Source organism: Ursus americanus, chromosome 14, assembly GCF_024610735.1.
Source record: "Ursus americanus isolate L20-20 chromosome 14, mUrsAme1.1.p, whole genome shotgun sequence".
Taxonomy (NCBI): domain Eukaryota; kingdom Metazoa; phylum Chordata; class Mammalia; order Carnivora; family Ursidae; genus Ursus; species Ursus americanus.
The window spans coordinates 38,305,213-38,574,922 of record NC_142140.1 but is presented as its reverse complement, the minus strand read 5'-3'; the positions used below and the strand labels follow the sequence as shown (position 1 = coordinate 38,574,922).

Genomic DNA, 269,710 nt, shown 5'->3' with positions numbered 1-269,710 from the left:
CAGGTAGGAGTCATTCACTGCGGGCACCTCTAATAACCACCATCCCGCCTGACCTGCAACCTCAAGGTGCCCCCGAGGGCCCTCACGGCCTTCAGCTCTGGCTCTGGCGGGACTAACCTGGCCCGGCCACTGACCAGAGATTAGAAAACCCTGGTGGACGGTTAATGCCGCTGACGTCAGGGCCTGGTCGGGTGGCCACTAGGGGCTTGGGCCCTCCCCACAAGCAGTAGCATAGTCCACGTGACCTGGGCTCATTAAGCCGCTTCAGTGGCCAGAGGAGCTGGGGGCCAGATCTCAGGGAGAGAGGGAGGGAATGCCAGAAGTGTGGGAGCAGGCCTCAGCCAAGAGGTCATCAGCTCTGAGGACCCAGGCTGGGGGAGGGCTAGACAGGACCTTCTGCCTATGGGTCCCTCACAAGGGTCCACACCCTGTATTACACCAACTAAACCCCTGCTTGTCCCCGAAGACGAGCCTCCCAGACACCAAGCTGGGCAGAGTATAGTCAGGAGCTATGGGTGTGGGTCCTCAACGTTGGGCTGTGGAGGTGAGAACCCTCCTCTCCTATGAGGCCTTGAAACCCCCCCCCCATGACTCCAGGCCAAGTGTCTGGCCCCCGTACACAGCTGTCCACCTACTGGTGCTAATCCCACACTCATACTCACGTCTTCCTGCAGCCAGGCTGTTTCCTCTATCCAAATGCCCTTTCTCTTCCCCACCCTGGCACGTGCCTTTCTTCCCCTTGGCAGAGCCAGGCCCACAGGTTTCTTCTCCATCAGGCTTTTCCTGATTCACGCCCTCCAACCTGGCAGGAGCTTTCCTGTCTAGACAACCCAGAGGGAGCCTTTGGAGACACCGGGGCTGTGAGGAGGGATGGCAAGAGGGGCGCACATGACGTCCAGGAAGAGTGGGCCGGCGTACTCAGGGGCCATCTTCTACTGGGCTGTTGGACAAGGAAGAGCCTGCGGAGGAGCTGGGACAGGGTGGGGAACCAGGAGGGCAGAGGGCCAGGGAGGGCAAGAGGCTGGCGTGTTCTGAGAACCACAGGAACACGTGTGGACAGCCAGGTGGGGTGGGGGGAGGCCAACTGGGACAAGAAGCAGGTTGGGAGGAAGGCAGGGAGGCCGGCTGAGCGTGAGGCAGGGCCCCGCAGAGTAGCTGAGGAGTCAGTGGGTACAGATGCTGGGCTCTGGGGACAACTGGGTTGGAGGTGAACATGGGGCCTCACATCCACCGTGTGGATGACGTGCCAGGGGAGGTGGTGACGTGGTGAGAAGAAGCCACCGAGCTGGAGGCTGAGAGGACATGACTGAAGAAGGAGGAGACCAAAGGGCTGCCAGGAGAATCTGAGCTCCCGGAAGGAGAGTCTGAGCGATCCCAGGACCTTAAGTTCTGTTTCACGCATCTGGCAGACTCGGGCCTGTGTCTCAGTTTCTGGAGATGGGGGCATGGTGGTGGGGGCTGGGCTGAGGGCGGAGATAAAACACCCCCCGACCCCGATCCTCCACTCCAGGTGGCTGCCCCCACCACTGTGTTACACGGATGGACATTCCCTCCAGTTCCGGGGAGAAGGCACCCAGCAGCTCTGAGTCCCATCCCGGCTGCCAGCTGTCCTGCCACCACAGGCTGGGCTGGGAGATTCGGCAGGTGGCGGGGAAAGGCCTCGGGGCTGTGTTTGCCCTGGCTGGGGCCCAGACGTAGCATCAACAAACAGGCAGCCCCTCCCCCTCCTGGCCATAACTGGTCTGGCCCAGGGACCCCACATCATGCTGCCTCAGGCCACCCACAACAGCCCAGCCCAGCCAGCCCTGCTCCCTCCAGTCAGGATTGAGGACCCCAACACCCACATGCTGGGTGACCTTGATGCCAAGCCTCACCCCTCAGGAACTGCCCCTGGGAGCACTCAGCCCTTTGCAAATGGCTTCAGTGAACATCCAGGATATATGTAGCTGGGAGGTGGGGGGGGGGGGGGCAGACCCTGGTCAGTATGTCTCCTACTGACTATCCAATTGGCAGTCCTCAAGCCCCTTCGGAGGGTGAGAGACTTAGGGTCCCTCATGACCAAGGTAAGCTCTGATCTGGGGATTACACTAGACCCAGATTTGGAGGGAAAGCCAGTCCTTTCCTATTTTTCAGCCATCAGCAGGGTGGGAGCTTGGGTGGTTTGAGGGATTGCCACCATCCCAGTGCCTTTCTCTTTAGTCCTCCCAGCTCCCTGGCATTCCCAACCAAAGCTGAGTCCCCTGCCCTCGGCTCACATCTTCCCCTTCATCCACTCCCCTCAGGGTGGGGGAGAGGACAGAGCCATTTCCCTGTGACACAAGGGGAAACTGAGATAGGCTAGGGCTTGGCTCTGGTGGTGCTGTGAGTCAGTAGGAAGAGAATCCAGGCGTCCTGACTCCCAGGCCAGGGCAGGGGAGAGGTTAGGCCTGTCCTCTGAGGGCATTCCCCCAGTACCAGGAGGGGGGCAGACATGACACAGAGACGTCCAGCTTGGCTAGGAACAGCAGAGGCCATGGGATTAATCGGATCAGAGCCAGTGGCTGAGAAGCAACGACACAGCTGTTCTAGGAACCCCCCCAGCTCACCCCCAAGGTCAAGGCCTCTCCCAGCTCCCTGCTGGCTAGGTTTAGGGGGCCTGAACACCGACCACCCACCTCTGAGCACCAGGGCCTTGGGTAGGAGGCAGGCAGGGGATAGAAGCCCCCAGCCAAAAACAGGACAGCCCAACTGCCCCCCTCCCTGCCCAAGGCACTAAGTCCAGGGCCCCATTTCCCATGGGCAGGCACAGCTGTCTCTTACTCCTTAGAAATAAGGAAATGGGGGGCATGGCCAGGGAGAGCCCAGCAAGGCTCAGCACAAGCCCGGCCATGCTCCCCTCCTGTCTCACTGGCCCTACGCCCATCTGTTCCAGCCTCCATCTCTTCTGAATATCTGGGGTGAAGACAGAAGAATTGATGCAGGTAGCCCCCGGTCCTCACCCCTATCCCACCTCTGCTTGGGAAGGGTGAGGCAGGCAGAAAAGATATTTGGCGTCTGACTTATACCTGCAAGTTCCCCACTGAAAGCACCCTTCACCGAAGTTAAGCATTGCTCCGTTCTCTTCTGGCTTCAGCGAGGTGAGGGCAGAGCATTTCAGGGGTTAAGGGGGCACTCAGAGAATCTGCTCTGGACTGAAGCGTTCCTCCCACAGGACTCCACTGAGCCCCTCTTGGAGCAGCTGCTCTCCTACCTAGGGGCTCTTTAGCGCTCGGGATGCCCCTTTGCTCCGGGCGGGCGGGGAGGCCCCCCGCCTCTCCCCAGACCAGCCCCTCCTCCCGCCCGCCGCCTGGGATTGGCGGGCCGGGGGCGGGCCAGGGGCGGGGCCGGGCGCCCTTCATCCCCCGCCGCTGCGCTCAGCCGGGAGCAGAGCGGACAGCGCCAGCCAGAGCGGAGCACCGTGCGTCCCCCACCCGCCGGGCCAGGTACCGCTGGGGCCGCCGACCTCAGCCCAGGGCACCGGGCGGGCAGAGCCCTACTGTGCACCCTCCCGTCCGTAGCCGGGCTCCGGGCAGCTCCCCTCGTCCGCCCTGCCCCGGGCAGACGCCCCAGCCTCCAGCGAGCCAGAAGCCCGCGCACTTTGGGCTCAGGTCCGGGGACCCGCCAGGCAGGACTCAGCTCCGAGTTGGAGCTGGTATCCCGGGAGAGGCACCTCGTCGCCTCGGGGCCTGTCGGCAGGGCCGGGAGGGACAGCAGGAGGTCAGCAACACCCGGGGCTGGGGCCGCAGGACGCCTTGTCGGGGCTCGGGCGGTGCGCGAGGAGCTTCTCGAGGCAGGACCCGCGGGGACTAGCTAGAGAGGGTCCCGGAGGGGGGCCTAAGAGGGGCCGGGAGCGGCCCTGGAGCGCTGCCCCGACGGGCGCCTGACAGGCAAATCTGCCCGGCTGGCACGCCGGGAGCCCGGGTATATTTATCCCGGCCGCGTTGGGCAGGGGCTTGAGGGCAGATCGGGCCAGGCTGCCTGAGGGGCCGCGGGGCACATGTTGGTCCCAGAGCCCGTGCCATTTGCAGCCGGGCCAGCGGGCACGGCGGGCACAGGGAGCGTGTGGTTCTCCGGCCTGAGGGCGGGGCTCTGTGCGCGCTCCTTGCCGCCTCATTGCCGGGTGGGGGTGTGAGAGCTGGCGCCGCGCACACGGGAGGAGGGAAAGGGCCAGGACTGGGTTTGCAGGAGCCCGCCCCCTCTCGATTAGCCCCTTGGATTGGCCACAGAGAATGCGTGCGTTTGTTTACACCCGGGGAGGGGGAGGCCAGGGGCGGGGCCTATGGGAATCTGGCCTCTCCCCCACAGTGACCTGAGCCCTGAGCTCAGGTACAGGCTATAGGACCAGTCTGAGAGGGACTAAATCAAAGGTCCTTGCACCTTGCACCCTGGGGGCACCTCCACCCAGGCCCATCCTTCCTTCAGCCCGCCAGCCCTGTCCTTCCTTCCATGATGGCCTTGGATCACCGTTCTGTCCCTGGAAGAAGCCTTTGGACCTTCCGCCCCTTCCTCTTCAGTACACAGTCTGGCATGGGAGCTCAATTCCTTCTAGAAAGGAAGAAAATTCCTCAGAACTTCTCAGTCTGGAGCATGGAGAGCTGGAGAGATCCGGGGACAGTTGGATTTTGAGAGGGGGAGGTCTGCACAACCTTGGAAGTCTTCCTGCAGGAAGCACCAGAGGTGGGAGGAATCAGGGGTGGGTGAGGCCAGGCCTGGCACATCTCCAAGAGGGCCGGAATGACTGGAATCAGAAATGAGAATCTCTGACCCCTTGGGGTTGGGGACAGGGGGCCTGTTCTCTGGGGAGGGGGTGGGTGTATGTCTTAAAACTTCATTCTGCCTGGGCTCATCGAGCCCATGTCTTCACTGGCTTCTCAAACCATTCTTCAGTACTGGTTCTTATGGCCCACATTATTACACACCCCCACCCCCACCCCAGTCCGGGGCTCCAGGTGGCCAGACCATGACAGATTACTCCTGTCCTGGTGCCTGCTGCCCTGACGAGTAGCCTTGGAGCCTTGGGCAAATTGAGAAACGGTGGCACAGGACAGCCTGGGTGGTTCATGGTCTCTGGGTAGGGCCAGGGAAGGTTTTTGAGCTGAATTGAGTGTACCCTGAAAGTCCGGGCTGGGTGTGGAAACAGGTACTCATTCAGGGGGAAAGCGTGTTTTAGGGGAGTGGTTGACTGCAAGGGAAGTATGGTTTTTATATCTGTGTGCGTATAAAGCTGCGGTGAGATGTGCAGCCTGTACTGTGGTAAGATAGGAGCCCTGAAGCCACATGGTCTAGTGCAGACATGGCCAGGGGCCAGGGGCCACTTAGAGCTGGGCTGAGATGGGCTGGGGGCTTGCCAAGGGCCTTGAACCCATTCTATTCACTTAACAACATGTACTGAGCACCTACCGTATGCCCTGCCCACCTTCAGTCTGGTGGGTGGACGGCTGGCCTTTGACTCTGGATAAGAAGACAGATGCGGTGGGGGGGCCCTCTAGAGGACCAGGCGGGGCTTCTGGGGGCCAAAGGGAAGGACCAGCTGCTGGGGCAGGAGGGGCTTTCCGGTCAGAGGCCTGGGGTGGCTTGGTTTTGAATTTCCGCTCTGCGGGCCACGTCCTGTACACAGCCTCTCAGCCGGCACGTCTGCACACGTGCGTGGCTGCTGAGAATGGGGCTCACTTCAATTGACCGTCACCTCTGTGTATCTTTTCCATTGTGCGGGTAGACAGCGCTGGGCTGGGGAGCGGTCTTTCCAGCTGGGAGTGGCCATGTGCCGGCTCGGTCTCACCGTCTGGATGTCCCTGCACCTAGCTAATAGGGGCCTAACCTGCCCTTGTAGGGACCCGCGAATGCTGTGGCCTCCAGGGTTCTGCCTGGCCATCCCTGCGGTGACCGCTGGGCCTGCTGTCCACTCACCCGGGCCTCTGGCTCCCTCTTCCCTTCTCACTCCTTCTAGGGTTCTCTCTGTCTTCCACTGGCTGTCTCCCTGTTTCCCTGCCTCTCTCTACTTGGCTATCTCTGGCTGGCTGGCCATCTCTGTCTCTCACCTCCCTAGTTGTTGCTCTCTCTCTGTCTCCTTCTGAATGTCTATCCACCCCTCTCTGTGTGCATTTTCCTGTTCGTGTACCTCTATAACCACCTGCATTTCTCTTTCTCCCTGTGCCTTTCTGTCTGTCTGGATCAGTACGCGTGGACACACGTACCACACGTACGTGCTTTCTGTCCTTTCTCTTTCCCTGTCTCTCTCTTCCCACCCTCTGCCTCTCTGCTTCTGCCTGACATTGGATGGTGCCTCTCCTCCAGGCCGACCTTGCCTTTAGCTGCCCCCACCAGGGTCTCCAATGAGTCCTGAGCTGCCCCAGGCCCCTGCTCCAGCTTTCCTTGGGGCCAGAAGTCCGGCTGTCCAAATATTTGGCCGCCTCCAGGGGATTCCGGGTCAGGAGGGAGGAGGATGGGCTGGCTGGCTCGGGGTCTCCCCTACCCCTGGGGGGCCACAGGCACGTGATGTCCTGTCCTTTGCCTCAGCTGGGCCTCGGGCTGCACGTCCCTCTCAGCAGGCTGGCAATGGGGGAGGGGGCTGCTGCTGGCTCTGGTCCAGTCTTGAGCAAGAGATTCCAGCTGCAGCTCCTACTGGGTGAGCAAGGAGGGTCCTGGGCTGGGTGGGAGGGGAGGCCTAGGTGTCTCGGGTTAGGCCCAACTCTACGCATCTGTTAGGTGTCTAGAAAATGTACCCTGTCACAGGGAAGTCCAGCTTCCGGCCCCAGCTGGGCCCCTCAGATCCTCCTAGACACTTCCGGATGCCCAGAACACAGAAGCACCGACCCCAGACACCAGGGCCGGGAAGCTAGACTAGGAGGGGTTGGTGTTGCCGACACACCAAGGTTCTGGGCCATCTTCCTTTCTCTGGATGTGCCCCCCTCCTGCACACCACCTGCCTCAGTACCCGCCTGGTGTCGACCAGGCACTGGCTACTTACCCAGTACTGTGGACAACGAAGGAGGAGTAGATGGGGGACTGGGCCTACTGAGGTCAAAATCTGGAGTTGTGGGCCTGGAGGAGGGGCTAGTGGTGTGTAGGGCTCTAGCACTCTCCCATGTTCAGAACATGTCCTGCAAGTCCTATGTCTAGTCCTAAATCTAGTCCCCTGACAGCAGTCATCTCCCCACCAATCCCTGAGGCCATGCCTTGGGAATATATAATTCAGACCTGTCCCTTGAATCCAGTTTCGTTATTGACTGATAGCTCGTCCTACGACGGTGCTCTCCCTCTGAAGCCTGGAGCAGCAGGTGGGCAGAGGGGTGCCGGGATAGGAGGGGCATCTTGTCTGCGCCGAGGAGGGTGAATAAGGATGGCTGAGCTGGAACTGGGGGCAGCCCTCATCCCTGAGCCTCCGGGGATGACCACAATGGACCCGCAGGCCGGCCCAGCTGCCTCTCCCCTGAGATCTGGGCTCAGGTTAGGACTGCCCATGCACCAGAAACCTGGGGGCCATGGCAGCAAGCTCTATGGGGTCTGTGCCTCCACGAAGCGTGGGTGGCCGCAGGGCTGAGGGAAAGACAGTGTGGATGCCTCCCTGTAGCTAGCCCGCTCCTGCAGACCCACTGATGTCCCTGAACGCTGGGGAAGAAAGCAGGGCTCATGTCCCTAGTGGCTCCAAGGACCTCGATCGTGGGACAGAGAGGTATGTGTCCCACAGCGGCTGATGCAAGCAGTGGCCTGGATTCCTGGGCCTCAAAATCTTTAATTAGCCAAATTCAACACCTGTCGAGGTGTGCCTGACAACTTCTCACCCTGTGATGCCGCGTGGGCGAGCGTTACCTGCTGCACTATCCCGTGGCTCCTGCCCTCTCCTGGCCCTTATCTCCCAGCAGAGCAAACAGACCCCAGGGCAGTGGCCTAGGCCATCGATTTCCTGCCCAAGTCCATGCTGCACCCATGACAGATGCCATTCTGATGATCTGCCCAAGGTTGCAGTGATCTCTCCATCCTGGAGCCTGACCCCTCTCTGGGAGCCCACGGCATGGTCTGGGACAAAAGCCTTGGCGAGGCTCTTCACTCTGCCCCTAGCTTTGCCAAACCTCATGGGACTCCTGGAGGACAGGAGGACACTGAGCTCCTGAGTCGAGAATACTCTGCTCAGGGTCACGCCGGGAGACAGGGCCAGGCCAGGACTCAGACTCAGGATGCCACTCTGGGCTTTCCCAACAGTGGGTCAGAATCGGCTGGCAGCTTGCTCAAGGCAGAGACTATTCTTGAGTCTACCCTGACTCCTTGATACAAAGGAACCTGCTAGGTGATAGGCCTGAGGGATGGGAGATGTCAGAAATGGGCTGCCAGCCTCAGGGAATGGTTGGGGGCCACTCATCTTCACCTGGCTTCTCAGCCCTTAGCCCTGCCCTACCCTGAAGTACGGACTCCTTGACCTGGTCTTCCAGGCTTTGCTGGGTTTGACCATGGCCGTGGAAACTTCTTCAGCCTGCCTCATACTGTATCTTAGAGCCTTTGCCCATGCTGGGCCCTCTGCTTCAGGTACTCTTTCCTATTCCACAGTTTTGGGACTCCTCCTGAGATTTCAGAAATGGCGCCATCACCTCCTTCTCCAGGAAGTCTTCCTTGATGCCTCTGTCTCCCCTTTTTTGAGTCCCAGCACTATGTGGCTCACATTCGGTTGCTATAGGAACCATAACACGGGGGATATGTTTGGGGATTTTGTCCCTTCCAGATTGGAAGCCATTTAAGGAAGGATATTCCATGTCCTCTCTGGGATCTCAAGCCAGGCCAAGATCCAGCAGTGCCTGGTTGTAATAGATAGGCCGTGAAGGTCTAGGCCTAAGTCCTGCTGGGGGGATGGGGAACCTGGAGACAGGAACTCGGGCACTTTGGCCATGACCATGCCATGGGCTGTGGTCTCCCTGGAGGTCGTGCCTGGCTGCTAGGGAAGGATATTAAGGCAGAGAAGGGTGCTTTGTCCAAGCTGCCAGCTCAGCACACTCTGAGGGCCTGTCCCAGCCTGCCCAGAGTGGGAGGCCCGAAAAGGCAACCCAAGCTGAGAGCCAGGGGGCACTCTGGAGTGACTCTGGAGATAAGGGGCTGGCATCTCCACACCCAACTGGGACCCTTGGAGAGGTGCTGATGGTGAGGCTTAGGGCAGGGGCATGAAGACTGGCTGCCCTCGGGGGCTCTCGTCCAGGGGAGGAAAGAGCACAAGAGGAGAGGGTCACATTGTCATGGTCCTGAGTGGGCAGGGCTGGAGGTGAGATGGATTCAGATGCCAGCATCAGTAAAAGGAGAGGCAGGTTGAGGGAGTCCAAGGGTGCCCAGTGTAGGTCCCCAGGACCGAGGTGCCTAAGATCCGAACGTTGGCCTGGGCCGCCTAGGGCAATGGTGGGCTGGTCCTCTGGTCAGCTCTTTGTGGCTGCTGCCTCCAGGGCACTGGGTCCTGAGGCCTGAACCCAGCTTCCTGTCCCCACGCATAGCCCTGAGGTCTAAGACCCCTGGTGTTCTGGGTTCTAAGCACACCTGAGACCATCAGGATCTGGAGGGGGGACAGGGCATTCAGGGCAGGATCCAGAGTTCCCAAACAGAGAGGGTGCCATGGCATCAAGACGAGGCTCTGGTAGGGGCGCCTGACTGGCTCAGTCAGTAGAGCATGCCACCCTTGATCTTGGGGTTGTAAGTTTGAGCCCCATGTTGGGTGTAGTAATTACTTAAAAATAAAGCCTTAAAAAAAAAAAAAAAAGCCTAGGTTCTGGCGGACCTGCACAGCAGTACTGCCCCCTCCTTGGTCTCCACCAGGTCTTAGCTCTCCTACTGGCCTATCTGGCCTTCAGGACGTCCTTACAGATCCTGCGGCACCGTGCCCAGCGATGGGAGAGGGGCCACTGAAGTGCATGGCAGGGGGTGGGGGGGGGGCAAGGAGGGGAGCTGGCTGCTTAGAGACCCAGCAGAGCCGTGCCCTGAGGGCAGGGAAGGGAGGCCTGATCCAGTGGCCCAGGCCCCTCTACAGCTGCCTCAGGCCCTGAGTTTCTGGCCTGGGGTTCCAGGAAATGGGGAATCTGCTCAAAGGGTCCACTCCTGGAGGGCGGCCCCCTCAGGGGTGGGGGTATTCCCTAGCAGGGGAGGAGAAGCTTGAAGGAGGACGTGGCCCTAAGGCCAGGGCTGTGTGGAGGGTGACGCCTGTGTGGCCCAGAGAACTCAGCCCTGGGACACTCATTTCCTGGAAGGCCCCCTGAGGGCCCTTCGCGGCCAGGCGGGCAGGGCCCAGGTGTCCAGCCACCCAGCACCGCCTCAGGCCTCCTGGCTCCGGGGGGGTAGCCTTTGCGCCTGCCGTTCCCAGCGCCAGCTCTCAGACCACAGAAGGCCCTTTGTTCTGGCTGCCAGCAGTGCCCGCCGGGCGGCTGGGAACAGGGCCCATAGCCCTCACCCTCTCCCGAGGCCTCCAGCTGTCGGGCAGTGCCATTCTAGGTTGGCTAGGAGGCCCCTGGCACACAGGGCCAGCACAGGAAACCGTCTCCCGGTATTAATGTCAGGCAGGGGGTGTTGGTCCGGGACCCACCCCCAGTGTGGGGTCTGGCTGCCTGGGACTCAGCAGCCTAGGGTCCAGACACCACAGGGCTCTGAACTCAGGCACCCAGCTGATCCTCACTGCACAGATGGAGAAACGGAGGCCCCCATGGGCTTGCAGGGGCTGATATGTCGGGGGGGTGGGGAGTGCTATGTACTGGCCAAGGTGCCCCCTCAGGATGTTCTGGAGAACTCGGGTATCTGAGCTCTACTCCCCCAAAAGCAGGACCCAAGGAGGCAGCGGGCACAGTCCCGTATGCATGTAAGTCCTGAGCGACCTTCTGGGAGGTGTGATACGGCTATAGCCTTCCGGGGGGAGGCTGGGCCCTGGGTCCCGGGAGCGGGGCTAACCAGAGCGACCCATTGCTCTGCAGACTTCTGTGTTGGTGTGAGAGCTAGTGCTCCTGGCGGTGGCCCCTGACCATGCAGGCCCCTCTGCAGACGGAAATGGTGGAGCTGGTGCCCAACGGCAAACACTCGGAGGGACTACTCCCCGTCACCACCCCCACGGCAGGCAACCAGAGGTGAGCAGAGACCCAGTCATGGCGCAGGGCAGGGCAGGGCAGGGTGCAGAGCAAGGGCTGGAGGTGAGCTGCCTGCTCTGGCCTGTGCCTGCAGGGTCGAGGGCCCCAGACGGAGCTGTGTTGAGGGCGAGGGCTTCCTACAGAAAAGCCCCAGCAAGGAGCCACACTTCACTGACGTGAGCTGGGGCAGCAGTGGGGGGCTCGGGACACCGCCGGGAGCTTGCGTGCAGTAATGAAGTGCTCTGGGGCAGCAACGGGAGGCTAAGGGACAGTGAGGGGAAATGCTGGGAGGCCCTCCATGCTTTGCTGACCACCCCCCACCTCCCATCTCACTCCGGTGCCTGCAGTTTGAGGGGAAGACCTCATTTGGGATGTCGGTGTTCAACCTCAGCAATGCCATCATGGGCAGCGGCATCCTGGGGCTTGCCTATGCCATGGCCAACACGGGCATCATCCTTTTCCTGTAAGTCCCCTCGGCGACCCCTCTAGAGACAGAAGCCCTAAACACGCCACCAGCCGTGACCTCCCAGGACCTGCCAGTTTCCCGTCCCAAGACCCAGGCTGCAGTGGGTGGACTTAACCCAAACCACAGCAAAAAAACCCCACCATGGCCAGACAAGTATCCCTCATTTCCCAGCAGACCTGCTGAGATGATGACACAGGGCAGGCCTAACAGACCCGAGTCTATCCTTCTACCACCTTTACACCTGATGAACGAACCCCCGCGGCCAGGCCTTGTGCGGGCACACGTGTCCTTTACCTGGGAGCTCTGCCCTACAGCCCAAATGGAAAACATGTTTGTTCCAAGAACGCAAAGAGGTGGTGCTCAGAGGCCCCTTCTGGGGCATGGCTCACCCTGGGTCACACTGGGTGGTGTTCACCCCTGCTGGGGCCTGTTGAACTTGTATCCACACCAGTTGGGGGTTCAGAGACCTGGGTCACAGACCTACACACCCCCTCTTCCCAGAGCTCCATGCCCCCGCCAGCCAGGGAAGCCCCAGGTGGCTCCCTTTCATCCATCCTCCTCAGGTTCCTGCTGACGGCCGTCGCCCTGCTCTCCAGCTACTCCATCCACTTGCTACTCGAGTCCTCAGGGGTCGTGGGTGAGCCGCCAACCCAACCTGGAGCAAGGGAGGGCTGGGCTGGCGAGACCACCCCTGACGGCTCTGACTCCTCGCACCCGCAGGCATCCGTGCCTATGAGCAGCTGGGCTACCGTGCCTTTGGGACCCCAGGGAAGCTGGCAGCGGCCCTGGCCATCACGCTGCAGAATATTGGAGGTGAGGCTGGCAGGCAGACACAGGCAGGCGGTGGGCAGGTGGGCGGTCCGAAGGCTAGCTGCTTTGGCTGACCCCAGCGCCTGCCCCCCTCTCCCCTCAGCCATGTCCAGCTACCTGTACATCATCAAGTCTGAGCTGCCCCTGGTCATACAGACCTTCCTGAACCTGGAGGAGCAAACCTCGTGAGCCCCAGGGTGGGGCGGGGCTGGGTGAGGGCGGGAGGCCTTAGTCTGCCCTTCCGTGTGCACTGCTGGTCCCTGGAACCCAGGCTGGGCTAGTGGGAGAGACGAGACAGTGCTGGCAAGCGGCTGCTGGAAGGGCTCCCAGTAGAGCTAACGTTCAGTCGACAGTCGTTTAGGGAGCACCTCGGGGAATCCCCCAGGTGGGCCATTTGGGGTAAGGGGTGGGGTGAGGCCAAGAAAGCTGGACCCCACCGGGGCCTGGACCCAGCCTGTGAGTACGGGAGGGCCTGAGAGCCTTGGGCTTAGCTCTAAGCACCTGCTATTCCTGACTATGGCTTGGGAGTTAGCCCCCCCAACCAAGAAATTAAGCCCATGGTGTCCCAGTTGCCCATCATCAGTTTAGCCGGCACTAATGGCATCAGCCTTGTTTTGTGGGTGGAGACAGAGAAGACAGCCAGGCCCTGCCCTTGGCCACACAGCCCAGGCAAGCAGAGGGCTCTGAAGTTGAGAGCAGCTCTGGAGGGAGAGTCGGGATTCTTCCCTACCACCTCCCCCCCGCCGGGTCCTGGGGGCCTTTCCCAGGGAGTTGGCCTTTAGGCTTCCCTGGGAAGGAGTGTCTCATTCCGTATCCCTTCAGTTCTCTGTGCCCCCTGTCCCTTGGTGGTGGGGAGGTGCAGGATGATACAGGATACAGATGTCAGGGGGGACCACAAGGGGCACCGGATGCTGGCAAGTCCCTGAGACACCCATGGAAAATGTCCCACCCCCCAGAGCCAGGTTCTTTCATACCACCACCCCTCCCCGCTTCCCTGGGCCCCTGGGAGCCACTCCCTGGGGAAGCTGGACCCAGACCTGTGTGTCCTGAGAAAAGCAAGAGCAGTGACTATACCTGTAATGGTCAGGAGCCGAGCAGGGGCCGAGCACCTTAGTCCTCACCTCGCCCAGGAGGGCGCTGAGAGAACATCCATCTTGCAGACGACAAAAGGGAGACTTAGAGCTCTGAACAAGTATTTGTCAGAGGTCACTCAGTAGCACTACGGGTGGCACCAACTAGGTATGGAGGCAGGCGCCCCCCAGGACTGAGCAGACTGATGTTGGCTCCCCGCTCCTGTCTCTGCAGGGACTGGTACATCAACGGGAACTACCTGGTGATCCTGGTTTCTGTCACCGTTATTCTGCCTCTGGCACTGATGCGGCAGCTTGGTGAGTGCGGCAAGGCCAGGGCCTTGGAGGGCAATGTTGGACGGGTGCCTGGGAGGGGACCCCAGTCTCACAGCCCCTCCCCACTTTGCAGGCTACCTGGGTTACTCCAGCGGCTTCTCTCTCAGCTGCATGGTGTTCTTCCTAATCGCGGTGAGTCACCCTCCACGCTGGAGGGGAGGGCAGGTCTGGGGGGGGGCTCCTCTGTCAGGGGGAGGGGGCAGGCCTTTCTGGGAAGCCTGGGTCAGAAGGCAGCTCCTTCCGGCCTGATCTAGAGGTGGCTTCCTCGTGACTCCCGGGCAGGTCTAGCCTGGCCCTGATCTTCTCATCCTTCCCCCCAACCCAGGTCATCTACAAAAAGTTCCACGTGCCCTGCCCATTGCCCCTCAGCTTCGCCAACGTCACGGGCAACGTCAGCCTCGTGGAGGTCCCCAAGGAGGAGGCGCAGCTGCAGGTCGAGACAGAGGTCGCGGCCCTCTGCACCCCCAGCTACTTCACCCTCAACTCACAGGTGCCGACAGGCCAGGACAGGGGCGGTGGGCCCCGTGGGGGGGGGGCTCCCTGACGTGGTCCCCGTGTCTCCCCAGACCGCATACACCATCCCCATCATGGCCTTCGCCTTCGTCTGCCATCCCGAGGTGCTGCCCATCTACACAGAGCTCAAGGAGTGGGTATCTGTGGTTGAGAGGGGGGCAGGCGCCTTAAGCTGGTTTGGGGAGAAGGAACGTGGTCCTGACAGGACAGGGGGTGGGGGGTGGGGAGTGACAGGCGCTAAGTCACTTTATCAAAGATCTCCGTGGCTGCCCTGAGGAGCGACTGGGGGCAAGAAGGAGCCCTCCCCAGCTGCCAAATGGTGAGGGTGTGGTGGCAGAGAGACCCCAGGGCACACGGGGGGGATCTCCGGTGTGGCCCAGCTTGGCACCAGTCCCCTCCCCTGCTTCGCCATAGTCCCTCCAAGAGGAAGATGCAGCACATCTCCAACCTGTCCATCTCCGTCATGTATGTCATGTACTTCCTGGCTGCCCTCTTCGGCTACCTCACCTTCTATGGTATGGCGGGACCGCGGGGGAAGAGGCAGAGGCCAGGCTGGGGGGCACGGGGCTGGCCGGCGGCCGTGGCAGCCTGCATACTGTAGGCGCTAAGTAGGTGTGTGATGCCTAACTGTGCCCTGCAGCTGTGGAGGTGCGTCTGCTGCCACTCCCCACAGCGTCAGGGTCAACCCAGGCTCAGAGCCCACGCCCCTCCCCGGGCCACCTGCTGACCCCCCTCCCTGCCTGCCACAGACGGGGTGGAGTCCGAGCTCCTGCACACCTACAGCAAGGTGGACCCATTTGACGTGCTGATACTCTGCGTGCGTGTGGCCGTGCTGACAGCAGTCACACTCACGGTGCCAATCGTTCTGTTTCCGGTGAGCCAGTGGGGAGGTGGGCCGATGCGGGGTGGGACTGAGGGAGCTGACAGATTGGTGACTCTTCCCACCCCCGCCCCCCAGGTGCGCCGTGCCATCCAGCAGATGCTGTTTAAGAACCAGGAGTTCAACTGGCTGCGGCACACGCTCATTGCCGTCGGCCTGCTCACCTGTATCAACCTGTTGGTTATCTTCGCTCCCAACATCCTGGGCATCTTCGGGGTCATCGGTGAGGGTCTGGCCCAGCTGTGCATAGAGACAGGGCACAGGCCTAGAGAATTTCCTATCTGCAAATCCTGGCAGATTCCTGAGACCCTACTCTACATTTAAGTGATGGCTAATGGCCATGAGCACAGCTTGGCTTCCTGTCTGAGATTTTGTCCTTAAGGCTATTCTAATCCCTTTTGAGGACTCAAAACCAGAGATAGCTCCCCTTGCGGGGCGATGGGGTGGAGCCCAGGTGCCAGGGACCTCCACAAAGGATCTCACTGGGTCTTGTCCCCATTTCACATATGAGGAAATTAAAGTCCATAGTGATTAGGGGAGTAGCAGAGCCATACAGCTGGTAAGTGGGGGGCCTTGATTTAGCTCTGGGATCATGGAACTATAGGTTTGGTGCTCTGTCCACTGTTCCATCCCAGTTGGGGCTCTGAGCTAGAAGATCAGACAATTCTGAGATATCTTTGGGGTGACCCAACTCAGGAGACTCACTCTCCAACGCAAGTCTGCAGGGACCAACACACAGGCATGGGGGCCAAGTGTCATGGATATCATAGGCAGGACTGTAGGTTTTATATATCTGAAATCTGACTCAAAATCATTAAAGCAGAAAGGAATGTATTGGCTCAAATAGTGAAAAAGCCTTCAGGAATAGCTGTGTCAAGGAACCCAGTATCTTCAGGGCTTTGTCTCTATCTCTTGGCTTGCCTTTTCTCTTTGCCAGCTTGGTTCACTGATAGATTCTTCTACTGCCGACAGCACTAGCTTTCCATCCGGGTAGACAGAGAACAAGGGGAGGGACTGAATCAGGCAGAGCTCTCCAGTGGAGTCTCCAGATGAGACTGCCAACGGGAATGTTTGATCTCGCTGAAGGGCCCGCCCCCGGACCTAAGCCCATATGCGGACATGCCTCGTTCTTTGCAGGTGCCACATCCGCCCCATGCCTCATCTTCATCTTCCCTGCCATCTTCTACTTCCGCATCATACCCACCGAGAGGGAGCCTGCAAAGTCTACCCCCAAAATCTTGGTGCGAGGGTCTTGGAGGTTGGTGGCCTGGTGTGGGGCTGAGGGGGCTGCCCTGCCCACACACCTGACCCTGACTCCTGACCCCTCAGGCCCTTTGTTTCGCTGTGCTGGGCCTCCTGCTGATGACCATGAGCTTGAGTTTCATCATCATCGACTGGGTGTCGGGGACCGGCCAGCATGGAGGAAGCCACTAGGAGGAGACGCCCATCCTGTTCTGTCTACTCGTCCAAGTACCCCTACCCAGAGTCTTCAGCCCCTGCTCCCATCCAGCCAGAGGGGAGGAGAAAGACGTGGTTAACACTATGACATCTGGCCCTGCTTCACGTCTCTCTGTGGAAGGTTTTTGTTAGAGTCAGGACCGAGGCCCTTGGGCCACTACTTTGCCGGGCCCCGGGGCTACAGGGGCTTCCCGGTCTGCGAGCAGGGTGGGGCTGTACCTTTGCTCCCTCCCTCTTGCCTCAGATCCCACCCAAGCCTCTGTTCTCCTTGCACAGATGCATACACTGAGGCCCAGCAGCTGCCCCTTGAGGGCACACGGCCTGTAGGGCCCACAGAGCTGGAACCCAGGCCTGCAGCCATCTCCCCGCCTTGCTACCGGGCCGAGGTCTGCACCCTGAGGTCTCATCTTCCTCTGCTCACTTGCCTTTTCCCACTTCTGTCCCTGAGGCCCCTTTCAGGAACTTGGACTCAGGCCCTTGGATACTCTTGTCTCCTTCTCCCGTCCCTGCCACCAGAAGCAGGCCATCCCCCCCCCATACCTGGAGCCAGCAGGTTCTTTTGAGTGTGAGGCTGGTGTGGGCACCCCCAAGGGACCCCTACCCTGTCCCTTCACCAGTCCTGGGGAGGCTGGGACTCCCCCCACCCCAAGCCTGGGCCATAGCTCACATTCCACTTCTGGGAGAAGAAAGAGGCTGGGGCCTGGAGTGTCTCTGCCCCTGGGAGTCGAAGACCCCAGGGGCCGGTCTGGGGCAGGAGTGAAGAGGCGGTGGCCCCCCTTTTATAAATATTATACATAAGACCAGCTATGTTGTGTGTTCTTGATCCGCATGGACCCTGTGCTGGAAAGTGGGTAGACGTCGGGGCATGGAAGGTAATGGGAGCCCCTCCTGCCTCCTTCCCTGAGATGAGGGTGGGGACAGGCCCCCTTCCTCCCAAACCAGCCAGTGGCATGCTCAGACTCAGCTCTGGATCTGGGCCAGGCTCAGCACAGACCTGCTTTCTCACGCGGTGAGGTGGGGAGGAATTAATGAGGCCCCAGGAAATGGGACAGAGAGAGGCCTCCGGAAGGAGGCAACGTGAGGTGCATCCCCAGCAGCTCCAGGGAGGGTCTGAGCCGGGGGCAGCCGAGCCCTGCGGAAGCCCTGCCGAAGGGCCCCCTGCCCTCCCTGGCTGCCGTGTCAACCCTCTGTCAATGCCTTGAGTCTGGGAACAAAAGACCAGGAATCCTGTGACCCATCAGACTGATCTTCTATTAATAGTAAAAGCCACTGTGAATAAGGGTGGGTTAGTGAGTTCCTGTATTTGGGGCCCTGGATTTTGAGTAGAGGGTCTAAAGCGGGGCAGGGCTAGTCTAAGGATACGGGGTAGCCCAGGTGCCTTGGCCCCCGATGGGACTGGGAGGCTGCCCATTGCCTGGGGCAGGCCTAAACCAGCTGGTACCCAGCAAGATGGAGCTGCCCAGGCCTTGGCACCAAACCCTCATTAGGAGAGACCCTGCACCCGGCTACGCTGCTGGGGAAAGGGCAGCAGGAAAAATCCGGTTTGAACAGGCAAGGCAGCTGCCAGCTTGGGAAACCCCTGAAGAAAGAATTTCCTCAAGCTGGTGGCTGCTAGGCCCATGGCAATGCCAGCTGACCAGAGGGGGGCTTCCTGAATCTAGTTCCCTTTAGCCCCAGGCGCCTGACTCCAGTCTGGGGACTTACCCAGGAGCCCTGCAGCCCCAGAAAAGAGCTGGACACTGGCCTAGAGGAGGCTGCAGCCCAGAGTGTCCTGGTGTAAGGGCTGCCCTCTGGGGGTCTCTGGCTTCTTCCTCATCAGATTAGGTCATAGCTCTGCATGGAAACTTTGGCTCCTAGAGTGGGAGGCAAGGAAGGACAGGGTCCGTCCTGCAGACAGACCCTGGGGGTCGTTTCTTATACTCCATCTGTCCGAGGAAGGCTACAGGTCAGAGCAGCAGCAGAACTGCCTGTATTCCCTTAAAACCCCAGGCCTGGCTTTAGGCCTCTCAGACCAAAGGGGATGTGATGAGAGTAGCTCCACCTGCTCTCTCTCTCTCTCTCTCTCCCTCTCTCTCTCTCTCTCTCTCACACACACACACACACACACACACACACACACACACACAGCTGGGGTGGAGGAAGGACTCTGGCTCCCCAGAGGCCTTCTCTGCCTGCCCAGCAAGGTCTCCTCCAGCCTGGCCAGTGAGCAGCATTCTCCAGGGGGAGGGGGCAGGTGATGTGGCCATTGGACTATATCTAAAAGCCAAGTGCCCACATGGCTGCTTAAAAACGAATATCCCTTGTCCCTGGCTGTCAAGGTCCAGCCGCTCAGGGGCGCCTGGGCGGCTCAGTCAGTTAAGGGTCCAACTCTTGATTTCGGTTCAGGTCATCATCTCAGGGTGGTGGGATCGAGCTCTGAGTCAGGCTCTGCCCTGGGCAAGGACCCTACATGGGATTCTCTCTCTCCCTCTCCCTCTGCCCCGCCCTCCTTCCCTCCCCCAACTTAAGCTCTCTTTCTCTCTTTCTAAAACAGAAAAAGGTCCAGCCACTCACCCTCCATAAGGATGGGTCTGCAGGCCCTTGGTCATACTTCAGCATTTTTGTATGTTTTGAAGAATTTCCTAGGTCTTCTTTCTCTTCTTTTTTGCTTTTTAAAATTTTCTCTGCTTGGAATATTAACAAGTTAAAGCAGCCAGAAAGTCCAGCACAGAGGTCTTCTCTATTTCTTTTCATTGCTTTTCTTATGACTGTTTGCAATAGCAAAATGAGATGATACAGACCAGGAAAAGTGGCCAAAGCCCTGCCTTGGGCTCCCTCCTCGCCTGTGTGTGCACGTACACCTTCACCTATGGATGGAAAAGGGGCTCATTCATTCAACAAGTATTTATGAAGATTTCTCATGTGCTGGGCACTCTTCCAGCCCCGGTACACACAGTGGTGAACAAAGTGAAGGCCCCTGACTTCCTTGAACTTACATCCTAGCTGGGGGCTTGAATTCAGACCAGAAACATGAAACAATCAGTGAGTGACATCGTTTGTTAGACGATGGTCAGTCAGTACCATAGGGACCAACAACGGCAAGATAAGGGCAACAAAGAACACGGGTTCCAGAGGTGGGTCCAAGGTGGGCCTAACTGAGAAAGAGATGTTCCACCAGAGATTTGGAGAGGGAGGATGTCTTGTGGATGCCTGCAGGGAACATTCCAGCCAGGGGGATCAGCCAGTGCAAAGCCCTGAGGCAGAATGTGCCTGTGAGAGGGGCAGCCGGGAAGTCGTTGTGGCTGATGCTGAGTGAGGCGGTCAGACAAGTCTAGGGTGACTCTAAGACTGTCTAGGGGCCAAGCTGCTACTGCATCCGCTGAGGGAGGCCATTCTTGGGAGGGAGGGAGATCAGTTTTGCCCATGAAAAGCATTAAACAGGGGCACCTGGGTGGCTCAGTGGATTGGGTGTCGGCCTTCCGCTCAGGTCACCATCCCACGACCCTGGGATCAAGCCCCACGTTGGGCTCCCTGTTCGGCGGGGAGTCTGCTTGTCCCTCTCACTCCCTCAGCCCATCCTCCCGCTCGTGCTTGCTCTATCTCTCACTCTTGCTCTTTCTCTCAAATACATAAATGAAATCTTAAAAAAAAAAAAAAAAGCCTTAAACACTGACTGGACATCAAAGTGAAGACACCAAGTCGGCGCTGGATATGTGACTCAAATTTAGCACAGTGGCCAGCCCTGGAGCTTTGGGTCTGGGAGGCAAAGGGGCCTGGATGAGACAAGGGTGGTGAGTGTAGACAGGAGGGCAGCAGTCAGGACGGAGCTCTAGAACACTCCTGTTAAGACGCAGGAGAAATGAGGTGGAATCCAAAAAGTTGCTGAGCAGGGGGAGCCAGGAGGAGGTGGGAGGACACCAGGGAGGAACCTGGGAGCCAGGCAGTGGTCAAATGGTAAGGTAAGCATGGAGCTTCAGCTGTGTTCAGCAACGCATGTGTCACGGAGGAGGGGCAGGCCTGAGGGCAGAGGAGGGAGAGGTAGGACTGGTGAGACCAAGTATAGATGACCTGTGTGCAGTGAGAGGAACAGGGCCAACAGAGGCTTTTAGGAAGACTGGAAAGAGGTTGGACTATGGGTTGGAGGTAGGTGAAGGCCAGGGCTCTAGAGATACTGAGCTGGGAGACAGCAGCTGGAGGTTGGACAGCTGGCACCGAGGAGTATACAGGGCAGACACAGTGGGCCTGGCCAAGCTTTGGGAGCCAGGAACATGGAGGAGCACATGGAGGGACGCACAGGACTCCTCCAGATGCCTGCCTTGACCTCTGTTTAAAGTCGTCTAGCAGCTGACTCTCGAACAACTTGGAACAGTGATAATTGACTGGAAGTCACTTAGAAAGAGTAGTCCTGAAAAAAATCTGAAAGAACGAAACTGCTTTCAAACCATGTAAGGTTGCAAACCTGCCCTGCCACGCACAGCGGGACCTGGACAGGATTAGACGGCGACTTGATCCCCACAGCCCCACCCCCACCCCGAGGTCTGTAGAAGGCGGCCTCTGCTGTCCCCTGGCGGCCAACAGCCGGAGTCCGGGCTGCGCGGTGACCCGCTCGACACGTTGAGGGGCTGAGTGGCTGGGATGGTCAGCTATGGCTGTGCAGCGGGGTCCTGAGACTCCAAGGCAGTCCCCAAAGGTTTCCCGGCTGGTGCGTGGAAGGAAGGCGGGCAGGAAGGCTCGGGGAGGGACAGGAGGGGGAAAGGTGGCCAAGGAGGGGCCGGGACCTTAACGGGGACCGGGGGAGGGGGGCATCCTGGGCAGGTGAGTGAGGAGCTGCCAGTCCCACACTTGGCCAGGTCCCCAGGCCCTGGACCTCCACAGGGTTGCCTGATCTGGAAGGAAGGAAGGGGCTGGACTCCGAGAGCCACTCTTGATCTAGTCTTCTCAGAGTCCCTCCACGTGACCGAACTCCTCTCCTTATCCTGCCTATGTTTACCCCGGGGTCAAACTCTCAAACTCGGCGGGTACGCAGAGCTCCCCACTGCGCAACCGGCCCCAGGCTGGGCGCGGGCGGTGGACACGGAGCCGCCAGGAAGTGCCCGCCCGGATGGTGCCCCAGATCGGCCGCCTGATCTCCGCTGTGAATTTGGGGAGGCGGAGGCGGGAGAGCGGCCTGGAACGGAGAGTGTGAAGGCGCCAGGACCAGAAAGAGCCGAGGCGACTGTTGGGGCACGTTCTGGGGATGGGCCAAGGGAGCGTTCTTCCTCTGTGGCTGGGAAGGCCTGGCAGGCTGGGATCAGGCGGGAGCGAGGGCTCCGCCACGGGGCGCCTTGGAGGAATCGGAGCAAGAGGACACGAACGGCTGCTGCCCTGTGGACGGAGGGCCTCGCTGGCCTCCGCGTGGCAGACATGTCGGCGGAGGCCGGGGCCAGAGCCGGAGACTAAACGAGGGGAGAGGGCGGGCCTGAGACAGCCCGAGGAGAGGAGCGGAAGGAGAGGCGAAGGCTGCGCGGAGGCGGAGCGGGGGGCGGGGGACGGCGGGCCGGTCTCGGCTCCCGCGCTGCACCCGAGGCACGCCAGGGGGCGCCGCTGCCCCGCGAAGCCTTGCCGGGCCTCCTGCGGCCACCGAACGCCTCCACTCCCGCCTAGAGAGGCCCCGGAAGAGGCGGGGCGCGCGCTCAGAGGCCGCTTCCGGCTTCAGTGCGGCCCAGGAGGAAGGGGGTGGGGGGCGCCGTGGGTGGGGCCTGGGTGCGAGAATTTGGGGAAAGGGGTCAATAAATGGGGCGGTGCTAGGGGGCTGCGGTGGGTGAGGGGGAGACGCGGGCGGGAGACGGCGAGCGGGAGGACTGGAGCTAGTCGGCGAGCCTGCACCCGCGCAGCTTTCTGCCCTACGCCTGAGCTCCGGGCCATTTCCTTTATGAAATACAGTCCTGGGGCTCTGGGGGCCCCAGCGCTACGCAAGGCCTGGGGGTAGGGCATAGAGCGCTTCGAACAGTGGAGAGATGGGAAGGGAACTCCAGCCAGGGAGGTGGGAGGTGCACAAAGGTGGGGAAAGCAGGTATGGGGCGCGGGGAACCCTTTAGACCGATTTTCTCTAAATGTTGTCCATTTGGAGGAGAAGCCAAGTCTGTGGAGAAGGCTGAAAGGGGACCAGCCAGCTCAGTCCAGGTGTACATGCCCCCCAGTCCATGTCCCCGGAGCTACTTTCTAGGGGAGGAGGGACAGCCATGTCTCCGTAGGCTTCCCTCCATCACCTTCACCCTCTACCTCTCTCCCTGCCTTCTTCCTTGTCCACAGGGGCCATACCCCTCATAGCTGCCAGAGGGAACTTTAAGATAGCAGATCACGTCACCCTCCCTTAAAACCCCCCTAGTTGTTAAACGAAACAAAAAAACCCTAGTTGTTTGCATCACAATTACATTTGGAATAAAATTTAAACTCTTCTCTGCCCCATGGCCCTGATGAGCTGGCCCCTGCTGATCACCCCCTGGCCCTAGCCCACAGCCCGGACAGTGCTGTGACATCCCAACATCCCATCCCATCCCAGGACTTTTGCCCCGTCTGATAGCATCACAGAAGCTTTTCTCCAGCAGCCTGAAGCAGGCCCCAACCAGACCCATTCCTCTCACTGTGTAGTTGGCTTCACTGGCAGCATTTGCTCCCCGCAGTGTGGCAGAGCGATGTCCCCTCCCCGCCCCCCCGGGGCTCAATGACCAGCATCCCTCCCAGGACAAGTCCCCTTTCTCTTGTCCCTCTACTCCCAGTTACCATCTTCAGGAAGCCCCTGAACCCAGGTGGCTGGGCCTTGGAGGCACCTCATGGGCTGCTTGCTCTTGCATCACCTTCATTAGGGCTGTTTTTGCTCCTTCATTAAATTAAATTCCAGGAAGCATTGTTAATGAAGGCCCTAACGAGTCGCGGGAGAGGCTACCAGCCCCAGCCTTTGGACAGCGTGACAGGGAGGGCTAGGCAACAAGGTGAACAGAAAAGTGGCTCCTGAGGATAGGCTGATTATCACTTCCCAGGCCCTCTGAGGACCCTGGGTTTCCTGGGGGAGGTGGCCTTCAGAGGCTGTATATGTGGCAGACACAGTGAGGAGTTGGACCATGAACTCTTCAAGGACAAGGAGGGACTGAGCTCAGACTTGGCCCCCGAGCCCCCAAGGGCTCCCTGGGCAGTTCTCCCCCAGTCATGTCAGTAGCAGCCTGAGCGCCAGGACCAGTTGGATTTGTAGGGCCACTGGCCTGGAGACGCTGATGCCTGCTGCAGGCTCAGATGTACCCCTACCTCAGCATCTCTTAGGGACTTGGGAAACCCCTCCCTGCCCTACTCCTCAATAAAGCCTCTTGGCAGTCTTCTCTCACATCACTGTACCTCTTGCTACCTCCGGCCAGGGTAGCCTCCTTTCTGTTCTAGGAACACGAATTGTCTTTCTACCCCAGGGTCTTTGCACCTGCTGTTGCCTCGACCTATCACTCTCTTCTTTTGGCTTGTCACATGGCTGGTCTCTTACCATTCAAAGGTCTTCTCCTCAGACTGTTACTCCTGCATACACTCCGAGTGGCTCTCTTGTCACCCTGTTGATTTCCTCTGAAACTGTGGAGATCATTTCCCTGTTTACTTGTTTGGCATGTGCTCTTGAAGGGCAGGGTCCCAGCTGCCTCTGTCTCCCCAGGGTTCTCAGCACAGTGGCACACATGGGTTCACAGTAGTCAGTAGTTGAATAGAGGACTCCTCTTCCCAGACCCTCCTGCCCCCCTATGTCAGGTAGAGCCCCCTAGCCCATCCAGAAACTGTGGGCCTGAGTTCTCCAGGCCAAAGCTAATTATCTCTGAAGGAGGTGGATGACCAGGAAGGGGCACCCTGGACCTCAAGGACTCCCAGGCTTGGGACTCTTTCTCTGCGGGTAAGAGAAGCCTGGGAAGAGAGCTTTGGAAGGAAGGGGCAGAGAAGGCAGGGTAGCTGACTCCAATCTCAGAATTGCTTCTGAGCTAAGCAGCAGGAAGGGGGAAGTGCAGGGGATATACCAGGAGGTGGAGCCTGGCTCAGGGCTGCAGGGAGGGAGCCAGCTCTGGCCACTGAGATCTACACGCAGAAGCTGTTGAGGCTCTTATCTGCAAGGCCTGTGATTTGGCGATCACAGAGTCTTGCTGGGGACTCCCTGCCACCTGGGAGCCATGGAAGTGCAGTGGTCAGGATCCTGGATTCTGGGTGTCCCTGTGGGGTCCTGCATGTTCCTGGACTCTGGGTGAGGCAGACACACCCACCCCGAAACTGCTTTTGAGGAAGTGCTGGTAGCTTCCCCTTCCTGGAGCCTGTGGGCTGGGATGTCACAGCCCACTGAGAGGGTCTCCATTCCTCCCCCTGCTCAGCCTGGTGCCTGGTAGGAACTCAGTACAAGCTGGCCCCGTGTGGCCTGTGGTGAGCCCCGGGGATATTCTAGCTGTCCCAGTGAGCAAGCCGACTGAGTGGGCAGCTGCCACTTCTCGATTCCAGCCCGAATGTCACCCTCACCTCTGCTGGCTGTCATTTCACTGTCTTTTAGGGTCTAGTCCAGGGACAAGTCCTGCCCCCTCCGGTGCCCATGAGGCCCTGGCTAGGCAGCTATCCCCAGCCCCCAAATCAAGATCTCTTAACAGGACTCCCTGGTTCCCAAGCAGGAAGGAAGCAGATGCCTGTGCTGTCCCTCACTAGATGACCATGGATGGGTCCTGGCCCCTTCTGACCCTCAGTTGCCTCAGCGGCAAAGCAAGGGGTTTCTCCAGCATGACCCTTGATTTTCTCACTGGCCCTTCCCCAAACCCACCCTCATAGTCCCACCTCCCTGTTTCCTCGTGCTGCTACATTCTTCCTCAGCACTCTTCTCCCTCTACCACTCCCCACATCACCTCCACCAAGAAGACTCCTTTCCCACACCAGCAGTTTCTCCCTTCTCTGCACGGACCACTATGGCAAATATAGTGGCAGCAGGATTCGTGGTTTACAGCTTTCCCAGCTCTGGGACGAGGGACCCCTGGAAAAGTGGGTAGGGTTTGTGTGTTTCATTCATTTAATTTGACATATTTACCTGCCACCGTCCAGGATTATGCTGTAAGGGGTCTAGAATCAGAGAACTGGGCGGGAGAGACTCGCCACTGGGACAGTGGAATCTGGGCCAGTGTGGGGGAAGCTCCGGGATAGTTGGAGTCCTAGAGGCTCAGCTCACAGCCATGCAGTGAGAAATAGGGAGGAAGAGTGAGCAGAGAAGGATCAAGGGGAAGAGCAAGAGGATGGGGTGAGCGAGGTCAGTCAGATGGCTTGAGTGCTGATATGTTAAGTGGAGGGAAAGGAGGTGGCCTTGGGTGGGGACAGAGCCTTGCAGAAATTGCTGTTATAACAACTCACCCCTACTTAGAATTTTCCACGTGCCATGCATATTCGGAACATTCTATCTACGTTTCTTCCCTTAGTGCTGACCTCAGCTGGTGTAGCAGGTAGATATTACTATTAGGCCCATTTTACTGATAAGAAAACCGAAGCACTGGGAATTTCTGGTGTTTCTCCAAAGTAATACGCAGCTGGCAAGTTTGTAGACTGCTCCCCAGAGTCCTTGCTGTCAGCTGCCACTCTACCACCTCAGCCTCCTGCACAGTCCAGACTGGTGTGTGTGGGTTTTATCCTCAGGACACTGGGGAGCCACAGAGGGTTGGGAGAAGAGAGTGATGCGATTTCTTTCAGCAAGATCCCTTGGCTGCCCTGTAGAGGATGAATTGCGGAGGAAACGAGAGCCAGGGAGGAGGCTGGAGGCCTACAATAAGGGACATAGGACAGGGACACATTTAAAGGGGGAGTTGCAGAGGGGAAGAAACTGACAGGATGTAGGGCTGGGGAGGAGGGGGTCATGGCTCTGGCTGGTGAGAGGCCACAAAGTGGAGAGACCTGGAAGAGGGGCCATTGGAGGTGCCTGAAGTGTCTGGGAGAGGTTTCAGACCAGTGATGGACATGCGGCTGGTTAGATTAAGGGAGAAGCTGGGCTGGAGATGACGGAGTGGGGTTCTGAGTCCCTGGAGTGGGAGGGAGGCATGTGAATGCAGTAGCAAGCAGAGGCCTAGCCATAGCCCTGGGGCCCCCATGAAGCTGGAGAGGGGGCAGCCGGGAGGGGTGGAGCAGGGGTTCCTGGACATTCTGGGAAGAATGCGCAATTGGAGGGAGCGACTATCTGGTGGAAGTCTGCAAGGACCCTACAGCCTGGCCTGGGGCTGGGGGAGGACATGCCTCCCTGTGGCCCTGTCCTGCCCTGCCTCCATTGATTGGGGTCTGTGTCTGCCCACCTCTGGTGAGCCTGGCCTCCAAGGGGCTGACAGGTTCTCCCCGTTGCCCAGCAACTGCAAGAGCTGTTGGCTGTTGCTAGGAGCCAGCTGGGGAGGCCCAAGGAGGGAGGATCAGCTCTCAAATGTGGGGCGGGGCTGGCGGGGGAAGAGGCCTGCTTAAAGCTGTGTTTGTAGCCTATGTGTGGACAGGCTGTGTTTTTGACTGTGTGCACCCATTTTATAGTGTGTTCTGCGGATCTGAGGCATGTTGGAAGCTGGGCCTATATCTGGATGAAGAGTGCATATCTCTGAGTGTCTGATGGCCATTATATGTTTTCATCATGTTTGCTGCATGCTTGTGGCAGGGCCTGCCTGAGCTTTGGCTCCAGGCATGAGAGAACCCTGGAAGAACCATTGGAGGACTTACGGGCCAATGGCTCCTCAAGAAGGGAGCCATTCAGATAGGGATCCTATCTGAACCCTCCAGAGAGAGCAGACAGCCTGAGAATTTGGAGCTGAAACAAGATGTGTGGCAGGACGGTAAGGAGGGAGTCTCTGCTGGAGAGGGGGCTGTGGGTGGCCAGCTACCTTCCTGGCTTTGTGGGTCTTCCTTGTCTTTGGGCTGGGGCCTCCTCGCCTCGTGGCACTGGGGCCACACAGGACATCTTTCTCCATAACCCTTGGTAGACCCTTTCACTGGAGGTCCATTGGAGGTCAGGGCTGTGGCTCTTCCTGAAGAGGATCAGAAAGACTGCAACGTTCTGCTAGAAACGGTGCTGCCTCCACTCCACCTTTGCCCAGCTATAGGGTTGCAGCCACTGTCCAGTGGGGACAGGCCATAGTATCACGGCCACTTACGTTTCCAAAAGGCAGGTGGACCCCTACTTCTCTCTCTCTCTCTTGATCTGGTTGCCATGTCCCAGGCCGGAGTCCACGATGACTACGTGCAGGAGGATGCCTCCTAGATCGGTGAAGGGTGACAAGAGAAGGCACCCTGGCTGAGGGAGACAGCCTGGGCAAAGGTGTAGAGGTTGCAGTAGACATTTTTTTAACTGCAACCCAAAAAAGAAGGGGCCAAACCCGCCGTAAGACAGAGAAAGTCGAAGCTTAGAGAGGCTCCGGGGCTCTGTAGATCCTGAAACAAGTTTATTGGGTTCATTAACTTTAATGAGACGAAGACACGCCTCCTCCACCCTGCTAGCCCAGCTTGCTTAAGCTCGAGGGTTGGTTTCTGCTCAGCCAGCGAGGTGCCCCGGATCCCCACCCTCGGGCTACAAGATCCGCCCGCCCCCGCCGTCGGGCAGCCGAGCTCCAGGCGCTCTGCATCCAATCGGAGCCCAGCCCCACCTGCAGCTCGCCCAGAGTCCAATCCCTCTGGGCTTGGCTCCACTCCTGCCACTATTCCTCGGCGTGGCTCCGCCTCCAGCCCCGGCCCGAGTCTGGGCTGAGCCTAACTTCTATTTCGCTCCGCCCTCGAGCCAATCGCCGGCCCTGGATCTCCTATGGCCCCGCCTTCGGGCCCGCCCCGGCCCAGTCCCGGGCCTGGCCTGCTCCGGCCCCACCCTCGGCCCGCCCCGCCGTCGGTGCGCGGCGGCCGGGAAGGCACCGCCCGCAGACGCTCTGCACTGCCGACCCGAGAGCTACCCGTAGAGGGCCGGCGGCGCGAGCGGAGTGGGTCGGGCGGGGCCGAGCCGGGCCGGGGGCCGTGTGGGGGCCGGGCGGCGGCCGGGCCGGCGGACGGCGGGATGGGCTGCACCGTGAGTGCCGAGGACAAGGCGGCGGCCGAGCGCTCCAAGATGATCGACAAGAACCTGCGGGAAGACGGCGAGAAGGCGGCGCGGGAGGTGAAGTTGCTGCTTTTGGGTGAGGCCGCGCCCTGCGCTGGGACCCCCGATTTCCCGCCCGAATCCCCAGACAAGGACTTGACCTCCAGCCTGAGGGCCTTGAACTCCCGGACTCAGCCTGGAACCCCCACACCTGGACTTGAACTCCCAGCCCCCGCCTGGTCAGGACACCCAAATAATGGCTCAAAACTCTGGGTTGGCCTAGACTTCTGATCCCTAACCCAGGCTCTAGGTTAGACCCTCAACACGTCGCAGACGCCAAACCCCCAGACCCAGAGCCCTGCTTGACCATCCACCCTTGCTGACCAACCTCACAGACCCTCAGAGCCCCTGCCTTGTCCTTCCATCCTTCCCTAGACTTTACTCAAAGCTCCAGAACCCCATTTGGCCCCCACCCTCAAGCACCACCTGTTTCCCCCACCTGCTCCCCTTGCTCCTATTGGGCATGAATATCCCTGGGGCCCCTGCCAGGTCCTCACCCACTCCCTCCTTCCCGCTCTGTGCCCCATCCCTACTCTGAACCCTGTATCCTCCACCTGTGCACCCTGACACCAAGGTACCTCTCAAGTGGAAGCTGTGATTGCTCATGAGCCCTCTCTCCAGCCGGAACCCCCAAACCTTTAGCGATCCTTGTTCCCTCCATCTGGCCCACCTGGTCCCTCTCTGCCCACTGTACTTCTCAGACCCCCTGCTCCTTCTCCCGAAGTCCTCTCCCACACCTCTGCCTACCTCAGATTCCCCCCACCCCGCCTGCCCCATGTGGGCTGGGCCGGGCTGGGAGGAGGGGGCCCAGACGGAGGGGCTGGACTGAGGCTCCACTGGTTGCGCTGGGGGAGGGAGCCAGGCCTCAAGCTTCCCGGGGAGATTCCGCCGGCTGGCTGTTTCCCAGTTTCTAAGCCCCATCTGGGCCGGTGAGGGGGGCGTCTGGGGAGTAGGAGGGAGTGTGAGCGTGGAGGAGTTGGGGTTGCGGCGCCTCCAAGGCCAGGGAAGATGGTGGCTGCTTGAGGGGTGGGGGGAAGTGGAAGTGGTGAGACAGCCGACATATTGCTGCCCCAGCGGGCGGGCCGAGGCGATGTGCTGACGGGTGCTGGTCTTCCCGCACCCTTTCTGGGCCCAAAGGCCAAGGACTTGGCCTCTGGGAGTGGGGGGACCTGTCAGATCGTGAGGCCCTGTGCAGGGAAAGTGGCGGACCAGCTAGATGAGGACTGGGGGCCAGCTGGAGTTGGGGGCCGTCTGAGGTGGACTTTGGCAAAGACTGGGGGCCTGGTAGTTGTCCCGGTCCAGCCTCCCACTGGGAGCAGGTGTGGTGCCTTGTGGCTGCCTGATTCGGGGGGCTTTGGGGGGAGGGGGAGGGATGCCCTTCCAGCAGCGCTGGAGGCTGGACGGTGGATGTGGGGGGGTGTGGCCCCTCAGTCTCAGAGCCGCGATGGGGTCCCCAGGCTGTGAAAAGCAGAGCTTTCCTTGCTGGGGGCCTGGCCGAGGGACAGCGTGTCTTCCATCCGAGCCCATCTGTTGACTGTCCCTGGGGGCCTGGCCTCAGGGGCACAGCCCAGAGGTTTCAAAATGGCATCCGTTCAGCCGCCGCTGCGGGTAGGAAGAGAAGGGGCGGGAAGGGGCGGCGGCCCAGCCTCCCGGGCTGTTTTGCGTTGGGCGCTTGCCTCTTCCTGTCTCCGCTGCGAGTGCGGCAGCACCAGTGAGTGGGTGTCGCCAAGGTGGAGGGCCCGTTGCTGATGCCCGCTGGGCCCGGGTAGGGTGCTTCCGGTACCGCTGTCTACTGGTGCCCACCCCGAGGCTGCTGGCCGGCCCCTTCCCAGGCCGCTGGGCTGAGATGTGCGACTGGGCCATAGGGCCGGGGTACAGAGGGCTCCTGGCCCTGTGTGTCCCAGCCTCGTTCCACTAGTCTTGCTCCTTGGAGCTCAGCTCAGGGTTTGGGCCTGGCAACCCCTCCCACACGGGGCTGGCAGCAAGCATGGGTGCAGGGTCTGGCTCAGCATTTTCTAGGCTGGGGAGTCCGTCTCAGCATTCTGCTCCTCTGGCCTTTGCTTCCTCTGTTGAATGGGCTTCCTGGGTTTGGGCCAGAGGAGTGCTGGGCCCAGGATGGGGAGAACAGGGGCCTCATGGAGGTTCCTGCTGGGGATAGTGGATGGGAGCTGAGACCCTGAAGAGGGTGTACCGCAAGGGGCTGAGACACCTACCTCTGCCTGAAATTGGGGACCCATGGCTGCCTGGGTAAGTGTCCTGGCTGGCCATTCCTCTCCCATCCAGGTACAGGGAGGTGTTGGGAGCCCAGCCGGGGCAGCTTCAGAGTGCTGGGCGCCTGTCCCACGTAGCGGGAAGAACTCTGTCCAGGCAACGGGACTCTTCGGTTGGGCAATTGCCAGCCTTCCCTTCCAGCCAGAACCACGCCTGCTGCCCCACCCGCATGCTGGCTCCTTGCCCTCCTGGGTAGCCCTGCTGGCGGCTGGGCACCGGGGGGCAGAGGCAGCTGTGGTACACACCAGTGAGAGTGTTTTTCCTGGTAGTTTGGTGGAGGGGGCAGAGCTGCTGATGCCAGCCCTACTTCAGGGACAGCCCCCACCGCCACCTAGTTCAACCTGACTGACTGACAATCCCCAGGTGGAATCTGGGGCCTTGGGCTGGGTACTTAAGAGAAAGGAGAAGCCAGAGTGTGTGTTTGGGGGATGTCTCTGATTTAGGATGGGCTTGTGTGGGCAGCCTACGGAGAAAGGAGAGACTGTCCCTCGTGGGTTCCATGAAAGCTGCAGGGTATAAATATGGCCCTTCTCCCTTGCCCCTGGGACTTTGCCTCTGCTCTGCTAGCTTGGCATGCGTTTCCCTTCTTTCCGTCTAACTCACTCCTACTTGATTGTTCTTCAAGACTCTGCTCCGGGACCACCTCCCAGGATCCTTCCTTGATAACTCCCCTTCACGGAGGCTGCCGAAACTCCTCCCCTGGCTCTTGGTGCTACTGCTTCCGCCATCAGAGCGTCATATTTGCCTGGGTGACTGCTGCCTACCTTGAGACTACAGGGGCAGGTTGTGTCCTATTCATTTCTGAGCCTTCTGGGCCAAGCGTAGAGCCCGACACCTATTGACTGCTGCTTGTCTGTTGAATGAAGGACGTGCTACGAGTCTGAACTCAGTCTTGGGGATAGGTGGGTAGATGGAGGAGTAAGATGGCAGTCACTGGACCTGACATATTGTGGGCAGGTGGCAAGGGCGCAGTGTTGGCCCAGTGACAGGGACTGTTGGGGGATAGCAGGAAGAAGTTCTTCAGACTGTTTCTTCCTCAACTCCCCACCTGCCCTGCTGGGTCCTCCAAGACAGCCCTCATTCCACCCCGTGCAGAACTCTTGCTGACGAGTCCGTAGCCTGTCACAGGGCGGAGCACGCAGTAGGGCCTCCAGCCATTCCTAGGATAGTGGTGTGGCATGCTTCCTTTCAGCTCGGGCAGTTTGGGGACTGCCACAGGCCTGCTGTCTTCACCGCTCCAGGAGAGTCTGTCTATCTCTCAAGGCTGGGATGGCCCCCCAGCCCGGGGACTCAGGCCAGAGCAATGTTGCAGGAGTTCTTGGCCTGGCCAGTGCAGGGACTGCACATACAAGGGCTCAATTAGGTTTACCAAAAGAAAAAGAAGCGAGTTTTGTGGTCTCTGTCCTGTCTGTGTGTCTAACAAATGGCCTGGCATACAGTAGGTGCCAATTAAGCATGTATGGAAAGAATGACGCTATAGAGCACATCCATGAACAGGGATAAGTAATTCTGGGCCTGTTGCTTGGCACTTGGTCTAGCCGGAGAAGGGGTAGCCTGGGATCCGCATCAGCTGGGTAATGGGAAGAGACTGAATGGAGTGTGTGAGGGGGGCAGTCCTCTGAGTGGCTTTGAAAAATGAGCAGCATTTGCTAGGGGTAGGTATGGGGCAGAGGGACCAACTCAACGAGGGCGGCTGGAAGGCCTGGCCTGGGGGAGGAGGGCTCACCTCTTTGGACTAGCTCTTGGGGTCACACAGACGTAGGTGCCAATCCCAGCTCCACCTAGTGCACTCGGTGAGAAACGCAGCGACAGGTGAAATCCTGTAGGTGTTCTGTTCCCCATCCGTAACCTGGGAACAGGGCGCCTGCCTGCAGCCACAGGTGTTGTGGGGACAGTGCCCCAAAGCCTGGAGGTGAGAAAACAAGTGAGAAAGCCCCTCCTGGCTCCTACTGAGTTGAGAGTTTGGTGGGGAGGGCTCTCCCCAGCCTACAGGCTGCCTGGCCCTGGTATGGAGGCTCTGGGGAACCCCCTCCCTTGCCCTCCGGCAGCTGCTCGCAGCAAATAAAGACACCGAGGTGCGTAGACAATTGGTGCCAGCTGGAGTGACAGACTGTCCTGGGGACCATAAGCCCAACCTCTGGGGACTGAGCGGCCTTCCTGGGGGCCTAAGGTTGGCGGTGTGGCTGCGCCCTAGGCACCAGGTGGGCTGGTACCCAGACCGGCCTCCAGCCTCCCAGTTCTCCCCACAGCCTCTGAGGTCCCGGCTGGAGCTCATTAGCACTTGAATGGGGGGCGGGGTAGCTTGGGCCTCCAGTCTCTCCTTCCCACCCCTCCCCCAGGCTGGGCGAGGCTTTGTCTTCCCGAGCAGCGGCCCTGGAGCTCCCACGCTGGGAAGTGAGCTAGGGTCCAAGCCACTTCTGACCCCCGGTGCTGTGTCCTGCCCAGTCCCACTGGGCTCAGCCCCTGCCCCTAGTGCTGGTGCAGCCAGCAGGAGGGACCTCTAGACAGGAGTGGGACTGGGTCCTTCAGGGGATACCCTGAGCCAGGAGACTGAGTGAATCGGGGTGGCTTTGCGAAGAAAGTGAGGCTGGCACTCAGCTGAGGGCATCCCGGGAGGGTGGGGGTGGAGAACCCCAGGCAGAGCAGAGCAGGTGGCAAGGAGAGAGGGAGTGAGCGGTCTCCAGAGCTGGAGGTGGAAGTCAAGCCAGCTGGGGAGCACAGGCTTCCATGCCATGCCCCGAGGCAGCACCAGGCCACCCACTGTGCTGAGTTGGAGCCTAGGCTGCCAGATGAGGGCTGGCATGGTGAGGGACCCCTGCAGGCCTGGGCGGCCTGTCGGGGGTTGGCCCTGGGCTGGCCTGAGCTGCAGGGTCACTGGGTAGCATCATTGGTGTCCTAGGCCTGCAAACAGTTGCCCAGCGAGTGACAGCAGGTACAGGTGGGGCCTGATCCCATCCCAGGGAGGTCACTAAGCCTCCAGCATTGCAGGGGCTGGCACTTGGGGTGGCTTGGGCCACAGGTGGGCACAGCAGTCTCTCTTGGTTTCTGTCTCTAAGCCACCCATTCGTTTGGCAGGAATGGGATGGAAGATGCTCTGTCCGCATAAGCTTTGTCCACTTAGGGAGCCGGGCCTCGCCCCATCACACCCCCCACAGAGGATGAGGTGGTTTGACCTGGAGCCTGAGTGCTGCCTCCCCAAAACCGCTTTGTGCTCTGGGAGGCAGCTCTGGGCAGATGGGGGCAGGGCCCAGGCCAGCATTTGTCCTGTCTTCACAATATCTTTCTTGGGACAGGAGTCGCAATCTAGAAGTACACTGAGGGGGGAGGGGTCATCAGGTTCTGACTAGGCTACAGCTCATGGGCCCAGACGAGGACAGAGGTCTAAGCCCTATGAAGGTGGCCCTGGTACCTCAGGCAGGGCTCTCAGGCAGCCAGCCCCTCTCTCAGCCGCAGGGTGGGACCCCTCCAGCCTGGAGCTCCTGTTCTTACTAAACCCCAACCCCATCCTCATCCTCACCCCAGTGCTGCTGCTTGGCGCTGTGTTCATCTTGGTGGTTTGGGAGGAATAATCTTCTTGGAATCACCAAACAGTTGCTGGGTCGGGTTGGGTCACGGTGTTGGCCTTCTGCGCACATTTCCAAGGCTCGGCAGCGAGTGCCAGGTCAGTTTGAAACAAAGCCTGAAGGTGGGATCGTCTAAAGCTTGTTGAGAAGCTTATTGAGAAGGTCTGGAGGATTCTGGGGTGCAAGGCTGCTCAGCCTCAAAATAGGCAGGGGGGGTGTCGATGGCAGCACCCACGGTGCCGTGGACGGGAGGAGGGGCAGTGAAGTCTGCATGGCAGGGCTGGGCCTCTCGGGGAAGTGGTGTCCACACCGGAGGAAAAGGAGGAAGCAGCTGGAGGAGGAGGAGCCCAAAAGAGGAAGAAGCTAGAGGGCTGCTCCTGTTCTGTGCCGGGGTGGGGGTGTGAGCCCTCTCAACTGGGGGATCTGGAAGGTGAACCCCACCTGCTCAGGCTCATCTCTATATAGCCCCGAGGGCCACTGCTGGTAGTCACTAGGTTGGCGTCATTCCAGGCAACTCTGTCCCTGTCCCACCTCAGCAGCTACTGGGCCCAGGATCTCAGAAAAGGTGGTGCGTTTGAGAAGGATTCCAGGCCCCTCCTTCGACCACAGGAAGTGGTGGCTGGGAGAGGGACCGCGGCAGGGTGGGGGGGGGCAGCTAGCAGGAAAGCCAAGGGCTGCTCTTATATTCCCGAGCGGCCATTGCCCTGCAAAGCCGGAAGGCCGGCTACAGGCCGAGATGAATGCCCGGAAATGGAGCAGCAGCCCTGGGATTAGCTCACTCTGGGTTTCCCCTGCCCGGGAGTGGACAGAGGGGCCCTTAGTCCAGCCTAAGGATTCCCCTCTGCTACTACTACCCGCTGGGCCTGGGGGTACCATCACTGGGCCTCAGTTTCCCCTCGGTGATAATAGCAGCTGTCTCTGATTGGGCTGTGAGTATTAGGTAGGACTGGACTCTTCAGGGTCTCATCATATTTAACCCTGTGAATCTGGGACTGACATTATGTCCATTTCACTGGTGGGGAAACAGGCTCGGGACTATTACGTGACTTACCCAGTATGTGGAGACACCACCGTGCGACCACATAGTGCCTGAGCACCTGTCCACAACTACCTGTGTCCGTCGGGAGTCTGTGCCCAACTGGCAAGAGTTGGTCAGTCAGGACGAGAGGCAGATGTTGTGGGTCCACGGGTTTTCTACTTATGCTTGGCGACCTGTCTCTGGGGGGCCCCAATTCCTCTTTTAGGAGATTCTTTCAATCCGCCTGCCCTGGAGGTTGGGGACCCAAGAGTCTGTTCGTGAATCTTTTTCCTGTTCAAAGCCAGAAGTCTGCTGTGTGGCCGTGGGGTGACTTTACCCCAGTGCAGCTGCCCATCTTCCCTCCCATCCCGTGTTCCGTCACAGAAGGGACTGAGGCCATAGTTCGGCCACTGAGTACTTCACTTGTCTCCTAACATTATGCTCGTTCCTCCCATAACCCCTGGGCTCAGGTGGACTGAGAGGAGGCCTGAGGAAGGGTCAGAGGCTGTCAAAGTCCAGGGTGGGGGCCCCTGAGGCTGGGAGTTGTCCAGATGAGAAGGGAAGAGCTTTCCCGCAGAGGGCTCGCACTAAGCAAAGGCTGTGGTGGGCTGCCTGCAGTGCCGTGTGGCAGCCGAATGTGTCCGCAGCGGGCTGGCGACAGCAGGGTGGGTGAGGAGGCCGTCCCTCATGCGCCTTAGCCTGTGAACCCGAGCTGTGTGGCCTTGCCTTCCCTCACGGAGGTTCCTGGGCGTTCTGCTCTGTGTTATCAGGCCAGGCCGTGGGGGCTGAGGAGCTTGAGAGAGGCTTTAGGACAGCTAACGAGGATGCTTCAAGGGCCTGCTGGGCCATGAGGCCACACACAAAGCAGAGAACTTGCATCTTCATGGCTACTCAAGACCTTGGGTCCCAGAAAGCCCACTCCCTTGCCTTCTTCACTGTGTGACCTCAGGCTGTCCTTTTCCCGCTCTGTGCCCGGCGCTGGGACGTGTGACATCATGATTCTCAGCAAGGCCTCATGGCTTGTGGGCACAGAGACAAGCTGTGTGCTTAGGCTGGATCTCGGGGCAGTTTGGGGTGAGTGTGAGGATCTGAGGGAGGCCGCTCAGGGCAGGCCTTGAGTTTACCATACTCCCTGGGGGGTACATTTCATAGATGGGAACACTGAGGCCTGAGGGCTGGGCATCTCACGGAGGGCCCACCATAGCAAACCCGAAGAGAGGTTGGTGGGGGGGACTCAGATTCTTGGAAAACAGCAAAGGCATTCCTGCAACAAAGAAGCATCCAGGAAGAGGAGGATGTCAAATGGCCTGGCTCCTTGGGTGACCTGGGCCAGGTCCAGCATCTCCTGGCTCCTGTAGAAGGTGAGACCTGTAGCCTAAGGGCCTCCTTTCCAAGCTGGCCTGCCTTACCCGGTGCCTCTGTTTCCCTCTGTCCGATGGGCAGGGCCCCACTACAGGCGACACAGCCCTGTCCCGGAAAGCCCTCTCCGCATCTGGGAGGCCCCGAGGCCGCTCCCTTACACAGAGAGCTCTGACTTGGGAGTAATAGGCCGGATCTTGGTTGCTAATGCTTCTCTGGTGGGGGCATCATGAAGGCATGGAAGCCACTGGAGGCCGCCCAAGTGGCAGAGACTGGAGAGAGGGAGTTTCCAGGTTTATTAGGGCATCTGGGGAAGGCAAGGCCACACTTGTGGGTGGGAATGTCGCAGCCCTCATCCAAGACTCAAGTCCCTGCCCCTCACAGTGCCAGACCCTTACGGAGAGCCTTGGAGGGAGTGAGGGGACCGAAGAATAGCACCTGGAGGAAGGAAGAGACGCCAGGGGCGGGGCTTGGAGGGCCTTTGTCTGGCAGACCCCTCCCCCTCCCCGTCTCTCCCTTTTCCATTGTTCCCCTGTGTGCGGGGGGTCTCCGCCGGCGGAGGGCCTCCCAGGCCTGGGAGAGGGCGTTGAGTGAGGGTCCAGGCACTTCCCCCAGCTGCCCCTAGCCTAGGCTGCTTTTCAGAAGCAAAGGCTCCCCAGCACTGCCCAGCCCCCACCTCTTCCGCCGTCTCTGGCTGCCGGGCTCCCCCTGGCGGTAGCGCGGCCTGGGACCCTGAGGCTGTAGGGGAGGGGCCAGAGCGAAGGGGCCCGGAACCACTGGCTGGGCCAGAGACGTGGCACCTTCCTGGGATGAGAGTGGGAGGTGGTGCCCAGGCAGCCTTTGGGGTAGGCTTCCCAAGGTTCACCCCCACCTTCTCCCTGTGCCCCACTAGGGCCGGCTGGGGGGTGGCCGTGGAGGCGGGCCTGGTACTGTGGGTTTGAGCTGGGCTGCAGCCCAAGTCTACCCTGTGGTCCCAGCCCTGCTGCTTATGAGAATCTCTGCCCTCGGGCCGCCACGTCAGCTGGCTGCTCTCCCTAGCCCCATGTGTTCCAGGGGAGCCCACCAGCACCGGAGCCTCTGCGCAGCGTTCCGAGCATGGAGGCAGGGAGCAGTGACTGCGGCAAGGCTCCGGGATGGGAAGGAGGCTCCAGCTATGGAGGAGTCCTGGCTGATGTGGAGGGGGAGTGACAGACTCACAGCCAGAAGCCCAGACAGGCCCAAGTGGCTCTGACTGATGCCCCACGGTCCCCAAGTCCCAGCAGGGAGCGGCGGTGCGGAGCCAGCCTGTGAGCCACTGGTCATTGCCCGCCACCGTGCCTGTGTCTGAAAGCCTCAGAAACTCTCCTTCTGATGAGATGGCCGCAGCAGGCCACTCTGCAGGTTGTGGTTACAGTGACCTATGCAGTATGGTTATTGTAGGCAGCAGGAAATGAAAGGTTTGGGGACATCTGTGATCCTCCTTAGAGTAGAAACATAGTGATAACTTTTATCTGAGTGTTCACCGTGTGCTGGGTGCTATGCGAAGCGCTTTGTGCCTAATCCTCCCCTCCCTCTTGGAGGAGAGAATGGTGGTGTCCGGTGTCACAGATGGGGTGCCAGAGCAAGGGCATGAAGGGGGTGAGGTCCTTGGAGACATCAGGAAGGATCAGGGTGGGCACCAGAGCTGTGGGAGGTCTGGACCTCCCTCTGGGAGAGGATCTGAGAGTGAGAGACAGGCCAGCTGGCCACTTGAGGCCTGACAGCCTCTGCAGAAGGGAAACTGAGGCCAGAGAGGACAACAGCAGCATGTCAGGGCCTCCCAGCAGGGCAAAGCCTTGTCCGGGACGTAGAGGGTCCAAGATTGACAGACAGCAGTGACCCGATGCTGGGGCTGGAAGTCGGTATTAGGCGACAGGACCAGAGGGCCATGTCTCTGCTGCAGCTCTCTGCTGCAGTGGCCCCGCTGGCCTGGTTCGGGCAGGTGGAGCTGTGCCGTCTCCCTTCCCCCACCCGGTGCCTCCTCCCTCGGTCGGGGCGCAGCGCTCCCAGAGTGCAAGCAGATGTGCTAATGCGGAGCAGCCGCTGTCGCCAGCATATCGTGGCAGTTACTGCCTGCCTGCTGGGGGCCCAGCAGCTGTGCCCTGGGGCAAGGGCTGCGAGGTTTCTTCTTGGTGGGAAGAGGTATGGCCCAAAGGGAACACCAAAGCCATCCTAGGGAGCCTCTGTGGGCCCCTCTGATCTCACCCAGCTGGAGAAGGGAGTGCCTGGTGGGGTCCTCTGTGGGCAGGAGACTCCTGCCACCTCCTATCGCAAGCCCCTCGGCAGCAGTCCGGGGCCAGCCAGTGAAGCCCCCTCCTCTGAGGGACAGTTGCAGGGCTGGGTGGGAGGAACTGGGTCCCCAGGATCAGCAGGGTACAAGCAAACTCTGAGCCCAGTACTAGCTTATCTGTTAGGGGAGCACTGTCAGGCCCTGATGAGATAGGGCCCCGGGGGAGGGGGGCAGAGGGGAGGAGGGAGGCTGGGACCCACAGCTCCTGGGGCACCTGGCCCTACCTGTTGCACCGTCTCATCACCTCTGCCCCTGCTCCCTGGTCTGCTTACTGTGGCTGCTCCTGGGCCATGCCTCTGCTTCTGTCCCTGTGTTCTCCGCAGTTTCCTGCCTGGCCACCAGTACCACACCCTCGTCCTGCCACTCACTCCTTCCTGCTTGAATCACAGCTGCTGGGAGGACAGAGAGAATGCCCTGAGTCCAGGGATGGGGGCTCCCTGATTTTGATTTGTCCACCTGTCGAATGGGGGTGGAGAATGTCCTCCTAACCCTCGAAATGGGACAGGAAGGGAGCCTGAGGCTCAAAGGGGATAGGAAAGTGGACCCCCAGTTGGCTGGGGCAGGAACAAGTATCCTGGCTCCGGCCTGGTCACCGAGGTACTGCCCACCTCTGTGCCTGCCGGGTCTGCTGTGCTAGGGAAATCAGATGCAAAGCAAGCGTGTGCTGTTACCCTGTCTCTGGGCAGGGCCCCGGACGCCACACCACTTTACCGAGGGAGTGGTCAAAAGGCCAGACAGGGAAACTGGTGCCTCGGGTGGACACACTCAAGAGCGGACACCTCACCAAAGTCCCCGGTGTCCTGTGGTCTGGACAGCTGCCCACTCTGAGTCTAGGTCTGCCTGGCTGGGACCGGCATGGTTGGTCTAACCCATCACTTCACGTCCTTGGCCTTGTTCCCCCACTGGGCCCCCAGTACTGGCTGAGACACCTGATTCCTGAGTCCTCCTGAATCTGCCCCAGGATGTGCTTCCTTCCTCCTGGTGGGAGCAAGTGGCAATGGGGGAAGGACAGCCAGGAGGTCACCTGGCCCCTGCGGTTCGCCTGTCCAGTGCTGCCCTCCCTGACCCTGGAGGATGGGCCTCCGTGATTGGGCATCTCTCAGCCTTCCTAGGCCCTCTCCCCATGTCTCCACTCAGCAGGTGTGGGGTGTAGGTGTGGGGAACCCTGGCTGTTCCTCTGCCGTGCACAGCCCAGTGCAGAAGCGGGAGCACTGCCATTTGACCAAGCCCGTGTCCGGGGGAATGCCCCGGGACGAGTGCTTCTAGTGCACAGGGGCTGAACTGATAGAGGGGCTCGCTGCCTCAGCACCACCCCCCAGCCTGCCCAGAGCCTGAACATTTGCCCCCCATCTCCCCCCACTAGCTCCCTATCCTGGGAAGCAGGCCTGGGACAGTCAGAAGCCCAGTGATCCCTGGCAGCTGGTGCCATTTATGAGGAGAGCCCAGACCCTTCTTCTCGGGGAGGCCACTGGGTTGTGGACCTACCCAGGCCTGCCCCTGTGAGGGCCGCAGCTGTGCCTCAGTTTCCCCGGGTAAAATGTGGATCTGGGGTGGGAGGTAGGGCAAGTGGAGGTGGGCAGGGGCCTTGGCGGGGACAAGGTGGGGGTGTTCTCCTACTGTCTGGAGGGCACAGCAGAGATTCGAAGCACCGTCTGCTCAGGAAGGCAGGGAGCGAACCCAGTGACAGGTGCAGTCGGGGCCTGAGGACAGTGTGGCCCAGCTGCAGTACAGGGCTCTCAGGGCAGCTCTAGGCCAGCAAGGTGGGCCAGGCACAGAGGGGATTATGACCGTGTGACAGCAGCCTCTCTGTGTTTCCTCATTTGCTCGGTGAGATTGCTGGGAGATGAAATTTCTTAGTTGGCGTGGTAGGCGTCCAATAGCATCTGACCCATAGAGGGCACCGTTTGTGCCTTTGCTGGTATGATTCTTGCTGACACTGTTCTTGCTGCTCACGTTAGTGTGTGTTAGCCCCTCGTCTGAGGTTGTCTTGACCTACCCTGAGGGATGTGGGAGCCAGAGTCCCCAGGTGTAGCCTCCCCACAGACCCCACCATGTACCCCGCTGAGCTGCTCAGAGGGACCGACCTGCCACGTTGATCAAGAGGGTTGGGACACATGGAAATGGGGCATGGGGCATGTGTGCCCAGCAGAGAACACTGTGTGGGCAAAGGCCTGGTGTTGGCAAGAGGCAGGGCCTGGCAGGTGCAGGTGTGACTGGCAGTGATGGGGAAGGAGCAGAGGGAACAGTCTGGGCGAGCCCTGGGAGGGAAAGCTGGCCCCACTGAGATGTGTTCTACTTGGAGTTTAGGACAGTGAAAGGAGGAGATGAGGTCCTGCCCCCACCCCGCTACCCCCCAGCCAGGGAGTTGGGGCAGCCCTCCTGGTTTTCACACTTCCCTGCAGACTCCCTGGGGAATGTGGGTTTCTGGGCTGCACCCCTCAAGGTCTGGCTTTGTGTGTCTAGGATGGGACGTGGGAATCTGCTTTTTTCTTCCTTCAAAAACAAAACAAAACAAGAACTACCCTCCCAGGGCCTCCTGCAGCACGTGAGCCGCATTTTGAGAAAAGCTGGGCAGGCCAGGCGCTATCCTGTGCGTCTCTCTGCCCATCTGAATCCTGGCCGCACAGTCTTGGGCCAGGACTACTTTTCTGAGCCTCAGCGTCCTTGTCTGTAAAATGGGAACAGAAACAGTATGTTTGTGGGACGCATATGACAGTCATGGGAAAGAGTACTAGCAAATCCCTCCGTGCTGGCCAAAGAGAATACAGAATGGGCGTCTGCCAGCCTCGGAAGCATAGTGCATCAGTCCAGGGGTGTGTGCGTGTGAGACTGCGTGTGTCGGTCATGCCGTGTGTCTCCCAAGTCCTGGGCTCCATCTGCTGAGGGTGGATTTGGGCCGTGCCTGGGAGGCAGGAGTATGACACTGTGCCCCAGCCCAGGCCCCTTGGCGGCTCAGAATGTGAGGAGAAGAGGGACTACTGCCCTGCGGGAGTGTGCGGGGCTCCTTCCTGCCAGCTGTGCCAGGCGCATGTTGCCGAGCCCGCGCGTGATAACAACAGGGAGACTCCTGAGGGCTGGCCTTGTCTCCGACTGAAGCCCCTGAGCTCAGTCGGCAGCTGGGGGGAAGCCACGGTGGGCCCCTGGTTGCTTGTCTGTGTAGCCCCGCTGAGGCTGCTCCCTGACCGCCTGTGCCCTCTGTTCCAGGTGCTGGGGAGTCAGGGAAGAGCACCATTGTCAAGCAGATGAAGTAAGTGCCGTGTGCGAGACGCAGCTGCCAAACCCTGATTTCCCGTCTTCTTCCTCTGGGTCTCTGCTGGCCCCCCCCCCCGCGCCCCCCAGTAATGGCCCAGCCATTTCCAGGACCTTGTCAGAGACAGTCGTCCATCCTCAGGTCCCAGGGGGTCGGGGGAAGTTTCCTGCTCTCTGTAGTAGGTCCTGCAGGCCCCAGCAGCCCCAGGAGGCCGTGCGTGGTCCTCGTGCCCTCTGGGCCCTAACTCCTGACCCCTGGCCGCCAGGATCATCCACGAGGACGGCTACTCAGAGGAGGAGTGCCGGCAGTACCGGGCGGTCGTCTACAGCAACACCATCCAGTCCATCATGGCCATTGTCAAAGCCATGGGCAATCTGCAGATTGACTTTGCCGACCCCTCCCGAGCGGTATGTCCTCCTCTCGACCCCCGCCTGCCTCTCTAAAGGTCTCGGCAAACCTTGCCCTGGGGAACCTGGGAATACCCAAGCCCGGGCCCCATCCTGGAGGCTTCCCTTCCTCGGCCAGGTAGGGTGGGGGTGTGCTCCTGTGACTGGCTGACCCCCCCCCCCCACCGTGCCCAGGATGACGCCCGGCAGCTGTTTGCCCTGTCCTGCACTGCCGAGGAGCAAGGCGTGCTCCCCGAGGACCTGTCTGGTGTCATCCGGAGGCTCTGGGCTGACCATGGTGTGCAGGCCTGCTTTGGCCGCTCTCGGGAGTACCAGCTCAATGACTCCGCGGCCTAGTGAGTACCCCACGGCGCTGGGCGGGGTGAGGGGGGCTCTGGACCGCAGGTGGGAGTGGAGGGCTTGAGCCTTCAGGAAGACACCACTGGTCTCTGAGACTGCGTGTGTCGGTGTGCGATGACTGTCGACCAAGGCCCTGATGATTTTTACCTTGACGTGGGGGGCTTGGTATTGAAAGCCAGGAGGAAGGACAGGCAGGGCTGCTGTCCCTCAGGGCCAATGGAGTCTAATCTGTCCTTAGACATAATAGTTCTAAAGGACATTTGCTGCCACCTGTGCCAGGCCCTGGGCAAAGCTTGAGGGACCCAGGGATGAGTGGAGCAGCCTCCCACGCCAAGCAGTGACTACCTGCGGTGTCAGTGTCATGGTGGGAGTGGGGGCAGGTCCGGAGGAGGGACCGCCTCAGCCAAGTTCTGAGCAAGAGATGGGCCGGGGAGGAATAGGACAGGTTCACAGGCGGGGGCACAGCATGTAACAGGGTCCTGGAGGGAGCAGTGCTGGCTACAGAGGATGTTCAGACTGGCTGGAGAAGAAGACAAGGGGAAGAGACTGGGAGGGGCCAGGTCTGTGTGCAGGTTAGAACCCAAGACGCGGCTGGGGGATCGAGGGGGTTCCAGGAATTGTCCAGAGGCCCAGCCCACTGGGTCATGCTCTGAACTCCTTCCCTGAGCTGCCTACCACGTGCCAGGCCTGGTGCAGAGGGCTGAGCACCCATGGAGAACAGGACAGGTTGGTGGACAGTGCTGATGGCTGTGCGGCTGTGGGGAATGTGCACAGCCTTTTTGGACAAGGCCACCCAAAGAGGCAGCTGTCCCTGTGCTCATACCTGGCCCCTCCCACCTCTGCTTAAGCCAGCCCCCCTGCCGCACCTTTCCCTCCCGCTGCCCATCCAGTCCTGAGCCTGCCCAGAGAGGGGCTGGACCAGGGCGAGGGTGGTTGGGAGGCGGGCCCTGCCTGGCCCTGAGCCCTGAGCCCTGAGCCCTGCCCCAATCACATGGACTGACTCCCTCTCCTAGCAGTGGCCTGAATGCCCTTGTGAGTGCCCCCCACAGGAGCTGCAGAATCACAGTGGGGACCTTGGGACCTCAGTGCGCCCCCACCCCCCAGAGTCACAGAGGCTCAGCGCCAGCAGAGCTTACAGGTCCTAGAGGCAGGCAGGGCTGGGCCCTCCCAACCGCTACCACCTCAGTGGTATGGTTTACCACCCAGAATGTCCAGAACGTTCAAGGAGGTGGGGATCAGGCCATCTTCCAGGCCAACCCCCCCCCTCCATCATCATGCCGTTCCCCATTCCCCAGACATTGAGCATCTGCTGGTCTGGGTGTGGGGATTAGGCAGCGACACAGGTCCTGCTCTCCCAGGCAGGTTTAGGCCATGACAAGTTCACCCCGAGTGAGGGAGTGGATTGGAACACTACAGGGAACAGGAGGACCCCACCCCCTCTTCACAGCAGGCCTTCAAGGCTGCTGGCGGCCAGTGGGTCCCTGTGGTGAGTCCTGCTGGGGAGAAGGGAGAGGCTGGTGTGGAACCCACCAGGAGGCCTCTAGGCGGGAGCTTCTCAGTTGGCGACAGGGTGCAGTAAGCAGGTCACAGCACATGCGTCATGGGCCCTCGTGGTCCTTCCTGTTTTTCTGTTCTGTCCCTGTGTCTCTGAGGTCATTTCCCGCTGGCCCCAGCAGGCCTGGGCCAGGAGTGAGACCTCGGCACTGGGCAGCGGCTCGGAGGGCCCAGTCCCCAGGGCGCAGCAAGGATATTGAGGCAGACGGCAGAGTCAGTCCGCGGGCCTGGCAGGGGCAGTGTTGATACTAATCAAGGGAGCTGGTAATGAGGAGCCCCTGGGACTCCTGCCAAACAGGTGTCTGTGCCCTCCCCCCGAGGAGCCCAAATTTTATTAGGCACTGGGCAAAGAGCCCACTGAGCCTGGCAGGCCCCGACCTGTCCGGCCCCACATCGAGGGGCATGCCGGGCCGCTCCGCAGTGGGTGCCGTGATTGTGTCAGTTAGCATCCCGTATCCCTCCCTGAAGGACTCATTTGCCCCCTCCCACCCTCCTCAGTTTGCAGCTCCACCAGCCTGGATCCTGTCCGAGGCAGGCCTGGCTCAGACCTGGGTGCTGGGGCTTGGCTGGCCAGGCCCAGAGCTGCACCTCCTCCAGCCTGTTCCCCAGGCAGGAGGCGAGGGATGCTGGTCCAGTTTTTCCTCATCTGAGCAATGACTGTAGTGAAGGCAAGGGTTGAAGAAGCAAGGGCTCTTCTGAGAAATGAGGGGAGGAGAGGGATGGGGGGCCTGGGTCAGCTGGCCCAGGGTCCAGGTAAAGAGGCCTCAGGCCGGCCCCCACTGACGCACCTGCCCCCGCCTCTAGCTACCTGAATGACCTGGAGCGCATCGCACAGAGTGACTACATCCCCACACAGCAGGACGTGCTACGGACCCGTGTGAAGACCACGGGCATCGTGGAGACGCACTTCACCTTCAAGGACCTACACTTCAAGTGAGCCGGCGTGTGGGCGGGGTGGAAGGGCAGGACTTGCAAGTCTTTGGGGCGACAGATGGGGGGCAGGGACCCTCACTCCAAGGCCCACTGGTGGCGATGCTGGGCAGGAGGGGCCGTTGCAGGAGTTCCGAGCCCCGCTCTGGGGCTTCTCGAGGCTGCGTGGTTGCCAGTGGCTCACCTGCCCTGCTGCCCAGAACCAGGCCTAAGGCACACGGGTGTGGGGGTTTCCGTGAAGACAGCTGCCCCCCTCTGAGCAGGCGTCTGTCCTCAGCCAACCTGGGAAACGGGGACCCTCTCTGGGAACTGCCTTTCCTGGAGCTAAGGCGACCCCGTGTCTGCAGGATGTTTGATGTGGGTGGTCAGCGGTCTGAGCGGAAGAAGTGGATCCACTGCTTCGAGGGTGTCACAGCCATCATCTTCTGCGTGGCCTTGAGCGCCTATGACCTGGTGCTAGCTGAGGACGAGGAGATGGTGAGAGGCCGAGAGGCCGCTGGGGAGGTGTGGGGGCGGGGGGCAGGGGCAGGCGCTGACCGCGCTGTCCTGCCCCCAGAACCGCATGCATGAGAGCATGAAGCTGTTTGACAGTATCTGCAACAACAAGTGGTTCACAGACACGTCCATCATCCTCTTCCTCAACAAGAAGGACCTGTTTGAGGAGAAGATCACACACAGCCCCCTGACCATCTGCTTCCCTGAGTACACAGGTGTGGGGACTGGGCCTCTGGGGAGGAGCTGGTGGTGACCGAGTGGTACACAGGCGCCCCCCGCTGGACAGAAGGGGAACTGCAGGACACTCATGCAGGAGCTGGTGCCTCACTTAGGCTGACGGACTTGTGCCTGCACACAGGGCACGTGCCCCTTACATGTGCACAGTCAGGAGTCCCTCTGTATACACTCAGGCACGCATGTACACGCACATCGTCACCCTTTGCACATGGGTGCATATGTTACGTGCTTGTCTGTCCACGTGCACAGAACCTTGTTCGTGCCTGTCGTGAGGGTGGCACGGATCCTCACCATCTTGTGTCCCGCAGGGGCCAACAAGTACGACGAGGCGGCCAGCTACATCCAGAGCAAGTTTGAGGACCTGAACAAGCGCAAGGATACCAAGGAGATCTACACGCACTTCACATGCGCCACCGACACCAAGAACGTGCAGTTCGTGTTTGATGCCGTCACCGACGTCATCATCAAGAACAACCTGAAGGACTGCGGCCTCTTCTGAGGGGCGGCGGGGCCTGGCAGGACGGTGAGCTGTGGGTGGAACAGAACGGAGCCATCGAGCCCAGAGAAGGGGCTGGTGGGGGCCAGGGAGGGCCAGAGTGGGGGTGGGAAGCCTGGGAGCACAGGGGGGTAGGTCAGCGGGACGACGGAATGAGGGGCACCAGCGTGCAGATAGGCCTGGCAGTGGTCCAGACAGCAGAAGCCCCCGGCAGTGCACCTGGGGAGAACGGAAGGGCTGTCCTGAACTCCCTTGGAGAAAGCTCACGTCCTCACCGCCACCCCCGCCCCCACCCCAAGCCACTGGCCTGGCCTGAAGGAGGCTGGCTGACAGAGGGCCCAGTCACCTGACACTCAGTGTGACTGGCTGTGTGCTCAGCCCTACAGTTTTTCCCTCAGGCCTGTCTGAGGGTCCTGGGCTGATGCTGGCCCCAGCGGCCCTGGGGGAGATGGGGAAGATTCCGCCAATGCTATAGACTATAGACTCCCCTCCCTCACATAACCCAGCCACAGACACTGGCTCCTGGGCGGCCACTGTGTCCCTGGTAACAGGTGGATGAGAAAAAGGAGAGTGTCATTGTCTAGGGAGGTGGGAGGAGAGGCACACCCTGGTTATCCCCCAACCCATGCCCTGACTGTCCCCCACCTCCAGGGCCACCGCCGACTCTGCTCCCCCCAGCTCCTGAGGAAGATGGGGGCAAGAGGACCACGCTCCCTGCCTGCCCTCCTCCCCCCCGGCTGCTTTTCCCCTTTCCTCTCTCTGTTCTTGGCTCCCCTGTCCCCTCCCTCAGTTCCAGAGACTCGGGGGAGGGGGGAGGAACTGCCACAGGCCTCCCGGTTTGAAGCCAGCCCTTGTCCGAGGTGCCGGAAATGGCCGCAGTACCCCCTTCCCGGGCATCTGTTCTGGTTTTAACCATTGTCTTATTCTGTGATGGGGGAGGGGAGCACATGCTGAGTCTCCCAAGGCCTGTGTCTGGAGGGGCACTCGCTTCTCCAGCCTGGGACCCCTGGCTTCGCTCAACGGCAGCCCCTGACCCAGCCCAAGTCCAGATGTTTACAGGGAGCCTCCTGCCCATCCCACCCCTCCAGCCGCTTGGAGGCCCCAAAGGAAAAAGCACAAGAAGCGTGAGACGCCACCATTCCTGGAGACTACAGTCCACCTGCTCATTCTGGTAGCTTTTTAAAAAAATGAAAGTAAAGGAAAAAAAAAAAGACAAAACTGCAAACCTAGAAAACTTTTTAGAGAAAAACTATTTAAAACTGTCAGATCCTGACCAGCGCCCGCCTAGCCCCCTTCAGGTGATTCCGTGCCTTGAGTGTGTCTGCGTGTTTACACCCATCCCTCCGCTGGCTGCCCCCCCCCCCCCGCCATGGGCGGCACTCCTGCCCTGCCCTCCACAGAATTGGGTTCCAAGGGCTTTTCCAGACAACTGCCAACGTCACTGAGGGCCCCGTCGGAGTGGGCGTCGGAGTGGGCCCTGGCTCCATTAACCTAAATGTAGCTCTTTAGCGCTAACCTCGGAACCGCAGCTGCCTGCTGAGGGCCACGCCCCTCCTGCCCTTGTCCCAGGCCCGGGTCCTTCAGCGTGGAACACTTCCTTGCTTTTTTCACATGTTTTATGGAATTGTTCACCTGGTTTGAAATAATAAAACGTAGAAAGAAAAAATACCAAGTACTGCTCGGTCCTCTTCTGTCCTGGGGCCAGAGACCCCCAGACTAAGCTGTGCCAAGGGGATAGTGACCCGAACCGGCATCCTCATTTGCGGCAGGGCCCTGGCTGCTCTGCTCGCCACGTCCTCCTCAGGTCCACTGCTCGGCACCTCAGTTTTCCCACTTACTGGGGCCGGGACGCGCCGCCCTGTCCTCCCGGCAGCCTTGGCGGTGTGGCCGTCTTTAAGCCTCGCTGCGGCAACCGGGCAGATTGCTCCAGGGGCTGTTGCTCGAAGGGGTTCTTCTCTACTGGGAGCGGGAGAGGTGTCCAGTGAGTAGTGCAGGAGGAGAACGTGACTTCTGACCTCCCGCGCCCAAGGCTCAGAGCCGGGGAGTTGCGGAGCCCCTCGTCCACCCTCCCTTCTCCCAGTCTGAGGTGTTGCTCAGATCCCTGCGCAGGACTGGGCTTCTTGGGGTTGACGGGACAAAGTTGGGGACAGTAGGGGCCTGAGGCATGTTCAGAAGGGTCTCTGCCCCAGAGGTCCCCCTCCAAACCAGGAGGGACAGGCAGGTGGCTATAATTCAGTGTGTACCGTAGCCATAGGCCAAGTGGTCCTGAAAGGCGGCAGGGCTCTGGGTGCACTGGGACGAGGCCCCTATACGGGAAGTGCACGCACGTCGCTGGAGAAGACAACGGCAGATGACAAGGCGGCAGATGACAAGGCGGCGCGGGGCGGGGGGGGGGGGGGCGCGGGTGCCTGTGGGATGAGCCCTGAGCGCCGGGCAAGGCGCCTGGATTTTGTCCCGGGGCCAGCGGCTGGCGGGGACAGCAGGCAGCTGAGCCTACGGAAAAGGCTCGGCTGGGCGGGGCTCGGAGGGGGCGAGCTCCCCCCGCCGCCTTCAGCCGCCAGGGGGCGCCGCAGTCCGTGCCCGGCCCCGCCGGGCTGGTCACGGACGCTGACGTCAGCGGGTCCTGCGGAGGCCGCGGGGCACAAAGGCAGCTTTGTGGGGCAGCGACTGCTTCGCGCCCGCGGCGGGACAAAGCGGCCTGGGTCGGGGTCGGCGCCGCGGAGGCGGGGAAGGCGGAGGGTAGGAGGGTGGGGGCCGGGCACCCGGGACCCCGCCTACGTACACCTGCCAGTCCCCGCGCCGCCTCAGGGCCCCGAGTATTTGGCAAGAGATGAGAGGCCGTGGCCGCCCGATCGGAAGGAGATCGACGCCCCCCAGCCTCCGTTGCCGCCGGAGTACCTGGGGCCTTTCCTGCTACCGCTGCCTCCGAGACTGAGGGCTGAGGGCAGGCTGACAAGGAGAACAGGATCCCGCGCGCAACCCAGGATCCCTGCCTTCCTTCCTTCGTCGGCCAGGCCTGGACCCTGCCGAGGCCCAGATACGCGGGCGGGCGGGGCGGGAGCTCCGGGGGCCGTGAAGCCCGCCCCGCAGGAAGCCGTGCCGGAGATGGTTACTTCCTTCCCTCCTGAGGGGAACCCCGCACAGAGGGACCATTGAGGGGCCGGTGTTGTCTGCCAGACGCACCCAGTGCCTCTCTCCCTGGGTGGGCCCTGCAGGATTCTGGCCAGGATCCCCTTGCACCCAGTTTGCAGCGGGTCTGGGTGGGGTCCTGGCAAGCAAGGCTTCCCTGGGTGCAGACAGCTCGGCCCCCACCTGCCTTCAGCCTTCCTACCCCTGCTCTGATTCGGAGGGCATAAGGCCCCATTGTCCTAGCACTGGCGGGGGCGGCCTTTCAATTCTTCCTTGTCTTTGGCAGTTGGGAAATTCCCAGCCTTGGGGGGCAGCTGGGAATGGCGGGGGTTGGGAGGTGGTGGCATCCCAGGTGTCCTGCACCCCAAAGGAAGGGACTCCATGCGGTTGATTCCTGGGGATCCCCTACTGCCTGGAGCTTTCCAGGGCCCTCCCTCATCCCTGGGAGCAGCAGAGTGAGGGCAGCCCGAAATTCAGTGCTCCCTGGCCCTGTGTACCCTGGAGCGCTCCCAGCTTAAGAAGGCCCATCTTTCTGGCCCCACCCATGGGCAGCTGCAGCTCTGAGGCCTGGGACCTTTAGACCGGCAGAGCTAGGGAAAGGACCCAGGCTCCTGCTTCCAGACTAAGCATGTGGGTCCCAGTGTGAAGTGGGCTGTCGCCAGCTGGTGGGGACCTCCATGAGGCTGACCCACCTCTCAGAGGGCCCAGCCCACCCCAAATAGTTGCTCAGGCTACTGATGTGGTGGCAGCCTTGGTATTTTGAACCCACATCTGCAGGGCGGGGAAACAGCTGGGAAGAGAGACAAGCTCTGAGAGCCAGAGGGCTTAGGAGGGCAGGATCTAGGGAGACCCTGTGGAGAGCAGCCAGGTGGGCAGTCACTCCCCAGCTCAGGGCCCACCCCGGCCCGGCCCGGCCCCACAACAGGTGGGTGGAGGCCAAGATTCAAGGTGCAGAATGGGGAGGGTCCCCATGAGATCTGGGACCTCTGAGGCTGCAGGTGCTGCCAAGGCCTGGAAGAACACCTCACCATGTTCCTGGGCAGTCCCATGGTTCCTTCTGATGTCAGGAAAACCTCCTACTCCCCACCCACCCAGAGAGCCCCAAATCATCCTGCCAAGACCCATCCCAGACCCAGAATGCCAGGCCAGCCGGGACACTGGAGAACACAAGCCCTGACTCTAGCCCCCTGGCCTGTGGCATGGCCAGCCAAGTCCTAGCTGCCCTGGGAGTCAGGGAGAGGGCAGGGGCAGGATTGTAGCTTCTCTTGGCTGACTTCTGGGTTCAGGCTCACTCCCATACAACTGAGCCCAATCTTCGCGTCTATTGCCCTGAAAAGAGATCCTGGGGGCCCACATCCCTGCCATGGGGCTACACATTTCCCTAACGCCTCCTGGACACCCAGAGGGAAAGCCAGCCCCCATCACACATCCAAGGAGGGCATCAGGCCAGGTGGGGTATGTGTGCAGCTATGTGACAGCGAGTGTGTCCATACCCGCCATCCACTCAGCTCCTCGGTTAGTAGGCGATGGGCATCAGGGTCCAAACAGGCAGGGGACAACACCATGGATCACTTTCTTCTCCCTGTCTTGGTTTCTCCCCTTGCATGAAATAAGCCCCACAGGTGATCTTATTTAGTAGAAAAATCAGTTTGATAGCCCTTCCCATTGACTCTGCTTTCCAACCTCATTGTGGGTGGAGAGAGTCAAGGCTTGAGGGGCTGGTGCAGGGTCAAGGAGGGACTTGAGGTGTCCGTTGTCCATCAGTCTCCCATCCCCCCCCCACCCCCGCCCCCTGAGACTCAGCAGGCCCAGGAGGATGGAAGGGATTCCTGCAGGCGTTCTCTCTTCTCCCTCCCTGTTCCGGTCCTCTGCTGGGTCCCGGAGGACCCCAGTGAGGATAGACACTGGGGGACCCAGAGCCCTGCAGAGAGGCTTGAACCTGGGTGTTCTAGGCATCTGGGGTTTCACGGAGGAAGAGGCACTGGGAGAGGTGGGTACTGAATGGTGAAGAAGAGAGCCTACCAGGCGGCAAAGGGGAAGGCCTAAAGGGTGGAGGACACAGCCCAAAGCGAAGTCCTGGCAAAGAAAGAGCTGCTGCCTCCCTTAAACTGGGTGCCCAGAGCACTGGCAGGGCTGGCTAAGGCTGAGCTTGGGAAGGCCCCCCCCCCAGCTCCAGCGAGCTGTCTGAGGTGGGGGGGGGACTGCAGAGGGGAGGCATTGGGAGGAGAAAGACCACAGGGGCATAGCCTGGGGTTAGGGTGAAGGGGGTCAGCCGGCACTGCTGGGGGGAGGAGGCGGGGCCTCCTAACCAACCGGGCCGAAAGGTCTCCCTGAGATCAGGCCTCCCGGAGAAGGGATGGGCGCTTGGGCCCTGCCAGGGCTAGGTTGGAGACTTGAAGACTGAGGAGTCCCCTGGGGTGGGGGAGGGACGGAGGTCCAGGTGGAGGCTGGAGGCCGTAATTGTGCTGGGGGCTGTGGCGGGGGTGGGGGTGGGGGGGACAGAAGAGCCAAGCCCCAGGAGCCCTGGTGAAGCTAGGCTGAAAGAGGCAGTGTGAAGGGTCCGCCTGGAGGCCCAGGATGCCCAGTGGGGAGGAGGCGCCAAGAGCGGACACCTGTGCTCCCCCACCCTGCACCCAGCTGTGACCGCAGGGCAGTTGAGGAGAGATCTGAGAGGTTCAGTGTCTCCCTAGGGACACACAGCTGGTGAGCAGCAGTCACGATTCCACCCTGCCCCTCCCAGCCTACTAAGGGGGTTGATCCCTGGGGCAGGTTCGCCCCCCACCCCAGCATCCAGAGGCCCCCAACCTGCACTCCGGGGCAGCTGTCCCCAAGCCGATTAAGAGAAGGTCGCATTTATGTTAATATATGTTAATAAGTATGGAGTGCTACCCCAGTCTCCTTTGGCTGCATTCCTGGCACCCCCTCTCACACTACCCTCGGCTGTGGAGGAGGGGAGAGGGAAGCCCCACCCCACCCCCGCCCTATCCACCCCCCCATCCACCCTCCCCCACCCCCGCACCGCCCCTGCTGGGCAATGAAGAAAACAGGAGCGAGAGGAGAGCTGTGATGTGGCTGGTGGGGGGGGCTCCCCCATCCCAGAGGGGCTGACCTCAGCCCAGGAGGAATGTGCAGGAGGCGGAGGGCTGGGGCGGAGCGCGTGGGGGCAGGGCCACAGCCAGAGGCCCAGGGTTCCTGGCGGCCCCTCCCTCGGCCCCTCCACCTCAGCACTGACATGGCCCTCAGAAGGGAAAGGAAACAGGCAAGGAAGGGAAGAGCTGATCTTTCCAAAAAGGTGGGCCAGGGGTCCCCCCCGGGAGCGTGGATTCCAGACTGGGGGCGAGTGGGGGAAGGGCCCGAACACCATTTCCCAGATCTCCCCCCGCCCCCGCCCCGGGTGGGTAGTAGATTGTTACGGAAGTCAGGCCTCAAGTCAGGATTCCCCGGGCCCATTCCTGCCCCCCAGCCCACGCCCACCCAAAGCCTAAGTCCTCAGGGTAGCAAGTCCTAGTACCCACGTGGCCAGAACTAGGAAAGGTTGTGATGTTGGAGCCACCAGTCTTGATTGCTAAAGCAGGTGTGAGTGGGGAGCCAAGCCTGAGCCAGGGCAGGCTGGGCACTGGGGAGGGTTGACACTAGCCTTCCTCAGATGCATGTCCTACCCCAGCCACACCACCCAGGGTCCAGGCACAGGGCAGGCCTGGCTGGTGATGAGGGGTCAGGAGGCAGGTGTAGGATTTGACACAACAATTCAGTTATCTCCAGAAGGGAAAACCAAGGCCTTGGAAGGCTGTGGCACTGACAGGCAGCATCGGGGCAAGATCCAGGGAGGCCTTTGCCTGTGGATACCCTGGCAAAGAGTAGAGGCCAGGAGCCTGAGGTGGCCTTTTGGGCAGGGGTGCAGGCAGGAGTAGGGACCCCAGCTGCCTTCCTGGGTTTGCTCCATTCTGTCAAGACTCAAGCTCAGGCTGCCTGATTCCAGAACCCTAGAGACTCCCAAAGTGCAGTGTAACCCACAGCCAATGACGCTGCTCCTGGAGGGCTGCCTCCATGAGGTCCCCACCCAGGGTCTGGCATACACTCGGACCTGTGGCTGAGGAGCAGAGAGACCTTGTGGGGACAGGGACAACTTGGGCTCCCACCCCTGCAGATCTTGCTTCCTGCCCCAGGGAAGAGGACTCATCTAGGGCAAGGAAAGCGACACACAGGGCTCAGGTGGGCAAGGGACAGCCCCAAGATGCTGGAAAGATGGGGGGGGTGTCCTAGTCCGGCTTTTCAGTATGGAGGCGGGGCTGGGAGGGAGTGAAACAGAGACGGGGACCCTGAGCCCGAAGAACTGAAAGCAGTGGGGGCAGGTAGGGGGCATCGTGGGGGTGGGTGGGGACCTCAAATGCACTTGCTGATCTTGGCTGCTAGGGTGGAAATTGTAAACAGCCGAAGAATTTTGTTTGCTTGTGTGGGGCCAGGGGAAGCTGCCCAGCTCCAAGGCAGAAGCTGGGAGGAGAACGAGGCTGCATCGCTCAACTCCGAGAGCTCAGGCTGGGGCGCATCCCTCCACTCCCCCTCCCGAAGGCCCCTGGTCCTCCCCTGCCCCCTCCCTTCCTCTGCCAGCCAGTCCGGCAGGCTGATCCAGGAACACTAGGGTCCTGAGACTCAGGAAAGCAGGGCACAGCCCCACCCTGGCTGGGCACAGACCCTGCTGCTCCGGGAGTGCTGAGGGGACAGGGCCCACGGCCCTCGAAGCCCACAGCCTCCCTCACTGACCACTGAGGAGCTGCTGATCAGCCTTGGGGAGGCTGCAGGAGAATGCCTTTTGGGGGGATTGATGGGTGAAAGCCCAACCTCAAGCCCTGTCACGTTCGCCCTGTAGACCCGAGGGCCCCATTCAGCCATGGTCAACATTCGGCCCTTCCAGAGTAGACCCCTAGCAGAACGAATAGGGTCAGGGTCGTCCGTCCACCAGACTCAGCTTCAGGCCAAGACCCCAGACCCTTCCCAGCGGAGGCCCCAAGGCCCTGTCCTGAGTCCTGGAGGTCACACAGAATGCCCCTCACCTCCCAGCAGAGATGTGGGACCGCCTATCAGGAGGGGGTCTCTGGATGGACCTATACCCTGCGGCGCGCAAGGGAAACATGTGGGCCTCTGGCATCTGCTGACTGCCCTGCCTGGCCCTCTCCAGCCCTCCTCTCCCGCCCCAACTGCTGCCATCGCAGCCCCTGCCAGCCAGGTGGCCGAAGCACTCAGCGGCCCAAGTGGTGAGGAAGGGCTGCGGCAGCGGGGCGGGGCGGGGGGGGGGCATCAGACCTCCAGCTGAGAGCCTCTTCCCCGGCCCTGCAACCCTCCCCTGCCAGCTGAGGCCCTCACTACCTGCCTCCAGCTCTCCAGCTGTGTAGGGACAGGTGAGGAACAGCCCCCTGGACCTGCGGGTCCTTCTGCCCGCTTCACAGAGCCGTCAGGGGCTGGGGGGGCGGGGGGGGCTAGGGCTTCTTCCTCCTTCGCCTTGACTGGCAGTCCTGCTTCTGGACCGGACTGCTGTTGGGCCCGCCCTATTGCCCTGAGGCCTGACAGGGGAGGGGTCGCCCCTCCCTTGTGCCCGCTCCACTCTGGCCCGGCCACCAACTCCGCTGGCCCGGGCTGCCTGCCTGGTCACCCGATCCGCCCCGTAAACTTGACGGCGCGTGGGGCGGCGGCCGGCTTGGTGGAGGCGGGGGCTGCTCCTTAAAGGAGCCGTCAGAGGGTGCCCTGCGGTCCCCAGGCTTCTCCCCTTCTCCGGGGCTAGCCGGCGCTGGGGTGGAGAGGCGCTGCCGCCGGAGTTCTGGTGGAGTGTGGGAAGGCAGCCAGTGTTTTGTGGCATCGCAGACCTCACGGGCTCAGAAGAGGCAGTGGCAAGTGTCAGTGGAGGGACGGCGGGAGGTGGGAGTCCTAGTCTGGGACGGGTCTGGGAGCTGCGGAACTGGGCAGGGGCTTGGGGGGAGCGATCTGGAACGTGCCTTGGCAGTTGTGCCCCTTGCTCGAGGGCGCCCCAGGGCCTTGCCCCATGCCAGGGCTCCCGTGCCCAGCACCTGCCCAGCCAGCTGCGGGAATGACGTTGTGCACTGCAGCCAGAGCCTGGCCCCACGGAAGGGCTCCAGGGGAAGGGCTGTGGCGCAGAGGTGGAGGGGCTCAAAGATGGGGAAACCTGAGGGCGAAGGCAGGGGAGGGAGAGGCGCCAAGGCGGCGGAAGCTCAGAGAGGGGTGGGCAGCTCACCTGAAGTGGGGGTGAGAGGCTGCCTGAGACCCTTGGCTCTCCCCCGACTTGATTCCTCTTGGGTCTGAAGTCGGAGCTCACAGAATTTCTGCATAACCAGCCCCTTCCAGGCTCGGGTGGGAAGAGAGAGGTCAAGCTGAAGCTGGGGCTGCTCGGCTTCCCTGGGGGTGCAGGCCCTGGGGCTCCCAGATAGACCTCTTCTTCTGAGGAGCGGCTTCCAGGCGAGTCTCAGAGTTGAAGGCAGTGATTGTTGCTGCAGTTGTGTTTGCTCACCTGCGTGTCCAGAGAGACACGCATACACTGGTGGGTGCACGCACGTTCACACATGCACTCGTGGAGACACACATGTACACACGTATGCAACGTGCATGCGTATGCCATGTGCCTACACGTGTAATACACTCATGCCACACGCTGTCACAGACATGGACACGTCTGTCTGCATACACCACACACACACACACACACACACACACACACACACACACACACGATGCAGATACACAGAGGGACCCTCAGAAACGCAAGCTCACAGGCGCCCACACCATTGGCTCCAGCTCCAGCCCCAAAGGTGCCTCTGTTCCCCTGTAGGCCCCTGGTGCTCAGCCACCTCCAGAGCCTGACCCCCTCCTGGTGCCCTCGCGCCCATGACTGGCTTGTTTTGCTCAGTGCACTTGGCGCCCTCTGAAATCACTGCACTGATCTGAGTCCTTGTTGGCATTCTGCCCCCTCCTGCATGGGGACCTTGTCTGTGTCCCCCAGTGTCCCAGGCTGGCATGAAGCAGGCACACAGAGTTTGTGAATTAATGCCTGTGAGTGTGATTACGGAGAGGGGGGGTTCCTGCGGAGGGTGACGTGGTGGGGCGGGCGCCTGCCAGTGTGGGGGTGACCCCGAGGGTGTGCCCAGCGTGGGTGTGTCTGTGATTGTGGCCAGGCAGGGCACACTCTGAGGGAGGGGAGAGCTCGGAAGTGGAATGCGACCCCCCAGCCTCTCTCCCCTAGGGGCTGTAATCTGATCCCTGGGGACTCCCCCCCCCCCCCCAGCCTCCCGCCCTCGTCCTTGCTGCAGCTCCTTCTCTTCCAGATCCTGGGGCAGAGTCCAGGGAGGCTCAAGGCTCCTCCACAAGCGCCCGCTGAACCCTGAGCACCCTGAGCCGCCAGGATGGGGCGGGCCGGGGCCGCCGCCATGATCCCGGGTCTGGCCCTGCTCTGGGCAGCAGTGCTGGGGGAGGCTAGCCCCAGCCCCCCACGCCTTCGGCTCTCCTTCCAAGGTAGGTGCACCTGGCAGGCGGGAGGGCTCGGCTCAGGGTGGGCAGGAGAGGGGCCTAGTGTGGGTAGGGGGCACCGCGTTTGCTGTTGCCCTGTGCCACGGGCCCAGGTTTGACTGGGGGCACTCTCAGGCCATCTCCAGTTAACCCTGTCCTGGCCTCAGCTCCCAAACTTCCCTCGCACATTCTCCTCTTGCTTTCCCAGGAAGACCCCTTCCGTTCCCATGGCAACAGATCCTGCCTGTGTCCCATCCACGAACCACCCTCAGGGAAGCTGAGGTGTGGGGGCCACTGGAGCCCCCTTCCCACACCCCCTGCACAGGAGGGCGGTCACTGGTCCCTAGGCAGTGAGCACGGGCTGGGGGCAGGGTGGCAGAGAACCCTCAGCCCGATTTTGGGGTTGGGGTTCTGGCTTTCCCGACATGCTCAGCCCCCCCCCCACACCCTGGCCTCCCAGCGCGCCCGCCTGCAGACACTGCTTGTCCAAGCATGCCCAAGGAGTTCAACCCGCTTTCCCCTTGGGGTGCTGCACTGCCCACCACGGAAGCTTCACACATGGGTGGGCCTTTCTTCACGAGTGTAAATTCACACACGTGTAAACTCACATGTGTGGGGGCCAGGGCACGTGTACAACCATGACATGTGAGAGAGACAGACAGGGTCTGGGGGAAGCTTCCAGCATCGCTGGCCAATCTTCAGTGGTGTCCCTACCCTGCAGAGCTCCAGGCCCGGCACGGTCTCAGGAGCTTCAGGCTGGACAGGACCTGCTGTTACGACGCTTTGCTGGTGGATGAGGAAAGAGGACGCCTGTTTGTGGGCGCTGAGAACCATGTGGCCTCCCTCAGCCTGGACAACATCAGCAAGCGGGCCAAGAAGGTGCCAGGGACTCCCAGCCTCCGTGCTTCCCAGGGAAAGAGCCCCAGGACCCCACTCCAGACTGCTTAGAGAGACCCAGGGAGACGGGCCCCCTGAGCGGACACCCTCTGCACAGAGACCATGCAAAGGCCCTGACCTGTGTCCCCTTCCCCCGACCTCCTTGCAGCTGGCCTGGCCGGCCCCCGTGGAATGGCGAGAGGAGTGCAACTGGGCGGGGAAGGACATTGGTGTGAGTGCTGGCTGCCCGGGGTGGGAGTGGGGAGGCCAGCCCCTCGCTTTACAGACAGACAGCAGCGCTAAGCCAGAGGCCTGCCTGTTCTGGCTGGGATGGGGGCGGGGGGTCGAGGTGGCTGAAGCTTGGAGGTAGTGACTCAGGGTGGAGGCTCATGGGATTCTTCTTGGGGGCCTCTGAGTCATAGGGGGCAATACAGGCCTATGCTTTTCCACGCACCCCTTCTGGTGACAGGTGGGCTGGGCTGGTCACCAAGGGCACGCAGGTCGCCTCAGCCCATGTTGGTGCTTGCCTGGACTGATGCAGAAGAGAGGAGGGGGTGAGGTGCCACTGGTGAGCTGGGACCCCTTAAAGCTGCCTCCCTGGGGGAGGCCTCATTGTCCCTGCCCCTGCCCGCCCACTAGACTGAGTGCATGAACTTCGTGAAGTTGCTGCACGCCTACAACCGCACGCACCTGCTGGCCTGCGGCACAGGGGCCTTCCACCCGACCTGCGCATTTGTGGAGGTGGGCCACCGGCTGGAGGTAAGGCCAGATCTGCGCAGAGAGGGAGGCTGGGGGGTGAAGAAGGGCCTGGAAGTGACAACTGCCCCCTGCCTCCCAGGAGCCCATCCTCCGGCTAGACCTTCGAAGGCTAGAGGACGGCAAGGGCAAGAGTCCTTATGACCCGAGGCATCGGGCTGCCTCCGTGCTGGTGGGTGAGTCTGAAGGCTAGGGCCCCTCAGAGACTCTAGACCTTTCTGAGAGCCTCAGGGATCCCCATGGCCTCACTGACTCCCAAGGAGCTCCCAGAGCTCTCCAAGCACCCCCCACCCCCCACTCCCCACCAAGAGCCTTCAGATTGGCTGAGCAGCCCTCCCCCTATCTGCAGGAGAAGAACTATACTCGGGGGTGGCTGCAGACCTCATGGGCCGGGACTTCACCATCTTCCGCAGCCTGGGCCAGCGTCCAAGTCTCCGAACAGAACCACACGACTCTCGCTGGCTCAATGGTGAAAGGCTGGTGGGGCTTTCGGGAGGGCGCCCTCATCCCCGACAGGGTAGGTGCCGAGTAAGGCCCATAATGGAAGTGAGCACTGGGAGCAGCCGGGGCTCCCCGAGTACCTACCGTGCGTCCAGCCCTGTGCCAGGCACTGGGGTTGCGGGGCCGACCAGGCTTGTGGCCCGCGCCCTCTTTGAGTTCACAGAACTCAGCACAAATGCATCGTAAGATCGGTTCCAATGGCCACGAGACTGGTGCGTGCACAGACAGAAAGGGAAAAGGAGCCCAGGTGGCAGAGCGAGAAAGGAAGCCACTCCGCTGACGGGGGGCGGGGGGGGGCGGGGGGGGCGGGGGGGAGCTGATTCCCAAAGCACGGCAGGATGGAGGGAAAGAACAACTAGAGCAAAGAATCCGGGGCAGGCACAAGCCAAGGAACAGACCCACGAGAGGAGAAAGGGTAAGGGGTCTGCACTGTCAGGGGCCGAGTCATTTGTTCTAAGAGTGAGGGGACCGAGCAGAGTGTTCACAGCAGGAATGGGGGCATCTGCTCCCTGCTCCAGAGGAAGATTCGTGAGTGAATGTACAACTGATCAGCCATCTCCCTCCTCTCTTGGCCCACTGGCCTGGGGAGCTGTCAGGGGTGAGGGGAGAGGCTTGCTGTCCAGGTAGTCTCGGTCTCTGCTGCCCTCTTGTGGCTGCTTCTTGACTCACAGGCCCTGATCCTGCAGATCCTGTCCGCTTGCAGGGCCATCCCAATAAACTTGGTCCTAGAGACTGGGTGCTCGGATGCTGCCCCGCAGTCTTCCGGGGGCACCAGAGGAAGGAGAGAGTGTGGGTCTCATGAGTGCAGGGCCAGGACCTTGCTGACTCCACACCTCCTGCTGCTAGAGCCCAAGTTCGTCAAGGTCTTTTGGATCCCGGAGAGCGAGAATCCTGATGATGACAAGATCTACTTCTTCTTCCGTGAGTCGGCCGTGGAGGCTGCTCCGGCGCTGGGACGCCTGTCTGTGTCCCGTGTTGGCCAGATCTGTCGGGTGAGGAGTCCCTGGGCCATATGCGGTGACCAGGCCCCTGCCCTTTGGCCTGTCTGGGCCTCCCCCTCATGCTCTCTGATTGACCCCGCAGAATGACGTGGGTGGCCAGCGCAGCCTGGTCAACAAGTGGACCACGTTCCTGAAGGCGCGTCTGGTGTGCTCCGTGCCCGGTGTCGAGGGTGACACGCACTTCGACCAGCTCCGTGAGTGCCAGGCGTGGAGGATGGAGTTGGGGAGACGGAGGGCAGGGGCCCAGACCCAGGAGCCGGGCCGCCCAGAGGGCTGTGTGCCCTCCCCCAACTAGGCCCCTTCCCCACAGAGGATGTGTTCCTGCTGTCCTTGAGGGACCGCTGGAGCCCGCTGCTCTATGCCGTCTTCTCCACATCCAGGTGAGGGGCGGGAGGTAGCGGGCGGGGCCGGCCCGGCTCTGCGGGGCCCTCACTCTGCTCACTGCTTCGCCTACAGCACCATCTTCCAAGGCTCAGCAGTGTGCGTGTACAGCATGAACGATGTGCGCCGTGCCTTCCTGGGGCCCTTTGCACACAAGGAAGGGCCCCTGCACCAGTGGGTGTCCTATCAGGGCCGTGTCCCCTACCCCCGGCCAGGCATGGTGCGTAGCCCCAGGATTCCCACCGTGACCCACTTAAAGTCTCAGGGGTGGAGAACTTGGCCTGGGATTTTCTTGGTGAATGTGCTTTCTTCCTCTTGTTATGGGTGGATAAACATCACCTTCATCACACAGGGCTTCTAGAAGGAAGGCCACATTTCCCCCTCCCACGGGCAAGGCTGGGTCTTCTCTCTGCAGATTCCCAGGGCAAGGCTCCGTCCGTTAGCACCCCCACACACTTCCAGTCCCTGGAGGTCTCTTGTGGGCCCACCAGACCCTCATACCCACATCCCTGTCGCACCTCCTCCCCATCGCCCAGTGCCCCAGCAAGACCTTTGGCACCTTCAGTTCTACCAAGGACTTTCCTGATGACGTCATTCAATTTGCCCGGAACCACCCCCTCATGTACAATTCGGTCTTGCCCGTGGGTGGGCGCCCTCTCTTCCTGCAAGTGGGTGCCGGGTACACCTTCACCCAGATCACTGCAGACCGTGTGGCAGCTGCTGACGGACACTACGACGTCCTCTTCATTGGCACAGGTCAGCGTCCTGCCATGACCACCCATTAAACCCAGTCTAGACTCTAGCCTGTTCCTGGAAGCTGCCCCTGTCCGATCTCACCTCCACATCTTTGCCTCCGTTATGTCCCCATCTCCTTCTGGATGCTGCTCCCATTGCTCCAGCCCACATTCTTCAGCGACCCAACCATGCTGAGGGCAAAGGCCTCAGAAGTGGGGAGACCACAGCCCCAGCTATCAGGGAACACAAGGAGTCACTCACTCCTCATCCTTGCAGATGTTGGCACGGTGCTGAAGGTGATCTCGGTCCCCAAGGGCAGCCGGCCTACCGGGGAGGGGCTGCTCTTGGAGGAGCTGCACGTGTTTGAGGTGAGGCCTAGGCTCCCCCCGCCCCCTGCCTGGAATAACCCCATCCCACTGATCCCTGATCCCAGAACTCCTCCTCTTTCTCAGGACTCAGCTGCTATCACCAGCATGCAGATCTCTTCTAAGAGAGTAAGTGACCAGAAGTCTTGGGGGTAAAAGGGACTCAATGCGTTCCCCGGATGCCCCCACCCCCACACCTCCCTTGGTAGTTCGAAGCCCCGGGTTTGAGTATAGGTTCTGCCTTCGCTAGACTGCGTGACCTGAGACCTCAGTGTTCCCATCTGTCAAGTGGGGTAAGGGATCTCTGACCCATGGGAGGCGGGCACAGGGCTGCCTTCGGTCAGCCCGGAGCCCCTCGTGCCCCCTAGCACCAGCTGTACGTAGCCTCACGGAGCGCGGTGGCCCAGATCCCCTTGCACCGCTGTGCTGCCCACGGCCGCGCCTGCGCCGAATGCTGCCTGGCGCGTGACCCTTACTGCGCCTGGGACGGGGCCGCGTGCACGCGCTTCCAGCCCAGCTCTAAAAGGTGCGTAGGGTCGGGGGCGGGCCACCCGGCGTCCTTTGCCACACCTGGCTAAGTGAAGAAGGGCTCATGGGAATACCATGGGTCCCCCTTCCCCCAGGCGGTTTCGGCGGCAAGACGTGAAGAATGGCGACCCCAGTACGCTGTGCTCCGGGGGTGAGTGCCCCAGCTGCCGGCACTTCTCGGCCTTTGAAGACGCCCCATCCTGCCCTGCGTGAATCTGACAATCCCTTGCCCTCCCCAGACTCGTCCCACCCCACACTGCTGGAGCGGAAGGTGTTCGGTGTGGAGGGCGGCAGCGCCTTCCTGGAGTGTGAGCCCCGCTCGCTGCAGGCACGCGTGGAATGGACTTTCCAGCGCGCAGGAGAGGCTGCCCGCAGCCAGGTGAGCCTCCTTCCGCTCTGCTGCTATAAACAGGCCCTTGTCCCGCCCCCTACGTCTAGGAGAGGCCCCGCCCTAGCCAATGAGGCCCTCGGCCGGGTCCCACCTCTAGACCAGGTCCGGCCCGGCCCAGTGAGACCCGCCCAGCCAGGTCCCTAAGTCCCTTTTGGGCCCTTGTCTGCACGCTACATCCTGGTGAGGCCTCATTCCGTCTAACTAGACTCCAGACACCCCCTCCCCCATCCGAGAGGAGCCCCGCCCCGCCTATTGAGCTCCCTGCCCCGCCCCCCATGTCCATATGAACCCGCCCCGTACGGGGATCCACTTTTAGACTACCGGTCCGGGTGCATCAGCCTTCAAATGTGCACCTGCGGGCGCCCCTGTCCTGCTCCCGCTCGGCCGCCGTGGACCCTCGGCCTCTCCCGGCCCGGCCTGGAGCCGAGTTTCCCTGTTCCCGACCCTGACGCCCACGCGTCCCGCTGGCCCGGCCTGCAGGTGGCTGCGGAGGAGCGCGCGGAGCGCATGACGCGGGGGCTGCTGCTGCGCGGGCTGCGGCGCGGGGACTCAGGCGTGTACCTGTGCGCAGCTGTGGAGCAGGGCTTTTCGCAGCCGCTGCGTCGCCTGGCGCTACACGTGCTGAGTGCCGCGCAGGCCGAAAGGCTGGCCCGGACCGAGGAGGCTGCGCCCGTCGCCCCTCCGGGCCCCAAGCTCTGGTACCGGGACTTCCTGCAGCTGGTGGAGCCGGGCGGCGGTGGCGCCAGCTCCCTGCGAATGTGTCGTCTGCAGCCGGAGTCGCGCCCACCGTCTCCCGAGTCGCGGAGGAAGGGCCGAAACCGCCGAAGGCACGCCCCCGAGCAGCGCGCTGAGCGGGGGCCGCGCAGCGCCGCGCACTGGTGATGCAGCCGGCAGCGCTGGGTGCGGGGAAGCCGACTCCAGGCAGGAGCGGGAGGACAGACCCGGGGGATGCATGGCTAGGGGGCCCGGCACACTGGTCCCCGGCCGATGGAGACACCGACCGACCGACAGGCCCTGGCCGAGGGGCTGCCTCGCCGGCTTATTTATTAACAGAGGATAACCCTTGAATGTAGCCCTGGGAGGGGCAGCCCAGGCCGGGCACAGGGTCCTGCTGGTCACGAGGTGGCAGAGAAGCAGGGCTCCAGAGCAACGACCTGGGCGGAGGAGGTGCCCGGAGTGCCCACCCCAGGGGAAGGACCTCCTCCCTGGGCAATGAGCAGAAAGCTGTGAACAGGCTGAGTGGGTGGGGGTGGGGGTGGGGCAGGCCGACTGTACTAATGCAATAAACACTTTATCAGCCGAAGCTGGAATGGCCCCAGCACACAGCCACTGGTGCTGGGTCTTGCCGTGCGACCTTGGGCGACTTCCTAGTGGTCTCAAGACCTCGGTTTCTGCTAAGGATGCTGTGGTGAGGATTAAAGATGGTTTCCATGTGACTGAGTGGATTCTGTGGGGCCTTCTGGGGTTCTACCGACATACACACTGTATTCTGAATAATAGGATTTCTTGGCTGTGTGGTACGAAGAAAATGAAATTTGGTGATATGTAAAATCACGTGAGAAAGCATCATTGAGCTAAACGACAAGGAGCCAGCCGTGGGAGTATCTGGGGGCAGAGCAGTCTAGGCAGGAGCAGCCAGTGCAAAGGCCCTGAGACGGAAACAAGGTTGCTGTGTGTGAGGAACATCAAGGAGGCCAGTGATACAGTGAAGCGATGGATTTGGGATGTTTTAAGGAGGCAGAGCCCATTGTTTTGCTTTGTCCCAGTTGGGAGGGGGGCCTCAGGTGTCCAATAGCAGAGGGTGGGCCCTAAGCTCGGCCACTTCCTCCCTTCAAGGGTAAGTGGTACCTCACAAATCGTGTGACTTGTATGCCCTTGTGGGGAGAGGAGGAAGGATTGAAACTGTATTGTGCTAAGTGCTTCTGACATGTGGCTGTATTTCCATTCTCACGTGTCCCGTGCCAGGAATCATTGTCATTCCTGTTTTATGAGAAAATGGAGGTCAGAGAGGAGGCAATCCCTTACCCCAGCTTGTAAGCTTATTAATAGAAATCCCAATCTTCAATCTAAGTTTGCACACTGACCAACATGAGTGCCTGTGTGTATAGGCGTGTCAGAGCCCTCGTGGCTTGGGTTCCAGCCATCTATCACTCCAATCCCTGGGGCCAGCCGGTCATACAGGGGTAGGTGCTTGTCCATTTGCTTGGAGTAGAGATGACCCAGCTTTTAGTAGGGGTCTGTGGGGGTAGAGAGGCACAGGGCTCCCTTAAGGTCTCAGCTGCCATGTGGGGCATTGCTGGAGGTGAGCATGAGGCAGCCTGTCTGGATAAAGACATCAAGGCCTGTGCATATATGGGGGTGCCAGGGTTCCCCAGGAAAGACCCTGGGCACTTCCATTAGTGGAGGTGTGCTCTTGTCTGGGCTCCTTCACCAGCTAGATAGCCTGGGCTGGCCCATGTGGGTCACTCCACCCATTCCCATGGCTGAGAGCTGCCCCCTCTAAATATAGCCCAGTGGGCTGAGCTCAGGCCTATTTTAGGCCCAGGCTTGGAGGTGGCTAGCCTTCCCCCAGCCCTGAGGAGCCACTGCTGCCTTCATCCTGTCCTGCTACCGGGTGTTACTATCAGCCCAACTGCCCACCACCCGCCATGCCTGAGGAGACCCAAGAAGGTAGGAGGGGATTATGGGGGAGGGCAAGGCCCCAGTTCTGTGACCCTGTGAATCATGGAGCAACCCTGCCCCATCCCACTGACCTCACTTCCTTGACTAGTCATCAATCACCATGTTGCAGCTTGAGTAAAGGGAACTGCCCCCCCGCCCCACACACCACCGTGCATGGGGAAAGGGCTTACCACGTCTGGAACACCAGGAAACAGGCCCTGCCTGTCTCTTCTGCTAAGGACAGGGGGGTTTGGGGGGAGCTACCTAGTCAACTACAGGCTGTGCCCAAGTGGGTGTGGGCAGGGCAGACGCTGGGCCAGTTGGGCTCTTCATTCAGGGAGGAAGCTGGGATCTGGGCAGGCAGTGGTTCCAGGAAGCATTTGGGCACGTGGCCCAGAGACTGGGAGTGGACAGAACTCCGGCCTCCTCCAACTTGGGCCTAAATGGACCCAACCATTAGCTGGTTGGGATCCCCTGGCCTGGCTCGACTGATAGCCAGTGAAGACTTTGGGTCCACTCACCTACCTGCCCCACTGCATGCAAGTGCAGAGGTTCAGAGGGGCCAGAACAGGGACGCCCAGCTGCTCCACGCTCCAGCTTGGCCCAGCGGGTCAGCTCCCTTATCACATTTTCACCATTTCAACTGGATGGGGGGCGCCCAGCCCCCAGTAGTGGTGGGGGATGTTTGCCTCCTGTTGGGGTTCTAACAACGATGTTTACCATGTTCTTCCTGGGAATGAACAGAATCCGAGTTCAACTTAGAAAGGGGAAGGGGTCCCCCGATGGCTCAGTGACTTAAGCGGCCAACTCTGGATTTCTGCTCAGGTCCTGATCTCTGGGTGGTGAGATTGAGCCCTGTGTCAGCTCTGCGCTCAGCAGGGAGTCACAGCCTGAACGAGATTCTCTCCCTCTCCTGCCCTTCCCCCTGCTTGTGTGCACACACTCTCTAAAATAAATATATATATATATACATATAAAAAGTGGGGAAAGCAGAGCCAAGTGCAGAGAGGAATTTAATATGACCCCCAACCCATCACCCAAACATGACTAGCAGCATCTCGCTTTACTTTGGGGCACGTCCGGGGCCAGTTTCAAGCAAATCACGAAGGCTGAGTTATTGTTCTGAAAGTGACAGAAAATCCAATCACCCTTGCCCCTAACAGGAGGCACTCCCTCAATGCTCCCCCTCTTTTGTTATCTAGCATCCAGCTGGGTATCTGGAGGTTTAAGGGGCCAAAAAAAAAAAAAAAAAAAAGTAAAAGTAGTAAAGTGTAATTTTTAGAAATCACAGAATACTTTTGATGGGTCTAAAAATAAAAAAATCACAAGAAAAGTAGAGAGACCCCAGTGACTAAGTGGGCAGAGGCTGGGAATGGATAGAAGGTACTCCAGGCAAAGAAACCCAACTGAAGAGGTCAAAGGCCTTTCCTCATCTCCCAGTTTGGCAAACGTACACGTATGTATGTATGTATGTAATTTTTTTCCCAACGAAAAGGCCTAATGGTGGTGATGTGCCCTTTTGGGGGCTATGGACAATCATTCTGGAGGACAGTTTGATGATGGCTGAGAAAAAGCCCCTGCTCTTTAAGCCAGTGATTTTGCTTCCAGGAATCTGTCCTTAGTAACGATTAGGAAATTGGGAAAAACCTTCATACTCACTGATGCATGTCCTTCCCTAGGGGTTATTCACTTCTGAAGGGAACTGGAAACAACCTAAATGCCCAGGCAGCCTCCAAGGAGGCCTCAGAAGCACGTAGAACAGCTTGTTAACAAAGGCAGGTCTCCTGTTACGATGTTGAGTGAGAACAGCAGGGTTCACAGAAGCACAGCTGAATCACAGATCTCGCTGAACCCCTTCAAGCAGAGCTAAGGCCACAAGGGACAAGCATCACCCAGCCAGGAAGGGGCTGCTTCTGCTGGGGATTTGAAGGTGCCAGACACTGGGTCTGACCTGATGGCTAACTTGCAGGGTCTGCAGGAAAAACTGATAGCGGAAGAGGCAGGGATGAATTTCACGCACCGTGGGTTTAGTCCTCCCAGGCTGGTTAAACTCCCTAGGCAGGAGCAGGCAGAGGAATGCCTGAAAGTCCTTGCGGTGCTTGGGAGGAAACGTAGTGAGCAAGTCAAATGCACCATCTGCTACTGCGGGTGGTAACAGGCCTACGGGGTTCTGAGGTCATCCTGGCTCCAAACCAAGGGTCATTCCTGAGTTGGGTTTTAGGGCATTTGGAGCCAACGTCCCTTTGTCCTTTCCCATCTTCTCTGAGCCCCTGCTGCTGCTGGAAGCCACCTGAAGAAGGCAGGGGGGTGACCTGCTGGCTGAATCAGCCCTGCACTGTCCCAGCAGACACCGTGGCACTGACACTGAGCCCCAGGAGCAGGGCACCGCTGGCCCCCAACCACGTACAGGAGGTGCGCCTGCACCGGGTGGAGTCCATCAGCGACCTGCACAGCGGAGGTGACGGGGGTAGGGCAGCGGGACTGACGTGCTGGGAGAGGGGAGGAAGGCAGGTACAACCCCTACCCTCCTGATGCCCCGTTTACCCCACAGGTTCACTGTGCCCCTACCTGGCCGAGGAGGCGCAGCCATGGGACGAGCTACTGGGCATCCTGCCCCCGTCACTGTGTGCCCAGGCTGGCTGTGGGCCCGTGCAAGGCAGGGCGGGCTTCCTGTTGCTGCTGGCACTGCTGGTGCTCACCTGCCTGGCCCTCGCCATCCTGGCCGTCTACCTGAGCGGTACGGACACACCGTAGGGGAACCAAGTGGGAACTGAGGGCGAGCAGCTGGGACCCGAAGGCCCTTCTGCACAGTGGGAGGGAGCAGCTGCCGAGGCTGAGACGGCAAAGGGTGGGGAGCTGTGGGGTGGCACGTGGTCTGATAACCCCCCATTCCTGCCTGCCTGTCCACAGTGCTGCAGAGTGAATCCCTCCGCATGCTGGCACACACACTGCGCACCCAGGAGGAGACGCTACTCAGACTCCGGCTTGCCAGCCTCAGCCAGCTGCGGAGGCTCAACTCCAGTGAGGCCCAAGCACCCAGCTGAGATACCACTTGGACCCAGGGCTTGGGTGTGTGTGTGGGGGGGTGGGAATAAAGTGGCCAAGGCAGGTTTCTCCTTACCCACTGCTCCACACGACTTCCTTGGTGAGGTTTTTGTACAAGAGTCTGACCTGACCCCACAGCTACCTGCCTCTCCTGTCTTCAGGCCAGGCCTGGCCAAGGCCCTGCTTTGGGTGGCCCAAGGTCAGAGGAAGCGACACCAGCCTCCTGGCTCCTTCTGTGGCCTGTCAGCAGTCTTTGGCTTCCCCCAAACAGCAGGTCCAGAGTCTAGAAATAGCTGCCCCCACCCCTGTTGCCCAAACTCTGCCAGGCCTCCCAGTGGGGGTCCAGCCTCAGCACGAAGGCAGGCAGAGCTCTGAGTGTGGGGAGGAAGGCCACCTGAGGAGATGGTCTGGGAGGGCAAAGGTGGGATGGAGATGCGGGGAGACCCAGGGGGTGGTGGATGGGAGGGCAGGCAGAAACACCCAGAGCTAAGGGGTGCAGAAGGCTGAGCATTCAGTTTACTTTTCTCTAATGATCTTTAAAAATCAGCATACAGACCCATTCCAGGTAGCCTCACGTCCCCACCTGTTCTGGCGCCACTTGTGCAGATGCCATTCCCCTCAAGGAAGCGCATCATCCCAGAGGAGCGGGGCCCGAGAAAGGAGAGAGGGGGACAGTCCTCCTACCGTGTGCCCCGCAGCTCTGGGACAAGCACACATCTGGCCGGGCCTGACACAGGGCAGGGAGAGGCCACAGCGCTGTGTGCAGGGGTAAGGGGCCAGGATCCCGAGCGCCCTGGCCTCCAGCCCCCACCCCCATGTCTGTTTTTGGTTATGTCATTAAAAAAATAAAGCGACAATTCCTGGCAGGGACCAGTTGTTGCAGTGTTTTCTGTTAAAAACACAGGCACGCGTGTGGACAGTCTCCTCCTCAGCCGGCCTCGCCTCAGAGGATGTCTGCCCGCTTGTCCCGCACGCGGCTGCGCGCCTTGGTCCGCGCTCTGAAGGCTGCAGCGTTGTACAAGTGCTGGAATGGGGGGGGGGGGCGTGAGGCTCTGGTGGGCCGGGGAAGGGGAGGCCCGGGCCCTTTCCTCCAGCCCCTGCAGAGCTCCGGGCCTCGAGACCATGGGAATGGGGGCGGAGGGAGAGAAAGGTGCCCAAGGGTGCAAACCTTCTCAAAACGTGATATCTTGCAGGCCTTCAGGGCAGTGGCATCCAGCACCAGCACCGGGCCCAGGCCAAAGATGTCACGGAGTAGCTCATTGTTCTGGGGGACAAACGGGCAGCGAGCTCAGGCTGGTCCTAAAGAGCCAAGCTGGCTGGGTACCCCCTCCCCGTCCATCTTCCCACCTGGAGGTGGTGGTGCATGCCTGATCCCAGCACGTCCTTGAAGGCGGCATAGACACGGCGCCGAGCCCAGCTGTCCACATAGAGCACCTCGAGGCCGAAGCGGATGGACTCTTCCTCACACTCACCGCCCTGCAGCGTAGAGGGACCCACAGACCAGGGCTCGGCGGCTGTGTCCGGGGAGCACTCTCACCAGGACACACGTTCTCACACGTACCTCAACGAAGTGCAGCACGGCGCGGAAGGTAGAGCGCTGACGCCGGCGGTCAGCCTTGGCACGGTACTTGTTGCTGTCAGTGGCCAGGGTCCGCAGGGCGCCGCAGAGGGCCTCCATGTCCTCGTACAGAAAATCCTCCTGTAGTGGCAGCAATGCAGGGTGTGTGAGCGGAAGCCCGGACTCTGCAAGCTCTCAACCCGGGGTTGCCCAAAGCCTTCCTCTCACGGAAGAAGTGGTTTCCTCCTCTGCCTGGCCCCCTGAATCCCTTCCAGGCCCCGACCTGGGCCAGACACCCCTGCTCAGAGCCCCCACCGCGGCACCCAGCGTCTGAGTCTGTGTTAGGGCTACCTCCCCACCATCATGACCTAAGGCTGCCCTATCTTCTGCGGTATCCCCTGCATCCAGCCTAGTGTGGACAGCTGGTGTCAGGAGGCCCCCTCCCTTCCCGTCCCCCCCTCACACCTCAAGGTCCCGGGCAAGCTCAAAGAGCAGTGCGATGGTCTCGCCGGCCGCGATTCGCAGGTTCACGCTCTCGCTGGACAAGAGCTGGGGCAGCCGGGGCAGCTGCCTGGGGAAGGGGCAGGCTGAGCTACATGTGGGCTGGGGGCCTCGTCGCCTTTCCCCTCCCACTCGCAGCGAGCAGTGGCTCTTACCTGTCCAGGATGTGGCTGATGTGGGTGCCGGGGCAGACGGTGAGGAGCAACGCCCAGGCCTGCAGGGCAGCACAGAGCAGGCCATGCAGGCTGGCGGGGACCACAGGGGCTGTGGAGCCACCCATTCCACAGGACCGGCTGAAAACGCTTTCCAAGCAGCTGAGGCAAGACACCAGGTCCTAGGGACACAGGGAGCCAGTGGGAATGGCTCAGGGGCAGAGCTAGGGCCTACGTGCTCTATTACCTGCGCCCAGAGGCCACTTACCTGGACATCGGCAGCAGCCACATAGCACCCCAAGCCAAGAGCAGAAGCGCACTGTGGGAAGGGGGCAAAGCCATGCCAAGGTCAGAGAGTGAGCCTGGGTTCCCGGCCACAGGGCTCACCCTCAGAGTAGGGGAGCCTGAAGGCAGGTGGAACCCACCTCTCTGCTTGGGGACTAGGGGAGGGAAGGGTGTCACAGAGCCTGAAACACTCACGTGGAGCCGGGCAGCAGGGCTAGCTGTGCCATCACTGAGCACAGAGACCAGGAAGGGCTGCAGGCTGTGAAAGAGCTCCTCGCCCTTGGGTCCAGGGCCCAGCTGCACACAGAGCAGGCCTAGCACGGCAGCGGCCAGCGCCTGTTCCTCGCCCTTCCCTGCAGGAATGCTTTCCGGTCAGCCCATGCAGCAAGGGTCAGTACCCAGCCAGTTCGGGTCTCCCATGAGCCCCCAGGGCCCAACCTTTCTTGAGGCACTTTTCCAAGGCATCAGCCAGGGTGAGGCGGCGCTCCAGCAAGAAGTCGGGGAGTAGGCGGGATGCCAGGGCCAGACGAAGGCTCTCAAGAGCACCCTGCCGGGTCTTGGCACTGGGGGGGATGAAGAGAGGGGACCTTGTAGGCCAGCCCTACTGGGTCACACTTGGCATGGGCTGAGCAGGGACACGGGTGTGGGGGTTGGCTGGCGGTCAGGGGTACCTCTTATCTGTGAGGCAGTCCACATACTCCTTCAACTTCTCCTCAAGGTCTTCCTGCTGGCCCTGCTCATCCACGGCATCCCCCCCTGCAAGGCCAGCTGGTCAGCCCTGTGTCTCGCCCTACCCCAGGGAATGCCCACAGAGTCCCTGCCAAACTCCCACCGCTCTCACCGAGGCTGTCCTCTGCTGCGGTGCTAAGAAGGCTGGGGCATTCACTGGTGGTGCTCCGGGCCTCACTGACGGCCTCATCCTCGCTCGAACCTGAGTCAGCTTGGGTACTGCTCCGGGCACCTGGGGAGGGTCAAACACACTTGTGGCCGCACCTGGCCTGCCTCCACTGATGAGTGATGGCTGGGGGTACCTCACCCAACCTCATGACCCCACAAGAATAGAATCCTGCCCCTCTCAGAGATGAGAAAACAGACTGAGGTGGGAAGCACCAGGGCTGATGCAGGGGACACTGAGCCAGGAAGGAGGAGAAAGGGAATGAGGTCCATCAGCTGGAGAACATCAGGCACGAGGCCCAGCCTAGGAAAACCTGTCAGGCTTGGTGAGTACAGCCTCCCTGAGGCTAAAGCCTGTTTTAAGGAGGAGACTGAGAGCCTGGTAGAGGCAGAAGGGGCTGCACAGGCCCCACCTAGGCCTGTGGCTGAGCCTGGAGTGGGGGCATTTCCAGGCAAATCCTAGGGGAGCTCAGCCACTAGCCCAGATTATGCCTAAAAAGGGCCAGGGCAAAGGTTAGGGGCTTAATTATAGGATCTGTTCATATAGAATATATACAGATAGATACAGGGTTCAAATTCCAGCTCCATATCTTAAAAGGGGTGTAACCAAGTCAAATGCTTAGCCTTTACCCCCTCAATTTCTTCATCCGCAAAACAGAGATGCTAAAGGACTCTTTTGGTATAGCGAGTGAAGACAATAACTAAACAAACAAATAGTTATGGCTCTTCTGTGGACCAACATCACCTATCTGCCCTGGGGCAGAAGCCCAGCTCCTAGTGGACCGTGGGTGGCTGCCCCAGGCTTCAAGCAAACTCTTGTGTGCTCCCCTTCGACCATACCAGGCCTTTAGCCCTGGGTGAATGGACACAAAGCACTCTTCTGAACCTGGGAAATGCAGAAAGTGGAGTGGCCCCTGACCGCATCAGTCCTTGAAGATAGGTAAACACAGGAGAATGTCAGGGTCAGCAAAACGTACACTCCTGTGTGGGGGTTCTGCTCAGGGCCACGGGCTGGCTTTGGCAAGGGCAGGCACTGCAGCAGAGCCCCAGATGGGTTCTGGTCACCAGGCTGGTCCTACTTCTCAGGAACTAAATACTCCATGTGCCTGCTGGAAAAGTCCAGCACGCATGCAGGCCTCTGCTCACCTCCTCGCTTACTACCCTAACCAGCCAAAGCAGCCCAGCCTCCCTCATTTGCTCCCTCCAGATGCCAGGCCTTTGCACAAGTTTTTCCCTCTGCACGGTGCTCTCTTCTTCACCTCAGGATTCACCCAGAAGCCCCTCCAGGATTCCTTGGTTCCTAAGTCTGGGGTTGACACCATTTAATGAACTTGTCCCCCAGCACCAGTCCTTCTGGAATATCGCTACCCTCTTAAGATATCCCCACACCCAAGTCCTATTAGGGTTGTGGCCAGGTCTGAGCTGTGCCTAGCAGGCACCCCATTCCTGCAAAGTAAACATATGTGTTTACTGCACCAAGACACGCTCCTGTTCGAAGCTGATAAGTCTCAGGGCTGCCTCAGGCTCCAGGGCACTCCCCAACCCTCTCGTGCCAGGCCCACCAAAGCTGGAATTCTGCAACTTCCCCATTGCTGCCCCCCTCGGTACCCCCCCCCCCCGCAGGCTAGGCCTCCCAGCAATTTCCTAGCCCAGTCCAGGAAAGCACCAGCGAGTGGCGAGGGGGTTAGGCTTCCTGCTCTGTCCAGCGGTTTGTCCACCACAGGAGGCAACCGGGGTGGAGCGGCAATGGGGGAAACTGAGGCGGGGAGGTGCCCACCGGTTTAGGTCCGGTAACGCGAGCTCCTGAGCTGCAAGCAGTGCGCTCAAGTTGGACACCCACGTGGCCGCTGCCTCCTGGGGCACGTGCCGGCCGCGGGGGAGTTGCGGGACGCAGCGCCAGGTTGGTCTAGGCAGGAGTTTCCGCCCAAGACCCTCCGGGACACCGACGGGAAAGCCACGCAGGACCCCCGCTCGCTGTTCATTTGCTGCTCCCCACTTACCCGCTCCGCGGCGCTGGCCGCCCTTACGGGGCGCGCTGCCCTTACGGGCGCGGGGCATGCCGGGAATCAGTAGCGCGGGCGCGCGGAGGGCGCGGGGTCAGGGACCCGGCGGGCGAGGGCTCCAGACCGGCGAGACGCCGGCCGGTGGGCTAAGCTGAGACTTGGGCAGACGACGGGAGCCACACGCCACACGCGACACCATCTTCGCGAGGCGCCCCGCCCTGCCAAACGGGTCGGGGCGCCCCGCCCTGCTAAACGGGTGGCCGGGAAGGCGAGTTCTTGGCCATTGGGTTCAGGCCCACATCCACGCGGCCGAAACTACTAGTCCCAGGGGGCTGTGCGCACAGGTGACCGCCGGCCGGCTGGGCGCAAGGCACCTCGGGAATTGTAGTCTACTCCCGAGACCCAAAAGCCCACGACGCTCTAGCTGAACTATGCACCCACAATGCCCTGCGTACACCCACCCCCACCTCCCGTGCCCATGTGCATCCACACACAGTCGTTAACTCTGAAGCTGCCGCCTTGGAGCAGCCTACCACGACAGGCAGGACAGGCATTTCTTGGCACTTGAGGCTGGACATTCGCGACAGGAAGAGAGTGGGGCTTGGTAGAACTGGGTGAACAGTCAAACCTTAGGCAGTGAAAGAAAAAGTGACTTTATGATGAAGCAGAGGACAGACAACAGCTTAGCACCTACAGACCTTAGCCAAGATCCTGGAGCCCACCTGTCCCTGGGCGGGTCTCCTGTGACCTCTCCATGGACCTGGTGAGGAGTTGGAACAGAGCTCTGGGCTGGCAACCCTAACCATCTGGAACGCTGACTCTCCCTAGGGCTGCTTCCTTATCGGAAGGGACAAAGTGATCTCAGAGGACTTTTGGTTTTAAAATGGTGTAAGCAAAATAATAATAATAACGTAAAATGATATAAACCTTTTTTTCTGGCCCCTTCCACATCCCAGGGGTCCCACGGGAAGTGGGGGGTATGTATGGGAGGATTGACTATAAACTGAATAGAGCAAGAGTGGGACAGAATCCTCCCTCCAGGACTAGAAAAATGGTAGCAGGGACAAGAGACTCAGGGGCAGGTAACTTCTGGCTTTATGCTGCTTTTTCAGGCCTGGGCTCAGGCCTGGGCTCCTGGCAGGTAGGGCCAGCCCAGCCCGGGTAACAACGGCAGCTAAAGGACTCCCAGGCTCCAGGGCTGCCATCTGACTGCAGGTGCAGGAAGGCTTCCAGCTGTCCTCCATCTTGCCAGGCACAGCGCCCATGGCCATGGCACCGCTGGTGACTGCAGGCTATGGCTGCCTTGGTCACGTTGATTACATAGGGGCCCAGGGTGCCCACTAGGTAGTCATGGAGATGCCAGCACTCCTCCTGAGAAGAGGGGAAGGATGTATCAATGCTCCTGCTCCATGGCTCTGACATGGTCCTCCCCCCAACCCTGGGACTCCAGCATGGGCTGCCTGGCAGGTTGGAGGGGCAATGATCACCTCAGAGCTGGAGAAGCTCAGGTCCCCCCAGAGCACCACGCCGGCTGCCCCGAGTGCTGCGCTCACACCAATGGTCTGCACAAGGTCATCCTGGAGGCAAAGAACTGCTAAGCAAGGGCTGAGCTGCCCAGATCCAACAGGGCCTACTTCCACCTTCGAGAAACTTTTCTGGCTCATCGCCATGATCTGATTCCACATCTAAAATAAGATTCCTTGGCACTGAGCCTCTGAGGGGCTTCTCAGGTCCTCTACTCAGAGGATGTCTCCCCTCAGACCAGGGCTCCAAAGGCTAGGCCTTGCCTTTCCCCTCAAGATATTCCAAGGCAGAGCCATACTTCCTTTTCAGATGCTCCAGGATAGGACCTCCCCACTAAGAACTAGATCAGGGTCTCCCCGTCAAATTCCCCCCAGGGCAAGGTCTTCTCTTCAGACCTTCGTAGGACAGGGCCATGCCTCCCCACTCAGACCCCTAGAGCTCAACTTTCACTCACCTGAGACAGGAACCTTCCAGAGCTCCGGTGTGTGAGGCGGGCATAGGCCAGGACAGGCAGGGGATGTGGATGCCCAACAGAGGCCACACGGAAGGCCTCCTCCAGGCGGTATCGGACAAACGCCTGGTGGTAGATAGGTGGCAGCCTGGGTGGGAGGTAGATGCTAGGGAAGAGGGCGCTGGAGGCAGCCCAGAGCCAGTGAAGTTGGGTGTTGCGGGCGAGAGCGGCTGGGTGGCAGTGGCCCGTGTAATTGGAAGCCATACCATGCCAGCCATTGCCACAGGCTGGGAAGTGGTAGAAGCCCCAGAGCCCATGGGGTTGCAGTGCCTGGCCCAGCCGCAGCGTGTCCTCCATCAGGGCCCGGGCTGCCTGTTCAAAGCCAGCATGGGCCTTGTGGAGCTGCTCCTGGGGGCTCAGGTCGGGGAACACCCGCTGTGCCCAAGCCCATGAGGCTGCCTGATAGATTCGGCGGCGGCCCCAGTTCCCAGCCCAGAGTGGGCACCATTCCTCCCAGTCTAGCACTGCCAGGCCAGCGAAGCCACGTCCTAGGCTGCGGTGGATCTGGTAGGCAGCCCGTGCCAGGTGGTGGTCAAGAGGGACAACCTGAGGGATGCCCCCGTTGTGAGCTGTGCCCCTGGGCCCAAGGTAGGGGTAGAGGCCGAGTTGGTTCTTGTAGAAGATGGTGATGTTCTGGCCATGGAAACGCTGGCCACGGTTGGCTGTGATGCCCAAGGCCTCTAGTGGCAGGTGCACGCCAAAGCGAGTCTTACAGTGTGCTGAAGGTATGTTCCACAGCACAGAGAAGGGGTGTTCAGGAACCCCCAGGAAGGGCTGGCCAAACCCCAGGCGCAGGGCCACTCCGAGCACTAGGGCCAGGCCCAGCTGCATGATCACGCCCCAGGGATGGAAACCTGCAGGAGAGAGGGGCTGTGAGCTTAAAGGCCATGGCCATGGCCACACCTTCCAAACAGCATGGAAAGCTGGGAACACTTCCCCAACTACTAGCCACAGGATGGGGGTGGGGGGGACATGGTCCCCATGTGGTCCTCTAGCCTCTCAGATCAGCCACACCATACGTCAGCCTGGCAGCTCCCCTCCCATGTTCTCCATCTCTGTCATGGCACCACGGTGCCCTCTGACACCTTGCCCACTCACAGTTCTCACCAGTCCCCTCCTCTGTCCATCTTGTTCCCTGCCCCAGGGACACTTAACACCCTCTCCCTTGCCTAGCTTGATTCCTACTTAGCACTCAGGTCTCTGCTATGACATCACCTCCCCTGGATTTCCAAATGGACTGAGGACACTTGGGCTCCCACTGTTCCAACATAGATCCTGCCACTGTGTGCCTGTCTCCTTCCGTCCCTTGGGTCGAGGCCCTATCTGTCTAGTTCCCCATTGCCCGGGCCCAGTTTAGGGCCTGACACACAGTAGGTGATCAGTGAATGGTGATGAGTGAAGTGGAAGGGAACAGACCCTTTGTCTCCTGGGCCTGGCAGAGTAGGATGGGCAAAGGTTAGGTGTCTCTTCATCCATGGCCCCGGGGCCAAGGTGGATCCAGAGGATCTTACAGAGAGAGAGAGGATCTAAGATAAGGCTGTGAGGTGAGGGTGGGTCAACAAATAAACTGTCACAGCCACACCCAACAGAAGCCTTTATTCAGCCACACTGACAGCTCTGAGCCACAGCTATGGAGCAATCTCCCAGCCCCACTGGTACTCCGGAAACAGGGCCAGGCTAAAGTTGCCCCCAAGGTCTGGGGACTGAAGTATGGCCAATGGGCTGAGGCTGGTACTGTCCTAAGCAGTCCATCGACCCTGAAGGACAGTGCCTTGCTCTGGGTAGCCCTCAGATGTCCTTTTCCATCCAGAATATGGGGCATCCTCTCAGGTCTTGGTACTGCGTCTCCAGCAGGCTTTGTGGAGGGGGCCCTGCAGGAGGTGAGGGTGAGGTGGTCAAGGGCTCAGGCAAGGGAGGGGGTGGTGGCAATGATGGTCCCTTGAAGGCTCTTGGGGCAGTCTGGGCAGTTAGACTAGAAGCCTTGGAGGGTGGCCGGGAAGAGGGGGCTCTGGGAAAGGCCTTGAGCAGGGTGGCAGGCAGCCGTCGGCTGGTGAAGACCAGGCCCTGCACAGGCTCACCCAGCTGGTAGCCCAGGTGGGCATAGAACTGCAGCTGGTCATGGGTGGTGAGGTGTAGCCGGCGGAAGCCCCGGGCCTGAGCAAAAACCTCCAGGCCCTCCATAAGACGGCGGCCAAAGCCGCGGCCCCTCAGAGCCCGGGCCACCACCACTGTCTCCACCAGGAGGCTCTGGGGCCGGTCCAGCACCCGTGACAAGCGGGCATGACCCACCACAATGGGGGCGGCCTCAGGAGTGGGTTGGGGGCTCAGCAGCATCAGGCAGAGGGGGAAGGCATCTGAGGACTGGCCCAAGGAGTGCAGGCGGGAGGCACGGCTTCGGGGCCACTGCTCATTGATGAGGTCGGCACAGGCATCCAGGAGCTCAGGTCGGCAGTGCACAGGCTCCAGGGTCAGTTCAGCCAGGTTGGGGGCTGGGGTCTCCTCTGGCTGGTGTGCGGGATCCAGGGTCAGCTCAGTTGAGCCAGGACTGAGGATCATCTCCGGATGGCATGCAGAACCCGGGGTCAGCTCAGCTAGCCTGGGGCTCAGGGTCAGCTCTGGCTGGTGTGCAGGATCCAGGGTCAGCGTGGCCAGGTTGGATCTCAGGGTCAACTCTGGCTGGCATGCAGGATCCAGAGTCAGCTCGGCTGGGCTGGTACTCAGGATCAGCTCTATCTGGCGTGTAGGGTCTAGGGTAGGGGTCAGCTTTGGTGGGCCAGGGCTCAGAGTGAGCTCTCCCCTACATGGAGGATCTAGGCTCAGCTGGGTCAGGCTGGGAGCCCAGGTCATCTCCTGCTCGGTTGCAGATGGCTAAGTGGCAGGCTAGGGATTGAGAGCACAGTATCCAAACAGTGGGATCTCCTCAGACCACAAGGGTGCTCCTCCTATGGACAACAGCCATGTTAGGCTGTACCAAGAGGGAGGACAAGGTTGGGGCAGGGAGGGGCTGACAGAGTGCTAGAGGAGCCATGCATCCCGGAACTTGTAAGCTACACCTTGTCTTCATACTCACCTGATGGCACAGGTGACCTGGAGACCATCCCCTATACCTGACTCAGGTGGACAGCAGAGGAAATAGGTCCAGAGTGTCCTGCCCCACATTGGAGGGAGGCTGAAGGCTAAAGTCTGGGGCAGAACCCAAGAGTCCTGGTGCCAGCCTGCTGTGGCTAACTTTGTCCTCCCAAGGACAGTGGATTTAGGCTTGCCATCATGGCCGGCTGGCCATCAGACAGAACATGCAAACTAGACACCATGATCCCCTACTTAAACCCACTCAAGATTCCCTTTGGAGCGAACACAGCTGCCTCCAGGAGCATCCCTGTCCCTTCCTTTTCCCTACATTCTAGGTCCCAGCTTTTTTGACCACTTGGGCCATGCCTGCCACCTGACCAATCCTGGGGCACCACTCACCCACCCATTAGGATTGGATTTCGCCTCCCTGAACTGCCTTCCCTGCCTGCAGCACAGAGCCCACGGCCCCCTCCCCAACACTGTGCAGCTCAGGACACTTTGCTTGGGCACAGACCCAAGTATCCCCTCAGATGGGGCCCCAACAACACTGGCAAGGGGCCTGGCTCACAGTCCCACAGCAGCGTGGCTCTGGCAGGCTTGGTTCCCCACTGGCCAGAGTTTCGTAGTCACCCTAGATAAGGACCACAGCTTCCTTCCTAAATCCACAAGGGTGTCCAACGGCCACCAGGTTGGGGGCTCAGACCTCCTACGTCTAAATCCCATTGTTTGCCCATCCTACCCCAGGCCCCGCTGCCGGGAGGGTCTATGGTGGGGGATTTCTGGCGGTGGGGGATCCCCTGGGCCGCACGTTTCTACTCACCTGCTCCAGAGAGGACGTCCTGGCTCCCCTTCCCCACCTCCCCAAGAAGGTCCCCTGAGCTGGAGGCCAATTCCACACTGGTCATGCACAGGTAGGAGGCCCCCCCCCCCCACTATATCCCACTCAGAGGGCTATAAGCCCCTCACCTGCATCAGCCACCTCCTCAGCAGCCGCAGCCCTGGACCTAGAGGGAGGAAGCCCCAGGGTCCGCCCCCAGGCTTGGAGCCCCAGACTTCCCCGCGGGTTTAACCCTTTCACTGCCGTCTCCCCCCACCGAGGGCGGAGCTCCTGTGTCCCTCAGCGAGAGGCGGCAAGGCTCTCCTGTGCCTCAGTTTCCCCCTCCCTCCCAGTGGGTGACAAACCGTGCAGTGTTTTTGTGGGGGTGGGGGTGCTTCGGGAGCTTGACTCTGGGTGGGCGTGGCTCGGCATGCTCTGGGAGGGAATGACAGACGCAGGGAGGGCGTGCGGGGCGGCGTATCCACTTGAGGACCGCACGCGTGGGGCGGACGGGAGATAGCGAGGATTAACACGCTTCGCGTGGGAAGGGGGAGGTACTGACATGTTGAAGCCAAGATCCGGGATGCTCCGCGTCCTCGCTCCGCGCTGGCCGGTTTCTCTCGCTCTGTGGTTTGGACTCTTCCGACCGACCGCGCTGGCCCCTAGCGGTGCGGCGGACGCACTGCAGCGGTCGCGGCCCTCAGCGCCCCACCTGGTCCAGACTTTCCCTAGGCCGCCAGACACCACCCCGCCTCCACGCGTCACCGCTTAGGCTCCGCCCTCGGTTCATGGCGTCATAACACTGAGCCGACGCAAACCCGGTCTCTGCCCTGGCTCCGCCTCTGCGCCCCCGCCGTCCCCGAGCCACGCCCCCCGCTCCGTGCGCTTCGCCGCTGTGGCAGAGCGCAGGCTACACCTCCTCCGCAACGTGCCCCGCCCCATGCAGGCCCAGTCTCTGGCTCCCGGGCACCGCTTAGGTCCTCCTGGATTCAGCTCCGCCGAGGTCCTGTCCGTGCCCGTCACGCCAAAGCCTTGGCTGGGTGCAGGCCCCTCCTCCACCTGGCTCTACCTCCGCCTCGCCTCGTTTCGCCCCACCCCAGCCTCAGGCAGGTCTCGGTTCCCGTTGGCCTCCAGGGGTAAAAGGGTCCTGTGCGGAAACGGTCAGGGAGAGCTTCCTCCTGAAATTTGGGCCCCATCCTTAGAAGCAGCCGCCCTCGGACAGACATCAGGACTGAGTGAGAGAGACGAGCCTTGCCTGTGCCCTCTGCATCCCAGCGCCTATACGTTTTAGGCATTCAATAGCTCTCGAAGCAAGAATCGTATCTGCTTTATTTGCGAGGCTGGTTCCCGCCCCCCCCCTCCACCCGGAGCAGATTCCGGTTGCGTGCAGGGCTGGTTACTGTCAACACACAGTAGGAGCCAAAGGGCTTTACCTCTATGGCTAGACAGCCTGGGTGCGACTTAAGCTTCTCTGTTTTCTGGCTGTGTGGACTTGGGCAAAGTGCTTGTCCTCTCAGTGTGTGCCTGTTTCCTCATAACGTCACGTTAGGATTAAATGAGTTAGTCTACTTAAAATGCTTAGCACAGGACTTGGGGAGAAGTAGGTAGGTGCTCAGTGAATGTCAGTTCTTGTGATTGCTACAGCTTAAAGACTGGACTCAGTGTCTCTGGGGATGTTTATGACCCTGCTGGGTGGGTGCTGGAAGCTCTGATCCGTTAGGCAACTCTCCTGGCCTGTAAGCATGTGTGCAGGTGCAGGCATATGCTTTTGTGTTTTTTTTTTTTTTAAAGATTTTATTTATTTATTTGACAGAGATAGAGACAGCCAGCGAGAGAGGGAACACAAGCAGGAAGAGCGGGAGAGGAAGAAGCAGGCTCATAGCGGAGGAGCCTGATGTGGGGCTCGATCCCAGAACGCCGGGATCACGCCCTGAGCCGAAGGCAGACGCTTAACCGCTGTGCCACCCAGGCGCCCCAGGCATATGCTTTTGATGGTGGCTGAGAGTACTCCTGACTGTGACCATGACTTGTGTGACTGCTTGTACTTGAGAAAGCTGTGACCAGGCTTTAGGTTGCATTAGGTTGTGAAACCAAATAAAACTTCATTTAAAATGGAATTGAACGAGACGCCTGGGTGGCTCAGTGAGTTAAGCGTCTGCCTTCAGCTCAGGTCATGATCCCAGGGTCCTGGGATGGAGTCTGGGCATCGGGCTCCTTGCCCAGTGGGGAGCCTGCTTCTCCTTCTGCCTGCTGCTCTCCCTGCCTGTACGCTCTCGCGAGCTCTCTCTCTACCCGCCCCCCACAAATAAATAAATAAAAATCTTAAAATGGAGTTGAGGGACGCCTGGATGCCTCAGTCGGTTGAGGGCCTGCCTTTGGCTTGGGTCATGATCCCAGGATCCTGGGATGGAGCCCTGCATCAGGCTCCCTGCTCAGCAGGGAGTCTGCTTCTCCCTCTCCCTCTGCTGCTCCCTGTTTGTGTGCTTGCTCTCTTTCTGTCAAATAAATAAATAAAATAAAAATAAAATAAAATGGAGTTGAAAGCCTAGAAGGAGGAACTCAGACATACCACTCCTTGCAACCCTTTGCAGACCCAACAGGAAGGAGCCTACTTTACTCCTCCAGTGGGAGGAAAGATTTTCTCATTGCCTGACAACAGCCCAGACGATGAGAGCCTCATAACTTGAAAAGCCACCACCCTTCAAAGTCCCAGTTTACTGCATTGGATTTTCTGTTTATAAAAAGCCCTTCCAACTCCCCCCTTTCCTCTATAAAACAGCATTCCCCCTCTTTGTTCTCCAGACTTGCCTATGGTTTCGCAACAGCTCACATGTCTCAAATTGCACTTCTCTGCTGTTCCCAAATAAACCCATTTTTTGCCAGTAAAATAACTAATTTATTTGTAAGGTAAACGGGGTGCTCAATGTGTGTATCCTGGAGTGTGACCAATCACCACATGCCCCGCTGCTCACACCGTGCTCCTTTCCAGCCACGGTAGCAGCGACACTGGAACTCCACAGCCATCTGCATCCGATCCTCAAGTGAGAGGGCACCTTGTAGGGTCAGGGGCCCACCACCACGAGTGAGCTGGATGGAGAAACTGGTGGGGTTGAGGATGAGGAGGGCCTCAGGGTGGCTGAGGCGCCTGGCACAGCGACCATGGCCTGAGCACAGGGCTTGACTGCACAGAAGAGCCCCACTGGTCACGTTGAGGATGAAGGGCCCCAGGGTGGTGTCCACATACTCCTTGATGGCCTGGCATGATTCCTGAGTGGAAGGAGGAGCATCAGGGACACTATGATCCTACAGGGGCCTACCCAGGGCATTGCCGCTCTCACCTGCTGGCCAGCCAGGACTGCAGGGATAGAAAGGGTGGGCCAGGGTCTTCCCAGTCAGTCTGGCAGCCCCACCCCTGCCCCCATCCTAACCCCCATCCTGGGCCTGAGCTCACCTTGGTTTTTGTGTTTTCCCAGCTCACCCAGAGTACCACTCCTGCTGCTCCCTGGGCTGCACTCTCCCCCAGGCTGTGCTCCAGCTCATCCTGGGGAATGAGACAGCATAGCTCTGAGGGGCCTTCTTCCCCCACCACAGCAGATTGCTGTATCACCGCCAGATGGGACAAATAACTCTCACCCCCCGCTGGGGCTGCTCTGGCCCCAGTGGCGAGAGGCAAGCCCGTCCTCACTCTAGCTTGCGAGAGCCATGCAGCAGGCACTACGCCTTTGTGATGAATGCTGAAACGTCTGTACCGGTACGGAGTACAGAGCTGGGCACGCAGTAGGAGCTCAAGGAGTGGAGCATAATGGATGAAAGTGCCCCAAGGCTGTGTGGCCTCACGTACTGGACCTAATGCTGACAAGGTAGGCTACATGGTGGGTGGGGTCATAGGAGACTCACCAGGGGCAGAAAGCGGTTCGTCTTGTCATAGAAGATCTGAGCATAGGGCAGCACCGGCAGATTGGGGTCCCCCACACCCAGAGCCACACGGAATGCCTCCCCTACACGATGCCGCACATACATCTGTCCCTTCCCCCTGCCCTCCAGCTCTGCGGGCATGTAGATGCTGGGGTAGAGGGCACGGCTCTGGCCCCACAGCCACCCCAGCTGGTCATTCTGGGCACTGATACCCGGTGGACACTGGCCGGTATAGTTGGGGCTTAGAAAGTCATAGTTATAGCAGTCAGGAAAGCCATAGAAGCCCCAGAGGCCCCGAGGCCTCAGGGCTTGCCCCAGCTTGAGAGTGTCTGCCATCCAGGCCCGCGCGGCCTCCTGGAACTGGTCCCGCGCTGCTGCTTCCACCCAAGGAGCTGGCCAGTCGGGATGCTGCCCCTGTACCAGTGTCCGTGAGCGCTGCCGGTAAATGTCCTTGGTGTCCCAGTTGAAGGCCCAGCGTGGGCGCCATGCCTCCCAGTCGATGACCGCCAGCCCTGAGAAGTCTGACACAGGGATGGCAGCCAGGATGTCCTGGAAGGAGCGGGCCAGGTGGGTATCCAGGCTGGCATTCTGGGGCAGGCCACCAAACACAGGCTCCCCAGCAGACGTGTAGTAGGGGTAGGTGCCCAGCTGGTAGCTGTAGAAAATGGTCATATCAGGGCCGCGGAAGGTCTGCCCTGGGTTGGCCACCACATCGAAAACACTGACATCCACGTCCACGCCGTATTTCTCCAGGCACCACTGGGTGTTTGCATTCCAGATGGTGGTGAAGGGCTGGTTGGGTACCATGGGGCTCCTGGAGCCTTGGACCATGCCGAGCAAGGTCAGGAAGAGGGCATAGGTGGGAAGCAGGTGGACTGCCATGGCAGAGGATGGGCCTGGGGAAACCTGGCCAGGGGAGGCAAAGCTGAGAACACGTTCTGAACTCTCTGACCCCTGCTCAGAGAAGGTAGACCAAACCCCTTGCTCATTAATCCACCCCTGCTCATTTTGGGTAAACATTGACCTTGGTTCAGGGCTCAGGGAGGTCAGAGGGCAGAGGAAAGGTGTGGAGGGGAGCCCTGACACTGCAGGGAACATGGGAGTTGTCTCTAGGGCGGGGCCTCTGCCCTCTCGTCTCCCACAGGCTTTGCCCTGGCCTAAGCTAACCAGTCCCCTTCCCCAGGAGCCACAGAGGCCACGACTTCTGTTTTGAGAGGAGCCGGTGAGAGCCAGGCCCTCAGCCCCCAGCCTGACCTGACTGATGGGGGATCCTTTCCTGTCTCTTCCTCTAGGAATCCTGGCCAGCCATTGGAGGAAGAGATGCTCAGCGACCAAGGACAGGCCAGCCCAACCCTCCTGGATACCCACCAGTCTGCCCACTTGTTCCTGCTGACCTCAGGGCTGAAGGGCCTCATCCTCCAGATTTCCTGACCCCAGCGTGAGGGCCTAGGCAGGGCTCAGCAAGATTCTGTTCCTCAACTCAGGCCCCAGCTGCACCGGACTCAGAGGAAGCTGCTGCTGGAAACTCTGAGCTTTTGTAGGGGGGTCACCCCACCCAGTCTGGGGGCGGGCTGAGGGGCAGGACCCCGGTCGGAGGGCTGGGCCAGGCAGCAGAGCCACCTCGGCACCCCTAACGAAGCGCCTTGGTAGGAGGTGGGGCTGGGCCGGAAGCAGCCCCGCCCACACGGTCAACACGGTGGCCCGACGTTGTGGCTTTATTTAGGTTGGGGTGGGGGTGGAAGCAGTGCAGGGGGCTGTTTGGGAGACAGAGGCCGCTGGGCAGGCCTGTTTCTGGTACTGGAATCTGGGTGCCTCCATACTGTGTACTGAGGGGCAAACTGTCCTGCGCAGCTGCATTCCCACATCTGGGTCTTAGGCACTTTTGCCTTTGGGGGCCCCTTCCTCAGAACATTAAAAAATGCATTTTACAACTGTGCTGGTACAAAAACAAGTACAATCCAGACTGAAGCCATTATTATATATTCATTATTAATATATATTTTCCTCTGATTAGAAAAGTGAAGACATTTTTGGGGCCCCTAGAAGTATTGCAGCCCCAGGCCCTACACTCACTCTGCCCAGGGGGGCAGATCCCCTCTGCTTTAGGGACAAGTCTGAAAGGCACTGTGTCTGTGAAGTCAGGGCTGGTCGGCTCCGGTCTAGGGCTCTGTGCCAGGTCCAGTAGTGCATACGCACAAGCGTGGGGTGCAGAGCCTGACCCGGGTGTGAGACTCTGCGGTCTTGTGACTAGGAGACCCCGTGTTTGGGTGACCATGGGTGTGTCGGTGACCACATGCTTGTTCATTCCTTTGTGATTTCACTTGTTTGCTGATTCAAGAAGCTGATCGCTGAGACCTGCTAGGTGCCCAGGCCCAGGCACGCCTGCCAGGGTGGGGTGAAGGAAACCTCATGTGTGCAGGGGAAAGTGCCGCCTGAGTCGACGGCCCGGTCTGAGCCTGAGTCAGGGGCCCCCCGGCACAGCGGCCAATGAATCAGTGACGCAGCCGGCTACCATGTGGACTTGGCCCTCTGGACTAGGATGGGGAAGCTGACAGCGCTGGAGGAAGAGGACCCGAGCACGGGATCTGACCTCAGAGGAGGGGGCCGCTGATCTTGTTCAGGAAGCAGGGTCCCCGAGTGAAGACCATTAGGCTCAGAGAGCCTGGCACAACTCCCAAGGGCTGAGGGCACAGGAGAACATCAAGGCAGCCCCGACTCCCTCTCCCTGAGGTTCACACTACCTTCAGGTGCCCCCAGAAACCTAGTGCCGCAATTTGCACAACCCAGCCAACCATCAGGCCGGCATTCTCGAGCTGGCCTCGCTCTAGGGGAGAAGCTCTAATGGCGGAACGGCAGGAAGATGTTCCCCAACCCCAGGGCCCTGCCCACAGACCTGCCCCTGCGGCGCTGGTCTGGTGTGTGTCTGGGGTCCGTCCAGCTCCGTGGTCCAGCCCTGACTGCTCTCTCTGGTGGTATGCATACCCCAGGCCCGAGCCACCTCACTCCCCATCACCCCCACCCACCCACCGCTGTGGCTGTCCCTGAGTTGCACTTTCCACAAGGCTGTCGTCCAGGTCCTCCTGGACAGTGATGTGAGGTGATCACAGGTTTGCACGGAGGGGTCCTAGCCGGATGGGTACAGGTCACAGACGTCTGGGGGAGGGAACAGTTGTGTAAGGTCACACACGTGGGGGAAACCACAGCTTTGCACGGGTATGGAGGAGTCCTGGCTAGGTGGGAAAGGCCACAGATGTTGGGTGTTACAGATGTGGGTGGGGTAGCTCACAGGTGTTTTTGAGGGTCACAGCTGGGTAGGGGAAGTCAGAGGTGTGAGGGCAGTAAGGGCAGTAAGTCACAGTGTCTTCCTTGCCCTCTTTTTGCCGGCTCCATCATCTCATGACCTTCTAGACCGATACCTTCACCTTCTGTCCAGCAGGCTTCTCCCCACTGTGGCCATGAGCGCCGGGCGCCCTTCCACCTTCGCATCCTCCCCCACCACGTGAACCATCGTTGCCTTCTGTGCTACCGCCTAGTCCCCGTCCCTCTGTTCTCTGCCGTCGCCAGCCAGGGGGATGAGGCTCACTTTACAAGCCGAGTTGACGTCGATGTGGTGGGGCTCGCTCCTCCAGGCTCTGCTCCGCTGACCACCTCTGACGTGGCCTTTGCGTCTAGTGTGCTTCCCCACGAGGACAGGGCCCTTTGCTGGTGCGGCTCACAGATGCAGCCCGGCACTGGCCCCCTGCGTGTGCATGTGCGTGTGCAAGCATGTGTGTGTGCTGTTTACTGAACAGGTGAGACGGTCGCTGCCATCAGGCAAAGTCAGGCATGGTGCCACTCGAGGGCTGCCCTTCCTGCCCTGCCTGCGGTGTCCCCTGGCCACGCCACCCCGACTGCAGGTCCCAGCTGTGTTCCGACTTCCTCCAGCCTTTGCCCGCACTCTGTCTCTAGCAGCAAGCTTCCCCTTCCCGTTTTAAAACTCAGTGTAGAAAGCACTTCCTGGAGGATACCTCCCTTGAGTCCACGTGGCTGGGCTGCCCCCTTCAACACTTGACTGTTTCTTGAGTCTGTCTCCCCACAGCCAGTGTTTGCTGAGGGCCTGCGTCATCACTGACGTGGACAAGGGGACCCCAAGTGTGGGTCTGATGGTTGAGGAGGGGGGCAGAGCCCTGCCCGAAGCAGGGGAATGAAGCAGGCCAGAGCTAGTCGGACTGCTCCAGCCTGCTACTTCTCTCCCCTGGGACAGCTAGGGACAAGCACCTTCTCCCATGGCCAGGACAGGACTGACATTTGAGGAGCTCTCTGCTCCCAGACTCAAGATGCCTGCCTCCCTCTCGCCCCATCACTCATCTTTGCAGTGGGACAGGGACGAGACCTCAGGATTCAGGTCCCAAACCCCAGTGGAGGACTGTGACCCAGCTGGGGAGAGGTGTGTGTGGCTAGAGTCCACTGCCCTTCGGAGCAGGGAGTGGAGGAAATGCCCTTGCCTGTGGGAATAGCAGGGAGGGGTGGTCTGGCTACCTGCCCAGCCAGGGAAGATCAAATATCCACTTCCCCATTCTCCCTGGGTGGGCAAGGCGAGGTCAGTGGCACTGCCCCAGCTGGGGATCCAGGGGCAAGGAGGAGAAACACAATGAGCCTGGTCCCTCACAGAGGGTTGGGCCCAACTGCTTTCCAATCCATACAGAGAAAGCAAGGTCCTGGGTGCTGTGGCGGAATGTGAATCCCTCCGTTCTCAGTGGCCCCTGCCCCAGCAGGGCAGCTGCAGAATGGGCAGCTCTGGGCCTCCAGGTTCCACGGACCGCATTTGGCAGATAAGAAGTCACCAGCAGAGAGTCTCACAGAGACAGAGCTGCGCTTAAACCTCCCGAGAGACTCTGGAATCTCTCTCACGTGTCCTGGCCTAGGTGCGGACAGTCCACGCACAGAAGCAGTTGTTTTGTATTTAATTTACAAAAGAGACCCCAAAATAATAATAATAAACTATCCAGGGGCAGGAGAGTAGGGTCAGGTCCTCTCTGGCCCGGCTGTGCCCCTCTTCCTCTCTGGCAGGGAGAGAAAGGGCCTCTCAGGGAACTGCCCCTCCCCCTTAGAACAGGGGGGTGAGAGCTGGTATGGACGCCCTGCTGCGCATCCCCGGGGCTCTGCCCCCTCTGGGCTCCAGTCTGTCCACCCCTTGCAGGCTCCTACATGCCTGGCAGAGCCTTCGCGGCAGAGGCCAGCTTGCCCGGCGGCCGGGTGAGAGTCCCCTATAAAGTCCAGGTGAGGGCCAGGGCTGCCACAGCCAGCGAGCCGGTGAGGTGGGACCCAGCCCAGGCCCCACGGGCACCCCCAGCTGCCCGTGTATGGTCCCACTGGCATTGCTCGCCACCCCAGCCTAAGTAGCACTGACAGCGAAAGTGCGTCTGCAGGTAGTTGAGATCAGCCCAGCTGAGCTCCCCCTCTGGTCGCAGCTGGGGCTCACCAGGTACGTGGCTAGGCACCAGGCGGAAGCTGCTGGCACTGAGATGCAGGAAGGTACTGGCGCTGGGGTCGCGGCGTACGCAGCGCCCATGGCCATGGCACTGGGCCCAGCTGCAATGCTGGGCAGCCCAGGACACGTTGACTACGTAGGGGACCAGCAGCCGCGTCAGGTAATCCTTGAGGTACTGGCAGGTTTCCTGGGGGCAGAGGCCAGGGATCAGGGTCAGCGGCCTCAGCCCACAGGCCCAGATGGAAACTCTGTTCACACCGCAGTGCCTGTACCTTCTTTTAACACCGTACACGTGTGTACACGTACATGCGTGCTTGAGCCCTTACTGCCCCTGTTCCCACTGAGAAGGGAGGAGGGGACAGAAACGAGCCCAGCAGGGCCAGGGCGTGGGGGCGGGCGGCCGTGGGGAGGAACGGTGGAAATCTAAGGCTGTTCAGGACAGCATGACCCCTTTCTGGGAATAGGGGAGGAACCCTTTCTTCTCTGTGGGACCAGGGACGCCCAGACTAGGCCTGCCCCCCTGCAGACTCCACTCTGGTAGGCTGGGGGGTCTTACTCACCGTGCTGGTGGTGTAGCCTGCGTCGCCCCAGAGGATGACCCCTGCCGCACCCAGGGCTGCACTCTCACCAATGGTGGAGATGAGATCCATCTGTGTGGGAGGAGAATGGTCACTGGGGAAGACTGAGACTATAGGGTGAGGACAAGACAGGCTGGACAGGCCCCCACCCCGTTCTGACTTGCTGGTCCCCTCAGCCCAGTACCCCTTCCCACCCTCAGGCAGAGGCTGTTTCACTTTCTCATTGGATGAGCAAGCCATGTGCACCCCTACTTTGGCTTCTGTTTCCCAAGCCAATGGCCCACTCGAATCTAGGATGTATCTATCAGGGTGAACTCCAAAGTCAGAATGCCTAGTTCCAAGTCCCTGCTCTGCCCTGGACGTGCTGGGAAGCTTTGAGCAAATTTCTCAGCATCTCTGGACCTCAATTTTCTTATCTGCAAAATGAAGATAAGGATGCCACCCTTTCCCGAGGTCACAGAGAGGATGACGGAAGGGGATGTAGAGCAGCTAGTCAGCTAGGGGGCAGGAGGCCCCCTGCGACCCCAACCCTGCAGTGGCTCCCCTGGGGAAGAAGGCAGGGCCGGGGAAGGCACGTACCTCGCTAAGCCCCGTGAGCCTGCGGCTATAGGTGGGTCGCGTGAAGACGTAGACCGGGAGTGCGTGGTTGGCGTGGTGGGTGTGAGCCACGCGGAGGGCCTCCTGAACACGGAAGCTGACAAAGTTGCGGCCGTGGGTGGAGGACGCGAGAGTCTCGTCCAGGTAGACGGAGGGGAAGAGGGCTGTGCTCTCGGCCCACAGCCAGGCCAGCTGGTCGTTTCGGGAGACCTCAACATCAGGGCAGCGGCCCGTGTAGGTGTCCCAGTTCTGCACATAGTCGTGGTTGTAACAGTCGGGGAAGAGGTAGAAGCCCCAGAGGTGGCGCGGCCGAACTGCCTTGACAAAGCGCAGCGTCTCCAGCATGAACTGCCGGGCGGCGAACTCAAACTCGTACTGTGCCTGCTTGACCACACGGTCTGCCGGCCAGTCAGGGTGACGAATGGCCACCAACTGGCGCGACGACTGGCGGTATATGTCCTTGTCCTGCCAGTTGCGCACCCACACGGGCCGCCAGTCCTCCCAGTCGATGACTGCCAGGCCTGCGGGCTCCTGGGTCCGGATGTAGTGCTCCACGTGCTCCTGCAGCATCTTCAGATGCGCCCAGAGGCTGCCATTCTGTGGCACGCCCCCGTGCACAGACCTCCCCATGGAATTGAAGCGTGGGTACAGGCCCAGCCGGTCATGGTAGAAGATGGTGATGTTCTGGTTCACAAAGCCCTCGTTAGGTGATGCCTGCACATCAAAGGCCTTCAGGTCCAGTGGTACCTTGAGGCGAGGGCCACAGTCTTGTGTGGGCACATCCCATGCTACCACGAACGGCCGGCCGGTGAAGATGGGTGGTGCTGTGGGCTTGAGCTGGGTGGCCCATGCCACCAACACCAGGGCCAGTGTGACGGCAGGGCCCAGGCCTGCCCACATGCTGGGGGCTGCAGGAAGACAGTGTCACCTGCCTGGCACCAGCTCAGGAACTGGGGGAAAGATGGGAGAGAGCAAGTCAGTCTACAGAATCTTGGAAGTGCCCACCCCAAACCCATTCACACTCCCACAGCCCATGCTGTGAGGGGCACTGTGCCCCGGGCTGTTCAGACCCTGTTAGGTGACTGTAGAAGGTCTGAGACCACCGGCCACAGAGGGGAAGGCAAGACACCCTGGGAACTCACTGCCAGGAACATAGGGCTCCTTCCTGGAGCAGGTGGCTTACGGCTGGGCAGAGCCCTCTGGTAGGTCTGTGACTCTGAGAACTGGCTGGCTGAGCCATGGACTCGCTGCTCATAAATACAGATGTCTGCATACCACCCAACACATGGTTTCAGAGAGCCCCGAACCCGAGGCCCACTCTGTACTCCGTGAAGAACTCCCGATCCAGAGAAATGATAGCATTTGGATAAGGCAGGGCACAGCTCATGCAGCCACCAGGAAGCTGGAACAGAGCCGCGGAGCTGGTATCTGTGTGGCACCCGCCTGGCAGAAGAACGAGGCTGTCAGGACTTTGTCTCGAGCCCAGCCGCTCTCCCAAGCTTAGTGGAGGCCCCACCGGGACAAAGGGGCGGCGGACCTCCCACGGCGGCGCCGGCGGACCGGCCCTTCCCTCCGCAGCCACCGGGAATGCGCTCGCCCGCCAGGCAGCTCCGGGGAGGAGCTCACTTCGCCTGGCCTTTGTGCGGGACCCCGCCCCCGCCCCGCACGTGGGCCCTGAGCCGGGCCGGGTGGGGGTGGGGTCCCTGGGCCGCCCCACTGGGCGCATCCCCGGGGGTCCAGAACTCAGCCTGCGGGGAGAGAGCCGCTAGGCTTGCACTGCTTGCCCTCACCTCGCGCGGGGCGCCGCCGGGACCCGCGCCATGGCCACCGCCATCCCCGGCCCAGCCCGGCCCGCTCCGGCCGCTTGCCCAGGCGCGGCCCCGGCTCGGCACCTCTGCAGCTCCGCCCCCTCTCCCCCCCGGCCCGCGGGCCCTTTAAGAATCCAGAGCGGAGGTGGGCCCGGTGCAGGACTTGAGGCCGGGGCGGGAAAGTGTTCCCGACTTTCACGCAGCCAGTGCTGCGTTTCGGCCTCCAAGGTTTCCAGATCCTCCGCCGAGGAATGTGGCCACCCATCTGGGGCCGTGAGGCCCCTTCGAACGGGGCTTTCTTCTGAAGTCTCAGGCGCGAGCTCCAATCAGCCCAAGATCTCCTCCCCCACCGGCCCGCGGCCGGTGGTACAGTCCTCCCCGCTCCGCCGCGCGACCAGCCGCTTAAAGGGACAGTGTAAGGGACGGGAGTCGTGGAGCGAATAAAGAAGGTGTTGTTCCTCCGCTCGTCCATAAGGTGGTGCTGCGGGACGCGGGGACTTGGCTGGGGGCAGCAGATGATCTGGCCCTGTACCCGCGAGTGTAGGTTCCAGCCCTGGGGCCGTTAGTTTGGAAAGTGGGACGGTGACCAGAGCCGACCTCGGGCTTCCCGGGACAGTAACACCCAGTCCTCTACCGATCAGGGCTCCCCTCCCCCCGTCCCCGTCTGAAGGAAAGCCCCGCCCCCTGCCAGACTGGGGGAGGGGGGCCAAGCACCAGCCTCTTAGCCCTTGCTGGGCTGGGCCGAGGCAGTGGTTGTCTTGGCAACACGAGCTTTGAGTCGCAGCGTGGCCGGCCCCGCTGGGGGCCGGTAAGCCCAGCGGGCCCTGGGGGTAGGGCCCCTTGCCCGCGACCTGCATTAGGGACAGGCCGATGCCTGGGCTCTCATTCCCTCCTGCCCAGTCCCTGTGGAGGCCTGTAGGAGCCCCCCCCAGGCTTTACTTCAACTCTGAGGAGGCTGCTACCCTTGCAGAAGTACCCGGCCTGACCGCAGAGAAAGCCGGCCTGGCTAGACAGGCTTCCCCGGGCCTCCACCCGGTATCAGTAGTCCTTTCGCCCCACAAGCCCCTCCGGCTGGGGAGCAGGCTTGGAGCTGGACCGGGCCGAGATCTCCCTGCCTCTTCCTAGATCCTCTCCCCCGTACGGGGCTCAGCTCCCCCCAAAGGGCCCAGGTCTGCACCACCAGCCCATTCCCGTCCGCGCCCCAGGGAGGGGAGGGAGAGAGAGCTCCCGTGAGCGGATCTAAGGGGGTGCAGATCAGTCGCCTGCACTGGGCTCACCTGTGTGGGAGCCCGGGGGCCCAGTAGGTCCGCGGCCTCCCTTCTTCCCCGGGTGAGCCTCTCCAGCTAAGCTTACTCGCACCAGCTGCTGCCCGGCGGGCAGCCCGCCGGCGACTTGATAAACCCCATCCCCTCCCACCCGCTCCCGCCTCCCACCCCGGCCCTTTTTCCTCACTTCCTGCTGCCCCTCTGAGAGGAAAGGGCCAGGAACAAGCGCGGGGGAAGGGACCGCCTTGACCCTGTTTCCCTCCAGCATGCCCTGCTGGCTGGCTGCCCTCCCTACGGTCCACCCCCCCCCCCCCCGTATGCCCTGGCCCAGCGAACTGCACCAGGTGACAGGAAGGCTGTGGGACTTGGCTCAGGTGACAGCCTCCGCCAGGCCAGCAGCTTCCTAACCCTGAAAGCTCTTCTCCCTAACCTTCCATTGGGGTTGAGGCCCATCCTCAAATCCAGTAGCCTATGAGGGGGGCCCCAGTGGTGGGATGCTTGGCTGATGGTCCCCCAAGGAAGGTGGTGAAGAAGGGAACCGGCCCTAAGGGGGTTTGGGGGAACCTCCAGGAGCTGAGTTAATTTTTTCCCACTGAGAGCAGAAGCATCCCAAGTGCGACAGAGTGGACAATGTGTTCACGTGTGTGACTGTGCTGGGTGGGGGGTGGGAAAGGGGCCGGGAGCGGTCTATAGCCCTCCAGCTCTTCTGCTGGAGGACATTCCTGGGTGAACTTTAAGACACTGCAGAGTAGGAAGCTCATAACTGGGGTGAGAAAAGGGCTGTGTTTCCATGGGAAGGGGGTGCCCATAACAGGACTAGCCCCACGGAGAGCTACAGCAGAGTCCCAGCAGACTGTTCCAGAGGGGTGGAGAAATCTGCACACCCTCAAGTCACCCTGAGCTCACCCCATTCACACTACGCCCAGGGCCTCTCTGCTAACAGAAGGCTGTGGAAGACTGGGCAACTGGGGGAACTGGGTACACACCCTAGAGTCTGTCCCCGAGGACTGAAGAATCCAGGACATGGCAAGGGAGGGTGTGTCCCGATACCACTGTTCTGGCTCCATAAGGGACACAAGCCTTGGAAACTGCAAGGGTGGGGGCCCCTGGGGAAACAAAGGCCAGACCAGACAGTCCCAGGGCAGGGACACTTCCTCAGGCAGCCAGCAGGAAGGAAGTGAACACAGCCCAGTGGAAGGGAGTGGAAGAGCCCTGCTCTGACCCCCATTGTTTCTACAGCTTTGGGGTCAGCTGGGGCAGGCTGAACACAGGGAGTTCCCCCACACTGGAACAGTGGTGACGGGACATGGGATGCCATCTGGCATGGCAGAACGCTGGCCCTGGGGCAGTAAGGGGTGGGGGCAAAACAGAGGATGACAGGGCCTTATGTCTGGCATCTTATCAGGAAAGTGGGAAGGTGCCCAAAGAAGAACTATGAAGGCTGCACAGGATGATCCCGCTCCAGATGTGACAAATTTAAGCCTCCAAAAGACTGGCAGGCCAACTTCCCAGACCAAGAAGCCTGTGTCCCTCAGCTCCCTCTTCCCTAACTGGAAGTTGGGCTGATGGCCAAGAGCCAAGCCTAGCAGGGAACCAGCCTTCTAGCAGGACCTGAGAAGTGTAGGCTGAATGTACACAGGGGGCAGCTGGAGGTGAAAACACAGGGTCAGCAGGGAACAGAAAAAGTACTAGGTGGGTGAATTCTTCCTGATGGAACAGAAGCCCCAGACCCACTCTCCTGGTAGTATCCACAGGCAGTCCTGGGAGGCAGCAGGTGGGTTTGGGCTACATAGCCTGGCAGAAGGCCAAGGGCATGGTGGCACCCATCTGATTGCTGTCCACTTAAGATGGGTCTTGGGGGTCCATGAGGTTTGGGTTGCGACCTCATGTGGGGTCAGCTGGCACTGCTGGGGGCAGGACAGCTGTTCCAGAACTACCTGAGGTCATGCTCTCACCTCAGGTCAGGCAGATGGGGCCAAACCCTAGTGAAGCACCCCAAAGCCTTCCAATTCCAGGGGTCCCCACCTATTAAACACAACAGAGGAGTGGCCTTCCATTCTGAGAGGCCCTGCAGTGAGGGCTGTGTGAATACACTGCCACCTGCTGGTCACAGCTGGGATGGCCACAAGCTGGGCTCAGGCTTACGCTGAGTCTTGATGATAACGATAGATGGGAGCCACCAGAGTGGCCCAGTCTAGACACTGGATGTCACAGCAGATGCCACTCTTGTATGCAGGGTCTACAAATAATTTTATTGAAACTAAACAAATAACACAACAGCCTTCTTAGATTGGGGGCCGCCCTTCCCAAGCCATTTCCCACACTCTTAAAAGCACAGAGCTTGCACAGAAAGGAATTAAAAAAAAAGTCATTTTGATGTAGAAATCAGACTCTGCCCCAACATCATGGACTAGACTATTTACAAACTTTCACATTTTAAGTATTCCTTTATGGTTGATCTCTCCTTTCTGTCTCTACCCAGGGGCTCCAGTACCTTCCACTGACTGATCCTGGGGGACGGGTATACTGTAGGGACAGGGGTGGTGGGCTCCTCACAGCTACTGGCACCAGCCCCAGCGGTGCTGTCCTTCACCAAAGGGTGGCAGATGGTCTCCTCCCTATGGCAGGGGTGTGTGTGTGTCGGGGGGGGGGGGGCTGGTACAAAGGCAAGGAGGATGAGACAAAGTAGGTGGGTTAGGGCAATTCCCCATAGGCACAGGCATCATAGCGCTTCCTGATCCTGTCTTATGCCCTCTCAGCCGGGGGTGTGTGTGGGGGGCAACAAGTAGTTGCAATGGGGAGGGATCAGTCCAGCCCTGGGTGGAGGGAGAATCCTCTCACACCAGTCCCATCTCCATTAACAGCCAGAAAACTGTCCATCCATCTGGGAGTGGGAACAGATGAGCAGGTAGGCAGGAAGAATCAGGCTTGCACTGCCCCCCACCTCTGTCCAACACAGGAGGAATCGAGGTAGCAAACGGCTGAAATGCTCCAACAAGGGGGTAAGGGAAATGAGGGAAAGGAAGTTCCCACTTGCATACAGCTCCCACAGCCCAGGGGCTGGAAGAAGGCAGACCTTGCTTGTAAAGTGCTGTAGCCCCTAGCAGGGCTGGGCCCTAGGCAAGCTTGGAAGAAAGCAGGCCAGGCAAGGGTGCAGGAACCAGGCATTCCTGACCAGCATATGCCCTGCCATGCTGCTTCTAGGGATTGCTGGGGAAGGTGGGCTGGTAACTCTGCCATTAGCCCTCGCCAGCTACCAGCCACCTCTTGTCCACATATAAACCAACACCCAACCAACACTGCAGGACTGCCCCGCTCACAGCTGAAGCTTCCAGGCCAATGCAGTTTATTCAGGGTTGTGGCCCCAGCTTAGGTTCCTTAACGGAAGCCACACCTTGAGCCTGGGGGTTTCTTGCTGGGGTAGGGAGTGCTTATGCCTGCCACTCCCCAGGCTCACACCTCATAGAGGATCACAGGAAAATCCACGTGGATGCGGGGAGGATCCAGCTTCACGATGCCCTGCCATGGAAACAGAGGCTAGTGAGGGCCAGCTCCTCCCCCAAGAGCCCCCACCATGACAGCAGACCACATGTGGGTCTACCTCTGCACACTCAACATAGGCTCTGTGACCACTGCCCGGCCCCTCACCTGAGGAATCAGGTTCTTATGCACCCGCCTCAACTTGGCCCGCTTCTGCCCGTTCTTGGTGACGATTGTCTCCTCGTAGAACTCGTGAGCCAGATCCCCATCCTCATCATAGAACATGGAGCTGTATGGAGAGAGAGAGAACGGGCTGGGCTGGAGCCCCACCCGGTCATGGCAAATGACCAGACTACAAGAAAGTGTGCCCACCTCCAAATGGGGAGGAACAACGTTGGTGGAGGGAAAAAGGATAATAATGCCTGAAGAATCCCTTGTTTAGGGCTTGGGGTCTACTAGAAGGAAATGGGGAGTGGGATGGTAGCCAGCTGTCAGTCTCCAAGAAGAGAGATCATATCAGAGCACATTGTCACGGCAGCCAAGGCCAGTTCTCATCACTGGTTTGTTCAGCAAAAGCAGCCATTCCAACATCAGGCCCTTGCCTTCATCCAGGACTTCTACTGTGGACAGCATGATGGCCTGGGCATGTGTCTCATTCCAGAAGATGCTGCTGGCCCTGGGCCAACCTGAGATGGCAGATGCCTGAGCTAGGAGGGAGTCTAAAGAGAAAAAGGTTGAATCCTCCCCACCCACCCCAGGTGGCTGGTGTAGCCAAACTACCACTGCTGGGTCTCCCTAGTATCTACAGCCAAATCTCCAGCATCACCTGAGTACAATTTCCCCTGGGCCCACCACGGGCATGCCAATATGGTGCTCCTGTCTGGACCCGTGGAAAGAGAAGGGAGGTTAGTGCTCCAGACCTGGAGAACATACCTGGGTGAGGGTCTTTTTACCCAGGTTCCATCTTCAACACTAGGGCCCAGTCCTACTTTCCTGGCTACTACCCTCAGAGGTCCAACCCCACCACGGTGGGGAACGGAAACAACCAAAAGAGAGTTAATTTTTCCCTTGGGAGAATTAGGGGAGAGGGAGGCTAGGAGCCTTCAACTTTCATGCTGGGCTGGAAGGGATGAAAGAAAGAAATCCTGAAGTCCCAGGGAGGCTTTATCTCAGCTTTACCGTGCAGAGGGCCTGCCCATGGACAAGCCTCAGACCCACTCTTCCCCTAGGGAGACCTTCAAAGCAGCCAGGTCGCCAGGAATCTACTGCTCTGCTTTCCCCACCCCTTGCTCTCACGGGGGCCCGAAACATGGGACTCCTCCTGGCTCGGGCTGAAGCTCCCTGTGATGCGGAGGGCCCCGCTGCCCGCCTGTTCTCCCCGGGGCGGAATCCGCGTCCTTACCCGCGGCGCGTAAATACGAAGGGGGGCACGACTCGGCCTCGCGGCCGCACCAAAGCTTGCTCAGCTACTGCCGACTCCGGGCCGCCGCCCCCCGCCGCCGAGGCGAAGGGCCACAGGCCCCGAGCTTTGGAGCCGCTGGCGCCCATGTCAGGGCCGCCGGCGCATGGCGAACCCCGTGGCCGCTTTGCTCTCACAGGGCCGTCGGCGCCGCCATGCCCTGCCTCTGCCTCCGCTCGCAGGTGCTGCTGCCGCCGCCGCTGCCGCTGCCTTCCGCAGGCTCCGGGGTCTCCACGGAAACCTCACTTCCGCTTCCGCACGCTCCGAACGCTGCCTTCTCTGATTGGCTGCTTCTCTCGTCTGTCCGCGGGGTGGGACCAATAGACGCTCTCAGAAGCTAGGCATCCCGGCAGGCACCGCGAAACGTCAGGTCCCAGCAGGCCACGCTCTCCCCAGCTGGGACATCTCCCACCCAGTGAAGAGGAGGCTGTGTTCTCCAGCTTTCTTCATGTGTGGCGTCTCCGACCTTCCCGACTCCTAGAAGTCAGGTCCAGCGGACCTGCCCAACCACCAGGTTCCCCGCAACCAGAACTTTAGGGCTGCTCCAGGTCAGGCCGCGCATTGCCCGCCTGGCCTCGTTTTATTTCCACATTTTATTTCAACACACTGTTGCATGTAGAGAAGAAACCAAACCTAAAGAAAATTAAGTAATTGAACAAATGTATAGCTACGTTCAGTCTGAAGAACTTTGGATTCAGTGTTCCTTCCAAACCCACTAGAAGGCATGCTTCACGAAGGCAAGAATTAACAGCTGGACCTTCAGTGCCATGAGCAGTGTCTGGTACTGGTCCACAGCAGTAGCTCAGCAAGTATTTGGTGAAAACGCCTCCCACAGCTTGGGGTTTGTGTGTGTGTGTCTTGCCTGTACCACGACCTGAGCCTCCCACAGCTTGGGGTGTGTGTTGGGAGGGGTGTGGGTTCCCTAAATTCTAGATTATATTCTTGCCTGTACCACGACCTGAGCCCCATGGTGCTGCATGATGACAGTGCATATTTGTACCCCACATCCTTCACAAACTGGTCACATGGTGCTCTGTGAGCCTGTCCATCACCCTTGGCAGCCACTGGCATGAGGACAAATTTGGTTGAGGGCGCATAATAGAGTTCAAAAGCAGAATTCTTAAATCTTTATTCAGCCAATTCTCTCAGGCCCCAGGCCCTGATGATGACTGTCACCCCCACCCCCTTCCCCACAGGAGGCATGCAGCTGAGGCCACAGAATATTACATACATTCGCACACATCATCAAAAATAACTGAGGGAAAGACCCTCACTTTGATTGGCAAACAAGGCACAGACCTGGACCAGCGCCCACACTCACACAGACCCTGGCCTAGGGACATCCTCCTTGGAGGAGGAACTGAGGCACTGTTGCTGCACCACGAGCCAGCATTCCCTGACCCTAGTGTGTGTGAGGAGTCAGAAGCCACTGTAGAGGGAAACCTAGACTCTTCCCCCACACCTGCCTTATCTTGAACACCTGCCCCTGGATCCAACTGTTCTGAAACCCCATCCAAGACCCAAAACATACGACTTTTCCCCATAGGTGAGGGCCCTTATCCCTGCAAACATGACCCTATTCTGTTTGTAGGGTCTCCCTAGATTCTGGTATCTGAGACATGAATTAAGGAGACTTAATTCTGCTCTATCCCTGCTGCAAGACTGGAGCAGCTTCTTGGGGCAACCCTGGCCCACCATGATTCACTACACGAAGGGCAGAAGGGTACAGAGCCATGCTCTGCTACACCTGTGGGTGGACACAGGGGGCCAGCTCCTTTGCTGTTCTCTGGGCTCATTCCCCCAGTAAGAGACGACCTCCATGCACACTCATTCTTCAGGCCACATGGGCCCTGTCACACTCACACGGCACGCCCTCGGCGCTGCCTACTCTCCTCCTTTCACCCAGGGGTACAAGAGGTCACCCCAGCGGGCAGGCGTGCAGGGCCTCCTGGATCTTCTGACGGCAATAGGAGTACTTTTGCAGGATCTGGCGGAGGTGTTCCTCTTCCTCCCGTTGTAGGATGCGCAGGAAGTTGTGTAGTTCAGGCATGCTAAAGGCATCCCACTGCAGGTGGAGAGGAGGGAAACAGGCTGTAGCAGGCATGGCCAAACCAGCAGGCCCTCCCCAACGAAAAGCAGCAGTCATGTCACACAGCTAGGATGGGGCTTTCCAATGTTAGGCATTTGCCTGAAGGGCCCATGCTAGGATTCTTGACAATAGTCTGTATAGAAGATGGGCCCCATAAAGTAGGGCAGTCACCTCGAAGACAGGCAACCAAACCAGATGTTCCCCAGTTACTTGTGGACAGGTTATGCCCACACTCTGAGTTTAATACTACTCCACAGACCCAAGGCTTTGAAGCCAGAAAGCTTCCAGGTAAAAAGTCCTAATGTCTGAACGTGAGCCTCTCTAACAATGTGGGCACTTCTATGTGCTTTGATCTGGCTTGGAATCACCACGCTATCAGATGGATTCCTGATCTCCTGAGGACATTCCCCAATAGAAAAGGACAGACAATTCTTCCTGGCATTTTGGGACAGGGCCGTGACCTTGGCTTGCGTGGCCTGGAAGACTTCACTGTAGCTACAAGGTTCACATACTCCTGAAGAGGCTTTGCAGGGCTTTTTCTCCAGCCCTATTCCTCCTTCCAACTTTACTGCAGCTGTGATCCACTAGCCTTGACCAGTGACAACCAAGTAGCAAAAGAGGGCTATGTACTCACATTCACCTCCCCAGAGTCATTCTCCTTGAGGACAAAGCTTAGGGCCTTCTCGCTGGGCCCTGCAAGGAGTCGCAGCCGCAGGGGCTGCTCATCATCCGACAGCTTCCGGAGGTACACTGAGGGCCAGGGAGGGAGAAGAAAGTATTTGATTAGAGTCAGGCCCAGCCCACTTAGTTCCTTACACATGGTGCATGCATATAATCCTCATACACGGTGGGGTGGGAAGCCCACCTTGGCCATGGCGTTCAGCACGCTCAAAGAGTGCAAACTTGCGGGGGTCGTCCACCACCAAGAATTTGCGAAGTAGGGCCTCAATGACCTCACGTGCCCGCGTGCGTGACAACACATGCAGGTGCTTGACAGCATCCTTGGGCAGGTAGAAGGAGGTCCGGCGCTTCACAGCTGTGCCCCGCCCTGGGCCCCGCCTGGCATCCTGCAAGGAGGGTGGCTTCTTGCTGGAAGGCACTGAGACAGGACGCACCAGCTTCAGCTGAACTTTGATGAAGCCTGTGTAGGAGCCATCCTTGTTCTGAAGAGGAGAAACCAAACCATGACTACGTTCCAGGTGAGATGGAACAGATTTGGACACTGCTAGTCCACTTGGGGCTAGGCTAGGTGTGAATATATCACTGCTTAGGCCCACCCAAGAATACCTGACTGTGACCTTAGCTGTAGCCTCTCCACACCCCCTTCCCCAGGCTGTCAACTCACCAGGCTCATGAAGAGGTTGCTGTTGATCTGGCTATTGTACTCCTTGATCTTCTGTTCAACCTCAGCCTGAGAAAGGTCAGGTGTCTCCCACTCCACAGGCTCGTCCTGAAAGATGGGCCAGCATGGACATAGGGCCCTAAAAGAACCCATCCCCCTGTAATGCATGTCACAGACGGGGAGGGGAGTCTGGGTGGGCCACTTTGCAAAACAGCCTCTGGGGCAGCCTTTGGAAACTGACTACAAAGTCCCGATGGGAAGAACCCACCACTGCTCCTGGTTTTGAATGCAATGGGTGGGCACAGCAAAGGCAGAGTCATTTGGCTTCTTTATGCTGCTACAGGGGGCCTCCTCAGCCCTGGGTGACGCCCTATGGATACTTTAAAACCAAGACAACTGAAGATACAAAGTCAGAAGCCAGGAAAAGATGTGGGATTCTTATTGACAGTAAAAGCACCTTTCAACTACACAGACTGATTCCAGCACCCTGGTGTGGTCAGGGGTGTCCTGGAGAAGGGAGACCACTTTGCCACTCTGCCCCAGCAAAGGGCCATGACCACAGGGTGAGAGGTGGACTGGTGCACACCAGGAGCCCAGCCAGCTATTGGTATGAGGGTAAGGGCAACCTCTACAATGTTAACACCCTCTGGTGAGGGATTTGGGGCCAGCCCTGTATGTCTCACACATAGGGAGGAAACCACTGTGACATGCCATTTGATCTTGACCCAAGCTGCACAGAAGGCAGCTTCAGGCCAGGCTCCAATGTGCCTCCTGGTAGAGCCGGTCCCACAAGTGCCAAACAGGTAGGCTTCTGCATCTCCTCCCTCCTATCTGGACATTTAGCCCAAAGATTTTTTGTTCTAACACTCAGCCCATGCCCCGCTCCTCCAGGGGCTGGATTTTTGTTGGAAGGGTGGAGTATGGACCAGGGCAGCCAGAGCTCTGAATTAACAGTTTTCTATCAAACTCCCTGGTTCCATTGCATCAGCCTTACTTCCTGTTGACGTCAGGCCCTGGTTGGAATGGGAGTGTCACAGACACAGCTGAGATCACTGCTGACCGATGCTTTGTCCCACGGGAATTCTTACCAGCTGGTCTCCTGCAGAATAACCTGTGTCCAGCTCTGAGCCCAGGAGAGGCAGGCTTCTCCCTGACTGCTGCTTTGGAGCCCCTATGCTTAAACCAACTGATGGGGATGAATAGGGAGGACAGATGAGAGGGTAGGGTGCTCTTCACCTAAACAGCTTTTTAGCAGTATGCTCTTCACCTAGAACCTGCCAGTGAGTATGTGGCACTGAAGACTGAGGTTGGGGCCTCACAGAGAAAAGGTATTGGGGGAGGGGTGGGAACTGAAGACTGTTTGCTCCCCCAAGTTCAAAAAAATCTCCTGGACGGAGGAGAGCACTAAGAAGTGAAAACTCCAGCAGAAATCTTACTGGGGGCAGGGAGAAACCCTCCAAGACTAGTAAAGAACAAATGGTGTGGACCCTGGAAAATGGGAGATCTGATGGGTAAAATGAAGGATGGAGCCTGGGAATAAAGGGTGGATGTGTTTGTTCAGGCCCAAGGAGAGGGCTTAGGACAGGAAGGAGTGACCCGATAGGAAGGAGAACCAAGAGTGCTACGGGGCAGGAAGGAAAACTGAGCAAACCCTAGTACCGGGGCAAGAAGGAAGAGAATGCTATTTATAGAACGGTGGGCATGGAGATGGCACCAACTTATTTCCCTTCCTTGTGATGGTTCTGAGCTCCAGTATGAGGATGAGAATGCTTGCTCCTTCCTCATCCCTTCCCCAGTCACCGAGGAGCCCGGGACTGGGGTGCCGTGATGCAGTGATCTATGTTTCAGTCTCTTCCCCTCTCCAGGTGAACCTCCCTTAGGGTTTTTCCCCCCCTCCCTTACTATCTTTACCCATAAAACAAGGGACTTGGACTGGAGGAATGGCACTGTCCTGCCAGGATTCTAAAAGAAAAGAAAAGTTTCTTTTTCCGCTTCCAAAGCTTCCGGCTGGAGGATTCCAACAGCCATCCCAGAAGTGTGCACAGCAGGACCATGGAATTTCCCTTCTTCTGCACTACAGTGACCCACCCTCCACTGTCCATAGTGACTGATGGTTAGGGTTTTTTTTTTTTTTTTAAGATTTCATTTATTTATTTGAGAGAGAGAAGGAGAGAGAGCGAGCTTGAGATGGGGGAGGGTCAGAGGGAGAAGCAGAATCCGTGCTGAGCAGGGACCCCAACGTGGGACTTGATCCTCGGACTCCAGGATCATGGCCTGAGCCGAAGGCAGTCACTTAACCTACTGAGCCACCCAGACGCCCCTGATGGTTTTTATTTTACATACAACTGGGGACTCCCCAGCCTCCTTTTCAATTGGTTAGTGTCTTGTGGTTTTCTCACTATTCCACAATGGAAAATGGCTCAAGCCTGAGTGACAGACGGTCCCAGGGATCCACACTCAAACCTTGCACCCAAGCTCTGGGCTGAACTTTAGAGTAAAATTTAAACAGTATAAAATTTTTATCTAAAGAATCACCCACAAATCCCTCTCCGTGGCTGACGTAAGGAATTCTGTCCCAAGAATTATTCTGAGCTTCACGGTCCCCATCTCTCTTTCCTGATGCTCTGTCCAGGGTTATCCCCTGAGGTGTACCAGCTCCAAAACAGTTACCTGAGCTTGGTGGTCACACTCATGGCACACAGCACAGAGGTTTCTGATAATGGGGACACCTAGGAGACTCAGAGAGGAATAGCGGCTACAGCACCCCATCTTATAGTCCTGGACTAGTAACCCCTCTCTCTCTTGACCCCTCCTCAGGGCTTCATACAATCTAGCCTGCTTCACCTCCTCACAGGATAAAATGCTCCTGTTTGCTTACAGTCCAGAACTAGGCTTCCTTCCCATCTATTCCTGAATATCCTTCCTACACGTCCTACTAGTTTTAGTACATGTGCTGCCAAAGCGAGCACTCCAACCAGGTCCACTCCAGAATCCTCCACATTCCAGAAGCCGGTGGCAGGCCAGGACTGGTAAGAGGTGGGGACTCAACTGGCTCCGTCCAGGAGTGCATATGGAGGGGCCCGAAACTTCCTCCTAAATACACTTCCCAGTTCCCGGCGAGGACACCTCCCTTTCCACTTCCTCCCAACCCCTCCTCGCCCCCGTTCCCCCGGAGAGGAGGTGGGAGCGTCCGAACGCGGAAATCTAGGTGCTCGTCCAGACTGCGCAGTCGGCTTTAGTCATAGGTGGATCATGCCCGTCCCGGGTCTACCCCAAGCCACGTAGCTGCTTCCCCTGGTTCAACCGGTCTGTGACAGAGACAACAAGGCCTCGGCACCCGGCACCGAGGCGCTGAGAGCCCCGCACACGGTTTCGCGGGCTGGCCCCGGGCCGGTACGGAATCCCCACTGACGGAAGAGCGACTCTGCCCACAAACTCGAGCCGGCAACTTAGAGAGAAGGGGCAGGGTCCCAGCGACTGTTACCGGCCCGCCACCCCAAACCCCGGCCCCCACCTGGTCCCGACGCGGCCTGCGCGCCAGTGAGGTACGCGCCGTGAAGTACTGCTCGAGCTCCGAGTCTGAGTCCTCCTGGCTGCAGTAGCCACTGCTTGTTGTGCTGCTCCAGGTCATCTCGAAAGAAGGCGTCCCCGCATCCGCCTCGCCCATCGCCGCGCCCGCCCGCCAGCTCCCCGAGTCCTGTGCGCCCGTAGTCTCCAACCACCGCCCCAGGCGCGTGTGCGCGTGCGCCGGGATCGGAGTTCGCGCGGCAACCGTTAACACTGAAACGTAGGCAGCCTGGATCTGGCCCTCGTCTCATTGGGGGAGGAACCTCGAAGGGCGGGTTCCTACACGCCCCGCCTCCAGGGATGACCTCATAGCCCAGGCAGCTCAGCTCGGCTCCGCCTCGCAGACCCCACCTCTCTCGCGGAACAAGTCGGAGCGTGTGCGCATGTGCACCAGCGTGGCCGCAAGACCGGATGCGGATGCGGGAAAGTGCGGAAATTGCGCGGGCGCGGAGCCTGGGCAATTCCGGGCAGTCCGCGCGGAGTCGGCATCCGCGGTACCCCTTCGAGCTCGCGCGCAGAATTAGCTTCTCTGTCGCGGGAAACCCACTGTTAAAACGCTCATAGCGCGTAACGCCGGGCGGCCCTAAGCAACTCCTGCAATGTGGCCGGCTGGTCTGCGCGCCTTTTCTGTACCCTCCCCACCCCCGCCCCGCGCTCACCACGTTTGTGTCCAGCTCCAGCGCAGGTTCCCAGCCCAGGTCCCGGGGCCCGCAGCAGTCCAGGCAGACAAGGGCTCGGCAACGGTAGTGGCATGTGAACTTGCAATCTGCAGAGAGGCCGGGCCGTGAGGCGGAGGAGCCCCAGCGACAGTTCAGAGCAGTATTCCGGTCATGGAAGGGAACCCCCGGGATGAAGGCCGTTGCCCGCCAGGCTCTGGCATGACCGGCCTTATCTTTAGGTCTCGTTACCCCCGGCTGCTACACAGATTCTAGTGTTGGTCCCCCGACGTCTGGAAACTGGCGGGAAGGCCTCAGGCGGTTAGGGATCCAGGCCTGTTGAACAGCTGGAACTCTAGCACCGAGCGCAGAACTTCCCCCTTCCTCATTGTCACCCCCGCGTATTTAATTGAAGGGCAAAAAACAAAAAAGCCTTTAACCCTTGTCCCCCTCCAGCTGTCTCTACATCCCTCGCACCAAAACTTGTCAACATTCGTCTGCATACACTCTAATTCCTCACCTTCACTCTCTCCTTTACCCATTCCAGTCAGGCTTGCCCCTCCCTCCAGGAAACTGGTTAGGGTCCTCAGCAACCTGTGCACGGTCGAATGCCAGGTCCGTTCCCCATGCTTACCCCTACAGCATCGTTTGATGCTTCCTCTCCTTGGTTTCCAGAGCTCCCTACTACCCCGGTTTTCCTCCAGTTCCCTGCAGCTCTTGGTAAGTTCCTTTGGTTCTGTCTCAACTCCCAGATCTAATGGACAGTGTCTGAGGCTCAGTCCTGATCACTGCCCTGCTCTGTGTACACTTACCAACCCCAGATCCAAGCCCCCTCCCCACCAGAGCTCCTCAGGAAAAATTGCTACTCTCTCAGTTTGAGGTAAAAAGAAAAAAAAAAACAAAAAACCAAATCACCCTTGATTCCTCTCTTCTCTTTGCTTCTGACACACACCCAAATTGTCCTGTATTTCATCTCTGTGTCCACTTTATTTCTCCTTGGGAACACTGCAATGTCCCAGTCCTTGCTCATAGTTGGTATTCTGTCACAACCCTGGTGTTTCAGGATGGAGTCTTGTACTGGATGAGAGGGTCTCCATGCCTACGCAGGCCTGGGACACCCCTAAATCCTTAAATGGGCCAGAGCAGTGACTCTCAGCTCTCAATTCCAGGCTGCCTACTGGAATGATTTTTCCCCCCAATTGCTGATACACTCCCAGTGATTGATTCAACAGGTCTGAAGTCCAGGCATTGGGGTTTGGAGGGCTGTATAATCCCAACCGATTCTAGCTGGTGTATATAGCCAGTGGGGCAGCAACCTCTGTTTGCTGGTGATTCCTGGGAAGGCAGAAGGACACTGTTGTGCGGTTGTTTCATGTTTTAGCACCTAGTTGGCTGGGCCTGCAATAGGTATTTGCTCAACAAAATTCCAGCTTGCAGAGGGCCCACCCAAGGTACTTCTCCCCTGCCCCTCTCCCATAGGGGGGAAAATTCCCCTCATCCCAGAGGTTCTGGTGGCGGACACAGTGAGTGAGTCTTTGGGAAGGGGTGGGCCTGGGAACAGGGACTTAGATTGGTCGAAACACAGGCTTTCTCAGGAAGAGCCAAGACACTTTAAAGATAAAAACCTTGAAATCAGCACCTTATTCATAGGCAGCTGCTTCTGCGCAACTGTGTCCCTGATGCGCAACTGTGTCCCTGATAGGACAAGGATATACACCATCTACCTGCCTGCACTCTCTTAAACGATGGGGCAAAGGTAATGGGCCTGGCCCGCGGGAACCGACCCTGCCGACCGACCCCCTCCTTTGCGACTTGATACGCAGCGACGGCGCTGCATCTTGGCCGCCCGTTTCGCTCTCGCCAGCGCGCGGGGCTGCTACTCACGCGCGCACTGCAGTCCCTTGCGCACGACGCCCCAGATGAAGTCGCCGCAGAGGTCGCACCACGTGTGCGTGGCGGGCCCCGCGGGCTGGAAGTGGTGGCCGCGCCCCGCGACCAGCTGCCGTGCCGGATTGCGCGCGGTGCCCGGCGCGATGCGCAGCGCGTTCGCGCGCTCCAGCCGGGTGCGGCCCGGACCGGCGCGCCGTGCGGGTTCCAGTTCCCTCAGTTCAATGAGCTCAGGTTCCGTGGACATGGTCGGGTCGGGCCCGGACTGGCGCCGGCTCTGGGCGCGAGCGAGCGCGGGGCGGGCGGGGCCGCGGGGCGGACCGCGATGCGGCGCCGCCCCCGGGATCCAGGCAGGGCGGCGGGAGAGAGCCGGGGTGAGCGGCGCAGTGCAAACCTGGGCGCCCGGACTGTGTCAGCCCGCAGGCGGAGTGGGGTGGCGGGGGCGTGGGGTGGGGGTCCCTCTCTCAGAGTCCCGCCCTCCCTTTCCTTTTCTCCCTGCATCCTGGGAGCACCCCTTCTGCTGAAGATGATGACGGCAACCACCGCGAAGGGCCACTCGGAGACAGGCTGTTTCTAGAGGCCAGCTTTACTGTGCTAGAGGAACAGGGTCCCCACATCCGGCCCTTGCCTTTGCCCCCGCCTAGGCCTCCAGCTTGCTGAGGCAGCGCCCTCAGCCTACCCACTGGGTAGGGCAGGAAGCGGGGAGCGCTTTGCTGGGGAAGATGGGTCAGCAGCTCTCTGTGCTCGAGGTGCTCACCACCTGGGAGGCTGGGGCTCTGGCAGAGGCTAGGCTGAGATCCTGAGGTTCAACGGCACACCCTGGGTGGGTTGTATGGCCTGGGTGGTGGGCCCCAGCAGCTGCAGCCTTCACTTGGCCCTGTCACCTTGGGCTGCCGAGACACAAGCCTTCCCATGCTTCTCCCAGTGCTTGACTTGGCACTCCCTGCAGGCAGGGGGGCTGGTGAGCATGCAGGGCTTGTGGAGGTACGGAAGTGGAGCTTAGGGGTTCACGGCCCTAGGATACCCTCACCTGCAGCAATACCATTCATTCTGGCACCGAGAGCAGCGTTTGGAGGCCTCCGCACTGCAGAAGGCACAGCGGGGCCGCTCTGGAGTCACTGCCTCGAGGACGTCCAGCCTGTAGGTCTCCGCCCATCTAGGAAAGAGGTCAGGAGAGCCGGGCTGGGCCTGGCCGGTGGGGACACAAGAGCAGCCCTGCCTGTGTCCATGCCTTCTACATCCCTTCTGCCCACTCAGCCGGCCTCACCTTCGTGCCTGCAGCCGCAGGTCCTGCTCCGAGGGGCTGAATATGTGCCTCAGCTGGTGCTTGGCGATGGCCTGCCACTTGCCTCTGTTCTCTCTCTCTAGCCGCTCCCAGATTTCTGGGATCTGAGGGAGAGAAGTGGAAAGCGTCGGGGAGGAGCTGGCAAAGGGGGCAGTCGTCCTGAGCAACCGACTTCCTAGTACCTACCTGTTCCAGTACCAGGTCCTTCTTAGGGGGCTGGGTTTCGGTCAGGGCCAGGTGGGCCAGGAAGCCCTGCAGGTCTGCCAGGTTGGGCAGCTGGTCGAGCAGTGTGTCTGTGAGGAAGGCCCGAAGCTGCAAGGGAGTCCAGGGAAGGCCAGTGTGACATGCTGCCGACCAGAGAGGGCCTGCGCTGGGCTGGGCTGGCTGGGCTGAGGTGCCTGTGGGGACCATGTCCCCCTAGCTGCTGCAACACCTGAGGTTCAGGAGCTAGAAAGAGGACTGGGGCTGAGGCGGGTGGGCAGTGCTAGACAGCAGGGCTGGGATGGGGGTGGGGTGGGGTGGCGCTGGTGCAGGAGGAGTTCCCCACCTTGAGGAGCTGTCCCTTGGCAAAGCTGGTGAGGCAGTAGCGGGCCCGGGCTTCGGGGCTTAGTAGCAGGTTGTACAGAGCGATCCACACCTGCCCGTCCAACTTGCTCAGCTTTTGCTGCTCTGAGGGGGCCACTGTCTGCCAACGGCCACCCTCAAATTGCTGCAGCTTGCCTGGGGAGAGGAGCCAGCACGCAGGAGCAGCTGTTGCGCACTCTCTGAGTAGGCCCACTGCAGCTGCACGGGCTGGGGTACAGGCCACAGCACAGGCGCAGGACTTGCCCAGGCTGGGGTGCTGCTTGCTCCAGAACTGGGGGAGTCCTTAGTAATGGGCACACAGGCCTTGCCTGCTGCAGAGCCCAGGTCCAAGCCCATCTTGCGTGAGGCATCCCGGGATCCTCTATGAGCTAGCGGGCAGAGTTTGTCTGCCGGTGTGCAAGCTGCCCGTCCCCAACAATCCTGGAGGGTGTCCGGGAAGCAGTGAGCTGGGGCTTGGGCAGGTGCGGGAAGGACTTACCTCCTTCCTGCCGGCTCCAGGGACTGCGTTCCAGCAGTTCCACCAGGAGGCAAGGCAAGTTGTGGGTACTGAGCATGCGGTTCAAGGTGCTCAAGGAAAGGCTAGGGGTGGTGGTGGAGAGGATGAGCAGAGGCCACAGGCCTGGGCTCCCAGTCCTCACTGCGGGTCCCAGGCCTGGTAGGACTGCTCACCTGTCCACACAGTCTGTGATGTAGCGCAGCACTGAGAGGGCCTTCAGTGCGATCTCGAACTCCATGCGCTCTGCCTGCTTCTGCAGCTCCTGGGGGGGCACGGTGCTCAAGCTGGGCCACCCCTGCCTCCTCAGGCCTCAAGAGGGCCTGGTCTACCCATTGGCAGCTCCAGGGAACCTCAGCCTACCTGTATGGGGGTGCCATACTGGGACTCCTCCTCCTCAGGAGGGCTACCACAGCCACTCCGGGCCACCAACAGAGTCAGCTTTCGGTGGCAGTAGTCTACCAGGTCCAAGACAGCGTCCTCGGCTGACTCACACACCTCCTGAGAGGCAGACAGAGGGGAAAGATTCTGTCTCTGATGCTCTCCCCACACAGGCGCAGCCCCCCTTCCCTGTCAGGCCCTCGCCTGGGGCAACACCTGGTGGGTCGGGCTGATGCCTCACCTTGTGGAAGAACACTGTCTCCAGGAGGTTGACGATGGAGGCCTCGTGGTGTACCTGTCAGATAAAAGGAGAGGGCCCGGAGCTGCTGAAGGAAGGATGGGATTACCAGCTCTCTTCTCGAATCCAGAGCCCTCTGAAGGCACGGGCAGGGCATGACCAGGGGCCCAGCTCACCACCATGTATATGGGGAAAGTGTTCTGGGGCTTGAAGTCCTCCAGTCTGCACAGCACAGGGAACACCCTCTGCTTCCACATCTCCACTGCAATCAGCTCCTCCACCAGCGTGGGGATCTTGAGGGGGAGGGGAAAGGATAGGGATGAAGTAGGCCTACCTTGGCCTGGCAACCCATCCAGCCCTGCCTGACTCTCCTCAAATTCCCCTGGGCCCCTAGATTCTCTTCATAGGCACCTTCCCAACCTCTCTCCTGCACCTTAGACCTTCATTTCCAGCTGCCTTCAATGCTCTGTGGGGACATTCCCCATGCTTCCTGTAACTGGCTCTTGCCTTGTCCCTAGGCTGCCTGGCTCCCCCCTACGCCTACACCCTTGTTTCCTCTGTCCCCATCTGGGCTGGCTCTCCAGCCCATGCCCTCCCTCTTGTCCCTGTCCTCTGGCCTTCCAAGTTTCTCATGTGCCTTGACCTCACCCTTACACAGGGCCCTGCACAATTTCCTAGTCCTTGCCCACCCTCCAGTAGGGGACTCCACCTTTTCTTTGCAAACGGATGCTTTTGTCGTGATATCTCAAGTTATTTATTTGAGCCACCTCCTGGCTCATATTCCAGCAGGGCTGATCCTGGTTTCTCTCTCCTCTCTCAATTTAGGAAGGCTGCCTCCTTCCATGCCAAAGTCCTACCCCCACTTCAGCGAGGGCCCCCTCTGGCCTGACAGTCTATTCAAGGATGTCTTTAGAACATGGGCCCTCCCCTCACAGCCTAGGCTGTTGTATGATGCACGACTATCTTCCAAATCAACCCATGACTCACACTAGGCCTGGTGTGCTAGGGTCCTGTCCAAAGGGGTGCAAAATCAAATCAGTAGCAAACTCCTCTCTTTTCCCTTGGGGAAGAAAAGTGTACCACCCAGAGGGAAGTGAAGGCACCCGAGGTGCTCCTGAGAGGTAAGAGTGGTGGGGTGGGCAGTGGTGGGAAGGCAGGAACCCGGCCTGTGACCCCAGCATACCTTCCCATGGGTGACCAGCAGCTCCTGAATGGGCTCACCCTGGCTGGCTGTAGCATCAAGGATAGCCTGCATGTTCAGCTTCTCCAGGTTCTCATGCTGCTGGTTCCACCTGCCCCAGAGAGTGGGGGTGTACGTGCATTCGGGTGCACATGTGTGCAGTAGGAGTGGGGTGTGGGCTGGGTCCTATTGAAGCCTAACCTGATCCTGAGGGGCCAGAGGGGGCTCAGGACCATATACTCCCTAACTCCGAGAGCTTTGTCTCCTTGCCTGGGGGCTCCTTCACACTGGGCATCCTCTCCCCCGTGTCAGGCCCATACTCCTCCGTTCAAGGACTCTGACCCCGTGACTCGGCCTGACCCTTGGATCCGGCGCCTCACCCTCCGGAGCCCATCTCGCGCAGCGGAAAGCTGCGCAGCCCCCGCACCAGCACGTCAGCCTCCCCTGGAAGCAGCAGCTCCAGGTCGCCCATGTCGTGGCCGCAGACAGAGAGCAGGAAGGTGGGGTTCAGCTGACCCCGGACAGCAGCCGGCGCTGAGGTGGGGGTGCTGAAACTCTCTGCGACGAAGGTCTCCCGCGGGGCCCGGGTCTGGACACAGCGGTTGCCCAGCGGTTGCGGCGCGTGGGTCGTCGCCGTCATGGAAACGGTTAGCTCGGCGCCTGCGCAGTGAGGCCCGCAAGGCTCCGGCCCCGCCCCCGGCCGCCTCGCCTTCCTGCCTTCCAACCCTTTTTGGACTCCCAGAACTTTCTCCTTCACCTCCGACTGCGGCTCATGGGTCTGCCCCTAAGGCCAGACTCCCGTGGCCTAGGCTCCCTCCTCGGACGTCAAGTCGACCCGCACGGGGATAGGGTCACCCTGCCCCTACCAGCTCTTCCTGCAGCGGCTCCACCTCGGCCATATGGACGCTCCACTCCGTGGCTTCCTCGCCCTAGTATGCCTCGCGCTGGGCTCCACCTGTTGGCTCTACCCCCCAAAGTACTGCGCAGGGCCCACTTCTCTCCATCCTAGCCTAGCAGGCTGCCATCTCCTCTCATGAGGTAACTGCTCTCGTCTTTTTCTGGGTGACTCTATGGCTGCCTCCGGCCCTCGAAATAGTATGTCCAAAGCAGCTTACCAGGGACTCTGCGGTATCAGGCTCTTGGCCCCTCAGTACCTGGGTACTTCATTTCTTGCCTCTCTCCCCATTGCCTCCTATGTTCCAGCCTCGTGGGCCTCTCTTGGGTTTCACGGATCCTAAAGCTGTTTTTGCTTTAGGGCTTCTGCACCTGTTCCCTCTGCCTGGAATACTCTTCCTTAGTTCGTCACCTCAGCGAGGCCTTCCTTGCCCATTTAATCCAGAACAGCCGCAGCTCCCACCCCAAGTCATTCTTCATCACAGCTTCCTGATTGTTTTTCTGGCTGTTTACTTCAATTAGTAATTAACGTGCACCTTTACTTGTCCATAGTCAGTCCTGCCCACCAGATGGCGCACCAGGGCGCAGGACCAGGGCTATTTCACTGCCAGTTCTCTAGTGCCTGGTTCAGAGGCGGTACTCAATATAGGTTGAAATGGATGATTTTATTTACAGAAGGGAGGGTCACCCTTGAGACAATATGGACTTGTCTACCGGTCTAGCCCTCATGCACCAGGGAGCGCTTAGCAGAAGAGACAGCAGCCCCAGCTGAGTGCCAAGTCCAGCCCCCACCAGCCTCACTTCCAGCAGATGATGATGTTGGGGTCATTTTCCAGCCGTTCATCAAGCTCGTGGTAGCTCATGCCTGTTTGGGACAGTGCAGGTGAGGTGAGCAGCCTTGGCTTGGCCACCTGCCCTGACCCCACCCCAGCTGCACTGCCTGTCTCCACCTGTCTTGCAACAGATCTCATCATAGCTGTGGCAGCCTGTGTAAAGCCGGGCAGGGTGGCTCCGCTCCTCCCGAGACACCCGCACGGGATACTTCTGTAGTCGGCGGATGAGGTTCTTCATAAGCCCGAACTGGATCAGCTTCCTGGGGTGGGGTTGAGGGAGAGAGGGGCGATGCCCTGGCCAGGCCTTCCTCCAGCCAGGCCAACCCTTTCCTGCAGTCTCCTTCTGATTTTGTCTCAGTGACCAGGCTGGCCTCCAAACCCATCACATCCAGAAAGCCTGCCTAGATTAGTAGTGCCATATGATTCTGCTCACTGGGGAAAATCTCCTGCTTCCTCTCTAACCCAAGGTTCCAGAGAGATCTAGAGTGTGTCTGCTTTCAGGCAAACCCCTCATGCCCCTGGGAATCCCCTTCTGACCGTTCATCAACGCGCTGCAGCTGCTGGGGGTGGCGGCCAATGAGGTCTCTCACAGTCGTGCCGGGGCTCAGGCTGCAGTACAGCTGGAACACATCCCGCAGACTGGCCCTCTTGTGCCCTGTGGGTACCAGGGCTCAGCTCTGCAGGTGGCCCTGCCCTCCCCAAGATGGCCTCCCCCAGAGCCCACACTACCTTGTTTGGTCACATAGGATAAACACGCCTCTTGCAGGGACTTGTCATCTACCAGGTCCTGGACCTTGGGTGTCGGGCAGTACACATTGGAATACTGGAGGGTAGCAGGAGGCACAGGGGCCTGAGTGAGGGGCTTGGAAGTCTGACACCGCCCCAGTCTGGCCAAGCCACACAACTCACTCTCTGCTTAACCAAACCCCGGACTCACCTACCTGGAGGATGGACACCAGTGTCACGACGCCGTAATACCTAGGGGAGATAGCTGTGCTCAGCTTCTGAGGGCCATGCCTTCCCGCCCCCACGCTCAGAGTCCTGAGGCTCCTCCCTGGCTAGCAACCCTGTCCCAAGTGTGACTGTTGCCCCACTCACAGCAAGTTCTGGATGGCGATGCGCACCAGGTTTAGCTCCACATCTGCCTCGGCTGAGATCTTCTGGACATGGCGAAAGCCATCAATGTAGGGCAGGATCTGGGCAGGGCAGGGTCAGCAGGGGTGGGATGAGGCTAGAGCTGTGCCCAGCCCTAGGTGATGATACCCAGGGAGGGACAGCATACCTGTTGTGTGGTGAGGTCCCACTGTGAGTTGAAGAAATCTTCCTTGTCCTTGGTAAAGACAGGCACATCATACTCCTGAGCCACAGGAGGGTCAGGCCGCTGCTCAATCACCTTCAAGTGGATGGTGTTGGACTCATCTGCAGGGGCCCCACCCACATCTTCAGTGTCATCTCTTTCAAGAGGCCCTCAATTACCCTCCAGTCCTCCCAGCAACCCTTGACGCAGGTGGGTGGCCCTTGGTAGGGCCAATCTCCACCAACCCCCCCCTCTTCTTAAGTAAGCTCTACTTCCAACGTGGGGCTTGAACTCACAACCTCAAGATCAAGACTCACATGCTCTACTGACTGAGCCAGCCAGGTGCCCCCAATCTTCCCCCTTTTAATGGAGCAAGAGGTCCGTAAAGGGAAGGGAACATACTCATGGAGCCCAGAGAGCTCTGTTGGCCTCCACATCCCAAATCCCAACATGCGGTGGACCCTGGACATCATCAACCCAGCTCATGGCTATTTACTGGCCACCAATTTGTGTTCAAGAGTCTTGACCATGGCTGGGCTTGCCTTCCCTTGCCATGTTCCTATCCCTCCTCTGCCCCTCTGCTGTCCTTGCAAAGGCTGGGCCATACCGATGGGCAGAGTGCACCGGCCTGAGGCATTTAGCTCCTCCAGCAAGATGGTCATGATGGGCACCAACTTCTGCTTGCTCTCCTCTGTTGACACGAAGCTGCTCTCTAGCTGGATGGAGCATGGACAACATGGTGGGCACACCCCAGGAACCCTGGCTGGCATCCTGCCCTGGCAGATACCCAGGTCTGGAGGGCTTTGGAAACATTTGTCTGCCTGCCCCTCCACTCAAGCCCATCGTGTTGCAGACCTCCAGTGTGGTCAGGTAGCCAGCCAGCTTTTTGACGATGGGCTCGAGGGCACAGGTCTTGGCCTGGGCATCACACACGAAACCTAGGTTGAAAAGCAGGGCATTGCGGCTGTACTTCTTGTGTTCAATGCACACGGGGCAGCCAATCAGTTTCTTCTCCATGGCTGTGCTGGATGGGGAGAACAGGTGGGAGCAAAGTCAGGCTCCTTCTGCCCCCAAGCTTGTCCACTTCTCCAGGGACATTCCCTCCCTTCCCCACTAGGGCCTCACACAGTGATGAGCTTGTTCTGCAGCTCTGGCTTGGTGATGATGTACACCTGGACTGTGTCAAACAGCTCCCGGGAGATGAAGTCTTCAGGGACCTGGGCAGGGGTGTGGCAAGAGGCCCCTTAGTGGATCTTGGGACTAGGCAGAGTACACTGGGTGACCCCCAAGGCCTAAGCCCTCTTGTCCAGCGTTTCTCCTCCCTTCCATCCACTCAGACCTACTACTATTTTGTGTTTCCAAACACATGCCATGTTCTCACCTGCTTCCCGGCTTTTGCATATGCTGTTTCCCCTACCTCGCACACTACTTCTCCATCTAAATTCCTAAGCATCCAGGAATACTATTGGACCGCGCGCCCCCGCCTCTCTTGGGACCTGGCACCTCCCCTCGGTCTCCACAGCCCAATTTCCCACAATCACTGCCTACGGGATGTCTGCCCCGTCACACCGGGAGCCTGGGACCTGGGTCTGAGTATTCTCTCGGTTCACGATTCTCCGCGAATAAAGGAATGGTATGCCTGAGTGCAGCATGGGGCACGGGAATCCACCGCTTCCAGGGAGCTTGCTCAGCTCCCGGGAGCGTCCCTCTCCCACCACCCCCACCACCCCAGCCCCCGGCCCCGCGAGCCTGGATGGCACCTGATAGGTGATCTTGGGTCCCAGCGTGGGGTGGAACTCGCTGAAGAATATGCATTCAATGCGGCAGCCGCTACCCATGACGCTAGTAGGGCCCAGGTCTGTAGACCCTGGCTCCTGGACCCCTGGGAACACCCGTCGGAAACAGTCCTCAGGCCTGGATCGCCAGGTCAAGCACGCCTGCGCACTCACACACCCGTGAAGCAGCCTGCTTAACAGCGTCTGCGCAGAGCGACAGAGAGGTGTGGCTGGGGGTGGGGGAGCTTGGCTCAGGAAGTCCCGGCTGGGTAGGCGTCGCACCCGGAAGTGAAGCGGCTCCGCGACGGAGCTGCACCGCGCGGCAGAGCCCCGAGTATCCCACTTTCTCGGGAAGAAACCACCGCATCGGTTCAGCGCTGCGGGTGAGGCAGGCGAGTCCCTAGCGTGTAGGGGCAGCATGCCAGCGGCACGTGGGGAGACTGTGCGCTAAGGGATTCAGGCTGTAATTTGGTACGCAGATGGGAACTACAATTCCCGTGGCGCTTTACGCCCTTCTAGCTGGCACTCCCGCGCGGCGACGGCGTGATGCACGCTGGGATTTGTAGTCTATTACACGGCCTTGCGCATCCTACCTGGAAGGTGGGCCAGTGATCAGTGGCAGTTCAGATGCGGGTACACGCCGACAGGTCACCTGTCCTCTTCTATTCCTGGTGCCTGTGTTGGTTGGTTGCCCCTTCCTACCTTAACTTCTTGGAAGAGAGTGGCATTCTTGCCCTGCAACTTTTGCTCCAGTGAGAGGAGTGGACAGCAGGAACCTGAAACCCTTGCTCATTCTACTATGCTTTCAGGCTACAACCATTGGCCTGGTTGACCATGGCCCTTTCTGTGGAGACCGAGTCGCACATCTACAGAGCTCTGCGCACTGCCTCTGGGGCTGCTGCTCACCTTGTGGCCCTGGGTTTTACCATCTTTGTGGCTGTGCTTGCCAGACCTGGCTCCAGTAAGTGGAATTCATAGTTGACTTCTGGGAAGGAAAGTGCCCCTTCTCCTGGGGAGCAGGAGCAATAGGAAGCCTTGGGCCCGACTCCTAGGAAAGGCTTGGCTGACTGGGGGACATCCTATGCGGAGGGATAAGTGGGGAGGAGGTGAGTGTGGGGTTTCTACTAATTTGGCCAGAGTACCTGGCTTCTCTTTCCTTGTCTTGGTGCTCCACTTGGCTGCCTTTTGTGAAGTGCTAGGCGAAGGAGGGAGGACTGCCGGAGTGGCAAAGCATGGCCTCTGCTCCAGGGAGGGACCAGGAAACAAGGATAGGTAGGGAGTGAGCTTGTTGCAGTAAGAGGGGGCTAGCATTTTGGCAGTGCTTCCTTGGGGGATGGGCTGCCCATTTTCCTCACCCCGTGGGGATTGATGTGGCTGGGTTCTTCTTGCCTCAGCCTCACAAAACCTCCTTTTCATTCCAGGTCTGTTCTCCTGGCACCCCACGCTTATGTCTCTGGCTGTAAGTAGTGGGCCTGGTCAGCTCTTGGGGTGGGAGGGAGCCCAGGTACTGGTGGTACTCCTGACAGCCTCTGAATCCTTATGGATACTTAGTATCTCTTTGGAGGGATGGAATGTGAGATTGGAGAAGTTGCATGCTGCAACTCCTGCCCGTGGTATATACCCCAGACTTGAACCATTGTGTTCAAAACCCAGGGCAAACTGGTCTAAGCACAAAATGAGACTTCACCCACCTCCAGGCAGGAAGCTTAGAAAATGCATTTGGGTGTATCTGTGTCCCCTTTTAATTTCATCAAACTTTCCCTGAAACAGTACACCCATGTGGCCAGCTCTTGCCAGGAAATTGTATCCAGCCCCGTGTCAGGGAAACAAAGCCTGTGAATCATTTATAACTGCCACATCTCAAACCTTGTGTTTGCTGGATAATACAGCAGAGATGACGTTTCAAAATATCACCTAGGAAGGCATGTGGAGAGGTACCGACTTCTTGCCACTGACTCAGGGCAGATGTTCTGTCCCTGATGGAGTTCCTCACTCTTGCCCCACCAAACGGATACTCTTTGTCTTTGGGGAGAGAATGAAGATGGGGGACCCTGCCCAGAGTGACTGGCAGTTTAGAAAGTTATCTAAATCTCTCTTTCCTTCTGCTGGGCAGCACCCTGACTTTGTTTCCCATCCCTGTCTCCCCAGTTCTCTTTCCTGATGACCGAGGCACTGTTGGTGTTCTCTCCTGAGAGTTCGCTGCTGCGTTCCCTCTCCCGGAAGGGCCGAGCGCGCTGCCACTGGGTGCTGCAGCTGCTGGCCCTGCTGTGTGCACTGCTGGGCCTAGGACTTGTCATCCTCCACAAGGAACAGCTTGGCAAAGCCCACCTGGCCACGTGGCATGGGCGGGCAGGGCTGATTGCCGTGCTGTGGGCAGGGTTGCAGTGCTCGGGTGGGGTGGGGCTGCTCTACCCCAAACTGCTGCCCCGATGGCCCCTGGCGAAGCTCAAGCTATACCACGCCACTTCCGGGCTAGTGGGCTACCTTCTGGGTAGTGCCAGCCTCCTGTTGGGCATGTGTTCACTCTGGTTCACCGCCACGGTCACTGGTGGGGTCTGGTATCTGGCTGTGCTGTGTCCTGTCATTACGAGCTTGGTCATCATGAGTCAGGTGAGCAACGCCTACCTGTACCGCAAAAGGATCCAGCCGTGAGCTCCTCCCAGCCTAGAAGCCTGGATTTGCCCCTCAGTGTAGCAACTGGGGCTGGGACCTCCTGGACTCTCTCAGCTGACTAAGTCGTGGGGACACCTCAGGCACCGGGGCAGTCTAGAGTACGAGTCTTGTGTGTGACATGTTTGCTTGCTCCTCATCCTGCAGTGCTTCCCCTTTCCTTCTGTACCGTCCCAGAGGAGCTTATGGATGATGTGTCTGGATGAAGTTGGGGTTGTGAGACTACTTCCCCAGCAACTCAACTCATACTTGTACTGGTATGTCCAGAAATTACAGGAGAGAAAAAAGCAAAATAAAAAAGAATGACTGAAAAGACTGGATGGGAGGAGTAGCTTAGAGTTGGGGAACAGTTCTCCCTAATGCTGTCAGCATGAAAAAACAGGCAGCTGGGCAAGATGGGGACCCTTGTCCCTGGCTGCTCACTGAGGGGCTGAAGCTCTCCCAGCACACAAGCTCCTAGGATCTGGCTGCTGAGTTGCCTGTGCCACCAGGGCCCTAGAGCTGTAGCTGTGGATGGTACAGCTCTGTGTCCTTCCAGTCCCCCAGCTGCCCACTGTGCTGGCATCTCCAGACTGTGGTGGTTAGATGTGGACAGTGACAGGGTGGGTATCAAGCAGTGAGAACTCTGTTTCAGGGGGGAGCCATGAATAAGAACAGCTCTTTATGACAGAGGGGCCCTCAACCATCACATCCTCTGTGGGCCTCCCTCACTGGGAATCAGAGGGAGAGAAAATGAGTAAGGATCTGAAATGATAGCTCTGGGAAGGTTGTTTTAACAGTGGGCATGTGGTGGTAAAGGGGAGTGGGAGTAATAGGCTTCTTATTCAGCTGGAGTTGCCATGGAGACCAGGCCCTTGAACCTAAAGTCCCTAACTTTGCACTTGAACATGATGACGGGGCTGCACAAGGTGGTCTGACAGAGCCCAGGAGCCATACCTCAAAGAACTGCTTTATTGATACTGCGAGGCTGGGCTTGGCTGCCCACTCAAGTGGTCCTGTAGAAAATACTTAGGAGCTGTGGCTCTTCTGGCCCAGAAGCAGCTACAGCCACAGCAGAGGGAATCAGAAATCTTCACATGAACATAGTCTTTCTGAGGGTGGGCAGGGAATTGCAGCCCTGCGCTGGCTGGACCCCCAGAACGTTTTTGGCAAATCCTTGCCTTGGCTCAGGGCTCTTGGCAACCAGTATCAGGCATAAGGGTTGGCCCAGGAGCGGTGGCACCAGTGTCCCTGTAGCCACTTGCCTGGGGCTCTCTGCTGAGGTACAGTCTTACCTCAGATGGCCTGGGTTGGCTGATGGTTCAGAGGCCCCACGCCTAGCATAGTGGTTGTCTGGAGTCGGAACCAGGTGGCAAGAGTCCCGGGTAGTGTTGGCGAGAAATAGCAGAAGGCTGTGGAAACCCCCAGCGGGCCTTCTTCCCTCTCCTCAGAGCAGTCAGTGCCCTGGAGTAGCTGAGAGGTGTCAAGGGGGAGCTTGGGAGAGGAGGTGCTACACTCAAGGTGGTCTGGAGTTACAGCTTTGGGGGAGCTGCCTCGAAGGTGATCAGGCTGGATTCTGGGGCAGCCCCCTTTCCCGGGAGCGTGGGGGCCTTGTCTGAGGGTAGGGGGCTATCCACCTTGGCCCCTGCCTCCTCTTCATCGTCGTCCATATTTGGCCAGACGGACTGGTCCTCCACTCTCTTCAGCCGCTCATTGAGGGCCTTCAGGGCCAATTGCCTGGAGCCAGAGGAGATATACAAGTCACTTTGGGTTTGGACTTGGCTCATGCCCTATATTTTTCCCCCATGAAGCTGACTCCCCCTACCACCCAGACTTCTCTCAGAATCCTATGTATTCCCCTTCACCATGAAGGGCCCAGGGCTCTCTAGGGACTGGATAGGGCCCACTCTACCATCAGAATGAGGGCCCAGAGGCTACATAGAGCCTTTCCTTCATAGTCCGGGCACCTCCAGGCTGAGGAGGCCAGCAGGGTGTCTGCCAGAGTGCCCACCAGCCCAGCCTCAGGAATGATTCTGAGGGTGGTGCCTAAGCACGGGCAGAGCTGGTACCCCAAGGAAGATGAGTGGAAGGGTAAGTCCCTTGGATGTGGGCACTGGTATCACATTCAAGGAGAGGGTTATTACTTCTCTCTCTCTCCTTGTTAGGTGTGTTTTGAGTCTCCTGGCAAGGGTCTGAGGGGAATGCTGGAACTCAAGCACGTATCTTGGATTTCAACCTCGGAAGCGGGGCCAACCTGGGTCAGCCCATCCCTCCTGACTCTAATGTTCTTCCCAGAAGAATCCCCACAGCCCCAGGACCGGTGTTAGAGCAGGGACACACCAAGTCCTTGCAGCAAGAGGAGGAGGAGCAGCTTCTGTGTGTAGGCCACAGGCCAGAGCCTACCGGTTCCACTGGACAAACCCTTCTCGACCTCACTCTGGGGGAGGTGGGAAAGTTGACTGGAAGGTATACACATGCACTTGGGACCCTAGTCTACCCAGGAGGTGGAACACCCAAGCTGCCAGCTAATACGTCTGATAGCGGTCACTGTGGAACCCCGATGCCTCAACCTGTCTGTGCTGCCAGTATGGGGCACAGCCTGTAATAACCTTCCAGGTTCCGACAGAGAAGCAAAACCTCCAGCATGCCAGGGAACGTGACAGGAAAGGCAACAAGAACACGGGCACAGAAAACCCTAGCCCAGTTCCACCCCGTGCTCCAGCCTGACACATGGCAGATTGGCACAGATAGGACAGTTCCCTGTGCTACCCAGACTCCCATGGGGCCTGCCTTGCCAATTCTGTCTAAAGCCTGCTAAAACAGAGAGAGAGTGGCATGCTACTCACTTCCTCACAAGGGTCAAAGATAGGAAACCCTGCCACCCCACTACTAGTAGCCCTTCGGGTTTGGGAGTGGCATGCTGCCAGATGCCAAATTGGTTGGAGGAGTAACAACCACAAGGCTATGCCAAGAACCTATCTCCTGACAACCGTCCCTACCCCAGCTTGCCATTTTCTTGGGCCTGAGCAGAGGTGTTTTGAACCTCCAGCCAACCCTACAAATCCAAGATTTCTCACTAAAGGAGAAGTCACCACCAGGCTCTGGCCCCACCTGCAGAGCTCTGAGGACAGCTCAGTTTCTACCACGTCCGGTCCTCTTGGTCCCACCTCCTTCACTGGGTAAAGTGAAGACAGACCTCAGTCTTTAGGATTCATCAGCCATAGAGACACAAACCACAGGGCCCACAGTCATGCCCTGCAGCATGTTTTGTGTACTTTTCAACACCCACCACCTTAGGCCATAGTAATCTGTGGCCCTTCCCCAGCTGGAAACTCCTTCAAGAAAGGGGTGTGTCCCACGCTCAATGCCACAGCCCCAGTGGAGAGTAAGCACAGGGATAACCTTTCAGAAGAATTCATAAAGCTGCCTGCCAAGAATCCATCTCACAGGTGAGCAAAAGCAGAAGCCTTTGACAAACGCAGAAAGTAGGAACAGCCTGCTCCAGATTTCATTACTAAAGTAACTGCCTCAAAAAAACCTTCAACGATAATGTTGGAAATGGAGCTGTGACAACTCTGGTGAGTCTACAGACCTGGGAGAAAGAGAACTGGATTAAAAAAGATTTGCCCTGCCCTGAACAAGGTGCGTTCAGTGAATAATTCAGCTGGGACTCCAGATGGTGCAGGTGACTTGGTTTACAGTTAATGAAGAAGGTTGACTCCACTCCCTGTGTGGTCAGCAGGCTCCCCGGGGGGGTCACATGGCCTGTCCCCTGGGTGTGGTGATGCATACAGGCTGGAAGGACGGGTGGTAAATCTAGTAATACCCCAAGGTTCCCCCTCAATAAGTAAGTGGCAGAGAAGCACAGCATCTGAAATAAGACCCAGGAAGAGGACACGGTTCAACATTTTGAAATTGGGGTGGCCGAGACCGCCTCGTAAGGAAGGCTCCTTGTCTGTCCCTCCCTCACTAGGGAAATAAGACCAGCAGGTTGTTGCTGGCTCCCACAGGACCAGTGTCTACGATTCCAAGATTCTGAGATGAGGCCAGGATTATTTGTATCTGGCCCTCCATTAACCCCTGACACAGTACCAAAGGAAACTGGACACTTCTTAGGGCTTGTTAAGCGGCCCGGGTGGTGAGAAAGACAAATTACACTCCTTCATGTTGTAAAGCACTACTGGAGCCCAGCACCTAATTGCTGAGTTTCTCATGGCCACAAACTGGCTTTTATCTCCTGAGTCTGCCCCGACACCTGACCCTTGGCTGCCAGCCACCACACAGCATGCACAACAGAAGGAACAGGACTTGATCAATAAAAACTCTCTTAGCTCAATAAGGTTTTGGAAGACTCCACAGTACCTTCTCCGCTCCGCATCCTGAGGGTCTGTGCCTGGGAGGCTGATGGTGATGGAAGATGGGGCGCCTACATCATAGCGCTTCACTGTCTTCTGGCATATCTTTACCTTCACCAGGAGGCCGTGCACCAAGTTCGCCAACAGCCCCACCACGGGCTGCAGGATCTCAGGGAAGAAGGTGGCAAAAGCAAAGTGGTCAGCCATGTCCCCTCGGCCTCGGCTATGGCGCTGGTAGAAGCGAAGATACACCCAGCTGGAGAGCAGCCCAAAGCCATAGGAGGCCAGCGCTGGGCTCTGGAGCAGCGTGGCCAGCCGCAACAGCAGCAGCAGCCCCAACAGCAGCATGGGCACCACGCTGACGCGCACCTGGGGCACACGCAGGACCACGCAGTCCCCCATGGTTTGCTTGAGGGCCACCAGGACACCACCTAGGAAGCCCAGGGCTCCGTGGATGCGGATAGTGAAAAGGTAGACCAAGTTGAAGGAAGCCATGTAGGTGAGGAGGTAGGCGAAGGCCCCCAGCAGCCCCACAGAAACGTTCACCACTGAGAAGAAGATGAGCAGCTCCAGGGCTCCCCAGAGGGGCTCCAGCAAACGTCCAGCCACCACCACTGTGGCCAGGCTGATGGCCACATCCCACACGTGCTGTTCCATCAGCCCATGGGTGGCCAGGGTCCAGATCCAGAAATTGGGCGGAAAGAGGTAGCCTGGGGTGACCGCCAGGCAGCCCGTGTCCACAGCGAAGGACAGCAGGTAGAGGAATAGTACCGCCGCGCACAGGGTCTTTACCACCACGCTGGCGCTGGCCAGAATGGCCCCCAAGTGCTGGCGGGCGCCCGGTAGGGCGCGCTGCATCTTCCCGAAGGGCGTCGGCCTCAGGGAAGGGTCTAGTGTGTTAGGGGCCTCCCCGGGGCCTCGTCCCAGTCCGGCCCCGACGGGAGGCCCGGGCCCGGCCTAGTCACTGGCCTATGGCCCCGGTGAAGACTCCACTTCTGGTCGCGTCGGCTCCGGTCCCAAAAGGCCGAGCTGGGCCTGGTCGCGGGCCCGGGGCCTAGGCCCCTCGCCGGGGACCTGAAGGGAGGCCCTGGGAGGCTTCGGCACGTCTGCCTGCCGGCCTGTCTGCTCCGTGGTCCCCGTGCCAAGCTGACCGGGCTGGCGTTGATCTCAGGGCTCGACCTATTCCATCCACTCGGGGGCCCGACAGTCTGCGCGGGATTGGAGCCTTGTTCTGGGCCCCAATCAAGTCTCGTCAGCTCCGGCTCGGCCTTGGTCTTGACTGCGACCGTACCTCCTCCCTTCCTAGGCGCCGACAAACAGCGGTGCTGCGCCTGCGCGCCCGGGCAGCGGCGGGATGCCCTTCCGGCTCCGCGGCATGCTGGGACACGGAGTCCTCGGCCGAAGACCGAGACGAGCGGAAATCAGGGTTCTGCGTAAAACTACAAGTTCCAGGAAGCTGTGCGCCCCGGCCGTTCCGGTTGGTAAGAGGACGTGTGCTGGGGAGTTGTAGTTCTCCGGACCGTTTCTGCTGGTTGTCAGGAGGTGGGGAAGAGTGAACTGGCTTCGCTAACCTCGGAAAAGCTGCGGGTACCCGCGCAGCAGCACAACTGCAGACACGCGAGTTTCCTGGGAACAGTGACTCCGTGCATGTAATTCGGAATACATCTGAGTGTGTCCTTGTGGACAGGTAAGAATGTGGGTGGTCTTGATGTGCGTTCCAGTGTTCGGGAACTCCCGAAACTTCCGCAGTCGGGTGTGTGCCTCACCCAGATTGTATGGGTGTCTGGGACCTGACCCAGACTGGAATTCTTGCTCTGCCATTTGGCGGCTCTGTGACACTGGCCAAGTTCCTCAATTTCTTGGACCGTAAAATGGAGATGATGACAGGACCTACTACGGTGAGGGTTCAAGGGGACTGCGGTGTAAAATGCCAGTCCACCCTAGGTGCTCAGTGAGTGTGTTGCCCAGTCTAACCTTGTTACACGTGTGGTGGAGCTGCGACTCGAACTCAGGTCTCCTGCCCCCAAAGGGGCAAGGCTGGGCTGCTTTTCCTGACTCTCTTCCCCACCACAGATTTCTCATCTCTGGCCCCGAGAAGGAGACAGACTTGGGCCAGGGTGTCCCTGGGCCCCCACTTTACTGCAGCCGTGGCTTCCCGCAGTTTGTGTCCTGGGCAAACTGATTTTTTTGGTGTATTGAGTTACTTTTTAAACATGTGCATATAATTAAAATAATTGTATGACAAGGCACATTTATGAAGTGCAGAATCCCTTCCTTTCAGCCACTGATCTCAGCACAACTGCCGATGTGCACATAGCCTTCCAGGTTACAAAGGGTGTTGACGTGACACCCTTTTCTTTGTGTGGGGTCTGGGTTCTCATTGGATGCCACCTAGGGTAGAGTTGCAAATTTAGCAAATCAAATACAGGGTGTTCAGTCAAATTTTGAATTTCAGATAAATGAATAATTTTTTAGTGTAAGCATGTCCCCAGTCTTTTTAGTATGGTTATGTGTCAAGCAGTATTGGAAACATACTAAAAAACATTTGTTGTTTATTTGAACTCAGATTTGACTATAGATGTTCCACATTTCATCTAGCAGCCCTGCCCCAGGACCTGGGGGCTATTGTAGGGCATGGAGCTCTCTCAGGGGTTGCTGTGGCCAGCCCAGGGAGGGGAATGAGGAAGGGTGTCTTTGCTAAGGCCTGGGATGCACTTCTCCATTTATTTAGGATCCAAGGCCTTCCAGCGTCTCTGAAACGTTTGCTGATTTCTTGCCCTGCTCACCAGTGGATAGAGGATTTCTCCTAAGTCTCTGTTTATCTGCAGTATGGAGAGAGACTGGTACCCAACTCTAAGGTTGTCAGCTGGCTACCCACCCAGCGAGTGCAGAGTGCATCATAAGAGTGAGCATCAGCTGTACTGGGAAACCCCTGCGCTGGTTACTAGTTTCTCTCCTTGAAAAGAGCGTGAAGGGTCACATGGACTAGGATTATTAAGAAAGTTGGGATTAAAATGGTCGAGGGCAGAGGGCAGGTGGAGGGAGGTCTGAGAGCATTCGCCGAAATGGACTCAGTCTTGGGTTCCAGCGTGAGCAGCGGCGGTCAAGGAGAGCACTGGGCCTTGAGGCTCCCCTGGGCTGGAAAGAAGTTGTGGTCATGGTTGGGGGTGCGCCAGATCCTGGCCTCCTCTGGACGGCAGGATGGGGCCCTCAAGCACCGGGTCCTGCACTTGGGCCTGGTACTAACTCATTGCTCCAAGTGGATAACTTGCCCACTAGGCCCTGGCGGGCTGACGGGATGTCTAGGCTCCTGCCTATACTCGAATCTCATCTATCTTCTTTCTTCCACCGTCCTGGCCTTTAAGGACAGCTTTTTTCAGAGGCTTTTGAGATTATATGAGACAAAGGATGTCAAGGATCTGGCACTTCGGAAGCCCAGGAAACATTATGCCCTATACCCACTGGGTACCAGGATTACAATGGCCTTCACTCCCAGCTGAGTGCTAGGTGGGACTTTGAGGTCATGGCCACCTGTCTTCAAGCTACCGAATCCCCACCCTGAGGCAGACACAGTGGATGGGAACCATTTGAAGTGAAAATATGAACATTATTTAATAACTGATCTTCTGTAATAAACCATTTGAAAATATTTTACAAGGAATCACACACACGATATTTTACAAAGTTTCTTGACTTTTTTTGTCACTGTTGTGTTTCTGACTTGTCTGTACAAAATAGAACAACAACCAAAAAAAAGGGCAGAGAAAAGGAAATGGCCCCCCAGTCCCCCACAGATCCCCCGAGCCCGAGGTGAGGGGGCAGCCAGGTCAGGTGGGTGATGAGAAGGATCAGACCCAGCTGGGGGTTGGACAACTACCTGATGGGGATTGTTTGTCTGTTTTCCTGTTTTTTAAACTTAAAATATATATTTTCTATATATGTTTGATTCTTTTTTATTTTTATATTCTCCATTGAGCACCTGACTACACTACAGTTACACACACGCCCCCGCAAGACATGGCTGGCATCTAGGCTGGGTGTACAGCATGGGTGCCCACCCTGGCACCAGCAGCGGGCATGGACCGGACACACACACTGAGAAAGCAACAAGCAACATGACATTAATTAACGGAGCCATTAATTAATGCATCACCCTCCCCCCTCCTCCCAGTCCATCTGAGCCTCATGGCCACGTCCCCCTGCCCTCCGTCCCCCACTTGCCCCCAGGCTGGGATGCCTTTGGGCGAAATGATCAGAATGAATGGTGTGAAGACATGTGCCTGGGCCCAGCCTCTGTGTGTGCACAGTGTGTACATGTGTGTATGCATGTGCAAGTGTGTGTTCAGCAGGGAGGAGCAGTTTGCCCCCCCACTGGGGGCAGGGAGTGTGTGTGTGTGTGTGTGTGTGTGTGTGTGTGTGTGTGTGTATGTAGAAACAGGGAATAGGCACAGGCCTGAGTGCATAAGGGCCAGATTGGGGGTGGGATGGCCCAGCCAGGAGTGATCATGTCACTCTGGCTAAGGCAAAGGGCAATGTCTGGTGAAGATTCCTCTGCCGAGAGGTGCAGGCAGTGGCACGTGGTCCCGCTGAGGGCCTGACAATAGTGCGAAATGGTTACAATGAGCACCTGGCGGGGTGAGGGACATTTCCGGGATACTGGCGGCTAGGGTGGGACAGAGGGGTTGTCACCCCCTGCCCCAGCATTTGGCACTGTTTGACATTCAGCTTTAGAAACAGAGGACCAGCTGGGCTGCAGGTCAGATTAGAGGCGGGCGGTGAGCAGGAGATGAAGTGTGCATGTGCCAGCCCTCCCACCAACCCCTTGCCCTGTATAAGGCTTTGTGAGCCCCCACCCCCACCCCTACCCCACGGGGTGTGTGTGTGTGTGTGTGTGTCTGTGTGTGTGTCCTCCTTGGTGTGTCTAATGTGAGTCCAGTTTCTGCCCTCAGGGCTCCAGGTGTGAATGGGGTTGTGTCTGAGCCAGTGTCACTGTCACTGGCCTGTCACCTGCAGGGCTGGAAGGTGGGAGGTGGCTGTAGGCCTGAAAGGGGCAGGAGCCCATTGTGGGGCTGCCTCAGGACTTCTCTCCTGCTAGAACTTAAGCTGGGATGCACAGGCCTCAAACTGCCCATCTCAACTTCATTATTCCCAGGGAATCCAGATTTGGTCCTGGGTGGGACATAAGGGCCAGGTTAGAGGAGTCCAGGGCCTAGGTCTCCCGCACAAAGGGAGCCTTGGGGCAGGGTGGGCAGTGGAGGCCTGGTTTGGCACCAGTACTGTGGCTTCCCTGTCCCAGCCCTCAGGGGTGGGGGAGTCCAGTGGGAATAAGGGGTCTGGGGTCACTTTGACAGTTTAGCGGCGAGATGTGACCTGGGGGCCAAAGACCTGCGGCACCCTCCTCTGGGACCCCCCCCAAGGCTCAGACTTTTGCGCCTGGCCGCTCAGGTCCTTCAGTGAGGGAGGAGGCCAGGCTCTAAGGCGGGGTGTGTGGGGCGGGGGAGCAGGGGAGAGGCGGGGAGGCCCGGGGAGGGATGGGGGGGGCGCTCAGACGCGGCGCGAGGCGTGGGCGTGGACTTGGGGCTGCGGCCGGGGAGGCAAGCCCAGGAGGAGCAGCAGCTGCAGGGAGACCAGGACGCCCAGCGACGGCGGGAAGGACGCTCCGCGGCCACAGTCTGAGGTATCTTCCTGCGGGAAGAGGCAAGGAGCGGGTCGGCCCGGGCGGCCCGGGGAGGGGGGAGAGGAGCGCGAAGTCTAGCGCGCCGCCCCCTCCTCACCGTCGCGTTGTAGTCAAAGCAGATGTGCGGGCCTCTCCGGTATCGCGGTCTCTGCACCAGTTCACACTGCTCCGGGCCGTCCGCTGGGCATGGGTGGGGAGTCAAGGAGGCGGCAGGGCACGGAGGGGGCGCGCGGGGCAGGAGGGGGCGCGCGGGCGGCGGGGAACGGCGGGGGCAGGATACAGTGTGTCTCCTTCTGCAGCAGCCGGCCGGCCTCACACTGGCTGCACAGCGGCTTCTCGGCCACCACGAAGAGAAGGTTGGTGTTGGTCAGTCTCTGCGCATGGAACAGCCTGGAGGCAGCACGGGAAGGCGGGGCGTTCAGACTCGCCCCGCCCCTCCCCGGGGCAGCCCCAGGCCGCGCCCCCCCCCCCCCCCCCCCCCCGGCAGGCCCCGTCCGGCCCCGCCCGGCCCTCCGGTCCCGCTCCCCGGGGGCACCTGGAGCAGTTTCCGCAGTCGATGATGGCATTGTAGGAGGCGTTCACCGACCCGAAGTAGTACTGGGTCTGTTTCATGACGCAGCTGCTCTCGCGCGCCTCGGGACTCCCCTCGGCCTCGGCGGGGTCTGCGAGGGCCCAGAGCGCCTCAGCCCCACCCATACACACCCGCCAGGTCTCGGGCCTCGGCCTCGCTCAGCCGTCAGCCCCGCCCTCCCTTTGGGGGTGGGTCTGAGCTTAGACTCGGGAGGGGGGTTCGAGGAGGGGCTTCCAAAGCCCTACCTACCTGCCTGGAACCAGCTATGATAGATGAGGCCGTAGAGAAGCTGCTGGAACAAGGACCTGCAGGGCATGGGTCACTGAGTGGGAGTGGTCACCAGAGACCAGTGCCCTGCCCCACCACCTCTCTTGAGCCCCCCTGCCCAGGGAGCACGCTCCCTCCGCCCCCTCTCCCCTGGGACTCACCAGGCTGCAGCCGAGGTCCACCAGGCCAGGTTAAGGAAGTCTGCAATGGTGGGCTGCGGTGGAGAGAGGGGCATGGACTGCCACAGCTGTTCCTGGACCTGGGTGTCCCCCCCCCATCTCCTGGCCAGGCATCACTGGGGCTCACCACAAAGACGCCCCGGGGTGCAGCACCCAGGTTGCCCGGGGGCTGGGGGGCGCAGGCTGCCTGATAGTCGTAGGACTCTTTGCGGGTGTAGAAGGAGTTATTGTAGAGTGCCAGCATCAGGTTGGCATCCACCTCACTGAAGAACCTGCCCACCTGGGGATGCCAGGAAGGAGTGGTAGTCACAGGGCTGGCAGTGCCGCTCCCCGGAAGGCTCAAACCCTGGCCCCTCCTTCCACCCTCTTCCTGATCCTCACCTGGTCCCACTGATGATTTTGGTTTGACAGCACCAGGAATCCCCCATCGTCAATGAGGACACAGAGCAGGTCCTGAGAGGTAGGGAAGGCAGGAGGAAGATGGAGAGGGGCTCAGGCCCAGACCTTCCTCCCCAGACCCTGGCAGTCCGGGGGTTGGGTCAAAGGGGCACCACTCCCCCCACAGTTCTGGTAAACCTGTGAAGTCAGGGTGGGATGTTGAGACAACCCCCATCCCCCAGGCCAAGGGATGGGCTAGGATTTGCAGTTGGGACTAAGAAGTCTGGGATTGGGGTAAGCTAGGGTTCAGGGCACACGTACCTCATTATTAACCTCGCAGTCCATCTCACAGTGGCTGCTGGGGCCACACTGCTGGGCAGAGAGCAAGGACCGTAAGGTGCCCGCCAGTTCTCCCCCTCCCATTACCCTTCATACAGCTGGGTCCCCAGGCCATCTGCAACAGCCCCTGCTTCCCCATAAGGCACAGGAACCACTCTGAGTGAGCGGTAGGGGTTCCTGGGGGGGGGGGGGACTCCAGAATGGGTACTGCTGGGCTTACTGCCCCCATCCCTGCCCAGATACCTTCTGAGGCTGGTCCTGGTGGGTACGGTTGCTGGCTAGCACCTTGAACTTCTCAGCCCAGGCTTCTAGGTCCAGTTTAACACCTACCACTATAAAGGATTGCAAGGGGCCATCAATGCCCGCCTGCCTGGGAAGCACCCTGCCCGTCGTCTCTTTCCCCACTTCCACCCCAGGCATTCACCTGCTGGCCTCAGTGTGCGTCCGCCCAGGCTTAGCTCCACAGCTGTGCTGACGAGGATGCCCACCGTGTCATTCTCCAGCTCCAGTGGCCTTAACAGGGCTGGAGGTGGGGTGGGGCAGTCAGGAGTAGGGCTGGTGGCCATACTGACCACTCTGTGCTGGGCCTGTGATGCAGCAGCCCAAGCCAAGCACCCAGTGCCCAATGTAGCGTTTGGCACAGCCTAGCTCTGTCTTCTCATCGGCCCGTCTCGGCTAGCCTCACGTTTGAGAGGGGCCTCAGAGAGTAGAGCCTAGCGCTGGCTGAGCAGACAGGGAAGCCTCAACTTCCCACCTGCCGCTGGGCACCTGGGAGGACACTCACCATCCTGGTGTGGGGGTTTGAAGACATAGCCGTGGTTGTCCAGGCTACGGCGGTAGAAGCTGGCATTGAAGGGCTCCGGGTTCTCCGTCCAGTCCTCAGCCGCTCTGGTTATCCGAGACAGACAGGTTGGTGGAAAGGGTGGTGCGTGGGGGACAGTGTCTCAGCAGGTGCAAGGAGGCCTATGGGCAGTGGGACAGAAGCAGGGTCCCAGGCAGGGGCAGGGTGTTGCGTGGCAGGGTAGGTCACTTACTTGTTGGGGAATACTCGAGTGATGCCACCGTCGGTGGCAGCAAACACGGCCAGAAGGCTGTACCTGGGGGGCAGCAGGGAGGTGAGTCACAGGCCCGCCTTCTTCAGGGCAGGGCTAGGACGTCTGGACCCACCCCAGCCTCCTGCCCCCACAGGCTGGGTGCTGCCTACGTGTTGAGATCCTGGTCCCGCCACACACGCTCCACCAGCTGCTGTGTGATGCCGGTGTCCAAAATGAGGTTGTGCAGAAGGAAGTTGTTGCCTGGAACGGGAGGGCAGGGGTGGAGGGGGCGTCTCCCTGTGGCTCTCTGCCCGCTCTCCCCCATACACCCAAGGCTCCAATAAGGGCCTTCCCCACTGCCTGGCCCAGGCCCTGCCCCAGGCTTGGGTCTGCATCACACCTGCCCAGTCTCTGGGTTTTTTTGGGCTGCACCCCTGTGGCCTGGGCACTGCCCAGACCCGGCTGCCCCACCAGGCACTCACACTGCTTGGAGTCTGGAGTCACTTTCTCCATGAGCTCAATGAAGTTTTTCAGGAACTCGGTGTTGTTGTCTGAGGCATTCAGGTCCTTGCAATACTCTCTGGGGGTGGGGAGGGGCAAGAAGAGTGGGCTTGGGGGGCTGGACAGAGCAGTAGGGTTGAGGCTTCCCCACAGCCTGCCTGGCCATTGGCTGAGAAGCCCGGGCCTCAGCAGGGGCTGGTGTATTCCTACAGGCTACAGTCACTACATGCCGGGCAGGCTGCCATGTCTGAGTAGGGGCAGAGCTGACACAAGAGGGATGGTCCGCTTCCTCCAACCTGGCAGATTCTCCCGCCTGGCTATAGGCCCGCTGTGTAGCTGGACCCAGATGGCCCGCCTGGGAGGCCCCAGGAAAGGCCTCATGGCCGGCTTGCCCACCTGGATGTTGTGTTCCTGCGGGTACAAGGTGGGTGAAGAAGTCCCAGCACTGGCTTCGACAGCCTGAGTGTAGGACCTCTGCCTGCCGCTTCCTGGCTTTGCACCTCTGGACAACTCACTTAAGCTCCCCGAGCCTCAGTTTTTTCTGCCACACCACAGAGGGTATCAGGAAGTCAGTGGGAACACGTGGGGCCTCAGACTGGGGGTTCCTTCTGCCCGGGATGCTCTTCCCCCAGGTGTGGACGGGGGAAATCCCTCACTTCCTCAAGGGCCTCGCTGGGCTCCGGCTCTAGGTCCAGAGCGTGTGGGAGCTTTGGGGGCACGGGAGGCCTGAAGCAGAGGTTCGATGCTGGAGCCAGCCTGGAAGATCTGGGAGATGATGCTTCTTGGCAGAGAACTGCCTGGCAGCGCAGGCAAGGGCCATGAAGTGGGCAGGGGCGGACATGGGAGGAGGTCGCAGAGGTCGCCGGGACCAGCTCACACCCGCCCCGCTGGCTCTGGGCTTAGGGCTCTCTTCCCCAGAAAGTCTCGGCGAGCATTCCCTCTACCCTGGTAGACGGAGCTCTCTCCTACCCAATCTCTCATTCATACCCCTGCCACCGGAGACCTCCCCACTGGCCTGGATACAGCAACCTTGGGAATTAGCTAGGCCTAATTAGCTGTGCCAGGGCCCCCGTTTTGGTGAGGGCACCTGGGGCGGGGTCTCCAAGTCCCCACCTGCTCTCTGGCCTCGATGGCCTTTGTGCAATGCACAGCCTGTACTTCTGTGATGGGGGGCACAGCTGACACATTCAGAGTGACACCCGTACAGTTGTGCTTCAGCTACAACTCCCCTGCAGCCCCCCCGCCCCAGTCCCCCATATGTACATTTACAGCTGTGGATTACTTCACTCACTCACCCAACACATACTTATTGAGCTCTCCCGAGCCAAGGATACAGAAGTGACAAAAACCCAGTCCCCTCTCTCAGGGTCATGTGGGCCACAGAGACCTTTTCACTCATTCCCACTGTCACTCATGCCCCCAGCCCACCCCACAGTGCATTCAGACTCTTACAAATGTACATGATTACTCACAAACACAAACACACATCTACAGAGAGTCAAGAGAAATGTGTGGGTGCATGCACACACGTGCACACACATGGAGGTTAGGAGTGTCCAGAGCCCCCGTGTGGTGCCTGAGAGTGCCCATGGGTCTCTGTCAGCCGCACCCACCCGCCCTGTCCAAAGCCAGGTCGCGGGGGAGGCCTTCTCCATGTGGGGCAGAGGGGGGGCACCCAAGGATGTGCGTGTGCACGCTGAGTGTGCACTTCAGGGATGGTCCAGGGCGCTGGGCCTGACCCCTCACTTGCCAGAGCAGCTCTTCAAAGCCCTCGTACTCCCTCCCCTCCCCCAGTACCCTGTGAGCCACCACATCTAAGTTCAGCACTGCCCACAGGGGCTCTGGCTGGCTCATCCCCAGACCCACACAAACACTGACTGACACAGGACAAGGCTGGGGTGCAGGGTGGCGGGAGGAGGGTGCCACAAACCAGAGCAGCAGCTGCCCAGGGAGGAGTGTGCTGCGGACAGGACAGCATGCCCAGGGCAGAAAGGGTCCTTCCGGGTGGCCTGGGAGGGTGGGGAGGCTCGGCAGAGTCCGGAGCCCTCCGGCCCCAGGCCTGCAGCGGAGGGGGGGGGGGGCTGGAGCTGTGGGCGGCTGGCCACTGCTGCCTGGCACGGCTGCATGGCCCGGGTATGCACAGGGCCACACATACGGGGCTATGCACAGGGTGGGGCGGGCGACACCGCACAGGACACACACACACACACACACACACACACACACACACACACACAGCGCCAGGCAGCAGTGGAGGAGGCAGGGGCCGGGGCGGTTGGGGTTGGGGAGGACACCTCGGCAAGGCCACACGCAAGCTACCTGGGAGCAATGAAAACATGTCCTTCAGACTCAAAGCTGCTGGGGAGCAGGAACTCAAAATCTGCAACAGAAACGGGGGGTTATCCGGCGGGGGCTGGGGAGGCAGGAGGCCAGGGGGCTCAGAGCTGACGGGGCTGGAGGGACAGGGAAGAGGGTGGCTTGAGGGAGGGGGAGACACCAGCAAGAGGGAACCCGCCACTTCCACGTTCAAGTTCGAGCCAGAGAGAAGGGGCGGGCAGAGAGAAGGGGCGGGCGGGGAGGGGTGGAGGGCCTGTGGTGGAGACTAGAGCATCGCAGGAGAAGGGCAGTTATAGCCAATATGTTGCCCAGGCCTGGTCCTCTGTCGGCAGTGAGTCCCGTGGCGTGGCTGTATATGCTTCCATACGGCTGTATAGCACATATACACGGACACACACACACACATATATATACACACACTGCTATATATATGCATGGTCTGGGGGAGGCGCCGCTCTCGCTCTTATCACATCCGTAATGGAAAAAACCGCATGCTGAGCTTCCTTTGCCTCCAAAGAGACTTTGAGGAAGGGAATTGGCTTTTGGCTGCGGATTTTTATCTCTCTTTCTTTGCTGCAGCTGTTTGCATTTTGGTAGGTCTCGCTTTTGTTCTGTGTCAGGCATCAACATGGCCAAACCGAGGCGATTTCTCGCGGGCACAGACAGTCCAACCAGAGACGGTGCGGGCAGCTGGGGCTGGGCTGCAGTGCATTGTGGGGGGTCCGCGGTCCTCCCCGGGCTGGGAGGCTAGTTGAGGGGAGACTCTCGAGGTGCTTGGGAAATGTTCCCACGCTGTGGGAGGGGGCGGGAGGGCTGCTTGAATGGATACACCTGCCCTCTTGGGCTGGGGGCATGAGGGCAGGAGGCGGGAAGAAGAACGGGCCTCCACCCTTCTAAGACCTGTCTGGGTTCAGAGCCCCTGAAGAGCAATGCTGGGCCTCCGGAGGTGTGGGGTGCTCTTGAGGGAGCCACCAGTTGGCCTGGGCACGTGTTTGAGAGTGAGCACATATGTACATGGGAGAGGATGTGTGTTTGCATAAGCGTGCATGTGTCCAGGTGTCTCTGTGTGGCTTCTCCCTGCTGGGCTGGATCAGCTACCTGGCTGGTCTGCATCTTGGGGGCGTGCCCCTGCCCCTTGGCCTGTTGCACTCTGGGCAGCCCACCTTCCAATCCTGTCTTCACCAAGGTTCTGACCTCTCTGTCACCACAGGGCTTTATTTTTGCAGAAGAGGGGTCTTCTGTGTTCCCAGATACTCCCACAATGCACTGCAAGATTCCAGGAGGTGGACTTGGGGTGCCTGGAGGGGCTGGGCAGTCACTGGTTGGACTGTTGCTTTCTGATGGGACTGTGAGGCAGGGTTTGGACACAAGCCGACAGGGAACGGGTGTGGGGGAGGGGAAGGAGGAGAAAGAAAAAGGAGGTAGGGAGACTAGGCTGTAATTGTCATTGTTACCAGAGCCCTGCATTTCTGGGGACACTGGGAGGGATGTGGAAAGGGGAGAAAAGACAACTCAAGCCAGTGGGAGTAGGGCCTGTCCCCCACCCCCACCCAGGCCACTGGGGCCAGCTCTGTCCCTTTTGCTGGACTAGGCTGGACTTGGGCTTCTTGGGGAGCCCTGGCTTCCAGGCCATCCCCCCATGGCTCTCCGTGCCCATCTTCCCTGGCACTCCCTGGGAGGGGTGTCTCTGTGCATCAGTGGCAGAGACCCTCGCGTGCTTCCCTCTCTCACTCCCCTTATTCTCCACCGGAGTCTGTGAGTTCATGCCTACCTTTCTCCAGAGTCTCTGGCTTGGGTTATCTCTAAGTGCCAGAACCTATTTCTTTACTCCCAGGCTGATTCCCTCCAAGGTCTTCTGCTGGCCCTTGGGGTCCAGACACATTTCCTTTCATTCCTGGCTAGGCTCGCTATCCCTGAGTCTGCTTTTATTTCCCAGGGGGAACAACTTCTCCATACCTGACCACCTGTCCCAGCGGCAGTGGGCGCCGCAGTTGGGCTGGGCCGGTGGGCTTTAGCAAAGCTGTGAGCGTAGCGGGGTACAGGGGTGACAGCATCTAGGCCCAGGATGGTTGGGTCTGCCTTGCTCTCCCAGTGGCGTGGCTGATGCCCTATCTTGCCCGTCCCGGAATCAGGGTGGGGGGCTTCCAGAGTCTTCTGTCACCCCTTGGAAGGCTACCGACTTCTGGACCAACTGCCAGAGATCACAGGAGGGAGAACTATCCCAGAGAAAGCCTCAGGTGGCTGGGGCTTTCCTTTCCCATAAGTTTCTCATAAGCACCACTGAGGACTCGCGTCTAGCCGCTGCCTATCAGGCCCCCTGCCCTGTTGGGTGGGAGGTGGTGGAGAGGCATCCCAGCCCTGTCCCCACTGTTGAGTTGTCTTGGAGGGACAGAGAAGGTGGGGATGGGCAGGGACCTGCCCAGAGGGAGCAAGGAGGATGAGGGGGCCTGAGCTCTCAGAACACCAGGAGACCACCCTGCAGGCAGGGCCAGGAGAAGGGCCGCTGGCTGTCATAGGGGTTTAGGGATGAGGGAAAAGGCAAGAACTAGAGGAGCCAAGGGGATGCTGGGAGGGAGCCCTGGAGAGCAGGGGTTTGGCTGGTCCTGGGCAGGGAGGGGGGCAAGCAGGGGTTGTGAGGGTGGGTGGGGTGGGGAGAGGAGGGTGCACTGGTTCTGAATATACTTGCCCTTCAGTTTGCTGATTGGCACTGGGACAGTCCACCAAGAGAGAAAGCGAGGAAAACAAAAACAACACAAACACAAAAACAAACGAAAAGGGGGAGGGGAAGGGGAGGGGCACAAACAATATTTTATTCAATGGCTGTTTGAATGAAAATATTGTGTCTCATCATCATACCGAAAGGAAACTTCTTGCAAAAAACGACATGAGAGAGAAAGAGAGAGCGAGAAAACTCAAAGGAGATGAGCCCCAGTCGGCCAGGCAGGTGGGGGGCGCCCGGTGGGGCCGGAGCCCCAGCCTCCCTCCCAGTGACCTCGGGCGGTGGGCAGGCGGGGCCACAGGCTCCGGAGGCCTCTTGGGGAAGGCCCGGGGTGAGCAGGACATGCGGGGATGAGCCACAGGCAGAGGAGTGGGAGAGGGAGGGAAGGAAGGAGAGAGGTCCAGAGAGGGGGAGAGGGGGAGAGGGAGAAGGAAGAAGAGGCAGGAGGGTGGGATGGGGGGATGAAGATGGGGAAGGAGCAGAGGGAGGGAGGGAGAGAAAGTAGGGATGCTGGGGTAGGGGAGAGAGGGAGGGAGCAGAAGGGAGAGGGAAGGGGGGAGACAGAGAAGGTGGGGATATAGGGAAAGGAGAGAGGAGGAGGGAGGGAGAAGGGGAGAGGAGGAAGGGGAAGAGAAGGGGGAGTGAGAAGGAAGGGCAGAAGGAGTAAGACAGTGGTGGTGGAGGAAGGTGAGAAGGGCAGCTGAGGGAGGAGGAAAATGAGGGAGGATGAGTGAGGCGGGCAGAGGAGGGGGAGAGAGAGACCCTGGGGGGGGGTGGCACCACAGGGGAAAAGAGCTACAGGGTGCAGGGGAGAGGAGAGATGAGAGGAGGGGTGTCTTCCAAGAATGCAGCCCCCAGGGGTGTGCGGGGGAGGCAGGCTAAGGAGGGAAGACACGCAGTAGGAGAAACTAAAACCAAAAACCTCAACGGAAATCATGAGAGAATGATCTGGAACCAAATCTGAGAAAAGGCGGGCATGCAGATTTCCACAGACTTTCCGATGGCTGGTGCCCCAGCCTGCGGGCGCCTGGGGGGTGGGCAGACTGGGCAGGAGGGGCTGCCTTGCCGCCAGAGGCTGGCTATGCTGCCTGGGGCCGGCCAGGGTGCGGGGCAGAGGCAGGGTGCAGGGCGCAGGCAGGGGCCGGGCCACTTACACTTGACCTGCAGGATCTGGTCGCTGAGGTTGGCTTGGAGGTAGAAGGTGCTGTAGGGCGGGAGCACAAGCCCTAGGCTAGGGAGGAGGGGAGGGGAGGAGCACATGTCACTGCTGGGGAGAGGTGGGCCACACGGGCATCTGGCCCCCCACCCCAGGGCCTCCGAGCTGGGTAGAGTGGCCCAGGCTGTGACGTCCCCTCTCCTGCCCCACCAGGGCCACCTTTCCCTGTTAGCTGTGGGAGATTCATCCCCCAAACTCCCCTACATGCCTCAGAACGCCCAGCCCCAAAGCAAGTCCCCACCCTGCTTCCCACCCCCATCAGCCCCTCCCCCCAGGTACCCAGCCGCCTCCTCAGTCAGGCCTTGGTAGACTCACAAGGGACGGAGCAGTGTCAGTGAGCTAGGCTGTTGGGTGCACAGCCAGGGGAGTGGGGTCCTCGGCCCCCAGGGACTTAGGCCATGTGAGAGCCAGTGAGAAGCAGGGCTGGCGCTAACAAGGAGAGGAGCAGCCATAAGCTGGGACTGGGGTGTGAATGAGACCAGCTCTGGGGGGCACAAGAAGACAGCCTGCACGGCCTGGGCCTGACCCACAAGGGTACCTCCTCCGAGGGCTTGCGCCTGCCGAGAGCCGGCCTGGGGATGTGCCGAGGGTGACATCCTGGGTGCAGACACCCAGGGATACGATCCAGGCAGGGGTGACGTGAGAGGGTGGTGTGGCATGGGGGACATCAGATGCACTGTCTTGTCTCTGTCCTGTGCTCCCAGGAAATGGCCCTTGTTCCTGAAGGGCCAGTGAGAGGCCCTTGGGGGACCGAGAGTCCCAGGGTGAACAGCGAGCAGCCCTGGCTGCTGGTACCCCACTAGGATCACGGCTGCAGCCACTGGGAACCCACAGACTGGGTGGGGAGAGGGCTCAGACCCCACCCCTCCCTGCTGAGCCAGCCCTGTCCCACTCACCTGTAGTTGGTGCTCCTTATGGGCACCCAGGTGTAGTTCCGCACCACCTCGTCTACGTACCTCTGAGAGAAGGGGCTGGGTCAAGTACTTGGGCCAGTAGGCAGGGTGGGATGGGGTGCGGGAGGATGCCCACCCTGACTCTGGCACCCTCTACCATCTTCTCACCTCGTCCAGGGACTTGACCAGTGTTCTGATCTGCTTGTGGCCCTTGTTGCCATCAATCATGCTCCGACGGATCTGGAAGGGCCAGAGACGTGAGGGGTAGGGCCCCGACTCTCGGTGGCTCTGGGTGCCGCCCTCCATACTCCCCTCCTTTCCCTTACCTCCTCCTTGTTCTCATCCTCCAGCTCAGCATCCAGGAAGTCCAGGGTCACAGGCTCCCGGAAGTTGGTGGTCTGTGGGAGGCAGGGCAGGAAGTCAGGGGTCCCCATCTTGTAGGGTTTACCCTCCTCCTGGCTGTCCCCTGGCTCACCTGGGGCTTGAGGTTGGGGTGCAGCAACACGTAGCCGTTCAGGTCAATGGCAAACACGTAGCCGTTGGCTCCAAGCTGGGGGCATAGATGGGGGGGCTCAGAGCCTGGAGGGCCGGGGAGGGATTCCCCAGACTCTCGAGCTCTTCCTCAGCCTGCTTTCCATACCGCTGAGGGGTGCCGTTTGTCTGCCTGGGCCAGGGGCCCCCACAGGCCACGTGGCCTTGAACCTATTTCTCAAGTCAAGCCCAGCACGCTGGTGTCCCTTGTTGAGGCTGATGGGCTCCATGGGACCATGATTCGATTTGGCCTTTTGTCCCCACGACTCCGGGTTCTCTTGGAGCTGTCAGTCAGCCATCCTGCTCTGCCTCCTCTGGCCCCTCAAGGCTGCCGTCCCCTCTCTATCCCCTCCCCACTACTGCCTCCTCCTGGTGCCCATCTCAGAGAGTGCATAGGGTGGAGGGTACCCCCTTAGCTTTCTAGGCTGTTTTCTCACTGCACATGGAGGCCAGTGACATGGGGCCTTCATGTGGCTCCCGCCTAGGCAAGCTGTCACACATGTCCCATCCCCAACCCCTTTCACAACCGAGACCGAAGCTGTCTTAGCCACAGGCCCTGGGCCAGCCACACTGACCTTGTCCCTTTCTTGGTTTATGATCTTGGTTTTCACCTTCAGTCCTTTGCTCAAAGAGTTTCCTGTAACTCCCAGGTATGCCTCCTGTCTATCTGACCATCCAGGGGTTAGCAAACTATGGCCCATGGGGCATGCCTGGCCCGTCCCCTGTTACTGTATGGCTGAGAATGTTTTTCACATTTTTCTTTTTTAAAAAGATTTATTTATGTATTTGAGAGCAAGTGAGCATGTGTGCATGTGTGCAAGGGGGGGGAGGGGCAGAGGGAGAGACTCTTCAAGTGGACTCCCTTGCTAAGCCTATGTGGAACTCTGAGCTGAAACCAAGAGTCAGACGCTTAACTGGCCCTCCGGTCTTTTTATGCTTTTTTTTTTTTTTTTAAGATTTTATTTTTTTATTTGACAGAGATAGAGACAGCCAGCGAGAGAGGGAACACAAGCAGGGGGAGTGGGAGAGGAAGAAGCAGGCTCATAGTGGAGGAGCCTGATGTGGGGCTCGATCCCATAACGCCGGGATCACGCCCTGAGCCGAAGGCAGACGCTTAACCGCTGTGCCACCCAGGCGCCCCTAGGCTTTTAAGTGGTTGAAAAAGATCGTGACATGAAAATTATATGAAATTCAAATTTCGGGATCCGCAAACAGAATTGTATTGGAACACAGCCGTGTCCGTTTATTTGTTGTGTCTATGGCCATTCTCAGTATGACAGCAGACCTGAGTATGAATATTTACGCTGGCAGAGCATAAAACATTTAGTGTGGCCCTTCATAGGAAGTTTGCTGACCCCAGCTCTAGGCCCAAGGTCGCCTCCTCCAGAAGCCCTTCCTGACTGCCTGAATTCACAGGTCTCCTCTGCTGAACCTGGCTTGTGTCCACGTGGGAGGCAGAGCTGGAGGGATGGGCAGATGGACACTTACCGTGTAGTTTGGAGTCAGCCTCTTGATGTCATTCAGAGCCACATCGATGCCCATCACACCCAGGATCAGCTGGTTCTGGGAGCAGAGGCATGGGGTCTGCAATGGGCTCAATTCCACGGGGGAGCCCCGCTGTCCAAACCTCACGCCCAAGGCCTCAAGCTGCTCACAGCCTCTGTCCAGTCTGAAGGCCTGCCTGTCCCTCCTCCATCCCAGGCCTGCTAGGGCTATGCCCAGCCCCCTCACGCATGCCTAGCCCTTCCCTGGTAGGGAACCTTACCTTTTTTTCCCCAGGGCCATCCTGTGTCAGGTTGAAAACAGGGAGGGTCCCTGTCACCACCAACCCCAGCCCCTGAAGGGAGAGGAGGATGATAGGTTAGTCTCCTGTGGCCAGCCATGCCCCACCCTGAGTGTTCAGAGGATGGGCTCAGGCACAGGCCCCTTTTTGGTTTATTCCCATAAGGGACCCTGAAGGAACTTGACCTTGTGGGCACACCTGTAGGGGCCCAGGGGCCTTACCAGAGCATCCTCATACACGTTGGTCCATTGCACCTGCTTGGCCTCCTTGCCCGCCAGCACCATGGGCCTGCCCAATACATCCAAATATTCCTGGGGAGAAGGTGTCAGGGGTCACAAGTCCACCTGCCCACTGCACCTTCCCTGTTCTGCCTCCCTGTACATCAGGAGACCACCAGGGGGCGCTCTCAAACCACAGCAGCCCGTCGCTCACACTGTGCCCAGGAAGCAAGGGGCTGGGAGGAGGGGGGCCCCTAGGGTCTCACCTGCGTGTTAATGCGGATGGCTCCAATGGAAGGGATCTCAAAATAGTAACCTGTGAGGGAAGGTGAGGCAGAGGTGGGCCTAGGTGGTACCTGGGACCCATGGCACAGGGGCTCCTGTACCCTGGGCTGTGTCTAGGCCTCCTCTCTTCCTGGTGTCACTCCTCCCAAACTCCTATCCCGTGAGTGCTCCCTTCCCGCTTCCCCTGCCCTGTCAACGGGGCCGTGGTAGGGAAGGGGCCCTAAGTAGAGGGGTGTAAGGACGCAGAGGCAGGGTGAAGGGAGAAGCCTAAGGCTGAAATCCCTCATGCCATGATGGTGGCGACATTCAGGGGCCAGGCCCACATGCACAGAGTGGTAGCTTGACCAGCAAACAGACACAGGAGCAGATAAGCCAGGAGATGGACGGACAACGGACAGACAGATGGACAGAAAGATGCTCAGTCAGATGGACAATGCACATGGCCGGATAGAGAGATGGACAGTCACATGCACAGGAAGCTGGACAGCGGGTAAACAGGCAGCTGGAAAGCTGGACACACGGATGGACAGATGGACAAGAAACCCGATGGACAGCAGGGCATGGCGGGCAGGCCCCGGGCGGGGACGCCGGACGAGGTACCTTTGTTGGCGCAGGCCATCCACTGCAGGGGCGTGACGTCGTAGTTGTGTTGCCCCACGGAGAACGTGAACACGCGCACCTGTTTGGGGCTTGAGGTTACTGCCGTGGGCGTGGGCGGACAGCCCTCCTCAGGGCCGGGCCCAGGTCGGGCCCCCCACCCCCCCCCGGGCTGAGCCTCACCGTGCGGTTGGGCCAGTTGTACTTCTCGAAGACGTCCTGCACGCGGTCCTCACCGCCGTCCGTGAACATCATGATTACCTTGTTGCAGTTGGCGCGGGTGATGTTGGACTGGGCAAGGGTAGGTTTGGGTCAGGTGGCTCTTGGCCCCTCCGTGGGCCAGGGCGGGGTCTCCCTCCCCCTGGAAGTCCCGGCCCTCGGGCCCTCCTCCCCACAGCAGACAGCGCTATCTTCCCAAGCAGCCTGGTGGGCGCTAACAAGGCCATTCGTCTTGATTTCCCTGGTGTCACCAAGCCCGGGCCTCTGTCTGTCCCCAGCCACCCGCTCACCCACCCCCGGCGCTCACGTTCTGCAGCTGGTCGAAGGCGTACTCAAAGCCGGCCTTGTAGCCCGTGGTGCCCTTGGCCACCATGCCCTGCACGGCCTCCTTGAACACCTTCTTGTTGCGCACATTGGCCTGCACCAGGTGCGTGAAGCATGACACAGGCTGCGCCTTTTCGTTGAACTGCGGGGACAGGGAGGGTGGCGAGTGGCCCCAGGCTGGCCGCGGCATTCGGCACAGGGTGGGGTGACCCATTCCTCACCCGCCTGCCGCCGTGGCACTCACCGAGGCCACGTTCACATAGTCATCGTCCGAGAGCGTGTCCAGCATCTCACAGACGGACGTCTTCATCAGCTTCAGGGTCAGGCCACTCACGCTGCCGCTCCTGGGAAGGTCATGGAGGCGCCAGGTAGGCCTCAGCTGTTCTCCTGCTCTTCCCGCATGAGGGTCCCAGGCGGCGGATTCTCACCCCTTGTTCCACCCCCACCCCTCCTGCAGGCATCGCTCACTCACACATCCACGATGATGACCATGTCCTTGGGCGACGAGGCCCCCTGGATGTACCTGCCCGGGAGAAGCCTCAGTTAGGGCCGGCCTCACTGGGGCCTTGTGGGTCCTTTCTTCCTTTGCCCCCATATTGATTCAACAGGTTTCTACTTAGCATGCACTGCATGCGCGAGACAGCGATCTAGGCACCGGGGTATCACATTTAATAAAACGGTCCTGGGGCGCCTGGGTGGCTCAGTCGGTTAAGCGTCTGACTATGGCTCGGGTCATGATCTCGGGGTCCTGGGATCGAGCCCCGCCCCACATCATAGTGTCCCCACTCAGTGGGGAGTCTGCTTGTCTCTCTGCCCTCCCCCCACTTGTGCTCTAATAAATAAAATCTTAAAAAAAACCCCAACAGTCCTTGCCCATTACATGATTGACCTGGTCTCCCAGCACATGAACGAGCCCAAGGGGGGGTGAGCAGGTGACCCAGAGAGGGGGCAGGAGGTATGTTCCCTGGCCTCAGTGGCTTGTCATGTCCCCTGGCCCGGGACAAGACCCCAAGGTCTTGAGTCCTAGCTGTGTGTGGGATTGAACAGGGAGGGAGGGGGTCACGGGGTACCGCAGGAGAGGCAGAGCAGAGGGTGGGGTGTCCAGGGCTCGGATGGGTGGCGTGGGGGCTGGCGAACTGACAGAGGATACATCCACCCTTGGGAACCCCCACTGGCCCAATCCCTCAGTCCCGAGGGGGTGGAGTGCCAGGCAGTGGACGGGGGGCAGAGGCAGCTGGGAGGCCTGCCTGGGTGATGGGATCCATTTTCCAGTGGCAACGATGTGTGAAATGAAAATTGGATAGAGCTGGCTGCGCCCTGCTCCGAGTCCTGGATATCGAGAGGGAGGGGAGCAGGCGGCAGAGGCGGGGGGAATGGAGAGGGCGTCCCTGCCCAGCTCCTCCTTGCTCACTCACCAGGGTCTCCTTCGGACATCGTACAGGTCGATTTTCTTGGGGGCTCGCCATGGGGTGGCTGCAGGAGGAGAGAAGGCGAGGGGTCTGGCAGGGAAGGGCCTGGCCAGGGCAGGCTGGCCTTGCAGGGGGGGCTATTTCACAGCCCACAGGGGGACCAACCATCCCACATGGCCCAGGATAAGTGGGCTGGTGACAGAGGAGGGTGGGCAGGAGCGATGGGCTGACACCCACCTGGGTAGTAGCGAGTGACCCCTGTGGCACTTCCGAACACCTGCCACAGCAGTGTGGGGTCCTGCCTGCGGTTCTCGATGAACACGTTCTCCAGGGCCTCCGTCCAGTTGAGTTCATTGAGGATGACAGTGGCTGTGGGGGAGACAGGGAGTTGGGGTGAAAAGCACCTGGGCTGTCCCCCTGTTGAACCTCACCACGACGTCCATGCACATACCCCCCACTTAGAAAGCCTCACCTGCTCTCTGTCTGGCGGGGCTCTCATTCCTCAGGGCTCAGCTGAGGGCTGCACCACCTCCAGGAAGACTTCCAGGTCCTCAACCCCTCCCAAGCCGGCTAAGCCTACCCTTCGGCCAGGCCCGTGATCAGGGCAGCCGTGGCCTGTGGCCCCTGGAGAGGGGCTGCCCAGGTGGCAGGGAGTTGTCAGTTGGGATGCCCGTCCAGCACGCTGCCTGGAGCCTGCGGCTGGTCCCCTGGGAGCTCACCCACTCAGCATGCACTCCGGGCTGCAGCCACCAGAAAGCAATTAAGGGCCCGATGATGGGGCTGGAATTATTCAGCTATTAAGGTACCTGATAAGCTGGAAGCCACTCAGCTCCATGATTAATCAACTGGGGCCAGGAGCAGGCAGGGGTGGGGGGCGGAGGCTCTTGGAGGGGCAGGGGCTGTGCCATGATCCTGCTCCAACACAGGCACGCGCGTTTGCAAACACATACACGTACACGCACACAGTCTATACTCGCTAACCGGTATCTCTGCACTGAGCCTCCGTGTTTCCAGCCAGATGTGTGTGCGTCCCTCGTCCTCGAACCTACCTGCCCAGCGGCCCGACGGCTGCGTGGGCACAGGGGCATGCACGCTCTACCTACACCGTGCTCTGCTCCCATGGGTCTTGCTCTCCAACCCCCCATGACCAGTGACCCCCACCCTCCCTCTCCCCTGACCTCTGTGGTGGCACACGTGTGATCCCCTGGCCAGACCCACCCCGCCGCACACTCACAGAGCGAGGCTTCTCTCCGATGAATGGGCTCGGTACTGTAGATCCCTCAGCCAGGGCAGAGACTCAGGATGGCTTGGGCAGCACCCTCATCGCCCGACTCAGGACAGCCCTAAATCTGGCTCATGTGTGTGTGTGTGTGTGTGTGTGTGTGTGCACGTGCTCTCTCACGCGAGGCGTATCCGGGTCTGCGTAGAGGACCCTCAAAGAAACCCGCCAGGGGCGGGCCACCTACTCCTGCCAGGCCTCTGTACTTAAACTCCCTCCCCCAGGGCTATGTTTTTCCTCCAGTTTCTTCCACTTCCTTTCTTTGCAGGCGGAGCCCTGACACCATCGCCCCGAGATGCCTATCACAGATCCACCCCAAGTGAGAATCAGAGCATGCCTTCCAAGGGCTCGGCTCTTCGGAGCAGAGCCTCTGAACACTGAAGCCTTTAAAGCCCACGAAAAGCTGGGACTGAAGAGACAAAGGCGCAGGGCTCTGCCCATAGCCCAGGGGGCGCTGACACGTTCCTGGGCACGCAGCACTCCGCCCTCCAGTGTGGGGCCCCTGCGGCATCGCGTGTCTGCTGCCTAATCTCTCTCCCTCTGCTCCCGCTCCCTTCTCTCTGTCCTTGTAGCTTCCCTTAACTGACCATAATGTGAAAACAAAACACATTTCTAGCATTGGCTGTGCCTATCGAACACTGTGTTATGGTCCTGTTCCTAATTTAGAAACTTAGTGAGTCGAACAATTTCTATTTTTCTCTTTAACGAAAAAATAAAGCCGGGATCTCCAGTGTTTCATACAGTACTGCCTGCCCTGGGAGAGTCTGCCTGGCAAGCCCCAGCCCTCGCTGGGCCTCGGTTTCCCCATCTTCCCGAGAGGCTTAGAGCCGACTGTCCTGGAAGCCCCTCTAGCTGCTGCCAGAGGGGCATTTCTGACTCAGCTCAAGAGCCAAGAGTAGACCCCCTGCCTCAGCTGGGCTGTCCGTGCAGGTACCCACGAGCACACGCACACGCCTGCATTCACGTAAGACACACTTGCGCACACACTCCAGCCTCCCCGCGGGACAGGGCCTGCTGCTCAACCCCACGCGCACACACCCGCACCCACGTGCACACACTCTCAGATCACTCGGAGTTGGGAAACGGGGACCATGCCCCCTCAGGCAGGCGATTACAGATTTAATTAAAAGTGACAGAGTAAATAAAAAACATATAAAATGTAATTTGTGTGGGTAGCGAGGGGTGACTGGGGAGGGCGGTGTGGCTCCTGTTTTAATTAGCGTGCCTGCCTGTGATAGTGCTGCTCCTTGACTGGCTCGGGCAGGTGGCCTGTGGCAGGGACGGCAGGGGTGGGGGCAGCCTCTATCCTCACCGCCCCCCCCCCCCCGCAGGCTGCCTAGAAGGCCTGGCTGACCCGAAGGGTGGAGGGGGCCTTCCTGAGGACCCTGGAGGATTCCCCGCATTCTGGAGACTACCCAGAAGCTCTGGGACCTGTGTTCCAAGACCCTTCACCCAGTGGGCCCCTTGGAGTCTGAGGCTGCGCAGTAGGTGCTCACAGAATTATGCCCAAACCACCAGACCCCAGGGTCCTAAAGCCCGCTGCTAGAGCTCTCTCTGTAGTGCTTGACTCTTGGTCTCTTCCCCCTACACCTCCCAAGATCTTCAGGAAGTTCCTCCTCATGTCTGACTCAAATCCTTCCAGCTGTAGTGACTTGGTTTCCCCACTGTGCGAAGCTGCCCTGTTCCTGGACAAGGAGGGAGATTCTCCAGGGCTGGTGTCCGTGAGTGAGGGGCTGCTCCCTGTTCCCCCAGCCCCTGTGTTCATCCGATGTGGTAGCTCCTCAACCATTCCTGCATGGGGCCCGGGAATGGGGGATGGCGGGGAGGAGCTGTGCTGGGGGCACGTGGGGCACATGTGTACACAGGGGCAGGAGACTGCGTGCATGGGGTGAGAGTCAGAGTTAGTGTGAGGCCGTGCCTGAGAATGACTTGACGCCCGCGTGCGGGTGAGCACATGTGACGTTGGGTAGAGGGGGCTGAAGGCAGATGGCCCTGGCTGAGCACCGGGGACCTGGCAGTGCCCAGGCTGTGGGCCTTGCCCCCATGGTGGCGGCGGAGGGCGGTTTCTGATCGCTCTGCACACTCACAGCCTTTGTAGATGTCCGTGGGGATCTGCACGGCTGTGTACGAATAGTTGACTTTGTTCTTGAAGTTTGAGTCCTCAACGAAGTCCAGCCTGAGGGTGCTGACCTTGGACCCCCTCTCCACATCCTCACTCTCAGGGTCGTCCTGCAGAAAGGGATACCCCCCCCCCCCGCGGTAGTGTCAGGGCTGGAAAATGGTGGAGTGGGGTCAGATAGCTCTGCAGGCAGGAGAGGGCCAGAGTCTAGGTGATAAGGGCATCTCGGAATCTGAGACTACTGCAGTCAGAGATGGGGAGAGACACAGGGACAGATGGAAAGGGGGTATGGACCCCACCCCCAGGAGGCCTGTGACTCCCACCTGCCCCTGCCCACCGCACCCACCATCCCTGCATTTGCTAAATCCAAATTCCAAAACCAAAACCAAACCGACCCTTTCCCACATTCTTGAAAAACAATTATCAGTGAAGGAGACAAATCCCAGTGAGAAGGAGCAGGCTGCAGACCTCTGCTTACAAGGACGGGCTTGTGTGATCACAGGGAGGTGATCCCTTCTCAGGAGCCTTGGGCCCCAGAACCCCCACTGGGCCCCACCCATCCCCTGTATGGAGCTCCTTTGGCATCAGGGAGAGGGTCCTTGTCCCCTCTGGGGGAGGGTCACCACCCCCACAGCAGGTGGCTGTAGGCGCTGAGTTTGAGGGGGAGAGCAGGGCTGGGGTGGGGGCTAGCATGGAGACCTGGTAACTTCCAGAGGGAGGGTCCTCAGCGCTTGCTAGCGGCAGGACTGCAAAGGCCCCTGTTGACTTTCTAAAATGAGCTGCAGCCGTCTGACAGGTGCCAATTACAGCATCTCTCGGCCGAGCAGGCTGGGCATGCGCCATGCACCCCCGCCCACCACCACAGGCTGGCAGGAATGGGTCTGCAGCTACAGCGTCGGTGCCGCAGCCGAGCGGTGGGGGTGGGGTGGGGGTGGGCAGGCACGGGTGCAGGTGTGCAAGGGGGAGGGGAAGATTGTGGCAGAGAGTGAAGTGGAAGACAGGGAAGAGCCAGACGGGGAGGAAAGGAGGGATGGAGACCAAGGCAGGGCAGGGGCAAAGCTGGGGCGCCTTGTGCCTTGGGAGTAAGGGGTGTAAGCAGCTGGACCATCCGATGCCCCCTCACTGCCTCTCAACCCCTGTGATCGATGTCAACACCAGGCTCAGCTCCTTTCCACCCCCTTGTGGCTCTGCTGACCCCACTGCTCACTGGGTCCTGGGCACACCCGCTGTGTTCCTGCCTCCTGCCTGTCTTGTCTGGGGAAAGGGTGATCGTGCCTCCCCACCCAGCCAGATGTGCTCTCCCCACCCCAGGAGTGCTCCGGGTCCGTCTTCTGGCCTGGGGAATGAATTATGGCCTGGATGGGGCTGCAGCAGGCTGACCTGTGTGGGGGTCGGCACGGCTCTGAAGGGTCTGCAGCAAAGATGCTTTGCGTCCCTTCAGGGGTGGCTTCTGTACAGCAAAATCCAAACCGTCTGCTGCCCTTCCCTCGCCCCTCACCCTCACCATGTGTGCCACCCTCTGCCCACCCCGCACACCCTAGGAGGACCCTCAGAAGCTCCTGGGTGCTGGGTAAAGCCGGGGCAGGCAGCTGCCGAGCCTGCCGCCTCTGAGGCGTGAGCCGCTCACGTTCGGCTTGCAGGAGGGGGAGGTGCGGGAGAAGAAAGCCCCCGAAATGTCAGCGGCAGATGAAGGGCGCTGGAAAATTTAATCTCCCAACTTTCCCAACTAATGTGACATTTGGATTCTGTTCTGATAAGCTATCAGCTGGCGAACTTTTTCCTTCCTTCTCTTTCCCCCACCCCCACCTTCTGGCTGGTAATTTAAAAGTAAATGGTCTAGAAAGATCTCTAACTGTACCTCTGGCAAAGATTAAAAAAACAAAACAACACAACAAGCAGGGGAGTCGGCAAATGCGTGCGTGTCGGTATTTATAGAGGGCCGTGCTTTTGGCCTGATCTTAGCCCAGCTCCAGCCAGGGTGCCTCTCTGTCCTGGGGCTGTCCCTACTTCCTTGAGGGGCGGTGCGCAGGGAATCAGTGATTTAGAATGGGGGTGGGGGTGGGGGTCTTGGGCACAGGAAGTCCAGGGGATTCTGGCAGGGGCCCGGGCACCAGAAAGGCCAAGGAGCCCCTCGGCACCACCCCCACGCCCAGGGGTTTTGTACGGTGGGCAACTGCAGTCTCCTGGTTTATATTTAATGCACTGATTGCTAAAATTGCAGCCTGCTGCTGAGGGGGGTAAGGAATTAGATTCAGGGTCTAATTAAAGGTTCGCTCTTCATTTGAATTTCAGATTCCAGCTTTAATTTTAGCAACTTCTCTGGGAGCCACGGAGGCTCAGCCAAGGGGGAAGCACACCTGCTTTAGCCCACCCACCCCTCCTTCTCAGGCCCCCTGCCCGCCTGCCCTCCTGAAGGCTCACCCAGGCCGGCCTGGCACCACGGACCCTCGGCAGGGATCCCTTCCTGCCTGCCCAGCTCCTGGGGTCATTGTCTACCTCCCGCTCGCCCCAGGAAATGCCCCCAGCCAATAAGCCTGGGAGAGGAACCCTGGATTTGGGGTCTCCTGCCCCAGCCAGAGCAGGTGGGACCCCAGAGAGTGAGCTATTAGGACACCTCTGTTAATAGAGGAGACAGTCAGGCTCAATGACGTTTGCCTCCAAGGCAGGCAGATGGACTTGCGCCTTGGCGGCTTCACCAAACACTGTCTACTCTGCTCTGCCCTCTCGGACACTCTTGCCTCCTCTGTAGGTCCCCTGCTACCGAAATGGCCATATGGCTTTCATGTGAGGCCTCCGGTGACGGGCGCCCAAGCAGACATGAGCCAGTCAGGGGCACAGAGACAGAGGAGCAGCGTGGGTCTGGGCTGTCCAGTAAGCCCCAGCGCCATCGCTGCCGAGGCAGGGACTCCAGCAGAGCCCAAGCCCCGTCCTTCGTCTGAAGAACAGGCATAGGGCCGGGCTGCCTCTGCAGCTGGGGCAAGCCTGACTGAGCTCGGGGGAGCCCCGACGGTGGGGCCAGCTGTGGGGGGCTCAGCACACGGAAGCTGCTGCTCGCCTCACCCCAGGGAAGGTAACTGTACCACCTGAAACACACCACAGCCACATCCCGGCCCTGCCTGCCCACCTCCAGGAAGCCCTCCCGACTGCTCCCTCTCTTCCCTGCTCCCATAGTGCTCAGCCTCCTCCATGCCGGCGCCTGGACTGACCCACGGGAGGAGATCCAAGTGCCTCCCTACTTGCCTGGGGTCAGGCGTGGGGCCTGTGCCACCGCTACCTTGCAGGGTGACCTCAGAATGTGGGAGAGCGCTGAGACCTCACACTCATTTCACAGCTGAGGCTACTAGCCCAGGGAGGGCATGGGGCTCTGGCTGCTCTCCCCCGCCCCCAACAGAGGTAGGGCACTCACCAGTTCAGCGTCAGCCTTGGCATCATAGTACAGGATATCTTCTTCCTGGTGGGAGACAGAGGCCTTGACCCTCACGGCTCCTCACGAGGTTGCCTGAAGTGCAGCCAGGTCCCCCTCCCCGATCCAGAGCGGCCTTCGGGAGGCCAGGCATGCCCGCCCCCGCCCCAGACGGACCCCCCCCCCAGGGGCCCTCACAGGCTCCAGGGGGATGTGGTGCCCCAGGTTGGGTCGGGGCTCCCCGGGGCTCCCTGACTCCAGGACCAGGGTCTCAGCACAGCAGCCCGGCTGAGAGGTGGGGTCAGAGCCAGCCTACCGGGGGAGTGAGGAAGATGGGAAAATAGAGAGTCTGGGCCAGAGTGAAATAATGACTCGACACCGCATCTTCCAATTTCTTCTATTAAAAAGCCTGCTCATTACGGGCATGTACTTATTAATTATCTGTGATTTGTTGTGAAATGCAAGGGGGTTTACACAACAGGAGCGGGAGAAAACAAAGCCCAGCCCTGCGCCTGCCTCCCCGGGCCTGCCTCGCCTGCCGGTGTGAGCCCCGCCCGGCTCGGCCGCGCCCGCCTGCCCGAAGCCTGGGTTCTTGGCCATCTGCGCGTCATAATCACCGGCCACCCCAGGGACCCGTAACACAAATGGGCTAATTTCATGTTTAATGATCTTTAATCAGAACTGAGGCTGGCTGACAGAGGCCGCCAGAAGGTGAATCTGGTGCCGTCAAGGGCCACCGGCTCAGGAGGGGCCACCCCACTCACGCCCCTGTGGGCTCTAGGGTCAGGACACAGGAGAAGGCCACTGTCCGAGTCACCCGCCTCTAGTGCTCCTCAGCGCTGTTCCGTACCGCCAACATCTGGTTCGTGGCCCTGGCAGCCTGTTCCTCTGTGGTCTGGAAATGGGGGTACTGACTACGTGTGCTCCCAATGGCCTGACTATAAAACAGCAAAGCACAGAGCCAGCACTTACTCTCCGGGGGGCAGAAGCCACCCTGGCCACCCCTCTGCTGTGTGACCTCAGGGCTGCACTGCCCCCTCTCAGCTCCGGCTCCTCAGGCTTCAGGGAGGGGCTGGGCCTCGGGGACCGCACAGGTGCTGGGCCTGAGGCCATAGTCTGAGGCGGTCAGGATGGGGGCTTGTTGTGGGGACAGTTGTGAGTTGTCTCCCACCAGAGGTCTGGGGGGTAGAGGCCACAGGCTGGACCTGTGAACACAGTCCAAGCATTCTGCAACACTGAGTCCGCGCCGGGCACCGTGCTTGGGCGAGACCACGGCAGCTGGATGGCTGGAAGACCGGAGGCGACCTGATCGCTGCAGTGACCAGGGGCATGTGCGGCGTCCAGCGCTTCGCACATCTGTGTTACAGGGCTCCCCCAAGAGCCCTACGACACCCCTCATAGAGGATGCGGTAGGGGTAAGAAAGGCTTCGCACCCAGGCTTCAGCCCGCCTTCCCAGTGCATCTCTGACCTTTGCCGCACCACCCACCCAGAAGTCCAGGAAGACTGGAGCCGGTGGGCCCAGGGTGGGGGCTGGGGGCCGGGGCCCAGGCTCCAGGGTGCTCGGCCTTCCCTTGCGCCTGGCTCCGACCGAAGCACATAATGAAAGCTGACATTACATCAAACACAATAAGGAGTTTCGGTTGATGAAGATCATTCCTGAACACACAAACCCATTAAACCGAGGGGAAAAAATATCAATTCAACACACTCGCTGGCAAAAAGAAAATGTGATTTGTTATCTAAAAGGGGGTTATAAACACGGTTCTGATGCTCTTTCCCTCCATAATGAAAACAGGCGGGCGCGGTGGGAGGACTGCAGATTAGAACACGGGGCTTCACTCACCAACTTTTTAGGCAAACCTCCCGCAAGGACAGGAAAGGGCATGGGTGGGGGTTGGTAACTCCGGGGCCCCCAGGAGACTCGTGCTCCTCTCACGGGCCGGGCTGGGTCCCGCCTGCACTCGGGCCACCCCTGGGGAGCACCCCTCCAGCTGCCCCAGTGGCTCCCTTTGTCTTTTTTTTTTTTTTTAAAGATTTTATTTATTTATTTAACAGAGAGACAGCCAGCGAGAGAGGGAACACAGCAGGGGGAGTGGGAGAGGAAGAAGCAGGCTCATAGCGGAGGAGCCCGATGTGGGACTCGATCCCGGTACGCCGGGATCACGCCCTGAGCCGAAGGCAGACGCTTTAACGACTGCGCTACCCAGGCGCCCCTCCCTTTGTCTTTTTGTCCTGCTGTTTCATGGTCTTGGCGGAGAATCAGATGCTGGTGGCCTCGGGGACACAGGGGACATGTGTCCTACAGGAGGATTCCAGTCCCCTGTAGACAATGGGTGAGGCTCAGGAATCTGTATGTGGTCCCTGTGCCCCAGGAGGCAGGACTCCTCCCTACCTCTCTACCTTGAGAGGACCAGGCCATGCCCCTTCCTTGGTGGAGGGAGGATTAGTATGGGATGGTGGCGGGCAAGGTCACATGTGTGAAAATACATTGTAAACACAGCTGTGGTCTCTATGCTCGATGCGGTGTGGAGCTGGGGGTGGGGCAGGATGGGGCCATCAGGGTTGGGGTGGGAGGGTCCCTGGAAAGGCCTCTGCACTGCTTCGGCGTGTGCAATGCCCGGTGGCCACCATTACTGTCCTGCCGTGGTTAGACCACAAGGATGTGGTACCTGGCGATTACACGCAGGGGCCCAGGACTACTCCTGGGGGTCACCTCCATCTCATCAAGGAGGCAAGGGTGCCTGTTAAGTCCTGTAGCCTCAGTAAGGCTTTCCTTTGGGGCCTTGATTTTCCACTTACAAAGTTGGGATGACGATGCTTCCGCTGAGGCCGCTATGAAGGCAGGGAGCTGGGCCTTTCCAGGTGTGCGGGCCAGCCCTGCCCACGGGGGCCCTTATGTTTGCAGCTCCACAGCCCTGGGAGGGGCCGGAAGGTGGAGGAGACCCTCTGGTTGGGGAGAAATGGGCATCCTTAATGTCTGGGGTCCACACCCAATACCCCCTTCTGTTACCTGGTATTGTAGGGGCCATTTTGCTCAAACTTGGCGGGGGTGGGGGGAATCACCCCTTCTGAACTCACATTTCTCCCTCTTATGGATTTCTGTACACAGATGACACATGAAGGGTGGGGCTGGGCGGCCCACACGCCCTTTGCAGAGACGACACATATACTCTCCTTAGCCAGAGCTGAGCCCTAGAGAGAACACGAGGGGTGCTGGCAGGTGGGAAACAGGGTGAGGGGGTGAGCATGGGGTGAGCATGGGGAATAGCATTTGGTGTCTAGGTCTGGTACTGTGGGGTACAGTGAGGATGCTTGGCCTTCCTGCCCTGGCTCACGGCCAGCTCGGCTCAGCCAAAAGGACTGTTTTCTGAGAGAGCCGTCTGTCGCGGCTTGGCAGAGACGCAGGCAGCAGGCCTGATGGCTGGGGCAGACCTCAGGCCGGGGAGGCCACCTGTCCTGTCCAGCCGGCTCCTCTGGTCTGGTCCAGCCTTCACAGTCTCCCTTTCAGGTTCCCAGACAGAGCTACCTCTCCCATCAGACGCCCCCCAGGGTAGGGCTATGTCTCCCCCTTCAGACTCCCCAGGGTAGGACTGCTTCCTCCATTAGACTCCCAGGGCAGGACTTTGTCCTCTGCAGGCCCTGGTGTTGTCACTGAGGCCCTGGGGCCAATGGCCTCTCCTGCCTCCTCCACCCATGCCCTGGCCCAGCTCCTCCTGGTGGTGGTTTAGATGGCAGACAATGCTGGCACAGTGTGGTGCTGGGGCCGGGCACCGTGGCCAGCAGGCGGGCCACCTTCATCTACCCTAAGTGTTATGGGCACCAGAGCACCTGGTGCCTGTCTGCAGGGTCCCGGGAGGTGCTGCCTCGAGCAAGGGCCACGGTTTCCCTGGTGTCCAAGGGCTGCGGCCAGGCCTGTGGCTAGAGGTTCCCTGCCTCTGCCACAGCCAGTGTGTGGGGTCATGGCCTGAGACTAAGAGTGGAACAGGGGGCCTTCACGCCCAGACCTCTCTTTCTCTCTTGTGCCAGCTCTGACCCTGTAGACCCCAGGATCTCCTAAGTTCCTGGGCTCTGTCGACGGTCGATGGTGTGTGTGTGTGTGTGTGTGTGTGTGTGTGTGTAGCTATACCACTGTCCACTTCTCAGAGGTCTGCAAGTAGACCTACAGTGTGCTGTTGACATAGGGAGGGCCATACCCTACAGTGGATTCCATGTGCCAAGCATCTTCTCTGTGCCCAGATCTGCTGGGAGCCATTCTCCCCATCTCAGAGGTAAGAAGACTGAGGCCCAGCTGCTCTTGGCCAAATCTGTCCACGGGCACTCGGCTGGGCACATGGACAGGTGGTGGGCAACACTGAGTCAGGTCCAACTGCTTCTGGCCTAGAGGAGCCTTGAGCGGGGCAGACAGATGAGTCCACTGGGATACTGGCCTGGGGCAGCCTGCGCTGGGAACTGTCAGTGCTGGGGGCTCCAAAGATGGACACTGGGGGCTGCGGGGGCCAATCCCAGGCTTGGGACCAGGAAGAGGAGCCCTAGGGATTTAACCAGAGAAGGAGAGGCATTGCTGTTCTGAAGGAGGAGGGAAGGGCATTCCTGGGAGAAGGCCGGGCTCGCGCGAAGGGCCTGAGGTGGACACCGGCGCTGCGGCTCTCCTGAGCGCCACAGGGAGGAACACTCCTTATCTGTACCTCCTGAAGGTCATTGGGAAGGACACGGTCTCAAGAGTGGGTGGTGTGCCTGCAAGGGACCAAGACGCCATCCCTTTCCCAGCCGCAAGTCTGCGGATCCCCCTGGCACGGACAGTCCCCACCTGCAGCTGCCACCAGCTCCCCCGGGCAGCCCAGGCAGGGCTGGCCGGCGTGCCAGCTAATGGGCCCGCCGTTAGCACTAATGCCGTTCAGCCTGGCAGCGGGATGACTGCAGGGCTTCTGGTGAAGAGCGGGGTCCTGACCCTGCCGCTGGGAAGGAGGGGGTGATTCTAGCTTCACCCTGCCCGAGATAGAGACAGACACGCAGCCGGATGGACTGAGGGGGAGGCGGGGGTCGACACCCGCTGGCCGGGTGATCAGTTCCTCAGCTGGGGGCATCCCAGGTCGAGCCGAGGGGAGGGGGCCAGCCAGAGTCCACTCCTGCCTCATCTTCGGACAGGAGCACCCAGGGCCGGACATGCACCTACACTGTCGCCAACTAGGCATCTCTATGGCCTGACGCGTGGAGTGACGTTTCCGCACACCAGCCTGGGCCGGCAGGCAGCATCAAACACCAGAGTCCTTTGTCAGATGGGGAAACGGGAGCCCAGAGAGGGGCAAACCCTTACTGGGCCCCACGGGGACTCGGTGTGCAGGGACCACACTGTCTCAAGCAGCACCCATCTCCGCACCCCCCGGATGCCCCTGAGACCTCGGCCCCCTTTCCTGGCAGCCCCCATGGTGCCCACTCTGGCCTGGGGTAAGCTCTTCCTGCCTCAGGAAGTAGCTGAAAATCAGGGGTCGGGAGTCTGGCTGGATGATCCTTGTATATTTTGGGTTTTCTGTAGAGTCAGGAAAAGAAAATAGGTTTGAGACTAAGGCAACCTCTTTGTCTTTTTTGGGGGGCCTGGACTGGGAGGGAGAGAAAACCAGGCTGAGGGCGGGTCTGTTCATTCCCTTATCCCTGTTCCTTGGCTCACTGTCCCGTGCCTGCTCTGCACGCAGTCCTGGGTGGGGAGGGAGGACGCAGAGACATCAGAAACAAAGGCACGGCCAGAGCAGGAGCAGGAGCAGAGGGTCCTGATGGCCGGAAGGTGGAGGGGCTGACCAACTGGGATGCGGGAGCGGCCTTCCTGGGAAGGGACAGACAAGCCGGGCCACCAGGAGGAACAGAAGGCCTTCGGACAGAGATCAGGAATGGGCCTTGAGTGAGGTGTCCAGCATGGCAGGGGCACAGGGGGAGGTGGGTGAGGAATGAGGTTGCCAAGGGGGCTCGGGCCTGCGCCTTGAAGAGGAGTTGGGCAGCGGCTGTTTACCGGTGGGAGCGTGGTCTGAGCGTGGGGGGGTGTGGTGCTGCCACCATGCATGTTTCTGATCCAGGGGCTGAGGGGGCACGGCGACCCTGTGATGGGTGGTGGCATTGGAAAGGGTGGGAGAGAGAAGGGCCAGTCCTGAGCTCCTGGGGAGGAGGGATCCATCCAAGGAGTCATGCAGTCATTGATGTGTTCACTGTAAGCAATCATGTTACCTCGAATCCCACCTAAGCTCCCAAAGGGTAGCACCCAGCACCCACCAGGCAACAAAGGAAGGATGCCATGGGGTGGGCAAGGCAGGGCAGGACTCAGGGTGGCCTGGGGGGATGGAGGCCAGGGAGGAGGAACAGACAGATTCGGGGGCCCTGGATCATGGGCATGAATCCCCTGGGGCCCGACAGCCCGGCTGTGAATCTCTGCCGCCAACAGGCACCTCGGTATGTCTAACCACCCTGTGCCTCAGTGTTCTCGTCGGTTTAGGCAGGGGTAATAATCCACCCGCCTACCAGATGTGCAGGGCCCAGAGCTGGAGCGGCAAGGGCCTCCCCCACCTTATTAGGCCCCAGGCCCCCACCGCCAGCCCTTGGTGCCTCCCCCCATGGTCAGCAGAGACCACCAGGAGGCATGGCTCTGATGCCCGGGCAGCTGTGAAGGACACACGAGCCCCGCTAACTGGCCTGGTCCCTGAGGGTTCCATCATCTCTGGCACTGGGGGTTCTCTGAGTCTGGGAGGAACCCTGCCTCAGTCTACCTTCTGGCTTACTGTGACCCTCTGAGACGCTGGCCTGACGGAAAGGGTGCAGGTGTATCCAGTCCCAGCCCAAATCAAACACAGCTGCCTGAATTAGTGAGGGCCACATGGGTTTGAGACTGGCAGTCAGTGAGGTTCCCTTCCTTCCCCCACATTCTGGGCCCTTCTGCCCTCAAGAAGAGACTTCCTACCAGCTTCTCATGCCTCCACTGCCTTGGCACTTGGGCTCCTTCTGAGCTCTCCTGGTGGAAGGAGGGGCTTTTGTGGCTGTGACCAGCCTGGTCCCTGATCCCAGTCGGATGGCCTCCTGGAAGACAGGCTGCTCTCAGGGAAGCCCCAGGAAGGGGACAGAGCCCCCTCTTGGCAGTGACTCTTCCAGGTCAGTGTATGGCAGTCGGAAAGGTCCTGGAGTCAAGGGACTTCTCTGCTCTAGGGTCTCTCCAGAGTCTGGGCACATCCTTCACCCCCAAGGCGACACCAGCTTTGGGGAACACCACTTTAGAGCAGCCTGTCTGCCCTTGGGGGACTCCACAGCTCCTCTAGGGTGGAGTGAGCGCTTCCTATCTGCACCCTGTGTCCCAGCACCGGGGGAGCCTCAAATGTTTGCTGAATGTTGCATAAGGTTCCAGGCTCCCCCCCATAGAGCCCTCGGCTCTCCTCCAGTGAGTCTGGGCAGTGCCCCCTCCCCCGAATTCACATCTACCCTTGCTGGGGGTGGGCAGGTTGTAGGAGCTGGGGAGGGCACGGCAGTTCTTACCTTGATGTTGTCCTGCCAGCGGTGGGCTTTCTGGAAGTTCTCTGCAGCATCGGCCAGTCTCTGAGGAATAGAGCACAGGGAGGTCAGGCCCATGCCCAGCCCAAGCCATCTCCATCCTTAGTACTCCCTGGGCCCAGGCTGGCTCAGGGACTCCCCTGCCCCATGCTGCCAGACTCTCAGAGATTCCTTGGCCCCAGACCTTTTCCAGCTTGCTGTGTGGGCCCTTCCCACAGAGGGCAGGTGAAGCCTGCACAAAGTGACCTGAGTGGCATCTCCATGGGGCTTCCTGTACTTTAGCTCAGCCACATCTCCCACCACAGGATGGCAGGGGGACCCCCAGGACATAAGTAGGACCCAGGCCCTGGAGTCAAGCCCCATTGCCCCTCTACTGTCGACAAACCAGTGTCGCTCCAGTGCCAAGAAGAGGCCCTCCCTAGTCAAGGGTGCACTGCCACAAGTGACAGGTGTGTCTTGCTGATACGTCTTTGCCACCAGCTCGCTCAGGGCTCGGCAGGAGGTGCCCTCAGCACATCTCTGCTCACCCAGGCCCACCACCACCTGTCCCTGTCCCAGCGTCCTGAGTGCCTTTCCAGCATGGCTCTCCAGGCCTCTGTCCACACAAGCCTGGCCATCCCTCGGGGCTGGTTCCTGCACTCTCCTCCATCACGGCCCCTCTGCGCGTGAGCAGTCCTTCTAAACCACGCCCTGTTACCCGCCATGCCTGGCGCCAGACCATGCTGATGTGCAGAGACGTGGCGGGCCAGCCCTGCCCTCTCACAGTCGAGAGGAGCAAACAGACACAAAACTGGTAGAACCATCAGAGCAGGAGGAGCTGAAGTGCTTCAAGGAAGCTTAGTGCTGTGGGAACTTGGGGCATCAGGGAAAGCTTCCTGGAGGAGGCGTTGGTACTCTGCCACCCTCACAGCCTGAACCCCGGCTGCTCAGAAATTCTTATTTTGTGCCTCCATGGATCCTGTTGCTCCAGGAACTCTTGGGACTCCTGAAGATGGGCCTCTGGGGCCTCCCGCAGAGCTGAGTGTAGTGAAGTCCTGTTAATCATACTGATGATTGCTACCATGGGCTGGTCACTTGCTGCAGGCCGAGCCTGCCACCAGGCCAGTGACACATCATGTGTTCCTGTCTCTGTTCATGCCCCACATGTCTTCCTCAGATGAGGAGACCCAGGCATGGAGGCAGTGAGCAGCCTTCCCAAGGTCACGGCGTGGGTCAGGCTGGGGCCCTGAGTCTGGCCTTCACAACCACATTTGTCTTGCCCAGCCCATGAGCAAGGTCTGAAGGCACATTCCACAGGCCCACCACGCCTGGTGAGGGACAGGGCAACTCTTGTGGGGGAGGGGCTCTGGTCTTCCACCCCTGCCCCACTCCATCCCATGCGTGGAGCAGTGGGGTCCTGCCTTCTGGCCTCCCGCCCTCACTCAGAAGGCCCTGGCCTCTTGGTATTTAGGGCACATGCTCCCATCCATAAGTCCGGGCCTGGCGTGGTATGTAGGCCCCAGAGGGGGAGATGGGGGTTGGGACTTGGGAGACCGGTCTTCTTCCCTCCCAGCACGGAACAGGGTGGTGGTGAGGGGTATGGCCTATGTTCTCTGGGGCGGGATGTCACCTCTGGCAGTTAGAGGGGCTGACCAGGGCCATCCTCCCTCCCACTGGCCTAGCTCCCCCTCTTCCTCAGGCCAAGAACAATGAACATTGAGAAGACTACGAGGCCGGGGGTCTTGGGGACAGGGTAGGAAAGTCTCTCTTGAAGTCAAACCCCCTCACTTCACGATGCTGGGCCCCTCCTGGCCTCTAATTCCCTCCTCGGCTACCCCACCTGTTCTGCTGCGTCTGCTGGGGCGGCCCACCCCACACCCCTTACCCAGCTTCAGGGACCACAGGCCTCTCCACTCCCAGACACCTCCCATACCTTGCCTCCAGTCCTGAGCCCCCTGGGGTCCTGGACACCTTCCTGGGGTGACCCTCAGGCCCCCTGTGGAATGAGCCCCCTCTTGGAATGAGCCCAGCGACGCTGGAACCGCTGGAGCCGCTGCCACCTACACCTTACCCGTGCTGTCACTCAAATCATTTACTGTTCGTCCCCTCTCACAGGGACTATCCTCCCTCAGGCTCCTGTGTCCTCTCTTGCCCTTTGTCATCTATTCTCCAAATGTGGACTGACCTTGTGGCCACCCCCTGCCCCTAAGCCCTTCAGAAGTTCCCCATGGCTCTGCATACAAAAGGCACAGCTTTCTGGAGGTCCCGAGGGGTCCACTTGCACTTCCATCCTGGGGCTTCTTCTCAGCCTAAACTACAAACACCCCTACCCTGACCCCAACCCCCAGGATGGGTGACGCCCCGGGTTCGCAAGGCTGCAGAGTTCTGTGACATGCACGGCACAACACTGGTTATTACTATTAACCGAGCAGCAGCTGTGCCAGCTTAGCACTGGGCTGGATGAGAGGGCGAGAGGCCTAGGGACAGCCCCTGGGGCCACCCTTCGAGGGGTGAGCCTTGGGCAATCTCTTCAGGCCCCCTTTCCTTCCTCAGTGGCCTACTACCTTCCCGGGGGCCACAGGCCTTTCAGAATGGGCCTGAAGCCCACGTGGGGCTCCACTGAGGCCCCGCCCTTCATGGGGGATGAGGTGAGGGCAGGGTGTGGGAACAACCAGACCAGGCCTCTTGCCTCAGAAAATCACAGGGTTGATGGGCTGCAAACCCCAAAGTGCCACAAGCTGAAGTCTCCCACTGGGCCGCAGCCTCGAGGAACTGTCCTCTCCTGCTCCCACCTCCCCGCTGGCCAGGGGCGCCAGCCCCTGCAGCCTCTCAGGGCTCAGCTCCGTCCGCGGGATGCACAGGCCCAAGGGCCAGAGCTCCCTAGCTGAGCGGCCACGGTGAGGGAGACCCAGGGAGGGGGGCCCCAGCCCCTAGCCTCCCAGAAGTCCCATGGGCTCGAAGGCCCGGGTCAGGCCGCTGACTCGTGAATAACGGAGCTGCAATAGCCAGAGCGAAAGGATTATGTTTAATCCTCAGTAACGATCAAGCCATTATTATTTGTTTGGTGTTACAGATCAATCAGCCCATCCCCGGGCGCGGGACGTGTGGAAACTGCTAAACGCACGGGCCCGGTGGTACAGGAGGAAGGGTGGAGGCAGCGGAACGGGGGTGAGGCGGGCAAGCTGTGGCTGCTGGAGGTCCCATCGGGTCCGAGGGGGGGAGGGGAGAGGAGTGGGCCTACCCACTGGCATGTCTGAGGGGCCCCGAGCAGCGACCAGAACCCGGACTCCCGGAGCCTTGGAGCCCTGGCCTGGGTTCAAAACCTGGCTTTCTGCTGGCCCTCGATGTCTTGTCTGTAAATTGGAGATAGGAACTGGACCCACTCTGAGGCTGGGTAGGCTCTTGGCAGCCCCCTTACTCCGACCCCCAAAAGCTGCCCAGAGGGGCCAGTGCCCGGGGGTGTCTCTTGCTGGCTCCAAGCACGCAAGGCTATTGCCCACCTCTGGGTCTTCCTCTGTTATCCACTCTCTGCCTGGGACGTGCTCCCTCTCACCTCGGTCAGCCCTATCAGACTGACACCTCCCCTGGATGCCTCCTTTTGCCCTTGCCCAGTCCCTAGGCTCCCCTTCCGTCAGGCACTCAGAGCCTCGGGCTCCTGTCTCCACAACCCACAGCAGTCAGCCCTGCTCAAGGCTGTGGGGAGATGGGCTCACAGCCCAGCCTCACCCTGCCCTAAGGTTCATCCTCCTAGCGCATCCCTCCTACCTCTCCTGAGTCCTCACGGCGGCCTCCAGGCAGGCAGGATGGGGAAGGAAACTGAGGACCAGAGGTGAAGACAGAACCTACGAGACTCCCAGCAGGGCAGGGGCAGAGGTGGGCCCACAGCTTGGTCCCGTGTCCAGGATACTGCCTGTCTGGGGGAAGATGTGCTCCGTTCTCACCCCTCAGCCACCGGCAGCCTCTGGTTCTCCTGCTACCAGGCCCCTGCACATTCTGCTTCCACCTTGTGTCTCATCACCCAGACTCCTCAGCGGGTTCGCTCCCTCACCCTCGAGGTGTTAGCTTAGGCCTCATCCTCGTCCTAACCACTCCCTGACCCCTGCCAAGCCCCCATCTGTCCCCATCACATCTCACTGCTGTCTTCCTTGACCTCTGAGCTTGGCGAGGGCTATATCTGGCAGCTGTGAACTTTACGATACCGGGCCCCTTGCACACAGCAGGTGCACGGTGAACACCCGCTAGCTTAAGGTCAGAGCATCTCTGAACCTGGGTGGAGACCCAGGCAGGAGTCTGGCTCGGCCAGCCGGCTGTGTGACTCCGGGTGTGCGACTTAACCTCTCTCAGCCACTTTTCCTCATCACATCGTGGAGGGTTAGGGCGGCCCATGTGGGTGACTCTGCTGCAGAGCCACTGGTGGTGGCTGGCCTGGCCTGAGATGTCCCCATTGTGGCCAAGGCGTTGGAGGGAACCACAGTGGGACTGCTGAGCAGGGCTGCTCACGGCCAAGTCCATCACAATAACAGCAGGCATTTCAGAGGCAATTATCAGAGAGTTTCACTTAACAATCAATTTCCCTCAGCTCCGGAAACTGTTCTTACAGGAAAAGGCAAGACAGAGGAGGACTGGTGGTGCGCTGGGCTGGGGACGAAGCTCCCCTGCAGAGTCGCCCCTCTGCAGCCGCCTTCAAATTTCACTAAGTGAAACGTCTTTCCATTGCTGTGGAGCCGATGACCTCAGATGAGGGGCCTGGAGCTCTGGTGGGTGCCCCTCACAGGCCAACAGCTGGAGGGTCCAGCCCCTACTGCATGCTGGGAGGGGCAGGGCTTGGGCGTGAGGGGGCTGGAGCCCTCAGGCTTCCCCCTCCTCGTTGAGGGCCCCCTCCTCCCCTAATGCTGGGTGCCCCTCTTCTCCTGAGCCTCCTCCTCTCACCCCCCAGCGCTGGCCGAGCCCGAACGGGTCTGGAGAGCGACTGTCTATCAAACAGGATTTGTTTCGTGCAGCCCGGAGGGAAAGATTGTACGAGGTATTTGGTCTTAATTAGTTATAGCTACTCCCTCTTCCAAGAGGATACGAGAGGCTTAGGAAGAAAGGCCCTGAACCCACAGGGAGCGGGATATTGAGATCTGGGCCACTGAGGGCTGAGCCCAGCAGAAGCTGTGATGGGGGTGCCCTGAGGTAGGGGCTGGGGGCTGCAAAGTCCTCGTACCAAGCAGATGCCCTGAAAGCACCGCTCGAGGGTGGCAACGAAGGTAATGGGGACAGATGACACCAGACCCCACCCCTGGCACCTCCCCTGGGCCAGCTTCACTGGCTGGTGCAGCTCATCCAATGACAGGTGGAAGACTGGGCCTTTTCTTCACCCTCCCCACGCCATCCCTAGCAAGTCACTGAAGACGTGGAGTCTTCTGTTCCCCCGCCTTCTACAGGTGAGCGGACTGAGGCTCAGAGCATTACTGCCACTACCCCAGGCCCCTGGTGGGAAAGTGGTAGAGGGGGCATCGACCCAGGTCTGTGAGCAGCATTGGACAGTGAGCGTCTCGGGGAAGGACCAGGTCTGGCCACATGGGCCTGCTGCTTGGGCTCAGATGCCCCCCACCTGCCCCAGGAGCGGTTCCTTTGTCCTTTCTGCAGGAGAGTAGATCAGTAACTCGCCTCCCAGATGCTGTGCTGAGCCTGCCCCCCCCAACCCTGGAGTCACTGGGCCCAGACCTTGGGAGGGGCTGAGGACCAGGGTGTCCCGCAGTCCCTGATCAACCCAGCACTGCCACCGCCACCACCCTGCTTCCCTCCCTGCCTGCGGGCCCCGTATTAGCTCTGTATTGTGCACTGATAGATACTAAATACAGATTTCCAATTTCCAGAGCTGTTATGGTCTAATGAGTAAATAATATACATATTTAAAACTGTCTAAAAACATATCTGCATAATTAAAATATCTGCATAATAATGAAGCAAGATGCAGCTTAGCAAGGAGGCAGCTAGAGCTCCGAGGCTGACAATAGGGCTAGGTGCACAGGTGGGGATGGGGGTCACGTCCCTGTGGGTCTCTTCCTTCCTGCTACCTTGGCCTGAGCGGGCATTTGTCTGTCTGTCCACCACTTGCTTCAAGTGGGTACGTCCACAGTCAGAAGCCAGGAGAATCCCAACTTGGCCCCGTCCCTGCACAACCTGCGGCCTGGGGGAGGCGCACATGTGGCGGGACGGTGCCCGCCACCTGAGTGCCGGCGGCCTCGAGGACTCTGCTGGCCACCATCTGCAGCACATGATGTGCTCAGGGCTTTATAGGCACAGCACCGCTCACCGCGACCTTCCAAGGGCAGGTCCCGCCCTGATCCCCCTGCCTTCTGCATTCTGAAGGGTAGAGAGAAGCAGCACACCAGCACGGGCATAGTGGGCTGCCCAGGACCCATGACTTATGCACAGTAGTTGATGGAGATGCCTGTGGCTTTGCCTTCCTGTTGAATGCACCGCGGACACCAGTGCCGCTGGGGCCGGACCGCACTTGGCCTTGCCCTCCCACCCTCTCTACGCTCTTGTGTCTGTTCGCACTGGACACGCTTGGCTCCCGTCCCATGACACCTCCGACCCACCCTTTCTGTATGAACCAGGCTTCCAGCTGAAAGATAAAACCACCACCAAAACAATGCAAAACAAACACACAAACACTCAAACCTCAGACCAAAACTCCAGCAACCAAAGCCGCAGGGAAAATCACCAACACTCCTCCAAGCGAAGCGTGCCTCGGGGGAAAGCCATCACGTGGGGCCTGCGCTGTTGTTGGCGGCAACGGGCTCCCTGACCTTTTCCCTCACCAGCTGCACACGTCCTCTATGAGCTTCTAAAAAAAATTAGTAAAACGGATTTTTTCTTTAAAAAAAAAAAAGGTCAGAATACATGTACCAGGAAAAAACTCATTCGAGTTGTGGTTCCCTTCTGAGGGGCTCCTGCCTCTCCACCCCCAGGCCTGGGCTTGCTTGCTTTCTGTGGGCATCTCGGGCTATGTTATCAAGTCCTGTGCCTCCTTGGTCCTGCCTGCAAGGACAGCCTGTGTTTTAATTTCCCAGGAAAGATAGGAAGAAGTGAGGGGTGGCTTGGGCTAAAGATGGAGATGGGGCTGGGGAACCTACTGTCCCAGAGGCTTGAATTTCGGACCAGATGGGATTTCCCGGAACATCCTGGGCACCCAGGGAAGGTTGCTGTGTTGTATTTTGTCTGGGAGGACTTTTAAAAAACCCACTCTCTCCTATTACGGGTATGTTACCCTCAACTGGACAGTTTAACATCAGGACTGTAGGAAGAGCAGGAAGGAAAGGAGGTGAAGAGGCACTTGGGGGATGACATCAATTCCACTAGCTTCACTGCTTTAGCTTTCAACAGGAACCTCAGTCAGGATAGAAAGAGCTGGGTGCAATGTATCATGGGGCAGGATCCAAATGTGTTCACTGTGAACGGGGCAAGGGGCAAGGAAAGGGGCCTCTGTGAGTGGGCAGAACATGTGCATGGGCCAGCCTGAATTTGCAGAGCAGTTGTCAGGAACTGTGGATGAAGCCCACCCTCGGGAAATTTCCACTCTGGTGCTGGGCTGCTTCAGGAGGGAATGAGTGTGGACAGCTTTGTGCTGAGGGCAGCAGCGTAAGCCCGGCTCTTGGGGTCCTGCCCTGCCCAGTCACTGCTGCTGCTCCTGGGTCCCCTGCCAAGCACCTGTGAGAGTTTCCCTAATGAGAAATAAGCCAATAAATCCAACACACGGGTCAGAGTTTGGGCTGCAGCCCCAGAGCCCGGCCACAGGCAAGCACCTTATCCTTGAGGAGCATGACCTGAGGGCTGGGCCATGTGGATTCCAAGGGTGAAGGGGCTCCTTCCAAGGTACGGCCCCACTCAGCACAATCCCCCAGGGGCTAACAGGGGTGAGAACCCACCAACCTAGCTGGCACCCCTTAGCCTCCAGCATGAAACCTACATATCTATACAGGTGAATCAGGTCCTGGTGAGCCAGGTGGAATTTCTCATAACATTTCCAGTTTTGTCAGGTTTCCTCCCTCTGAATGATGACCCAGTGTAATTCACCAATGTTTCTTTCATTCCTTTAAAAAACATGCAGATAGCATCAGGTGAGGGTATCAGGCCCAGGGCTGGTGGCCACTCTCCAGTTAGAGGAGATGGGCGACACACTATTTATCAAAGTGTGCCATGGAAATGTCGCTGACCCCTTTCCCTCATCAGACCACGTTCTGGACACAAGCATGTGTATGCGTGCCTGTGTATGACAATGGCCCTGCCACAGAGGCCAGGAGGCCTGAGCTCCTAACGTCTGGTGGCTGGCCCAGTGCATAATTTGGGAAGCGTTGCCTTCATCTCTCTGCACCTGTTTCTCTCCTGTATAATGGGGACCAGAATCCCGCCTGGGCTCTCCTAGGGCCATGGGAATGCAGATGCAGAACAAGGACAGGACAGAGAGCAGGACTCCAGCAGGAGGCAGACTCACTCTGGGTATTGGAGATACAGCCCCAGGTCCTAGGTCGCCCCTTCCCTCAGCTCTGCCCAGGGACCTACTGACTGCTCCAAAACAATCTTGGATTTCCTCTTGGGCCTTCTGACCTTGGCTTGACCTGGCTTCATCTGAAGCTCATGACAATGGACTGTCCCTCTCCTCAGGACCGCCTTTGTCCACTGGCCCCCAGCGTCCTGCCTGGCCTCCAGCCCAACCCTGCCTCAGGCAAGAGTCAAGGGCTCATTTGCATGTCCTACTCAACCAACTCTACCCAAGCTGGGCCATCACTTCCCCAAGGCTGTCCCTTGGAAGCTGCTCCCCTCCAAAGCCCCCTTCTCTCCCTTCTGACCAGACCTCTTCAGAACCACCCTCAACCCAACTTCAGACTCCTACCCAAGCTGCCTAGCATAACCTCATCCTCCCCAGGCCCCCATACCTTTAGGCCTCCCACACAGGCCCATGTCCCCCTCCCCCAGACCCCACTTTCCTATTGTCACCCTGTATGGGGACCTGTGTGGCCTGGCCTTGCCAACCTTGTCACTCTCCCCCATGATGATCTGGAGCTCTGCCCTCCTACCATGCTTAGGTTCCCTACCCTTGTTTGGGATGCACCCTACGCGTGGACTGCCCCCTCACCCCTTTCACCAGCTCATCTGCCTCCTCCAGGAAGCCTGGTGCTCCTGCCAGCCTGGTTTCCAGAATTCCCTGTGGCACTTCCATCACTACTTTGTTTGACTCCCCCCATATGTGGTCTTTTGAGGGCAGGGACTTGATTCATGGATGTGTGTGCCCTGGTGCTGGGTGCAGGCTTCCACCTTGGTCAGTAGGGTGGGAGGGGGGTAGATCAGGAGGTGCCCTAAACACCTGTTGGCTTGGAGGCCATGGGTTTCCCTGGGGGTGGAGATGGCAGAGATGAGGCCAGAAGCAGCACTGATGACAGAACACAGGGATCCCAGAGGGTGCAGAGGTAAACACACGGGCAGAGTGAGACTGAGTATAGGCTCCACAGGGCACCCCATGTAGAGGAGGAAAGGGTTTGTCTCTGGGGTCTGAACTGAAGATGTCAGCCTTCTGGGACCCCAGCCTCACTCTGGAACTCATGAAAATGTCGTCCACCAGTCCCACCTAGCTGTTACCAAGTCAATGGTGAAATGGTTTAGAAACAAAAGTCACCGAGGCCTTGACAGAGTGAAAGGCTGGGGGGTGGTGGACATGGGCCCCTCATCTAGCCAGGTCAGCCAGGAGTTGGGTCCTCCTGCTCTGGCCCCACACCAGTGCATTCTCCAGGCATGCTCCAACACCCTCCTCCAAGGAGCCTTCTCAGGTGTCCTTACAACCCACCATGGCTCAGGGACAGGACATGGGAGGGTGGTGGTTCCAGTGGGAAGAAGTTGATATGACCCTCCCTCTATCCTGTCAACAAATGTTCATTAATCACCTACCATGTGGGGCACCTGGGTGGTTCAGTCATTAAGTGTCTGCCCTCTGCTCAAGTCATGATCCCAGGGTCCTGGGATCGAGCCCTGTGTCGAGCTCCCTGCTCAGCAGGAAGCCTGCTTCTCCCTCTATCACCCCCCCTGCTCATGTTCCCTCTCTCGCTGTCTCTCTCTCTGTCAAATAAATAAATAAAATCTTTTTAAAAAAGCACCTACTGTGTGCCTGACCTATGCTAGGCTAGGATAGATGTGGCCCTGCTCTCATGCAGTGTACCACCTGTAAGTTCTTCTCTATGTCCCACCCATCATACCACTACAATTTAGTCCTACTGTCCTGAGTACAGAACTTGGCAGAGGCCTCTACAGTAACAGCTGCCTGGGGTAGCAGCTTCACTGGGAGAATTTGGGGGTGCTAGGAGGCCTGTTATGTAATGTATTTCCACATGAAAGCTGAGCCTGAGCACCCCCCACCAACTAGAACAGAGGAGCCTGAGCCCCTGCCTATGAGGACAGCAGAGCCCAAGCCCCCACAGCCGCCATGCTCCCTTCCCATGATGTTATTTTTATACTTTTTCCTAAAACACAGCCTGAGCGGGCCCTTCTCGACTCTATTAACATTAGGAATCTAATCAGTAATCAGGCAGCTCATAATTTTCTGATTAGCTCTGATTAGACCCAACCTCAGGGGGAGAGGGAGTGGGACAGTGAGAGGGGAGGTGGGGCCGGTGGGGCACCAGGATATGCCTGAGGGGGCAGTGGCTGGGCTGGGGTGGAGGGCAGAGGGAAAGAGCCTCTTGCCCCACTGTCCTCTGTCCCGGCAGAGGGTATAGGGTGGAGTCTTGGGTTGCACTGGGTCAGAAGGGTTGCAGGGTTAGAGAGCAGGGCAGTAGGAAAGGGGCCCCTGGTCCTCTCACAACGGGACCCCAGGGCCAGTTGGGCCTGGACTTTCAGAACCATGGACAGAGACAGGGGGGATTGGCAGGGTGCCCCAAGGGGCCGGGTCTGGCCATTTATCTGGGTCCTACCCTGCTTAGGTCCCCTGGGTCACATACCAGGAATGATCCCAGGAGTTGCCTTGAGTGATGGGACAGTGACAGGATGGGCCTGCTCAGAGGGCTGCAATGTGTGACCTTCACATGGAGAGCGGGCCCTGGCCACTGTTGCTGAGCACACCATAGGCACAGCCTGATGATCACTACCTTCAATGTAAAGACAATGAGGCCAAGGGCCTCACTGCACCGTGGGGGAACCAAGGCCTGGAGGGACCACCCAGGTGATGGTGCCAGTTAGGGGCATCCCAGGCCAGCTGAACCCTTCTGCCTGAGGCCTGTTTGTCACCTTTACACCACATGCAATGGATGCAACCATGGTGCTGGTCAAACTGGATCGCCTGGACCTGCCACACATGGAACTGGACTTTTGGCCTGTCCTTAGTCCCGGCTGACCATGAAGCCCAACCTCCCTCCTGCCCCCCACCACCCCCATCCAGTGGCCTTCCCCATAGGCCCAGACTCTTCTGAGTCACATCCTGGAACCCCAGTCAAGTCAGGGTCAGAGTGGCCCTGCCCTTGCCCCTGGTCTGGATTACTTCTTGTTGGACGCAACCATCCAGGTGACCTCTGATGAAGTGCATGAGCCCCGTTGGAGGAGACGTGCACAGCTAATGCCATGCAAATTGGCACGGAGGCAATCAGCCTGACTCTACAAGCTGCCCCACCGGCCGCAGGCTGGCTCATTGTCTTTTCTGTCAATTTGCATCTCATTACCCAGAAGGCTGTGCTCGCTAGAGGTTAAAAGAAAAAGAGAATCAAGCCCCACTGCATCCTGCCTCCAGCTAGGGCACAACCCACATGTGGGACAGGGCTGCCTGGTGGACTTCCCCATAAGGCACACTCCACAGGGAGCCCACCAGCCTGATCACCCCCATCGCCACCACCGTTACCCCTGCCACCACCAGTGTCACTCCCATTACCACCATCACTGCTACCTCCATCATCACTGCTGATCCCCACTTAACCACTGCCAGCATTGCTCATCATGCCTGCCGCCATTACCCCATCACTGGTCCTCCTATCACCATCACCACCACCATCGCTACCTTCACCTCCATCATCATGGACACCAACACCATCACTGTCACTGCCCCCATCACCTCCACCTTCACCACCTTCACCACTGTAACCATCACCCCACTGGGGCACCTCTGCTAGCATCTCACATTGCTTCGTGGTCCCACCTGCTCCATCCCCTCTGCACCCCCCAGGGAAGTCCGGTGAACGGGCAGAGACCGCTGACCCTTTACCTTTCTCTGTCACCCTCCAGCATTATGGGAAGGTTAGAGAAGCTGTAAACAAATGATCCGGTGATCAGAGACTTCATAAATCAACCACTGGACACAGGTGCTTGTAACTGGGTGTCTCAGGAAGGAAACCCGCGAGGCCGGGCTGAGGATGCTTGCCACTCTGACAGAGCCCCTGAAAGACTGGGGCTTTATTTAGTCCCCTGATTAGTGGCCACTGCATCCTGAGGACCAGAGCCAGGAGCTGCATATGGGACACGGTGACTGCCACCCTGTCTGAACCTTGGTTGCCTCATCTCTAAAATGGGGCTTCTAATAGACTTGACCTCATAAGGAAGGCTGTGTGAGGATGAGGGTAAATAATGAGAGGAGAATATTGAGCACCCAGGACCCACTGGATGTCCACATAAAACTGGTGGGCAAGGAGGGTGGTTAGATCAGGTGGGGAGGCCTTCTGGGAAGAGGAAACAGCAGACCAAACTTGAAACAAGGCCAGATGGACGGGAGAAGGGAGGGGACTCCAGGTGGGAGCCTGAGCAGGGCCAAGCTGTGGAGGTGGGAATGAGTGGGCTTCTCTGTGGGGACAGGACAGTCAAGGCTGGGGCAGCTGATATGGGCCTTCGCTCCTGAGGCTCCCTCCATCCACGGGTGTCTGCATTCACAGTGTGGCTGAGCCTCTTCCACAGGACACCACGACCGGCATCTTGCTTCACACATGTTCCCTCTAAGCCCCACGGAGCCCAATCATTATTCCCAGTCCGCTGACAAGGGTGCCAAGGCGGAGAAAGGAGCCTAAACCAAGGCAAAGGAGGGTCCTCCCTGCAGAGGTCACCCAGAAGAGTGGGACTCGGGGCCAGATCTTTCCACTCAGGCCATTGCTGTGCTGGGTGTGGATGCCTGAGACCCGACCTCATCACTGCCCACCAGCTTCGGTGGCGGCAGCATGAACACCACCTGGGATAAAAAGCTGGGCACGGCCGGCCTGGAGGCCATGCTGAGGGCCTGGGAAGAGCCGACAGGCAGACAAAGGCCTGGAGGTGGAGGGTGGGGTGGGCACAGCCCGGTTGCCAGGTGGAAACGCCCAGGGTAAAAGCTGCTCTGAATACTGGCTGCATCCCGCTGCTGCAATCAGCTTCGACACTTGGTTATTACGAGGAGTAAAGGCGGCCGGCGGGACAGCTGGAGCCTTGGCGACAACATTTAAGGCGTTTGTCAGAGCCATGGGACACGGGCTGCCAGGCGCTAATGGCTTCTGCTTGCTGCTGCCAAGTGAGAGGAGGGCGGGCAAGGCAGCCTTGCTCCTGCCCGGGCCCCATGCCCACCTCATGCTATGCGGCTGCTCCACGACAGGTAGGGCCCACCTGGGCCTTACAGATGCCTAGCAACGGCCGCAGAGCCGCAGCACTAGCTGGGGCGGGTGGGGCAGGCAGCCGTGCAGCACGTGCCTGCCTATCTGGGACGTGATATTTCTTACCTCCATTCAGGCTGCAGCCCCCGCTCTGCTGGGATGAGGGTCTGGGAGTCTGTTCTCTACCATGCCATCTCCCAGGAAAGGGACCCTGCATCCCAGCTGGCTAAGGCCACTCAGCCCTCTCAGCTGGACTTTGTGTGGCAGGGACCCCTCTAGTGATGGACCTACGGTGGACTCAGATCCATCCCGATGGGGTGATTTCAGCTCTCCTGGCCCCAGTTTTCCTCTTTGTGAAATGGGAAAATGGCACCATCTACCCAGGGAGCCTGCCTCGGTGAGAAAACAGGGGAATGCTAAAGGGCTGGTTATATGGAACCCAACGGCACTTGGGCTTCTTAGGAAGGGCTAATCTCCCAGTCACATGTCGCCTGGGAGTGGGGAGTGTGGCCCTGCCTGAAGAAGAGGGCAGCCCCTGAAGGCAGGGCCGGAGCAAGCTGCAGAGAACGGCTGGGGGTTTTCCAGGAGGAGAAACCCATGGCCAGGTGATCAGGTGGGGCCTTGAGTAAAAAATGTTCTTGAAATATACATGGCCGTCAAGGACTTCCTGCATCTGGAAGTGCACTTGTAGGACCTGTGCTTCCCACTGACTGAGCACTCCTTGTGCCCCAGCACCGTCCATGAATCCCCAGAGCAGCCCCTACAAAGCCGGTCCCATTCCTACCCCATTCTGCAGATGAGGAAACTGAGGCTCAGACGTGGTTGCTCAGTTTGTTGCAGTCATAGCTCTCTGAGAGCAGGGTGGGGGCTGTTCCCCCTCCTTCACTCACTGACTCATCCATGAGACACCCTGAGCCCCCTCTGAGATGCTGAGCCCCTGCTGAGGAGGAAGTGGGTGGCTTTGGCTGCCTATGGACCAGAGAGCATGGGGTGCAGGAACACCGTGGGGCAGGGAGAGGGATCCAGGGTGCAGGAGACCTGGATGGGCCTGAGCTCAGCTTCAGCTTTCCTGGATGACCTTGCACTTGTCATCCTGGGTGGCCTCAGAATTCTTGCCCACCCCTCCCACCCTGGCTGAGGCCAGAGGAGGCAAGAGGGGTTCCTTAAAAAGGTGGGGAGTTGTGTGTCCTTTCCAAGGTCACCCAGCAAGCTCTCTGCCACCTGGGGTCAGCCTCCAGCACTGCTGCCGTACTCAGCCTGGGACCCTCACAGCCTCAGGGCTGGGCTGGGTGCTGCTGTGGATTTGGGTTCATGAGCATCGAGCCTTGCTGTCCCCCTCTGTGGGCAGCTGTGCTTGGCTCTGCCTAGATTGAAGACTACTGCCTGAGATAAGGGGCAGAAGGTCAGGGCCAGGTCCATTCCCTAGAGGAGCAGACTTCAAGTCCTAGGCTGGCTGGCTAGACCCCAGGGTCATTCTTTCACACTCATCAAGGCAGAATTCCACGAGCTATCCTCACCCCATTTCACAGGTGGAAAAACCAAAGCTCTGCAAGAGGTGGGTCTCCCCTGGGGCTGGGGCGGCGGGGGGGCGGTGAGCAGTGAGGATAAGCATAGAAGTTGCTCACTGCCCTTGGATCTGCTTCCTTTACCTGAACCCACAGAGGTGGGTGCTCTTTGGGGAAGGAGAATCTTTATGCCCTAGTGTCAGTCTAGCTCCAGCCCACCAAGGTATTCAAGGCCTCTGTCTGCCTGATTCCCAGCTCACTGCTCAACGGAAGGGTTGCGCCCAGGCCATGGGGGCTTTCCCTCCCTAGCACTCTGGAGCCCTATGTTGCTCCTCGGCCTCCAGAGCCCCCCTCCACCATGAAACTCCCCCATAGGAAAGGGGGGTAAGTGGGGTTCTTGTGCCAGGGGCTTCTTGAGCTTTCACTGAAGGAAGTGTGCCAAGGAGGAGCACGGTAGGGAGTCTCTGTCTTCAGTAGGGGGTGGCCAATGAGGCTTCTTCCAGCTGATTTTGTGGTCCGCAGCTTTGCAAATGGGGCTGGAAGGTTTGGAGTTGGAGAAGGAGGATGTGTGTGCATGTGCATTCAAATGTATGCATGTGTACATGCATGTGAGCATGGGAACACAAGCGCAGACGTAAGAAATCATATGTGAACGCAGGTGCACGTGGGAGTACGGGAACAGGTGTAGAGATGCACACAGGCCAACACGTGCTCCGGCACATTCACAGGAGGCAGGTGAGTCCACACCTTCATGTCCTGGACTCCCTTCCCAAGGCGGGGCAGGGCAGGGCTGCTTCCTGGGGTGGCTGGGTGTGGGGTGGGTCACTGGGCCCGTGGCTTCTGCCCACTCTGCCTGTCCAAACAGACCCTTCTGGCTACCACCTGCCTTGTTCCTGCCGAGTGGGCTCTCGTCAAGCGTACCCTCAGTTTATTCATTGGCCTACCTTCCTCCCTGCCCTCACTCCTGCCTATGGTCACTTTACTTTGTGTTACCCCAATGAACACCATAGTATGGAATAAATTAAAAGGTGACCCCCAGGACCCCTCTTCTTTCAACAAGCATGTTTGTGGCCTGTGCCTGGTGCTGGAGACACAGGATGAATCAGACCCAGTCCCACCCTCCCAGACTGCCCAGTGGAGGAAGGGGGCTCCCACTTGTCTCCATGCTCACCCCCCCAACCCCGCAATCACAGTATGGCTAGACGCACATGCAGGTGCCTTTCCGATTACAGTTATCACTCATGGGGGCCCACAGTCATCATGTGACTAACATGACCATGTGGGGCAAGGCTGGTGCTACTGGTCTGGTTTTCAGAAGAAAAGCGGGCAGGGGGAGGATCCGGGACCCAAACTTAAGTCTGTTTAGCTGCCGAGCTCCGGCCTGTGGTGCTGTAGGCTGCGCTGGCCATACCTGTGTGACCAGCAATCCCAGCCCTGCCAGCAGCCCCTGCCCATAACCTCCGGCAACCTGAGGCTGGGGAGGCAGGACGTCCCCAGGGTCACACTACAGCCCAGGTGCCAGGTCCCAAACCCTGAGTCTGGTAAAGGAGGGAGGGGCTGAGGGGCACCATCGTGAAATTTCCCCCAGACACCTCTCCATGGGAACGGGACTTGGCCTCTGTGGGGATTTGATGTAAATGTCTCATCTTCTATGGTCTGAACACAAAGCAGTGGGTCTCCCTTTTTCCTTTGGCTACCAGGAGGCTCAGAGTCAACTAGACCAGATGCCTAATCTACCAGGGGCTGCTTACCATGGCTCTTTTGTCTCATCCTTATTATTGATATTCTGTTTTACTACATATGGTTTTGTGAAGAGATGCTCAATACTTTGCTGAATGAACTAGTGAATAGGCCAAATTAAACTGTGCTCCCCAACCTGCCCGTGTTCTCCTTTTTTTTTTTTTTTTTAAGATTTTATTTATTTATTTTAGAGAGAGAGAGACAGCATGAGCGGGAGAGGCAGAGAGAGAGAATCTCAAGCAGACTCCATGCTGAGCATGGAGCCAGACATGGGGCTTGAACCCAGGACCCTGAAATCATGACTTGAGCCGAAACAAGAGTCGATGTTTAACCGACTGTGTCCCCCAGGCGCCCCCTATGCTCTGCTTTTCTAAGAGGCAGCTAGCCCCATGGGAGGGAACACGGGACAGGAGTCTAGTGTTCTGCGGAGTGTCGGCCAGTTTCTCTCCCCCTATAGTTTCCCCCTTCCTGTACCCGTCTCCACATCCCCTCCCCAAGTCCGGCAGGGTGGGTGGCTCTGTGAGGCTAGACTGACTGGGGGTGGGCAGTGGGGCCCTGCTTGGAGCCACCACCCCACCAACGTGGCAGGCCGGCATCTGGCAGGCACAGCCGTCTCCCTGGAAAACGAGATGCTTCTTATTGAGATAACGAATCGCTCCATTTAGATCCAAATTAACCTCCCCCAATTACCCCATTTTCTACCACATTTCACCAGATCGAAATCCCCTTCTGCCTGCAAAGTCATGTGCCTTGCCTCTCCTCATTCCCAAAGCCACATTCAAAGGCCCTAGAGGGGCCAGGGCCAGCAATGGCACCTCCCCCTCACCGTGACCATGATTTTCTTTTCTTTCTTTCTTTTCTTTCTTCCCAGGGGGTGGGGGTGGGAGCAGGGGGAATGGGAAGCTTGATGCAGCTGTCGCTCTGAGGAGTGAGAATTTTTATTTTATTTTTTTAGCTCATTCTTTGAAATAAGGATGCAATATGGGATCAATTTTTGATGACAGTGAAGTAAAAGGGGAAAATAGTAGCAATTTTCTCTTCTGAACATGCCCTATTTAATGGAAGGATGTCACGGTGGTTTTATCCAGAGGAGAGAGAGGGCCTGGTTCCTAGGGACACATGGTCAGAGATGTCTGGCAGGACTCAGCCTGGGGATGGCGGGACACCCCCTCCCCAGCCTCCCAGTGCCCCCCATTAGGATGTTGCCAGGGCCCAGGACTTGGGGAGAGGAGAGACGGAGACTGCAGGGCTCCATGTCACCTTCTGGCGCCTAGCTACTGCGGACTGACATTCCATCTCCCCGACCCAGCCCCAGGGTGGACCCTCCCCACCTTGTGCTCTGCTGGTCTCGGCCTGCATCAAGATTCTAGAGCTGGAACCCCAGGGAATCCAGTGTTAATTAGGGTTATAAAATCCTGCCCAGCTGCTGCTGCTGCCTTTGTGTTAAACCCAGGGAGCTGAGCTCCGGTTGGCCTGGAGCTGGTGAGGGTGAAGAGCAGTGGTGGGGGCTGAGGGGGGTGGGGGGTGGGGTGGGGATATGCCAGGATAAGACAGTGAAGTGCTGAGTCCTAAGCTGGCCACAACCGGGGGATCAGCTGGGCTCCTCGTCTCGGGGCTCAGGAAGGAGAGATGGAGTGATACAGGGGCAGTGGTGGGGGAGTTTCTCAGGGACACTGTAGGAGGAATTACATGTGTCCCCAACACCAGTCCTTGTGTTAGAGATAAATCGGAGTCAGACCTGGGCTGAGGGGGTCAGGAGACCTTCAGATCTGCTCCTGCAGGAATCTTGGGACCCCTGCTGGGTAGGTTAAGATCCTTGGGCTGGATGAATTGGGAGGCCAGGGGTCTGGCTGCCAGGGCCACATCTCTACCTGGAAACCCATACATTCACTGCGGAGCCCCTTGAAGCCTGGGGCACCCCCAGAGCAGCGGGGTGACACCCTGGCCAGCCTTGGCCCACCCTTCCTGAGGTCTAGTCCCCTCTGGCCATCTGTCTTCCAAGGCCTCCTTCACCTTGCAGTGCAGTGACTGGGGACAGACATGAATTAGAGCCATACCTTGAAGGACTGAGCTGCTCAGCTGCGGGCATCTCATTCGCAGACACGCGCAGTCACCCCAGGCGGCTTGTGATCCGCAAACACAGCACACGGTCACAACAAATCCCCACATGCTCCCACGCACTTGCCCTGAGCCCCCGGTTATGAAGACACCCAGCCACATGCCCTCGCAAGCACGGTCCCTGCCTCGGTGTGGTTGTTAGAATTGCTGACTTTGGCTTCACACAGTGAGAAAAACACTGGCCTCTTCGGAGCCTTTTCCCATCCACCACCCATGGGCCCACTATGCAAGTAATCCCAGACCCCCAAAGTGACCTTCCAGAATCCTCACGAGGAGGCCAGAACAGCATTGGCAAGAACAGGCCCTGCTGCCTCCTCCAGGGCACCCCCTGCCCCCAAATATCAGCAGATCCTAGGCGACGAGTAGAGAGGTGGTGGGCCGGGCTTAGCAGCGACAGATGCCGCCCAAAACCACGCCCGCCACCTCCCTCCTCTCCTCGGCTGTGGCCGGGCCTCTGAAATAATTAGCAATTCTGCTCGACAAAACGCTGGCCCGATGGGATAATAAACTCCAACATCTGTCAGAAGAGCGAGCTCCTATGGAATTGCCAAGAGAAACATTTTTCTCCTCATTCAATTCACATTTAAATCGAAAACAACCCCTCCAAGTCTGCGCCAGGCCGGCGGCACGGGGCTCCGGGAGCCCACAAGCTGTTCCCGGGCCTGCAAAGAGGCTCGGACGAGTGGTGATCACTCACTCAAATTAACAAATCATTTTATTTAGAAATGAAGAGAATTTATAAGTGACGGATGGCTTGAGAGCCACTGAGGAGGAGAGGAAGCCAGCCATCGGCCCAGTGGGCGGTGCACCAGTGGGCAGCCCTATGTCCCCACCCCCCCTCCCGCCCCTGGCGGAAAGGCCTCCCCGGGAGCTCGGGTCATGGGGGCCAGCACTCCCCATCTTCACAACTGCCTAGTGTGGTAGCAGGCCAGGAATCATGTTGCTACTTTGTAGTGGGAAACTGAGGCTCAGTGAAATGCCTAAGACCCCAGTTGTTCCTGCTGGCCTGAGAAGGACACAGGCCTCCGTCTGAGGGAGCCCAGGCGGGGCTGGCTCTGTCCCCCAAAACAGCCTCCTGGGCCTGCAATTCCACATCTGGGCTGCTGGAGGTGCTGTGCCGAGAGGGCTGGGTCTTGGGTGAGTCCAGGGCTGGGTCTGGCCACATGCAATTCTTGCTTTATCCAATACAACCACACTCTTCTTCTTCTTCTTCTTTTTTTACAACTACACTCTTAAAACAAGAGCCCTACAGACCTGAGTTCTGGGCCTAGGGCCCAGATTTACTGTCTATACAATGAAAGATGTAGACTTGGATTGCCAAGGGCCTTTCCAGCTATGAGGGCCTCTGAAGACTGGGTATCAAATACTGATAAATGAAAAAAAAAAAAAACAAAAAACACCGACGAGTGAGCCCCAGTCCTGGCCAGGCCCTTCCTTGGGGTTCTGACAGTGCCCTGTGTGCCTCCATAAGGTCTCCTCTTTAGGGTTCCCCAAATGCCCATATGTCTTCCATCAGACCCCTGCTCAGGTTTCTCCCAGGACCTCTGTGCCCTCATCAAAGACTTCACTGCTCTGTCACATGATTTCCCAGCAGACTGTGCACTCTCTGAGGCAGGCACGGTGCTGTTTTTTTCCATCCCAGTGGCCCTCGTGCCCAGCTCTTGGTAACTGTTTGCTGAATAAACAGATGAATGAATGAATGTCTGGCTTCACAGACGCTCAAATGCATAAGACAGGGGCTCGATTAAGTGTCTGACTATCATGCCACAATCTCATACCTCCATGCTTTGGCACAGAACATTCCCTCTGCTTGGAATGCCGTTCTCCTCCCTGCTCTGCCCGCACAATTGTTTCCTGCTTCTTGATGTCCCGCTCAGTTGTACTCTGTGTGAGCTGCTTCCTGTTCAGCCTCTAACAGCTCTGGTTCCCACGAAGGCACCAGGCTGGGTGACAAAGCTGGCTGCCCTGGGCCAGGTTCTCTTGGGGTCACAGTAGGGCCTGATCCCTCTTGTGTCCCCTCTTGGGCCAGAGCTGGGTCTGTGGTGGGGGCTGAGGGCCTGCCCTGCCTCTGAGAGCTTTCCAGTTGAGAATGTCAGGAGCTGTTGAGATAAACTGAGGAACGGCCTTGGAGAGAAGAGGGGGTTGTGGAGGGGCAAGAAGACAGGAGACAGGGCCAGAGGGATGGGGAAGGGAGGACAGATTCCCAGGGAAACAGATTCCCAGAGCTGGGAGCGCTGGGGTGCCGGTAGAGGCTCAGTGGAGGCCTTTATTTCTTCTGCGGGCCAATTTCCTGCACGAGGCTCAGGGCAGTGCTTCTTCTCGAACTATGTGAGCTCAGATGCTCCACTGGGGGCTTCAGGGAGCCCCTGCCAAGGAGAGAGCAGACAGGAATAGGGTGCTCTGAAAACACCATGCCTCGTCTTGGACCCCCCTGCTCACAGAGGAGCATTGGGGAGACCACGACACCAGCTGTGGGGGCTGTGTCAGACTTAGATGGGCTTCCGGAAGGCTTGGGCCCCAGCCGGAGTCATCCAGTGGTCTTGGCCCTTTTCCTTTCTGCATCTCAATTTGCCAGTCTGTAAAACAGAGATATCCTCCTCTAGATGCAGTGGTGCAGTGAATGGACAGAGGGATGAGACAGCTGTGACAAGGGGTTTCCAGGCAGGGGTGTCTACATGGGACACACAGGTGCACGCATGTGTGCAGGCATGGGCCGGGCTGCACACACACACACACACACACACACACACACACACACACACACACAGGAATTATCTGCAGGTATGTGAGCATGTCTATCTGTAGCCATTCGTGTGGGTGCAGGGGCTTGGGTGTGCTGCTGTGCTGCAGAGTGGGAGATGGGCTGGGAGCACACACGGCTTTCATACATACTCATGTCTGGCTGCCGGAAGCATGCCCACATGAGTGCCTGTAAGTGAGATGAGCCATGTTGGGCAGCAGGAACCTTGAGGTGGTAGAGTTCTCCCCGCCCTCCCCACCCCCAGCTCTTCAGACTCTTCCAGCACACACCCCACATGTCTCACACATACACCCGTGCATGCAGGCCCTATCACGGACAGCCCTGGCCTGCCCCTTAGCCATACCCACGGCCATGCATATCCGTCCAGCATCATCCCTGGCACGCCTACGGGGCACATCCCAGCCATACTGACAGCCTCCCGTGAACAGACACATACTCCACTTGTGTTTTGGTCTCAGGTGGGCCCCGTCACCATCGCTGGGAACTCTAAAGGGCAGCTGGGGTTCTCTTCTGCTGACACCAGCAGCTGCTCAGGGTGGCCTGGCGCTGGGCAACCCAGGAAGATCCAGCAGTGCCTGCTGGGCCGACCCTGTGTCTCTCACCCCCTACTTGCAGGCCACGCTCTGGGCAAGGCGGGCGTCTGCAGTCTAGGGGAGGCTCCTGTTTCCTCGGCTTCTGGGCAGGAGCCAGCGCTGGGCTGTGGGAGGGAGACCCCAAAGAGGCTCAGGAAGCTGTGTCCCAGGTTGGGGGATGGGGCTTGACCTTGAGCCGCCACCTCCTCACTGCCTTCGGCCCTGCTCAGACTCTGAGTTTGCATTTGGAGACGTGTGTGTGGGTGCTGACATCCGCTCCTTGCCTCCCTGATGGGACTGTCTTCTGACACCCCATTACACATCCTCATATTCCCTGTCTACCCTCTGCCTCCCATTTGGACCACAAGGTCCCAGAAGGCAGGACCATGTCTGTTCCTGTCACTGTGGAGTCCTTAGCAACCAGTCTGACATTCGGTTTGTACTTGGGAAATGAACGGATAGGTGGAAGCTGACATGACGGGGTTTGGGGAGCGTTGAGATGTGCTGGAGTGGGAGGAAGAGTCCCCCATCCCTGCCTCTATCAGCTTTGGGGGTCATCAGGCCCCGTGGAAGAGGGAGCCAGGAGGAGAGGGCAGTGCCATGAGAGGCGGGACCGTAGTTCTGCTCCTATCGGAAGAGGCTTCCTCTGCCTTGCGGGGAAGGCACAGGCTCCTCCCCTACGATCAACGCTACTCTGACATCCCCAGAGCCAGAGCATCTGCATTGGCAGTGGGCACCACCTGGGGGCTGGGCCGGGCCACCACGCAGGCACAGGCAGGCAGTAGGTGCTCAATATATGCTGTGAAAGGAATATCCCTGCCTGACTCAAGAGGCTGCCAGGGCTTCTGATGCCTGGGGTCTAAATCCCTGTGCTGGGTGCTCAAGGCCTCCCACTGCCATTTCTACCTTCTTGGCCGTGTACTGCCTCTACCACGAGCCAGCCCCTGCGCTTGGCCCCTTCATATCTTTGTGCTCTGGTCCTATCTAGTCCAGCCTGCCTCTCCTCCGGCCAATCCCTCAGCCAAATCCTGGCACGGCCCACCAGCCTCTGTGCGGATGCCTCCCTGAGTGCTCCCCGGGCCAGTCAGGGCGGGCTTCAGGTCTGCGGAGCACGACACACGCAGTGTGTTGGGAGGGGTGCTAAGGGCAGCCCAGGGGGTGAGTGGTGGGGGAACTCTTGTTCTAGCCTCTCAGGGCTCGTGTCCCCATCGCATCCCCTTCTCTGGGGCATCCTGATGCTCCCACGAGGGCCCGCCATGTCCCCTGTCCATGCTGCAGGCTGGACAGGGAGAACAAGGCAAGGGGTAAGGGGCTGGGCCCCATGGAGGCACAGGCTCCGCTGGCGATGTCTTTGCTCTTGCCCTGGGCTCAGGCCTGACTGCAGTCTTGAGTCCTGAGCCTCTGGGGGCTTGGAGGGGGCCTGGCCCTTAGGGATGGGAGAGGTACAACCTGTGGTGGGGGCATCTCAGAATGGGACAAGGGGATGTGCCTGGATGAGTCTCAGTTCATGGGGGGCTTCCCAGGCTCTGCCTGGAAGCCTCCAGATGAAGGCACTCAGCCTGCAGGGGAAAGGAGGAAGAGACAGGAACGCGCGCGCGTGCATGTGTGTCTCCATTCCTGTCTCCTGGGCCACGGGAGGGCTTATGGGCAAGGAAGCGTGCGCCCAAATTCTCTAGAGGTGGAACCAAGGCTTAGGCTTCAGCAAGAGGGATCATGGTCTGACACAAGGAAGAACTTCCAGACATTTGGTGGGCTCCAACTCTGCAACGAGAACCTGAGGACATGGTGGCATTTCCCTCCAGAGTCAGGGATAGGCTAACGTGCCACTGCCTGGGGGAAGGGGAGTGGGCCAGCCCCCTCCAGCCCCATAATTACAGAAGCTGTTCTGGTTTCCTGGCATCAAGGACCTGTGTCCCCAGCATTCCTGGGGCCAGGATCTTGTGAGGCTGGACCTGATCTTGTGCCCCTGAGCTGAGCTGGGAATTGCACATGCGAAGCATCTGTGACCTAGTTGGTGACCTCGAGGCCCATAACACCAAGTCTGGGCTGGATCACGCCCGATGAGTAACCCTGGGAATGCTTCTCCAACCTGTGATCCACGGACGCGGACGTGACCCTGAGGCTGCTGGAGCAGACCTCACTCTCCCAGGAAGGCAGGGCCCCTTGCACTCAGTGGAAATGGGCACGTGCTATGGAAATCTTGAGTGATCATACAGGGCATGGTGGGAGTGTGTGCAGGCCCTCAGGGGCCGGTACCATTCCTCAAATCTGGCAGCGGCACCGAGGGCCAGAGCCCTCACAAATGCCTCCCTCAACATCCAGGAAGCCAGGGAAGGTGACACAGGGCTGGGGGCAGCTGGCAGCCTCCTCTGGGCCAGGTCCTGGCTCCCTTGGGTCCCCTATGGAGACTCGGGAAGGCCTGACCTCCACTCCTGGCTCGCCATCCCCTTCCCCCCCATCTCTCCTTCTAAGAGGAGAATGACAGGGAAGCAAACCTTGGGGGGAGAAAGGAGAATGTTTTTAATTAAAAGTTTAAGAGAATTCACGTCCTGAGGGAGTTGGAGCGAGAGAAGGCGGGGAGACAGTGGGGGCAGTGCGGGGGTCGAGGGAAAGTAGGCCATGCCAGCTGAGGGCTCGAGCCCAAACCTTACAGCTGCCTGGGGCCATGGCCGCAGCGGGCTTGGAGCCACGGAGGGCTCTCCATGCAGAGGAGGCCTCGGTAGCCTCTGGTCTCCCATCCGGGGAATGAGTGGGGGAAGTGGGGGCAGGGGCTCGGCAGTGATGGCTGGATCAGAGCAGCACCAATCTCTGAGCCTCAAACAGCTCAAAGTCCCGTGCTATTCCTTCTGCCTGGCCCCCACTGCTGGAGGCAGACGTTTCTGGTGCCCCTGCATGGGGCTGCATGCTTGCTCAGGGCCGAGGCCTGGGCCCCCTGTGACCCTACTGGGAGTCTCCATAACTGCCCTGTCCACAGTCACTGTCCCAAGCAGCCCCCCACCTCACAGCTACACCAGACCCTGGTTGGGGTGGCGGGGGAGGGGGTGGGATGGTGTGGGGGTTCAGGGCAGCCTAACTGCTGTGGCACCTTGTCCAATGGGTGGCGGCAGAGAGGTGATTATGAGGATCACTGGGATTCCTCTAAACCAGGTCCTGGCTGCACACCTGGCCCAGCCCACCCATGCGTGGCCATGCCTGCCAGTGGAGGCATTCAGCATTCCGCGCCTCGCCCCCAGCCTGCCTGCCATACACATGCCCACCAGGGGCAACTCCACTCAGTAGCTCATTAGTCTCAGCCCAGCTTGGGCCTGAGCAGTCCCTGCGTATGAGCAGGTGTGTATAGGGTGCTCCCAGGGCGGGGCTCGGTCAGCCCTGCACCACCCCTTCTTCCTGACGGAGGGAGGGCATGGACACCCTCAGCCCACTGACCTCCGTCTGCGCACCAGGCCCCAGGGCCAGGATGTGTGTCAAGGGGGCCTGTGCATGTATCAGTGTGTGTGGGGGGGCCTGTGTGTGAGTGGTGGTGGTGGGGTGGTCAGGGCTGACCTGTAAGGTAGACTCATCCCCAGTAATCTTCCTCGACCCCATCCCCTCCTACCCTTTCCTGGAAAAAGGAAGAGGCAGGGGGTAAAATAAGACAGATGCAATATCTTGCAAAATGAGCCAATTACACAGCAGTCACACAAGGAGATGAGATTAGCAGAGTAGTTGATAAAAGGAGGCATAGGTATGCACGTGGGTGGTAGGGAAAGGTCACCGCTATCCCTGGGAGATGTGGGGCCACAGCCCTGTCACTCAGGCCCCAGTACACAGCCCGGTCCCGGGTCACGTGAGAGCCACAAGCGCAGGGAAACAAGGAGGTGTGTGCGTGCACACGATGACACACATGCCCACATCCAGACACCGCCATGGGATACCGACACACGTGCCCCAGGGAAGGAAGAACGGCCACACTCTCCCCTACCTCCTCCACACCCCTCCCCTGCAAGCTCATATCTTGGAGTCAGAGCTGCCCTTTTGGGGGGGTTTCCCATGCACAAACAGCTAAGATGGAGGACAGTGCAGCTGTAGCTGTCACGAGCTGGGCTGTCCCTGCTGTTGGCAGAGCACGTCAGGTCCATTTCCTCTGTTTAAATGCCCATGACTCCTCTGCTGGCCCCTGGGGTCAGGTCCCTCTCACCCCAGGGATGTGGGGGCACTTCGGCCCAGGCTGCTCCTCCCACCCCATGGTGCCTACTCCCTAATTCTTCAGCCCTGGGTACTATGGGTGCACAGGAAGATGCTCTGGGACCCCCAAAGCCCATGTCTAAAAACCAGCCCCCAGCAGGGCCCCGAGGCCCCCAATGACCAGAGTCAAAGGTCCAAGATGAAGCTCAGAAGACCTTTGAGCCCCTCAGAACTCCAGGCAGGAATGTGTCCTGATGCTAAACTTGCACAGGGACACGAAGGGGTGAGTGGGTCTGGGGGCAAGGCCACACCTCCCGCCCCCTGAGACCGTGAGCACTGCACAGCACCGTGCACACCAACCTCGCCTGGCTTCCCCCTGGGCAGGGGTCAGCAAACACCGGAGGAAGGAAGCTGGGGGCAAGCAGGAAGGGCTGTGCACATGCTGACAATCTCCGTGGGTTCCCAGGGGTTCAGCCTTCTCACTCCACAGCCTACTTCTGTCCAAGACCCCCTGTCCCCATGAGTGCCACCTTCACCCACGCCCCTACCCCAACCCAGAACTTGGAGGCTTCAACCTGCTCCCCCTCCCATTCTAACCCAGCAACCACACTGGACTCTGCCTGACCCCCACTCCTACCCGCAGGGCCCCTCCATGCTGTTCTCTTTCTCAGAACGCTGTTCCTCACCTTCTGTGAGGCCAAGCCCCTCCTTCCCTCCAGCCTCAGCCTCAGCACTACTGCTCTGTGCCTCCACGTACCTGGGACCCTCTCCTGAAAGCGCAAAGTGAGGGCTCTTCCCTGTGGCCCAAGTCCCTGCCTTGTAACGGTGATGACCACATAGCACACACGTGTCTAAGAGCTGGCCAAGTCTCAGATCAGACAAAACGCTTGGCAATCCTGCCAGGTGGACTCTTCTCGATCTGCCCTGACCCTGTCTCTGTGCCTGTCTATCCATCTGTCCATTTGCCTGACTGCTGCTAGATCCGATGACTAGGAACTTGACCGGGGGGAGCTAGGCCTGGGGAGGGATTCCGCATAGAGGGTAGGGAAGCCCCGAACTTGGCCTTCAGATGCCTGAAGGCTGTCTCGGCCAGGAAGTTCCTGAGTCATGCACAGGGGAGACTGCACTGGTCCCTCCTAGTCCTGCTCCCTGCCCAGGGCTGCCCTTGCTGGTTCCCCATACCTGCCCAGCCTAGGCCCAGCAGTCCCGTGGGTGAATGGGTGGGTCATAGGTGGGGAGCTGTCCGCTTGCCCACCAACCCCAACCACCCAGGGAGGGGCTGAACCCAAGGCACCTGGGCAGCTGGCGGATAGGGCCTCATCCCCTCGGCTCCAGCTGGTGTTGACACAGCAAACATGCTTCGACTCCCATTCGCCGAGGCACAGAGTGGGCAAACACAGGAAGGCTGGAACAAAGGGCCTGACAACCGTGACCAGCCTCTCAAACAAGGGACCCAAGGCCTGTGCCAGGAGGCAGGAAGCATTAAGCAGCTTGGACAGTGTGGTCCACAGAAATGGAAGCCAGGGACAGGCCCTTGACAAGGCATCCAGAGTAGGGAGGGCTGGCACAAAGGATGGTCCAGGGTTGGTCCCATGCCGGGCACTGACCAGTCTTGTCCATAGGGCCCGTCCCATTTGCATCCTTTCTCGAATTGGTGCCACCAAGGCTTGGGCATAAACCCTGATGACAGATCTGTGAGGCCATGCATGTTGTTCCTATTGTACGGGTAGGGAAACTGAGGCCCAGAGAAAGTGAGATTTGCCAAGGGCTCGGTGCGCCACTTGAGGGCAGAGTGGGGGCTGCTGCACAGCAGTGGTCGAGGCCCCTGATTGTCGGCCACCTTCTGCTCTGGGGGGACTCATGGCCAGAGGTTCTTCTGGGGGCAGTGTGAGGTCAGGACTGTGCAGGCTGTGGTCACTAGGGGAGGCTTCCACGAGACTGCAAGGAATGGGGACTGCCCTGGGCACAGCCATGCACGCCTCTGCCTCAAGACCCACCTCACAGCATCTGTGCACAAGCTCGGCAGAGCCGAGACACTGGGCAAGCTTTGCCGTCACCACCGCCATGCAGACCCCCCAGCGTGAAGACATGCACGAGCCCTCTCTGCCTCTGCTCTGCGCTCTGACTTGGAGCCTCTTCCTCTGCCTGGCCACATCTCCAGCAAGCCCCGCAGCCCCGCCCCAGGTCCCCTAGGCCTGGTCAGTATCCACAGGCTTACCACCGTGGCTCCACACTTGGTGGCATGGGTCACTTCCCTGTCACCTTCGGCAGACTGCGCTCCGCAAGGGAGGGACCCCATTGGTCTATTCCCTCATCTCTGTACCTGGTAACCCAGTAACGTGCTTGTATACAGCAGGTGCTCAGCGCGGTAAACAGAGGCTGAAAGAAGGAAAGGGCTCCTGAGGTAGCTGGTATCTTGACACAATGAGCCAGGATCAACTGACCTCCTCCAGGAGAACTTTGCGGGACCCTGCCCGGGGTCACCATAGCACCAGGAGCTAGTCCAGCCCCTCTGGCATGCCTGGAAAGACTACTGAGGGCCTGCAGAGGGCCTTATTGCCCCTGTGCTGGGTCCAAGGCCCAGGCCTTCCCTGCTGGGAGCCCTGTGAGCCGGCTCACTTCCCCCATAGGTACTCACTGCCAAAGCGGAGCATGGGTCCCTGCGTATTTTAAGTCATAGAAAACAGGGTGACATAAGTAACTGGCCACTCCCTGGGCTGCTGCGCCGTGAAGGGGCCATGCTTACAGATCTGCAGCTACCACCCCAGAACTCAGGTGGTGAGCCCTGCCCCCAGCCTCTGTCACTTCTCCATCCCCTCTCCCCTCCAGTGGAAACCATGACACACAGGCTGCCCCTGCTGGGCTCCCTTCCCAGCCCACCGTGCTCCAGCGACTCAGCCTGACTCACTGCTGCTCACTCTCACCATCAGGCCAGGGCTCGATGCCTTCCTTCTTCCCTTTCTCTCCCTCTGCAGATTCCATCAGCTCAAGCGCCACCACCTCCAGGCTGTCTCCTTAGACTTGCCCTTCCCATGTCAGCTGTTCCATACACTAGGACTTCGTAGCTTTCTGTCTCCTCCAAGTCTCGGGTCCGAGAGGATGGGGACTGGCTGGGCCACGGGCTTGCCCTGCCTTGATGCACTCTCCCTCCCCCAGTCCTCGTACCTGAGGATTTCAGAACAAAGGGCCAGAAGCTATTAAAACTCAATTAAATTTCTCACTTCTCTGATCCTGAATTAGACTGGCTTGTCCCTGTGGCACGTACAGGCCCTTTTCCTCCACATCCCAGCTTCTGCCCCACGTGGCCCACTAGGACCCCCAAGGAGGTGGGCAGAAGCAGGAGAGGATCCCCCCTCAGGGCAGGCTTCTCTGGGGAGTGGAATCCAGCGTGTCTGCATCTGGCAGACCCCCCACCTCCATGGCCTAGATTCCCCCTCCCGTGGTGGTCAGGGTGCAGAGGTATTAAGAAGGGAACTTAGGGCAATGGCTCCCAGCCTGCATTCACAGGCCTCTTCACCCCAGCTACCCTCTCTAGCTGTCCTGTGTCCTCCAACCGAGGTCTTGCCCTGAGGCCCTTGTTCATGCTCTGCCCTCTGACAGAGCCTCAACATTTCCTTCCCTGACCTGGGACTTGCTCTGTGCTCCAGCCAGCATGCCTCTGCTTCCTCCGGGAGGGGCTGGCACACAGGCTCAGGAGCCAGGGTGCGTGGGGTGGGGGGGTACCGTGACCCTGTTTTAGCCAGGCAGTAGCCGGGGCTCGCGTTGTCTCTGCGCCTCTGTTTGCTCATCTGTAAAATGGTCATTCTGCTCAACAGCGCGTGGGGACTGGCCGCACACCTAGGGCCAGGCTGGGGGCAAGTCTGCCGAACGCCTGAGTGAGCACGTGAGCCACAGGGAGACTGAACAGCGCTCTAGGGATGCACTTGGCATCATGAGCAGGGCCACTGGGTGGGCGAGGCTGACATCCCCTCTTGGAGGGAGATCTGGGCCTGGGGTGCCTCGGCTCAGGTGTTCCCATAGGAGGTGGTCCATGCTGGTCAGGGCAAACAGGATGCTGACCTTCCTGGCCTGACGCATGGCCCTTTAGTTTCCTCTGACCGGCAGCCACTAGGGAGAGCTCAGCAGCAGGGGGGTGGGTGTAAGGCTGACCCGCCAGACTCTGTGGACTTCAGGGGTGTTTCACCCCAGGCGCCCAGGCCCTCTGGTTAGCAGATGCTGGGGAATGACCACAGCTCTTCTGACCCTTCTCGAGGCCCCTGTACCTTGGAGGAGGAGCCAGGAGAAGGGCCTGCTCTACAGGGGCAAACCAAGGGACACAGCTCAGCCTTTCCTGAGGCCTGACAGGCCGAGCCAGGCCCTCATCTGACCACCACCAGCTAGGGCAGGTAGGAGAAGAGGAGGAATGATGTTTTGCCCAGGATCCTGTGGCCACACCCTACCCGCACTGTCTCCCTCTTCATTCCCAGGGAGGCCAGCTGAGCCTGGGGGCCTTCGAGGGGCCTCTGGGTTCTTGGCCAGCCGGTGGGGATGCAGACAGGGGAGGCCGTCCCCACGTACACTTCCACCAGTTGCGAGGAGCGTGTCTTTGCCCAAGGCTCATGCTGACTCCCAGGACCCGTGGGTGTGAGGGGTGCACGGCAGCTCATCTTCCCTCCCGCCGAGCCCTGTTCTTGCGTGGTCACTCTCTGCCACCCTACGCTGCCTCGTCCCTCCTGAGTGCTCACCGCCGCCCGGGTCCCCGCGCTTGTTTCCTTGCTGGCCGGCTCTCTCGCTGCCTCCCTGTGGGAGGTGGGGGTCCCCAAGGGTTTCCACACAAGGAGCCCATTCACTCATTCAGTGCTCCCCCCATCCCTGGGGGACCCAGGTGGCTCCTTTGGGTGGCGCTGGCCCCTTGCCAGGAAGGAGCAGTGCTGTTTGGGTGAGGGGAGAATAATCAGCTGTAAACGTCGCAATCAGGGAGAACAGGCTGCTCGGGCCCCTGGCGCCCACGCGTGTGCCTAATTGGCTCCACGTGTCTGCGGCTCCTTTCAAGAGCGGGAAAGTGGAAGGGTCAAGATCTCTTAATGTTCATAATGAAGGGGAGGCAGAAGCCACTGCTGGCCCCACACAAACACCTTTTAATTGCGCTGAGCAGGGTGGGTGGAGAAAGCCCACGCTACAGAATCCCCTGCCCTGCCCGTCCCCCGTAATGGTGCCTTTTAGAGCTCCCCCAGTCTGCAGTCGGATCCCAGCGGCTGACCTCCAGCCAGAAAGCAGAACCATGGTCCTTACACCTGTTCTGCGGATGTTCTGAGGCTCCGGCTCTGGGCCAGGCCTCCTCCTTTCAGGGCTGATCTGCTCGTCCAACCCCCCAGCGATTGGTGCATGAGTGGACCTAGGTCTGAACCAGCCTCCAGCTGTCTCAGCACCAAATCCCGCCCCCCCCAATCCTTGCCACTTCCTCCAGGCAGCACCAAGCTCACTTTTACCCTCTTAAACTGAAGGGATCTTCCTCCTGCTGGGGCTGCCCCGTTCCATCTGCACCTCTCTGAGGTCCCCATGTCCCCTGCTTCTGGGGCTTCTATTCACCATGGCCGCATCTCTCTGTCCCATTAGACCAGCGGTTTTCACTTGGGGGTGGGGGTGGGGCTTTGCCCCCAGGGGGCATTTGGCAAGCTTTGGAGACATTTTGGTTGCTAGGGCTGGGGGAGTGGTGTACTCCCGGCATCTAGTGGGTAGAGGGCTAGGGTGCTGCTCAGCGCCCTACAGCACACACAGCAGCCCCCACAACAAAGAACTACCCTGCTCAAAATGCCAGCAGTGCCGACACTGCGAAATCCTGCCTTCCATGAAGCCTCGGAGAGAAAGCAGCAAATAAGCGGCAGCTAGGTGCACTGCGCTCCCTCCTGACAGGGGGTGGTCCGCTCCACAGCTCAGGGGGGGCTCCTCGGCCCCCTCCCTGGCTCATTCCTCCTGTGCTCTGAGCACCCAGCCCTGAGCCCAGTTCCTGAACAGACCTGGCCACACTGCCAACAATGCATCAGTTTAATTGGGTTAAGTGGCCATTAGCAGTGAAAGCAGGGCGGCTGTGTGCAGAAGGGTTTTTAATTGTACTCTTTAAATGATGCTCGCTCTCCAGAGAGGCGACGGAGGGTGGGAACGCTGCCCACTGGAGCCCCCAGATCCAGGGCTGCAGCTGCACTGCCCCCCTGTCCCATCCGTCTGGGCCTCACCCCCTGTCTCATCCAGGGCTGGGCTGGGAGGGGAGCTCAGTGCCTGTCTCCACTGCCCCAGGAAGAACCTGTGGGGGCAGGGACTTGCCCAAGGTCACTAGGTCATCTCAGAGCAAGACCCTGTCAGAGGAGGCCAGAGCCCCATCCCTTCTTCCTCAGCCCTGCCCCACCCTGCAGACAGTCAACGCCATGTGGCCACCGCCAGTGATGGCACAGAGGAGGGTGGCCTTGGGGGCAGTGTGTGGGGTCTGAAGCCCAACTGCCCAGATCTAAAGCCTGAGTTTGGTGTGAGACGTGGGGCCAGTGGCTTAACCTCTCTGGGGCTCAATTTCCTCAAATGTAAAATGGGGATAAGATACCTTTGGCTTGTAGAGAGGATTTGGAGAGATCTGGGGTGTTCTGGCTCATCTTAGGCTGGGCACTTGGCAGGCCCCAAGAAAGAGGCCAATAACCATGGGAGGGAACTATTTTTGCCCATTTTAGGGGAAACGTTCCGACCTCTGAATCTACGTAGAATCATCCGAGGAGCACTGAAAAACACTGAAGCCCAGGCCCAACCTGGAGAATCTGAGGTATTTGGTTTGGGTTGGGGCCTGGGCATCGTGATGCAAAAGCTTCTCAAGTGACTCCAATGATAAGCAGGTTTAAAAACACTGCATGAAGAAGACAAGGGTACAACAGCACAGCGTCTGGAAAGGTCTTGGTCCTGGGGACAATGGCAGGTATCTGAGGCGGAGCGTGGGGAATAGGGTGTGGTAGGAAGGGCAGAGCTTAAGGGCCAAGGTGTGTAGGTCCTGGGTCCCCAACCAGGCCTCTCCATGGCCTCTGGCTTGTTTGGAGTTGGAGGCAAGAGGGTCTCCCGAAGAGCAGGCTTCTAGCCACATTCACGTCCCTCAGTGCTCTGGCCTTGGGCTTCCCATTCTCTGGGAACCAAGACAACTAAGCCACAATGCCCATGGCCTCACCCCTGAGAGGAGGCTGGAACCCCCTGCCTTGGTGTCACTCCTCACCTTATCAAGGCTGTGTCTCCTCCTGCAGCCTCTCCTCGAAGCCACAGAGCAGAGGCACCAGGGATGGTGCTGAGGGTGGCACAAACTTTGGGGACACTGGTTTTTCTTTGTGGTCTTTATAAAAAAAAAGGCTCCTGGAGCTGTGAGCCCAGAAGTACTGGGCAGGGATGGCCTCATGTCCCTATTTTACAGAGGGGGATACTAAGGCCTGGGACAGGACTAGACCGACTGCTCAATGACGGCAGGCACAGGGCCTGTCCTTCCCTGTCCCCCAGCACCACTGGCACGCAGGAGGCCACTAGTGAATGTGGATGACTCGTGGAGGAAGAAATACAACCAGGACGAACTGACCTTTCTGAGAGAAGGGCTGTGTGTCAAGGCCCCAGCAGGGAGCACAGCAGAGTCCTGATTTGGGTCCCTCTCTGCCTCCACTGTGCTGTAAGAACATAGGCACCTCCCCTCCCCGCCTTCTGGGACTAAGGACCCTTAGAAAGTGGGCCCTGGCTCAGAGGACCCCTCTCCCTGGGTAGTATAAGCCACAAGACAGCTCCTCTCCGTGTGTCCAAAGCTGAGGCCCCAGCAGGTTTCCTGGACTTGGAAATGCTAGTTGCCTGTGTTGCAAGGCCCCTGACCTGGCCTGCTCCTGGCTGACTCCGGGCCCCATAAATCACCTTGTGCAGCTCGCAGAAACTCGTAACAAACATCTGATTGTCCCTGATTAGATGAGACTGTGAACTTCCGTCCTGCGTTGCTCAGATCCCTCTTTGCGAGCCCCAAATTAAAATTCCAGACCAGTGTGAGAGGATTTAAATTGGATTACTGGAATGGGTCCAGGGAGAGAGGAACAATGGAGTGGGGGGTGAGGGGTCCAGCCCCCACATCCCTGCCTCCATATGCACTTAGGCTGCAAACAAATATGGGAAAGGAGAGAAGGGCCAGAACTTGATTAAAAGCAAATATAAAACATAATTAAGACCAAAGCGCAACCTGAACAATTAAGACCAAGGCAGGGGAAGGATGGTTGGCCTCTGCTTCCTCTGGGGATGTGGACAGAAGCATCTTGCGGGCCGAGAGCCAGGGACGCTGCAGCAGGGGGAGCTCATGGGCCAGCAGGGCGCTGGGAAGGTACAGGCTGTGGGCTCCATGCATACCTCGGCATCGTGTGGGGAGTCAAGGGCCTGGCTTCACATCAGAGTGACCTGGGTTCGCATCCTGGCCTGACGCATGGCATGTCCGAGTGTCAGTGTCCCTCCCCTCTGTGAAGCGGGCCTCCCTCACAGGGCTGCTGCGAGACTGGCCTGTGACAGACACGCGCATGGCGAGCGCCCTATCCCGTCATTCTTCTGTTGAAAGTAATTTGTATTTGGTGCCAACGGTGGACCGGGCCATGGGCTAGGCTGCAGATGCGGGGGGGAAAGACAGAGCCATCTGCCTTGCCTCATGGGGCGGGGTACAGCAAGTAGGGTGCAGGTAGAGGGCTGGGATCAGAGCCCAGGCCGTGGGCTCTCCCCTCCCTGCCAAGCTGTCAAGGTTGGTTGTTTGTCTAGGAGTGGGGAGAGGAGCTTGGGGAGGGACCCCAGCGCTGCAGTGCCTGGAGGGGCTGGGCAGGGGGCTGGGCCCTGGGTTCCACGTGTGGAGGCGAGGTCAGGCATCTGTCATTGCCAACACGCAGCACCCCTCACTGAGGTGACTGGTCCTAAAGCTGGGACAGGCAGCAGGCCTGAAGGCCCAAAGGATGCCTCCTCCCAAATTTATCAGAAGGTTTCAACTCAAGTTCAGGGCTGATGGCCTGCACTTTGTTAACCGGAGCGAAGCGTGGAAGTAGTGGGTGAAGGAAGACCTGGAATGACGGAGACAGAGAGAGACAAAGAGGGGAGAGGAAGGAGGGGAGAGCATCCAGGTCAGGCCCCGTCCTAGGGAAAGCAAGGAGGCGACATGACGGGCTGGGTGGATGGGGCAGCAGAATGTTCCTCACAATCAGGGGGAGACGATCCTGGATCCCTCAGGGACCGCTGCCCAGCTAAAGGCTGGGCTTTGCATCCTGATGGCAGTTCCTTTCTCCAACTGTCTCCCCACCTGTGACCAGGAGCTCCTGAAGGTCAGGCTGGGCTGGGCTGAGCCCAGCTCTGGGTCATCTGGATCACACTGGGTGGGAAGCCCTCAGGGTCCACCACCTCTGGGCCTCTGGTCCCAGGATGCCAGCCTCTGGCTACTCTATGATTCCAGGTCACACAGGGTGGGCAGGGGACCCCAGGAGGAGAGTAGGGCCCAGCTCCTGGGGAAGGTGGCCCTAGTTCTCTCCTGGGGCCTGGAAGTGGTGGGTATTTGGGCTAGGTGACTACCCTGATCTGATCCGGCCAGGCCCCTGGCCTGAGCCTGGGTTCGGCTTGTGTGGACTTCCTCATCCTTTTTTGTAACTAGTTTTACCGAGATACAATTCACATACTGCAGAATTTACCCACATAAAGTGCATAATTCAGTGTTAGTTTTTTTTAAGCACATTTAGAGTTGTGCAACCATCACCACAATCTAATTTTAGAATATTTTCATCACCCCCAAAAGGAACCCTGTACCCATTAGCAGACACTCCTTATCCCCCTCCCCTCCCCCTCCCTTCCAGCCCCAGGCAACCACTAATGTACTTTCCATTTCTATGGATTTGCCTATTCTGGACATTTCACAGAAATGGGATCACACAATAGGTGGTCTTTTGTGGCAGCTTCTTTCACTCAGTAGCATGTTTCCATTCATCCATGTCATGTGTGCCACTACTTCTTTCCTTTTGACTGGACTCCTCTTTTTGGCACAGGCTGGGGCTGGGGCAGCGGCGGCTGTGCCTCTGATCCGGGGGCAGCTTGGGCACTCTCCCTCACTAACTGCACAACCCCCCGAGGGCACCTTGCCGCTCCAGAAGGCCCTCCGCACCTGCACTCCCCGGGGTGGGTGGGTGGAGGCAGAGGGGTCTGCCGGCTTCGTACAACTGGTCAGGGCAGCCCAGCAGGGTCTGCCAACTCACAGAACGGCAGCACCCTGGAGCTGACAGGCACAACCTCTCCAAGATTAGAGGGGGAGACTGGACTCAGAGGGAGGCAGAGAAACATTCAAGGTCGTGGGCAGAGCAGGGGCTTCGACCCCTAGCATCACATGGCTCCAGTATTGTCCGTGGGGCATTCAGGGCCACTCCACACTCCCTCCCCACCAGAGCTGCAGCCCGCCCTCCCAGCCTTCAGCAGGTGCTCCCCCAGGGCACACTCACAGAGCAGAGGAATCGGAGGACTCCAAGACTGCCTGGGCCCCAACCTTCATGCCCACGTAAGGCCCCCAAGACCCCAGATCACCCTCATGGAGCCACCTCCCGATAAAACCATCCGCTCCTGCCCGAGCTGCCCACATCCAGGTGGGCACCGCCCTGCCAGTGACGGCCCAGCCAGAATTCAGAGGGCCAGGAGGGCCGTGTGTTCACGCCGGGCTGGGACACTGCCCGGGTGGTGCAGGGCCCCTCCGCCTGGCCCGCCCTCAACCCGCACAACTGCACCTACCTTCAGGGCCTGCACCTTCCTGTCCAGCAGGCTCTCGATGTCTCCCGCCACCTTTTCCACCAACTTCTGAGGCTCGTTCTCCTGCACCTCAAACAGATTCCGGTTGTCCTTGTAGATCTAGAAGGAAGCAGGGGGAGCCAGGGGTAAGGCTGGGGCGGTCCCATATTCCCATGCCACAGCCCTCCACCTATCCTCTGTCCGGTAGGGTCCAGACCTTGGCCCTCCTGAACTTGAAGGAAGGCTCCTGTCATAGATCCCACAGCTTGCCCTGGCTGTGGTTGGTGGGACGGGGTTGTCACTGCCTTCTCTGGACTCGAGGATTCCTCCTCCAGGAGCCATGAGCAACACCCCCTGATGAGCTTGGAGCGGCTGAGAGCAGCAGAGGCGGAAGGGTGGGCTGGAGAGGAGGCAGGGTGCGTGTGGGGGGAGATGGAACCAATAAGCACACATTGCATACCACATGCCCACTGACACGAAGACACTGTCACGCTCACGACACACACCTACACACCCACGCATGCATCAGAAACACCTAGCCACCGCTCCCCAAGGACTCAGGCATCCAGACCCCTTTTTGCTGGTGCTGCCCCAGGGCACTTGCAGGAACTGTGGTGGGAACTCTGGGCGCCCCTAGGGGCTCCTCTGTCATTCAGAGCACAGAATATGGGGGCAGGGACCAGGGGAAAAGGCATGTGGGGAAGACAAATCTGCCCCTCTCTCCTCCTTGGGGACTGGGTCTGTGCACACGCACACGTGGGGGTGTAAAGCTGACAGTCTGCATCTGCATGTGTGAGTGTGTATTATGGCTCAACACACACCCATCTGCATGCATGTGCCTGCGTGCCGGGGGTGGGGTGGGGTTAGGGCCTCTAGATGAAGCCCAGGGCTTCTACGTGAGTCACGGAAGCGAATTCAGTGGGCCTCTTTGTTCCAGGCCAGGGTCTTGAGTGTGTGTACATGCATGAGTGTGTACATCGTACACCCCTGCCCGAGTCTGTCCAGATGACCCCAGGAGGTCTGTTCCCCAAGCTGGCTCCTTCACTGAGGTCACATGCCACCACTGAACTGCCACCACCGGGCCATGCCATCAGGCTGTGCAGAAACAGAGGGATGCAGAGAGACAGAGAGAAGAGGTGATGAGGAGGAGATAAGGAGGTGGGAGAGGCCGCTGATGAGAGACAGACAGGCAGGCGAGATAAGGTCGGGAGAGTGACAGCCAGACGTGGGGGAGATAGGGCCTCCAGTAGCTGATGGGGGAGGAGGTGGGGGACCAGGCGCGCCCGAGCCCTGGCCCTGCCGCCCAGCCAGTGCCCAGCAGTCCAAGGGTTAAAGTACACACAAAGCCGGCTCAGGCAGTCTCCTCCTCCTGCCACCCCCCATCCCTCCCAGCTTCTCTTTTCTTTTTGTCCTTCTCTTAGAACAAAATAATTTGTGGTGAATTCGCTCCTTCCCACAGAGCAGTGGCGATTAGAGGGCGAGGAGGGAGGCCTGGATACAGGGCAGGGAGGGTGGGGGCCCCAAGTGGGCACCAGGGCCAGGCTGCTCCCTGGGCTCCCTGGGTCACGCCTCAAGGCAGAGGCCCCCAGAGGGGAGATGGTGATGGAAACAGAGGTCAAGGAGGGGCCTGAGCCTGGGGGGGGTTGTTACTGGGAAATGTGGGGAGCCTGGAGCCCAGTGCCCTCTGTTGGGGGAAACTGAGGCTCAGAAACAAGAAAGGACAGGTCAAGGCCACATGACTCCGAGTGGCAAAGCCAGGCCCTCCACCCTCCCAGACCTCTTCTTCCCAGGTTTCAGGACTTTAAAGATTTATTTATTTATTTATTTATTTATTTATTTATTTATTTATTTATTTAGAGAACATGAGCGGGAGGGGCAGAGGGAGAGAGAATCTCTGAGTGCGGAGCCCTACATGGGACTTGATCTCACGACCCTGAGATCAGGGCCTGAGATCACAATTGGAGCTGAAACCAAGAGTCGATTGCTTAATCGACTGCGCCCCCCAGGTTTCAGGACTTTATTTATTTATTTATTTATTTATTTATTTATTTATTTATTTATTTATTTATAAAGATTTTATTTATTTATTTGACAGAGAGAGAGGGAGCACAAGCAGGGGGAGTGCCAGAGGGAGAGGGTGAAGCTGACTCCCTGCTGAGCAAGGAGCCGGACGCGGGCTCGATCCAGGGACCCTCGGATCATGACCTGAGCTGAAGACAGACTTTAAAAATACACCGTTTCCCAAGCATGGGCCGCTGCCCAGGGTGTGTTGAGGCCCCAACTCAGCCACACTGGCCGAAGCCTTGGCCAAGTGCACCTTTGGCCCACTTGCACCAGCAGGGGGCGCAGCTGCCTGGCTTCTCAGGGCAGGGGACGAAGTTCCCACACCTGACACCCCTGTCAAGGTCATTCCCAGGTGTCCCAAACAGGGCTGTTCATAGCAGTGGCAGCCCCGGGTCAGAGCAGCCTCCTGACAGCTCTCCTCCGGGAGCCCAGGAGTTCCTCCCCACTGGGTCCAGGGTGCCCCTTGCAAACTGGCATGGTGACTGGGCCAGGGCTCAGGGGCCACAGAGGGAGTGGGTCTCCAGGTGTCAGGGTCATACCCCAGGGCTCTGAAAGGTGGCGTAAGGGCTTGAAAGCAGGCACCCTGCCAAGAGTCACCTCATCTCTGAAACTCAGTGTCTGATTTATTAAGTGAGAGAACGGCAATCCCCACTTTGCAGGCTGATGGAGGACGGCAAAGAGCCTATGCTATTGTCACTATTGCTATTGTTGAAGATCACCAGAATTCTGCAGAAGGAATCACAGTCCCTCCCTGCCTCCACTCTCCCTGCCGGATCTGCACACTAAGGATCTGAAGCCATTGGCTCCCACTCCTGGGCAGACAGCTTTGGTCTCCTGGGGTTGGCCCACCTCCAGCCCCACCCTCCTCCCAGGCCTCCCTGGGCAGCCCCTCTCCAGCCACCCTGTGCTTGTCTCCAACACCTCAGCCTGAGCCCTGGAGGGGACAACAGGGGAGCCTAGACACAGGGATGTCACTGATAACAGTAAAGCCAAGGCCAGCTCTCTTCCACCTCTCCCCAAGTATGGGGCCTGTGTGTAATGGACCCTTGGCAAATGCATACGCCTGATTCCATGTTCAAGAGCAGAGCTCTGGGACCAGCTAGACCTCAGTCTGACTCTTGTATTCCTGTTTGCAGCTGTGCTACCCCTTGGAGCCTGGGGCTCTATCTGCCACACTTTCTTCCTGTCCCAAGGACCCTCTATGATCCCCCTCCCCTCGGCCCTGGTGCCAGCATTTGAGGCCTCTCCAGCCCACTGACCTGGCATGCCCCTGTAGGCTTCTGGGTCCCCAGCCCATCCTGATGCCCACGACCACACTTTGGCTCATGTTGTCCCTGCTTCCCTTCCACCCTTCCCTGCCTTTCTAAATCCTTCCTAGAGCAAGGGTGGTAAAATGGGCTAGACGGCATCTCTGGGGAGTTGAAGGCTAAATCCTAGAACTGCAGGGGCTGGTCAAGCTACCAGCGAAGCCTGTCCCCCAATCCCAAAAGAGCTCCTGAGACAAAATAGCCCTTGTTCCTTCTATCCCGAGTGCCTCACCCCTCTCAACGTTCCCCTGGACCTGTTCCAATTGCCCCTGTCCCCTGGGGTGGGCCCTGAGCGGAGCCCTGTGTCCCAGGGAGATCTGAGGGATAGAGTTCAGCAGATGGTCCTGCCCTGGGAGATAGGTCATCTCTCCACTGATGCTGTCTGAGGAGGTGCTTTCTACCTACAGGCGCAGCAGGAAGCCTGGGAGAGCCCAGGGCAGAGAGCATGCCCAGGCTGGCTCTCCTAGAGCCCCAGCCTCTAGCCCTGGTCCCTGGGGCCAGCTCAGATGTGGGGGTGCAGCGGGTACAGGGCCTCAGCCACCACAGCAGGACTGCACGCCCGCTGGTGTCCTTGGCCCAGCGAGCTCATTGGAAAAACCCAACAGCTCCCACAGTAGTGCAGCCCCCGAGGCCCCCACCTCCGCAGAGGCAGCTGGTCTACAGGTTGCAGAGGTCTCATACCAGCCGTGATGGGGGAGGGGGAGGCAGGGGCTCCGTCCCACAGAGACGGTGAATAGTAGTGGGACAGCGCGGCAGACTAGCAGACAAGCTGGCTAGAGCCAAGTTAGCATGTAGGGGTGGGGTGGTGGGAACAGGGAGAAGGGGGGTGGCTGAGACCCCAAGGGAGAGTAATTCAGGAGGCAGCCTGCAGATCCTTGTTCCCAGGAGCCCCTGGCTCCCCTCCCTTGTACCAGATACCTATGGCCTCCTCCCCTCGAGGGCACATCCCCCCACCCCCGTCAGTTATGGAGACCTGTCCCTCCATCTCTCCCCTCATATCCTCCCCTCCCTCCCTGCGCCTCCTCCCCGCCACCCCCTCCCCGGCCCCAACCCCAACCTCCTCTCAGCTCTAGTAATTCTTTAGTTAAGCAATATTTCGGGCCAGCTTTTCGGCCTAGGGATTTCCAGGGCTTGTGGAGGGCCCAGAACTTCTGCCCGGCCCCCTGCGTCCCTGGGCGGCTCCACATAAAGAGGAGGAACCTAGGGGACGCGTGGAAGAATGGTGACCTTGGACAGGAAGCACAGGGGTACACACGGGGCAGATGGAGCCAGCCTCATCTCCACAGCTCCTAGGAGTCCTGACTAGGAGCGGGGTCGAGTTCTGAGGTGCCTGGGAACAGAGACAGCCACCACAGGAGACAACGGGCCCCAGGACCAGTGACCTGGACAGTCCCCCATCAGACTGGAGAGGCACATTGCCAAGTCCCAGGAAGCCGGCGGCAGTAGGGCCTAGCCCCGAGCCAGCACCCAGCCTGCCCAGGGAGAGAAGGAAGGTGTGGGGAAAGGAGAGGAAAAGAAAGGCGAGGAGCGGAAGCTGAGGAGGGCAAAGTCGGGAGGAAGGAGGATGGAGGCCCCGGGAACAACCCCGTCCCCTGAGTGTTGGCTCTGGCCACCCTGGGGCAGGTGTCTTCACACGTGACCCCACTGATCCTGGACAACCCGAAGAGGGACTCTTCTGATCATGTCCATTTAGTGGACAGGCCAGGGAGCTTAAGGTATACAGCAGAGCTCAGATTCAAACCGGATCTGTTTAACCCAAAGCCCTCGCTTCAGGTCATACTCTGTGCAGGCTGGTTGCCTGCCCTTATTCCCATATTCGAAGGTGAAGGGAGCACGAGGGATCAGAGGGGGTCTGGTGGGCGGGCCAGGGTCACACAGAAGGCCTGAGGCCTCTGGGAGGCAAGAGAGCCATTGTGGAAGGGAGGAGGGGCGGACCGGAGGAATCAGCCCGACCATCTAACCAAGCGCCCAACCCTAGGAGTAAACACAGACGCGTGTGAGGCTCCCTTCTGCAGTGAAGGTGAACGGGCCCTAATCTCTGGAAAATTAAATCAGAAAGAAAATGGAACGAGAAAGATTTGACACAGGCTGGGCCCCGCTGCTGGCTGTCTCCGCAAAGGCTCGGACCGAGCCAGATGTTCAGCTATCGGGGTGCCCCAGCACCCTGGCCCCCTCCCACCACCCAGGTTACTGGGCAGGGCACTGGCAGGACTGTGGAAGTGAGTCCCATACTATGACCCCCGGGGGATCAGCTCTTCTCCAACAACCCCTCTCTATGCCAGTCATGTCTTGGTGTCCAGTCCCTGGTCTTGAAAGGAGCTGCTAGTGGGGGTCCTAACTTCATGCCCAACAGGCCCCTGGAGGGAGAGCAGCAAGTGGACAAGAGATGGTGGGCTGGGCCCCCCGAGGCTGGCCCACAAGGCAAGTGCTGGAAAGGCCACAGGGGCTGCGACTGGAGACAGGGGTCAGCTGCTGGAATGGGGTACACCTGTGCCAGGGATCAGGAGAGCCTTGGGTAGGATGACAGGGGGCTCACGGTGGTTTAGGGACCCTGAGCTGGGACAAGAGGTGGGGGAGACTGGTAGTGATTCGATCAGGGACCCCAGGCAGTCAGGGCAAAGCTGGGCTCGGGGCCTCTGCCCTTACTCCTGCCAGGCTGCCCTTACTCCTTCCCCTGCCTTTGTGGGGAAAATTGTGGGTACTGACATAGCTGCTAATTACCCTTGAAGACCATAGGATCGTGGGAGTGGCTGGGTGCCTGTGGTCCCCTCCCACTGAGAGCACACAGCACAGATCCAGGACAGGCTGCGGCTCCTGGGCTTTCCCTGAGCTCCACAGCCCAGCCCCTAACGGGACGAGGGGGACTGCCCCACAGTGGGTGCAGAAAAACCCTAACCCAGCTGCTCTGGAGATACACCAGGCCCTGGTCTATGTGTGGAATCGACAGCTCCCCGGGGCCAGGGTGTAGCCCCTCCCTCCCCTCCTTAGTGTGTGCCTTAAGTAAAGCAAGGGCAAGAGACCCTCAGAGCATACGGGCAGTGCACGGGCAGGGATTATGTGCCACTTGCTCGCATGTTCCCCAGCTGCTGATGTTCCCCAGCTGTCATGGTAGTTCTCATGTGGCCATGCCACACTGCCACTGTCCTGCGGTGGTGGGCTCCGTAGTTAGCTGTCTACGGTGTCATGTTACAAGCCCGGTTTGTACATTGTGATGCTGGCCGCCACGTGATTAACATTCCTACCGAATAGGGATTTCCTGGAATGAACCCCCTGTTGAGAGGAAGTCACAGACACCACCCAGGCCATGACAACACAGCCCTGTGTGGGCTACGATGGAGAACACGAAGGCGATGTGGGGGCAGGGAGGAGGGCTCCTGGCCTGGCTTCCAGGAGCAGGTCAGGATGTGGCCCTTCTGGGTCGGTGGCCCATTAATTGCTCCATTTCCTCCCCACCCCCGTCCCTAAATCCTTAGATTTCCACGGGGGCACGTCACGTTCATGCCACAGGCTCTGGAGCCCTCTTAAGCCTGGGGCAGCGGAAATGGACCAGATCTTGTCCTGGCCCTCCTGGGACTCACCATCCAGAGGGGACAGATGTCCCTTCAGACGCTAAGGGCAGAGGGGTGGCAGCAGGGAAAGGTAGGCAGGAGACACCAGGGATGGGGCTGGCCTGCTTGGGAGGGGGCTGTCCAGGAAAAGACTGGGATGGCTTTACAGGGGAGAGTCTGAACGGCTGGGTGGGAGTCTGCCGGACTCGAGGGGCAGGGCGGGGGGGATAAGGGAGTGGGCAGGAGTGGCAGGTGCAGAGGCTGGGAGGAGGGAAAGTCAGTGCAGCAGCGGGAGCACAGGGGCTTGTGCAGGGCAGAAGGGAGGCTGGCGGCCAGATTCTGAGCAGAAAGGGAGGCAGATACCCAGGAGGCTCAGGGGACAGAGAGTGTGGCCTAGATCATAAGGTGAGAAGGCCCTGGTGGCTCAGTGGCCCCTTGGCCCCCAAGAGGCAGCTGCCAAGAGCTCTCACCAGCAGATTTCCCTTCAAAAAACTCACAGGGGCACAAAGCCCTCGCCGCCACCCCCAGCAACGCCTCCCTGTTTTTAAAGTTAAAGTTTAGTTGACTGTCATCCATTACCGCAATTAGTACATTATGTCTAATTATGCAATTAGTGTAAAAAGTGCACTTGCTGCTGAGAATGGGAAATTACGCTGCCTCGTTACGCTGTAAAATCCATGTCATAAAAAGGCTCAGTCTCTTGTTTTTCAAAAGACACAAAACCCAACACAAAACAATAAACCAAATCCTCCCAGTTGAGCCAGGGCCAGTCTGCGAGGCCCTCCCTGCACTCGCCCCCACGCAGACCCCCACCTCTGTGCAGCCGGCTGCGTGAGCCCCAGGGCAAGGCCTGAGCCACAGAGACAGGCTGTGTGCGGGGCCCATTCCTGGGTGGGTGTGGTCTTCGGCCTCTGAAACACATGTGAATTTCTAAGCTGAATTTAAAACCATGGTAATCCTGATTATCCATCCATTATTCCAGACTTGACTTGGAACAAGGCCTCTGCGTTAAGGCCTATGTATTTGAGGTGAGAGCAGTCCTGGAGGGGCACGGCTCCACCCAGCTCCAAGCACAAATCCTTTCTCCAAGGTTCCTAAGGGCACAACTCTGAGGTTCCCGATGGTGCCCGTGAGGAGAGGGGCATTTTCCAGCTCAGGGGAAACTGGAGGAACTTTCCCACACACCAGGCTCCCAAGCCCTGGGAACATTGCCTGGGTAGGTAGGGAGCTCCCCATCATGGGAAGCATGCAAGCCCAGCTGTCAGGGATACTGAACAGGAATTCACTCATGGTCCCCCTGCACAGCTGCTGGACTCTAGGCTGCCATCATTAGATAGCAGCATTCCCACGGCTGTGTACCTACGCGAAGCTTATAGTCTGTGACTTTCTTCCCTAGGTGCTGCCTTCCTTGGTGGTCAAGCAAATAGTCTGGGGATAGGTGGGAGGTGAGAAAGGAACCTGACAGAGTAGGGGGTTGTCTCATTACCACAGAGGGGACAGTGCCAAATGGCCAAGTCCATGGGGGCTGGGAGGACACACTTCAACATCCCTGACTGCCCATGTCAGCCCTGGGCACCTGTGTATCTCGAAAGGGGGACGCAGTGCCACGGAGACTCCTTCCCAGCCAAGAATCTGCCCTGACCTCATGGAAATGATGCACGAACCTCGTGCGGCTGCCACTGCCCAGCTCAGACAAGGTGCTCACAGAGTGAAGAACCCCAGCATCCTAGGTCCCATGGGGCACCAGGGCCCCCGCAACCCCACCCACCTGCAGCGCATACCCATTAGTCCTGCGTGTGCCCAGGTGTCTGGGTGCTGTCCACACCCAGTGGGAAGCACTCACTGAGAAAGCAGCTGGGCTGTGGGGCTGGAGGGGGCCTGGACCTTACTAGAGGGGACACCTGTTGCCTAAACACAAGGCATGGGTCACCGACAGTTCCAGCCTCCAGGCCTTTGTCGACTCAGGTGCTCTTGAAGAGCAGGGGAGCGTGTCACGGCCCAGCCACGTGGACACCAGAGGAGACTCTTCGGGCCCCTGTCATCCGGATTTGGTCCAGGACAGCATCAGGAGCGGGGGACGGGAGCCCGAGGTGAATGGAACTGCAGGCGGATCCGGGGCCCCTGCTGGCTCCCAGCCCTGAGCCGGGAGCTACCGGCTGTTGAGGCAGCTGGGAGGGAAGCTGTGCCCAGCACACCAGCCGGCACGGGGGAGTGCGAGTAAACACACCCGCGCTTCCCAACTCGTGTGGCTGGTGTGGGCGCCCGTGTTTATGGGAAACAGGTTGTTTGTGCCAGCGTCTGGGCCCCCTTGCCACCCACCCTGGCTCAGCTCTCTCTGGCTGCCTCCCCACCCGGTGGGCCCCGCCTTCCTTCCCCCAGGACTTCTCAGCCTTTCAGCTTCGGAGACACAGCAGTGACGACAGGCCCTCCCCTCCAGGTGGTGAGACAGGGCTCGGCGCTTCACCCACTGAGTCAGAACCATCCTCCAGGCAGGTATGGTTATGGTCCCCATTCTACAGCCAAAGAAACCAAGGCTCTGGCAGCTGCAGAAACGGGCTGAAGACTAGGCTGGGGGTGGAGGAGTCCATGACACTGGGCTTCTCAGGGTCCAGTCATCAGTTCCAGGTTCTAGGGCCTCAGAAACCCCCACCCCCACTCCCGCCCCCAAGCCTGGTCTGCCCTTTACCTGAGTCACCACCTTGAGGAGCCCTGGCCCAGCACGGCCTTAGATGTGGACCCTGCCCTCAGAGCTGGGTGCATGGCCCCTTCCTCCCACACAACAGCCTGAGGAGAGCGACCCAGGGCCTGGTCACTGGTCTGGTCACCTGGCCTCTTCAGTCCCTTCATCCTCCGCGCCTGCCTTGGGCCCTATGAAGCCCTACCTCCTGCCTCTTGGGGGCGAGAGTCCTGGCAGGCCAGGGTGCAGGACCCCGGGAGTCAGGGTGGGCAGGGGCTCCAGGAGACCCTTGGTGGCCCAGGGAGGACTCCTCATCATTTCACGGCTCTCGCTGTTATGGAGATCTCATCGAAGTGACTGTCCCTCAGTCCAGAGTGGCAGAAACTTACCCCCATAAACACCCTCATGAGATGGGTTTGAGGCTGGGCCTGAGGCACAGTTCTGAAGGCCACGGAGCAAAGGACAAAGCCTGCTGCTTCCTCTGCCCACACCACCTCCATTCTACATTCCCAGCAGGGTGGGCAACACTCTTCAGGGTCTGCAACAGGTCTCTCAGGGACCCCAGAATGGCCAGAAACCGACCTTGTCTTGAGAGTCCCCAGGCAGGCTTCCTGGGGAGGGGGTGCGGGTTCACCTGATTTTTCTTTATCCATCCCCCTCCCTGACCTGTGACAAGGACACCAGGAGGTGCTCAGCAGCTGGGCGGCTTCTTATCTCACTGACAAGGAAACTGAAGTGGCGAAGAGTCAGAATCTGTCCAAAGGGGAGCCCTTCCTGCCCTCAGAGCCCCCTCCACGGGCAGCCGAGAATGGCTAAAAAGCTGCGGCCCGAATCCTGGCCCTGCTCTTTACCAGCTGCGTGGCTCGGCACGAGCCTTCGCCCTCCGCACCCACACAGCCTTGAGCTGCCTCAGCCAGGCCTCGCGGGGTGTTCCTCAATGATGAAAGGTCAAATGCAAGGTGCCGCTGGCTTCTCGTGGGGCCTCCTTCCAGGCTTGCTCCCAAGGCCCTGAGAGATTTCCCCGCCCCACGCTGTCCTGCAGGGCCAGACTTTCCAGGCCTTGAAGGTTGGAAGTCTGCCCTTTGCTCCTGAGACTCGCTGCTGAAGATGTCGCCAAATAATGACAGCACCGATCACAAGGAGAGGCCCTCAGGCCAGCTGCTTTTGTGAAAACATGAGAGTCAGGTATGGGAGAGAAGGAGAGAGAGACAGAGACAGAAGTAAGGCTGGGAGGTGGCTGTGGCCTCCCATGGTATCAAGGGCCCGTTTGGGGGCAAGGTCATCGCAGGGTCGTGCCCCATCCCTCTGCACACGTTGTAGGTCCAGGCGCACACGCCAGACCTTGCAGACCAGCTCACACACACACCGACCTCACCACATTCAGGCCCAGCGCCCAGGAAGCTGCTCCAGACCTTGCCAGGCCTCACACTTAAGCTCACAGAGAAAGCACCACAGCCTGGATGGACCCATTGGCTGTCATGGGATGTCATCTGGGTGAAGCTCTGTGGGTTTCCATCTGTACCTCAAAAGGTGGTCTGCAGCCATGTGAAATGTTCTAAGCAGTGAAACTTCTCTGGCCCCAGACGGTTGGGGCTGCCTGAAGGTCGTGGCCCTGAATCCTCCTGGTGGACACGGCCCTGGACAGGCTCCTGACAGCAAGGGTGCTGGGTCTGGTGGGGGCAAGGACATCCCTGACCGACAGTGGCTTCTGGATCAGGGCCTTAGGAAGGTCGCAGTGCTTACGTATCAGACGCATATAAGGCAGCGGGTGCCAGAGCCGAGCGGGGTTCTGCCCACGGTGAGTGTGCAAATGAGGGTGCGAGGGCACACAGCCATGCCGGGCTATCTCATTCACATCCTGCGTCAGCGCCTCCCACCCCATCTTTGTCCTTCTCCTCGCTTCTCTTTTATTTTTCTCCTACTTCCAATTTATAGGCTCTTCTCGAATTTTATGTATCTCTGTAAGTGCCCTTAAATCTTCTATAGCATACGTCGGAAGCATACGTAAACAAACAGAGCTTGGACACGGAGGCCTGGCCCACACTGAAGCCACACCGAGGACAGGCACATACCAGGACGTGTGTGCACCACGGACACGCACATGCTGGGGACACACACCAGGGGGGACCCCTTCTCTCCCATCATTCCCAGGCTCTCCTGAGCCCTCATAGGAAAGTTCCCACATTTGGACAGGAAAAATTCAGAGAGGGTTTCCCAGAGCTAGGGGGTCAGTGATCTCCACAGCCCTCCCAGCTGGGTGCTCCTGAGCCGGTCCTGGCCCCTCTCTGCACCTCAGGTTCCCCTCATTGCACTGTGGGGAGGGAGGGACGAAGCTTGGCACACCCAGTTCCAGGTTCCGTCTCCATGAGTGTGAGAACCCTGCAGCCACCGGGCCCAGCGCTCGCCTTCACCGCGTCCGCGCACAGTGTTTGCCGTGCAAACGAACCATGCAAACAGGTCCCGGTGCCCAGCCACACGGGCGAACACCGCGAGGGCCCTTCGTCTCAACAGCCATGAACTTCCAAGTGAGAGTGCTGTGCTCGGGGGAGGCAGATGCTGTGTCTGGGCTCCCCCTCCAGGTGGGCCACCTCCTCAGTGCCCAGCTTTGGGGGCTACTTGATGGGGTGAGGACTGCCACGGGAAACGCTGACAACACAAGTGGGGCCCGTGAGAGCGTCCATGCTGTATCGAACCCTCACAAGCCCCAGTCTTTGTGCCCATTTCACAGACAAGGCCACTGAGGCACGGAGTAATTGGTGGAGCTGGGAGTCAATGATGACACAGACTAACCACACACTGGAGCAGGTTCCAGACCATGTTCTAGACCTCCGCCCCCTCCTCCCACCAGCTGGCCTCCATTCCATGGGAAGCTGTGACCCTCCACAGCCCCAACCCTGTCCCCCAGGCCCCCTCCTCTGGGAAGCCTGCCCCCTCAGCTATGTGCATGGGGCCTCTAGCCTGGGGGCTATAGACATCAGTGGGGGTCAGCTAACTCAGGTGTTTGCAAGCCTTGCCCTGTTTTAAATGTTCCCGGAGAGCTCATCTTTCAAATGCAGCCCCGTCAGAAGGGACAACAAGCCCCTAATTCATCTGCCCAGGATCATCCACTCAGATCGATGCACGGTGCCAACTGAATCCTCAGTGGCCCCATAGCCCCCAAAGAACCCATCAGGCCCTGAGACCCATCTGTCATTTGCCCAGCTGGTCTGCCCAGTGGGACCGCGGGGAGGACAAGGAAGATCTGCACTGGACCCAGAGGTGGGCATGCCCCAAAGAGGTACTTCTACCTGCAGGAAACCATCCTGGCCTTGCAAGTCTGGAAGTCTAGGACATCAGGATACAGATGGGTAAACTGAGGTCCAAGAGGGAGGGGTGAACAGCAGGGCAGGGCCAGGAAGACCCAGGTTCCAGCTGCTGGCACCTCCTTCTGGTATTTGGGGGGGTGGGGAGGGTGGGGAAGACCTTTCAGAAGAGGAGTGGGAATGGATGGGCAAGAGAGGGCGTCCACCTCGATGGGGACTGGCAGACAAAGGCAGCTAGGCACAGGGCCTGTGAAGAAAGCTGCTGGGCAGGGCTGTCTAGTGGCAGGACAGAGGCAGCTTTGTCCTCCACCCCTCACTGGAGCCTCGGGTGTGAACTCTCTGAGAACTGTGGGGTCACCTGACAGACTGCGAGTGGGAGGCCCGGACTTCTGTCCCCTCTGCCCCCGGGCCTAGGTGCCCACCAGGTCTCAGCGGTGTGGATGCTCTGGGCTCCCGTGTCCTCTGCTCAGCGACCTCCAACAGGAGGGAGGGACGCCCGAGCTTCTAGCTCTGTCAAGGGCTCCCTGAGCAAGGAGGCGACGAGGGCAATGATGCCAGCAGGACAAGAGTGGAACAAATTGCCCCAATTATGTAAGGCGGCCCTATTTCCTCCTTAGCAGGGAGAGGAGACCAGGGAAGCTATGTTCCTCTCAGCCCCACCCCCACCCCCACCCATGCCACTGGGCGTGCTGGGAGACCCCTCACAGGGGTGCACTCACAGGTCCCCCCTAAGCAGGGTCTGTAGGCCCAGGTCATTGGGGGTGCTGGGGAAGGATCTTGGGGAAGAACTCCACAGGCCCTTTCCTGGGGCCAGTAGGATGGGATCGGGGCAAGAGGCCCGGGTCTGTCCTGTTCAGTCATTGTTCCTTGAGTGTCTCCTAGTGTATCCTAGCCCCTTTGCTTTTCTTGCCTATACACGGGGGTGGGTAGCCCATGCCCCAGGCCTCTCCCCTGCCCTGGCCACCATGGAGCCCTAGGGAACTCAGAGACTTTCCAGAATCCAACTATGGTCCCTACCCTGCCATACCCCCACTGGGATGTGCTCAGGTCTGCTCTTCCTGGTGCCCCATCAGGGTCCAAGCAGGAAGCCCCTTCCTCCAGGCTCCAGAACCAGGCTAAGATGCCAGACAGCCCCGTTCTCAGCAAGACCTCTGGACTGCCCTTGCTATGAACACAGTCTAGCCTCCACTGCTCCCCACAGGGCCTGGACCCCTCTGAGTTGCCGGCTCTTCCTCCATCTTGGGACAGTGCCCTGGGGAGCATTGGAGATGCCCCAGGCCAAGGCCCTAAGGTTGTGCCCCGCTTCTCAGCAGCCCCTTGGTGCGGGTAGTCTCTGCACAGGCCCCCCTTCCAGCCGGGAACTGGGTGTGCTCTGCCCCGGAAGGCCGGCCTGCCAAGCTGGCTGGGAAAGCCCTCCTACATGGCCCCATGCTTTGCTGGGCTGCCAACACGCCGTGAAGCCCCAGCTATCAGGCTCTTGCAGTTTATGGAGCTAGCAGGTTAGGGTCGCTAAACTGCAAATTGATCTCTTGCCATAAACGCAGGCGACGCAGAAGTCCGTGTGTTTGTCTGAGTGTGTGTCTGTACACGTATGTTGCGAGGCATCATGTGTCATGTACAGCAGAGTATGTGTACGCAAAAGGGGGATGGTGTTCCTGGGAGTGTGTGTGTCCAGGAGCACGCACCCCGGCGTGCATTCGTTCAGGCTCACTACGAAGGAGGTAGGCGCACCCTTCACTGAGGGCAGCCGGAGTCCCCATCCCTCTGCGAGAGCACAGCACACAGTAGGCCTCAGGCAACGTCTGTGTGCACACCGTGCATATGACAGACCCGGGGAGTCCTTGAGCAGTCCTTCGTCTCCCTGCCTGTCATCTCAGAGGGACTAGAGCCCAGCCCTGGTTACATATCCACACCAGGCTGGTGCCTCCTTCCAGCCACTAACCCTACAGACACAGAAGCCCCCCCCCCCCCCCCCCCCCGCAGAACCTGCCGGGCTGCAGCAGAGAGAGCCCCAGGGCATGAATTCCTTCCCCTGCGTGTGGGGGAGCAACAATGGAACCGCAGGACGAGGTGCTCCTTCCTGCCCACCCCCACTCCCAGACAAGAGGATCTAGAAACACCAGGAAAACAACTGATCTCCTTGCTGATAGTGGGTAAGAAAAAATTGCCTTTCTCTAAACACTAAAAATAAAGCCCAGTTTCCCAAAAGCAGGGCTCTCCTCAGCCCATGGCTTTAGCGAGGTTTTGTTGCTAATTCCAAACGTGGATTTGTTGGAGAAGCTGGGTGCTAACCCCTGGCTACCTCACTGAGGGGCCCAGCTTTGAGGCAAGAGGGTGCCCCCCAGGATCCAAGCGTGGATCTTGGCCACGCAGTGAGCCCAGATGTTGCTATCCCAGGCAGGCGGGGAGAGGGCAGCAGGAACCGGGTCCATATGCTGCTTGTGCCCAGCTAATGGGCTGACAAATGGGCAGGTCTCCCCTCTAAGAGGTGATGAATGAGCAGCTGCCCGGGAGAGCTGGGGGCTGGGCCACCTCCCCCACAGTACTCCTCGGGCTCAGCCCTGACTTGGCATCTAGGGGGTGCCCAGGCCAGAACCAAGACTCTTGAGGGGTGAGGGTTGGCAGGCGGGGGGTGATTGTGGGTATGAGCAGGGGGAAGGTAGAGAGGGCATAAAAGTGCCCCCAGATTTGGAGGATGTCCCCAAATGGGCCCAAGCCAGGGAGGCCCGAATTCCCTGGGCCGCTGTCATGCCGTGTGAAGGGCTCCACTGAGGAGGGGTTAAAGTGCCGCTAACCCTTTCCAGCCTCTTTAAGACCATCATCACGGCACACACAACGGCCTGAGCACCTTGACGAGAGAGAAGTGGCTGGTCCACGGGCAGGCCTGCAGTGCAGAAGCCTGTGCCCTGAGGACTGATCTGGATAGGGAGAGACCTGAGCCACCCACGAAGCAGGGCTGCGTCTCCCACAGAGCTACAGGAGGGCAGGCTCCTAGGCTGACAAGGCTGTGGAGACATGCAGGCAGAGGTGAGGAGCCGTGTGGGACAGGGTCCGGGGCACCTGAGTCAAAAGCAAAGTGCGGCCTCCAGAGTTAGGGAGCCCCCATCACGGACGGGGTCAGTCTCAGCCAATCAAATGGTCTTATTTGTCCTTTCTGACCCGAGCAAATCAATATCCTTGATTTGCTCCCCAAATCATTATAGGGTCCCCCTCCCCCATGTACTCAGAACATCTAAAATGGGACAGGATTTACACATTCTTCTGACAGAGGTTGGCCTGGCTCTCTTGGAAAGCTGTCCGGCCAGGCAAGGCAGCCCCTGACCCAGGTCTTCTGTGGGCTCCCTGTCCAAACAGCCCCAAGCCCCCTGCTTGTACTGCCACCCCCCCAGCGCCTAGCCCGCCCCCACCCCGTGTAAACAGAACCCGCCCGCTCTCTCCCAGGGGCTGCTAATTCCTCGCCAGAACTGCTCGGACGTGAAATTGGAGTGAGACAATGTGTGTTTAAGGAAATGAATCTCGCATCTTAAGAGGTTCGGGGAGCCCGCCCTGCACCCCCATCACCCTGCCCGCCCACCCAGAGCCAGGGAAGGAGCACTTGGCATCAGGGAAGAGAAAGGCGGAGGTGACATTCAGTGCCAAATTAGCAGCCGCCACAGCCAAATATTGTACTTGCCTCCAATCTTCTTTTATTTTTCAAAAGAAAAGGCTTTTACAACATGAAAGAGGCTGTTGGAACGCCAAGGCTGATGATAGTTTTAAAAGGCATGCCCGCCACACGCATGCCCGTCATAGAGGCTCCCCTTCCTCCCAGCTTGCCGTACCCACCCTGCCCGCAGCCACACCCACAGGGCCCCTGCCCCCACGATCAGGACCCACCGAACCAGCCCCCCGGGCTGACAGCGTAGGTGTTCCTGGCCAGCATGACCCAGAGTCTCCGACCCTGTGTCGGTCCTGGACATGGGACCGCCTCTGAGCCACTTCCCCCATGCCTGGAGCCCTTGCCACTGAGGGGTCATTTGTGGCATGTCCAGAACCACCTGGCCTACAGAGGCCTCCACAAAAGTGACCAGCCCATGGCCTCTGCAAGGGGTTGTTCTCCATCTCCTGATGGCCCTCGGTGCCCCCACCGTGGGCAGCCATGCTGCCTGTGCTCGCCCCCAACCATTACTAGCCCCCTCCACCAGGAGCTAAATGCCCCACAGCCCCCACCCATCCTGGAGTCCAGCCCTTTGAACCCAGCCTGCCACCATGGGCCACTAATTTACTAACCCACGGAACAGGCTGAGCAGACACCCTCTGCTTGCTCCTCCAGAGGAAACAGCATTGCACCCTTGACACCTTGACCAAATGCTGGGTCATCTCACTCATCGCCAGTAGCCAAACATGATGGGTTTTATTGACAATGCAGACTTAGCCCACGTTTCCCATTTCTTTAAACCGGGGCTGCCCCACACCTTGGTTTCCTTGTTGAAGGAGAAGCAGGGGAGCCTGCTAGCTCTACCCCAGAGCCCCCACCTGGATGGTGATGGGAACCTGGCCCTGCCCCACACACGTGCAGCCTCAGGCTCTTCCCAATCTGAGCCACCCCCAGGGCCCACCTAATAGTCCTGGGAGGTGGGGGCTTGGTCATGCCCCCATTTTACAGGTGGGACACTGGGCTCAGGGAGCTCTTGGGACTTGCCCACGGTCTCAGCTGGTACGAGGCACAACCGGAACCCGGACCTGAGTTGCGTGGCACCATGACGTGGATGCTGTGATGTGCTGCCCAGACTCCCCCTTCAGGACAGGGTCCCCTTCCCCCAGCTGCAAGCTGCTGCCTGCTCTCCACTGAGTCCTGCGTGGGCTGTGGCCCGAGCAGCAGGGAGCTGCCCCACCCATGCTCTGGCCGACACACAGGTCAGGCAGAGAAGCACAAAGGGCCGACCCCAGGTGGGGTCAGCTCCGAGGGGCGAGGCTGGCTCCAGCACTCTCTGTGGAACTGGCTGAGGCTTCTGTGATGACTGCATCACAGCCACACTTCCGCTGCCCCATCTGGCTTCCTTTACCCCTCCCAGGTGTGGTCCCTGAGAGTCCGCCCCCAGGAAACACCTGCACACCAGCCTCCATCTCCGAGTCTGATGCCAGGGAACTGACCCCACCATGGCTAGTGTAGGGAGTGGTGCCTGAAAGCCAACTTTTAAAAAAAATTGTTTTTAAAGATTTTATTTATTCATTTGACAGAGAGAGAGAGAAAGAGCATAAGCCAGGAGAGCTGGAGGCAGAAGGAGAGGGAGAAGCAGGCTTCCCGCTGAGCAGGGAGCCGGATGCGGGGCTCGATCCCAGCACCCTGGGATCACGACCTGAGCTGAAGGCAGACTGACTGAACCCCCCAGGTGCCCTCCCACCCCGAAAGCCAACTTTAGAGTGGGCGCTGTCCGGCTGGCACTGAGGGCCTCGCCGTGGTGGCAGGTGGAGCCTGTGATATGGTGCAATAGATCAAATGTTCACCCATCGTGAACGGACATGGGGTAACTGGGGATGGGTGCAATATTTCAGGTGTCTGAGAGTTTCAGGAAAGTGTAATTATAAGGACTATGGAATGGGATGGCCGTTGCTGAGGGCTATCAATGCTTTGGACAGAGACAATGAAAGGCTGAGTGTGATTAATCACGAATTTAAGGTGAAGTGTGAAAGTCAGAAGCCCCCTTGGCAGGATATAAAAAGACTCTCATCTCCTGCAGCCAGAGGCAGAAAAAGCTGAGGGTCAGGCACAGGACTTAATTAGAAGAGTGGCAAAGATCCAGAGGGAGTTACAGTCTCAATCCTAGCAGGTTGGTTACCCAAGGTCAGGACCCTGATTGGGAAGAAGTGGGTCCCTGAGTTGTGGGATGGGGACATTTGGGTCACCGCACTCGAGATCTTGAAACCCCAGACTCCCCTAAACTCTCTGAGCTGATAGCAGTGGCCATTCCTCCTTGTGAAATGCTAGGACCCCCTTACCCCCTGCCCCCTGCCTTGCTTGAAGATGATTAAGAGGTCTCTGTGTTATAAAACAACACAGTCCCCTCAGAATTCGCACCCCACATTCCCAGCCACCAGACCAAACACTAGGGTCAAGTCACAACATAACTCATCCAGGAAGTACTGGGCCTGCTATGGGAGAAGGAAGGACTGTATTTGGAGGTGCTCTAGAACCTAGCTGACAGCTGGGACCAGATCCTGAGGTTGCCGGATCAAGGATGGCAGAAGATAGGCTGGATACGGCAGAGGACATTGATGTGGGAGCACTTTCCCATGATACAGGATCTAACACCCTAGCAAGGACCCCAGGAGATGTGGGAAGCCCGGCAAAAGCAGCGGCCTACACCAAGAGAAGTAGAAACGCCAGAATTCCCATAAAAACAGTTGACAAAGGGATCAAAGGCTCAGACAAGTGGACACACTACAGTGGTTCTACCGCAAAAGACCAGAAACCTACCATGACCACGTTCCATGGGAAAGGCTTTCGAAGGACACAGTCAGAGAGAGGAACTCGGGGGGGGGGGGGGGCTGTCCTCTTAGGCTGGCTGGAAATACTGCTCCATCTCATGTACCAGCTGACGTGGAAGGATCTCAGCCCTGAGCGAAGCCCAAAGTGAGAAAGGGCTCCGCGGCAGGTTTAGGATGAGGTGAACGTGGCCCTGAAGCTTGGGCCACGTGACCTAGCTGGCCCGATGATACTAGAAGTATCTGGGGGAAAGATGCTGTGTGGAGTTTATGGCAGATTGTATTTTTTTTAAAAGATTTTATGTATTTATCTGAGAGAGAGAGAGACCAAGAGAACAAGTGAGAGAGAGCAAGAGAGCACAAGCAGGGGGAGGGGCAGAGGGAGAGGGAGAAGCAGACTCCCCGCTGAGCAGGGAGCTCCAGACGGGACTCCATCCCAGGACCCTAGGATCATGACCTGAGCCGAAGACAGACGCTTAACCGACTGAACCACCCAGGCGCCCCATACGGCAGATTCTAATAGAATCACAGTGTAGTTGTAGGGTCCAGACCATTTTCAGCAAAACAATGTACTATCCTGATATCAGCTCTTGGATTGTCACTGGGTCCTGGCAGAGACTGCACATGGCACATGATTAAATGACCAAAGCGTATTAAATCATCTGGCCTCTGTCACACCCATGAAGTCTGAGGTCTTGTGAGCCCAGGGGCAACCCACCTAAGAAGGAAGAGATGCATCTTTGGTTGAGTATGAGCCTGGTCAGAGGGCGCAAGAAAGCTGCACAAGCATGTGGTCCAGATCCCGTTCATTCACTACCGTTGTATGAATGCCCCTCTCTCAACTAAGACTGCATGGAGGTGGGGGGGGGGCGTGTCCCTCACGACCAGCGGACAGAGGAGGAAGATCGAGGTTATTCTCAGATGGGGCAGCTTGGTATGCTGATATGAACTGAAAATAGACAGCAGTTACACTACGCCCCATTCAGGGCTGGCCTGAAAGACAGTGTGAAGGAAAAATCCTCCCACAGAGCAAAGCTCTGAATGGCGGCACACCTGGACATCCACCTTGTATAAAAAGTAAAGAAAGGTAAGAATATGTTCAGATTCATGGAAAGTGACAGTCCGCTTGGCTGACTGTCAAGATGAAGAAAGTCTGGAAGATCAGGGACAAGAACGCCTGGTAAAGAGGCATGTGGATGGACCTACGGGCACGGACACAGGATCTGATCTGTGCGGGTCAACACCTATCAGATAGCACTCTACCAGGACAGGGGCACTGAATAACTGGACAAAATGACTCAGTCAGTTGCCATCCATCGGCCTCTGTCGTCAGCCGCTCCAGGGCTGGTACGATGGGTGCACGAACAGGGGAGCCTTGATGGCAGGGATGGAGGCTATGTGCGTGCCCCAGCACAAGTCTGATCGAGCGACGGCTGCTGCTGAATGCCCGCTCTGCCAGCAACAGAGACCAAGCCTGAGCCCCTACGATGGCACTATTCCTCAAGGAGATCGACCACCCCATTTGGTAGGAAACTGATCACACTGGACCTCTTCAACCTTAGGAGGGGCAGTGACGTAACTTGACTAGTATTGGCACACACGCTGTTACCTAGCAGGTCAGTTTTCCTTTCCTGCAGGGTTCTGGCTATCTGAAAGCTCGTCAAGTGCTTGATCCACTGACATGGGATCCCACGGGTTTATGGGATCAAGGAACCCACATTACAGCAAAAGAAGTTCTCCGGTGGGCTCATGAACACAGGATCCACTGGTCCTATGGCTCACTTCACCACCCTGAAGCCACCAGCCTGACAGCGTGTTGGAATGACATTTTTCTTTCTTAAGAACAGCTTTATTGAGATATAACACATGTACCATAAAATTCACCTTTTTAAAGTACACAATTCAATGATTTTTGTCTGTTCATGAAATTGTGCAAGCATCAACACTCTCAATCTTAGAACACTTTCATCACTTCCAAAAGAAACCCTGTACCCCACTCCTGCCGCCGTCTAGTCTCTGGCTGTCACTCATCTATTTTGTGTTTCCACAGATTTGTCTGTTCTGGACATTTCATATAAAGTGAATGATACAATCTGTGCCCTTTTGTGATGGGCGTCTTTCACTCAGCACCCTGATCTCAAGGTTTGTTCACATTGTAGAGTGTATCAGAACTCCATTCCTGGGGCGCCTGGGTAGCGCAGTCGTTAAAGCGTCTGCCTTCGGCTCAGGGCGTGATCCTGGCGTACCGGGATCGAGTCCCACATCAGGCTCCTCCGCTATGAGCCTGCTTCTTCCTCTCCCACTCCCCCTGCTGTGTTCCCTCTCTCGCTGGCTGTCTCTCTGTCACATAAATAAATAAAATCTTAAAAAAAAAAAAAGAACTCCATTCCTGGGGCGCCTGGGTGGCTCAGTCGTTAAGCATCTGCCTTCGGCTCAGGGCGTGATCCTGGGGTTCTGGGATCGAGCCCCACATCAGGCTCCCTGCTCTGCTGGGAGCCTGCTTTCTCCTCTCCCAGTCCCCCTGCTTGTGTTCCCTCTCTCGCTGGCTGTCTCTCTCTCTGTCAAATAAATAAATAAAATTAAAAAAAAAAAAAAAAAGAACTTCATTCCTTTTTACTGCTGAATAATATTCCATTACATGGCGGTCGATATACCATGCGTTTTGTTTATTCGTGCATCTGGGTGGTTTCCACTTTTAAACAATCTTATAAATCATGTTGCTATGAACACCTGTGTACAGGTTCTGCGTGGACGTGTACGATTCTCTCGTGGGGAATGTCCTTTTGAAGCACGGCAAAGCCACCACGTTGGAGATGACGTCTAGCCAGAAGGAGGACGCAGTACACACCCTTGGTCTATGAGCATTATAAGTGATAATAAGTGCCGTGTCCCTCATGGGCAACAACACATAGGTTCAGGGACCAAGAGGTCAGGTAGGAGTGGCTTCACTCTCCTCACTCCCAGTCTCCCATGTGGGGGAATTCTGGCTTCCAATCACATCGATTTTAGGCTCTGTGAATCTGCAGGTCCTGGTTCCCGGAGAGGGAATGTTATTACAAGGGACAGAGTGGGAGTCTCACTGTAAGTTTCATCTGCTGGCCGGACACTTCAGGCTCCTGAAGCCAGGAGAGCAGCAGCCACGGAAAGGTAATTGATTCTCATTATCAGGAGATCCTGGGGCAGGGAAATACACGTCAAACACCCAGTGGGTCGCCTCTTGGCACTCCCAGATGTCTAACTGTCACGACAAGTGCCTCAGCCGTGGCCTGCGAAGGGCAGCGTGGGCGGGGCTCAGAGCCGTCCGGGATGAGGGTCTGGGTCAAGGTGAGGGAATCTAGGGTGGGTGGGGAGGGAGGAAGAGCATATGTACCACCTCTGGCTTTTAAGTTGGAGGGCACAGCTCATCTCACTATCCTTCCTCTTGCAAGTTTCCCAGGTAAAGGGCCCAACCAGAATTCTGGAGCAACTGAGTTCCCACATGGGAAAAACTTACTATATGAAGCAAGGGCCCAAGTGACTCCAGAGACGGGCTGTCATGGATACTGCTGCATGTTCCCACTCAGAATCAGCTCTCACTCCCCACCTGCCAGATCCTGAGGGCCTGCGGCAGCGTCTATGTGGGACTCTCCCCTGGTTGAAGGGAGCCAGCGCATCCGTGGTCATGCCCCCTCCCCAGCAGCAGCCTGCATCCAGTGATGGGGCTGAGAAGAGGACAAAGGCTAGGACCGTGGCCTCAATTTAGGACATCTCCAAAGAGCCATCCCAGACCCAGAGCTCCCCATGGGGCAGGATGAGACTTCCATTCAATTGCATGTGGTCGGCTTCTCTCCCTGCCCAGTCCTGTTCCATACATCCCCTTAAAAGTGTGGTTTCTCAGAGCACCCCCCTCCCCCCCAAATTAATCCTCTGTTTGCAAATCTTAGTGTCTCCGAGACTTTTCCCCTAGAACATGACCTAAGACACAGGGCCCAGGCTGTCTGCCCCCATCAGTGTCAAACCCGGGCCAGCCTGTGGAGGCTCAAGAAAGCCCTGCCGTGGCAGCTGCTGGACCCCCAGCCCCTCAGGCCTGCCTTCACACCCCAGCCCCACGTTCAGGCCCCACCCCCTTCAGGGAGGTATGATTATGAGGCCCTTTTACAGGTGGAGAAACCAAAACTCTAGAGGGGAGCTAGCTTGTCCAAAGTCCTAGAGCTAGAAAGGGGCTAATCAGAGTTTGAACCCCAGTCTATCTGAATCTCTCTGCCCACCAGCCCCATGACTTCCATAATTCCTGCCATAGCAAGAGAGAGCGGCAGGCAACAGGCTCAGGGAGCTTGGAGGAGAGAGCTCATCTTAGCCTGGAGAGGTGGAAAGGTGCTCCAAAGAGGAGATCTGAGATTCAGGCACGTAGATGTGCAAGGAAAGGTGCTGCAGGAAGAGGGAACAGTGAGGGCAAAGGCTGGGAGACAGGCCTAATGGGGGGTGCGGAGCTCTGGTTTGGGGTGATGAGTCAGGGAAGGGAGGTGTGATCTGTGTGAAGGTCGTGGTGGACACAGATCAGGCTCAGGTCCTGCATCTGTTTTACCCTGCGCCCCCGCCTCCCTGGGTCCCCTCTCCCCCCAGGTTCCGGTGCCTGCTCTGAATGGCCAATGAGGCCATCTGATTGGCTCATCAAGGGCAAATAATAGCTTTTGCTGAATTCAGCTGCAGCCAATCAGAGGCAATCAAGCACACAAGAGGCCTGATGGGCCACACAGGCGGGTGCACCCACAGGCACCAGAGCTGGCCCCTCAGTCAGGTTCCGGAAGCCTCCCTCCCTCCCCCACCTTGTGTGGGAGAACTGCAGTGGAGGCCGGGGGAACAAGGGGGTCTCAGGAAGAAAAGGGGAAGGGACCCGGCTGGGCTCCGAAGCATTTACTTGGCACCTGCTGCGTACCCGGAGCTCTGGAGAAGCTATGCCCCGATAAGGAGGACTCAGGCAGAGGACACACTCACGCCAGCACACGCTCTGTAGAGCAGCCCCCCCCCCCCAGAGGAGGCCTCCTTAGGAGCAGCTTTTCTGAACCTCACAACAGCCTCCCAGCATTTGTCCCTTGGCCGCCCCCAGCCTGCCCCCCCACCCTGGTGTCTCTGTGCTGAGTCCTTGCCTCTTCCCTGAGGAGAGTGGAGCCTCCAATCAGACCCTGGGAAAGCAATTTTTCAATCTCCAACTGCAAACACTAATACTGCCGAAGCTAATTTTATAGATTTCCACTTCGAGGCCTCGCCTTTGTCCCAGAATCCCTCAGCCCGGGTGATTAGTAGTTTAGAGACTGGAAAAAATAAGGTATTTTAAAATTCAGCATAAAACCCTCTCTTAGATTCAGTGAGCTTAAAAAATTTTTTTTTGATTGGAAAAGAGCCTGTTAGTGAAGGAGGAGCCAGGCCTGGTCCCTGCTCCACCGGGCAGCTGGAGGAGGGTCGCTGCTGTTCCAGGCTCCCCCCCCCCCATGTCTACAGCCTCGGCAAAACAGCTGGGACCCACAGCCTAGGGAGGGGCAGATAAGGGGGAAGAGTCAGGCCCCATCCTGTGTGCTGGGAACCCATGGGCCCTCTGCTCAACCCTCTGGGATATGCGTACCCCTTTGAAGCCACCTAGGATTTCCCTGATCCCAACCTCAAAGCCTGACAAGCTGTAGAGAAGGTTTCGGCCCCTGGCATAGAACAAGCCACAGACGCACTGCCCACTTTGCTGGTGAGGTGATTCCATTCCACAGCAGACTCTCTCTGGGCCTCAGTTTCTCCATCGAACCAACGGCCAAAGGCCTTGGCCATGGGGCCCACCCAGAGCCACGGAGCCCAGCACTGCACACCCACTGCACACGCACACCCCAGGCCGCACACTTGCTCGGTCCCTTGTCCTGGCACCACCGATCGAGCATGGGATGTGTTTGGTGGACTCATTCGGCGAGCACCTATCTATTGCATCTCTCACAGATGAACAGCGTAATCACTCTGGCTCTCTGGGGGCCACAAGCTCAGAAACATCCTAATGAAAAATAAATGTATTTACAGGGAGACGTCAAAGCCGCCAGGACGAGTCAAAGTAATATGCCTGCGACCAGCACGCGGACTTTTATTTCTTCCCCCTCCACGCTCCAGAGCTGCTCCTGCGGCGTGGAGAGATAAATATTTTAAATAGCGACACTTTGGCAATGCACGGTTATGCAAGACAAGGAATAATTAGAAAATAAATTACTTTTTTTAAACACAGCGTTACAAACATCGGGCGCATCAGATCACTCCTCCCCGCAGTCCAGGGCCGCACAGCTCCAGGGGCCAGCCCAGCAAGGACCTCGGGGAGCAACCACACACCCGCCTGTCCCCACCACCCCCAGACAGTGACGTCCCCTCCCGCCTGCTTGGGGAGGCTCCCAGAATCAAATTGAAGACCACACTTGGCAGCTTCTAGAAAATCTCAGCGATGGAAAGGCTTCCTCCGGCGTCTCACCAGCAGTGGCGCAGACTAAAAATAGTTTAATCTCCTTGAAAGCAAAAGGAGCAATCAGCAAAACAGACACTCGGGCCTGCATGCTCCCCCCGCCGATCCTCAGCACGCTCTGCCCCCATCTATCCGGGCCTGTCCCCACTGCCAAGCATCATCCATTTCTGACTGACCCCCGGGTGGCACCCTGCGATTCCCCTCTTGCCCGATCTGGGGAAGGCATCTCTGGCCCATCACTCAAGGCTCCTAGTGCCCGCAGCCCCAGACCAAGTTACACATATGGTATGTGTCCTTTAAACCTTGTGACACCCTAGGAGGCAGGATAGGGAGTGCTATCTCTGCTTTACAGATAAGGAAACCGAGGCACAGAGAGGTACAGTCACTTGCCCAAGGCTAGAAATGATGGAGGAGAACAGCCAGCTCTTGCCACTAGCCTGGGCCGGATGCTAACCGAGGAGGGCTTTGGCCTCCGCAGAAAGGAGCCTGGTGGCTTTTAATTAGCACCAAACCTGAGTCTCCAGAGACGGTTCCTGAGAAACAAAAGCTGTCCGGGGCAAGAAGGGGCAAAGGCTGGTGGAGTGCAATGGGAGAGTCTCGCACATTCAGGGGGCACAGGTCTGTCAGAGTGGGTCTGCCACATACATGTGTCTTGCTTACTATGGCCGGAATGACATTGTAATTTCCCCATTTTTACCCACTGGCCTGGGATGAGGTCTGCACACCTGTGTTCTGGCCCCAGCTCTGCCACCAGCTTGCTGTGTGGCTGAAAGCCTGTGCCTGTCTTTTCTGGGCCTCGATTTCTTCAGGGATGGGCCAAGATGACCTGAGGGACCTGAGGACCTGTCAGGAACTCGGCTGCCCTCTAGGCCTGCCCTGAACACTCTCTGCCCCTCCTTACTCAGCCCTACCTCTCCACCTTTGTCCACTGGCCCTTCCTCCTTGCCCACTTGCCCCAAACCAGGAGCATGGACTATTCTGTCCCCCAACCTAGTTTTACAGGAGAAAACTCAAAAACAGGGAGGGGAAGGTCATGTGCCCAAGGCCACCCTGCAGAGGTCAGAAGAGGCACAGCCAAGGCCAGGACCTGGTGTCCGATCCAGTCCCATGCCCTTCACAATGCTCTTCACGAGCTCCCCAAGAATGCTGCAGTCTCCTCAGAGTTCAGAAGTGCTTTCTGTCCCCTCCCCCCATCCTTCGGAGAATGAAGCCGGGACATAAAGCGATACATCAGGCTCCGGCGGGTGGTCCAGCTTGCCCAATCTCCCAAAATGCCATCAGGGACGTTGAGACCTCCTTTCATACTAATATCTTTCCTGGTACCCAGCAGCTGCAAAAAATTACTCCATAACCTTGCTCTGAGCTTTTCAAAAATAGCCTGTGGGCCCGCTTCTAGAAGGTGCCGCACTGCCCAGCCCTATCTGTAGGGCTGAAGAAGGTAGCTGCATCTCCCTCAGCCCCTGGGACCCTCTGCCCTGGTTCCCCAGTCCATCCCTCGGCTCCCCTGGTGCACTGGCCAGCTGTGTCCTCACATCCAATCCTTGCCTCCTGCTCCAGCTGTTGGCCCAGGTCTAGTCTCTTGCCTCCAGCCCGGTGCAGCCTTTGCCTCTCCCCCCCAGCCTTTGGTCCCTAGTCCAGCTCTTGCCACTGTAGCTCCATGTCCCTACGTTGCTGCCTCAACACGCATGGGGCTTGGTTCTGTTACCTGCAGCAGCTCCACATCTTTCGTCGTCTCCGCATGACCCCAAGGGCAGAGACAACCCTCTCTCTCTTACAGGTGAGGAAACTGAGGCTCAGGTCACCTGACTGTGAGGGGCTTCCTTGCGTCTGATCACCCTCGAGGGGCAGGGCCCCACTCACCCAGCCTGAGGAGAAGCTCGATTTTAACAGGTACGAGTGGGGACTGAGGAAGGTGCCACGGGCAGAAGGAACAAGTAGGGCAAGGGGATGGCCCCGGGGAGGCCTGGAGGTGCGGGGCTGAGCTGAAGACAGGGCTCCGACTCACTCAGAACAGCCGGAGTCTTTGGGAGCTGCTCCAAGGGATGAGCCCTCAGCTACCAGCCAGGCTCAGGGAAATGCCCTGCCCTGCTCATGGGAGCCCTAGGTAGCCCTACCTGAGCACAAAGAAGGTGCTGGAAGCGTGGGGGGGGGGGGGCACCCAAGGCAGCACTTTACCCTCAGAGCTCTTCCCCACTGCTGAGTGTGTAAGCCAGGCCAGCTGGGGCTTCCAACTGCACAGATGGGGCAACTGAGGCTTGGGATGGGGGGCACCTGATCACAGGGAGAGAACCGGGCTGCTTTGGTTCCCCGCTGAGCCCCCTGCCTTTCTGCCTTCTCTGTAAATCCCCTACTCTGTTCCCTGATGCTAACCCCAAGCCAAGCCCTGGGCCTGACGTACTTCCAGGCCAAGGCTGCAGTTCTCAAACTGTGTTCTCTGGAGCCTTGGGGAGGAAGCAGGGCTCATGTGGAGGGTCAGGGGTGGTGAGACGGAGGTCAGGAGGCCCTGCCTGCCTGCCGCCTCCCTCAACCAGAGAACCTCCTGCTTATCCATTCACTGGCCAGGGCCCTGCATGGATTTCACTGGACAAATGGTAAGGGCTCAGTTGCTATAAGAGCATGACAGCAGTGGTGCCTAGTGGACTGAACTTCTATTCTTTCTCAAAACTCCCCGAAACAACAGGGAAGGGCTATTCAAAATGGCAAAAACCCATGAGTCAAAGAAAACACGGAGGAGGTGCCAGAAATAACATTTAGAATCTGGAAGCAGATGGACCATGGTGACGGACGCAGCCGGCCCTGGGAGGCTCACCTGCTCTAGCAGTAGGTTAATGTGGGGGAACCCCAAAGAATAAGTCCTGAAACCCCAAATGGGAGGCTAAAAGAAACTTCCCTGGGAACCTGCAGCCCAGAAGGTCTATTTGGCCAGGTTACCCACAATGAAACCAAAGCCCATGAACAGCCCCCGCCCACAACCTCAGCCCCCTGTGCCTGGAGCTCTCTCTCACCTCCACATTCAGGGCCCCATTCTCTGGTGTTTTGATGAGGCTCAGAGGCTTGTGAGCCCCACTTCTCAGTTCCTATCACATAATCTCCTGTCTGCTTAAATATGAGTAGACCTCAAACACAGGGGGGAGACAAGCACACAGGAGTCAGAGACCAAAACAAATGAAAAGTACCTGGAGGAAACTGAGCTACATAAGGACAAAGAAGTGTAAAAAAATGCCATAAATCCTGCATGCTAGGGTTGAAGAAATAAGTAAATATATTCTAGAGAATGAGAACTGGGTTTCTCACTGTTGGAGAAGGAAGTCAGCAAAGAGGAAAGGAGGAAGAGACAGATGAGCCTGTTGCACTGGCCTGGAGTCAGGGGTCTGGGGACAGAGCCATGGTTTGGAATATGCATACAGATAGATATGAAATATGCATACAGACAGATAAAGTTACTCATGGATATGTGCGTACATGTGGAGAGCAGACATGCCCGTATTTCCCATTTCCCAGTTTGGATCATGAGAGGGCCTAGAAGCACTATCACCCCGGGAGCCAAGAGCACACTCAGCACACAGATCTTAATTTCTAAATACCCTTTGCCGATAAACGGAACCAGAATTCCTTGGAGAAGTGGGCGATTCTAGGGAAGATACAAGACAGGCGTGGAGTATCTTGTGGCAACAGAAAGTAAGAAAGCATTCGAATAACGAGAGGAGTATGTCGAAAGGGCAGACAAACCAACCTAGAAGAGCTTCCAATGGCCAAAGTTGGAATAATCCGAGCAAGAAAATAAATAATGATAAGAGCGAATTATAACCCACAGAGTAAGTATTCATGAGTCGATACAAATATAAATAATTGAATAAATAAGTAAAACAGGGGAGAAAGGACAGTTTTTCCTTACAGAAGAATTCCAATTAATAAATGGAGAAGGAATGAGAGCATAGGAAAGCACCACAGAACACCACAGTAATAACAGCGGCAGGCAAGACCCACCAATGGGTGCTACCACGAACGAATGAACAAAAGTTTGAGAGAATCAAGATACTTGTATAACCTCAAAGCATCTCCCCAGAAATTTATTAATTACAAAGGGAAAATAGCAACTTTGCAGTGGGGGAAGGAAGCAGACCCCACCTTACCCAGATGATCAAAACTAGCATGACCAATCGGACTGACATCATGTCCTCCCCGATACGGTACACTGAGAGGGACACATCATTCCCACGGGGCCCTTCCTAGAAACGCATAACCTCAGTCTACTCACAGGAAAACAGCAAACACGAATTGAGGGATATTAAACAAAATAACTGACGAGTACTTTTTTAAAAAGTGTCAAGTTCAAGAAAGAGACCCCAAAACTGTCACGGATTGCAGGAACCTAAGGAGATATGACAAGGAAATGCAGTGTGGGATCCTGGTATAGAAGAAGACGTTAGAGCAAACACTGGGGAAAGCCAAATACAGTCTTCCCTTTGGTTAGCAGTAATGTACCAACGTCAATTTCTCCTTAGCTTTGGTACTTGTACTACCGTTACGCAAGATGATAATGTTAGAGGAAACTGGGTGAAGCGTTGGGGAATTTCTGTGCTATTTTGTCAACTTCTCCGTAAGTCTAAAATTATCTCAAAATAAAGGAGTTTCTGTGCGTGCGTGTGTGTGTGTGCGCGTGCACGTTCGAGTAGGCTCTGTGCCCACCGTGGGGCTTGAACTCCATGACCCCTACATCAGGAGTCACATGCTCTACAGACCGAGCCAGCCAGGGGCCCCTAAAGGAGTAGGTTTTTTTTTTTTTTTTTAAAGCTATAATACTATCATCCCCAGAGAGCTAACAGACATTGAGGTAACAATGAAACAAGAGCTACATGTTATTTTTTAAAAGGACCAAAAAGAGATGTTGGAAATCAAAAACATGGTAACAAAATGTATAACTTGATAGAAAGGTGGGCCCCTGGGTGGCTCAGTTGATTAAGCATCTGCCTTCAGCTCAAGTTATGATCTCAGGGTCCTGGAATCAAGTTCCACATCGGGCTCTCTGCTCAGCGGGGAGTCTGCTTCTCCCTCTCACTCTCCCTTTGTGCGCGCTCTCTCTCAAATAAATAGATAAAATCTTTACAAAAACTTGATAGAAAGGTTGGAAGATAAAATTAAGAAATCTCCTGATGAAAAAAACAGAGAGATGGAAATTCAGAGAAAAAAGAGAAAAAAAGAAAAAGGTCTGAGTTAAAGGTTCTAGAAAGAGAGCAGAGAAAATATTAGGGAGGAAACAAAGAAATTATTCAAGAAAACTTTGCAGAACTGAAGGACTCGAGTATCCAGCTTGAAGGGTCTACTGAGTGGTAAGGAGTGAAAACAAACCCCACTAAGGTATAGCAATGTGGAATTTCTGAACACTGGGCACAGGGAGAAAGTTTCTAGAGATGAAAATCAGGTCATGTACAATGGATTGGGAATCCACATGAACTCTGGATCTCTCCGAAGCAAGTTGAGAAGCTGGAAGGAAGGGAGCACTGCCTCAGGAATGCTGAGGCAAATGGTTTCCACCCTGGACTTGCACGCCCAACGTCAACGTCTGCCAAACGCAGGGGAGAGGGCAAGCTTTCTGAGACATGGAAGTCTCAAAAGTCTGGCTCCCATGTACGTTTCCTCAAGAAGCCAACTGCAAATCTTCTCTACCCAAATGAGGGAGCAAATCAGAAACCAAGGAAGGGGAGTCCACAGGGTCCAGGAATCAGGGATTCCAGCTCACATGACAGGTGAGGGAAATCCCAGGCACTATGCGAGCTGCAGGCTGGGAGAGCGGGCGGTGTTCACAGGAGCAAGTAGGGAGGCTCCAGGTAAGGCTTGCCTGGGCGGTTTACTGGACAGAACCCCGGGGGCATCTGCACGCGTGACAGGAGGTCAGAGAGGAGGGCAGGGAGTTTGGGGCAGCATTAGCAAAGGTTCGCAGAAAATGAAGCAGACACCAGACAGTTGTTAACCTGCAGGAAAAAAATGTAAAAATTGTACCCCGAAGTGTGTACTATGAGTTACAGTTCTGAAGAGCATCTGCCCAAGTGAGGACACTGTCAACCCTGAGTCCTGACCCACCTGCTGCGGGACCCTGTGAGAGGGATGGGAGGTTGAGGGATAGGAGGGTGAGGGATGGGGCTGTGCACGGGAAGAGGGGGAGTACTAAGAGCTAAGTGCTCCTCTCCCCCAGCGCATGTCCATGGATAATGCCTAAAACGGAACAATCACGAAGCAGTGACATAAGTATGTCATTTAGAGATACGGAGCTCTGAGATTAGAAAGTGACAGCCTCTGGGGAGTTGGAAATGGAGAGGAGGGGCTGCTGTGCCCCTCACACAGCATGCCTGGTAAAACGATGGCGTACATCATGTGTGTACAGGATGCTGATTTTAAAACCCTGATTTTAAAAATCCATCTTGAGGTGAGTGCCTTGGTGGCTCAGTGGGTTAAGTGTCTGCCTTCTGCTCAGGTCAAGACCTCGGGGGGCCTGGGATGGAGCCCCGTGTCCAGCTCTGTGCTCAGTGGGGAGTCTGCTTCTCCCTCTGCCTCTCCCTCTGTGATCTCTCTCAGTCTCCCTCAAATAAATAAAATCTTTAAAAAAAAATCCATCTAGAAAGGTAAGAAAAAGAAAAAAAAAACATTAAGAAAGGGAGGAAGAGGGGGATGTGGGAGAAGGAAGAAGGGAGAAAGGATAATATAGGCAGAGGAGTCAGGGACAGGAGGCTGACTGCTTTGACTCCAGCCTCTGGCCTGGAGCCAGGGGCCCCCATAGGGCAGAGCGGATATGATGCTCTGTTGACATCACCACCACCTCTGTTTACTCTTCCGGAAAACGAAGGCAGTTCAAGGTTTCAATTCCCTGATCAGCTGAGTACACACGTCTGGCTCCTTAGGCCAAAACACCCGTTTAGTATTGGTGACCCAGGTCTGGGTGACCCCTCACCCCCACTTCTACATTTCCCCAAAGTTGGGGGTAATCAGAAAGCAAGCTGAGGGACAGCAGCCACGTCAGCAGCATGGGCCACTCACTACCTTGCCCCCACCTCTGTTTCAACCTGTGCCGGGGTGAGTCACCCCGACTCACAGGCAGCCGCGCTTGTGGAGGGCTGCGAAGGGAAGAGACTGCCTGCGAAGTGGGGCTAGGTGAGCTACACGTGTCTGTGCAAATTCTCACCCCCTCCCCGCAATCCCCAACTCATCATGTAATTGTCTGGCAAATGTGAAATCCTGCAGCTCCTCAACCACTGGCATCCTTGTCCTGGACAAAGATTCACCCCGGGGCGGGGGGGGGGAGGGGCAGTCCCAGGGAGGGAGGGCGGGCAGGTGTGAGACCTGCACAGAAGAGCTGCACACGAAGTTCAAGCTCAGATGAGAGTTGGGCTCAGCTGGAGGCAATCCAGAGCCCTCAGAGAACAGAGAACAGAGAACAAGACGTTGGATGCAGACCCCCTGGTCTGTGTCTCAAGAGGGAAGACTGAAAGCCAGGCGAGTACCATGGGAAAGACCCCTCCATCACCCAGGCCCTGTTCTACCCAGGAACCTTCATGCCCCTATGTGCCTCACTGTGCCTCACTGCAAAAGGAGCCCCGAGGCCCCCAGGAGGCAGACAGTGGGTCACCCAGCCCCATGGATGGACACGACCTTTTCCAGCTCTGCCAAGGGTTTCCAAGGAGGTTCTGTGGGCATATATGCTGCTGGTGAGACTCGTGCAGGTGGCAGAAGCCTGCCTCCTTGGGCAGCAGAGGGGCACGTGCCCTACCCTGGGAGCCAGTTCAAGGTGAGAGGCAAAGGCCGAGTCTGATGGCCCAGTCCAATGAGAGAGCTCCCTGGCCTCCCGGGAGCCCCAGTCTGCTGGGGGGTACAGCCAGCGCCCTCACAGAGCTGTGGTCGGAAGGGGAGACAGCGTACAAGCCCTGGAGGTCCTAGTCTGAGCTGGGGGGCTGCCAGACCCTCCTTGATGTGGAGCAGTGAGTTTTCAGGGCCAGTCTCCTGCTCCCCCCTCCCCAGAAGGCTCCAGACCTCCGTTCCCCCTGAGCAGCTCCTCCACCACTTAGCAACGGAGACAATTTACATAATGCATCGAGTGTGAGAGCAATAATGGCTGGGGAAGCAGGGTGCCCGTTAGTGGTTCCTTGGGAGAGAAAATACCTGTTCTCACACCACCACCTCCCCCATCACGGACCAGCCGTGACACTGCTGGGAAGCAGGTGCCTTTAAGTACTCAGTGCTGCCAAGAGGGGCCCTGGAAGGGCGGCGCCGGCCCTGGAATCGGAGCAACCTCGGGATAGAGATGCACGCGAGAGGAAATTTCCAAAGCACCCGAGTTTTGAACATAAATCCACCCAGCCGTGCTCTGGAGCCTGCACCCCTGCTGGGCCCGGGCCCTGGTTCCGGAGCCTTCCCAGAGGAGGCACTCCAGCAGGCGGGAAGCTGTAGCCCGAGGCCAGGGAGCTAGGCTGCAGCTGCCCAGGAGGCGGTCACGTTCAAACACAAAGGCAGCGATGGAAGGGGGAGAATACATAAAAATTACTGGCATGGTAATTGCTTTTTATATAAATGTTCTTTTTAAAAGTTTTCCCCAGTGTGAAAGTCCCTCTTTAAAAAGAATAAATTCACTGCACACCAATTTATTCCGCGCCTGTAGATGGAGCATAATGACGGCTCCTCCGTCAACACCTGATCAAGAGGCAAGCGGCTGCCACTTGACCCAGCTTCCGGGTCTCCCTGCGCAAAGACGATGCAGGCAGCAGCAGGGGCCGGGGGTCTGTGGGGCAGCGGGAGAGTGGGGAGCTGGCTTCCAGGAGACTCTGGGCCTCAGAGCCAAGCCCCACAAGCCCCGTTAGTGCGTCAGATGCTGCACTTGAACGGGGGATTCAGAACAGGGCAGCCACCGTCACACACGGGGGAGCTACATGGGGCTGGGGGAGCTGGGGTGCATGGGAGGACAGCAGAGGGGAGGTGTTCAGGAGGCTTCTGGGGGGAGCAGGCCCCAGGCCGTACGCAGGAATCCAGCGGGAGAGGTCTGTCCTGGGCTGCAGGAAGCCCTAGCTCTCTGCTCTAAGCCCTCAAACTGTTCGGCCACCTCCAGAAAGAACACTTCAGCCCAGGGCGGGAAGGGCTACTCGGCCTCACCGCGATGCCCAAGACCTGGAAAGGAGGCTCCTGCCCACGCCCCTTCACAGCCACCGCTCCCTCCCCTGTGAAATGGGAACAGTGTCTCCGTGGCCTCACCACCCGGCCTCTCCGAGCGCTGGACTGGGGACAACGAGGACTGCCCTGCACAAGGCCTGTGCTCTCCAGAGAGGGGCCACTTGGTTCACAGCCGCCCCGGGGTGCAGACACACGGGGCTGTGAGGACACAGAGCCACAGACGGCTGGCACCCTGTCCCCCTGCAGGGCTGCTGGGCGCAGGGGCAGGCACAGTAACTGGGGGGGACATTTACCATGCACGGGAACATGGTGTGTGTGTGCGTGAATGTGAGCTCCTCACCCACAACTGAGATTTCTCAGCTTCACTAATGAACCAGTTAAGTAGTTCTCACCTGCTCGGGTGACACGAGCTCCTGGCATCTGTCTCCTCGTCGTCCCACCGCTCACACCTCCACACAGAGCTCAGCCACAAACACGCGTGCGTGTACACACTTGCCTGGCCACGCCCCCCACGAAGCACCCACGCTCCCCAAGCCCCTGCGCACACATGGTCACGCCCCCACACGCAGCACGCACGCAGATTTGCGGGTTCTCTCCCAGGCGCACACAGTCCCATTCCCGCACACGGCATCACGCTCCTGTCCTCTCTCTCCCACGTGTGGTCAGTGGCACTCTACTTACATGAGTCTCCGCAGGCCAGAGAGGCGTCTCCCAGTGAGTCGGGGACCAAGAATCACAGTGAGCGGGGGCTGCTCGCCTTCTGGGTCTGACTGCCTGTGTTCAGGTGGACTCCGGGGAGGCCTGGGCATGACCCTGCCTTCTGGTCACAATCTCCCTACCCCACAGGATGCCCGCCCAAGGCTCCTGGCAGCTCCTGCCTTCTGTGGGTACCCAACGGATGCAAAAGCGGCAGGGAGTGGGGAGCGCTGGACACTACTGGCCTCAGCCCTGACATGGAGGGCTTCCTGGGGGAGGGAGCTGTGGGCTGGGTTTAAAACTGGGGTGAGGCCTGGAGGGGACGGGGGTGAGTGAGGAGAATGGCAAGGGGACTAGGGAGAGAAGCTGGGATGTCTAGTGGAGATGGAAGTTGAGGGGGGCACAGGGATGGCTGGGAGGTCCAACAGCTTCCCGCTCCCCCCGCACAGGCCACATACGTTGGCCAGGCCTTCAAGTCACTCTGGCAACAGCCCAGTCTCCCCTGTCCCAGCCTGACATCTGGATGCCAACACACCTTGCAGCGGGCTCTTCTCTTGGGCCCTTCTTCATGGCCCCCGCACCCTCCGTTTCCTCACAAAGAGCAATCAGGGACCCTAGATGTGGGGCCAAGCCTGGAAGGTCCCATGCGAGCTACCTCTTCCAGGGCAACCGGCACTGAAGCTCTAGCTTGATGCACTAGATCCGTACCCCCATGTGGGGCTGCTGGTCCCCATGGTCCTGTGGGACAGTCAGAGCCCCGGTCTCCCCCTTCTCACTCCTCACATGCCTGCCACTTTGCTTATCTAGCCACTGAACAGTTACTAGCTAAGCACCTACTGCTGGCCAGCCTCGGGGGCACATACAGGCACGTGTGCACGCCACAGGCGTGCGTGTGTATGTGTCCCCTGTGTGTGTACAGCCTGCTTCTCCACCCAGACTCTGCGACCCCTCAGTTGGGGCCCAGCCCCCAACCCACACCCTTAGGCCAGGACACTCTAGCCTTGGGGTTTCCTGATTCATGGGAACCCGAGGATGGACAAGGAGTGGGCTCAGGAGTCTGTCCCAGATCCCCTGCCCCGACCCCACACACTCATAAGCAGCCAGCCAGATGCCCTGCAGAGCCACCCAGGGCTGGGAGACGAGTATGTGAAAGACGGGAGGTTTGGGGCTCCGTAACCTTCTCCAAACTCTAGGTCTCTGCTCAAAGGAGAGGAGAGCCGTGCTCAGAGAAGGTGGAGGCAGGCCAGGCTGAGCCTCCGTCTCCTGCCTGCTCGTGGTAAATGCTGCTCAGGCTGCCCCTGGGGCCGGCTGTGGTTTGTCAGAACCAATTACTTCTCTGCCTCTGCCAAATGCTTGGGGCTCCACAAATCTCAGGCAAGTGTCCCCGTGGCTGCCACCGATCCAGCAATGGATGGGGGTGGAGGAGTGGGGAAGAATGCAGATCGGGTCAGCCATACCCGGGGGCCCAGCATGGAAACCCGTTCTGCCCTCTACCCTCATCCGCCTTCTCCCACCCTTGATCATCCAGACTGGCCCCTGGCTCTGGACATGCAGCCCCACTACTCTCCAGAGACAGATGGAGAGGCCAGCAGGGAGGGGTGCAGACCCCGGTGTCTTCTCAACAATCTGCAAATACTGGGCCCCCATCGGAGCTGACCCCCAGCTGTCCTGCTACAAGGCCAGCCTCTCTGGGGCCCCAGGGGAGAGCCAGGGTGTTCATCAGAACAGTCTTGCTGTGTGTGGGGGGAGGAGTGGGGGTGTCTTGCGTTAGGAAAGCTCGACAGACAAACGTCTTAGACTCTCAAAATGGAAGGATCGAGGGGCATCCACTTTAGGGAAGGAGTGTGCAGCAAAGCCATGGGTTCTCAACCCAAACTTCCGGAGAGAGGCACTCTGTCTGCCTGGTGAGGCATGACCATGCCTCTGAGATTGTCTCTTCTTTAAACTGAGGGACCCCACACCTGGCTGGCTCAGTTGGAGGAGCCTGTGACCTTTGATCTTGGGGTCGTGGATTCGAGCCCCATGTTGGGTGTAGAGATTACTTAAAACTTAAATAAACTTAAAAAACAAAATAAAAACATAAACAGAGGGACCCCAGTCACAGAACCTTCCAGAGATCCCTGGAGTTGCCACCCTCAAGAACCCGTGATCCTCAGCCTTGGCCTCGGCCACACCATTTTCTGACCCACTAACTCATCCCCTGTGCCAGTACCTGGGGCCGGCCCGCAGATTGGTGGTTTCCTACCACTTCTATTCTACTGCCAGCCAAGCTCCATGCCCGATCCACCAGGCCTGGAGACACCTGCCAACTGGCTGGCTGATTTGAGAAACAGACTCACAGGCCTCTTCTGGGGTGTAGGGTCCTTCTCCTTCACCACTGCCCACCTCCTCCCTCGCTAGAGGTGCCTCTGCAGCTGGCCCCTGGGTTCCTGGCTCGAGAAGCCGCCCACCCATCCCTGGGCTGCAGGCCCTGCTTCCTCAAGTCCTGCTGGCTTTTGTGCCTCTTGCTGTAAGGTTTCCAAAAGATGCCGTGGTCAGCCAGTGTTAGAGACTGAATATCTGTGTTGCCCCCAAATTTGCTTGTTGAAACCTAATCCCAACAGGATGGTATTTGGAGGTGGGCTCACTCTATGGGAGGTGATTAAGTTGTGAGGGCAGCGCCCCTGGCGAAGGGGATCGGTGTCCTTATTAAGGACCCCAGAGAGATCCTTCCCCTTCTACCACGTGAGGAAAGCAAAAAAACAGCGGTCTATGAGCCACGCAGTGGGCCTTCTCCAGACACCAAATCCGCTGACAGCTTGATGTTGGACTTCCCAGCCTCCAGAACCATTAGAAAGAATTCTGTTGATGATAAGCCACCCAGTCTACGGTATTCTGTTATAGCAGCTGGGACGGACTCAGACGGCAGGGACGAGAAAACTGATTTCCAAATTCCTGGGCTGAGACAAGCAAACGGGACACCATGGGCATCTGAATTTCCTGAAACTGTGACCAATTCCTGGAAGGACAAGCAACTGATAGTGGGGGAGGGAGCACAAAGGCACCCCCACATTTATAGGGCTCTGTCCGTAGCCTTTCCTTGCCCCTGGTCCCTTGAGATCCTCTCGTATCCCAGGAGGACAGAGGTGCTCAGGTCCCCATGTCATGAATGGGGGAGGCAAGACTTAGAGGGGCAGGACAACAAGCTCCAGGTCCCTCAGTGTGGGAAGGCCCAGCCCTGCCCTTCCTGCCCCCTCCACTCTTTCCACCACCAGCCACCGTGGAAATGCTGCCTGTGGCACAGGTTCCAGGTTCAAGTTCCAGTTCTGCCACTTACCAGCTGTGGGACCTCAGGCAGGTCTCACCTTAGGAAGGCACAACTCTTTTCTCCTGCTCTGAGCCGGTCCCTGTCCTCTGGCACTGACCTCAGCCGCGGCCCTGCGGTGGTCCCTCTCCCATGCCTGTACCACCAGCCACAGGTCTGCTGATCGCACCCAGAGTGGCCTCTCCCACAGACCTGGCCCCTCCACACCACAACCCCCACAGGCACCTGGGTCGCAGGCTCACTGAGGCTGTGCCAGAGCTCCAGAAGCCTGTCCTAGCAGGGCTCCCTGCTCCAGCCTCCCCCTGCAAGACTCCAGAGTGAGGGGCTCCGAATTGGCCATGGAGGCAACTACCCACTCATGCTCCTCTGGGGACTTCCCTGTCACGGCACCCCCCACCTGCTGTGAGGCTGTTCTGACCTCACTCTCTGGGGAGTAGGAAGAGTAGAGGCCTGGAAGAGGACAGGGGCCGAGAAGGGCACAGGTACTGGCCCGGTACTGGAGGAGCCCTTGGGGTGGGGGAGGCGCCAGTAGCCGGGGCCTGGAAGGCACAGCCAACACAAGCCAGGGCTCCCTGGCAGAGTGTCTGAGGGCAGCCATCCCCCCCACGGACCTCCCCCACTCCGTCTCTGGTGGGAGGGTATGTGGAAGGGGTGCAGCAGACGAAGCCAGTCAGCTGGCCTGCAGGCAGGAGCTCCTGCCACTGATGAAATGGCTTTTGAAAAGCTTCAAAAATGGAATTTTCTCCTGTAGGCGACAACAGAGAGTGTGGGGAGGGGGCGAGCAGGACACACAGTCTCCCTGTCTCCCAGTCTCTTGTCTCCCCACACCGTGCTCAGGAGACAGCATTCCCAGACCTCTGGTGGGGGAGGGGCAGAAGAGGCCACCCCCAGGGCAGGCCTGGGAAGGAAAGAAGTGGGGAGCAGGCTGGGCTGGGGGGACGGAGAGGGGGTCCACGCCGGCTTCGGCCAGCCTTCTGTGCGTCTGCCTCTGTGTATCTAATTATGCTCAAGTGGCGGCCTCACCACGTTTCAGACGCCCTCCCAGAAGCCCCTCCTCAGCCCCATGCATCCCCGCTGGGTGCCGAGCAAGAGGACCATATGGAGGGAATAATAAGACAATTAACTTTCCATTAAAGAATAATATATGTGGGTTTTTAGGGAGGCGAGCGGCAGCAATCCCTACCCAGCGGCATATTTCACACCCGCACCCCCACCACCTCCACCCTGACGCACCCCACACCCTGAACATCTTCACCAGGAGAAAGGAGGGCGCTGCTGGGTCTCACTGGGAGGCGGCTGGAGGAGGGGTGGGGGCTTCAGGAGGAGCAAGAGCAGAGCCCCTAGGCCTAAGGTTCTGAGGCTTCCCGGAACCTTGGGGAGGGGCTTTGATGGGCCTGGTTGGGGCTCCCTCAGCACCCCTCACCTGACCATGAGCACATCACCTGGGACAGCTGTGCTGGTCCCCAAGGGGAGGTGGTCTGCCTGGCCAGGGAGCTTCAGGCCTGCTTCTTAGGGCACATGTGAACCAAAGTGCTCTAAGAGAAGGACCAGCTGTGAGGTCTGGGGGTCACAGCCATTTGAATTCCCCTTTCCTGGCCCTCCAAAGGGCTGTTCTGTTCCCTAGTACCTCCCCCTAGCCCAGCTTCCTTCCTCCTCTTCTGCCCCAGGCTCTCTAGGGTTCTGAGCTTCCCTGGCACTCTTGGACACTGCTAACCCCACCTGAATGCCCAGATGCCCAGAAAGGACCCTCCCCAGATGGGGGCCAACCACAGCCTTGGCCGGCACCCCTGAGCCAGCATTAGAGTATGCATGAGTTTTGGGAATGAGTGGTTCCAGCCAGGGGGGAGGGTTGGAGGGACGGTGGGAGGCCTGTCTTGAAGGCACGTATGAAGAGGTCCTGTCTCTGCTTCCCCGGCCCCTTAGGAAAGGGGCCCTTGATGTGGCCAGACATTGGTCCTTGCCAGGAGCCAGCTCCAGATGTGACACTCCACAAATATTAATTACACATTCCCAGGGAGCACTAAGCAGACGGGGTACAGGGATGGCCAGGGGCAGACAAGATGGGCTGGGACTGTGGCACCATCCCTGGTTCAGAAATGCCATTCCCGGCTACCCAGAGCAGTGAGGACACACGGACGCCATCGGTCTGAATCACCATGCCTGTCCAGAGAAGCGCAGCAGTGGGGAGGGGAGGAGGAGATTTAGGGGTAGGGAACTCCGAGTCCTAGGGTCCTATTCTCCTGTTCTCCATGGACGCAGCTCAGCAGCTGAGGGGAGGGGCTGCCTCAGGGTAGCTCCTCCAGGTAGGCCCCAGGACTGCACCTCTGGCTTGGTACTTCTCCCCACCCCCACTACCACATAAGACTGCTGGTCAGGGCTCCAGGATGGGACTGGCTAGTGGAGACTGTCACTTAGGACCTAGGTTTTCCCGTTTGTCTGTCAGGACCACAGGAGTAAGCAGCAGCATGCAGCTGGGCTAAGGCCAGCATGGAAGTGAGGCAGCCGGGGTTGTTGACAGGGCTCTAAGCCATTTCTGCCCCAATCAGAAGGCGGGGTAGGAGGGGTTGATGTGGACTGAGAAAGGTTCCCATAGGCCCAGGCTTGGCTTGACACTTTCCAGAGAGTGGCCTGTCGATCCCAGACATGGTCATCCTGGATCTCTGTTCCCAGCCCAGCTTTGGCCAGGAAGCCCTCCCTCACCCCAGACAGAGGATCTTCTTACTTCCTTTTTTAGAGAGCCTCCAAGGAAGGTTCTCACCCAGGTCAGGAGCCCATCTCAGGACGGAGCGTCTGATGAGCCACTGGTTCTTCCTCCTTTCTGACTATGATCTCTCCTGCTTTGCTTTCCCACAGGGTCCCCAGAGTTGTTCCCCTTCTACACTGGACACCCAGTTACAAGTGAGTAGGTTCCTGGCTGTACCTGTCAGAGTGACCTGGGCTTCAGAATGGGGAGACTGGCCATTTCCACATCCTCCCCTGTGTGCCCCCAGGCACCTGATGAATTATTCATCCTGATCAGCCTCATTATGTAAATGAGCTCAGAGCCCAAGCATATGCTCTCTGCTCTTCCCCCGCCCTACCCAGGATGGGGACAATATGGTGCTGATGGGGGAGGGCAGAGAAGGAGCTTAGGAGACCTTGATCAGCTTCCAGGGGTTCTGGAGAGGGCAGACTACAGTAGAGTCCACACTTTTGTGCCCTGTTCACATCAGGAGTAGGCCAGGGCTTGGAGGGAGGTGGGGCTGGGTACCCAGGAGGGGCCTGGCTCAGGAGTGTCTGGCTAAGCATGGGGGTGGGGATGGCATGTGAACACCAGGCCACAGCAGGAGCACCCACTATGTGCTGGCCCTGGGCTTAGATGAGGCACATGGTGGGATCTTTGCAGACAGCCCACACACACCACCTTGGTGTGCTATGGTTCCTAACCTGTAAGTGGGCCCCAGTCTGCACCCAGCCATGCCCCCATGTGGTTGTGGTCGGGAGGAGGAAAGTGCCAAGGCAGGAAAACGCTCCCACATGCCACTGTCTGCAGTTTCTGGACTCCTGCAGCTGCCAGCTTCTGTGGCGCCCAGCTTCTGGGAGTGGGGTGATCTCCAGGACTGGGGTAGGGGCAGAGGGCAGTCATGCAGGAGAGGAAGGCCAAGGGGGCCCAGATGCCAGGACACCCCAACTGCAGGGCGTTTGGGGGTAGCACAGAATCAGCTCAGGGAGGCCTGGGGAGGCCACCGGGGGCTGAGGCTGTCAGCTTGGCCGAGCTGGTGCCAGGATCCTGGGAGCGTCTGCAGTTGGGTCAGGGCTCTGCTGTGAGTGTCCTCCTGACGCGTCAGAGCTGGGCGGGGGCTGGCGACATGCTCCCTCTCATATGCCTCTGAAGGAGAACCATGGTGACTCAGGTCTGGGGTGGCTTGTAGGGGCGGGGAGGTTGGCTCCCCCCTGCTCCGTGGGATTGTTCTTTTCCCCTGGGATTCTTCACCTGCTTTCCTGCCGCCCACCTCACCAGAGTGCCCGGCACCAAGAAGCAGCCCCAGAGCTGTCAGCGGAAAGTAAGAGGCTGAGGAAGCAGGTGAGAAAAAACTGGAGCAGGACAGTGATCCGCTGGAGAGCTGGCAGCCGTCGGCTGGCGGAGGGATGCCAGGAGGAGCCGGCCGGGAACGCCAGGTCAGCACTTCTCTGCCTGCGGCCAGGCTGGCCACAGCCGCACCAAGCATGGCCCCTGCTCCAGCGCAGCTCCCCACTTCCCCAGGCTCATCCTGCCCAACCTTCCAAGAGGTGCAGCCAGAGAGGAGCAGCACCCAGAACAGGAGTCTGGAGCCCTGGCCCAAGCCTCAGGGCTGCCGCAGCCAGCGGCGTACCTCTGGTTATGGCTGGCCGGGTGGGGGTGGGGGAAGACGTGCTCACTGATGAAAGGGTCTGGAATCACTTACCTCCCATCAGAAAGGAAGGGGCCAACACGTCCTCGGAGTAAAAATGATCAGTGAGGGAAAGTCAAATTTCTAGAAAAGGGGGTGTATCTGTGTCAGCCCATCCACTGTTATTCTCATCACCTCACCCTCCAGCCAGACCTCCCAGTCACGCCACAGACCAAGAGTGAGGATCAGAGAGGGTCGGGGACTCGCCCAGCAGCACACAGTGGGGATGCGGAGCTGGGCTTCCATCTCTGGTTCTCACCAGCCAGAGAGCTCAATGGTTCAGACAGAACCAAATCTCATGCATGAAACGTGTGCATTACCTCCTCCCTGGCAAACTTTCGGGGTCTGAGTTGCCCATGACTATACAATAAACATGTCCTCAGGATGAGAATTCAAAGCATGGAAGATTCGTGACAGGAGGCGCGTAGTTAGCTACTTCTGTGGGGTACACCTTATGTTCCAACACGAAACTTGGAAAGGCCCACGACGCACATTCCAGGGTACTATCGCTTCTTCATTAACCTACATGGCTACACTTGGCAGCGCCCACTTAGAACCCAGTCAGTGCCGGGTGCAATTCCTGAGCATAAATTGACTTCTGTTCCGGAACAGCTTTTCCTACAGAGCCTTCTCTGGAAAGCTCTGCTGGCCTCCAAGTACGGCTGAGTCACTGAGAGTTCACGGGAAGAGTGGGATGAGGGTTACTGCAATTCAAGCCCGGCAATTAGGGCAGGGAGGTTCAGAGAGACTGGGCCACTAGGGGGAGGATACCCAGCAAGCTGGAGGGTTGAGACCTCCAGACTCGGATTCCCTCTCCCTGTCGTGCTACCACCTCGTTAACCAGCGCTGATCAGCCGCATCGGTGCCAGAGGGACGGCCCCATCCTCAGCCAGCGGCAACGCACTCACTGCCAGCCCCATTTCCTGGGTACCTGCCCTAAGCTAAGCAGGGGGAGAAGACCAAGGCTAAAACCCCACGGTAGCTTCCCCATAGAGGTTACACCTGCTGATCCCAGGCCCGACCAGGAGGGACGTCGCGAACAGTGTCCAGACCTGGCCTCTTGGCCGAACCACTTACAGAAACTGTTTACTCTGCTGTTCTTGGGACAACCATCGGCAGGAGAACCTGTTACCCCCCTGCTTGGTTCTGGTTGGGCATCCTGGCCCAAGCCTCCAGCAGGAGCTCCTCAAAGTCCCCACAGGTCCCTGGGAGTCCCACCCAAGCACTCCAAGAGCTCAGCTCTCCGAGCCTCTGCATTTCCACATAAAGAGCGACGGCTCAGGAACCTGACAGCGACACATTTTGCAGCCTTCTGGGGGTGACGGATGGCCTGCTCTTCACATCACTATTTCAAACATTAACATAATCTCCGAGGATGAATGTGGTCGCCAGCGCCTAATCAATCACCCCTCCTGCCCTGATCCCTCAACTCGCCAAGCACAGGCTTTCAACCCCTGCTGCAGCGCCCGGCGCGGCGGTACTGTACTCCACTATTGTCGGCCTGGCTGCTCCACTCATCGCATCGACGGTCCCTCAGCCTCTGTGCACACCCTCCAGGGCCTGCGTGTCCCCTCCCACTTCCTCAAACACAGACCTCACCCACTTAAAACCTGAAAGCCTGGGGTGCCCGAGTGGTTCAGTCAGTTAGGCATCCGACACTTGCTTTCGGCTCAGGCCATGATCTCGGGGTCGTGGGATCGAGCCCCGCGTCTGGCTCCGCACTCAATGGAGAGTCTGCTTGTCCCCCCCCCTGCTCCTCCCCCCCGCTTGCCTTCTCTCTCTCTTTCTCAAATAAATAAATAATTTTTTTTTTTTAAACCTGAAAGCCCAACACCCCAACATCAGAGCTCACTGGACAGTGCTCAGTACCAGAAAGAGCAGGCCAAAGCCTGGAGGAGTGGCTGTTTTTCGAGTCATTTCCCCACCGGCCCCGATGGGCCCAGTTGTGTCCCCCCACGCCTAACCTCACTCCTTATTTCTGAAGCCCTTCCCCCATTCCCACTCAGAAGAGGGTCCCTGAACAGAAAAGCCAAGGGCACCAGGCTTACCTCGCGGAGCTGCTGGACGCCCCCGAAGATCCGCATCACGCCATCGATCTCCTGCTCCAGGCGCCGGGCCCAGTGCTGCATCCTGTGTGCAGAGAGGAGACAGGTGTCAGGAGGGCCCCCCGCCCCAGTGCTGGGACAGCCCAGCGCGGAGTGACCTGGGGCGTGACCATTAGCAGCCACTCCTTCAGAGCCCGATTTCACTGGTGAAGAAACAGAGGCTCGGAACCGGAGTAAGCCCGTGAGTCTCTTTGAAGCGCAGACCTGGCGGCCCAGGCTCTGCTCACGTACTGCTGGGCAGCCAGGAAGGACAGCGGATTGTAGTTGAAATGCACCGAGGGAGGCCGGCAGCTCCAAGAAGCCTGCAGGGAGACTATTTTCCACCGTGAAGAGCCAGCCCTTGATGTTGCTGCTCTGAACATGGGGACTCTGGACACCAGGGAAGAGGGGAACGTGAGTGAGCCACGTGGGGGCTGCTGGATCTCAGAGCCTCCTGTCCCCAAGGCTGGGTGAGGCCTGAGGAAGCGGAAGGAACGTGAGTCACTGCCGTCGCCACTGTCATCGTGTAGCTGGCGGCAGGTTCCTGCCCCTGTGGGCCTCATCTGAGAAGTGGACCTGGAAAGCTTCCGGTGCAGGCAGCCCTTCCCTGCCAGCACTCAGATGCCACCTGAAGCTCATGGCTGCATGCCCTGCGTCAACTGCCCACCTGCAGGTCCAGCTCAGACCATCCCGCGCCTTTCTGAGGTCTGGCAAGCCCCGTGAGTCCATCACCCATGCCACCAGCCTACGCAGGTCTCCTTCACACTGGTGTTCCTCTGAACCCACTCTGACCCATCTGTGTCTCAGTCTTCTCCAGAAAGTGTGGATTGTTTGGGGCCGCCTCATAGGGTATGAGAAGGACACATGAGGACAGGCGGTCAAGGGTGTTGCTCCGGAATAGTTGTGAGTGGACAGGAGGGACAGGTGGCCTCAGAACCCAGTATTGTCAGCCCACACCCACGAACTGGAATGGCATCTGCGGAGAGGTTCGGTCCCCGTTCTAATCTGTGACCCTTCCTTCAGGCAGTGCCGGATCAGGTGAGCAAAACCATACCAGTCCTTGCCAAGGGCCTGCCAGGGAGATGTTCTCCACACTTCCAAAGGGGTTCGCTGCTGCGACCAAGGGCCACTGTCCTAACGCATCTGAAGAAGCACCTCAACTTCCTCATCGCACCACACGCAGAACAAGGCCATTCCAGGGAGGGCTCATAGGAGAGTTACCACAAAGACTGAAATACACCACGGGTTAAGCACAGCCCATAGGGCAAGGGAGGGGTGGGGTGATGCCTGCCCCCCACCCCCAGTCTCTGGAGGAGTACCCCAGAAACCATAGGATCCAGGAGATGGCATCTGGCTCTAACACCTCCCCCACCTTCCCCAGTGCCACTCAGGGCCAGGACTCTGCTCGCTCCCTGGGTGAGAAGAGCTCGAGCCTCCACCCCAGCCCTCTGCCCCACATCCATCCTCAGGCCTGTGGCTGGGGGGCTGGGTCTGTGCCATTGTGTGTGCCCGGGTCGGTTGGCATGGGAACTTGGAGCAGGAGGCGGGCGGATCACTAATTGCAATTTGCCAAGCTGAATGTCAGGACCGTGATGGGAAAAAAAATCAACATCAAAAGAAATAGGTATTAACTTCAGCTTGCTGCTGGCTGAGCCACAGCCTGATGCCCACCTCCAGTCCCCACCACAGGCAAAAAGCTAACCCCACGCCCAGGAGGAGGCCAGGCTGCAGACCAGGCTACAAAGGGCAATCAGGCCTCCGCTGCTAGCCAGGGGAGGGCAAAGCCCAGCAGAGAACGGAAAGCCTGCTTGGCCCCTGCTCCCATGTACCAGGTGCTGATCGCTTGGCCGTGGCTATGGGTGGACAGCGGGGCAGGTGGCTGTTTTGTGTTCCTGAGACGGAGCCCAGGGGGGCTAATGTTGAGGTGGGTTGCTGTGTCCAGCTAGGTACAAAAATGGTTGGGGTCAAGGAGCTGATCTCCAAAGGGAACCATTAACTCTGCCCTGGCCCTGACCCCGACCTCAGCCACTCACTGGTCTAGGGGACGAATGCCAATCATAATCGTTTCTGGGACTAATACATACAAGGGCACCCAGGATGTACATGGAGTGGTGCCAGCATGCCACCTGCTCTCTTGCTTCAAGCCTCACAAAGCAGCAAGCATTACCATCCCCAACTTACAGATGAGGAAACTGAGGCACAGGGGCTATACCTGACCAGCCCAAGGTCATCCGCCCAAGACTCGGCAGCCACGGAGCCTGATGCACGGATGTGCTAGAGTCAGCAAGAGCCAAGTGACAGTGCACATCCCCTCTCAGCTCTGCATTCAGTATTGTCACTTTGAGAACTTGAAATCAGCCATAGTGGGAATATTTATACCACAGAAATCGGCAAATGCTACAAATCGCAGTTTTTTCCCCCGGAGAGTGAATTGTAAACATTTACTGGCACACCACTGATTCGGCCCCAGGCTGTTGACTCTTTTCTAGTGTGTCTATAGGTCTCTGGTTCTAGGATTTCACAGATAAGTAAAAGAAAATTAATTGGAAGAACAGACATGGATGCCAAGTTTTCATTTTGTTCAGACAACACATCATTATTATTATAATCACCATCATTTCATCTAAAAAGGCTATTTCAACACTAAAAGAATTTTAGAAGAGCCAAATCTCAGGATAAAGTCCAATTCTTTCCAAGACACACATACACTCTTTCCCTCCCTTCCTCCCTTCCATTCTCTCTCTCTCTCTCTCTCTCTCTCTCTCACACACACACACACACACACACACACACACACACACTCTCACGTGCACTTACGCAGGGCCTCCCCACTTCCACCCCCAGGCTGAGCAGCTCTGGACTCTGCTGTAGGCCACAGAGACCAGCCTGCCCATGATAGGGCAGGACACACACACCCTCCTGGGGGCCGAGGGTGGCTCTAGCCCTTGGTCTGGTGCCCTGGGCCTGACGGACAGAGAGACTCCCAGGCCCCAAAGGCACTGCGCATCAAAGCAGCGCCAGGGAAAACAAGTTACTCTGATCACTCACCTGAGCCAAACCCAATTAGGAAAGCAATACGTGTGTCCCAGTGTTAAAGAGAACATGATAGATAAATCATTTCAGTGTCACAGAGACGAGATTCTGTGGGTTGGAGGCCTTGGCTGGCGTATCAATGCTGGCTCCAAGACGTGACACCATGGGACCAAGGAGGCTGGGAGTCGACTGTGCACCTCCAGAGCTCCTGTCTGAGGGCTGGAGAAACCACCCACCAAGCCGAGGCTAACCTGGCCAGGCACGGTCCCACTCGCTGTGGCAGAATGGCATGGGGGCTTTGGAAGTACGGGGGACGTATCAGGATCCATGGCCCCACTGGCTCAGAGGCACGCTGACCAAATCTTGCCTGGGCTCCCATCAGCCGGGGCCCGGGTGCCCAGCTCCACAATACCTCCCTGGTCAGACAGTGTTGCCCATGGGTCACCCTCCCAACAGGGTAGGCCCACCTGCTGGTTCCCTACATCCCTGTGATTTTCCATGCTCTTCACGGAGATGACACTGCTTATCTCCAAGTGTCTCTAAGTGCCAAATTAGCAAGCCAGGGAGGAGAGAGTGTCTGGGAGGAGGCACGTGCAGCCAGGGGCTGCAGCCCTCAGGATGACTGCTGTGGGCAGGAGAGGCAGCACAGAGCCTTGTATCCCTGTGCCCTCCGTGTGCTTGAACCCAGGGAGGTGCAGGCACTGGGCCCCCATCCCACGAATAAGAAAACGGAGCCCCCTGGGAGGATGGGTGCAGGGCCATGTACTTGCAGGGAAGCCAGACCCATCCTCCTGGCTCCAGCAGCTCCCTGACCCCACCCTTCCAGAACCAGGCGGCTTGCCTCAGGCACAGGCGCCTGTGTGACCTTGACCTCAGGGAGTTGAGCTCCTGTGTGTAAATAGGGGGAATGACTGGCTGAAAAGCTTCAGTGGCCAGATCCACATGGCCACCTTGATGCATATTTTCCAGGCCCTCCTGGGGGCTACAAGAGCACCTGATACAGTGCCCCAGTGCTCAGGAAACCTCCCATGAATGCCCACACTTGGGGAGAGGGGCACGGGGGGAGGGAGTGTGGAAAGGATTCCCAGAAAGGCTGAGAGAGGCAGGGAGTGGGCACAGGGGCACTCATCCCGTACCTGGCAGACTGAGGGCAGCCCAGCGGGAAGAGGGCCCAAGGAGCTGCAGGACGCCAGGCCTTGCTCTCCAGGGCTGGCTTCAGAACCAAGAGGAGTATATGAGAGAAGCAGCTGTGTCACTATCAGGCAAGGGAGCGAGGTCACCCCCACGTGGGGTGAGGAACTGGGGCTGAGGACCCCCTTCAGCAGGCAGAACCACCAAGTGCCCAGCTTGAACCTGGGGAGGCCCTGGCCAAACTATAGAGCACGCTGTGGGGCCTGGAGCTCAAGGCCAGCTGCACAGGCTCCCCCAGAGGGGAGGGGCCCAGCAGGAGGAGGGGAGGAGGGGGAGGGGGAGGAGGGGGAGAGGGAGAGAGCCTGCGTGCAGATGCAGCGGCACAGATGAAACTGTTGCCAGTTGTTAATTTTATACGCGAAGTTGTTGATCAGAATGTGATTTAATTGTACAGTATAATCCAGGCTTTTGGAATAAATTATGCAGAAAACTCATCTATAATTAAACAAATCAAAAAACCAGAGACAGGTGACACGGCAGGTTTACCCCTGCGAGGGCATGGGTGGGTGTGGGCAGCCGGACCCCGCAGGACCCCGTGGACAGGCACGAAGGGAAGGAGGCGGGGTTTATTCCAGAGCAGACAGGGGTCTGGTCCAGGGAGGCCAAGGCCTAGTGGGGCCTCAGGACTCCCAACCTCTGCCTCTGAAGGCCTCTTTGCCACTGTGGAGGCATTCTGCCATCAAAGCCCGCCTGCGGGCTGCCTCCACCAGGCAGACTGCCTGGATCAACCTGGTTCCCCCGGGGACCTGTGAGCAATCTACTGTCCTCCCACTAGCTCAGCAGAGCAGCCATCCCAACGGGGCAGGTAGGGGGCGGGGGGAGCAGGGGTGGAGCAGCAGGTGAAGTAGGAGGGGTGGATGGCAAAACAGGATGAGGCTGGGGTGAGGGGTGTGGGGGGGCCACTTGTGGCTCAGGGCATGTGAGCCAAGCCTGGCAGTAGTGGCAGCCCACAGGTCTCCTGCTTCTCTCGTGACAGGCTGGCCAATTATTCTCCCGGCTCTGGGGGAGGCAATGATTTAAAATAAATTGCTATTTAATTATTCTGATTATATTTCAGCTGGCCTGCCACCTCCCACCTTGGTGCCTTCACAGTCTTCTGAAGAGGAAAGAAGAAAAGATTGGGCAGGAGAAGGGTAGTAAGGGACAGATAGACGGAGAGACACAGACCTGAAGAGAGCCCAAGAGAGTTGGGCTAGAGGGCCTGCATCAGGCTGAACCCAGCCCAGGGGAAGATGACTGGTGAGTGGTCCTGGAGAGGGTGTTCGTCCCCTGCAGCCTCCCAAAGCTCAGATAGCAACTGTGTCCCCTGCTGAAGCAGCACCCTGGCCGTGCTTGGCCCTCCCCCTAGACCACAGCCATGTTGCGAATGGCAGGAAGCTCAAGGCTGCACCCCAGGACTGTGGCATCTCCAGAGCCACCTCCACCTGGGAGTCCTCCCTGACTGCTTGGGTGGATGTCCCTCTCTACCCAGACTGAGTACCAGGCTCCAGTCCTGGCTCTTCTGAGGCCTTGAACCAGACGTGTCCTTCTAGGCTTCAGTTTTCCCACCTGGAGAATGGAGATAAAGCTCACCACTTGTCTGTCTCTCAGGACCCAAAGAGGCAGGTGGAAACCACAGCCCCACGGAAGGGATGTCAACAATGCTGACTGCCCCACATACTCATGTGCATGGACCCACAGTCCAATCTTCTTCCTCGGACCTGCAGCTTACTAAGCGGGGGATGGCCATGCGTCTTCCTTAGACTGAGGCCTCCGGGTGGGCTGCAACCCCTCCCTGCATGGCCTCAGAGACCCTGACACAGGCGCAACCCCTCGGGAAGGGTAGAGCCTCCACGATCAGAGCATCCTTCCCTTGTCCACTCAGGAGAGAAGACGCTTGGGCCTCGGCTTCTCTTTTAGGGCTCAAAGCCCAGGGTCTCACCCCCCACCCTGATTTGATCACAGCCTCCCGAGGATGGCAGAGGGCAAAAGTCTAGCCAAGGTCATTCGCTCCTGAGAGGCCAACTGGGTCCAGCCACTCCTGGCCAAGGACAGGAGAGTGCCGACAGATGTGGAGGCAGTCAGCACAGGGTGAGTGGGGAGCATCCTGGCTCAGCTGATGCAGGGTGGAATGAGGCTCCCCAGCTAGCCACCCACGCCTTCAACAGGTAAACTGAGGCACAGGACTCAAAGGACTGGCCCATCTTCAACTGATTTGTAATTCAGCTAAAGAAACCCCTACAGCGTGAGCAACGTGGTACCTGCCCCCCCATGTCATCCTCCTCACCCTCCCAACCCCCCCTTCCCACGTACATAGGGACAGACAGCCCACTTATCACAAGCGATTCTCAGAGACCCTGGGGAGCTGGGGAGGGGCTGATGCTGCCGAAGCTCGAATTAGTCCAAATCCATCGGCCTCGACTATGTGTGTCTTGGGACCCTGCCCAAATACTGCTCCTTAATGAGGTTATTAATTACGGGCTGTCCCTTCCCTATCTTTCCCCGGGAAAAAGCTTTTCCTTCTAGTTGGCTCTCGGCTAAGAGGCAGTGGTGGCAGCGTGACTGTGCCTCCCCCCCTCAGACTAACAGTGAACAATCATCCGGCTTTAATTAGGGCGCTGGGTCCAGCCCAGTATTTACTCCTAACAGCTTGATGGGGGGAGGGCAGGAGAGACCTAGAGCCAGGGAGCAGCATGGCCCACGGCTGGGAGAGCCAGGCAGCCCACTTGGCCCAGAGAGGGATGGAGGGGGTCCAGACTCACACAGCAAATGGTCATAGACCTCGGCCTCATTCCCCACAATCAGTGCAGGATTAAGAGTCCACAGGGGCACCAGCAGTCAGGAAGGACCCTTAGATGAGGCAAGGCTCAGCCAGGGACGTGCTGGCTGAGATGGGGGAAAGAGGTTTCCCCCCAGTAGCATGGAGAGTCTCCTGAGCCTGACTTCTGTTTCTGCCATGGTTAGCTGTGTGACCTTGGTAACATCCTTTCATCTCTCTGGGCCTCTGGTAACTCGTCTAGAAAGTGAGGTGCTTGTCACACCCACAGCCACGGGGGTCCCCGAGCAACTCCACAGCAGGACCCACCTCACCACGCATGGTCTGGGGTTTTCTAGTAGCAGGGAGAAGCCCTTAAGGGGAACTGCTCCAGCTTCTACGGGAGCAGCCCTCGCAGTACGAGGAGAGTGGCTGGAGAAGTCATGCAGCAGCAGGGGAGGAGTGGGGATCCAGGCCAGAGCTCAGCTTGAAGGGTGGGGAGGGGCCCTGGGCCATCTCTCCCCCAGCCCCTGTCATGTACAAGGCCCTGCCCTGTGGCCCACATCCAGTGCTGTGCTTGGCCTCTCCAGATCTCTCTTTACCCAAGGAGGGATGGCCCGAGGCCTCCACAGGCCATTTGGGGATTTATTTCCCAAGGGCTCTAACTGGGGTCTTCCTGCCTGGGGCCTGCGCCTGTGAGTCGGGCATCACAGTGGCGACAGACCAGGGCTCTCACTGCACTGCCTCAGTTCACCTTCACGGCAGTCTGACCTTCATCCCCACTCCTCAGAGGGGAAGACTGAGGCACAGAGCAATTGAGTGATGTGGTCAAGGTCACACAGCTAATGAATACCCATCAGGATGACACACACCTCCCCTCAGGACCCCAGTCTCAAATGCCCAGGTGCTGGCGTGCCATGGCCACTTAGATGTCTAACAGGCCTCTCAAACTGAACGGATCCCAAACTGAGACCCCGACCTCCCTCTGGAGCCTCACTCTCCCTTCTCTCCCTCACCGGCCACCTCCCCTGGCTCAGCCAATGGCAGCTCCCCCAGTTGGGCAGTTCAGGCCCAAAGCCTCAGGGTGACCGGAACCCGCTTTTTCTCTATCAGCAAGTCCTGTCGGCTGCACCCGATGCCCACTGCCTACCACCTCCCCGGCCCACAGCCTGCCTGGGGCCGCCACCATGCGGTTGCCGGCTTCTGCCCTCACACCACCTCCCTTAGTCTGTTCATGTGCATGCAAAGCCGGACTGTCCTGTTGGAACTGTGTCCTTCCCCTGTCAACACCATGCTGCAGCTCCAGGCCACTGCAGGAAGGGCAAAGTCCGCCAGTGGCCACGCTCCCAATGGCATCCTTGCCCTTGCTCCTCAGGCCACACTGGCCTCCTCACTGGGGCTTGAATACACTCCTGTACTCTGTGCACAGGCCTTCGCACATGCTGTTCCCTCTGCCTGGACTGCTCCTTCCTCAGAAGTCCAGGAGGCCCCTGTCTCACCGCCTTCAGGTCTCTGCATACACCTCACCTGCTTGGTGAAATCCGCTTCCCCACCCCACTTTCCACTGGCCCCCCCCCAGCAGCAATCGATCTCCACATGCCCCCTGGGTTACTGTTTCAGCTAGCATTCTAGCAGACCTCCTCTCTTTTGTCTACTCTCTGCCTCTGCTCTGGGCGAGGAGCCCCGGGAGGGGGGCCTCCTGCTCTTCGGTGGGGAGAACGCCCGTTTGCTGAGTGGTGGCACCTCCCGGAGTCGGTGACCTCCCCACCATCCCGCCCCAGCTTGCGTGAGGCCAGTGCAGGAGCAGGCAGGTGGCCGGGGCGGCAGAAGCCTGCAGAGGGGCTGGAAGCGCAGTGGCTGCCCCGGGACTGGCCCAGGAGGCCCTCCCTTTCCCTGGCTTCTCTCCGTATGAATTATTAAAGCTCATTTATGATGGGCCTGCCCAGGCCTGTGGCTTCTGTGCATAATTCATGGCTCTTCCAGAAGGGCTGGGTGCTGGAGCAGCCAATTTTTCCAGGAAGCAAGAAAGTGCAGAGAAGGAGGAACCCAGGCCTGGGCTGTCTTCTGCATCTCTCTGTCTCCCTGTCCCATCTGGGGGCAGGCCGGCACCTCCGCCCACCCCTGCCCCCTGGCGCCTTCTCCTGCACGCTTGGATTCTGCTTCCTGGGGCCTGAGTCCATGGGCTTTGCTCAGGCTCACCCACTCCCATCTCTGTGCCTCAGTTTCCTATCTGTGGACAGATGGAGTTGCGGTTTTCAAACTGCAGTGGCAGCAGGGCCCTCCACCTTGGCTCCCATGGTGGGCGAGGATCATGGGTCTCCAAAAGGTACCAACCCCCAGGTGTCATTGTTTGTGAATTTCCTAGGAGTCTAGAGCTGGGACAAAGCAATGAGCAAGAGGAGTTCATGAACCAGCTGAGGTCTCCCCGGAGCAAAGCAAAGGGTCTGGGCCAAGGACACCAGGTACCTGCCAGTCACTCTGCCCAGGATCCACCGTCTGCTCCCAGGCCAGGAGCCACCTGCCCTAGTTACTGGTACAGATCATAGCCATTTTTGGGTATGTAGCACCTGCTTCTCACCCCAGCATATTCCCCAGGGAGTCAGGCACAATGGGAAGGTAACCCCTACCCAGGCCCCTGTAGCAAATGGGTAAACTAAGGTTTAGCAAAGCGGACTCTTAGGAGGGTAGATATATCGATGCCCATGCCCAGCCCTGTGCTGCGATGGGGGAGCCATGCCCAAGCCTGGTCTCGCGAGGGGCACAGCAGGGCTGAGGTACCTGTAGAGGTCACAGGTAAGTCAGGGAGGAGCCAGGAGCTCCAGTCGCCTGTCCCTGCCCCTCACCAGTAGCTGAAGCCTGACTAGAGGTGGCAATACAGGCTCTATTCGTGTGTCACCAACTACTCCGTCAGATTCTATGATTCACACGTCCCCATCTCCCCTCCTGCACATCCTCCCCGCCCCCCAGCATGAGTCAAATCCTCGCTGAGCCACAAATAGCTGTCCTCTGTGTGCATCCTCGACATGGCCTCCTGCCTTCAGGAGAACAGAGACCCCCCACTCAGGGTCCTCAGTTCCTCCTCAGGGCAGACATCCCTCTGTGGAAGCTGGCAGGGCCCCGGAGGACACCGAGGTACAGAGAAGAGGTGGAGCAAAGACCAGAATTCAACCTATTGCGGCCAGCTTTGTTCTCTGGCCTTGACTCACCTCTACCGAATCACCACTACCAGAAAGTCTTCCTGGATTTCCCCTACCCCCTCTCAAACCCATAGTCCTTACCCTACCTTGTGGACCCTTGCCTTATGTTGGGACCATAGCCTGGTCCCCTCACCAAGCTCCCTGCAGAACTTAGTTTTCAGTCTGGCAAAGAAGAGTCTTCTGGAAGTGCCTAGGGATAGATTTATCCAAACATCCTCCCCTCACCTGACTGGTGCCTGCCCTGTTCACCTACCTTAGCAGTGGGAGAGAGGCTGCAGGGCAGGGCTGGAAAACGGCCTCCAACTTCCGCAGGTGGCATAGCACCAAGGAAAGGACCATGTGTATACTGGGTGCTCTGGGTGCAATTCCCACTGACGTCACGCAGCACCCTTGACTAGGTGCGGACCCATGTGGGCCTGTTTCACGGATGAAGACTCTAAAGCTCAGGGGGTGAAGCAATACACCCAAGGCCACACGGCCAGTCCATGCTGAACCGGAATTTGAATCCAGCCAAGTATGAGCCCGGAGCCCAGGCCCCATCTTCCAGGACCTCCCTAATCCCAAGGTGGTTGCCAATGGCCAAGATTTAAAGTAGGAAATCGGGTGCAGATGTATCAGGGCCACCCCTCATTTATGACCTTTCCCAGCTTTGAGAAGGGGCCCACCCTTACACCCGAGCCCCTATGCCTCCCCAAGCAAGCCAAAGCTGGGTGCCACTGGGACGTTCTTCCTCACACCCCCAGAGCTGTCCTACTGTAGGCATGCGGTCTCGGCAGTGAGGAGCCCAAGCCCCCTCCAATCCCACCTTAGGGAGCCTGCACTAAGTTGCGGGGGCAATGCCCACTTCCTCTGGGATTTGCTTCTCGCTCGTGCCTTGCTTCTCAGAGCCTCGAAGCTGCATGTAAATCGAATGTGAGTGCTCAACCCGCCTTGACATGCTTTGGGCTGGTTACTCTCAGGTGCTCTGCGGTGAATCCGTTAGCAATGCAAATGCCCTCTGCGGGCTGTACTATGCGGGATCCATAGTGGCAGCAAGGAGGGCGTTCAGGGGACACCTCAGTGGAGGAGCCCCAGGGAGGTGGCCAGGCCAAGAGGAGCCACTCTGCCTGGTGAGCCTGAGTTGTCCTTGGGGCTGGCCTGAGGACAGACAAACCCAGCAGGGCTTATCATCGACAAAATACTCAGCAGGTGTTGCCAATCTTCTGCGAATTCCCCGCTAGCTTGCTCACTCTTCATTCATTCATTCATTCATTCATTCATCCATCCATCCATCCATCCATCCATCCATCCATCCATTCATTCATCCATCCATCCATTCATTCATTCATTCAGATGGTTATTGGGCCAGGCTGCAGGCTGCGCACCCGGAAGGGATACAGTGGTGGTCAGGGCAGATGCGGGTCTGCCCTCAGGAGCTTCGAATTCAGGCAGAGCAGACATCTGATCTGATTCAGACCTGAGGGAAGAGGAGTCTGGTGAGCCTGGTGAGCGGGGTGGCATGCAGGCCAAGGGGTCTGGCCACGCGAAGGTAGCGCTGCAGAGCCGGTGGGCTCCGGACAGAGGGTGTAGCGTGTGCAAAGCCCAGCAGCAAGGTGAGCCCCGCCCACAGCGATGTCCTGTGAACACAGAGACCGACCGTTGCCACCAAAGCAGGCTGCTCTCCCACACGGAGTCTTGCAGAATCCCAACCTCAAGTACATGGGGAGCACCTCCACGTGCCGAAGAGGGGAGGGTGGTGGGCTCCTGAGAGCGGGAAGATGAGGAGGAGGGCCCTTGTGTTTCCCCCTTGCGCTGACTTTGGGCCACCCCTGCCAGGGTATCTGCCCTATGTTTACACAGGCACCCAAGAGAAAGGGGCGGGCGGGCTGCCTCTCCCCATTTCTCAGATGCGGAGGGCTCAGAGTGGCTGCCCACCAACTCTGTAAATTTTGTTACTCTGTAAATTTTGTTTAACACAAGGTCACCTACTACTTGCCCTGCTGGGAGAGGTGCCGAGTGCTCGGCCCGCCCCTGCGTGCTCTCCCTCCGGGAAAGGTAGGTCCTCGGCTGCATGGGTGTGGAAGCACCCAGGGAAGGTGGGCCCTCCGGCAGGGGAGAAAGGGGAACAGACTGGCGGGGAAGTGCTCAGTCTCCCAGGAACAAATTCCATTGACTCATTCACTCTGGACTAACCAGCGCCCATTACAACCCGGCCCTGTGCAGAGCTTCTGCCCCGGGCATCCCAACACTGCCCCGTACTTTGTAACTTGTGACCTGGACACCCGGCCCCCAGCCCCCTGGCCAGGGGCAGCAAAGAGCCCTAAGTCTCAGCCTGATGTACATCAGAGGTTGGGGATAGTATTATTATCTGCACGGGCTAGATGGGGGCTCCAGCAGTAAGACCCTCCGGCTGCCACTCCAGCCAGAGGCGCCCACAAGTGCAAAGCACTCACGATTTTCCTGACATTTTTGACACAGATATTGTCACTAAAACACCCTCTCTTGTGGCCAGGCACATAGCAGGTGCTCAAAAAATGTTGGCTAAGAGACTGGGTGTTCCATCCTCATGAGTACAAAATACAGGAAATACGGTCCCACTTTAAAGATTAGGAAACTGAGGCACAAAATGGCTCAAACAAGGCTATATATGGGACTCTCTTTATGACCCACAGCTCCTCCCCTCCTCAATCCCCATCCCCTGGACCAGGTTTCTAGCAGGCAGCAGGCAGGCGCAGCAAGGCCAGCAGAGCCCATGGCTCTGGGTCCCTCTGGAAGTCCCATGGAGTCCCCACCCTCCTCCATGTTAAAGTAATGGCCTCCATACGCCACCAATCTGAAAATCACCTGTGAAATTTATTTCCCCCGGTGCTGGCTCAGGAACCATGTAAATCACCCGGCTTAACGGCCTCTGGGATTGTTCTTTGTCACCCCCTGCAGCTGCTCTGTGCCAGGAAAGGCTGGGCCGCAGGGCTCAGTCAGGAGCTATGCATAGCCCAGGGTGTCCTCGGTGCTAGGAGGCACTGTCCAGGGGTGCAGCAGGAACAGGTCAGCAGGGCAGGGATGGAGCCTGCCTGGAGCTTCAAAAACTGGGGCTGGATCCATATGGGCAAGCCCCTTCCCTCCCACACCCCTGCTCCTTGTCCTCGTCCCCCCATCAGTGGCCTTCTCTCAGAGGAAAGTGGGTCTGAGTGCTTTCCCCAGGCCTCCACAGCCCTGACTGGGGGAGGCCCAGGACCATGGGAATGGCAGGGACCCTGAGAAGGCCTGTCAGAACTCCATCGGGAGAATGAGCCCTGCCCCACCTCCCCCACCACTACCACAGGCAGTGTCTCTTCACCCCCCGATGCTGCTTGGAGCACCAGCCAAGCATAGTTATGATTTATTCGGCCTTGCTTCCATTTCTTCTTCACTGATGGTCTCCCCCACAGATGGTGAGCTCCCGGAGAGCAGGCCCGGCACACAGCTAAGAGGACTTGGGTGGGAAGGGGCGGTCAGGACACAGGAGGTGGGTCCTCAAACACGGGCAGGCTGTGGCGTGGTCAGCAGGGTGGATGAGGCAAGAGAAAGTGTCAACGCAGAGGCGCAGTCAGGAAGGAGCGGGGCAGCCAGCTGAGGAGGCCTGGTGATTTCCCTGAGACAGGCCATAGACTCTGGCCATTGGCCATGTACAGAAGCTTCTGGGAACAGCTGGCTTCTACAGGGACCACAACCAGGAGACTCCCCAGAACTGGTATGTCAGCCCCTACCCCCCTGCCTAGAGGCCTCAGTCCGCTTGCTAGGCAGGGGCCAAGAGGGGGAGGGGTCCTATGTTTACTTTCCTATCCCCTACAGCCAGGTTTCTCTACCTTGGCTCACCTGGGTGGCTCTGGAAGACACTGATCCCTAGGCCCTGCCCCCCCCCCCAAATTAAATAACATAGTCCCATGAGTTCCTGGACCCCACCTCCCCATCTCCCCTAAGGGCAGAACTTGGAATCAGCTCCTGGGCTGAGGCAATTCCTTGTGAAAGCCACAGGAGGGTGTGTGGGATGGCCTTTGCCTTATGCCACCAGCAAGCCTGGCCCATCTGGGGGCCCTGTACCAGACCATATAGAAGTTACTCCAGCTTCCAAAGCCAACCAGCTTAGCCTTCAGGCACCTGTGTAGCTGCACTTGGTATGTGTGAGCCTGGAGGTCCAGCCAAGGACAGGGGGCTCCTGACGCTGCCTCTCCCAGGCACGCAGCCTTGAAGGGTAGGCAGCAAGGTCTAGAGTGAGACAAGAACGAGGGAGCCTTCAGGCAGCCCAGGAAGCCCTGACCCACGTGGAGAAGTCAGGGGAGGCTTCAGGGAACAGTGACTCCCAATCACCACGGGACAGGCAGAGGGCAGCTGGACCACAGGCAGGTCCCGCCTGGAGTTGGCAAGGCCCTCTGCAGCCCATCCACCGCTCCCTGGCTTACCCCATGCTCTGTGCGTAGTAGGTACTTACTACGTGGAAGCCCCCGTGGAAGACGATGGCCGCTGTCCTTGTGGGTACGCAGTCCTCAGGGCAGAGATCCCCTCCCGGGCCCACGCCTGTGCTCGTCAGGAGCAGCCCCCTTGTCTATGGTCTCCATAGCACCAGCTTACAGGGTAGGACAGAGATGAGAGCTACACAGATCGGGTATCAGGAGAGCATTGTCCTCAGCTGAAGAAGGATCCGTCAATCTGGGGGGTCCCGAGAGTGATGAGGATATCGAGGCCCAGAGGAGAAGGGCAGGTGGCTTGCCCAGATTCCCACAGTGAGCTGGACACAGGCCAAGGCTAGGGTGGGGTAGGAGGACACTGGCAGAGGGAGGAAGGGCAAGGGGAGGCCCAGTTCCTACATCACAAGCCCCTGATGTTTCTGGGGATGGCAGCAGCCAAGGTCTGGCTTAAATACTTGACCTGTCTGCCTCCCTCCCTCTGCATCTCCCATGGGTAAATCTAGACACCATCCGGGGTGGGGGTTGGGGGTTGGAGCCGGTTGGAAGATGGAGGGTGCGGGGTGGAGTTATGAGAGAATGGGGGGTGAATCTAGACTGCCTGGTTCCCCACTCCATGTATGTATACCTGATCACAGTACCATCAGCTCCCAGCTGGCTAATGGGAGAAGGCCTCAGAAGGAGACTCAGATCAGAGGAAGCCTGTCTTAGTCTGGAGGACTCATAGCTATGCCAGTAAATGCCAGTCCAGAGAGCCCTCTTCCCTCATGTGACAGGTGGGGGACAGTGGCCAGAGGGGCACCTGACCTAGGAGCAAGACAGAGCCCAGGGCTTCTCCCAAAACCTGTGCCCTTGGTTGACTAACCCCTGGACATTGTGACCAGCCTGGACCCATGATTGGTGCAGGGAACAGAGCCCAGAGAGTTACAGGAAGGGTCAGGGGCAACGTCATGCGAACACAGCCTTGTTGGAGCATGGATCTTGTCATATCCATTGGGGAGCCATCCAATGACACCCCCGTCCTCTTCGTAGTAAGCAGACACACAAGTATACCCACCCTGCAGCTGCCCCTTCCCAAGACTAGAACCAAGTCTCACAGGTGGCCTCCAGCCAAGTTCAGGCCCTCTCCTTGGCCATGTCCATGGGTCACTTCCTCAGCTCTGCAGAAGTAGGACATGGCCTCTGCGTCTTCTCGGTTCACCCACCGCCTCCAAGGACCCAGGGGGCGCCCCAGGCCCAATGGGACAGCCAGCACCCCATGAAACCATGCCCCAAGGAACTCAGCCTGATAAAAGAGGCAGTGCTTGAGGAGGAACAGTTGTGATGGAAAGGCGTGGGAGTGGGGGGGCGCCCCGAGGGTCCTGTGGTCAGGGGACTGCCTGGAGAAGGTGGGCTGCAGAAGGGCTATGTGAGGCTATGGCTGGGTGCTCAGACCAGAGTAATGGGGTATGAATCCCACTTCTGCCACTCACTGTCTGTGTGATTTCAGCATCACTCAGCCCTGCTGAGCCTCAATTTTTCTTGTCTGTGAAATGGACTGATCTCACTGGATAGGCTATATGAAATACATCACCCAGGGCCCAGCTCATAGTGACTGATGATGTAGTTAAAATAACCACTGCCCTAACAAATGTTTCCTTGAGCATGGATACCCCCTGTTCCCTTTCCCTTCCCCTCCCACCTTCTTCCTCGCCCCCACCCCATGTTCAGGCCTCTGGTTTCACCCTGCAGCAAAAATTGCCTTCCTATTCTCCATTACTCTCTGCTTCTTGCTAACAAAACCCAAGTCTGTAAGAATCTCTCCTGCCTCCAGCCCCAAGGTGACCCCATCCTTTGCTCAAGGGTAAATCCCGATTAGCCAGAGCCAATCACAATGTATTTTCCCTATTGCCAGTGATTGGTCTAGAGTGGACATGTGACCCAGTGCTAACCAATAAGGTACGAGGGGAAGTTGGCTAGGGGCTTCCGAGCCAGGTTTCCTAACCTCTTAAGAGGAACCCAGTATCCCCTTTACTCTATTGTCTGGTACCTGTGATGCCTGGAGCCATGGCAGCCATCATGTTGTCATGAGGGGAGTCAGCCAAGAACAGACAGCCCCCACTAAAAGTGAGGCCAGACAGGTAGAGCGCAGGTGTGGACTTGGTCCTCAATGACAGCCTACACTCACCCACCTCCAGGCTCCCTGTCAGAGGATAAAGGGACTAACCATGATGAAAAAAACATTATGCTGTGGTTGCCATGGTGTATGCAAAAACTGCCTCTTTTCCTTGCAGCCAAATATACTCTTCAGACTTGCCTTTTGAAGGGGTAGTAGTCAGCTCAATCCCTAATCCTGGAAGGCCCCTGTGCACGGGGCATAGGGTTGTCAGAAAGGCCCACAGAGGATAGGGAGGCAGAGGAGGGCATTGGTCAGAATGGCTCTTTGCCTCAGTACTTGGACTGAGCAGGCCGCATAGAGGGGTCTGATGAGCAAAGGCCAGAGCTCCTACAAGGACCTGCAAGTGGTTGGTCCTGGCTAGAGCCTGGAGGGTCACAGGGCTAGTGGCCAGAGACCACAGCCAGCCCAGGCAGGGCCTCAAATGCTAGCCCGGGAAGTGGGGCTGTGCCCCTGGTAGGCTTCTGGGGTGCAGGGTCATCACTAACCCTCAGCAGGAGACACTGCAGCGTGCCTAAGGGGTCCAGGAAAACACGGGAAGACTTCCAGGTTCTTCCCCAGCCTGGCCCAGCCTCAGCTCACAGGGGGAAAGGAGAAGTGTCCGTTTGTGACAGCCCTCCGCACCAAAGCCGGTTTCGTCGGCTCATTTCTCTTTTCTAATAAATGAAGGTGGGGGCAGGGCTGAGGTGGGTTGTCTTGTTGTTTGTTTGCTGGAACTGGTAGCAGCACCAGGCCTGACCTTTAAGGCTTCAAATGCAGCATTTGAGGCGGTGCCGGCGGGCAAAGAACACGGGGCTGCGGAGGGAAGTTATCAAGGCTAAAATGTCACGTCAGGCTGGAAACTCGCAGTCAAGCAGGGGCCTCTACCCATCGCAGGAGCACGCCAGGCCATCCTTGCCCGCCTGGTGACAAAGCTGTCCTTTCTGAGGGTGCCCCGAAAGCCTTGCTGACTCTAAAATGGCAGGGAGGCACCAATGTCTGTCCCAGAGGGAGACCAGGAGCTGGGCCTCACACCACACAGGCACCTTGCTCTATGGGATTTGCCAAAGGAGGCCTCGAACTGCTCCTGCGTCCCATGTCGGGGAGGGGGGGGGGGGTATTATTATTTATTTATTTATTTTTAATTTTTAAATTTTTTTAGACAGGGAGAGAAGTGGGGGTGGGGGAGGGGCAGAGGGAGACAAAGAATCTTTCGCAGGCTCCATGCCCAGCAGAGAGCCCAACTTGGGGCTCGATCTCACGACCCTGAGGTCATGATCTGAGCCGAAATCAAGAGTTGGATGCTTAACCGACTGAGTCACCCAGGCGCCCCTCCAGGGATGTTTTTCTTAAGAGAACCAGCTGTATGTCATAGTGCAAGGACAGCCACGCTGGGCTCGTTCTTTGAGCAGCCTGCACTGAGCACTGGGGATGGGGCCCTGTCCCCAGGGTGTGTGCAGCCAGAAGACACATGGGGCCTGAAGGCTCCTCTCTGCCACCTCAGACATCAGTTTCCTCCTCTTAAGGTGGAGGTATCTGGGTCCCCAGATACCTGGGGACCTTCTGTGGTTGGGATACGTCCTTCCCAAGACAGGGAACCATGCAAGGCCCATACTGCCCAAGGAGATGGTCCCATCCAGGCACCCTGCACCCTCCCTAGGGACCCTCACTGGCCTTGCAGTCTCCAGAGCCCTTCTCAGCAACCTCTGCGTTTTGCAGACGCCCCCCCCAAAACGCCGAGGACACTGGGCTACCCCAGCACGGGCAACGCACAGGCCCTGAGAATGCCAGGAAAGCAAAACTTGCAGTTCTCTCAGACAGCAGAAGCCACCAGATCAGGCCCAGCGCTCAGCTGGCCACACAACAGCCCCAAGGGTCAGCCCCCAGACGGTTTGTTTATGAAGACCCGGTAGACAAAAATTCATCCTTGAAAGGAAGAGACTTGGTGGGAGGTGCCCTAAATAGAGGAACGTGTGGGGATCATCAAGCTATTGTACCCCAAATGGTGCCTGCAACTGACTGCACGAATATCTTCCTGGGGGTGGAACCCCAAACCTACAGCAGATGCTCCAGGGGATGCCAGTCTCCCTCCCTTGGTGTGCAAATGAGAAGCACCCACTCCAACAGCCCAAGTTCACACAGCAAGGGTTTCCCCTCTCCCTGCACCCCGACCTCCATGCCTACCCTTCAGATTCCCCACAGGGAAGGGCTGTTCGCAGAGACGCTTCATTTCACAAAGGACTCACCAAGCTTCTCCGAGTCCCAAGTCCTCCAGTGCATCTAAATACCATTCAATTTGCAAAAATTTGAATTACAAGGATGCAGCCTGTGTGTTTCCTTCGCAGACTGTCATCGAGCCAGTTGGTAGATGATCAAACTTTCCAGATCAGCCTTAACTCGGGCTGTTCCTGACATAAAAGTTTGCAAAACACTGGTCCTAACAACCAGGCTGCTTTATTTCCCAGTGCCAGCGTTTGCCCAGCCGAGCTCTGGCGTTACCTTCAAAGGCGGGTGCGGGAGGTGGGCACCGAGAGCACATTCTGGGTACAGAGAGATAAACCACGCATCTGCCTGCACGCACATATGCGCACACACGCACGAGCACACACCCACATCTGTGCTCATATGCACACACACCTACACCTATGTGTATGCGTCCACACATATGCGCACAAATAACACGCAAGCATGCACCCACAGGGGCACACGTGCACACACCCGCACCGGCTCGTCTTCGTATACAAACGGCACTCACACACGTGTGCATTCACATGAACACACCTAACACATGTACACACACACACGCAAGAGCCCACTCTTAGATACTTCCATACACAGGCCCAGGCAAGGGCCAGGCTCAGGAGGAAGGACATGGACACCACAGCCGAGTCACAGGTGCTGGTAGGGCCCAGCTGTGCCGTGGGTGTTGTGGGCGACTGGAGAGGGGCCTGCCTGGACTGAGAACCCTCACGGACTGAGTCAGGATCCACATGCCCTGATCATGCAAGCCCTGGGGCCAGGCCCATCCCTCAGGACCTTTCATACCCTAGCCCTACAAGGCAGCACGCTTAAGGCAACCCTATTTTACACATGAGGTCCCAACACCCAGAGAGGCTGAGGAAATTCCCAAGGTCACACAGCCGGTGAGAGGTGTGGCGGAGCCTCTGTGTGCACGCGTGCACCGAGCAGGGCCCTCATTCAGAAAGATGTGGCCGGCAGGGAAGGAAGGCATGGAGGTGGGAGCCAGGGACCCACGGCCTACGGCCTACGGAGGGCAGGGAAGAGAGGCAGAGGGGGGACGACTCCTCCCTCTTCTCACCACTCCTTTCCCCTTCCTTAAACAGAGTCCTTTCCAAGGTGGGGAGAGCTGGTTAATGATCAGCAGGAAAGACTTCCCATGCCCCTCCCTCTCTGCTAAACAATTAGGTTGATCAGCGCTCAAAGTGGGTCAGTCTGAGAAGCAGCTCCCAGACACCCAAGGTGTGGCCAGAGGCCAGTAGGGGCGGTGCAGGCTCCTCCCACTGGAGGAGGTGGGGTCTAGCTGGGCTGGGGGTCAGGCCTCGCTCTGTGGCTAGGGCACCATGTGAAGAGGAGCAGCAAGACCCTGAAACCCATCTTCTTGGTACACTGGAACGTCAGAGTCAGAAGAGCCCTGGAAAAGAGGAAACTGAGGCCCAGGGGAAGAGGGGCCTTGTCCAAGGTCACCACCCTGCCAGCTACCCAGCTGACAGGGTTGGGCTGGAACTGCCTTTGACAGAGGGCCCCCCAGGACCAGGCTAACCCGAGGCAAGGCCCCTCAGGTCCCCCATGGGAAGATTCCCCTCACCTAAGCCCAGCTAGACAGGGTCTCCCAGTCTGCGAGGTCTCATCCCCCAAGGCTCAGGCACCAGCACCAGCAGTGGCCAGGAGCCCTGCGGACCACACCAGCCCCAGAAGCAGGGGGCCCAGCTTAGATGGGAGGGGGACTAGATGGCCCATGAGCAGGAGCAGGCCCAGGGATATCGAAGCTATGGCAGGTCAGGCCAGAGAGAGCCAAGCCCTCAGGTCGTGCCTGCATAAAGTAGGGCTCAGACTGTGTGGGCCTGAGTGACAGCATCCTTGACTCCTTTAGGGTAGCTCTAAGAGATCCCCGTGGGGAATGTGCAAGCCCCCAGGGGCATCCCAATCCATTGGTGGTCACCTGCACTGCCAACTCCCCCCCACCAACCTTAGCCACAGGCAGCTCAGAAGGCTCTTCAGGTTACACAGGACAAGAGAGGAAGGGAAAAGAAAAAAAGCAAAAACCACACATACACCTCCCTCTGGGAATACGAATATTGATTCTGTAGCTTCTTGTTTAGACAGTAGGCACCAGAGGAAAAAAAAAAAAAAACCCAACCTGACATGAACAGAAGCTCCCCAGTTGGCTAGAGGGATTGTAGCCAGCAGTGGGAAAGCCCCCCACCCTTGCCTTCATGGTACCCTAGACCCTGGTGTTCCCTCCCCCCTTCCTGAGGCCCTGAGCCCACTCACTTAAAGACGCAGGTCACCAGTTCCTGAGGCAGATCTCAAATCTAGAAGCCCGCAAGGACAGCAGCAGGGCAGGGGGTAGGGGAAGGGGAAGGAGAAAGAGACCAGCCCCACCCATAGACAACACTACCTGCCAGACACGCCCATGCCACAGGCCTACCTACTTTGACTCCCAAACCTCCAGCTGGCCCTTGAATAGTTTCCTGGCCCCCCAGGCCACACCCGTCCTTACAGCATGGAAACCTCTAAGGTCTCCGTGGTCTGAGTCCTCTGAAGTCCCCTCGAGCTGACAAAACTGCCAAGGGACTAGAGGATCCAGCCTCAGGTTTCCATCAACCATCCCCACGCCCTTTCTCTCTGGAATCATACCGGAATCTGGAGAGGGAGATGGCATCTTGGCATCTCGAAATGGGAGTCCCTCCTGCCCACCCCTCCATGCCAGGCAGACCTGATCTATGACTCAAAGCCTTGGAGAAGAGGAAATCTGAGTTGGGGGCCCCATGATCACCTGTGTACATGCGGAAGGGGGTGGAAGTGGGCTGGCAGGGAAGCCGCGGGTCAAGGAAGAAGGCCCCCTGGAGGTTGCCTGAGACCTAGGAGAGCAGAGGGACGGTGCAGGAAAAGTTACACCTGGAAGGCCTAGGTGCGCCTCACAGGTCTCAGGCCTCTTCATTTTCATCCAAAGACCCAGGTTTTGAGTCCCCACCCCCAACTTCCTGGGCCCACTGCTCAGATGTGCCCAGGCTCCTGGCAGGGCAGCTAAGCATCTGACAGATTAATCCTCTTCTGGGCCTGCCTCCGGAAGTTGTGGGGCTTTGGGCAGGCCCTTCATCTTTCTGAGTCTCAGTCTCCTCATCTGTGGGATGGGCATGAGCACAGGTTCTGAGGTCGAGGCAGTAACGTAGGTAAGGGCCTGGCCTGAGCTCACTGAGAGGAGGCCTGCCATTAACCTGGTGATGTTCCCCACCACAGTCAAGCTGGGCTTCAGGGAGGGAGGGAGGGAGGTGGCCCAGCGTCTGTCCTCTAGGAGCCAATATCCCATGTGGGTGGGTATAGAATGAGCCAAGGGCACAACCCAGAGGCCTCCAGAAGGTGTGGGTATGAGACCTTGAAGGAGGTATTTAAACCCCTGAGGAAAGCATGCAGTGATGAGGGGACAGCATCAGCAAAGTGGAGACAGGGAGGTGCTCAGCCCACGGGAACAGGGTGAAAAGACTGCTGGAGAGGGGCCTGTCAGGCTGCAGGCCGGATGCTAGCGTTTACCATAGCCGCCACGGTCCCACCCATGGAACCCTCCCTGCCCACCAGAGGCTACATTCCCTTCGTAGGAATTCTCACCACCAGCCTCTTAAGCAGAGTCTATGATCTTAGTTGGGGAAACTGAAGCAAGGTCATCCCAACAAGAGGGTCAGCTCGGGAGGCCAATGCTTGACCCTGCTGGGCCTACACCTGACAGCCAGCAGGTCCGCGAACGGCCTCCTCCCAGGAGCTGGCAGGGTCCCCCCATACGCATCTGAGATGCCGCGAGCTGGCCGTGCCCACCTGCACACAGGCAGAAGGGAAAAGGAGGCACTGAGCGTAGAAGTGCTCACTCCACTTGTGAGTCAGTCTCTCTCCTTGGGGACACCAGTGTGACTGAGAATCCAGCGTGAGACTCGCCCACAGATTATGAGGGGACTCATCTTAAAACAGTTCCCCCACCTTCTCAAGGGTTAGTCTGACAGCTCGCCAGGAGGAGGAGCCCAATATGGGTGGGGCACAGGGGGGACACCAGCCAAGGGTCTCCCCAAATCCTCCACACCAGGAGGGATGTGAGCACTTGGCAGCTCTGCATGCCAGTGCTGGTGGCAGCAGGCTGTGAAGCCTCCCCCCTCCCTCCAGCAAAAGCTGCGGCAGGTCGTTGGGGAGACGGGGGGGGACCCAGATGTGTGATGTTGCCTCCCTCTAATAGGGAGAGTCACAGGGAGGTGAAGGCGCGGGCTCAAAGACCCAGACAGACACACGTCACCCACCATTAACCGTAGCTAGACTGACGCATGCCCCGTCGTGGGCACTCAGGAAAAGGAGCACGTACTCCAGCTGTCATTAATCTGCTGGGTGGGTTCGGACCCCTCAGGCCGCTCTCCGCTCCCCTCCCGCCCTGCCAGAGCAAGGCAGGTGCTGCCCACGACCATCACTGGGGCAGAGCGGGGCTCAGAGGGTGCGGCCAGCCGCGCCGCTCAGCCTGGGCGCTCCACCCAGCACTCAGCCAGGGCCCCACGGAGCCGGGGACAGAGAAACCCGGGGACGCCAGAGAACAGGGGACAGAGGTCCCACAAAAGAGGCGGGTAGGGTGGGCCCAGAGCAATGAGAGGGATGGGCAAGGGAGTGGAGAAGGAGTGGGGCTGGGGCACCCAAGAAGGGGGCAGAGGCGGGGCCAGGGGCCAGATGGGAGAAAGGTGCAGGGAGAGGCAAAGCAGTTGCCACGGGCAGGCGGCAGTAGCCACTCGCCATTCACCGCCACGGCTGGAGTGAGCGGAATTGGAAATGGGGAGGCAGGTGAAAGGGAGAGTGTGCTCTGACTCCTTCTCCCCCAACTTCACCCCCAAACACGTAAGTGCACGTGTGCACACACATGTACTCTCTCCTGCGGCCTCTTCCTTGTTTGAAACCCTGATCTCAGTCCAAATGGAGTGAGAGAGTACCCCCCACCCTCTGCCGCCAAAACCAAAGCCCTGTCCCCACTCCAGCGGCAACTTCTCTGTCCTCCTTAATCCAGTGGCTGCCTCGGTCCACTTGCCTGGCAGGCAGAGAGCCACGCTGCCACAGCGATTACAGAAATAATGGCCACCGGACCCCAAACCCACACTGGCTTAAAATCCAGTGGCTCGCAGAGCTGCGCCCCATCGCTCTGCCAGATGTGGATGAGGGAATGACTTTCCGGCCTAGGGCGCTCTCCACAGAGGGGTCATCACCCCAGTGCCATGACGCTGAGACTCCCACTTCCCATCTCGGAAAGCCACCTGTATCAGCGTCTCGTCCTATAGCCTGGTCGCTGACCCAGGAGAGTTCAGGGAGGCCATCCACCCCCAAGGCAGCCCCATGGCAGCCACCTCAGCCTTTCATGTGAGTTCAACAATAGCCCCTGCTCCAGCTAGCCATGGTCATGCGGGGGCCCTCACTGGATTCCCTCCCCTTCCTCCTTCCAAGGATCAATGGGCATCCGCAACTGGGGATCAGGGCAGCTGAAGGGCGCTGACTGTCACGGTAAACCCTGTGTGTCGTTGTCACATTAGTCACTTCCCCCTGGACCCTCAGAGACGCGCAGCCCCCGCCCCACCCCCACACTCATTCTCTAATTACGGTTTGCGAGACATGTCCCAAACCCTCAAATTAGCTCCAACTCTATCGACAAGAGAAGAGCGTCCAGCTGGAAATGTGCCGCTGCCATCACACCCGCCTCATCGTCTTCTTGCTGGGGACAGAGTGACAGGTGTCCACTCTGGTCAGGGTCTCACACTGTCCTTCCAATGGAGACCCATAGCAGGCCCAACAACCATCTGGCCCACTGCAGGTTGTAAGGAAAGGGGGCGAAGTGGGAAGAGGTGAAAAGAGACATCTATTTAAACCTTCATTCAAGGAGCTATGAAATGGCTAGGGAAAAAATATTGTGGCTTGGCTTTGAGGAAAAAAGAACAACAAAAAATAATGCTTTTGCTCTTTTTAAACATTGTGATTTAAGTCCATTTTCATCACAGCAAATGAAAGACAATAACGCACCCACAAGCCCTGAACTTCCATATGATTCTCCTCTCCCTGCGCACCCCCCAACACACACACACACACACACACACACACACACAAATCCAGACGGTTGACAGAGGACACGTCCGTGCGGCACCTGTAATTTGCCCACTGATCACCCGTCTGAGCACAGCCAGGCTGTGTGAGGAAAGAAACGACGAGACGAAGAGACACTCAGAGCAGTGCCTTTCCCGAGTTTGTTTTTCCCTCATCTGGGAGAACCTACAAGCCGGAGTCGGCAGGTTTTGAGGCAAAACCAGGGGCTCCTACCCTTGGGCAGAAATGGTCTAATGACGCAGAGTCAGCCTCTCCCCTTCCCTGAGGCCAGAACCTTCCCCTTGGCCACTAGCAGCCCAGCTACTCATTTCCCAAACCCCAGGCCTGGCTACTGGTGAAGGATTCCAGGGACAGGTGGCTCCCATAGACCTGGAGACAGATAACAGACAGCAAGGTGGTCACCATGGCCCGAAGCCACAGGGGCCAGGGGTGTCTGGGCACTGACATAAGTCTGGGGCATGGTGCCCACAGAAATACCTGCTGTCCTAAAGGCCACATGCACTGGATATCCACTCCGAGCCCCAGACACATCTGGCCAAGCTCACCAGAGAAGGATGCCCAAGTTTGCGGGCTCTTGGGGAGGGAGAGAAGGCTCAAAAAGACCATGAGAACCAACAGAAACTGGCAGGGCCAGGGGATGCCATTCCCTTGCTGGCGGCAGCAGCAGGAGAAGGCAGGGGTCCTCCCTGCCATTCACTTTCTGCCTCCATCCCAGCACCTTCACCTCCCAACTGGGCTCTCCAGGGGACCCTCCCCTCAGGTGGAGTGAGGGGACAAAAACAAGGGACACTGACCCCCTCTGTGGTACTGGTCGCAAGAAGGTGCTCGCATCCTCCGCATCCTTCCCGTCAAAGGAAAAGGCCAATGAAGACAGGTGTGGAGGTGTCCCCCACCTCTGGCTCAAAAGCGCCGGCTTCCCACTGGGGAGGAAACGCGGGGCAGACGCGCGGCTCCAACTCTACCGGGCAGGGGTCGCTGGCCGCCCCCTCACCCAACCTCAGGTTCCCCTCTCACCGGGACAGCGGCAGGGGAATCAGCTGGCAAACTCGGAACCCCCCACCCCATCCCGAGGCTTGTAGATCTTGCTCTGCCCCGTTTGGGGGGTGGGGTGGGGGGGGATAAGGGGCACCGCGGGGAAGTTTCGCGACGCAGCCAGAAGCGCCGGGACCGCGGCTGCCCGCCCTCTGGTCTTGGGGCCGCCGCCCCGGGCGCAGTCGGGCAGCCTGACCCAGCGCCCCCGCCCCGGCGCGGGGAGGGACTGGCGCGGGCCGGGAGGCGGAGGGGCGCGCAGGGCTCGGCCGGGGTCCCGCGGCCGGCCAGGGAGGCCACTTACGTGTGCTGCTGGGGGAAGCTGTAGGCAGAGGCGCCGGGGGCGGCGAGCAGCGGTAGCAACAGCAGCGGCGGCAACAGCAGCAACAGCGGGCGCGGGGGCCCGGACGGCGGGCGCCGGGCGCCGGGGCCGGGCTGGGGGCCGCGGCCGGGCCAGGGGAGCGCAGTCGGCGCCGGGCCGGGCCGAGAGGCGCCGCAGGTCCAAGCCGGCACCGCCATGTTTCCATTCAAGATGCGGCGCCGCGGGGAGGGGGGGCGCCGGCGGCGGGGTGGGGGGGCGCGGGCGGCGGGCGGCAATCCGGCCTCTCCGCCTCCTCCGCCTTCTTCGCGCGGGGCCTCCGGGGCTGCACGGGCCGCAGCGCCTCCGCGGGCTGCGCGCCGCGATCTCTCCGCCGCGCTGACTCGAAGCGCTCTGAGCGCCCGGCCCGGGACCGGCGCTCAAATAGCGGCCGCCGCCAACCTGCCGGCGCCGCCCTCCCCCCCTCCCTCCCCGGCCGGCCCGCCCCCGCGCGCCCCCGTCGCGGCCACGCGCCTGCCCGTGCCCGCGCGCCCCTCGTCCCCGCGCAGCCCCGAGCCGGCCCTGCTGGCCCGCGTGGCCGAGCGGAGCCCGTGCGCGCGCGTTCTGCGCCCTAGCCGCGGGCCGACCTCCCGGTGAGCACCTCTGTCCC

General features: G+C 58.8%; 16 protein-coding genes across 40 annotated transcripts; 5 read left to right on the top strand and 11 right to left on the bottom strand.

Annotated features, from left to right (window-relative positions):
- The first annotated feature begins 3,365 nt into the window (after positions 1-3,365).
- SLC38A3 (solute carrier family 38 member 3) lies at positions 3,366-17,429 on the top strand. 3 transcript variants are annotated; one of them, XM_045807176.2, is made up of 16 exons: positions 3,366-3,461; positions 10,947-11,096; positions 11,191-11,272; positions 11,444-11,559; positions 12,126-12,199; positions 12,283-12,375; positions 12,476-12,557; positions 13,678-13,760; positions 13,852-13,910; positions 14,104-14,268; positions 14,345-14,424; positions 14,706-14,806; positions 15,041-15,165; positions 15,250-15,394; positions 16,309-16,412; positions 16,501-17,429. In XM_045807176.2, the coding sequence occupies exons 2-16, from the start codon at positions 10,996-10,998 to the stop codon at positions 16,603-16,605; spliced, it is 1,515 nt and encodes a 504-aa protein (XP_045663132.1). In that variant the 5' UTR covers positions 3,366-3,461; positions 10,947-10,995; the 3' UTR covers positions 16,606-17,429. The 3 variants fall into 3 exon arrangements, with proteins under 3 accessions (XP_045663132.1, XP_045663133.1, XP_045663134.1); XM_045807177.2 differs by lacking the exons at positions 3,366-3,461; positions 11,191-11,272 and having other exon boundaries at positions 10,950-11,096; XM_045807178.1 differs by lacking the exons at positions 3,366-3,461; positions 10,947-11,096; positions 11,191-11,272 and having other exon boundaries at positions 12,064-12,199.
- Positions 17,430-28,515: 11,086 nt separating this feature from the next.
- GNAI2 (G protein subunit alpha i2) lies at positions 28,516-48,612 on the top strand. Its single transcript, XM_045807179.2, has 9 exons — positions 28,516-28,754; positions 42,441-42,483; positions 42,752-42,893; positions 43,068-43,228; positions 45,591-45,719; positions 46,064-46,193; positions 46,273-46,426; positions 46,757-46,971; positions 47,596-48,612. Exons 1-8 carry the CDS (start codon positions 28,637-28,639, stop codon positions 46,945-46,947), a joined length of 1,068 nt encoding a protein of 355 aa, XP_045663135.1. The 5' UTR covers positions 28,516-28,636; the 3' UTR covers positions 46,948-46,971; positions 47,596-48,612.
- A 7,377-nt stretch (positions 48,613-55,989) lies between these two features.
- SEMA3B (semaphorin 3B) lies at positions 55,990-64,552 on the top strand. The gene is made up of 18 exons (XM_087867024.1): positions 55,990-57,129; positions 57,402-57,588; positions 58,304-58,461; positions 58,628-58,690; positions 59,098-59,217; positions 59,297-59,390; positions 59,564-59,683; positions 60,562-60,707; positions 60,799-60,910; positions 61,027-61,096; positions 61,173-61,317; positions 61,634-61,853; positions 62,109-62,200; positions 62,285-62,326; positions 62,566-62,723; positions 62,821-62,876; positions 62,965-63,104; positions 63,597-64,552. Exons 2-18 carry the CDS (start codon positions 57,480-57,482, stop codon positions 63,996-63,998), a joined length of 2,247 nt encoding a protein of 748 aa, XP_087723150.1. The 5' UTR covers positions 55,990-57,129; positions 57,402-57,479; the 3' UTR covers positions 63,999-64,552.
- Positions 64,553-65,627: 1,075 nt separating this feature from the next.
- LSMEM2 (leucine rich single-pass membrane protein 2) lies at positions 65,628-68,965 on the top strand. Of its 7 annotated transcripts, none has more exons than XM_045807198.2 (4): positions 65,628-65,786; positions 68,125-68,235; positions 68,329-68,514; positions 68,688-68,965. In XM_045807198.2, the coding sequence occupies exons 1-4, from the start codon at positions 65,765-65,767 to the stop codon at positions 68,819-68,821; spliced, it is 453 nt and encodes a 150-aa protein (XP_045663154.2). In that variant the 5' UTR covers positions 65,628-65,764; the 3' UTR covers positions 68,822-68,965. The 7 variants fall into 7 exon arrangements, with proteins under 7 accessions (XP_045663154.2, XP_045663150.2, XP_045663151.2 ...); XM_045807194.2 differs by having other exon boundaries at positions 68,125-68,244; XM_045807195.2 differs by having other exon boundaries at positions 65,643-65,786; positions 68,122-68,235.
- Positions 68,966-69,309: 344 nt separating this feature from the next.
- IFRD2 (interferon related developmental regulator 2) lies at positions 69,310-74,472 on the bottom strand. 3 transcript variants are annotated; one of them, XM_045807181.2, is made up of 12 exons: positions 74,213-74,470; positions 72,160-72,279; positions 71,990-72,074; positions 71,757-71,881; positions 71,514-71,671; positions 71,302-71,352; positions 71,037-71,215; positions 70,846-70,951; positions 70,384-70,521; positions 70,170-70,298; positions 69,991-70,086; positions 69,310-69,846 (listed from the first exon to the last, which is right to left on the bottom strand). In XM_045807181.2, the coding sequence occupies exons 1-12, from the start codon at positions 74,268-74,270 to the stop codon at positions 69,766-69,768; spliced, it is 1,326 nt and encodes a 441-aa protein (XP_045663137.1). In that variant the 5' UTR covers positions 74,271-74,470; the 3' UTR covers positions 69,310-69,765. The 3 variants fall into 3 exon arrangements, with proteins under 3 accessions (XP_045663137.1, XP_045663140.1, XP_045663139.1); XM_045807184.2 differs by lacking the exon at positions 70,846-70,951 and having other exon boundaries at positions 74,213-74,472; XM_045807183.2 differs by lacking the exon at positions 71,302-71,352 and having other exon boundaries at positions 74,213-74,472.
- Positions 74,473-75,145: 673 nt separating this feature from the next.
- On the bottom strand, positions 75,146-80,809 carry HYAL3 (hyaluronidase 3). Of its 3 annotated transcripts, none has more exons than XM_045807186.2 (4): positions 80,699-80,809; positions 76,194-77,104; positions 75,703-75,792; positions 75,146-75,586 (listed from the first exon to the last, which is right to left on the bottom strand). In XM_045807186.2, the coding sequence occupies exons 2-4, from the start codon at positions 77,079-77,081 to the stop codon at positions 75,311-75,313; spliced, it is 1,254 nt and encodes a 417-aa protein (XP_045663142.1). In that variant the 5' UTR covers positions 77,082-77,104; positions 80,699-80,809; the 3' UTR covers positions 75,146-75,310. The 3 variants fall into 3 exon arrangements, with proteins under 3 accessions (XP_045663142.1, XP_087723152.1, XP_045663141.1); XM_087867026.1 differs by lacking the exon at positions 75,703-75,792 and adding an exon at positions 80,286-80,323 and having other exon boundaries at positions 80,699-80,750; XM_045807185.2 differs by lacking the exon at positions 80,699-80,809 and adding an exon at positions 80,286-80,416.
- NAA80 (N-alpha-acetyltransferase 80, NatH catalytic subunit) lies at positions 77,830-80,831 on the bottom strand. Of its 3 annotated transcripts, XM_045807188.2 has the most exons (3): positions 80,699-80,738; positions 80,286-80,323; positions 77,830-78,926 (listed from the first exon to the last, which is right to left on the bottom strand). In XM_045807188.2, exons 2-3 carry the CDS (start codon positions 80,289-80,291, stop codon positions 78,039-78,041), a joined length of 894 nt encoding a protein of 297 aa, XP_045663144.1. In that variant the 5' UTR covers positions 80,292-80,323; positions 80,699-80,738; the 3' UTR covers positions 77,830-78,038. The 3 variants fall into 3 exon arrangements, with proteins under 3 accessions (XP_045663144.1, XP_087723154.1, XP_045663145.1); XM_087867028.1 differs by lacking the exon at positions 80,286-80,323 and having other exon boundaries at positions 80,699-80,831; XM_045807189.2 differs by lacking the exon at positions 80,286-80,323 and having other exon boundaries at positions 77,830-78,922; positions 80,699-80,826.
- A 2,254-nt stretch (positions 80,832-83,085) lies between these two features.
- Positions 83,086-85,557, bottom strand: HYAL1 (hyaluronidase 1). Of its 2 annotated transcripts, none has more exons than XM_045807199.2 (4): positions 85,446-85,557; positions 84,034-84,957; positions 83,588-83,677; positions 83,086-83,403 (listed from the first exon to the last, which is right to left on the bottom strand). In XM_045807199.2, the coding sequence occupies exons 1-4, from the start codon at positions 85,464-85,466 to the stop codon at positions 83,086-83,088; spliced, it is 1,353 nt and encodes a 450-aa protein (XP_045663155.2). In that variant the 5' UTR covers positions 85,467-85,557. The 2 variants fall into 2 exon arrangements, with proteins under 2 accessions (XP_045663155.2, XP_045663156.2); XM_045807200.2 differs by having other exon boundaries at positions 85,420-85,549.
- Positions 85,558-88,977: 3,420 nt separating this feature from the next.
- Positions 88,978-93,912, bottom strand: HYAL2 (hyaluronidase 2). 4 transcript variants are annotated; one of them, XM_045807201.2, is made up of 4 exons: positions 93,782-93,912; positions 90,679-91,646; positions 90,082-90,171; positions 88,978-89,708 (listed from the first exon to the last, which is right to left on the bottom strand). In XM_045807201.2, exons 2-4 carry the CDS (start codon positions 91,594-91,596, stop codon positions 89,298-89,300), a joined length of 1,419 nt encoding a protein of 472 aa, XP_045663157.1. In that variant the 5' UTR covers positions 91,597-91,646; positions 93,782-93,912; the 3' UTR covers positions 88,978-89,297. The 4 variants fall into 4 exon arrangements, with proteins under 4 accessions (XP_045663157.1, XP_045663158.1, XP_045663160.1 ...); XM_045807202.2 differs by lacking the exon at positions 93,782-93,912 and adding an exon at positions 92,487-92,891; XM_045807204.2 differs by lacking the exon at positions 93,782-93,912 and adding an exon at positions 92,234-92,411.
- A 2,065-nt stretch (positions 93,913-95,977) lies between these two features.
- On the bottom strand, positions 95,978-98,952 carry TUSC2 (tumor suppressor 2, mitochondrial calcium regulator). The gene is made up of 3 exons (XM_045807205.2): positions 98,652-98,952; positions 97,418-97,538; positions 95,978-97,288 (listed from the first exon to the last, which is right to left on the bottom strand). Exons 1-3 carry the CDS (start codon positions 98,795-98,797, stop codon positions 97,223-97,225), a joined length of 333 nt encoding a protein of 110 aa, XP_045663161.1. The 5' UTR covers positions 98,798-98,952; the 3' UTR covers positions 95,978-97,222.
- An 868-nt stretch (positions 98,953-99,820) lies between these two features.
- RASSF1 (Ras association domain family member 1) lies at positions 99,821-108,527 on the bottom strand. 3 transcript variants are annotated; one of them, XM_045807207.2, is made up of 6 exons: positions 108,247-108,527; positions 106,366-106,472; positions 102,143-102,247; positions 101,663-101,960; positions 101,432-101,547; positions 99,821-100,773 (listed from the first exon to the last, which is right to left on the bottom strand). In XM_045807207.2, exons 1-6 carry the CDS (start codon positions 108,494-108,496, stop codon positions 100,627-100,629), a joined length of 1,023 nt encoding a protein of 340 aa, XP_045663163.1. In that variant the 5' UTR covers positions 108,497-108,527; the 3' UTR covers positions 99,821-100,626. The 3 variants fall into 3 exon arrangements, with proteins under 3 accessions (XP_045663163.1, XP_045663162.1, XP_087723148.1); XM_045807206.2 differs by lacking the exons at positions 106,366-106,472; positions 108,247-108,527 and adding an exon at positions 105,654-106,272; XM_087867022.1 differs by lacking the exons at positions 106,366-106,472; positions 108,247-108,527 and adding an exon at positions 105,654-105,784 and having other exon boundaries at positions 102,143-102,278.
- A 290-nt stretch (positions 108,528-108,817) lies between these two features.
- On the bottom strand, positions 108,818-113,059 carry ZMYND10 (zinc finger MYND-type containing 10). 2 transcript variants are annotated; one of them, XM_045807210.2, is made up of 12 exons: positions 112,792-113,059; positions 112,415-112,523; positions 111,408-111,524; positions 111,235-111,288; positions 110,976-111,113; positions 110,789-110,877; positions 110,598-110,698; positions 110,082-110,254; positions 109,721-109,846; positions 109,517-109,638; positions 109,280-109,405; positions 108,818-109,192 (listed from the first exon to the last, which is right to left on the bottom strand). In XM_045807210.2, exons 1-12 carry the CDS (start codon positions 113,049-113,051, stop codon positions 109,117-109,119), a joined length of 1,491 nt encoding a protein of 496 aa, XP_045663166.1. In that variant the 5' UTR covers positions 113,052-113,059; the 3' UTR covers positions 108,818-109,116. The 2 variants fall into 2 exon arrangements, with proteins under 2 accessions (XP_045663166.1, XP_045663167.1); XM_045807211.2 differs by having other exon boundaries at positions 112,839-112,934.
- A 252-nt stretch (positions 113,060-113,311) lies between these two features.
- Positions 113,312-120,196, top strand: CYB561D2 (cytochrome b561 family member D2). 2 transcript variants are annotated; one of them, XM_045807213.2, is made up of 4 exons: positions 113,312-113,449; positions 118,020-118,171; positions 118,632-118,669; positions 119,359-120,196. In XM_045807213.2, exons 1-4 carry the CDS (start codon positions 113,445-113,447, stop codon positions 119,860-119,862), a joined length of 699 nt encoding a protein of 232 aa, XP_045663169.1. In that variant the 5' UTR covers positions 113,312-113,444; the 3' UTR covers positions 119,863-120,196. The 2 variants fall into 2 exon arrangements, with proteins under 2 accessions (XP_045663169.1, XP_045663170.1); XM_045807214.2 differs by lacking the exon at positions 113,312-113,449 and adding an exon at positions 117,471-117,593.
- Positions 113,952-117,416, bottom strand: NPRL2 (NPR2 like, GATOR1 complex subunit). Of its 2 annotated transcripts, XM_045807208.2 has the most exons (11): positions 117,196-117,416; positions 116,561-116,652; positions 116,291-116,459; positions 116,043-116,151; positions 115,421-115,557; positions 115,237-115,334; positions 115,080-115,116; positions 114,868-114,961; positions 114,676-114,793; positions 114,256-114,398; positions 113,952-114,170 (listed from the first exon to the last, which is right to left on the bottom strand). In XM_045807208.2, exons 1-11 carry the CDS (start codon positions 117,271-117,273, stop codon positions 114,103-114,105), a joined length of 1,143 nt encoding a protein of 380 aa, XP_045663164.1. In that variant the 5' UTR covers positions 117,274-117,416; the 3' UTR covers positions 113,952-114,102. The 2 variants fall into 2 exon arrangements, with proteins under 2 accessions (XP_045663164.1, XP_045663165.1); XM_045807209.2 differs by lacking the exon at positions 114,256-114,398 and having other exon boundaries at positions 117,196-117,363.
- Positions 120,197-120,813: 617 nt separating the features above from the next.
- Positions 120,814-125,551, bottom strand: TMEM115 (transmembrane protein 115). The gene is made up of 2 exons (XM_045807212.2): positions 124,222-125,551; positions 120,814-121,596 (listed from the first exon to the last, which is right to left on the bottom strand). Exons 1-2 carry the CDS (start codon positions 125,070-125,072, stop codon positions 121,392-121,394), a joined length of 1,056 nt encoding a protein of 351 aa, XP_045663168.1. The 5' UTR covers positions 125,073-125,551; the 3' UTR covers positions 120,814-121,391.
- A 2,249-nt stretch (positions 125,552-127,800) lies between these two features.
- Positions 127,801-269,457, bottom strand: CACNA2D2 (calcium voltage-gated channel auxiliary subunit alpha2delta 2). 2 transcript variants are annotated; one of them, XM_045807215.2, is made up of 38 exons: positions 269,047-269,457; positions 242,619-242,700; positions 197,189-197,305; positions 160,000-160,059; positions 152,496-152,540; positions 149,058-149,199; positions 145,929-146,060; positions 145,698-145,755; positions 144,755-144,805; positions 144,527-144,626; positions 144,266-144,424; positions 143,923-144,030; positions 143,743-143,821; positions 143,124-143,173; positions 142,861-142,950; positions 142,622-142,693; positions 142,345-142,419; positions 140,801-140,875; positions 140,652-140,723; positions 140,494-140,565; positions 140,329-140,390; positions 139,371-139,447; positions 135,480-135,540; positions 133,142-133,239; positions 132,830-132,920; positions 132,660-132,722; positions 132,410-132,513; positions 132,050-132,148; positions 131,869-131,957; positions 131,608-131,658; positions 131,290-131,361; positions 131,036-131,188; positions 130,891-130,943; positions 130,712-130,767; positions 130,427-130,553; positions 130,172-130,281; positions 129,989-130,071; positions 127,801-129,899 (listed from the first exon to the last, which is right to left on the bottom strand). In XM_045807215.2, the coding sequence occupies exons 1-38, from the start codon at positions 269,259-269,261 to the stop codon at positions 129,759-129,761; spliced, it is 3,444 nt and encodes a 1,147-aa protein (XP_045663171.1). In that variant the 5' UTR covers positions 269,262-269,457; the 3' UTR covers positions 127,801-129,758. The 2 variants fall into 2 exon arrangements, with proteins under 2 accessions (XP_045663171.1, XP_045663172.1); XM_045807216.2 differs by having other exon boundaries at positions 131,608-131,655.
- Between the last annotated feature and the right edge of the window lie 253 nt (positions 269,458-269,710).

Coding starts and splice junctions, on each gene's coding strand:
- LSMEM2 (XM_087867029.1), top strand. CDS start 67,905: ATGCACCATCTGCTACTGCGGGTGGTAACAGGCCTACGGGGTTCTGAG. Junction 68,245..68,328: donor GCACAGCGGAGGTGACGGGG/GTAGGGCAGCGG, acceptor TTTACCCCACAG/GTTCACTGTGCCCCTACCTG. Junction 68,515..68,687: donor CCTGGCCGTCTACCTGAGCG/GTACGGACACAC, acceptor GCCTGTCCACAG/TGCTGCAGAGTGAATCCCTC.
- IFRD2 (XM_045807181.2), bottom strand. CDS start 74,270: ATGCCCCGCGCCCGTAAGGGCAGCGCGCCCCGTAAGGGCGGCCAGCGC. Junction 72,280..74,212: donor CGGCCAGCGCCGCGGAGCGG/GTAAGTGGGGAG, acceptor GACCCTCCCCAG/GTGCCCGGAGCAGTACCCAA. Junction 71,216..71,301: donor TGGCTGCTGCCGATGTCCAG/GTAAGTGGCCTC, acceptor CTGTGTCCCTAG/GACCTGGTGTCTTGCCTCAG.
- HYAL1 (XM_045807199.2), bottom strand. CDS start 85,466: ATGAGGCCCTTCAGCCCTGAG. Junction 84,958..85,445: donor TGAGGCCCTTCAGCCCTGAG/GTCAGCAGGAAC, acceptor TCCCCTGGCCAG/GTTTCCCCAGGCCCATCCTC. Junction 83,404..83,587: donor GGGAAAACACAAAAACCAAG/GTGAGCTCAGGC, acceptor CCTTCCACTCAG/GAATCATGCCAGGCCATCAA.
- ZMYND10 (XM_045807210.2), bottom strand. CDS start 113,051: ATGACGGCGACGACCCACGCGCCGCAACCGCTGGGCAACCGCTGTGTC. Junction 112,524..112,791: donor CGCGAGATGGGCTCCGGAGG/GTGAGGCGCCGG, acceptor TCTCTGGGGCAG/GTGGAACCAGCAGCATGAGA. Junction 109,193..109,279: donor AATGAATGGTATTGCTGCAG/GTGAGGGTATCC, acceptor CCCTGCCTGCAG/GGAGTGCCAAGTCAAGCACT.
- GNAI2 (XM_045807179.2), top strand. CDS start 28,637: ATGGGCTGCACCGTGAGTGCCGAGGACAAGGCGGCGGCCGAGCGCTCC. Junction 42,894..43,067: donor TTGCCGACCCCTCCCGAGCG/GTATGTCCTCCT, acceptor CACCGTGCCCAG/GATGACGCCCGGCAGCTGTT. Junction 46,427..46,756: donor CTGCTTCCCTGAGTACACAG/GTGTGGGGACTG, acceptor TGTGTCCCGCAG/GGGCCAACAAGTACGACGAG.
- TMEM115 (XM_045807212.2), bottom strand. CDS start 125,072: ATGCAGCGCGCCCTACCGGGCGCCCGCCAGCACTTGGGGGCCATTCTG. Junction 121,597..124,221: donor CAGGATGCGGAGCGGAGAAG/GTACTGTGGAGT, acceptor CTCTGGCTCCAG/GCAATTGGCCCTGAAGGCCC.
- TUSC2 (XM_045807205.2), bottom strand. CDS start 98,797: ATGGGCGCCAGCGGCTCCAAAGCTCGGGGCCTGTGGCCCTTCGCCTCG. Junction 97,539..98,651: donor TTCGTATTTACGCGCCGCGG/GTAAGGACGCGG, acceptor CTCTCCATACAG/CTCCATGTTCTATGATGAGG. Junction 97,289..97,417: donor ATAAGAACCTGATTCCTCAG/GTGAGGGGCCGG, acceptor TTTCCATGGCAG/GGCATCGTGAAGCTGGATCC.
- NPRL2 (XM_045807208.2), bottom strand. CDS start 117,273: ATGGGTAGCGGCTGCCGCATTGAATGCATATTCTTCAGCGAGTTCCAC. Junction 116,152..116,290: donor GCTACCTGACCACACTGGAG/GTCTGCAACACG, acceptor TGCTCCATCCAG/CTAGAGAGCAGCTTCGTGTC. Junction 114,399..114,675: donor CTGCAGCGCGTTGATGAACG/GTCAGAAGGGGA, acceptor ACCCCACCCCAG/GAAGCTGATCCAGTTCGGGC.
- SEMA3B (XM_087867024.1), top strand. CDS start 57,480: ATGGGGCGGGCCGGGGCCGCCGCCATGATCCCGGGTCTGGCCCTGCTC. Junction 58,691..59,097: donor GGGCGGGGAAGGACATTGGT/GTGAGTGCTGGC, acceptor CCCGCCCACTAG/ACTGAGTGCATGAACTTCGT. Junction 61,318..61,633: donor CCTACCCCCGGCCAGGCATG/GTGCGTAGCCCC, acceptor CCCATCGCCCAG/TGCCCCAGCAAGACCTTTGG.
- SLC38A3 (XM_045807176.2), top strand. CDS start 10,996: ATGCAGGCCCCTCTGCAGACGGAAATGGTGGAGCTGGTGCCCAACGGC. Junction 11,273..11,443: donor AGGAGCCACACTTCACTGAC/GTGAGCTGGGGC, acceptor CGGTGCCTGCAG/TTTGAGGGGAAGACCTCATT. Junction 16,413..16,500: donor AGTCTACCCCCAAAATCTTG/GTGCGAGGGTCT, acceptor CTGACCCCTCAG/GCCCTTTGTTTCGCTGTGCT.
- CACNA2D2 (XM_045807215.2), bottom strand. CDS start 269,261: ATGGCGGTGCCGGCTTGGACCTGCGGCGCCTCTCGGCCCGGCCCGGCG. Junction 144,806..145,697: donor GATGTCCGAAGGAGACCCTG/GTGAGTGAGCAA, acceptor TCTCCCGGGCAG/GTACATCCAGGGGGCCTCGT. Junction 135,541..139,370: donor CCAGATCCTGCAGGTCAAGT/GTAAGTGGCCCG, acceptor TTTCTGTTGCAG/ATTTTGAGTTCCTGCTCCCC.
- RASSF1 (XM_045807207.2), bottom strand. CDS start 108,496: ATGTCCACGGAACCTGAGCTCATTGAACTGAGGGAACTGGAACCCGCA. Junction 101,961..102,142: donor GCAACCTCTTCATGAGCCTG/GTGAGTTGACAG, acceptor TCTCCTCTTCAG/AACAAGGATGGCTCCTACAC. Junction 101,548..101,662: donor TGCTGAACGCCATGGCCAAG/GTGGGCTTCCCA, acceptor CCTGGCCCTCAG/TGTACCTCCGGAAGCTGTCG.
- CYB561D2 (XM_045807213.2), top strand. Junction 118,172..118,631: donor GCTTGCCAGACCTGGCTCCA/GTAAGTGGAATT, acceptor TTTTCATTCCAG/GTCTGTTCTCCTGGCACCCC. Junction 118,670..119,358: donor CCACGCTTATGTCTCTGGCT/GTAAGTAGTGGG, acceptor CTGTCTCCCCAG/TTCTCTTTCCTGATGACCGA.
- HYAL3 (XM_045807186.2), bottom strand. CDS start 77,081: ATGCAGCTGGGCCTGGCCCTAGTGCTCGGAGTGGCCCTGCGCCTGGGG. Junction 75,793..76,193: donor CTGGAAGGTTCCTGTCTCAG/GTGAGTGAAAGT, acceptor CTTTGCCTCCAG/GATGACCTTGTGCAGACCAT. Junction 75,587..75,702: donor TGAGCTTCTCCAGCTCTGAG/GTGATCATTGCC, acceptor CCCTCTTCTCAG/GAGGAGTGCTGGCATCTCCA.
- HYAL2 (XM_045807201.2), bottom strand. CDS start 91,596: ATGTGGGCAGGCCTGGGCCCTGCCGTCACACTGGCCCTGGTGTTGGTG. Junction 90,172..90,678: donor GGCTCACGGGGCTTAGCGAG/GTACGTGCCTTC, acceptor CCTCCCACACAG/ATGGATCTCATCTCCACCAT. Junction 89,709..90,081: donor CAGGCTACACCACCAGCACG/GTGAGTAAGACC, acceptor CTCTGCCCCCAG/GAAACCTGCCAGTACCTCAA.